General features: G+C 29.8%; 2 protein-coding genes across 2 annotated transcripts; both read left to right on the forward strand.

Annotated features, from left to right (window-relative positions):
- Positions 1 to 26,081: 26,081 nt before the first annotated feature.
- LOC147066125 (putative neural-cadherin 2) lies at positions 26,082 to 218,875 on the forward strand. The gene is made up of 5 exons (XM_085956147.1): positions 26,082 to 26,293; positions 149,965 to 150,108; positions 204,342 to 204,457; positions 214,206 to 214,395; positions 218,788 to 218,875. Exons 1-5 carry the CDS (start codon positions 26,236 to 26,238, stop codon positions 218,799 to 218,801), a joined length of 522 nt encoding a protein of 173 aa, XP_085812273.1. The 5' UTR covers positions 26,082 to 26,235; the 3' UTR covers positions 218,802 to 218,875.
- A 5,404-nt stretch (positions 218,876 to 224,279) lies between these two features.
- Positions 224,280 to 237,572, forward strand: LOC147066126 (neural-cadherin-like). The gene is made up of 5 exons (XM_085956146.1): positions 224,280 to 227,857; positions 228,578 to 228,819; positions 231,140 to 231,340; positions 234,287 to 234,457; positions 237,278 to 237,572. Exons 1-5 carry the CDS (start codon positions 224,280 to 224,282, stop codon positions 237,409 to 237,411), a joined length of 4,326 nt encoding a protein of 1,441 aa, XP_085812272.1. The 3' UTR covers positions 237,412 to 237,572.
- Positions 237,573 to 253,775: the final 16,203 nt, after the last annotated feature.

Raw genomic sequence — 253,775 nt, forward strand, 5'->3', positions numbered from 1 at the left:
GACTACAACAGAAGTAACTATAACCCGTGATTTCAGAGACTGCCAATCCAACTAAACTACAGTGGGGATAAATACACACGAATACGCAATTGAATATCATCCGCTACAATATTTTTTTCTGGTATTTCACTAATATGTATCTATGGTTCTCAGGAATTTTCAAGTTATGTAAATTATTAAATTTATTAAATAAAAACGTTACATTAAAATATTTTTTATACCATTTATTCAATATTGAATTATAAAATAAAATAGGATAAATTAGGGTAGTTACGTAGTTATCAAATTGTAAATGATAGATTTACCCTACAAAAACATTTTTAGCTTCTAAAACCTACTTGAAATAACAATTTTCCTTTAAAAAACGAAGCCATTAATTATTTTGTACTTTAGTTATCCACTATACGAATAATAAAGTATGTTTATTTCATACTAATTTTATGATTTGTGTGATTTTGGTTTTATTACTGAACATAACGATGATTACGTCCAGACAGTAAAACATAAAAATAAACGAAAACACACATTATTTGCTTTTTTAAGCCAAACGCCAAGTTCATTTTATACGCATCAGGCAAAAAAAATATAGAATAGGAAACCTATTAAGGGGCAATTATAGTAATCTGATGATATAAGTCTTTGCCTTTCGCACAAACTGGCTATTTATTTCTTTTATAAAAATAGTTTTATCAAAGCAGTCGTACAGCAAATGGAGAAAAAACAATCTGTCATGTTCACGACAACGTAAAAGCATCTTAACCCATTTTCTCGGACATATGCAGGGAACTTAATTCACGAGATAACGAATCGTGAACAAACGGTGTAGTTCATTTATCATCGTGAAATATTACACCTTACAGAAACATGCAATAAGGAATATGTACTACAGTAGACTGTAGCGGTATAGAATGTTCATACAAAATTATTTATTTATTTATTTATTTTATTTACACATATTAATATACTTTTTTTCAAACTTCAAACCTAATAATATAATATTTATATAGAGATTAGGTTTTGACGATTTATTATACACTTATCGAGTGTATTATTATTGATAAGGTAAGGGGTTTTTACAAATACTTCAACTATTTATAATTTGTTTATTATATTTTTTTATTGTGACCCTTGACTTAATAGGTAGATGATAAAGTTTTTACGTAATTTATTTTAATAATTTGTTATATACGTTAGAGTTAATAGTATTCGTTGTGTTCTGTGCGTTGTGAGTGTTTATTTGTCTTTTGGTGAGTGTACAGAGTGCCTGAAGATGCATAAAGGCGAAACCCGGGTCGCAAAAAACGACTCAAATGGAATAGTAGAAAACTTAAATCCATTAGAATTCAAATTCAAAGTCCATCAAGTACATTTGGTCGAGAGTATTAATATTATAATAATGATCATATTGCTTCAAGTTTTTGGTATCTTTTAAAAAAGTTGGTTGCAAGTTCCAATAATTAAAATAAATGAACGTCTACTAATTCTAAATTTATTCAAATAATACCAAATAATCAAAACAAACTCTCAGTTACAGAAGTCAATTAAAAAATTATGATAATTCAAATTTTGACGAGCTCATTTTAAAGTTTTCAATGATATCTCAAAACGAAAAAGTTTTTCTTCTGCCCCAATGATAATTGCACATGTCGTCTGGCTGTCGGTTAAAAGAAAGCTCCGGTGCTTAAATAGAAGCATGCTTTTCTCACCCTCAATATCTGCGGTCATATTTCATTTTATAGAGGCACTCATCCGAATCACAGCCTAACGCAATTATCTCTCGCGTGCAGACAGCACGGGAAATATATTCTTTTTGTTTTTTCAATCTTTTTCATTTTTTGAATGCATAAAATATTCTCACCCCGCGCAAGAGCCTGTCTTCAGGGATGACTCGGTTATTTTTTTGGATTAATGTTATTGGTTTTGTTAAAATATAATAAAAACGACGCCTACAATATTTTTATGTGCAGTAAAATGTAGCATTATATAATACTATAATATTATACAAGGAGATTCAATTGGTCTTTACGTAGAGGATATTTTTTTTTCTATGATTTTATAACATTTATTATTATAATTATTATTAATTAGGAGGAGCCATAACACACTAATACTCTATTTTTGAGACATTGAAATATGGCGGAATATTTTGACGTTTAAAGAATATAATGTAGATACCTATATATTGTCACCTCAATAATACTATATCTAAATAACTATATTTTCACTATTTTTGAGATAGCCATTGAATATGATTCTACATTTCCTTCTCTACAAAAAACTATGTAAGTCAGAAGATAATGGGAACTGTATTATTTTTATGTTTGAATACATTGGATAACTTTAAACCTATGAATGTATTAAATAAATATCGACGTGCCCTAGAAAAACCATGATAAGTCTGAAAATAGCGTTTTAAGTTTTATTAGCTTTTTATATTATCATATTTTTTGTGCATGTCCTGTAAAAATTTCAGGTCTCTAGCATAAAAATTGACAAAGTTAGGTTTTCGACAATGGTGCTCTATATCTACATATCGCATCGACCAAATTTGTGTTCACATAAATATCCGAGGAGTATAGTCATATATCAATAAAAAAAGTGTACTGCGTTTTATTTTACGAGTAAGAAGGTTGTTATACTTGCAATAACAGTCTTTAACGGAGATCCTAATATACGGCATGGTTTATATTGACGTATCACATTAGTTTTGAAAAATATATTGGTTTATCTTCGGAAAATATTGGAATTTGCAGTAGGTAAATGCAGTTTTAGTTAAAAAGCTACTCACTAGTCACTAGTACTAGTGTTTTATTATCAAAATATTATATTATTGAATATAAAACAAACAAAATAGAAAAGAATTATTTTGTACTAATATAGGTAGGTACTTTTACTATACTAGGACACAGTAATAATGTTTAAATATTGATTATTCATTATATTGATTCATCAGCCAATTTCAATCCACCGCAAAATAAAGACCTCCACAAGCTTTCTTCGACTATTTTCGGTTAATTACTCTTTTACTTAGATACCCAAAAAACAATGTTGTAGGTAATGTTTAAGTTTGAAATTGTTATATTATTTGATATTAAACAAATATCCAATAGAAAACGATATGGATATATCATTATAATAATTCACTGTTTCAATTATTTAGATGAGTAAAAAAAGTATGTAATTATAAATAAACTTAATTTAAATAAATACTCAGCAGAAAACGACATATTTTAATTAAATATTATTACCTATCACTAGAAAACAAATTGTTTTGCAATTAAAAATGTACCCACCTAAAATATCCGATCATGTCCGATCATAATGAGGCCCCCCACAGATTGGAGAACAGGTTTTGTTTTTACGAGAAATGGATGTCAGCCACTTGCTCAACCTATTAGGTACGTACTCTGACTCCGACCACAAATTGAAAAACAATTTGTATCTATTTTTCAGACCCATGATTCAACCTCGGAACCCACGATGTTATAGGCCAATGCTTATACCTATAATATTATGTTTTAACTTCAAAAAAATATTTTATTTTCGGTACAGTATGACACATTTTGATTAAATTAGTCTTGTACATCGATAATGCCAAGTAGGCAGTATTTGCATGTTTAAATTACAAAATATTTTATTATTTAAAAGGAAGGACTTATCTAGCTAGCAAATACAAGAGAGTTTATTTTATTATTCTCTTAGTAAAATTCTTACTAATTACGGAATAATATTTATGACTTAAGAAAGTGAAAAAAATCATTTTTATTACTCTTTCAAATGGTGAGAATTTCCGAAAGGCTTACTAATTGATTTGTACACATTGGGACCAACTTAAGCTCATTGTAAAACTTAAATACGTCCGACGTGTTAATTTTATGTCTGCAATAATATAAAAGGGTATATATTATTATTACTTTGTACATTGAATGTTTCTCGAAGACGAGCTCTGTGGATTATAAATTATTATAACATGTCGGTCACCTAAAAGAAAAGATTAGCCGGGTTTTTTGAAAACTTATTTTATCTATTATTTTCAATAGAATTTTACCGAAAAACGTGTATAATAGTCAGTTTATAAATCATTTATTGTTGTCTAGAATCTAGGTAAATAATATGTATGAGATGGGATTAACATATTGTGGTATCCCCGGTAGGTATAATATCAAACAAAATATCAATTGGTTTTGAAAAATCTAGTACCTACTCTCATATATACTTACCTCGTATTAATTTATTGAATATGATTGTTTTAAAATATGAAAACTAGCATAAATAGTAATTACTATTTTTTATCTAAGTTAAATCGGTCGGAGTTATATAGATCGATCAAAATAGTAGGTTAAATAAAGTGCTATGAATGATAATTGATATTAAACTTTGTTTTTTTGAGAAAGTATTTAATAAAACTCTACGTAATTGATTAGATTAGATAACAATATAATGTATCATTTAAAGAAAATACTAGTTAAAAGCCAACCGTTTAGAAAAATGCAGATTTGTACTACGATTATTTAAATTTTAAACTAAATATTACAATGTTGGGGAGGCACATATTTATTTTATCTTTCCAAATAAATTATTGCAATCATGACACCTCGTATTAATTAACATAACTGAGTTCAATTAAGACGTACTTATACTGATGTTTCATGATTTATGTTGACAATTAAATATAATTCAACTATGTTTACTAATCGATAATTAAACTCATATCAACAATAAACATTAGAAAAACAAAACGAAAGTTAATATGATCACTGTATCAGTATTTATAAGCTTTTAATTACAATTTTACAAGATCAATTACAGAAAGATATTATGTTGCAAAAATTGAATTGAAAAAAGTGAATAGAAGGTAGGTACTGAAAAGGTTATCACGTATCACTCTTGCTACAGCAGAACTACATAATGTTGTATCAATGTTATTTTAGATAGGTAATTACCTAATCGTGATTATATAATGTGTATGTAATACAAGCCTAGTATAAATTTTATATGAATTTAACTTCTGCTGATGAACATTTTATTAATGCCATCTCATTTGATAACAAAAGTGAATTCAGCCTTCTTTAAATAATAATTATTAGGTTATAAATAACACTTTCCTTAGGTTTATTAGTATTAAAATTTGTGAAACTAATAAACCTACTTAAATATATTTTTTCCAACATTTCGATGCTTTGGTAGGTACATTTGTGCCAAATTGTTATGTATAATATTATATTCCACTAGTTATTTAATATTTTTGTATTGAACAATAATAATTATGTGTGTTCTAAAGTGATAATTACTAATTTAATTCACTCAGTATATCCTTTATGTAAACCATTAACGAACTTATAATGATTTATTTAATGAAATATATTATCTCTCTGGTTTCGATAATTGTACTGAATATTAATTAAATTAAAATTGTTCTAGCGATATACATGACCATTAACATTACATTGTTTTTTTTCTATCTATTCTATATTTTTAATGAAAAATTTGTTACGAAGTAGGTATAAAAAATAGATATTTTATTGATGGTGTAGTAAGTAGTGTTATGTACTAATTTCCTCATAACTTCTTTATTATTCCATTATAAACATTTTTCCTGAATGTTTATTATTTCGTAATGTACATATTCTGATTATTTATAAAAATATCAATAATAATTTGCAAAAAAACATAAAAAGTCATACTTAAATACATTTAAATTATAAAAACTCCGTATAAAAATATATATATATCAATATGTCCCTATATCCCTTGTTAAGATTTTATGGACACGCTGTACTATTTCGAGTTAAATATTGCGCAATGTCAATTTTTCCGTAAAAGAGCGTTATAACTATAGTTGTAATTAATAAAATCGTATGGAGTAAGAAAAATGCGACGTAAAATAAGGTTTCTATCTCAGAATATGAATGTGTTATGCGGAGTCAGTAATCTATTTCGTCCGCGCAAAAGCATGTTGAATCGAGTCAAAATATAAAGTGCGTAATATTATTCCAAACAAAAACGATTTTTGGACATTATCTCAGCTGTTCATTAATGAATCATCATTAAATTTTGATAGGAATATAGACCATAAAATGGTCTATCTGATTTACTTAAATAAGATAAGAAAAAACTTACTCATTTTATATGATGAATTTAATAGCGTAAATATTTTAGTTTTTTCGCTCTCCTGAACATTTATGATTTTAGACTTATCATGGTTTTTCCTGGGGCCGTCGATATCAACAATATTTTTTCATACAATTGAACATTATTTAATTTTTCCCAATTAGGAAAGCACATTTTTTTATTTTTATTGTAAATAATAATTATAGCCTAGATTTATGTTAATCATGTAAAGTTTAAATTTTATTTTCCCAACAATGACCAAATCAGAGTTGTATAGTTACGATATGAAATACTGTAGTTTACGATTGTGTATCTAAATAATTATAATACTTCACCATTAATTCATTAAAACAAACATGTTTTATTGTTTTATCTTGAAAAAAAAATAATTAAATAATTCAATCTTATTATTTTTTAAAAGGTTTTTATAGATTAAGGTTATAAAAGTATAAAATTGACTATAAATATAATGCAAAATTATTAGTAACGCCTTTTCAATCTAATTTTCATATATTTAGAATATTTTATTATGTAGATAAGATTTTTTCAACGGCTTATAATATATACCTACACCAGTATTAATTGTGATCAACTTATTAAATTGAGTTACAGTTTTCAGATCTTAAGTATTAGCTTTTATATGTGTATTTTTTATAGAACTTGTAAAAATATTTGTCTTGTTCAATATAAATAATTTTTATTACACGAATAATAACAAATGTAATATCTTTATTTTCGAAACAGTGAATAAAGTGTTACCAACTAAAGTTCTACATCACACTGCAAGTACAATTAAATAAATTAGACGCACTATAATTGTATGAGATTAAATCCTGTTCACAAGTTTGTGTGTCAAACGGAAAGTGATACATGAGTATGCGTATTAAATTTTAGTTTCACAGTGCTATTAAATTTTAGCTAGTAGTTAAAATTAATTATACTACCCGTTTTAAATATATAATGCTAACCTCCTTAAGTTTTAACCATAAAAAATAAATACACCTCAGCAAATAAATTATCTAAATGATAATATGTAATCACATTATTTAATAATGAAATATATTAAAGTCTAAATAATATTTAAATGACTTCTCATATCCGGTTTTATTTCAATTAACATGTAAAATGTACTTTATATTAATATTTTTAATATGAAATATTGATCAATTATAGAAAACAAACAACTTTCCATAATGAATTTGCCAAAATTCCAGTTAATGCTTTTTATTTTATACTGGAAGAAAATTATATACTTATAATATTTAACAGCAATTATTACAAATTTTTTTTTTATCTAAAAATTTATTATAAGCATAAATTCTACACTAGATAAGTTTATCGTTAAAATATGAACTATATACCTATTTGAATTTAATAAATATCATGTTCATTTCTTAGAATTTATATTTGTTGGTTTTTTTTTTAAATATTTTATTTTCATTTAAATGTAACTTTTTATAATTTAATGTAAGTTTTCTCTCGAATGATATATATTATGTTTGTTATCTCGTTGAATATGAACGCTATTTACATTTTGAATAACTCAATTAGTTTTAGTGAAAACATATTTATCACTCATTCCGTTAATGAATGGAACGAGTCTAGACTGAGTTTTTTTTATTTTTACAGAAAGACTTATGAGCTAAATAATTCAATGTCTTTTCTATCGACCTCATACATTTTATATGGAGTTTTAATTAAATACTTTTGGAATACGTCTAATAGGTACTATAACGGTAAAATAAAACGAATTTATAACACTACATCAAGATTTTAGAGCATATAATAAATTTAAAAATATAATATATTTCCCTTAATCAAACGATTGATAAATTATAAAAGATTACATGTCAGTATAATACACTTTAGAAATTACATACACGTCAAAACAAAATCTTAAACAAATTGATTGATAGATTGAACAGAATCATTAAATATGTAATTTTTACCTCAATTAATAAAATATAGTATGTATATTTTGATTACAACCATTCACTAATACGAGCTGTAGTGCTGGAGAAAGATACACCGATTCCATAATATGGAATACCTATATTAAATTATATAATTGGATTATATATTATAATTATATAATATGGAATTATATTATAACCAAGTGTACAAATATCTCAATACTGAAAGATTTTATATCCAAGTTAGACTCTTGGTGTTACGCATAATACTGGATGTTTTGTTCCATATTACCCTAAGGAGGTTCTTGATGACAACGTGGAAAAATAAAGAAAACGTGAAGGAATGATCGCCATGTGATTATCTCTACCATGGCTATCAAAGCTTTGAAGTGTAATACGAAAATACAGATGATTGTCGACAATAACATAGTTATTTCGGTTGGTGGAGGTGGTGACCCTCAGTAGTGAGGATAATGACTACAGAGAGGAAGGGTTTAACACAATGTAATAGATACATATTTCATTACTTTTGGCAACTTAGAATTGGCTGTAATGTAAAAATAGCACGTTTACAAGATATAATCAACCACATTTCAATATAAAATAGAATAATCTGGTTATAAAGTTTAATATTTAACTCAACGTTTTTAAAAATGCTGATGGCAACAAAAGTACTTTGATATCGTAAGCGAGGAAAAATATCATTTTAATACAATAAAAAATGTAATTGAAATCTATTTAATAATAATATTGTCTAATATCCTTTTAGCAGGTTTTGAAACTAAGCACATTCACGTTCGTTTACTTATTCGAAAATTGCCTAATTTTAGCAAACAACCATCATTGTTAGCTTACAATTTTGCTGAAATTGTTCACTTTGTATGAAAATGCTAAATATGATATATCTATAAAAATGATAATAGATATTCCTTCATCTGAATATTACAAATAACGTATTGATATTGACATACCGAAATACTAAATAATACAATAAAAATGAAGTAAATTTCGCCTAAAACTATTATAATATACACAGGTTGAGCTTTTAAGTGGACTGTAATTATTTTAAGAGAAGATAAGGAGGTCGGATCTAGTGGTGGGGGCGATGGAACAGAGTAGCAGATACTGACCTTTGTGATGATGGATGATGGCTCCGTGGTCTGGTTTCAACTTTCGCTCGCGCGGTATAGTTGTTTTGGGTCACCCGGTTTGTACACTCCCGCACTTTGTGACACAGTTTTATGGATTATATATAAGGGTGTATGAATGATGATTATAGTTTATGAATGAGTCTGTATCTATTGAGTCAATCACTTAAGCGTCTGAAAGCTATTATAAGCCCGCACGCGTCCGCTGTCGAGATGCAACTGAATGTTCTTTGTAACACTGTGTCTAATGACCCCTAATTGCTTATTGAATGTCTGGTAACAATAACACTGGGAATTAGGAGGTGGGTGAGGAGATAAGGAGTGGAATGGGAACATAAATGGCACAACCATACACATATTGCATTTTAGTTACATTGAATCAAGTGATATTATAAATTATAATGAAAATAACAAACCATTCATAAATATTAGTTTGTTATATATTTTGATATAAAATACTTTTCACATAACCGAAAAATTTATATCTAGATCTTCTCGCTTAATGAAAGGATTTGACCTTGTAACCACTGGATTCGCATCAATATGCTTTTACCAATTAAACAACAGGAATTTTACATAATTACGATCAACTTAACAACTAGTTCTTGCATGAAATTCTTATCAAATTGCATTAATGTTTGTGTTTTAAATTAAGCTATCATTACCTAATGATATTTTTTTTCTTGTGGGTATATATCTGAGGTATTTTAAAATGATGTATAATATTCAATATAAGTATAGAATGTTACATTCGAAGATCCTGTGAATTGTTCGTATGGAAATTAAAAAGATAATGTTAACAGTTAACTGTTTCCCCCCACCTTTTTTTTTTTTTTAACTTGCAGTGTTAAAATAAAGCGAATAATAATAATTGATTCATTGAATAATCATTAATTTATCTTAAATAAAAAAATGTTATATGAAGATGTTCTAACAGTAATTCTATTCTTCTCCGTTCCCAATTTTTTATTGTCACGTATTTCCACCAAATCTTAATATTTCGCCAATCCAGCGTACCCTGGGGTGACCCTTCGATCATCTTATACCCTCAAGTACTACTAAACCAGTGAATTCACCCATCAACTACCCAGTATATGGACTGTGTGTCCGGCCAACCCCCATTTAAGGGCTTTGGCAGGTACGTTCTCTGTATAGATTACTTATTTTAAATTCATTTATATATATTTTTTTACCAATTTACCATGTCAGCTGGACTAACTTAAAGGTTTTTAGAAAATATATTATGCTTCAGGATATTCATTGCGAAGTCACTTCCAACCAACAGTAGTCTGTAGGGTTGATATCAGGAGTATTTGAATCTACAACCTAATACTAGTTAATTACTTGGAGATGTGCCAATTGTTCATTCTCAATATAAGCCTCCATCATGGGTGGTACGGTCTTTGGAAGTGGATTAGCATTCCTAATACTTCATGTTATTCTTAAACATATTACGAATTACGATTTTGGCTGCTATTTTACAAAATTGGCGTCATTTGACCAATGTTGCTAGTAGACTTAAGGAACAGCTTTGAGAAATAAGGATTGTTCCCTTGCTGGGAGAAAATAAAAAATAAATCTATCTGGATATATTATAATATCACTTGGAGATTTGTAATAGATTATTTGTTTACAGGGTCTTTGGCAACAGTATGTACTTAATTAAAGAAGCGTTACAAACTATGAAAGAAAAAGGAGATGTTAATATGGTAATAATATTAATTATATTACGTCTTTATACGAGTAAATAAGAGTAAAGAAAATCAATCAAATAAAAGTTCATGTTGGTATCACAAAGTAAACAATTATGTTGATAACAAGGTGAACTAAACCGACATGGGAACTTCATTATTGTCATTGCGTCTCAGGCGAATCGATCAAGTCGGAATATTTTGTAAAGGGGTAGGTACACAGCGGCTTTCAATTTTAGCATACTCTCTGTGAGAGTTAATCACTCAAAGTGGCAGTCTTCAGTCAGTCGTGTAACCGAACATGTGCCGCGTTGTTTAGCCGCAGAGAGGGCGACAGGCCTCGCTTATGAAGTCGGTCGAAGGCTGACGATGGCAGCGGCAATAAACTGTCGAAGTAAGTACTTCGTACAAACAAACCGTAATACAAATGCTTGGATACAATTAAAAAAAAAGATTTCTTGCAAGTATTTTAACAGGTGAGAATTTACACTTTAACCCTTTATATGGCATCGGCAAAATTTTGTTAATATATTAATCACTCACAATATGGTCTGTAATTTCAATTCTGGTCATAATAATGACACCGATAGTATTTCAAAAGTTTGCCAAGAATGCTCTTTGGTTAATACAAAGACTAACCGGCGTGAAGTTGGCATTATTGGCTGAAAATCAGCGTGTATGTCTAAAAGTCAAAATATTAACCATATTAATTAATATTTTGCGGCATAGTTTTTTTAGTTATTTATATTAAGATAACAATGTATTATCGTAATATATATTTATTTTTCAAGAGTACATTATTTGGGATCGGGAAAATTTTCAATTTATTTATTGAGACATATGACATTTTTGCTTTTTTCATAAAATAATCCTCAACCATTTTAGAGATCGCTATAATTTCTTCTGTTTTATTTCAGCAAACATGAATAAGACCTTGATAATATGAATCAAGATGATATTTTTAAATTGGTCGATGGCATAACAAATGATCAAGCTGTTGTCATACATGTCTATTGGTTAATATATTGACAAATGGAAATTTTAATTTTTCTGAATTATTAATAAATATTTTTTATTTTTATTATTAAATTTACTTAATTAATTATATCATACTTTTTTGTGTGCCATATCCGTTATCAGACGTCGGCGATGAATTTCGCCATTTGGCCCCTGTCCGTCGCTGCTCTGAATAGGGATGGAGTGCTGAGCTCAAACCAGTCCCTGAGGTTTTTGAGCCAGGACGTTCTTCTTCTACCAGGGCCTCACTTACCGGAGATCTTCCCTTGAACGATGAGATGTAGAAGGAGATACTACTCGGGATGCCGCATGATGTGGCCAAAGTATGCCAGTTTCCTGGTTTTTATTAGTTTGACTATTTCTTTGGTCTTTTTCATCCTTGACATCACCTCGACATTTGTAACTTTGTCTTTCCAGCTGATACGAAGCATGCGCCTATATACCCATATTTCAAAAGCTTCAAGTTTTTTGAGAATCGTTTCTGTGAGCGTCCAAGCCTCTACTCCATATAAAAGGACCGAGAAGACGTAGCATCTCACCATTCTAGTTCTGATTCCCAGGTGTATATCATGACTACATAATACTTTTTTAGATGAGTAAACGCCACCCTGGCTTTCTCGATTCGGCATCTCAATTCCATGGTATGGTTCCAGTCATCATCCAGAGTGCAACCCAAGTATATAATGGAATGTGTTCTCTTTAATGGGACTCCATTCACTGTGCACGTTCTGTCATCTATATGGGACTTATTTACACTCATGTATTTTGTCTTTTTAATGGTCAGATTGAGACCGTATTTATCACAGGCCTCCGTTACCTTGTAAATGAGAGTTTGTAAGCCTTCTCGACTGTCTGCAATGAGCACTGTTTCATCTGCATACCGCAAGTTATTGACAAGGACTCCATTTACTTTGATCCCTTCTTTTGATCCCAGCAGTGCTTCATCAAAAATCTTTTCAGAATATATGTTGAAGATCATTGGGGATAGTATGCAGCCTTGTATCACTCCTCTTTGAATTTCGATGCTTTCTGTCATTTTATTGCTGACTTTAATGGTGGCTTTCTTTTGCCAGTAAAGGTTTGCAACAAGCCGTAAGTCTTTATTGTCAATTCCTGTGGATTTCAACACGTCAATCATTGTTGATGTTGTGTGTTGAACTCTATCGAATGCTTTTTCGAAGTCAATGAAACATAAGAAAACGTTCGTGTTAATGTTGCGGCATCGTTGTATGAGAATTTGGATACTAAAAAGAGCTTTTCTGGTCTCTAGGCTATTGCGAAAGCCAAATTTTGTTGAGCTTATATGTTGTTCTAGTTTTTTATACATTCGGTTATGAAGTACGCGCAGGAATATTTTCAATACATGACTCATCAAGCTGATCATTCGGTGTTCACTACATTCTTTGGCATTGGTTATTTTAGGTATTGCAATAAATGTGGACTTCAGCCAATTGGATGGTATGACTCCCTGGTCGTAGATAGAATTAAAGAGTTTGACCATGAGCTGTATTCCATTTTCTCTCAAAAGCTTTAGAATTTCTGCTGGAATTTCATCAGGGCCTGTAACCTTTCTGGTTTTGGCGTTGTCAATGGTTCTTTCAACTTCTATTTTCAGTATGGGAGGTCCAGTTGCGGCAACTTTTACCCCGTGATCAGTGGGTCGTTCATCGTTGAAGAGTTCTTCTACGTATTGTTTTCACCTGGTTAACATACATAAAGATACATAATTATATCATAAGAATTTTAAAATATCATGGTGCATTTCTGAAAGCCAAAAAAATAATTTACCATATAAATATATATTGATATAAATACATTGTGACAGCAAAGATTAAACTGGTATATGTGGTATGTAATGAAAAATTGAGCTAACTCCTAATAGAAGTTTTCACACTTTAAATGCGTGAAACAAGAAAAAAAAACTGCTTTTTATAGAGATACGTATGAAACTTCTTTGTTATTTTCATTTTCAAATATTAAAACCATTAATAATTATAAGAAACTAGCTGACATATCCGGCATTGCACAAAGCTGCTTTATTGATTGATATAAATTTATCTTATTTGACAAAACAATAATAATTACATTATAAATATTGAAACAACCGTATAAATTATACAAAATATCAATATGAAATACAATTCCGACATCAGTAAAGGTTAAAAAATAACAATAAATTAAAATCGAATCCAAAATATACAAACTTTATTTTAATCTTAATTCAAAATCTGAAGAAACAAATAAATAAACATTTTATAATATATAGGTAATATGGATTATTTTTTCATGTAATAGTAAGTAATAAAAAAATAATTATTCTCAGTAAACATTCACACAAAATTGACAATCATACTTATACTCGATTGCTAAAGAAGCGTCTCATTTTGAGAAAGGCAATCCTTAATTAGTAAATACCAAAATTTATGATTCTCATTATAAGATAACATACATAAGTGAAATACTTTGTTCAAAAGGAAAAAGAAAAAATCATTAGAAAACAAAATTTTAAAATTAAAATTATAGAACTAGTCACAGTGTAACCGGCAAGGCATCGGTCTTCAAATTGGTTCCGGTTTGGCCGGGTGCATGGATGAAACTCCTCCAGGGAAAACATACATGTTACATGACACCACAATGTGCTCCGTAGTCTGAATCACATCATACTCGCAAAGTGGGAACTCTTTCAAGCTCCAATAATGCATCATATAAGTATACGTAGAATGCATGCACCAGATTCGGTTAATTCTCAAACAATTAGAAGTATATTGCAATTATCTACTTAACATGACTAATGATACCATCCAATCCGTATTATTAATATAAACAACATGGTGATATAACTTATTATTTTATAGAGTATTATAGTGATTGATCATTTTTTTTAGTTTTTGAATAATCTTGTGAATCTATCAGTGCGTTCATTAATAATTAATTAATTAATGCAATAATATTGTCAGGGTATAAAAACAAAAGTGCGTGATGTGATGAAATGGTAGTGGACTGGATATTTTTCACGATATGTGAACAATTATTATTGCTGGAGAAAATCATCCATACAATGGTTCCCAAGGGCTACTAAACGACCACAATGATGCTCTAAAACCCAATGGATAGACTAAATCAAAAGTTTGCTGGGTGTACGTGGTAGCAAATAACTAGGGAGAGAGAAGTGTGGAAGGAGATAGAGGGTACCTTTATCCAGCAGTGTATCAATTCTGGCTGAAGATGACGATGATAATTTCTGGATTATATTGGGTTTGTGTACGAATTGTGTAGATTAATAATCATCGATTTCCAAATCGCGTCGGTAATAACATACCTTAATTCCAATTATAAGGCTGATCGCGAGGCTGTGAATGACATACATTTGATTACCATTCTGTCCAATTATTTTTGTAGATTTTTTCTAATATATATGTTTTTGACGTTTTACAAAATTATTTATATTATTATTTTATAATTATTATATAAAATATGTGAAGTAAATACTAGTTATATATTTAAGCCCACAGTGGTCGAGCGGCAAACACGTCGGTTTATAATATCGTGGGTCCCAGGTTTGAACCCTGGGTCCAGCAATTATGCATATTGTTTTTCAATTGGCTATCAGTAACTATGATCCATTTCCCGTAAAAACAAAAAGCTGTTAATACAAACCTCCGCTTCGTGGAGGCCCATATGATCTTATTAGGATCGGACATGGTAAAAAAATGTAAGATGTAAAATATCTACTGACATTAAAAAAAATAGCAGGTATTTGATAAAATAAGTTAATAATTAACTAGGTACCTGACCTTATTATTTTAGTAAAGTTTTGGTTCAGTTATCGATTTTTTGGTGCTGGGTCTGTGTTAAAGTCGAATTTGTAGAAAGTAAATATCTCACGTAGAATAAAAAAGTAAAAGTTCAAAATTGCTATGCCTACGACGTGAAAAGCTGATCAGACTTTAAATGTCACCCGTTTGTCAAGAGGCTTTCACCTATCTACTTGAAAAACGTGAAACTCATCAAAAAGGATGTCCTTCCCCTTTTGAAATAGCTGTGCGAGCTGAAAAAGAAACTATTAGAAGACCTTCCCTTAACTGATGATTTTATTAAAGCCTTTACTGTTTAATAAAAAATCTCTCACATATAAATCAAACTGATTTTATAATGAATCTAAATAAAAAATCCGGAAAAAAATTGTAATTACATTTAAATTATTTTCTTTAATACATTTATATCATGTTCATAAAATATAATATATGTACATATATTATAAATAGACAAAAAGATGAACATGATACTGTTTCAAAAAATATGTATCAAAATATAATGTTTGGCTAATTGTGAATGACAATGAAAATTACCAACACCGAAAATTTTTTAAAATAAAATAATATGATGCTAAAAATTTAACAATGAGCTATATGTAGGTACGAGACAATAATATATGAATTTTATAAATAATTCTGAAAAAAGTTTGAGTTTATAAAACAATAAAATTGATTATGTACATATTTTGTAATTACAATTAATATATTCGTAATAATAAAAGTTGGTTAGATTGGCAAGATTGCTAATAAATACTATTACAATAGAAGATATTATGACAGCATATTGTGCTTATGGATATGAGACTACGGCTTCAATATATACCTACTGACTATTATATTTAATTTTATAATCAATGTTTTTATTTAATTTTTCAATATTTGTGACTTAGAGTCAAGTGAGTGATTAAGAAATAATTTCCGTATTTTTAAAGTAATGTTACCTATCTTAAAAATATCTTAGAAGTCTCTTTTTTTTCTAAATGACTATCAATACGAATCACATTTCCAATCAGTTACGTTTTACTATATTGAAAGAGGGTCTTGGAAATTACGATGGACTATATCCATATTGTATTTTTTGCTACACAGTAACACAAAGTATCTCCGTAATATCGTTTATATAAAAAATACAAAATGGATAGAATCAATGTTGCCTTATGTTCGTGAGATTGTTGAACTTATTTTCACACAAGTACTTATAGCGATACAATATTATTTTATTGTTCCATATGAACGTTACGCAAGACAATATGTTTTGTAATAAATTATAAATATTATGTAGGTTTATGTCACGTAAAAAATCTCCATATGAATTATTCGTTTAATCTACGCAAGGAGATATCATTTTGCCCATAAAAAGCGTCCTCCAAGAGCATTCACAGTACATAAGAATAGTGCGTGTTGAAACGTTTTGATAACACGAAAAAAGGGTAAGGTCTCTTGACATAGCAAAAAGAAAAAAAAAGAAATCCCACGATCTATGATTTTACGAACTGGGTTATTGTTCTCGAGGAGGGATTTGTATTCTCAAAGCGACATTTTGGCTGGTAGCTGGTCGCCATGGCTTAAGCCGTCAAAAATACTCCACGTCATACGCACTCTTCGGCTTAGGTCTTCGATAAAGGAAGGACCTAGCATCAGGCATAGTCGTGCTCAAAGGATTGCTACGTGTCAATCGACAGCGGTATTCAAATGACAATTAATGTGGGTACATTTAATTTTTAAATTTTAATAGTTATTAAATAAATAATTGGCGAATTATTTTCATGAAGATTATTGGACTATTTGAAAAAAATATCATCACGAACAATATAAACAATATTCACATTTAATCAATAAGAAAGTAGAAAAGAGTAGACTTACTCAAAGAATTATCGACATTATTTAAAAAATAACATAATACTTCAAATCAGTTAATTTAAAAACATATTCACTGAACATAATAATTATTAATTAATTGATCCTTATTATAATCTAAGATAAGAATAAAGTAGCTACTTTAAGAAATGAGAAAAAGTTAAATTAACAAAATCTCTATAAAGAATGGTTGAGTTTATGAATTAAGATACCAACCTAAATAGTTGTTTAAAAATAAGAAAAGGTCTGAAGACTATTCAGAATAAATAAATTAATTAAAAACACATATAACTCTTGATAAACATGTAATTTATCTAATTATTTTTGCAGTCTAAATAAATATATTCAAGTCATAAGATATCTGTTTTATAGTTTACAATCTATGCAAAAACCTGCAACTTCTCTTAAGTGTTTCCGTCATTCTCAATTTTCACCTTCTTCCCGAATACTCTAAGACTTGAAATGCAATACACGTGTGCTAATGCGGTAACAATAATATTTTGTTTAAGCTCGGGGTAGGCCGGTAGTCCAAATATGGGTTTCCATACAATGTTTTTAAAAATGGCTTTTTTGTTAATGATGCTATCGACATGTAACCTTTATTAGTAGATTCATCAAATATTCGGTTTTCACATAGAAGTATATAACATGACTATTATCGATTTAATGTTTCAGATAAAGGAATTTAAATATGTATTAGGTACATTAGTTTGTGTAGTCATTTTGAGAGTTCTGTGAATAGATCGGGGGATAGAAACCCACTAATATTTACTGTGAAAATTACGTTATAATTTGTAAGTATGAAATTGATTTATATTGAATTTCAACAATATACATAGACGATGCATATACTTACAGTAATTAAATATTTTAAGTCAGCCATTAAAAAGCCACTAATTTAATGTTCACGTGTGCTCATACTCATAGGCATCATTTGAAATCTTTGCCCTTAGAATATCGCAAACAATGTAAAAAAGTCTGACAGACTTTCAACAAAAGCCTATGTTTACAATGTAAATGAGAGAATGTTTTTTTCTATAACAATAAGCATAGAAAAACCCAGCCCCCATGTTGAGGAGCCTGTCAAACGCTATCACAGATGCTACCCTCGGGACCGCTTACGGGGCTCTCGTAGTTTTCTTTTTGCGACTCGTTATTTTGAATGCCGACAGTCCGATGCTAAATCGCTGCTTCAATATAAACTCTTTCGATGTCCGACAATAGTTCTTTCGAGGATGACATCGCTTCTTTAAGTCTTGACAACTCTGGTTTAAGTCTTGATAAAAACGATATATCTAACAGATTTCCATCGATTGCATAAATATATATTGAGCTTTCCTTTTTTATTCGAATCTCTATGATTTTGTCAGTCCAGTGGAATATATAGCTACATTCAGTCTTGGTGTCTGAAAATTTTCATTAATTATATTATACGACTGTTTTAAAATATTATGCTTCGACGGGTGAATAGAGCATGAAAAAAATCTGAAATAAGGTTGTCTTGCCTACTCTCACTGTTGTATTTTATTAATACAACAATGGTTCTCATAAAGTCAACGGTTGGTAGACGAACAATTTCTTTATTTCAGAAATCACCCTGACACTACAACCAATCTTAAAAGATCTAGTACCAAATGATTTGAGTATAATTAGAGACGGTTGTATTAGTTTTTGTTTAATCTTTTTTATAACTAATATCTTTGACGGCATTTTTTTTTAACTCTTATTATATACTAAACTAATGATGCTTAAAGCCGGACGTGCTCAGCGTGGGTTAAAATGGAGCTTTTATTCTATTTTCACCTAACCTGTACCTGTAATTTGTACCTAACCTAACCAATTTTTTTAAACGGAACATGTTCAAACACGCGCGTTAACGTTATTTTACTCCCTACTTCAATTATAGTTTGTCAATTTATGGCTACGGCCGTATGTTGTAGCTTAACCACATGGGAATGCCAAAAGAAATGGCTTATTTAAAAAAAAACACTATCTTATCTTTAGGTCAATAATTATTATAAAGCATTATTCGAAGGATGTTTATCACACTTGAATGGTCAAAAACATAGCTTATAATTAGTATCTTTATAATTATCTTCAAATTTGTTAATCTTGCCCATTTTTTAAATAATAAAATGCTCAATTCTTGTCAAATTTGGGATCATAGAGATTCATGAGAGATCAATATAATTTTTTATCGTAAATATTTCACTATAATAATGTCAACATAAATTATACTAATGGTTTTGTAAATGCGTTTAAAAATTAATAAATATAAAGGATGATAAGGCTTCAAAATTATATGAATAGATTATCTACAACGTTTAAGGAATGTCCAGGATCATGCTTTGAAAATAGAATAAAAGCTCCATTTTGACCTACGCTGAGCATGTCCTCCCTTAAGTGTATTTTACTGTCAATCAATGTATAATAATTAACGCGATCTATTATTTCACAGGCTGTTATAAGTTAAATTTGTCGTATAATTTAGAAATACTGTCACATTAACGAGTGCTATTAAAGAAACATGCATAGTTTAGAAACATCACATAAATATACAAATTAGTCTTAAAAAAATATGACGCCCGACAGGACTCGAATTTGTATCCATCGGATTTCGAGCAATGCGCGTTACCAATTTAGTCACACACATCATTGCGATAAATTCATTAGCATTAGCAAGCATGCATTGAAGCGCTTCATATTGGCGACTGACTTGTGTGGTTTGAATCAAGGTACTACCAATAATTGGTACATACATACCTTGATAACTAACCAGCGTAAGGAATCAATCAAAATTTAAGTCTTAACGTACTTGCACTTGCTAATGATGTTATAAACAATTTCTTTTATTCAATGCATACATGACAAGATTTGAGGATGTTACATTCTTTATTAAACATACATAATTAGTAAAAAAAAAAACACCAGAAACAAATATATTAAAATTTAAAAAAATGAAGGATAAACATTCAATAAAATTTATTTATCATAATTCTTTGGTTAATTATTACCAAGTGATAGATACATTATGGAATATTTTTTTTTATCCGATTATCATTCTGAGGTATTTCGTTAAAATGCCATAATGTAGCGTATATACTTTATGATTCCATATAAGTGATATAAGCACAATAAATTTGAGTACACAATAAAAGTAGTCTCTAACTGCTTGTGTAATATTAAATTATTATTTTCTTTATTAAATTGGCTTATGTAGTAAATATGCCTACGCGTATATTATTCACAATATATTTTTAGAGCTTTCAAGCAAACTCATACATTTTCCCCCCTTTCAGATTATTAAAAGCGGATCAAATTTCAAAAAATTCTGTCTAAACAAGGAAAAGGTGACATTGCTTTTCTGGAGGCAAAATCTGGCGCCTTATATTCTGGTGTATGTATATATTTCTTTAGTGTTTTTTTTTATAAATTGGGTTCGGTTTCACAAAAATCTAGTTTAGTGGGGCTTATTAAAATGGCTCATTACTCCGAGTTTGTTTATATAATATCGCAGAAAAAAACTTTTTTGATGATATTTATTATATTGTGAAGAATTAATTATTTCGTTTCTATAAAAAATACAAGCTGTAGATAACTTAGTATTGTGTACTACCAGACTACCAAACTACCAGACGTAGATGGAAGGTTTTATGTATTGATTTGTATTTTGACTGATACTTCCATACTTGCTTTCGATGGCGATACTGATTTTGGGTTTTTAAATAAATAAATCCCTCGCGGACAGCATCAATAAAATTTATACTGATACCTTTGAGTATAGATAGTTTGATACCTAATATGGTATGAATAATTTTATTTCCATACGATACTGATACCAGATATCGATTGCTTTTCTTGGACATGACGAGCTTAGTTTATCCCGAGGTATGTGGACATATAAAATTCAAGAATTTGACTAAGTGTGTCATTGTGTTTTACAATCAGAACTCAATTATGTTTCCCGTGTGTAACAGAGGTCGAATTCGCATGTTGAAATTCCGTGACTAGACCAGAATCGCATTTTTTCAAAATAATCAATGTCTAATTTTACTCTTATGTTTTAAAAAAATCTTCTTATGTATGTAGAACAATTTTAATATGCTAAAATAGTCAAATTATAATTTTTCAATCAAATAAATTTCTAAAAGTAGAAAGTAGTATAACACTAGCAAGTTCTAATGAAATATGCAAGAATATAGTCCTCTCTATCTATTTAATACCTTCATGAGTTTCCTCAATTTCAATAAATTCTGCTTATAAGTAAAGTTTCGTATTTTCGAACAAAAATTTATTGTCCATGTGTTAAAATTCTGGATTCTGGAGTTTCTGGATTGGAACCGTTTCCTCGTGTCAAGCCTATCAGTCACCATTAGCGAGGGGTGCAAGACTAGTAAATGCGCTCCCTAAAGACATAGACATTTTCAATGATGTACTTTGCATTTTATTTTTGTAACTGTATTTTTCTGTATAAAATTGTATATTTTTCGTTCTCAAAAATTATATTTTTCTGTTTTAAATTGTACTTAAGTATGTTTGATTATTTTATTTTTTTGTTATTATTATTGTTATTATATATATATTTCTTTTTCTATATTCTCTTCTCTCTTGTGAGGGTAATGTTTGACTTATAATGTAAATCTCATGTTGTGTACGTCTTGAATTTAGATTTGTTATGTCCACAATGTTTTGTATTATTAAATAAATAAATAAATAAATAAAACTATTAACTAACAATCCCCTTTAGTGCAGCTAATCGCACTTCCGTTTTCAAATGAGGAACGCCTCCAAATTTATCATTTCATTTTACGCTTCCGTGGTGTACGGATCTATCAATTTACATAAATTGAAGCTTGATAAAAATATGTCTAGTAAAAGAGGAGTCGCAACTAAAAAGAAAGCCGACACATTATTTAAATACGCATCTAGCACGTGTTGCCGCCATGACAGGTAACTCACTGAGAAGTCTTATGCTATAGTATATATCTATATTATGCGATTACAGCAACTTCCCGTTATCCCCAATTTCTTGTTGTCAGACAAAACTCATGTTAATCCTTTTTTAATTCAATATCCTGTCAGTTACCCAAGCAGGAAAATCATAATAATGTGTTAAATTGTAAGTTCATATTTTAAGATCCTTTGTAGAGAATATTCACGGATTGATTTAGACATTTTTTGTTCAATTCTGACTAGTATTTCCCCGAAAGTAAAATTTTATAAAACTATTGTTATGTATATATGTTAATTATAATAATATATAAGTTATAACGATAAATAAATTATGAAATTAATTTAAATAAAACTATTTATTAAAAAATATCGCAAGAGTTACTGAATTACTTATGTATTAGACCAGCTGCTTTATGCTAAGAAATAATTTTGTACACCAGTATTCGAATATTTTTTGCCATTTTAGTTTTAAGTACCTAGGTCTATTAAAAATATGATATGATCTCATTTTGTATCTCATTAGGTTTAATTTAGTGTACCTATTGATTATTATTTTACGATATTAATTATAAAGCAACTGAGAGAAGATAACACAACCATCCGAATATGGGAAAGGATTGACTTGAGAAAGGGTTTTACGTAATTCGGACTGATATAGATGTTTTTTGGCAATACAATGGGCTGAATCCGTCTAATTTCAGCCAATTACTTCGAATATTATTTCTTGATTGAACGAAACCGAATACGTAGGAATGCCCGATTCCTATGAACGCGTCATTATACTTTAAAAATATCCTTATTTTCAGCATATACCTACTAACAGGTTTCTTTTTTTAATAATATTAATAAACATGTCCTTGTTTTTTCGTACAAGGTGGTTGATAGTAATTTTGAACAATCACAAACACCCAGGCTTCAACGGCCCACATGCTCAGCGTAGGTCAAAATGGAGCTATTATGTTATTTTCAAAGCATGATCCTAGACATTCCTTAAACATTGTAGATAATCTATAATTGTGAAGCCTTATTATCCTTTATATTTATTTTAAACATTTGATGACTGCATAGTATTTTTATTACATAAAATAGTATTCTTTTAAACCTCTCGCTCTAATGTTTTAGAATATAGTCATATTTCAGTACATCCATAGGCAGTGGTGTTAAGATTTTTTAGATTTATTAGTTTTTAAACTCAATTACAAAACCATTAGTAAAATTAATGTTAACATTATATAGTGACATTATTATTTACGATAAAAAAATATATTTTATAATCTTTGTGACCTCAAATTTGACAAGAATTAGGCATTTTATTATTCAAAAAATGGGCAAGATTAACACATTTTGAAGATAATTCTAAAGATACTGATTATAAGCTATGTCTTTGATCATTCAAATGTGATAAATAGCATAAAATCTCCATTTTGACCTACGCGGCGCACGTCCCCCCTTAAGAAAACCATATAAATAAAATTGTGTCCTCACCGGGAATCGAACCCAGAGCTCTCGGATAAAAGGCTAGCGCGGTATGCACTACACTGTAGCCGCGTTATACTAACAGGTTAAAATAATATCAATTAATAAGTAAGTGCTCATTTTAGTGAAGAATGAAATAAAATAAAATTTTACTCCATTACTTCGAATTTAATATATTTCTTTATTTATTCATTTGAATAAATCGAAATAAAAAATATTTGCTATTTCTTAATAACATAATAATTATATAATATAAATTAAATATACGATTTCTAAATTATTCAGTTTTATTACTATTTTTTTTCAACGACAACGTTAAATTCTTTATCGAATTATACATAATTTGAAATCATCTCAGATACTGGAAAAAAATACGACGATATCGACGTAATTTGGCAATTCAGGTGTAAATATAATAAAATAATCGTAAAATATCGTCCTAATTAGGTAGGATGCACGTGGCTCATTTTTTAAACCCATTGGGGCGAAACCAGTAGATGCGGGTAGAAGTTTCACCGGGCGTCGTGTTTTTTCTGTACTGCGTACTTATCTCTAATTAATAGGGTGTTCATCCAAAATTTTCGAATGCGATTTTACGCCAGGTATATAATACGCCCGTATAATTGCGTTCATCCAAATTTTGTATATAAGCATCTCGCCGAATCCGTACACCGAATGCCCCTCTACCATAAGTTGAGCGAACCGATTGCTAAATTTGTCAGAGTCGATGTTTGACAGATCAACTGACAGCCCGCGTTTGTTGATAATTGTCATACCTAGGTACTTGTTTTCTTCCGTATTTCATTATGATTCAGTGAATTATTTTGATTATTGTCTAATGGTATTATCTATTTTACAATTGATCCTATAATTGGTGCTTCATTTTATTCAATCATGAATGCTTTATTTATAGGTACTAAACTTTGCTTTCGTAGATGAAGCTAATCTAGCGCAGATTCATGAAAATCAAATAAATATAATACAATATTTTTAACAACACAATTCACATCATGCTGGAATCGATTTATGCATAATAATTATAGGGTAGGTAGGCATACTATCACGATAGGTAACCATTTTCTTTCATTTGTTTATATTGTAATGATTATATTTATTTTTAATAACGTTTATTCGGCATTTGGATTATCCGGCCATAATGTACATAGTATTAATCGAAAAATAAAAGAAATAATATAAAATTATGTAATAGCGACAATGACATTAATGTCATTGAATAGCGAGTTCAAAATATGTGGACTACTAGGGCTACCTAGCGGCAAAATGTGAAAAAATATCGTTTGTTTGACAGTTAAGTGCACATAGACATCAAAAACTGACCATAGAGAAAAAATATGTTTCTGTTTTAATATAAGGAATACTTGTTTTACATAGACGTGCATATACAAACACCGTTATTTGAATGCAGCATACTGTGAGCATAATAGAACACCGCGGCAACCGAGTATACAAAGCCGAAGACAAGTCAGTGAACACTCGACAAGTTTTATTGCGGCAATAAACGGTTCCGGCGTAAGGTGAGACCGTCATAAACCATTCGGTTTTGCTAATTCCATGGATAGCCTATAAGTCTGTCAAATATTATTATATTACAATAACAAACCAAGCCAACAGAGATTTTATCAAAATAAGGAAAAAAAGGACCGCAACAATAAGAGCGCATATCCGAAAATTTTAGTTCCCCACTTCTAACTATTCTCGATAAAATTAAAAACATTTTTATGTAACATTCTCCTGTCTTAATTTCAATAAATAACAGGCGGTGCTGTATGCGACGTCCAAATGAGTCAGAAAGAGAGTATTTGAATACCCTTGTGTAGTATTACTTAAATTAAAATATATTATGAGGCTTTAAAAAAAATATCTACAAATAAGTTTTATACTTCATTTCCTGTATTAAAAAAAAAATGGTTTTGACTATATAATAAATTTACTAATATTACTTATTTTTATTTTTACAGGATCAAGGAAGATAAACACGGCGATTGGTTTTAAGAAAAACTCATTAAAAACAATTGTGTAATTAATATTAAATAATGCAAGATGCATTCATCAAAATGAAATTCACTAATATATAGTGACTGAAACTTTCTACGAAGTGTGATTCAAAAGGACTTGCAAATATTAGCAGTTTTAAAAAGTCACGTTGAATTTTTATCTTGTTTGCGTAAATATGAAATGCAAGGGAGAAGTGCTGGCAAGAAAACAACATTAGTGTGCACGTGATACTGTCGCAATGGGTCATTCTGTAGACCTCAACCTGCTCGTGGCAAGCTTACTAAGGCTCATTATAGGTAAGAAAGATTTATTTTTACTTCTAATAGAAAATGTTGTAAGCCCATCGGGGCCGCCACTCTGGTACTTTATATAAATAATTAAATATTTTCATTACAGCTTTACAAATTTTAGGATAAAATATTGCTTACTTAAGTACTACACTATCAAGCCTACTCGTGTCGTACCTTCGTGATAGACGATACACTTTTAGAGGGAAATATTTCAAGTGATATCACCGAAACTTTATTCAGACATGAAATATATTTATTTCTAGAATGCGTCTTTACATTGGAATGCCTTTATGAAATAAACCTTACTTATATTAAAAATAGATACAAACATACTAACCTAGTTTACAGAATGTTTGTAGTTGTGTGATTGTCATTATTATCAGCCGGATTATTTAAAAAATAAAATAACACCATGATAGATCATGTCTAGCAGAGTTATATTAATTTATTATTTCATAATTAACAGATAAAAGTGATTAGATACAATATGAGTACTATAATTCTTTGTAATTAAAGTTAATTTTACATACATCATTATTTTTTTTCTATTCAACGTGAGTGTAGCCCAAAGTCAGATGTCATTATAAAAATACATTTTGTATGCACTTAAAGTTTAGTAAACTCTTACCAATATTGCAATAAAGGCGATTATTACAGATATTTATCGGGGTCCCGACAAAACCGTCCTAACCAAAACCGCTTAGACATTGCCGCCCAGACATTGCCGCCCAGACATTGCAGACAAAACAATTTAGAAATGAGACAATTTTTATTTTTACATGTGCTGTACTCCAAAGGAACCGATGAAGGACGCACGAGCGGTGATGGATTTGTTGTCAACAAAGCCTGGAGGGACCGCATAGTCGAGTTCAACTGCATTTCTGACAGGGTCGCAAGCGTGATACTTAAAATCAATGCTAGGTACCGCATTCAGATTTTGCAAGTATATGCTCCGACACAGAGCTATCCTGATGAAAAAGTGGAAGAGTTTTACGAGGAAATAACATCCTTGAAAAATAAAAGTAAATGCCACTTCAACATCATAATGGGAGATTTCAATGCACGTATTGGATCATACCAAAGAGATGACGTAGCGGTCGGACATTTCGGACATGGCTCAAGGGATGGTAGAGGGGACATGCTTGTGGAGTTTGCTGAAACCAACAATCTTCACATCATGAATTCCTTTTTTCAACATAAACCTACACGTAAATGGACGTGGAGAAGCCCGACAGGAAGGACCAGCGAAATCGATTACATCCTCACTGACAGAAAATATACATTTTTAAACTGTAAGGTGATCAATCAGTTTAACACCGGCAGTGATCACCGGATGGTGAGATGTAAGATAAGATTGAACGTCAAATCAGAAAGATCCAAACTGCAGAAGAAGTCAAATGCTCGCGTATACCTGCAGAACAATACTGAATTCCAAAATGAACTCAAAAATGCACTATCGGCTTTCTTAGATGAGAACGAAACCGTTTCCCTATCCAACGCGGAGGATATAACGAATATTATTCTACAATGTGCAGAAAAAACAGGCGTAAAAAGCTCAGAAGTTACACCTTCCACCAAGCTTTCGAAGGCAACATTGAATCTTATGGAGCAGAGAAGGAAAACCAAGAGCGATAGACAGGCGCAAAACGATATGGAGTTTTCATCACTTTGCAAAACCCTCCGAAGGAAGATTAGAGAAGACCTTCGTAAATTCAATGTAAACCTCATACAAGCAATTGTGAAAGCAGGCAGAAGTTTAAACAAAAACAAGCAATGCTTGTCGATAGGAAAACGTCAAATCACAGCACTAAAAGCAAAAGATGGTTCTATCGTCAGAAATTGGGAACACTTGTTAAGCCGAGTTGAAGAGTTCTACAGCGATCTCTACAGTGATGACACTGACAATACGACTATAGACTTAGATATTCAGAGAAATGGAAATTCGGAAGACCATACTCCCGAAATTACATCCTGGGAAGTAACCCATGCTTTAAATTACATGAAAAGTGGGAAAGCCCCCGGGGAAGACGGTTTAACGATAGATATCCTCAAAAAAGCAGGAAAGGATGCAAATGAAGTACTTGCACAATTGTTCACAGCCTGCATATGCAAAGAGGATGTCCCAGAGGTATGGAAAAATGCCAGCATTGTCATTCTTCACAAAAAAGGTGACAGAGAAGACCTAGCAAATTATCGTCCAATAAGTCTACTCCCTATTCTCTACAAGACGTTCACAAAAATTCTCTCAAACCGTCTGCAAAATGTACTAGACGAGAACCAACCGAGAGAACAAGCCGGATTTAGAGGAGGATACAGCACTATGGACCATATCCAAGTCGTCAGAGAAATCATAGAGCGGTACCAGGAATACAAACTGCCACTATGCATGGGTTTTATAGACTATGAGAAGGCGTTTGATTCGATAAAGAAATGTTCAATACTCGACGCACTCAGAAAACAAGGAATCCCTGGACGCTATATAAATATTTTCAATAATATATACAGTAGCGCAACAGCATCTGTAAATCTCCATAAACCATCGCGCAGATTTCCTATCAGCAAAGGAGTCCGACAAGGTGATACAATCTCACCTAAACTATTTACAGCTACCCTTGAAGACTTATTCAGGCAACTTGACTGGAATGACAAAGGGATCCCCATAAATGGAGAATACCTGAGTCATCTGCGCTTTGCCGATGACATAGTAATTTTCTCGCAAGACTCAGAAGACCTCCAAAGCAGAATGCAGGAACTCGCTGAAGTAAGCAACAAAGTAGGTTTGAAAATAAATGTAACAAAGACGAAAGTCATGTTCAACTGCTTTGCAGGCCAAAAAGAGATCCTCATCAATGGCACTCAGCTCGAACAGGTGAAAAGCTACATCTATCTGGGACAACAAGTATCTATAGATGGATGTATATTTGATGAAATTGTTCGCAGAGTAAAGCTAGGCTGGAGTGCTTTTGGCCGCCTGAATAATGTCTTCAAAAGTGACCTTCCACTGTGCCTAAAGCGCAAAGTGTTCAACCAGTGTGTGCTTCCCGTGATGACATATGCGTGTGAAACATGGACCCTAAGTAAAAGAGAGATCCAGAAACTTAGAGTAGCACAACGTGGTATGGAGAGGTGCATGCTGGGCATAACGCGAAAGGACAAAAAGAGGAATGAGTGGATAAGGAAGCAGACAAGGGTTTGCGATGTAATAGAGTTTATTAAAAGCCTTAAATGGAGATGGGCTGGACACATAGCTCGAAGAAGAGACAATCGTTGGACAAATCTAGTCATCCAGTGGTATCCAAGAAGTACAAAACGTCCACAAGGTAGACCTAGAGGCCGCTGGATCGATGAAATGATAAAGTTCTGCGGAAGTACGTGGCAACGCAATGCACAGGACCGAGAGAAGTGGAAGCAACTTGAAGAGGCCTTCATCCAGCAGTGGATAGATTCAGGCTGATGATGATGATGATGATGAATACATAAAATAATAAAAATTATTTAAAATGAAATTTTTATATTGTGTGTTAATCTTCTTGAATATTCTAAATTAGAAATACTACCATACAAAGGCATTCAATCTTGCAGTCTTTCATTTAATTGGACTTATTTACACTTTTACGCAATTATTGGTCTTCTGAAACCTAACCTGTTTCTTTCTATTTTAACACTCCCGTTGCCACGATGGTCTCGCAGTTTAGAAATGACCTTAAATCATAGATACCCCACTTATTATTATGTATATAAACGTCTACTTTTAGCTATTTGTAGATAAAATATTTAGGCATAAAAAGAAAAATATATAGGTGGTTGAATTGAATGTTTTATATGTAAAATTAATCATTTTTCGAAAGTCTAATCAATATTTTGATAAGACAGTGATAGGGCTATCTAGAAAGATATACGTTAGAGAAACGCGCATAATAGTAATGTAAACATGAGACACTATTTTAAAATGTCATTTGTTAGTCAGAGATAGAAATGTATGTCTTTGTTCAACATAATTCTGTGAATAATGCAATCAGTTATAGCCTCCCATAATATATCGAACCTTGAAGTATACATTGTTCAAATACATCTGACGATAAACGCCAAAGCAACCCTTAACGCAATGTTATTAGTGTTCATTTTACCGTGTTAACTTCGCTACATGTGGCGTTTATTCATAAACAATTAACGAAAAGGATCCAATGCTATTGACCATTGTCTAGTCAAGTCATAAAACATTTTTTCCCGGATTTAGAATACAGACCCTTGCTACAAGGTTTGTAAAGATTACATTAGTTTGTGGGACATAGGCAATTGAAAAAAATTCTCGAGCGGGCTAAATAAAAACAGCACAGCATGTGGCGTGGCGTATTCACATGTTCTACATGTTTATACTATTATCATATTAGGCAATGCAGTATGTTAAATATTGGCAAGGGTAATATTATTTCATTCTGTTTTAGAATTTTAGGAAAATAATACAATGCGATAAATTTCATAATATTGATGTACCTACCCATTCAAATGTTGTATTCAAACCCAAATATTAAACCCGTTTAAATAAATACCCTGCATTGAAATCAGACAGCTACAGAAAATGTAGGTATGTTCTAATGACTAGCATCAATAATAATATATTTGTATCTATAGTTAACTGTAGCTTTGTAAATTGTGGTGCGGTGCGGTTAATACGATATTCTAAAATATCCTTTTTTTGACGATATTACTAATACCTACCTATATTAGTTTTTTTAATTATAAAAGATTATAAATGAGACATTATTTTGTTGGTCCATGGTTGAACCGTAATAAATTGTATTGTCGTCGTAAATCACTAATAATAGCTTTCATCCGAAAATAATAATGAGTCAGCAAATGCAATTTAAGTGCAACTAGGTAGTACACGTGGAGTTTCTTTGGTTTATGAAGTAGACACACAGTTGCAAAAAATATTTTATAGTGTTTGCAGCATTTTTATTTTTTAATTTTACAAGTACCAATAATAAAATTATAAAGTAGGTACCTACTTACATACCTAATATGTAAATAAATAATCATAGTGAACCTGTTGTGTTTACATGATATTGTGTTATAATATTATATATTATTATTAACTATATATAATAATATGTCCATAATATCGGTGGATTGTATGTAGGTACAAGAAATTCATATTAAGATTACTGAATCATTCTAATTTCATAAGTACTTACCAAATAATATTATTATATAAATAAATATTATCATACTCAATCTGATGTAGGTATATACATAATAATATACTATTATATTATTTCTCAGTGGTGAAGTGTGGAGGTAGACTGTTAAGATCCGACATAAATAGTGCATTGTGAGTCATACGTACCTATTTGTTTTTATTGAACTAATACTACAATAATTTACATAATATGGTGTTATATAGTTTTTAAAAATCAGATAAACCCAGGCCGAAATAAAACCATAATAGTTTCGGTACGCTTTGGGCAATCCTACAATTTTGTGCACACTTTTTCATTCATACTTCTCTTTTCGTTAAATATAAAATACATATTATTATTACACGTCATGTTGTTGGTATTTTTTAACTCTTCAAGTGAAGCGCCTAGTTTCAGAAGCCCTAAAAAGGTTTTCATAAAATTTTGAGTTTGATATATATTTAGATATATGTTTTTGTCCACTATATATTGGACAAAATGTAAGCAATAAAACTTAATGTGTTCATTAAAATATATCGAAGCCAATATTATTTCATAATATGCTAGGTATCTATTATTTTATGTGGCGAACGTAATAACGAACGCCTGCACAAGTGTTATTCTACCTTACAACACCCTCGTCCGCTTCGGATGAATTAGCCATCCCCACTCTCCGTGAAATGACAGCGTGTGTTCGTTGTTCCATTTAAAACAGATCGAGACACACCGTGGTTTGGTTATGACGTACATTTATTGATGTCCGATTATTATACACGATTATAAGATAATTGCATGTGATATACACAGAATAACATGTTAAACGATGACTAAATAGTATTTAAAAACATACTTTACCTTTTGAAGCAATCAATTAGCTTTTAAAATGCCTTAAAATGCCAAATTTCTAGCGGTCCACTGAGTGGACGGCATGGGAACGGGCGTAATTTTTTTACCATGGTAAGGGAAAGGTTTTTCAACGTGATCCTGTTCTTGTCTAAATTGTTCCAACAACTAATATACTGATATGAAATAACACGTATTATCGGCAACGTTTTTTCTTTTTAGTACTAAGTGTTAAAAGCTGATGATTTTAAGTTATTACTCTACTAACAGCTACAACGGATGAAATCTTGAATTACACAGATGTTCGTAAGTATGTAAATTAAAAGCACTTGTTTTATACATTTTTGTATTTTTTGCGGGTGGTTTTCTCTAGGCGGATTTGTCCAGGCATATTGGACGAGCATCGGTACAGGCGGATTTGGTTTGCCGGTAATGTCTGGGCGGCAATGCCCAGGTGGTTTTGTCGCGGTGCCATATTTATCAGATGTCTTTAATAACCTTGTCTGAAAAAATACCCACATTAGTGTTCATGGAATGATGTATTTTATATATCAATAGCCGTGGTTGATCCTCTGTTGGATGAAGGCGTCCTCATAACTTCTTCCACTCTTTTTGGCTACATGTTCTACACTATCACGCTCTTTTGACTAATTTATTTTTAGATCTAGTGAGTTTTAAGGATACACTGTGGTTGTTTAGTGCCACGCATCCAGTTGAAATCTATTTTCCGAGCGATGTTTAGTGCATTACCATGAAATCAGCTTTACGGACTGCAATTGCTTAGACACCTACTTTTGTTTGCTTCATTATTCATTGTTTTTTGTAGTTTTTCTGCATGATACCTGACATTTTAAATTCCACGTTGAGATACCCTAAATATTTTTCTTTATTTTTTTACATTAATGGTCCAAGTTTCAAATGGATTAGTTATCACACAAATTAAGCTTTAAATATGATATCAATTTTGAAGATACTGAATTTGTTCCATACAGCTAAATTCTGCGAGAATTTGTGTCATAGTATATTTCTATAAATATGACATATTTCCCGAGATAGATGTAGGCCGATTTAAATACAATTAATATATTGGTCGCTTTCGAGTGAGGTAAACACTTTTGTCGTCGAGACAGTTATATTATATTATATGGTCATATGAAAATTATATCTGGGGATAATAAGAAAAGGATATTAAGTATGTATGTATATTCATTCTAATATTAAGTACATTAGCATTCACAGTGAAGTATCTTGAAATTTTTCACTGGTATTGAGTTTTCGTTTGGTTCTGTTCACCGAGTTTCTGTTACGTATACATATGCGTCGATATGGAGTAACCATGATGATTATTCCACGTTTCCCGTAATGTCTATTCTCATAATATACTTGATAGAAACAATATTAGATTGTACACATTTTGACCTTTGACCTAACATCGTCTAACAGAGAGTCGGCTCGATTTGCTCATTAAATTTTAGGAAACAAACCATAAAAATAAGTTGTTAGCGCAAGAACTCATTAAAACGATTTATCTTAAAATTATAATTTGTAAATGTTTTATGAAATTGATAAATTTTCACACTTTTTTATTATTATTAAGCTATGAAGTTTGAAATTGGGCTCATGTACCTTGTTATATATTTATATAAAATTAATTATTATAAAAAATAAAACAAAAGATACATATTATGAGTAGGAACATAATAACATGTTAGCTTTAACCATATTATGGTATTATAATGTATACTAAACATGTAGGTTATATTCTCTCATAAATGTTTAGATACACAAAAATGCTTTGATATTTGGCTGAGCGATAAACATCTCAATGTTAAGTTGGCAATTGATAATTTTGACTTCTAACATTTTCAAGGAGCCTTCGTCTTTGACCATAATAAAGCTGACACTGTCAAACAACGTTATTAGGAATATTCAAACTATACAACCTTCACACCTTAGTGCGCGCTATTTACTACAAGTATTTTGGGAAGCTGTTTCTGAGAAACGCCCGGAACAACTTTGAAGGGCACTCCTCGTTCTTTGGGGCATGATATACGCAAAAAAAGTGTGAAGGCGTGGCGGATGATGAAGGGAAAATACATGGATTTAATATTTTTTGAGTATATACCGACAAACTGATCTTTATGAAACTAATTTACAATATTGTTCATTTTTGATGGATTTATAAATCTAAAAGAAACAGTGTTCTGATAAGACGTAAAAAATACTTTAAAATATACGTTTAATACATACACGATCAAAAAACTATTTTACATTTCAAATAATATTATAATTTAAATATCACTAAAATTATCAATTAGACCAAGCTACATATTATTATATCTAATAATGTATATTATCATATTACGCATAATATTTTGTACATTATTTATGCTACCGTGCAATATTTTGCTTTTCACTGATGTTTCCCCTTAATTACTTAATAAGTTTGTGTTTTGAATTCTTTATTACTTAGTCCATTTTTTTCTTGGTATGTTTATAGAAAAACAATGTATTAGCATATTAATATTATTAGCGATATTATAGCTTTCTTCGGTATCCATATAAAAAAATCTGAAGATTTTGGCCGAAAATTTACTCTTCTACTAAGTGGTGTTATTTTTGCCGGAAGAAATTTTATTTGTGGAAATCACGTGCACATTTTCCTGGTTGCGTGTCTTACGGAAGCTTTGGAATGTAACCTCTAGAACAAATAAAAGCTCTCTAACGCTAACCGATTTCGAGACAACAGCTTTGAGGCATAAACCAACAATTGTTTGTTTGTATTTCTTTTCACTCCCATTCAATCGCATCGCGGTTTGTTTTCCCATAACAAAAGGGTCACGCCATGATAAATATCTAACAATCAATAATTCTGTCCTCTCTGAAAGAATCGATGGTTTACAAAAAGGATTTGATTAATCATTTCTATCAATCAAATACATTTATGAGTCTCCCAAAAATCACCTCTCCCGAATAAAAATGTATACGAAATTAAGAATGCCATAGGTTTTATACCATCGTTAGTTTTGTATATATTAGGGTGAATGCTCCGCATACAAGAAGCACCAAACAGAAGAATACCAAGCTATAGTAAAAAAGCGAATTATTACTTGAAATCCTTTTTATTTATATCAAGTCGATCTTCAATATCGTGACCACACCAAAATTAGCTTTGATATACACGAAAAGATTTAAAATTATACCCATTATTTTTTTTTTGAAAAATTGATACTTATCTTTTAAAATTAAGAATTATTCAAAAATAGTTTCGATGCATCAGCATGCAATTGCATGTTAACCTTTGAATTCAAAAAAATATATATATTAATAAAAAAAACGTAAATTATCAATAAATTAATTCAAATTGCAAGCAAGGATTTTTTCCGCTAGGTGCATCTGGTGTGCAGAGCATTCACAAAAACAGTACATTGCATACTTTATATCCGTATATATTTAATGGAAAAACAATATTAGTCATTAAAACGATGTTTATGTAAATACAAGCCAATGTGTCTCAAGTTGGATTTTATCATAAATGAGTTCTGTACAAATTTTATACTTAAATCTTTGAGTCAATTCTTTAACTACGCATTCATAAAAAACCGAAATTTATTATATATTGACTATGCATTGAGACCATTAAGTTTTTACAATTTAATTTTGCTACAATTCAATACTGTTATTGTTAAATTTTACAATTTTAATTTAATAATCGATAACTATTTTGGTTATATCACCAACATTAAAACTATCTCTACTGTACTATAATATTTTTTCATGTGTTTCAAATTATAGACATTTTTGTATAATTTCATTGATTCATTGATTAAGTAAAACTTAAAACTTATAGGATTATGTCAATATAGACAATCCAAAAATATTTTGAATAAAAGATTTAGGGTTTATTTAAAAAAAATAACTCAATGGTAAATAAATATTGCTAAAATTTCTTAGAATTTCGTTCGAAAATATTAATTTTCATTCACCATGTCAATAAAACTAAGAATGAGTACACTCAATTCATAATGGAAAAGAACAATACAGTGATGAAATCATGATGCTTTTAGATTTTCTCGTCTTAGGGGAAGATTTTACGGAAACCATTAGGCAGATATTCTTTTACTGTGAAGCTTACATTTTTTTGTAATAGGTATAGATAAAGAATTTACGTTAAAACAACCCTGATAAAAATAGGAGCTTACAATAAAAATGCACAGTAAGTAAATATATTATTAATATAAAGTATTTATGTTGCTGACGATGGCTGAGCGGTAATGTATTGGCTTGTAATGAGATATCTCGGGTTAAACTTCCGGGTCTGGAAAGTATTATTGAAGCTATACTTCTTTTGGCGCGTTTGGAAAATCAGATCAGAGTGTATTTTTGGCGTGTGACATGTAACACATAATTTATTTTTTCACACATAAAAAAACGCACTCGATTGGATTTGAACCACCGATTGTTCGGTTATCAGCCGAACGCACTACCTTTACACCACAGTATGATACTGCAATTGTGACGATTATACCGTATAATAATATTATAGTTTAGAATTGTTCTGTTGCCTAGGCAGCGAATATATTATTGTCTGCCATTTGCAATTCCTTACGTAAACAAACTATTAAACGTCAGTGACAGTTGGTACTTTAAAAATAAAAACAACGAGAAACCATTATATAATTTAGTAATATAAGTTAAAGTATATAGAAATAAACCAACGGCGTTCCAATAAGCGGTCCTTTTTCTCGAGTGTGTAATTTAAAAAGATAATTAAGAGCTAGTCAAAGAATCTAGTTTATCAAAAATTTTGTTTTTGTTTTGTTACTTTATTGTGTGTTTGGACCCAGAGTAGGTACATATCAAATAGATTGAGCAAGTGGCTAACATTCATTTCTCGTAAAAAAATCTAATAAAACAGTTTCTTCTCTGTGGATGCCCATATGATCCTGGTGTAACGTAATTTACGTTATAAGAGAATTTTAGTGATATAATCACAAGAATGAATTATTTTTCCGGTATAATATTACTAAACAAACTATGCCAGAAAAAATATTGTTTTAGAAAAAAATATAAAGGTAGAAAAAATATTGACATTGTAACCTACTTTAGCTGTTGGCCGGCTTTCTAAGAAATGTTTCCATTTTTCTGTCAGCTCCAAGCTTTTTCCACTTCCTTTACACCATTTCACTAACGTAAACATATTATATATAACAGAACGTATTATTCTGTATAATTTATATATTATATAAGTGAAGAAAAATAACAACGTTGGAAGTTATTATAAACAGTTTGAATTTTCATTAAGAACATCTTATTGAAGCGGACGAAACCGTTTCTAATTAAATTATATGGAATAAAAACTACATAGTGGTCCATTCTACCATCCCCATAGCAGTTCTGCGATGAATATAATGTTTTGGAGGACATTGTACATATAGCAGTACAATGCCTTAAATATGAATGACACAGAATACAGCTGCGAATTGCGGATATCTTTGAGAATGTCGACGAATTGAAAGGTGCCGTAGCGGTGGGTAAGACTGAAGATCTTGGCAAAATTGTAAAGTTCTTTAACACAATTGGAGTAAAGGCCTGATCGGTGAATCCTATTTCAGGTGAGAGGAGGTAATATGACAGTGAGTCAAAGTCAAAGTCTCCGTAAAATCATGTACTACATAGTGTTATGTATTTTATTTAATAATATATAAATGTACAATTAATTAAAAGTTAACAACCCTTTCTTCGTTGGAACTTTATGACTGGAGATTATTCTACACCTACAGGCATTTAACGCCACATAAAACCCGCGTTTCAGTGTTTTTCTTAAGTTTTCTTGATTTGATATATTCATATAGGGGAGCTATTCCTTGTCTTCCCGATTTTAACATAATTAATTTTTGACATAATATTACTATAAATATTATAAAAGTGCATATTAAAAAAAACTGAATAGGGACCGGATATATAAAAAATACATATTTTATACTCAACTCGCAAAAATCCTATTATCTGACCATTTACAAAATGGAATAAGGAATGTTTCTTTTTGACCTTCAAAATATTGTAAGCAAATCTCTACAAAAGTTTTCAGCGGAAATTTTGTGACCAATGGAATGTTTTCCTTTCGGTATTTTTTTATGTAAACAGTATTAATTAATAAAAATCAGAGTGCTTTTTCCTTTCAGTTTCTACCATTTTGCCTTGAGTTTTAGGTTAATCCTGTTGAGGTTTAAAGAAAATGTGTTTTCTAGAATCCAAGTCTACTTTTACGGGATTCCTACCGTGAAAGAAAATACGGTTACATCTTTTTCCGTCTTGTAAGAGGTGAGGCAACAAACCCTTGTCGTGGGAAGGCAGAGAATGAATAATTTTATTTAAACACGATGTTGTAAAGGACGGCGTAAGATTTTTTTTGTGAATTTTCACTAGAATTCTTTAATACTTTCTCATCCTTCAGGAGAAATAAAAATAGCTTTCCGTTTAAAACAGAAAGCTTTTTTGTAGGACAATACTATTAATTAAAGATGCTTAGTAGAGTCTTCGCGTTTGTTTTTCAGATTTAAAATCGCTGCTGTTACAGCAATGATGTCAAATTAATGTCTTAGTAAATTTATCTCCATTTCTTACAGACTCAAGCCTTTTATTTACAGTGGCGAGAGGTGTAAATGGTGAGTTTTAGCAATATCCTTATAAAAAGTATACCGACAGTATTATTTTTTTATTAGGTCATATTCTTATTTGTCTGGTGGTTGTTTATCCGGTACAAATCTTGCAATCGATTTTTAACTAACTTTCCGACTAGCTAGACATTTGAAACTTTTAGAATATATCAGAACACGATGCCAATGCATTTTTTAAATACTTTTAGCCATCTTTAAGCAGAATTGAATTCATTTTCAGTTAATTCTGTTTTGTATGGAAAGTTATTTCAGAAAAATCTGTAAAAAGTAAAAGACTATTATTGATTGCTAAGGGGGTGGTTCTAGCAACAAAATTATTAATATATACGTGCGTTACTATGGAAATCAATATGAATATCAAAATGACATTTCAGTATTATTTCTATCAAGTACAAATTTTTTGATCGTTTAAGCTAGTCAAGTCAAGTCAAGTCAAGTTTATATGATTCAACAGAAAATTTAAAAACTTTGCATATAAAAAGTTCTTTTTATCTTGTAATTATGTTATATTATACTATTTATGTTAGGTAGGAGAAAAATTGTCTAAAATTCACAATCATCTTCACTAAAATCTAGTATGGAAAATGGCTGCCGTCCAAAGAGGTTTCATAATATTATTTTTTACCGACTATGTCCGATCTTAATAAGATAATAGGTTTGTATCAACAGGTTTTGTTTTTACGTGAAACGGATATCAGCCACATGCTCAACCTATTAGGTCCATACTCTGACTCCACATAAATTGAAAAACAATATGTGTAGGTACTTTCCAGACCCAGAATTCGAACCTGGGACCGACGAGACTATAGGCCGACGTTTAAGCCGCGCTGTGATCATTTGTTTTTACTTCGAACATAATATGCTAACAGTCTCTTATGCATATTTTAAATTATGGAATGGCTGTTGAGCATTCAGTCGACACACACCCACGTGTTGGGTTAAACACGATTTATAAAAAAAAATGTGAATTCTCTAGATACGGGATTCAAATTCGCGACCCACCTTAAATATGCGAATATTTTGTGACTTGTCTATGGCGTAAGTGATTAATATAAAATTTGTATGAATAGCATGTTAATATGTTTATATATATATATATATTATATTTTATAAACGAAATATAACATAATAGGAGCGTGAGGTATATAAAAAAAAATCAGTGGTCGAATGTAACTAAAAATATGCCAAGGCCATCTATAATCAGGTCGTGGCACTAAATTGCGAGTTCAGATGATAGTGTTAAATAATTATTGCTTAACTTAAAGTGTAATGCTGTAATCTATTTATAATATGAATAACGTCTTTCAGTAAACTCAGTCAAAGCTAACTTGAGAGCGTGGCGATCTCAGTTTAGGCATCTGCTCCTGAGATATACCCAGGCGTAAAAAACTGCTGATGCTTCATATCCAAACGTAGGGCGTTGTGATACGCTCGATTAAAACCGAGTATGGTGCGGGGCGGGTTGGTTTGGAGGGGTATAAATATGTTTGTATTGTTTATAATATGTAAATATTAGATTGCATATTTTGTTAAAATTATATAACGTCTTACCATTTTTTTTCAATCTGAGACAACTATTAATTTCTACAAATAGTTATATAGCTCTCATTATAAGCAATTCAATGTTTCGCGGTCTAACTGTAGAGGGCATTAATAATATATATATTTCGTGCTTAAACTACCGTGCAGAATAAATAATATTATATCATAATATATTATGTTAAAAATATTTACATAGCTAATTTTATTGTTCAGAAAGTTGTTATACCAGTAATGTCATTACTAGTTATAATAACGCAGTAGAGCTATTTTTCATGGGGACAATAAAACTCCTGAAAAAATATTGAAGAAACTTTTTACTTATTTTATATATGGCATAAACATACCTGAATATCACCGAACTATGAAAAAACTGAATTTTTTAAGACGAATACTGGTGGAGTATAATAATACAAAAATGAGCATTGCCCCTTTTGTACGATGAATATATATTTTTATCTCGCAGTTAAATTTTATTCATAGAAAGTTTCACAACACAAACAAAACGCACAATAGAGACATCTTTGACCTATAAATACAAACAAGATTCGAATGTAAAAAAATATTGACTATTCATGTGTTCACGAAATTGAGTGTATGGAAGTGTCGGAATATTCAACTTTAGTCCTATTTATACACTTTCAAGAAAATATATAAAAAAAAATCTTTTCGAGATGTACGCGTCAAGGCTGCGGCAAAAGAGGCAGAAATAGTAGAGACATAGGGCAGGACAAAAGGCGAACGCGAATGTAAGCCTTATAGAAAAAGAAATTGAAAATGTCAGCGATAATACGATCTGATGGTTTTTTTTGTCGAATTTTCACAAAAAAAGAAATTGCTATAGAAACATTCCACATTACCACACTAAATAGCTAAGCCACTAACAATATAACAAAACTAGACTCTTTTCACTAACATAATATCCCTATATGACATAATTGAAATTTTGGCAACATCGTGTGCTTATGTAATATTCCATGTAACATATTATAATGTCACTGTGTATACTTTAAATGCCACCTTAGAGTAGTGATTTGTGGATTACTACATTTCTGCAATCACATATTATTTTTGAGATTGATTGAGCGAATAGTTTAGAAATAATTATGGCTATAATAGCCATATAGCCAATAATTGTCTATATTATATTCAAGCAATTCGTATGTTGAAAAACAAACATATCAGCGAAATTAACGATATAGATATATTATGTAATACGATGTAATCGTTATACGGGTTTAATTAAGAATTGATTTGTTGAGAGACAAGCATTTTTTTTATTTATATGTATTCTTTATTTCAGAGAAAAATATATTATTACAGATAACAATCGTCTAAAATCTAATTTCATAATCACCCATTGCATATGTTTGGTATGTTATTACTTAATTAAAAAAATAACATTTTTACCTAACAGTATTGCTCATTTTTAGATAATTAATATACATATTATATAATATTATGTAGTACGTACCCGAAAACTAGAATTATTAAAGTCCAAAAAATGACAGCCGGGAAAACAAAATTCCAGTTTTACGGTATTTATATTATGAATACAGTGAAAAAGTGAATTGGCCCTGAAAAATGTGTTTTTTAGACCATTTTAGATCCTAATAAGATCAAGAGTGGAAACTTGTATAAACAAATTTTTGTTGTTACTAGAAATTGATGCTAGCCACTTGCTTAACCTATTAGATCCATGCTATAAATTGAAAAACAATGTGTATATTTGCCAGACCCAAGATTCGAACCTAGGATCCACATTATAAGCTGACGCGTAAGCCGCTCAGTCATCGTAGGCGTTAAATATGATAATTGGAGTTAAAAAGAACTGTGGTTCATATTCAGAGAAATGTACTTACTTGGGACATACTGGCTCTTAGATACGTATCGTGACATGTAAGAATATTTTACCTTTCACTATAGAGCAGTATCTAGTCCATCATAGTTGCGTCCTTTATTGGGTTATTATGGGTTCAACGTCAAGATTAAAAATGATTTTTTTTTTCAATTAATATTTTTGCAGAATGTATTTGGGTCCAATTCATCGTTGTCTATAATATATTGGCCTGTCTGTTCTGTTTCACGTTTTCCTAAAATAGCTCACAACTAATCTTTATAAAAGTTTATTAAAATACCTCGATGGTATGAACTATGTGAGTCCCTAATTTGTGAGTGTCCGAGTCGCAATTTAACTTTTTAATTGCCAAGAAACCTGCAAACCTCTCCCCGTCACACTTGTGTAAAAATATTTTTTTAATAGTGCACAAAATACGTTTTTAAATATTCAAAATTTTAATTGTGGATTACGTATAGTCAAGTTTTCCCTTACTTAAATAGCCTTCTTTTCATTATAATAATGTTATACTTTTTATATCTCTTTCTTTTCCACCAGACTGGTTTTGTTAGTGGGTGTATCGCTTAGGTAAAATAAGTTAATCGAAATAATAAAGTAATCGCTTTATACACACAAACATTTCCGCATAACTAATATATATTAGATGTTATTAGGTATATCAGTATAAGTATATTTTTTCAGTTTTTCAAAATTGGCGATTCCTACAAAACACCAATTTGCGACTCCGCTGGAGTTGATAGTTTACAACCCATGGATTAAGAATACGTGGAAAATTTTATGAAAAAAATATTGAAGATTGATTGTTACTAATTCACTAAACCCATAAGCGTATATATTCTATACATAAGGCTACTATCGAGAGTAGTTTATCATATTTATATATTGAGGTATTATACTTGTTACATTAAGTTAGCCGTCTAAACTGTCTATCTTGCTCTGTAATACAGTCAAGAGAGGTGCTGCTAAACATAGCACAATTTGATAGTTCAGGCTGTTAATTTGTTATAACAATTAACCGCTTTAATAAATAAATATGATAAACTACCCTTGATAGCCGTCGATAGCAGCCAATATCAGTTTTGTGTATAGAATAGATGCGCAGGTACATATTATTATACTGCATATAAATATACATGTTGATCTAAGCCCAACATGAAAACTGCTAAATATGAAAAAAGAGTATTCCAGATCGATGAATTAAATTGTCCGTTGCTGATAGATATGTTCCATATCATTAAAAAAATAGTCTAAAGCTAATGAAACTACATACTATTTTTTCATTCGAAAATGTTAAAATATTACGGTTCCTTTAAAAAAAAATCTTATATTCAGTCTATATCCCCAATAAACAATAGAAAAGCAACATTAATCGCGATAAAAAGTTCGTAAGTATATAAATCAATCAGTGAGTGATTATCAAGGAAGAAATATAGGCTCTGTTGTCAGGCAGAATGCATCGTATCGGAAAATGTGTAGAGATACCGAAAGATAATTTAAAAGCAGAGCCTTAGCTCCAAATTCTCCGCTTAATTGGAAGTTTAAAGTAACTATTATTAACTTAAATAACCGTTATTATCTCCAAATTTACTTAAACTGAATTTATTATCAGCTATTAATTGATTTAAATATTATATTGTATAAATTTACACCATTTACCTTTTAATAACATTGCTATAATGTATAACGTTTGCTATTTTAATAATGAGTTTAAATCAGTGATGCACAACCTTTTTATCGGGATTCGGGTCCAATTAATTAATTCGGTAATAATTATTGTTTACGGGCTGCACGGTATACAATTATTAGTATCTCAGATAATGATTTGTTTATCTAGAATTTAGAAATATTATTATTTTAATTGAATATGTAAATAACAGATACTCCTGAGTTTTGTATCTAGATGTTATTAATTATAAAATGAATCTTATTATTGACGCTAGTAAGATTCCTGACAATGCATATTAGCAGTTGAATTCGTCCCGGTAGCCATAATTGATAAAACACATTTCACCTGTTTAATCTGCATACCGGCTAACTTCATTTGAATAAATCATTGTTCAGGAAAGAGAAAAACTTAATAATTTCGACTACCTCATGGAATAACACACTAACTCTAAATTATCAACTTTTCAGGAGAGCAAAAAAACCATTCAAAAAAATGTGTAGCAAAAGCCGTTTATTATGTGCAAATATTATTTAAATTATAATTTATATCTTTAAATAGAGTATCATTTAAGCATACAATCAACTTTTGCAAGACATAATTTTGGGAAATAATACCCTAAATGTGTTTTTCCACGTTAAGTTTGACAACTAAAATATTACATCTAGATTTGGTGTGATTTTTCCCGTTTATATATTTTTAGAGGGTGTATATATCTATACTTGGTGTGTTTTTCCACGTAATTATTTTTTTTTTCATAAAAAAAGTACCACGTAACTTGAAATGGTGTATTTTTCCATGCTAATTCTGAAAGATAATCTTAAATATCTCGACTTAGAGAGATTTTAATTTTTAATTTTACGGGGAATGACATACTATGTGCTCTTAGTGTTTTCTCTCTCGATGATATTTGATTAAACCAAAAATAGGTTTAGATATTCTGATGGAATATGAGGAGATTTTTTAATTAAACAATATTTTATCGCAATAAACTGTATTTTAACCATTTAGTCAGTTTCAGGAAATTGTTTTACAGAACATAATATTATAGTAAAATAATTGCAAAAGTTACTTAATGAATATTCCACTCAACATAATAATGATTGATAGTATAAATTAAGAAATTACAGGATAGTTTGTTACCTATATATTTTACGTAAATTACGTTGCAGCATTGTCAAGTAAATAGGTACCTACATGGATAATAATTATAAACGTTATGTAAATTAAACTTTTTTAAATTAAGTTTAGGAAAACTATCAACTAATATACAACTGTATTCTTAAAATTAGATTTAAAATATGTAAAAATAGTACTTATCAGACTTCTATACTTCTATGCAGCTACTTATTTTTATCGCACCTCACTTAGCTGTTTGTAGATATGCAGCTACTTATTTCTATCGCACTCACTTAGCTGTTTGTAGATGCCAAAGATAACAATTAATAGCCATCCTATCATGAACAGTGAGATTATAGATGGCATATTATTTTCCCTTATAATGAAAGACTCGTACTTCACTTTGTGACACAGTTAAAACTTTTGTAAATCAAAACATGCTGTAACAGCTGTAATGTGATTTTCTTTTGCACGATTTATATCACCCTGATTCATTTCTCTCGAACGTTCTGTAAATAATAAATGTTGCTGATAATCACTTTATTTTTTATTAAATATTTAATTTACTCAATTATTGTTTCCGTTCCTGTTCAGACGTGGAAATACGAGAATAATATGCCTTTATATTGGCGTTCAGTGGCAATTGGAAATTGATATTATTTTGATCCAAACCATATGCTATATTGGGGAAACATTTTCACCATATTCAAATTCTCGTCTAAATATTCTTTTTGGCTATTTTTTCTAACATAGTGGGATTCTTTTCTTATAAAATATATTATTAACATGTTCAATTACACTATTTTTTTTTGCTTCATGAGCATGAGAACGGTTGTTGTGCCTGCCTTGACTATACAATGGCAATTCTGACTCTTCATTTTTTTAAAAGCACTCACCACCCACATATTTGAAATTGAAAGTGTTTGTAAAAACATAGTTTTACATACTTTTATTATTTCGTTATTGCATGACAAACCATAAATAAGTGCTTTTAAACGTCTTAAAGAAGCTGGTAGTTTTTGGGTTTTCTTTTGCACTGACTTGTCATATCGTAAGATGTAATCCCATTGTTTCTCATGATTGCCAATAGTACAAAATGAATCAAAACTAACTTGACGTTCGGATTCAATCATTTTTTGGGCACTTATTTGAATTGGCAAGAATTTTTACACAGTGCTTCTATGGTATTCAAATATTCTTATATTCATTCACATATTCTTCACCTGCATTGAATGCTTTTTTGGCTTTCTTCCTTTTACACAAGTCTTACATTACAGCTCTCTTCTTTTTCTCGATTCAGTGTGTCAATTTATAGTGGAAATAATTTGAACAGATGCACTAAGTAGGGACAACGTCATGTCTGATGACGTGATGTCTACAAGTGCATTTATGTTTAAAGGTGGCAAAGTACTGACAGAAGTATACTGTTATTTATTATGCTCTGAAATAGAGCGATTTATTTCATTATGTGTAAGATGTGCTGGAGATTTCGTAATTTCTTCGATCAAATCATCAATCATTCCCAAATCTCCTCCAAATTTTTGCGTCATATGTGGCACACTGGAAGAACAACTAAAACCCGACAATCCAGGATCACTAGGACTATTCGGAGTCTTCAGATGGGGATAAAATCAACATGTTTATCATCGTGGACTATCCACTTTTCACCCAAACATGCAATTAACCTTTTAGACTTTTTTTACTACCATATTTATCATAAAAGTATAGTAAAAAGGTCAACACATATGAAAAAATAGGCAAGTATTACCTTATTTACTTATCACAAGTCATCATGGAATCAATACAAGAAGAATAATTATTTTAGGTTGTAAATTGGAAACTAATGGTGCAAATATGCATTTATATGATGCTTACTAATGATAGGAAGAGAGAAGTTATAGTTTATATTACGAAATACAGAATATTATAAACATTGAAAATCCTGTAGGAGCCAATAGTAGGTACAGACAGAATATTTAAGGTTGAATCATTTATAATTATAACCTAAAAATGTGTTGTCTGAAGGAGGAGATTTATTTTTTTATTGTTTCCATCCTTTATTTTATTCGTCTCTTGAGCTTATTGTAATATTCGCCGAGATCTAGTTGGGGACATATTAATTAAATGGAATAGTTCATAACTTAAATCCATTAGAATTTAAATTCAAATTCCAATAGTACCCACCATAGGCCGATAGTATTAATAATAATATTAAAATTAGTCATTTGTACACAATAACAAAAATAATACAACTTTACTGTCACAAAAGCAATTTGTGATAATGAAAGTAGGTGCGATTCATTACAAAGGATAATGATTTTTCAATACAGTGTTGTTATATGTTGATAGAGGCGAGATTTGAAGGTGAAAGTTGAATTAGTGTCATATTCCACGGTGAAAACTTAGTTAAATGATACACTAAAATGATTTGTGTAGGGAGCATGTATATTTTTTCCGAGTAATAACACACCAACTACAAGTGGATTATTATTCCATGTAATTTAAGATTTTACAAAAAATGTTATATAATCATAACTCTACTTACGAGTATTATTTTAAACAGTATTTTGGGTGTTTTTCGAGAAAAAAATCCAAAAAAAAATTGGCTGGTGTGGTATTTTTTTCTATGCAACAATAGCTCAAAAAACATAAAACACACTATTTCGAATTGGTGTGTTATTACATGAGGCAGTCGATTTAATTATCGAGCGGAATTTAAAAACTCCAAAAATACACTCTATTTATAGGTTTAGGAATTTGAAATTTTGTGTAAGCATAAAAAACACGCTTAATAATAAAATCCCATCAAAATCTCGGTTTTGGTCAAAAGTGCAGTTAGAAGGTTTGCAGATTAAGCAGTCGATTTGTCTTAGGTAATCCAATAGTGAATAGGCGATGGGTAAAATCTCGTTCACGCTCACGGTGGCCGCGCGGCTTAAGCGTTGGACTATAACGCCGTGGGTCCCAGGTTCGAATCCTGGAGACCAGACGACAAGTACACATGTTGTTTTTCAATTTGTGTGAGTCAGGATATGGACCTAATAGGTTGAGCAAGTGGCTGACATCCATTTCTCGTAAAAAAAACAAAATCTTTTAATACAAATCTCTACTCTGTGGAGGCCCATATATTATGATCCTATTAGGATCGGACATGGTCGAAGAAGAACAAAATCTCGTTTGGTATTCATATTTTCAAAAATATGTTTTTTAAAAGATATGTTTCTGAGATATTCCAGATTATGTATATTCAATAACGAATACTAAATACTTATATTATTGTATATAAGATATTTTACCTTTTAATATAAATCCATAAACAAAAGTAGTTTTTTTTATAATAATCACTTCACTTTGACTATAATATAAAAAAAATATTATTATGTCTTTCAAACTGTCAACCGGTTTTTCATATATTATTTTTCGTGTACCAAAAAACTTCATATTCGGAAAACAAGTGCTAATGCAGTGACAATATAATAACTTCAAATTTTTGGGCGATTGGGTGTTACAAACATGGGTCCGTGTACAATATTCTTCTAAAAAAACTATGTTGTTAATAAAAGTAACAATTAAATAATATGAATGATGATTTAGAAACAAAGTAAATTTAGTTAATTCTACTTTAATTCTAATTAAAGTAAATTAACAAAAATATCTTAATTATAAGAACCATTTTTTATAAAAAGTTATACCAAGTAAACACCAGTTCAATTAATAAATATAAAATGCAATATTATTTGGTTGAAACGGATGCAATGATCAAAGAAAACCCTTCAGATAGATGATTACTTATTTACGATTTTTTTAAAATAATATTTTAAAATGAAATGTATCTTGATTTTGATGTAACTTATTCTGAGATCATATTATTCATTTAGCAAAAATATCTCTTAGAATAGATCTTTCAATTTTCAAATTTATTAGTCCTGATATTTTTTTTAAATTATTTAAAAAAAACATGTTATTACCAACTTTGTATTATTGGGAACACTCTATGTTATAATAGAAAAAAGAAATAAATTTCCATTCATCTATTTATTTTATTGCGTATAAAAATCGGTCCGTTAATAACTTTTTCCGCATTAAAACAGTCAATGAACCTATGTAGAATACAAAATTTATTGAACCAATGAACAAATTATTCAGCTTATCAATCGAGAGTGCTTGATTATAAATTACCATACTGCAAGAGCACTTTGCATATTCTATTTTTACCCCCACCCTCTCAACTATATGTGATTTCATCGTTTTTTAATGTAGATAGAGCACTGATTCTACCGCGTTGGAACAATGAAGGCTTTTTGTATGTTAATTTCTTTCTTTATATAATGGTTCAGTTATTTTAACGCCATCCAAAGGCTACTCGGATTCTAATAACTTTTTATTAACAGAAACAACAGAAAGAGCGCCTTATGCAAATAAGCCTTCTAACATAATGGACTTTCAAACTGTGGTCCGAGCACTAAATTTGGCCTGGAAAGAGTATGCTTGCCAAGCGTGGGTATGACTCCTTCATTAAAAATTAGTAACACAGCTCAAAACAATAAAAGTGATTATATTTTACTTTATAAATAATAATAAGTAAATCGGAGAAGTATTAACTTTAAATGAGGCTTTCATTTTCTCCACGCTTGCTTTGCGATTTGCGGGCTTTATTGTAATATTAAGAAATAAATTAATGACGTTTAATGGATTAAAACACTGAACCATTATATTTCTTACTCTAAAGTTATGACAAAGTTTATAACTAAATCAGGATTTCTCGCTATTGTAGTGAATTTGAAATTCTTAATCAAGCCACAGTGCTGTTATTTTTACTTTAAGGGACTCGATACTCTTGAATATTTCATTTATATGATCGCTAATCTAGAAGAAATTTTAATTTAAGATATTTTTTTGCAATCAAATTTCATCAGTTCATTTATTTAAAACTATTTAATAAAAACAAGCTTTTAAAACATTAATCTTCTAAAGGAACGAAACGTCAGAAAATAGAGGTGTTGAACTTTTGAAGGTATCTATTTTTATTTCAATAATTATTACGTTAAAAAAATATTAAATATATTGGTAATACGTCATATGAGTGGGTTTTAGCGGTTTGGATCAGTGATCGTGGCATTCTTATTTAATTAAATATTTATCATAGCATTAACAATTAATATATTTATATATTTAGAAATTAGTATACCTGCAGAGACATATTGAAATTAATAATGTAGTGTAATGTAATAATGATTTCTGTACAGTTTGTAAAGTATAAAATATATATGGAAAATGAGTAAAAAAGCCATTGATATACTGACGACAATAATTGGACCACGATTGCAAATGTTTCGATTTTTTTGCTGCACATTATTAACAATTTTCTTGTTTTTTAATATCTATATAAACAGATCACTAAATCACTTCCTATAGGGTAAAAACGTTTTGTTTTGTATATATAGAATTATAAATCTTACAAAAATTTATAAATCACATTTGCAACTTGGAAGAGAATTGAAATTGAAGCGAATGGAGCGTAGTCATCGTCTTAAAATAGTAAATTTAACACTTAATTAATAATTCTTTCCAAAAAATCTTTTTCTTTTGAATATTGAAATCTTTTATAATATTGAAATTCGCAGTTGAGGCCAGATCTTAATCAATGTCAGAACTAATTCTAAGTGAAGTTAATATTTTAAGGTAAAAATGCGAATTATTATTAATTTAAATATACTTATACACTACTTATTTATTCAACCAATAATTCAAAAGATTTAAGAATGATGTTCTAATTTTAAATCTTGTAAATTATTCATTGATAAGAATAGTTTATAAAATTATTAGTATGTGCAAGTACATCATAACAATTTGTAGTGATCCTGACACCGGTAACTAAGATAATTCAATCCTTTGATTTAAAATATTAATACCGATTACCAATAAGTAACGCAATTTAGAAAGCGCTTCAAAGAGTATTTTAAAAACCATTAGTTAACTTTGTCACCGTTAGAAGGACACATATTATGGTATAGTGGTTAGTGAAAATAAATTATGTATGTTCGATAAAATATATATTGATTTAAATAAATTTTGTCACATCGATGTTTGGTTTATATTTGGAATTCATGTAATATACTGAAATACAATGATATTTCCGGTTGGAATTTATGCCACGTTAGTAAAAGATTTTTCTTCGAATCTACTGAATAAATCTTCGTTATGCATACTTCATTGTTTGTGAAAGTATTACATATATTTTTTCATAATAATATTCTTGACATTATAAATGATGTATCCTTCACTCCTTAATATTTATATGGCAGCAGAGAGCTGTGAACTTGCATCGTTCTTTGACCCTATCAATCCATCATTTACGCATGATTTCAGATTCACAAATTGTATTATTTTCAGGGATACGCTTTTTACCTTTCATAAAAAATATATATCCGTTTGCATAACATATATTAAGTTATATGAGAGGGTTCAAAATTGTCGAACCTTTTTGAATTTTTGGTACAAATGATTGTTTTTTGTTTTCCCATGGCATTTTCATCTATCACACCCAATAACGTACATTTATTTATTGCTTTTAAAAGTAATAATATTCAAATGGTCCAAATATGGAGTATATTCACGTTTTAATGTGGATTCAAGATATTCTTTAAAATTTATAATATTATAATATGTAAATCCATACCAATGTCTCAATAAAATCTACCTGATATTTTTAAAGCTAGGTACGTAAATTTATAATTTTTATATAAATATTCTTTTTATGTCACATCTGTTTTCGGATATCGGTGATGATTTTGGACATCACTGGATAGAGTGCTGAATTCAAACCAGTCTAAAAATTTTGAGTAAATACATTTTCTTTCTACCAGGATTGAAAGATTTTCTCTTACATGGAAGATCGCTCGCTGTGTTTTTTTGCGACAATTTGTGTAGAGATTTTCTCATGTCTATTCCTTCAATACGTATATACATAGTCTATGTATACGTAAATACGTGATGTGACAAGTTTTAACTAAATTAAATTCTAAAAAGGCAATCCTTTTTTAATCTGGAAAAAAATAAGAGATATACATATTCAAATATGTTTATAAGTCAGTAAGACGTACACTATTTTTAAATCGTTACGACCATTCTAAAAATATAAAGACTTTTGAAATAATAAGTTTTTTTTACTTAAGGTATATTGTCTAAGTAATTTAGTTTCCTTAGATCTGTTTTATACACGCATACCAGAAACCCTTAAAACTAGTCATGCCGTTAAGTGATAAATCACACCCTTCTTTTGCTGTTTAATTATTCACTGGGTGAAAAAACTCTCTCGGATATTATTGATCTTGCGAATCCAACGTATTATACCTGTATAAATATTTGAGTACCACTGAGGTGAAACACATACCTGTAAAAAGACTTTTAGAAAAGCCTGTTATAGTTTTGTGAGAAGAGTTTATTTTAAAAGTGAAGACATGAAACAGAAACCAACATGGTATATTTTTATTATGTCACAATGTCTCTAAGAATATACACCACCTATATTGTATTGTAATGTACATGAAGATGTATTGTACAACATATTAGCAATAATTTTCATTTATGAATATGGCGTAGATATTTTACAAGAATCTGGTTATAGCCATTCGTACCATCGGGCATATTTTAAAATTTAAACAGCATTTATTAATTGCAGATACAATAATTGATGTTTTATAGAAACTCTAACAATTTATCATAGAACTGTATTTAAATGATAGTTAATAATATTTTAATGAAAGTAATATAAATCTCATATAATTAATTACATTCTTTTTAATAATATGTTTATATTATTTACGTTAAAATATACATAATATACATTAAAAAGGTGAAAGGCCTTTGTTCATAAATATTATAAGTATATTCTGTATTTATAATTATTGAGACTTTTTATAATATCACGTATCTATTTGAATATATTTTAAGACTCTACAGTGTTTATTTTAGATTTTGTTATTAAGTAATATTTATTGCAGTTAATCTTAATTACTTCTCAAATTAATTTATTTATCCATAAAAGAAAACTGTCGCATTGACGAACCCTGAGTAAAAGCGATTCCAAAAAAGCAAAGCAAACACCAGGTTAATATTTTAGAAGAATTTACGTCGTATTTTTAGGCGGGCTTTTTCACACGGTTCAACTAAGTAGGTTTTCTGTAAGCGGCACTTATTTAAAATCCTTTTTTTGGAAGATCTGGAGCTACGGCAAGTACAATATTTATGTTTAAATGGAAAGTATTCAGTGAGAGAGAGAAAATTTACTTTTTAAAACACCTGCATATTATTCTTGGACAGAACAAAAAGTTTTGAGTGGTTTTTAATGAATAATTAAAGTGAAATATGGCTTGCTTTTGCTCTTGCAGAAATCCACAATATATTTTTACCCACTGTTATGAAGTATTACAAAAAACTTTTACCAGTAAATATTATAATAATCGTTTTAAAATGTTCACATTGATAGAAAATTGTGAACATAATATTATAATCGTCATTATTTATTTTGTTTACTACCGTTATACTAACCTGAGCTCAACATATACCTAATAATTTATTTCTTTAATTCAAGTTATGTATGTTCAATATATTATATACTATTTATCTTAAACATTCAACGTCTTTTTCGCTTGTTTCGCTTGTATACCTATATAAAAACTTTGTGTTTGATAATGAAATGAAATAAATATATTTTATTACAATTTGGTGGTAGCCAGATATTCTTAACATGGGCCCAAAATATAACATCCAACAAAATGATGCTACCGATTGTCATTAAATTTATGCTGTGGAAATTTTGACAAATCCATAATTTAATGTAATTAACACAATCTTATGTTATTATCGTCGTATCACGGGTTAATATTCTTACGTATCGGAATTACTTAAATGGATTAAAGTACTTCCGATACCTCGATATTTAGTCGATACTGAGTATTCGAAAAAGTTCTCACCTTTGCAATGACGTATTTAACACAAGCTTGATATAATGCATTCTAAAATCGTTACCTATTGATTTAACGAACGAAAATGTCTCTTGAAGATTTTAATTTTTTTGATTTCTACTAATTTTTACTCAATATTAAATTTGTTAAATAATGAAATAATTAGAAACTTAATACAAATATTAGATCTAGAATGAATTAAATTTAATATATATATATATATATTGTTTTTAATTTATAAAATGACTCGATATTGAGTATTTGAAAAGATTGATTTACGACACTTTACCTCAATGATTGGGACAAATATGCTAGCCCTCATTCCTTTCTTCCCGCCTTATTCCAAATCCTTTATTTATTATTATTTATTATTGTCACAAGACCAGACGATGAGCAATAACGGGTCATTGGGCGACCGTGATAGCTTAAGTGATATTCAGAAATTGGACTAGTTGTAAGCTTGTTCTAAATCAACCTTCGTTGGACTAAATCTGTTACGGTTTGAGTGAACGTCATCCATATCACCATTCATCAACCTCATATATCATCCATCAAAAGTGTACCGTCCGTTTAACAGTGCGTGGGTGTGTGGACACCGAACCGGCTCCAGTGCGAGCCAGCCTCCTCAACACAAAGGTCAGTGTCTGGTATCCTGTGTAAACCCGCATCCCCTTGATCCGTAATCCACCAACCAGCATCACCTTCAAATTACAGTCCACCGTTAAAATCACCACCACCCATTTTATTCTCACTACACGGTATTGACAATAATAGATACAATTACAAAATTATTTAAATGTAAATTTATGTAATCAAAGCTCATCGTGTAAGTGAAGCTTTTTTCGCAAAGCATTCTTTATGTTATGTTGTTAATATCAGTATTTTCCACTAAGAAAACGTTGAATCTTTTAAAAATATATTGTGTTTATTTCCTAATTATAGTGTATATGTTATAAATAAGTATATATTTAATTATTTAAAGAGTAACAGTATTCATGCGTTATCGGTGTGTGCACAATTTACTTTATTATTATAAGTAGAGTAGGAACTTTAAGACGTTAAATTTACCTTTATACTCCAAAGAACGTGATATTTAGCACGATTCAGTGGATAATCTCACCCTATTATAATATTAATATTATGCGTTAAGTTTGTCGCTAAGCAAGGCTGAGAAATATAATAACATTAAGTACTTATTATAATGTAATAAGATAGATCTTATTACATAATAGTAAGTCAGTTACTACTCTATTTTGTTTCTATGTAGAGAATATGCCCATAAATTATATTATTATATATAACATATTTTTAGTATAATATTTACTAATATAAAAAGAAGATTAAATATGATTTTGCTCCAAAGTTAACTATTTGATTTTCACTAGATTTTCTTTTATATTATGGTAACATATTGTCACTATGAGTAGCAGAGCCATTTTCCAAATCCATTAAGGTCTTGCCCCGGATTGACATGATTTTAAATTTTATACATATGCAGTTGAACGTATCACAGTTCACCGTAAATATTGTATAAGAAAGAGATGGCAGTGCAGTATTCAGACCAAATTCATATCTAAATAAAACACTTAAAAACCACCGAAATACAAGTGAAAGACATAAGAAAATAGGTAGATAGGTAAATTAGAAATACAATCATTATCGTATAAATTATATAATATTCTAATAAGTGCTTGTAAGTATCAAGTAGTATCTATAAAATATCTAATAATATTGACAGTATTATTATCAGATATTAGGTACTAATCAATACCATCAATACAATAATGTTTATATATAATAATTTAAAATTGGAACAATACAGTATGTAATGGGTCCACGAACAACGCATATTTTTTAATTTCAATTATACATGGTCATCTCTTTCCGGTAAGATAGCTAACCGTTAAAATATGTGCTACGGAAAACTTTAATGCGTACAGTTTTGATGTAACCAGATCAACATACTAAGTAAAGCGCAAAGTATAAGACATAATTAACTTTGACCATGTACCATGACAAAGAAACTGATATTCGGGAAACCGGCAGGCAATTGTAGACGCAGTTGACCTCGTACTAGATAACGGGATATTGTTGAGTTAGATTTAAAGACGTTGGGTAACCTAAACTAGAGGTTTTGTGCAGAACTGATGGAGGCAGATGCTAGAAAAGGCCAAAACTCACATAGAATTAGCGCCAGAAAGATAAATTAATTTTCAATCATATTCAGGTTTTAAATTTTATAATATTATTTGAGTCAAAATAAAAATAAAACAATGTAAGTTAACAGAAATTTTTGCGTTAAAGCTATAAATATGATTACTTTTACTGAAAAAAGGACATTATATTAATTAATCATAAATATAAAGTATCATACTATTTTTGTTTCTACATACATAACATATCGGCCTCCATAGAGTAGTATGGTAACATATTTTTTTTACGAGCGATGGTTGTTAACGAATTATTCAACCTAGTAGATCCCAAAAAAAAGGTCACGTCATATAAACGATATATATTAAAGATGAGACTATTCCCCGGGGAATAATATTTAATGATAATATTATAGTATCTTTGAAATAAAACTATGTACTATTAAGCTGATGTGCGGAAACTGTGATTTTTAACGTCGTTGTTAACATATTTAGAGAAATGATTCTGAGCGTTTGCTTTATGTATATTTTTTGTATGTAAATCGGTATTAAAGGGTTGACTGGAATTTTTGCTTCGAAACGGAAACACATGGGCTTCAAAAAAAAAGAAGGCTGTCTTTACCGACGTTTTTTTACGGAAAATGGTTGTAAGGCATTTGCTCAACCCAATCGGTATATGATCTAGATTTTTACACACATAAAACAATACGTGAATATGATCCAACCACGAACTTTGAACCACAACCATTGCGGCTGTAAAACGTGAAACATATAAAGTAAATATTATATTTGAGGCGAAGTAGAAATTCTTATCTAGATAGAAGTAATAACTAAAATATTTATTTATTTAAGAAAATAAAGCACTGTGGACATAACAAATCAAAATTTAGAATGTTCACAATATGAGATTTAGATTATAACAAAATATTACCCTCACAAGAGAGAAGAAGAAAAAGGCATAAACAATTTTATACAGTAAAATAAAGTTTCAAAAACAAAATACACGGCACATCAATAAAAATATCTGTGTTTTTGAGGAGCGCATTGACTGTTCTTGAACCCTTCATTAATGGTACCTGATAGGCTTGACTGGAAGTAACAATTCTGATCCAGTATAGGTCATGGCTGCAACCACGTAGGTAATAATTGACAGATAAATTTAAATTCTTTAGGACGCCAGGATTGGAAACCATCCCTCGTGATAGCAGGCAAAAATGTCTCAAGAGTTGAAGTGATCTACGAAATTCAAGAGAGTGAAAAGTGAGCATACCTTGTATAAAAGCATATTCTAAAACAGAGAGCGAGAGGTTTAAAAGAATACTATTTTATGCAATAAAAATACTTCATGCAGTCATCAAATGTTTAAAATAAATATAAAGGATAATAAGGCTTTAAAATTATATAAATAGATTATATACAATATTTAAGGAATGTCCAGGATCATGCTTTGAAAAAAGAATAAAAGCTCCATTTTGACCTACGCTGAGCATGTCCCCCCTTAAAATAAAGACATCGAAAAAATTTCTTCTGTTCGCCCTCTAAAATAAACTTGTAGGAAACTTCATAAGGGCTCCAGATAATAAACCCATTTTCAAAAATACTACACACTAAAAAAACGTAGAGTTTTGAGTTTTTGAATGGTTTAGCTTGTCGCATTATGAAACCTAGAAGCGTACTTGCTTACTTGCTAATAATGATATTCTAATAATAATGATTAATTATTTAGATTAATTTGTAGTAAACTATAGTACCACCTAACATTATCAAACAACTGCCAAAATTTCAAAACAATATAAGATTTACTCAATCAGTGAATTCATTAAATATACAGACATTGACAAGTTCAACCTGTATATAATATTTCTTACTATTATATTACAATATTGACCACGTTGTGTATAAAATGTATTAAACTTGTACCGGAATTAAAACATTCACAATATGATTCACAAATGTAATATTATATTGCTTATGGTTTATGATAGGTCACACTCCGTCAATAATTATACATACATATCTATAGGCATCAAATACTGGGAACCATAATTCCTTAGAATATTAAATGAATAAATAATATATATAAAAAAAACATTTATATCCATACGCATATAATAATGGAACGTCAAAAGGCCGTAAAAGATGGCGGTTATTAACAAAAAAAAAATCGCTGCAATTTTTCAATTTGTCAACGTGCTTAATATTATTTTACTATACTACATACCAATTCAACCACAAGAAAAACATTGAAAAATTGCCATAAATTTATATACAAAAAAATAAATTATTATATTATGTTAAACACTAGAATTGAGATCTCAAGGAGCGCCTTTCTCAAAATGAGACGCCTCCTTAGCAATCGAGATCTTAACTTAGGTCTGAGACTGTGTATGGTACGTTGTTATGTTTTCTCAATTCTTTTCTATGGTATGGAAGTATGGACGCTAAATCAAGAGATGTCACGGAGACTTGAAGTTTTCGAGATGTGGCTGTATAGGCGCATCCTCAAAATTCCTTGGACTGACCGACTGACAAATGTTGAAGTCTCAATCGAATGGCGAAGGACCGAGAAGTTCTACGTAGTATCAAAACCAGGAAACTACAGTACCTCGGCCACATTATGAGAGGACAAAAATACAGCATTCCCCAACTTGTCATTCACGGAAAGATCAATGGGAAGCGTAGCAGAGGACGGCGCCGTATTTCGTGGCTTAAGAACCTCCGTGATTGGTAAGAGTGCAGCTCCACTGAACTGTTCCGGGTAGCAGACGACAAAGATAAGATGGCCTTGATGGTGGCCAACCTCCGCTAGGGGATGGCACAATAAGAAGAAGAATTATATGTACGAGAAGTATTATAATAATCGTGGTTTTAATTAACACCGATGGTAAAAATAAGGGATTTCTGTAAATCAGTAGTCAAAATAGAGTAGATATTATTTTTTAATCATTGTACATAAAAGGGATAAGTATATTATCTCTTATAAAAGAAACACAAGAGTTTTAATATTGATTTTCGCTATTTTTCATTTCAATAGATTCCTTATATGCTTGAACTGTTCCGGAAAGGTTGACATACTTAGTAAACTTTCGATAGCTTTACAAAAAAATCTCAAGCATTTTCAGCAGTACATCAGTTCAATTGTTCGCCTCTTGTAAGGCAATATCGCGACTCAGTTACGCGGAATATTTAATAAAAACATGCTCAAGCTGTTTACATATAAAAATGTTTTGCTCTGTAAATGAAAATGGTATTTTTCAAACAAATACTTACCAATGGTGACAAATGGTTGTTGAAATTACCGAAAGCTTTTAAAATCCCAATGGGTTCAGCCAAAGCTTTATTGCTTGAGTATAATTGATTGGAAGAAGTCAACACGATTGACCGGAAATGGGTCAGGCAGCCAATAGCCTTATAAATTATCTGGCGAGTTTTAAATTAAGTGCGGGAGGCTATTTATTGGCCCAGATGTTTATCCATGCATCTTAAATCAACATGGGTTACAGATTTTAAAGCCGACCCATATCGGTAAAATATGTTACTATTAGGTTAAGTCATTAGAATTTAAAAAAATATATATGTAAAAAATAATGTCACTAAACTGAAATTTAGTAAATGGAGGATATATAATTATTTTTTTAATATTGAATGCCATAAAAATACAAAACATATCATTTAATCATTCATGAAAGGACACTCCAGAGTTAAAGTAGTTGATTTCGTTTATTGAATCATAGTTGTTCAGTGTTATTAATGTTTGGCTATATTAAAACTACTCATATTAAATTTTCTTTCTTTGAAAGAAATATACTAGAGAAAAAATGGAATTCTGTATATTTGTTTCATAATAGGTAAAAACTACTAAACCAGTATTTAAGAAACTAGCACAGATTATAGATAACATTGATAATACAAATTAAGTTGAGTTTCATCTCCATATAATATCAAACGGTTCCGATAACTCTAAATAGTCTAAATTTTGTAAAGTACTCACAAAAATTCATAAAACACAGATAAAATGGATAGGCAAAGCGGATAGAGAGGCGCACGTATATATTAACCCATTGTTTATCAAATGTAGGTTGAAAAATATTTTCAAACACCGCGCAAATGAAGAATCATTTATTTTTGTATCATTTATTAATTAATTAATTTAATTATTTTTAGTTTTACATACTATTAATTATAAGTTAATTTCTCGGTCCTATACATTGCTACATTTATCAAAATAGTGATTTTATGTAATATGTAGCAATTTATTTATTTCATCATTATAATCATCAGTCTGGATAAATACAGTGCTTCATAATTTCTTTCATAAGCTAGTTCTGCTCCTCTCAATACTACGCATTTGAAGATTTATTAAAATTGGTGATCTTATATCGTTATTATTGCCACCAACTTGAATCAGTCCATTGGTAAATGAATGCTTCTTCAAGCTAATATTTCACTCGTTCCTATGTATTATGTTGCAATATTAAATAATCGCAGTTTTCCAATTGGTTATAAATACATACTGGTTAAGTATGCTGCTAGTCAAATAAACAATGATCTGAAGAATACTACAATATGCGTAGTGCAGAAAAACTGAGAAAAGTGATATCCAGAACAGTAGAGAATGGAGAGAAACCCATAGAGCATTAAGCAATTGACTATAATCTATTGTAATCTACGAATTCAAAAATCATTTCTGGCTTTGAATATGAGATAATAGGAGTATGTAAAGAATCATAAAATATTAATTATTTATGCTTCACTTTTTATTATAATTCAATAGTTTATTTTATCACGAACATTTTTTTTTATCAAAATCAGTCAAATTAAACAAGTTTATTATTTTCACCATCATCACCACGAAGTTTTACTTTCACCATCCCTATTGAAGTTAATGGCCCCACCAAGCCAGTTCCGAACCGCACCAAACCCGGTATTGACATGGCGTATTACGGGACCCTACGTTTGATGTGAATCATATTTTTATGACGGAATAGTACGAGCATTTACCCAAGACTGAGGTCACCATACTTTCAAATGTGATTTACTGAATTCACATGATTTTAAGTACGTGGGTAGAGGCAAAATTAGAATTGTAGTAAGTAACATAAGCTAATTAAAGCTAAATCAAAAGATCGTTAGTAGTATGACTTAGTAAATTTTCTAAATTCGACAAAATTGACCTTTGTGGCGACCAGTTCGGACGGTCCAGATGGTTGAACCACCCCACCCCTTTCCGTACAAATTTTGGGAAATTCCCAGAGGATGTAGTTTGCATCCTGTATTTCTCTGCCACATGAAAATGTTGAACGGGTAACAAAGTCAAGTCCATAAAGCCTACTCGTGAAGCCACCATGTCCAGTATATCCAGTTGATAGCACCATTGATACCAGTTGATAGCACCATATAGCTTCATTGAGTGATGTAGCAAGGTCGACCAAACAATAAAATATCAAATCTTTATGATCAATTCTTTGGAGTTATTTATAATTACATACAAATTTTGTCTACTAACAACTAGGTACTTGAACAAAAGCAAGACAGCTATTTACTGAATATTGGCATTAATAATAGTTAGAAATTTGTTTACCAAATTTCATATAATATTCTTTTCGAGGTTAGCACAGGAATTTTAAGAAAATTACACCATGAATAAAAACTAAAACTAATTTCTGCTGCCATTTTAACGATATTACCACATACAAAGCAGGATTAAAATATTTTGAATTAATATTTCGATAAAATATTCCCGCAGCAGCGAAATTGATAATTATTTCATACAATTAATTTCACAAACCATCGTCATTTTGTAATCCGCTTTCAGTAGCTATGTAGAGAATAATACCTTACGTATTATTTGATAGGTACCTATAAATATAGATTGCCTACAAATATTTTCTTACCAATATATACATACCTATATATATGTATAAATATATTTCACCATTTTATTATATCATTAAAAATATTACCATATTATTTCGCTCTGTTATAATATTATAGATTGAACATAACTTGCTTCATCGCTTTTACACATATTTATTATAAGCATAATAATAGTCGTATTTGTTAATAAATAAGAATTCAATGTTTAAAAATTGTGGATATACGAAGATTATTCTTTATAAAACATTGCCTATATATGTTTGTTAATCATGGCCCCCACATCCTGAAACGGGCCCCCAGGCCAGGATTTTTGGCGGGCCCCCCTACTTATCGCTAAGGATAAAGGCAGTGTGATGCGCTACAGTAGCGTTTTCCAAATGGTTTACGCGGTGAAATTAAAATGTATTTTTATCAATTTTTGTATTTTTAATATGTAGGTACCTAAATCCATTTAAATTATGGAGTTGTAGTATCGGCACACAGTTAAAAATTGCATGATATAACCAAATATTTTTATTCTTAATATCACTGAAGTAAAAAAGCGCCGCGGGCGACTTTTTTTAACTATTAGAACAAATTTCTGATCTCTGTTTATCTCACTTATCTGGTCGACTCGTCACGCCGGGCCCTAACTGAGCCCGGGCCCCCAGGCTAGAGCCTTGTCAGCCCCCCCCCCTTGTGAGCGCAATGGTGTTAATGCAAGTGTGTTACTTGAATAGTGAACACTCACATCTCTTAGTTAAAATACCACGATACGAAGGAGGTTTGTATTTTCATGAAATAGAAATTGATGATGCAACTTTAATACAAATATTAATTATTATTTTGTTACTATTCGCCATTATTGCTATTGACATATTATTATTATACTTATTGTGATGATTATTTTTTAATGTTCAATTGCGCATTATCCAACTGTCTAGCAAGTAGCATTTATATAGTAGGTTTTCGCGTATTTTGTAACCAATGAACTATGGATTCTATACTCACTCTGACTGGGCAAAATTTTCATGCTATTTTTTAAGCCCAAGAGATTGGGGAAATAGGGAAAACCCTTTTTTAAAAAAATGGTTACAATACGTCAACATCTCTGTTAAACAGATCTATTTGTTCCCTCTTGAAACATAGACGTTTATTTTTTACTTTCTACTCGTCTATTCAAAGATATGGTGTATACCTACTAAATATAATATAACCTTTTAGTTGATATTGTATTGTTTATAAATAGACATAAATGATTGGACGTGGGATTATCGAAATTCTAACCAATCAAAAGAGAAGTCGTAATAGGCAATTTTGTGAATGATGTAAACGTAGCCGACATTACGCATGTATTAATATAATAGTATTAATTGGATTGGCGGCCATCAAGTCGACATGTTTAGTTTTCTAAGAAAAGATCGTCGGAATAAAAACATTCATCTTGGCGTGTTCCATACTGATTATTTTTCCTATTGAACATATTTTACTGTAAGTAATTTGATTGAATTTGATGAAATATAATTAATGTTTCAAGCATAAAAAGTAGAAAAAAGTTGAAAATTAGAAATATTTAAAATATTATACGTAAGGCAAAATCTTTTTTTTCATAGTTTTATCAACAATAATTAGTGCCTCAAATGTATAGAAAATACATCTATTAAAACAAGAACGAAATCTACAACATGCAAATATATTTTCTATAAGTGATTTACTGGTTTATTTCATACGTCTCATTAGTAAGGTTTTGAAAATATTACCAAAATGACAGTGCTACTTTAGTTCGAATTCTTATCAATGCACTCAATAAAAGAATTTATCTATGATAAGAAAAACAGTATAAGGTTACATAGCGTTGATTTGAGTAAAAATGCGAGTAAACCAAATGTATAAACGTGACCAAGCAATTAAGTGCATGCGAGGGGTGCAACTTAAGTGTTATATTTTTGCAATTGCACAACAAATACGAAAATTCTTTTGCATACACATTTACGTGCTTTAAAGATTGACAGCTAATGCATTACAGACATACAGGCCAAGATAAATATAATATTATAATGTAATTAATAATATAAAACCGCAACAGTTTTAATTACAAAAAAATCCACTGCATTTCATTTATATCAACCTCTTCAGATGTTGCACGTAGAAATGTAGGTGGTGAATATAAAAATAAAAATTGGGTATTGTTTTCAAATATATATTATTGAAGGTTATTTTTAGTAATACATGACTATTGTATTATACCATGGCGTTGTCGATTGGTAGTATATAATGCTTGAGTTATATTTTTAGGTACGTTAGTCTTCGTATCTAATATATATTATATTTATGATGTAAATAAATATATATTTGATATATTACTATTTTAAAATGCTGAACTTTGTTGAATACAGTAAACCGTTATTATTAATTATTATTTGATTCAACTGAAATAAATCATGCTTTTCAAACAATACTAATTATAATCTTGTATAATATGAAACAACAATATGTGTAATGGAATCTGAGTATGAAAATACAAACAATTAATTATGGAATGAAAATCTAGTAGAATTTATAGAGTGTGTTAATTGTTTGAAGTTTATTATTAATTGACACTGTTTCAACAAAACCAACCTATTTCACCAATGACTCAGCAGTTTAGTTTCCATTTTAGACATTGTTAAATTTGTTGAATCAATGAAAGCCTTTATTCAAATAATAACAATGCATGTACAAAATATACAAATTACAATAAGTAAACTGAAATTTTCCCTCAATTTATTTAAAAAAGAATAATTATTTCTGTAAAATAATATATTTAATAACATATTTAATTTCATGCATTTAAATAATGCTACCTAGTTCTAGTTTAATAGATACGTGGTCATTTTTTCTCACATCCATGTTTTATTTTAGCAGCTTTAACATTTATTTATCTATATAAATTATTTGTTTTATTTTTGAACATTGATAGAGTTAAAAAATTATGAATTTATGAATCCATATAATTATATATGACGTGGAAGCTTATGTGAAATTTTCATGGTTGGAATTAGTGTAAATAAATAATGATATTTTTTTTAAGATACATAATAATTTTAATATAAGCAATAATATATTATTATTTTTATTATAAAGAAGACAAACGTTCTCATTCAAGAAAGAGATTTAGTTTTATTTTTTAATGTATATATTATTTAAAACAAGAGAAAAATATTTTTATTCAAAAATTATAAATGCATCGACTAACAAATAATAAATAATATTTAATTTCGATATGATTTTTAGATAACTATGTCTATTTTATTTGCGCCGCTACGGCGTAGAAGGTGAAAACATTATGGCGTAGAGTGGTTAAGTTCTGCGATTTATCATTTCAAATATAGCAGAGACTCCAACCACATGGTAATGAATCAAGTAAACAAATCAAGTGTTTGAACGTTCTGAATACAGATGCCATTTTATTAATGTACATTATTAGAATGTTTATTATGTACGAGTACCATATAATTTATATTATTTATAAATAAATAAGAATAACTTTTAGTGATATTTTATACACAGGTATGTCAAAGTATAGAAAATATTATTTTTAAAAATAACTTTTTGAATAACGCCCATGACAGTGGCAGTTTGCCCATTTCTGAAAACTTGGGTTTGAATTGGCGTTTCGCAAAATTTACGCTCCTACAGAGGAAGGGTCTAATAATTTAAGCAAATGGCTACTAATTAAAAAGTTTGTTAATACATATATCTGTACCTCTGTGGAGGCTTAAATACTTAATATAGGGATGAAAATAATATATTTCATTTTTAAAGGCGAATCTTCTCATTTATTTTCTGCCTTAGCAAAAAATTTATGTTCTAAATTTGATTGAAATGAACACTGATACTAATAACATTGTAGGACACTAATTTATCTATACATTATACTTTATATTATAATATTTTCAAATATACGGCGAACGTCACACTATTTTGGTGGGACGTTTGCCACACTATTTTGGTTTTTAAAGATATTTTTATGAATATGAGAATTGATATGATTAGCTTACTAAAAATGCATTTCAAATGAGTTACTGAGGTGATTAACAAAACTTTCAGACGTAAGGGCTGCTTTAAAAAAAAATGGTGTCGTGGTCCGACCACATTTAATTTTAACTTTTCATTTTTATTAAAAAAAACAAGTCGCGTAATTATAAAAATGTTTATTTCAAAAAAACAGAGAAAAAATATTATTTAAGCGTAGTTTTTATCTACGTTTCTTTTAAAACTTCATTGTTGCTTTCTTAAGCTGCTAGCTCTGTTTTTTTTCTTTCATGTTTGACAGTTCACACGAAATTTTAAATACAAATTGTTATGGTTGGTCTTAAATTATCTTAAATAATTTTTATATTTACAAAATCCTGTATCCGATGCAAACGTCTACAAAAAGCTTCAGTGTCTTATAAATATAATCGTTTTAATTTAATATATCAGTTATAAATTGAAGAGTGACATTCCAAACCGGCCTTAGTCCAAAATTACAATTTTTCACGTTTTGATAGAATCCGATAGAGTATGCTGAGATCTATATTCTCACTAAAACTTATATTTTACAAAAAATCTTAAGTCTCTTAAATTTGATGTCGAAATGTGCCTTTTTTTTCAAAACAGCACTAAGGTAACAGTTGATTCTTTCCAAACCGTCCTAAGGATATATGCGCATGCGCAGTTAAACTCCAAGCGGCCATAATATAATATTGTAATACGTCAGATAAGAAATGTCAGACGAAATATTAGAGAATTTGTGTTTTATAAGTTCATGTGCACATCAGTAAACTATTTTTTTTATTGAAAATAATCCTACCTTGTAGTATTATTATATAATATATTATTATGCTGTAAAAGTTACAATGTTTACCTTTTTATCAAAAAATGCAATAAAGTAAAAGAAATTTTATATTATTTTTATTCATTAATCATCCCAATAGACCTGTCCATGACCACATTCTATTACAATTACACAATCATAATTGTATACACAAAAGACACTCAACTTTACTTTATTGGGTCCCAAACTGTGCTTAGTACAGACTTAGGTCCATTTTGAAAAAAAAGGTCAGTTTTTGAAGGAATTTTTTTGAAGTTTTACTATACTTTTTAATGTTATTTATATATTATATTTTCGAGTCTTTGAATTTTCTATGAAATTGCCAAACATTATAGTACCGAAAAATTAAGAGGTAAATTGCAAATCACTAAAATATGATTATCTCAAAATCAGATTTTTAGACTTAGGCCGGTTTGGAATGTCACTCTTCAATTACTAACTGTATTATTTCATTAAAATGCTTGTTACCAAATTAATTTTCCATCAATAATAAAAAATAATCTCCAAGGTAGAACAGTAAGTAGTCTTCTATTATTCTATAAAGTATTCTATAAAGTAATATTCTAAAAAATATATACGGATTTAAATCCCGCTTTTGGGAAAAAATCCACACGTTTTTTTTTCTCCCCAAAATATATTTAATTTTGATTTGGTTAATAAAGCTGCTAATAACCTTCACTCTGTGGAAGCATACAATATACTTTTCGTAAAAGTGGATGGAAATGTAAAATATCTCTTTAAAATACATTTGGGGTAATTACTTATTTCAAAAAGGAAAATGACGCAACAATTAACGCCAATAAAATTATTCATAATCATTTTTCATGAGATATGAGCTGATTAAAATTCTTATGATGAATTCACTTTCACTGCGAAATAAATTTTCCAAAATATGTTAAAATTATTCCGTCAGGTCCTGGAACGACAGGATAATTTAAATTTATTATTCATCGATCTTTATCTCTTTAAAATCTTTCAAAACGTCAACTGAAACATTTCTGTAACATTAAATGGCAGAAGAGGAATGATAAAGACGAGAGAAATTTAAATTTGTAATAATTTTGCCAGCTATACCTTTGTGGAAATACATTTTAATTATAAGTTAAATTAAGCAAAGTAACAAGTTTGTCGCAGATAAGAAAAGTTTTTGTCTTGTTATTGTATTTGAAAAACTTGAAATAACCAAATTCGTGACATAACAATGGACAGTTTACAAATTTCGTTCGGATCGTTAAAATATATTATACTTGACATACGTAAAATATGGATTTAGATTGATATTAAATAGGTACATACATAATAAAATTTTCTTTAGTTGATATCCGAAACCTACGAGACTGTTAGTATTTTGAAGTAAATTGTTTATTTATTTATTTCTACGGAGTTTTGTAATCTAGATTTTGTGAGACTAGAGCTTAATCGTAATCTGAATAGTCAGTTTACGCATTTAATGATTTTTTAATACATACTACACAAAAATTATTTGCTAAATGGTAACATTATATTATTTAATTAATAGAGCTATTTTGTTCTGGAATTCCATCATCAAAAATATACATGAATATATTTAAAAGCCCGCCCACGGTGGCCGCGCGGCTTAAGCGTTGGACTATAACGCCGTGGGCTCTAGGTTCAAATCCTGGGTCTGGCAAGTACACATATTGATTTTCAATTTTTGGGTGTCAGGGTATGGACCTAATAGGTTTAGCAAGTGGCTGACATCCATTTCTCGTAAAAAACAAAATCTGTCAATACAAACCTATACTCTGTGGAGGCCCATATGATCCTTTTAAGATCGGACATGGTCGAAGATATTTTATTGCTTTGCACTGATAAAATGTTCATTTATCAATCTATCTGTATTTTCTTCTTTCTTTTTCGGCCATATCCGTCCATTAGTTGTAGTATATGAACCCCACACGGTGCATCCAAGAATCCCTGTTGCTCGCCAGTTATCTTGCATCATTTCAGGTCATATCAGCATTTTGTAGGTCCGCCGTATAGATTCAATAGCTAGTATTTAGCGGCCTTCCAGGACGCCGAAATTCAATTGGCTTGAAGATAATATATCTTAGAATACAGTAGAGTGAAACAGTGATAGTTAACTTAATAATAAATATTTTAATGATGATGTGACATTATATTCTTCTCTGAATAATGAAATATTTCGTATAACTGCCAACATAACTTTTAGATCAAAATATGTTCATTGTGATCTAATTTTATTTTAAATATCTAGTAAAAATCGTAAAATATATTGAGGTAATCTTATTATGAATTAAAAATAGTGTTTATTCAATTATAAAATAAGAAACATACATGCTTACAGCGATGAAACTCTTTTTGCGGCAAAGAGGCAATTCTATATTTTCACAGTGAAATAGATGTAGTTTTTCAAGACACTCGTGAAATTTATCGAGCTGAGTGGTTTGTAGTGTCCTGTTTTACCCAAAGACAACTTGTTTTATGCATTTACCGATCTAGAAAGAGAAGGGTAAACGAACAGGGTTTGTTGGGTTAACCTAGTGAAAGGACGATGTTATGAAAATGCATGTTTAGGCTATTTACTTGACTTCATCTACTAAAAAACACCTCCCCAATCTCAGTGCAATTCTACACATGCGATAATATTATATTAAAAACAAACTTAAAAATGATTTTTGTGGTTGAATTATTATAATATATGGTATTTATAATAGTTATATTGATTGAAAAATATTATTAAACAAAAGCTTATATAAATGTAAAAAATATTAATTGAAATCTCATTAAACGTAGAATATCTCTTGGTTGAGCTTTTTAAGTGGACTATCATTATTTTGTGGGAAGATGAGGAGGTCGGATCTAGGGGTGGGGACGATGGAACAGAATACCAGACACTAACCTTTGTGATGATGTCTGGTTTCAACTTTCGCTTGCGCGATATTGTTATTTTGGGTCACCCGGTTTGTATACTTATGCACTTTGTGACACAGTTTTATGGATTCTAATATGTGAGGGTGTATGAATGATGATGATAGATTCTGAATGAGTCTGTATCTATTGAGTCAATCACTTAAGCGACGGAAAGCTATGAGAAGCCCGCTCACGCCCGCTATCGAGATGCAACTGAATGTTCTTTGTAACACCGTCTCTCATGATCCGTAATTACTAATTGATTGTCTGGCAACAATAACACTGGGGATTAGGAGGTGGGTGAGGAGATAAGGAGTGGAATGGGAACATAAATGGCCCAACCATCTCTGTTATAATGATTATAGAATTAAGTTTTTGTTAATTCTACAATCATTATCATCAGCCTGAATCTATCCACTGCTGAATGAAGGCCTCTTCAAGCTGCTTCCACTTATCTTGGTCCTGTGCTTGTGTTACCACGTACTTCCGCAGAACTTTATCATTTCATCTTAATATTAAAAAAATTGACCACTTAAAAAAATAAAATTTAACTTCCTGCCTCGGTTTACAATATTAATTCAAGTAAACAGAATGAGATTTTAAGATTGTTATATTATATTGTGTTGTAAAATTTTACAACTATTTAAGACACATTTGTAATACTTCGAAAAATGGAATGGTTCATTCAAATCGCAGTCAATCCATGTTTAAATAAGGTGTAATATTATGACAATGGAAGCAGTTACCTAGATTTTTTTTACATTAATACTTGTGTGAATATAATATATTTTTATTTAAAATATAGGGCAATATAGTACAGTTATTGATGAACATTATTTAACATATCGAGCGGATAAATTCAAATTCGTGACCAACCGATCAAATCGTAGAGAACTTATCACTACTACGCGTTAGGATTTATGTAGGTATATTATATATTATTGTGTTTTCATTCCACGAATTTGGCTTGCGTAATGCATAAAGTTACCAGTTCATAAAATTGAATAAAAAATAAAAGTTGATTATACTGACTTTATTATTTTTTCCGTTATATTTTTGGAATATACAAAGCGTTGACACTATTACACACCCATATAGCAGTTAATATTAAACGTTAAATCCATTTTCTGTAATATGACTGACAATTATTTTAATTTTTCAGTAGCGAGCATCTAATATCATGTCATGTGGCACAATTTGGTATGTGACAGTACCTTGGTTGATTGTATTATTATCGTCATTGTAATAATATTCATTCCTCACAATTATGACATTTCTCATAATAAATACGGTGATGTAACATATTGTGTCCAAGAGGATCGTTTTTTAATTCCCACTAATAAGCAAGTGTTATGGAATAATTGAAAATTGAAGTTTGACATGTCATTTAAAATAAGGCATAATGCTAATTTCATTGTGTTTTACGTACGTGTTCTATATTAATTATATTGGATGGGCTTGAATATTTTTTGTAGTAAGTATGATATTTATATAATATAGACACATAATCCGTTATTAACTCGAAATACCAAATAATTCAGAATTATGGGAACTGAAATACCTAATGGGTGTGGAGTAGCAGGCAACCGATCTCGAGTGTGGAAGGATATAGGATAAACTTATACACGTGTCAAGAATATGTCATTCTCAGCTTGTCTTACGCTCTGATAACTGCTCTGGGTTTATGCACTGACGTTCATTCAATATTGGTGTATTTAAAGGTTGAAACACACCCTATTTAATTTTCGTAGGTCATTCATGCACTCAAAATCCTGCTTTAATGTAGTATATTGGAATATAGCCTATCTGAATTATATTTATTAATCTGTTATGAGTGATAAATACTTAAATTATCGACTTACCGAGTTTTGGCATTAGCTCCACGAATTATAGTCTTCTGCACTGCCTGAAACTATTATTTATCGACCCTATTTATTAGTATTATTATTATTAGTATTTTAACCGTAATTATTATTTTGAATTACTTATTTTTTATTATCCAATGAATCTTCGAGTGATGTATTGTCGTTTATTTTCTACAAACACATAACTCAAAAAACACAACTTTTCAAGAGAGGCAAATAACAACGTTATTCTCTCAGTTTTTAATTTAGAAATAAATTTTCTTCTATAAAATATCAATTTAGTATAGTTACATATATTTTTATTAAAAAAATGTTATGTTTCTTCAATTTATTGCACTATACTTTCGACTGATCAGCGATATTGTCGAAAACACGAGAATGCGTTGCAACTTTACTGTGAATTGCAGTAAACACGCATCTTGGATTATGAGAAAGAGCTTCAATATAATCATCTGTATACTTACAAACACGTAACTCAAGATATGAGTTTGTAATATTTATAAAAGTCTTTTATTGTAATACGATTTTTTGCATTGCTTAAATCTATTATATTATAAAGTATGTCTTAAGATACGTGTTAGTGGAATATGTGCGTATTCAAATTCCGAATTAATTACATCAAACAACTCTAAACTGATAAAAATTGATATACGTGTTTGTAGAAAATTAGCAACGGTATGTAAAATATCTAGAAAGACAACTTTTTGAATTGATCCTAATGAGTTATTCCCAGCTATCAACTTACCAACTTTTGGCAGCAAACCCACAAATTATGGTTTTCTATACCATTTGCATTTATCATGTGTCGTACCTTTTTTATTAGTAATATTATTAGGTATTATATAATCGTAATTTTCATTCAAATTAATTAACGTATTATTCCAAATGAATCTCCAAGTGATTTAATATATCTAGAAGGACTACTTTTTGAATTGTACCTGATGAGTTATGCCCAGCTCTCCAAACTGTTTTTCGGTATATGTAGCACTATATTGGTGGCAGCAATCACCGGTAATCTTCATCTTCTACTTATTTTATTTATGAAGTAGGTACAACGGTTTTTACTTTTACCTAACTAGCTCAAAGTTTTATTTATTTTTATTATTTATTATTGCAACATAGACCAATGTCTACACCCTTGGATATTTTGTGAGGTTATGTTCATTATTAAAATGTTAAGCCAATTGAACAATTAATATTGTTTGATCAATCCTGTCAGTGTTGCCAACTATAGACGAGAAAAATATTCGAAATGAGGTTAAAAAAAAGCTAAATTGCCGGATTACCTCAGGGTTTGTTTTGTTTTCTATGTTTTAGCGCTATCTGAAAATTCTTGCTTTCACACTATTATAATAAGCACATTAAAAAGTTCTAGACGTAGAAAAAAGCACTCTAAATTGGTAAAGCGCTGGTTCTAATAGTATATTATTATCAATATTATGTACAATATTATTTTGATCGGAAGTCATTAATATTATAAGAGAGTATATTATTATCTATTATTGTAGAACCTTTTAAAAATTATACCGATTCACAAATAAAATTAATAGTTTAATAATAATGTAGTATTAGAAGTAGGTAGGTGCTTAATGTGTTTGTAAAATTGTTTATATGTACTCTACTATTTACACCAAAATAATAAGGACATCAGTTGAAATATTTTTTTCTTCATTTCGCTAAATGTTATATAGAAGGATGTGACCTTAAAATAACTCATGTGAATCTTAAAAAAATATATATTATATATACATGTATACTTAATACGAATAATTTATAAGTCCATTACAATAAAATACGAGGCAATATATTACAGCTAGCCAGCAGAAATCGTAATAAATAAAAAGTTCCAAATTTTGTTTTATTTACTATGCAATAGTATAAAAAAAGCTGTTTTTATTGAGTTCAAAGAAAGTCTATCTACACATGCAATTGAACACGTTTGTATAAGGTTTGAATAGGTCAACCGAAGATTCTGCTCCAATTTATTTACTTTTTACGATCGGGTGAATAGCGAGACAACGAGATCCTTTCCTTTTCAAGATAGTTTTGTTTAGTTCTTTGAATAGTCAGTGTCTAAAAAACTGCGCAAAAAATATTCGGATTTATTTGAAGGCGATAAATATTGGACACTAAAAAATATTGAGTCTGAAAAGGACAGTAAAGTCGTAATTTAAATACATTTTCTTACAAAATCTCTTTTCGAATGGAATATGTACCAAGGTGAAGTTACAAAAAATACCATCGATTGACTTCAACAGCTCCACAGTAGTATATAAACATATCGATAGTTTGTGTATATTTATTTAAATCATATATTTACTACTGTAACTGTACTGCGTTCATGAGAAAGGCCTTAAATCACATTTTTTTTAGCAAAATATGTTTTTCACAACTTTTTATGTTTTACAAAAATGTTTACCAAAAATAAAAAGAAACACACAGTACGATTTCATGACTTATTTAAAAAAAAAACATATAAATAGCTGTAGATCGTACCTATACATAGCCAAATGTATAGGTACGATCATCAATTAATTAAATATATCAAACTTATTTTAAAAACGTACTCATTTCAGAGGTAAATATTGCTTGTCATTATTTTACATTTTCACTTCAATTTAAGCATAATTATATTATAAGCATTACAATAGATAATCGTCATATTCTTAAAAAATTAAAAATATCTTATCACTACTTACTATACAGTATTATTTAAACAAATTTAATTTACACATCAGTGAGCAAATAATATATCAGAAATCTTATATGTTTCATTATTTTGATGTATTGTTTGTATATAGATATGAAATAAAATAATATATACCTACCTACAATTATCATTTGTAGTAGACCGTTGGAACTTGAAATTTAATCGCTGTAATAGTGTAATAATAAAAAATGTCAAAAACTAATAAGAAATCGAAGTAAAATTATCTTTTATTTAGTAGCTGAATGTACTTTTTGCCATTATACTCGTACAATAAATTTGTGTTAAAACTAATTTAAACATTCAATATTTCATATAAATGTATTAAACAGCTGTATTAAATAATTGGAAATACTATTATTATAATATAAATAAAGGTAGATGTGTATTCATAGCTCTTATATGAGTGTACGTATTGTATCAGATAATTACTATATTTATTAAAAAAACTTTATCTTATTTATTAAACTAATCTAAAACAAATATTTATTATCTTCTTACCATTTTATATGGAGGTCTGATTATTTATTTCTATACTTACGTGGTAGCATGGTATGATTAAAATACAATGGTAGTTTAAAATCCACTATCCAGATGAAATACCATAGTTGTGTATTTTCAATGTATTTATTTATCTGGATTTAGTGCATGGATATTTATTGTTTTACTCATTTAATAGAGTTTATGCAAATGTTTCAAAATTAATCGTTGTAAAAATTATTTTAATATGTTTTATAATCTATATTCGGAGCAAAAATGATTGTTTTAAATAAATTATTTAGGTATATTACAGTTATTAATAATAATAATATTTATTTGTAAGTATTGGTTTTCTTAACGGCTCACATGCAAAACGTAGGTCAAAATGGAGTTTTATGGTATTTTCAAAGCATTAGCTTGAACATTCCTTAAACTATCAGGTTAACGGAAATTGAAAATACCATAAAATCTCCATTTTGACCTACGTTGGGCATGTGGGCCTTTAAACATAATAAACGTTATCAACGTAAGAACTTGGACGTATGACTTTTAATAATTGACATATCGTTACCTTACTTTGAAAAGGTTCTAATTGCACTTGACCATGTTTTGAGCTGTGAGCGTTTGAAATTTAGAATGTTCATATTTTCAATATAAAAAAACATGTAGATAGAACTCCGGCATACTGCTCATTCCCATATCTGACAATAGATGACTCGAACGTATATGATAGAATATGGCTAATGGGACCTTTTCACATACAAAAAGTCATTTTAGGCTAAAATGTCAGTTAGAACCTTTTCAAAGTAAGAAAACGATATTATTTCTTACCTTACCTATTACATTTCTTTAATTATTTATAGATTTACATAGATTAAATTTTAACTATTTAGAAAATTTAAAAAAATGATGCTTTGCTTATTTAGGATATATTACACAATTTTATATTTATTCTAAAATATATTGTATTTTATACAAGCACAATGATAGACCGATAGATCTGAATTAATGCATAATACTAAATTAGTAAAACTCCTCTACCCAAGTAATTTGAAGACCATTTTTTGAAGTTGACAGATTTAACGCATTTAAAAAAAATCTTTTAGCCTATCAAAATGTATAAAATGACAAAAAATAACTAACAATTATTATTCCTACATAATTTTATAAATAAATTTATTTTTACTTTAGTTTTCTCTGAATAATCATATGCGTTAACATTAATATATGTAAAATGTCACTTAAGAGTGAAGATGTGTTGACTTTGATATGAAAAATCGTTAAAATACACCCACAACACACATAAAAGACATCTAACTCATTGTCGCCAAAAGTGTTGGTCGAGTTAAGTATGCTTAGGGCGGCAGTATAATATTACAATAACAAACCTTTTGTAAAATTAATATGGCCGTCCTTGCAAATGTGACAGTTTGTATTAATGCACAGTTTATTTTTAACGTTACTTCTGTTGTGGCTTTTATTTGTTAAATATAATTTGCATGTGATTTTTTTACTATGACAGTAATAGAAAATAATTTGATGAGTTTAAATCTGAAAAGAATATGGCCTAGCTAGACCGCATGACAACCAATGACAAAACTATGAATATACATATATACTACTTCATCATGTTACTCTCAAGTACACTGCTGGCATAGAGCAAGTACAAGTCGTGCCACTTTTCTCAGTCCATCGTCACGTCTCGCGCTTTTCATCATGTAGATCGCGTAGATTGCTTTTGTAGCACCACTGGAGGATGACTGAGGGCCAGCTACAAGCGTACGGATTGTCACACTCTCTGGCGGTATCTGAAACACGTCATATGAAAGCCAAGTGAAGCATTTCGTCGAGATTACTTCAATCACTTGACGTGTCCGATCACAAATTCGATTGTTTGTTAAGCAGTCGTACAAATGTACCCCTAAGATTTGGCAAATTCATTGATTACCAAAGCACAGAAGTCGAAATCTTTGGACTGTAGTAAAATGACATCTCACAGCCAAATCTACGCTGATTTAAATAAAAAGTATTATTAGTATTAATTGTTGGATATAAATATTAATCTTAAATAAGATTTTATATCAAGTACCTACCTACTTCCAGTTACTCAATGACGAAATCCCTAAGTTAAAATTTGCAAGATTATCAAATTTATAGCAACATTATTTTCTTGAAAATTATTCTACAGTTATCCTACAATCACAAATTTTCATACAACTAAGTAGATTGGATTAAGGCTTGGGTGCACAAGGATTAATAATTAATAAGATATGTATTTATGTTTATTTAAGCAGTATTGTTTTCATTCAAATAAATAGGTTTGTATATAATATCGCTATATTTGTATTTAGCTTCAAAATAATAATTCATACACGAGTAAGCATATTATTAATAATGACAATTTGACAATATGTTTTCTCAAAATTTCATATAATATACGTAATAATGATTATTTCTTTACGGTTATTAAGATTAACCGTTTGATAGGTATTGAAGCGATTAAGTAAAAAATGGATTTCGGCGAATAAATTTATCTTGCTTATGAGGCTGTATTTCCCAACCCCCCGGGATTCATACATCCGCGCAAAGCATAATTCAATTTTATTTCATTTTCTCGAACAAAAGAAATGCGGTGGGGCAGGTTGTGGTGTGAGGGGATGATGGATCGACAAAGATATATGTGATAATCAAGTGGAAATAAAACTAAATGGAAAAATGACTGGAATATTGAACACATCGGAAACACTGAATGAGCAATAGATGGGAAAATAAATCATATAAATGGTCAGTTAGGGAAAAAGTAATAATGTGGTAAAGAACAATCTTGGATTGAATAAACCGTGAAAGTTAACATAATTTTCTATATATGGAACCAACATTTAATTGGCTCAAAGAAAGCATGAGTATTTCAAAAAAAAAATAATATCGGTTTTGATACTCCAATTATATTATTATATCGGTTAGTAGTGCCCATTATTTTTTTCTAAAAGATCGACTTCTTTTATTGTTGTCTCATTTGTTATTGCATTTTAAATATTATCGTATTACATTGAAAACATAGTTATAGAGTTTTCAGTAATTTTCATATAATTGTACTATAGAAATTGATGCCCTACTTCGTAGCTAGAAGCATGGCTGACGAATCAGAATAAATCATACGGAGGAATATTTTGCACATAGATAGGCCAGACATGTCACGATCATTTATATGTCAACGATTTAATTTCTAATTCAATCAAAAACCGATATAGTTTGATATTAATGCATTATAGGAGATATTATAAAAATATACGGCTACCTCTTTTTGATATAATGATTCAAATTTTTGTTGTTCTGTTTTATATTACTTTAAAAACGCTCGAAAAATTAGAAAAATGTAGTGACTATTATTGAAAGTATATTTTATTAATTTGACATTTATTGCGAAACAAGTGTCTTGCATTTAATTATGGATTGTTGTAATATTATATCTTTAAAGTAAAGAAAGTTACTGAATTTACCTAAGTATATAATATATATATATTTTTAAACCATGTTCGATCCTAATAAGATCATATGGGCCTCCACAGAGTGTAGGTTTATATTAACAGATTTGTTTTTACGAGAAATGGATGTTAGCCACTTGTCCAACCTATTAGGTCTATATTCTGACTCATACACAAATTGAAAAACAATATGTGAACTTGCCAGATCCAGGATTCGAGCATGGGACTCACGACGTTATAGGCCGATGCTTAAGCCGCGCGGCCATCGTGAGTATATATTTTTACAATACATAAATAAATTAACAAGTAATTATATGACAATACTCACATAATTAGATTAAATGAATAAATATGAGATGTTTGAAAGATAAAAAATGCTTTGTATGATAAACTTTTCACGTATTTAATACGTTTATAACAGTTTACAAAAGTCATAATGGTTTTGTGTAAGAAAATAATCGATTCCGATTATAATAACATTACAAATCTGTAGACAATTATTCAGTTTTTATTTTAATAATAATTAGATCATATGAATTATTGTCGAAATCGTGAATGGAATATAAACAGTTATTGATGAAGTGATTTGGTAAGAAAATATTAAATTTTCAAATATTCAATTTCAAAAATATGCTAAAGAGTGCTAAAATTTTATTAAAAGTCCCCTTGCATAATTGCTTAAAATATGCGACGAAACGCTGAAAATTTAAGAGTTTGGCCTTAACAACTTTCCAAAGGGAAGCCGTTATTTTTAACGGTAACGGTCAAACTAAATTCTTACAGCGCGATTGTCTTTTCTAACCTCAAAGCTCAGGCAAGTTTCTGAGCTTAAGTAAAACATCTCGCAAGAACGTATTATCCATCTTAATTTATTCTCAAGTCTAGTATAGTACACGTAGTTTCAAGTAATATTGGAGTTTTATGGTGAGAAATAAGTTTGCTTTGCGGACTACAGCGTACGTAAGTTTCTACCTGTCTGAGCGTGTCAGATTTACACGGTGAAAGTTTTAAACAGGATGTCTTTGTATTTTCAATCGTATGTCATAACTTTGCCGGAAGTTCTGCCAAAATAACAATCTGAATTATAGGTGGGTTTCCTTGTCGTATAATTCGTTTTAGCTTTCAAGTTTAGAACGAACGTTTATATTTTTTGAAAACGTGCAAAGTTTTCCAAATTTGTATTTTATTATTTTATGACAAAAACTTTTTCATTTTATTTTTTATTTAATAAATATAAAATTGGGCTAACCTACCAATACCTGTGAATAGATAAAAAAAATATTGACAAAACACAATGACTGCGAAATTACAAATACTGTCTAAAGATCATAGCATCGATTTTAATCAATATTAAAATTCTAATGGATTCAAGCTCTGTACTATTCCATTTAAGTCGTTTTTTGTGACCCGGGTTTCGCCTTTCGGCATCTTCAGGTGTCGTGTACACTCACCAAAGGCAAAGACACACTGACAACAAACACCCTTAACTCTACCTTATATAGTAAATCGATACAATAAAGTAGGTAAAACTCCGTTACCTACCTATTTAGTCAGAAGTTACAACAAAAAATACAATAAACAAATTATGAATAGCTAAAGTGTCAGTAAAAAACCTAATTAGTAAAAACTCTCTCTTATTAATAACAATACACTGGACAGCATATTATAATAATAAATCATCAAACCTAATAATAGGTCAAAATTCTTTATAAAAATAAAAATACTACACTCAAGAGGTGTAAATCGTCTATTCTAAAAAAAATAATTAATCGAGTTAACTAATGAGATATTAGTCTTTAATAATACTCTTACAAGGTACCTACTTTTATAACGTTATTTTTTAACAAAAACAAAATTATACATATAAACTCGCTTAATATAATATAATATATAACTCACCTAATATAATATATATATATATTATACAACTATACATACCTAAATCCTCATCCATAGACTCTCATACAAACATAATATATAAATTTTGAGTCAATACAATTGACCATAATATAGTCTCATATGTAAAACATCATATTATTATAGGATATAACAAAGGGCTACTAGGAAAGCTAAGTTGGTCGTTTTAGCTTGAACCAGAATGTTTTCTTTAGAAAGCGTTTATTACAAGTTCGAATTCAGTATTTAGAAAATTCATATGTGCCTGAGCGTAATCCAAGTAGATTGATCGAATGCGTTTATTTCTATTTAAAAAAGTCTATTAAGCTTTGTATACTTTTAATGCAGTCAAGATCAACACTGAATCGTAGAAATTTAATGTAGAACCAATAATGATGATGATGATTTTGGGAAAGCTTAGTACTAAGCTTAATACAAATTAATTCAACTTATGATAAAAGATAAAACTAAATGAGCGTAGTTATACACAAAGCAGCCAAGCCACAATTTTGAAAAAATGAGTTATTGTGATTTCTATAATCTCACACGTTTGTTTTATGTTCTGCACCAATTATCCAAGCTGCTGTCATACAAAAGTCTCATATAAATGCGTTTTAAAGATTTTGCAAATCGCAGAATATGACATTTTTGATTTTCATAAAGCAACCAAGCTGCTGTCATACAAAAATATCATATAAATGCGTTCTAAAAATATGCCATATTCGTTCTGCAAAAAGCAGCCACATGATAATATGTACTTACCAAATTATTAAAATCCTGACTAAGGTGTGTTTTTCTACATTCAACTAATAAACATTATTCTCTCAATTACATATGTTTTTCATTTTATTATATATAATATACAGAATTTTCATATAAAAATTAGTGCCAGGCAGCTAAATCTTAATGTATAATTTACAAGTTTTTCGAATTATTTTAAGAACTTTGAAATTCCCATAATACCTAACTTAGAAGGTTTTTTTTAAGAAAATAAATGCAAAAATAACGATTTTTCTTACAAAAATAAGAGTTGGCTGCATTCAAGAATGAACATTCTAAAAAACCCGTTTTGCACAAAACAACAGCCTGGACTGTTAAAATACTAAAATTTCATATATTTTATGCTTTTATCTCTTTATAAGTTACACAAAATCATATATATATGTAATATCTATCATTAAAAAGGTATAAACAGTATACAGAGGCTTTGTGGATTTAAAAAAACAAACTTTACATAAAAGTGCTTCTATCTCTGTTTGAGGTTTGTGTGGCTTAGCTGCTTTGCGTATAACTACGCTCAAATATGTCGAGATGAAAAATATATAATATGGTAGCTTATATAATTGGTTTAATACTCAAGAGAATAGTTTGATGTCAGCCATTTAAAATATATATTAACGACCATATTATATATTTAGTTATTATTAATAAAAAATAAATTGAAAGATGTTTATATTATTTATTATTTTATTGGTAAGTAATATATAAGTATTTGGCACGCGCTGTCATAATATACAAACATGAATATAAGTATAAGAATATTATGAATATGTTGAGTTATACTAAGACTATGTACACAGTCATGTTTACCTATTGATTACTTTCTGAAGTGAGTAAGCAATATTACGCGGCAGAAAATGAGTTTTCTGCCAAAACTCAATAAATACCTACTCAAGAACTGCTAAGTGCGGGATCAAAGATCTAATAAATAATTTATTGGAAATAGCAGAATCAGTGAAGAGTATAATAATTTGTCGTCTCTGCCAATACACAAAATAAACTTTATTAAACTCATTTTTTATAACAATTATTTTAAAAATATACCTTTGTTATATTAAAAAATATGTTTGAATGTTTAAGTTAATCTAAAGGTAATGGAGATTTAGTTAAATTTAAAATGTAAAATAACAATATACACAGCTACATACGTAATCGGCATAAACAAGGACGTTCTCTGCTCATTACATCGGTGTCGAATAAGTATTACGTAGTTCTTCAAATTTGCTAAAAAATAAATAAAATATACCAGGAAACAAAATATGTTAAACTTTTCAGATCGATTGTATCTCAAATAAAAAAGAGAATCAGCCTAGTATACAAGTAGTTTAAATGTACTATTTATATTTTTTTTATAAGAGAATGCCAAAAAAAAACTCAGTACGGGTGGGCGAAAGCGATTAAAATAAAATAGTAGAAAACGTATTAGAATTTATAGTCATTTTTTGGATGCATTGTTATCGCATTGGTACCAAATTTAAAGTATTTTACTACACATAAGATAGGCAACAAACCGTTTGGCAATTTTAATGAAGTTTGTATTTAATAAGTAAATTTTATTTTTTTTGTACTTTTAATTTCAATGAATTAAATATACCCAAATATAAATGATGTACCAATAATAAATGCGTATTTTACTTTGATTGATGAAGTCGATCGTGTTCATTCTAAATACATTAGTGATTCATTGCGATATACATTTTATTCAACATACAATTACTTTAACCTTCAAAAATTAATTCATGGCAAAATGTTTCAAATTTAATTTTAATCTGTCTGGGAAAGGCACGCTTTCGGTCCGATTTTCCTTTATGTAAAATTGAAAGCTTGATTTTGAAGTAGATGATTGATAAGGGTTAATATATCACTAGTTCTCAAAAATATTACCATATAATTGAAAATTGTTTCACATACAAAAAAAAATATATCATTCGGAGTTGTTTTACGAATAATTTTCATCTTTTGGTGCCATCGTTTACCAATCAAATTGCAGTGGATATATCTTCCTATTCTGAGACAGTACAACCTTGATAGTGGCTATAAGTTCTTTCGATTATTGAATTGTCTTGTGTCCTAAGTAATATAATCAGTTCAGGATATCTACAAGGTAGACATATAGCCATATCTCGAAAGCTTCCAGTATTCTTATTGTCCATTTCTTAAACGTCCAGACTTCAACTCCGTAGACCAGTCATGATGTAGTACCTGATCACTCACTATCGAGTACTCACATCTACGTCTTGAGTATAGGAGGATATTTCATTTTTGTTTCTTGCAATCTCAATCTTGGTATTGATCCCATGGTCTGGGCTCTAGTATAAACAATTATTAAATTTATTTTACTATTAATATATAATATTAAAGTAACCAATTTAAAGGATATATATTATTTCATATCTAAAATGCAGTTTCACAACGGTACCAGTATTGCAACGCCGCGTGTCAATACCGGGAGTAAACTGATTTACTGTCATTCATTATATTCCTTGATAAATAAATAAAGCTGTTATTCATTCAGTCTACAGATCATAGTAACATCTATCGGCAGAAAACAGAAATAATTGTTTTGGTCGATAATAAAAGTCACTCTTCTTCGAATTAGCTGAACAAGCTATCCGCAAGGATATAAAACAAACAAAATTTATTTAATAATATTATAAAATTACATCTTAAAATATAAATATATCGCAATGTTGTCTACAACAGGAAGTGAATCATCATGAAAATATAAATTCCGTGTTTTATTAAAAATATGTGTCCACCAAAAATTAAAGTTGGTGGCTGTATGTAGTAACTTAAAAATAAATACAATTATTAAAAATAACTGAAAATTTTAAACATGACATACAGAACTTTAGTATAATTTGAGTGAATAATCGTGAAACAACCATGTAAAATTATGGTTCATATCGATGTTTAAACAAGAATATAGGTCGAATTATCATGCTATTATCTAGCTCTTAGCTGTATATATTTACTTTACGTACATATTGTGAAATATATTTATTTAACTGCTTCATTTGTGTTGATACACCAATTAAAATACAAAAAATATCAATAATACATAATATTGTAATTCCTCCAAGCACTTTTAAGACTTAACTGTATTATCCCCCAAATTTGAGTAGCATTGAGTATTGCTATTTGCAGATTTATTTTTGAGGACAAATGGTGACTAACATGCGACTTAGGGCCTTATGTTGTAACTTGCGAGTTGAAGTCGCCCGGTCGACATGACATCATATGACATCATTGTGACGTACTACCGGAGTGATATTAGCATTCGAGAAATTATCGCTACTCAAATACTGGCGTTATTCAGTGTCCCCATACACAAATAGGTGTGTCAGCATAATAATATCTATGGTGAGCCGTGTGCTTGGGTGGCTCGCCTCGATGCGTACATTGAGGTTACGTCACAATTACGTCATGTCGTCGGGTGACTTCATGTCACAAGTTATAACATAAGGCCCCTGTTATTAGAGTGGATAGAATTTATCATCAGAATTATTGAAAAGTTCGTTTTTTAACCGAGTTTGAGGAAGAAAATGATAGACTGATATGGCAAAAAGTCATAATCAAAACCTTTCATTTACAATTATAATTTAAATATTTAGCTGTAAAGTCTAAATAATAAACTAATAAACCTATGTTTAAAAAAATAATCAATAATTGTAAAAGATTTTATCCCATTTCTCACTAGATATCATTTCTAGCATTAGGTACTTTTAAGATTTTTTTTGTCACAAATAAAAAAAAATGTTAAATATTAATAAAAATATAATAATAGTTTGATTCAATAAATCATATTTTTATAGTGCAGTCAGTATTCACACTTTTTATGAGAGAAAAAACAATAATATTTTATGTCTTATCATGAAAATTTATGACCGACGTAAATTTAACATTATCGATTGCAATACCTTAGTATCTATAGTAAATTGTGTAAATAATGGATAAACGATAGAATAAGTAACGTGATTTAGATCATGAAATGTAAGAATTTTGAATCAGCCGAGATCACCGGCGGATTACTAATTTGTCGCTCCAGGAGATTTCAGCGATCTGGCCTATTGCTGGCAGTTGGCGACATTATATCACAATATATTATGTCTACTTCTTTATCGTTTGGTAACTTATTTTATTTTCTAATGCTACACTGTATTTTTTTTTTTTTTTATATATACATTGGTTGTGTACTGAACACTTTATACGCAGAGGTAGGTCATTTCAAAATAAGTAATAAATAAGTAAGTTTCTACTGTAAAGTAGTCTTCTCGCACATAATATTATTAATTGTCGTCATTTATCGAAGAAAAACATAGTTATAATAAACTATTTCTTTTTTATTAGACGAATAAGACACAAGATTTAAGAATGTATATATATTGAAAATACATACTTTTAAAAAATCTCATGCACACAAATACATACTAGAAAAAATAACTTTGTAGCAAAATACGACACCCGATGGGACTTGAACATGTATCTGCTAGATTCGCTCCAGTATGGTTTTTCAATTAAGCTACGGGCATCTTATTAAATTATAATGACTTAAACTAGTCGTTACTACATGACATGGCAGTAGATACGATCCCGTCAGGTGTCCTATTTTCTCTACAAAATGATTTTTTTTAGTTAGTCACTAGATCAGTGATTCCCAAAGTTGACCGGGCCCCGACCCATCTAACAAAAATTTCCAATCTTGGGACCCACCTCTTAGCTGTCTTAGAGAAAAGAGGGTATAAATATTGGTAATGCTCAGATTCTCTAGTGACGAGTCGTGGAACTACTTAATGCTGTCTTATTTGTTCTAATTGAAATTAAAAAAATATAAGTGTTACCAATATGAATGAAAGACTGTTGAAATAAGAAACACAACTTAAATAAAAAAAAATATTACTTAAATACCTACACCTGCAAGGTTTTTTTACAAAGTTATTTCAATGGGAAGGATGTATTTGTTTCTTATTTTTATTCATTACAGTTTTAGCATCAACTTCAACTTAAGTTACTTTTAATCGCAGTGAGTTTGATAATATATCCAATTTATTTCGGTATTTAGTTTTAATGTTAACCATAGCTAAAAATCCGACCTCACATAGATATGAGGTAGTAAAGAGGAGAAAGATTTTCATAGCTTCATCGAACAAGCAAGGATAATTATCAGCAACTGAGAGCCAGAATTTCGTCAACTGTTTACGGTTGAAACTATTTTTCAGTGACGTATCTTCTGATAAATCAATGAGTTCTTCACTTGCTTTTGTTGACATACTAGTTGGTAAGTCGTCTTGAAATGGGTTACAAATCCAACGCAACAAATCAAGCCATCTGTAGTGCATTGGCAATTCAAATTATATTATTTTATCATAATATTTTCCGTAACTTAAGTTTATTTCAATTTTTAAGAATTATAAATAGGTGAATGAAATATCAAATTTATCAGTTTCTTTTTTTTTAAATTCATGTATTCAGTGGCTAGGGCCTACTCAATATTTGCTCCCGACCCACTGGTGGGTTGCAACCCATAGTTTGGGAAACCATGCACTATATAGTTCTTGACTTGCTTAAGTAAGGTGACGTTGGTGAGTGTCACATTTTGGTCAACTAAGAGTATATATTTTTTTTGCATTGTAATAATAATCTTTCTATCTACTTTGTGTGTCTCATTTAGAAGCTACTGCTCTTAGTCTGTAAATTTTTAGTATAATAGCGCCTGTATACATGTATGGAATTACTGTCTGCAATTGTGCTTATTTTAAACTGCCATGACAACAACTGTTTACGCGTAAAAGTGCTGACTGTCTCTCCAATCTCATTCTTCAAGAGTAAGCGAGATGCGAGGTTGTCATTTTATATCTGACAGGTCGTATTAAAAATCGAAGCTCAAAATAAGTAGTTGGTTTTTTTACCGCCATGTTCTCTATCGCTCTACTGCGCAGGCGCAGATCGAAAATAATCTTACTTGCGCGCAATAAATCAACACAATTTGGAATCTTCCAATCTTTTTGATTTATGCACGCAATCTTGCCAACTGCAGGCTATTACATATTTTCCCATACATTTTCTTACTGTACACAGTAAATCCATGCACGTGTAAACCGGGTATTATAGACGACTATAATAATTATTATGCTTGTCTAAAAAGTGATCGGATCAGGGGTAGGAGAGTTTTCATGATGGAAGGCCGCAATTTATTTCTAATCGAGAAAATTCACTTACATAATAAATATATAAATTTTTATAATTTATTTTGTGAATTAATGAAAACAATAGAATGAAAACTATTTGTTAACTTTATTTATGTATTGGTTAGATTGTAAATTCATAGCAATAAGTGGTTGAGAAACAAGAAAACACTTTTATTAGGTCACTATGATAATGTGGAGGCCCACTTGATATTCTAAGGATCGGACATGGTGAAAAAAGGCACAATAAATAGGTCTATAATAGCTACGTATTCTTTATATGTTTTGCATATATTATAATACTGTTCATCAATGACTTTCGTTAACTGGCGAAAATGTTGATTTGAAATTTTCTTTTGTTTACCAGATATCATAATACGTAGACTATGAAAAAAAAATATTCAAATCGCTTTGCAAACAAATCCTATATTCGTGCTTTATACAACAATTAGTATTGGTGTATAAAGTTGAAGGCTAATTTGGGGTGCCTATCATCGACGTTAGATTTGAAAGAGTATTTATGAATATGTTCTATAAAAATTGGATTCAGTCAAAAACCGCATGTTTCGCACAGCTGGACTAGATATTCATTATTTTATGATAACAATAATTTTGTATTTATCCATTTCTTTACAAATCTCAAGATAAATTTATGAGCAATCAAAATTTTTAATTATATGGAGGCAAACTCATAAAGATACATTTCTTCTAGAATAAAAATAGTATCATGAAAAAAATCAACATAGTAAGTAGAATGAAAACGTTAAGATTTTAAGTACGAAGATTTATCACGCTTCTAGATATTTGAATTTACTGTTTGTAAAAAATGATTTTACTTAATGGAATGATTTAGTTATCAGCTATCACTCACAGACTTGCCTTGTACAACTCGTGTCTAAAAAGATAATCGATCACTATCTGTAAAACGACGACTTGACGTCCCGAAGGCATCTCATCTGATATTATTTGTATTAACCCACTTTTTCCTACCACCAATGAATAATTATACATAATTTAACCAAATAGACCTAGGACAATTTACATATTATAATATATTTATTTTCATTGAATATTTAAAGATATAGAATTTTACATTCTTCAGTCTGTTGTCTTATTCGTTGAATAAATGAAATAGTTTATTAAATTTATACGTGAATTAGGTAGGTACATCCAAAATATCAAAATATATAATTAAAAAAAAAATGTTTAAATTTGGTTAATAATTATATTCTCAAACTTTAAGGCTTTAATTTATTTATTGAGTTCCGAAAATTAAATAATTAAAAAATATTGAGTATACTTAATCTATTTCTGTACCAATTTACTTTTCTGTGACCCAATATTTTATTATGTCAATGACCTAATGAAAAATGTACTGACTTAGTTACGTACCTAGAAGATTCGGTCTTAGATTGTAGAAAAAATAATAATTTTAACCTATTACTAAATTTAGTTTTGTTGTTCAACAAATATAAATTTTTCAAAATCAAATGTTTTTATTTAAATATAAGCTAAATAATAGATAAAAATCCAATTATAGCTCTAGTTATAAGCTATTTTGAAATAACTACCAATAAGTATGTATATTGGGTATATTTACATTTTATAAAATTGCGATGTTTTCCTTTGAAAAATTTCGTAATATTAAAATGAAATGCAGGCATTTTCTTTTAAAGACAGGTCTTAGAAAGAAAACGTTGACATTTTAATGGTTCGCTTAAATCTTGCTTACATTTTTGATGTCATTCCAAAATTAGCCCAACCAGCTGAATTTTATTTTCGCAAAAGTATTTTTTATGTTTGTTTATGGATGGGGAAAGAAATAATGCATTTTTTTATAATTAAGTGAAATTACTTTATACCTCTTAAGTAAATAATAAAGGTAAAATAATATATATTAATTAATACTAACCCCCAATTTTTTATTATGACCAATGTACAAATAATTGTTGTAAGTGTGCTCTTCATGAACAATTTCAGACAATATGTACCGTACCTACTATAAATTAAATTTAAGAAATTTTTATCGACAGTTATTTCGATTGTAACACCATTATCAAGACAAGATAAGTAATCTTGATAATGGTGTTATAACTGAAATACATATAGACTTAAAAACACAGTATAATTTTAAATAATTTATATTATAATTTTGTAAAATAGGATACTAGAAAATAAATGATGACCTAATTAATAAATTATTATACTATTATCCACATAATGCTTATTTAAATACTTTTATAAAATTTCAAAAACCTATCTAACTATCTCAATAATAGGTATCGGATATATATGACTAAAGCAGATTGTACATATATTAGCATAGAAACGCTTCTTGCATGCGTATTAAAATCGATGTTAAAGGCATTAGACATATATATGAATATACATATTATAGGCACGCATTGAAAATATACGTTTTCTGTAAGTGTGTGTCTGTAGTCTGTTATTATCACATAATCTTTACAAGCATACACACGTGTGGTTTGCAATCACTGGCTCGAGAAAATTATTGGTTTAACATATAATTGAAAAATTTCTGGAAAGTAATATGATTTTTTTATGAACGAAATAAGTGCAAATAAAAGTAAATAAAAACTCTCCTTAAATTTTATAATATATATATATATAATATGTAGCGGTCAACAACCTCATGTCTTGGCAGTATAATTACGACAATGTAATAATCGGCGAGTCATTCAACTATCGCACAATCACCGCATTTACGATCAGCATATTCTACAGGTGTGACATACTTCAATGAGGGTCGACTACCTCGGGCTTTGTTATCGAAACGCCTCGAAGTTGCAACGATGCAATGGTCAGCAGATTTACTAATTGTAAACTACACCAACAATGCCTCTCGCAATTTACAGCAATTAAATAACGAGTTATAGTTGATGGGTTAAATCAGATTCAGTCATAGTACGAGTATCATACCGGATAGTACGCACTTCCACCGAACCTTGAACAGCTAACATATGTCTTGCGTTATTTATTCTTGTACCATCTGTATACTGTTTACGCAGTAATGAACTCTCGCTTCTCTATTCATCCGAGCAACCTCCAACCAGTCACTTTTCATCTCAACACCTGTCACCACCAAATATAATATATGAATAGATTTCTGAGTTCAAAAATATAAAACAATGGTTTGATTAAAGTGAAGATGTTTTTGTAAATAAGATATTAAATATATTATTAAAAATATTATATGACCGAATACTTTCAAATAACATCCATAGAAGGGTTAAGTAATTGTAAGGAAAAAGATGTGTTTTGAGTCACGTGATAAATCTCTCGCCCGATTGGTAGTAATGGAATTTATCTGATTTACCTAAATTTATTGGTGACGATTTCCTCGCGCTGATGTCTCTTCGTATCAATGTGAAAAACTACTTCTCCCTAATTATTTCCGTTCGCAACGAGGAAATAAACATTTCAAATCGGAAAAAATCTATCAAATGATTACTCAGTAAGTAACGTAAAAAAAGCTTTCCATCAAATGCTGCCAGACAGTGGCCATCAATTTCATGAATTTGAATTTCTAGTCAAAGGATTTTTCAACGATTTATATCGAGTTTTTATACGTTGTTTAGCTTTTAATTTATCCGGCATTTGTTGAAAATTTAAATTTTAAAACTACAAACATCAAAACAATATATATATATTCTAATGGATTCAAGCTCTGTACTATTCCATTTAAGTCGTTTTTTGCGACCCGGGTTTCGCCTTTCGGCATCTTCAGGCGTCGTGTACACTCACCAAAGGTAAACACATACTGACCTACCTTTGGTGAGTCTACACGATGCCTGAAGATGCCGAAAGGCGAAACCTGAGTCGCAAAAAACAACTTAAATGGAATAGTACAGAGCTTGAATCCATTAGAATTTAAATTAAAATTCCATCAAGTACCCTCAGTCGATAGTATTAACAATATATATATATTTTAATAAAATTTTATCAAGTAAATACTAACAAGAGCAGAAACTTTTTTAATAAAATTATGTTTGGAAATTTTAGCTTAAAAAATGTTTGATGTAGTCTACTATAGTTCCTAGATAGAGAAATGTTTAATGTATCGGTATCGTCAATCTGGATGTCAGCTGAAGGTGGCCAGGGGGTTAAACTGCATTATGACAGACGGAGCCCTACTATTTATATGCATTTTTTTTAAGTATCAATATAAATTAAATAACTCAATGACTATAATAGTGGAACAATTATTTAACCCTGAGCTTGCGAAGATTGCGATTTCTTCTAGCGCACACGAATTACACTGGTGAATTTAACTATTATTGTTATAAATAGCAATTCCGGATGCTCTTCTATGAAGGCTATTGTATTGTTTTCTCTTGTTTGGCGTCGTTCGATCTACATCATATTACTTGTCGGAAAGATGGAACTTTACGCGTATGTGGCATGTTTATAGCTAGATTATTGAATATTATGCTTTTATTGTTGATTTATTAAAACAATTGTTCTATCAAATAAACGCCAGTTTAAGAAATTGAATATGAGCACTTAATAAATGACTGATGTAAGCTATGGAGAAGATCGATATAATATGAATATATTGGAAAGTATGTCAAAATAGGGTATACACGAGGAAGAAATAAAAACACGCAAAAAACGGAAACACGACAAAATGTATTACTGCCGCAATAAAAACATTTCTTCCAATATTATTCTGGCACAAAACGTGATATTTTGTACAGAAATTTTATTTTTCGCTTCGCTGGAAGCATAAACTCGTATACACCAGTAGGCAAAGTGAAAGTTTGCTAACTCAATATTCCAACTGACATTCCAGGTTTGGCCACTAGAACTACGTGACGGGGTCGATGTCAATGATAACACAATGCCTAGTTAGTTGCCTTCTCGGCAGACGTTTTGGGAAAATTTTGGACGATGTGCCAACTCCCGTTATAACTTTTCAATACAGCCGCTAAACTTTTCACAAACTTCTAGCTGCACTAAAATCTTACGGTCTGGCAAAAATGCAAATCAGAATTAGCAACTTTAGACGCGCTGGGACGTGATTTTATTTATGATGAAACTTACTAACTGAGACTGTAACAAACCTTAAAAATAATAACTTAAAATTCACATTTCTTTGTTTTTATTTTTATAAATTAATAAATGATATAATGGATATTTTAAAAGACGTTCATTTCTGCAAATGATATAAAGATTTACGTTTATATTTACAGACTAGACCAAATTAATAGTATTCAAGATTACATTAATTTACTAACAAAGTTTTATTTACATAGACATTATTTAACTGTTCGGAATAAATTGTTGGAATGTGTTTGTTACCACTAGTGACATGGAAATTATTATAGACTATATTATTTATTAAACTGAATTTTAAATCGTATATTAATCTTATTTCCTCCAAAATAAATTAAATGTGTGCGTTCCTATTATGAATATCAAAATCTTATAACAATTAGACATATTTTCATGGAAATGCATTCACACCGTCGTTATATATCAATATATACTTTTTAATAATTATTTATAACACATAGATGGGTAGCCTAATGGATAAAAGCAACCACCCAAACAGTGGAAACTATTAGTTCCAATCTTATTTGACTTTATTTTATATATTATTTTTAATGAAGTATGGTTTAGAATTATATTTAATATAATGATTTTAAATATGTACATCTAAAAAATCTATATTTATAATTAACTACCAACGTTTTATAAAAAAATGAATATTTCATAGTAATAATTATTTTAATTTGTTTTTATTCAGCTTGACTCGAATGAAGATTTTGTCTTTAAATACTCAGTTGTTCTATTGTATTGTTGATTAATAAATAATTCAAAAATTGTTTTGAACGAATCATTAAAACTCTCTTAGTTATAAATATAGCAAAAGCATTATCAATGTATACTGTAATGTAACCCTAATGCTTGCTTAATTGCAAATACAGTCGTCAAACCTCGTTTCCTTTTTGTTTTACCTTTTTGTTTTAAAATTGAAGCTAGAGCTCTACGAGCTTTCGTAAGTTGATAGAAAATATACAATATTCAATGAATAATTCAAAAATATACATATTTTTAGTCTAATTGTGACATAATACGCAATTCTCTAAAGAAAATGAATCACTTAAAGAACAAACGCTAATTGAAAAAATGTAAACAATACAGTATCAATTTGCTTTTCTGAATAAAAGCATTTTATATTAATTTTAGATTGATATTAAATGAAACAGCTACCTGACATGATAGAAATATCCTGTTTCATGTATACTTTGGATTTAATTAATTAAGATAAACATTTTGAGTACACTTCAGTACGTTGTTTATAAATATCTCTATTGAATAGCTTTATGAAATATAATATATATTGTACAATTCTGTCCAGGAATGATTACTATATATTAATAAAAAAAATTCGCAATATTAAAAGATTAAAGAATTACCAACTGACAATTTATATCGAGGGTACTAGGGACATTGTCGTATAAATAAGCTTTTTATGGGGGTTATATTATATTTTTAATGTAGTTAGCATTCCAAAAAAATGTCAACAAGAATCAATTAGTAGCGAAAATACTAATAAATTCTTTTTTCGAATCAATCTTTAGCAATGTTTCAATTAATAAAATAAAAATAAAAAAAATTGAAAAAAATATAAGAAAAACAATCAGCAAAACCGATCCTAATCTTTATAAACAATCTGTAATTTTTCGTTACTATATTCTGTTATATTACTAAAAGTTTATTGATTGTTTTTATCACATTTTATTCAATATATAAGTGTTAGAGATAGCATAATAAAACCACAACGATAAGTTAACAGTATGAATAATACAGGAATCAGGAAATGAATAATACATTATGGTAATTCAGATTGGTTATTCTGGTAGGTACCTAAAATTACTATTTAATTCGTATGATTAATCATTTATAACAAAAGATTGAGTATAAGCTAGTAGGTATGTATTTTAATTGAAATTTTGATTTAATATTTGCATGTATTCATATTAAGATTGATGTGATATTTGCCTGGACAGGAAGCCTCTGTGTCTAATATGACATTTGTACTGTCAGCCATAATTGGTATAAACTATGGTCCTTTGTGTAGTAGGTATTAATCATAGTTGCTAACTCAAACTGCACTATTTAAATAAAAATACGTAGATATATATATATATATATATATGACATTCTTTTTTTTTTCTTTCGACCATGTCCGATCCTAATAGGATCATATGGGCCTCCACAGAGTGGAGGTTTGTATTAACAGATTTTTGTTTTTACGAGAAATGGATGTCAGCCACTTGCTCAACCTATAAGGTCCATACTCTGACTCATACACAAATTGAAAAACAATATGTTTACTTGCCAGACCCAGGATTCGAACCTGGGACCCTCGACTCTATAGGCCGGTATTTAAGCCACTCGGCCATCGTGGGGTTTTATATATAATGACTGACATAGTTATGGTAAATAAAGGAATAAGGGTTAAACAAGTACAAATAATTATAAATAAATATTATAAGCAGTTTCACATTGTTATGTAAAACAAGATTCAATTGATGCTTTGTATTGAAAGTTATACAAAGTTTTGTCATAATATTAGATCATATTAAATCGCATCATTTGTAAGTTATTGTGTTATCTTGGTATATATTGACATTTAATAATTTTATAAATTATTCAGTTAACAAGTATATTGGAGTTAATGTTATTTGACAATGCGCAGCTTAGCTTTGTAGCCAGTCTAATCTGTCAGTCACAGGAAAGAAAAAGTTTACTCGAATGAAACTTTTACCTTTACTCTTTCTGTACGTGACATTTCGTAGAATTTTGTAAAAAGTTATGATTTTTTTCACTAAGAAAACGACCAAATGATACGGGTTAAGAGCGAATCAAAATGATCCATCTTATGAAAAAATGCCTCGAGGCTGAAAAAAAGGGCTTGACGAAAAGACTAAAATAAAAATTCACAGAATGGAGATTATTAATATTTTAATATATTCGGCACGTAAAAGATACGTGCTTTTCATTGTAAAAGTTTTTTGCTGCAAAAATACACCTTAAAATGAATAAAATAAAGTGAAATATAATTGCAGATATAAAAATAAGTTTCCAAAAAAAACTTTTATATTATGCAAATAAATCTGAAAATAAAAAGTTTCCACCCTATAAAATATTCACATTCTCATTGAATCGATAAGTACTGCAATCCAAGAATACAATAAATAATATTTTCAATTTAAAACAATAATAAATCTATCATAAATTCATCTATTTAACGAAAAACCCACAACTCTCTTTAATATTTAGTTCACTATTATAAAATGCTCTAAGTAAGTATATCACAGAAAAATATACTTCAATTCTGTATAAAAACTAAATTTAAAAAAATTGCTTTGGGTGATTGAAACATAATATTTATGTATATTTTGCGTAGAAAATATTGATGAAAATATTATAATCACGTTAAATGAAAATTTACACTAGGTTTTGTTGTTTTACATATTATAATCTTTACTTATATATCCAGGATAAACTAATATTCATTATTAACGAGTTACTTTAAGGTAAAATTTTTGCCATGTTTACAAAAATAATGCCATAGAAATTCAATATGACGTGATGTATACAAGCACTTTATTTAAAGAAAACAGCGCATCTTAATAACAAGCTGATATACGAGTCGTTCTATTTGACTTAATCCGCATTTATTAGTCTTTCATGATGTTTCGTTTTATCTCAGATTAATACACTGGATGTTTACTTTTCTGCAAGCCAAAAGATCTATGTCGTACGTATGGGTGTATGATGTGGTAATAAAGATTAATTTATGGGAACTCGTTTCCGTTTTTTCTGTTTATGGTGGCATGTTTCTACATATAATAGCCATGTTTCGCTTCGTAATCTAAGGTCAGCGAGTATCCCGGAATAAGTGGTGGACATTAATCTCATGTATTTTCATTCACATTTTTTAAGGGAATTGGCTCTTGTTTGTTCACTCTCTTCACGAAGATTTCGTGAAATATTTCTAGCATAAAAGCAAACTTACATAAGTTGGGTACCTAGGTATTTTAGTTTTTAATGTCTTATAAATGGCACAATTTTACGTTAATTTTTCTATTAAAAATAAATGTCATAAATATTATATTAATACACTAGTAAACGGCATTGACTAACACTAGATTACAAAAAATAAACGATATTTATTTTTCTCTCGAGAGTAATCGATTAAGCTTAAAATTTGTTATTTTATACAATTTTTCAAAAATATTAATTTTTGTAAGTTGAACGTAGTATTTCTAATATTTCATTCGTTATATCCATTCGTCTTAAACTACTTACCATTAAATAAAAAAAAAATGGCATAATATAATTGTAGACCAAATCCGGGACATTCAGGGTGTTATTGATATGTAGTAAAAATAAACGTTCATAAATAAATTATTAAAAAATAAGTATAAGTAATATTGCTTATTTCATTTGAAGTAGAATAAAATTTCTATTTCCTTTAATATAGTATGAAATTTATGTACATGACGTGCATTATTTTTAGTAAAAAATAATAGAAACCCTTTATGAAAAAGTATTACGTGTTCTTGCATTTAAATTTAAGAAAATATTCTGTTACAGAAAATATTATATAATAGGTACGCACGTAATGAAAAACTGTTTTTTTATAATTCAGAACTAATTCTTTTAATAGTTTCTTAGCGGTATAAATACTACAAGGTACCTATATGATATTGCTGTCATGTGTTTTTTAATACATTATTAAATAATTTAAAAAAACTTCCAGGACTGTTAGAATTGTTAATATAAATATTTTAATATTAATGATGTTATTTGGTCAGAAATCTGTTTCATTGGATCCTTGAAAGCATTATCAAAAATGTTCTATCTGATAATAAAAACTGATAAACTACCAATTATACAATAACTAGTAGGCAGTGATATAATATTATGTGTGTTGTTGAAGAAAAATAAAAAATATAATATTACCTTTATTGATAACATAAAAAGACTAAGTAAATTCAGAACATCTTTGGAAAAATAGATTTTCATGTACCTAGGTATTATCGGAAAAGAAAATAAACGATTTTCTGAAAAAGTTTTCTGTACGCCATCATACTCGTACCACGTATTAAAAGTTATTTACTCCTATATTCACGTACGTAGGTACGTACTCATTCTTTAGAGAGAGAGCTTTATGAAGAAAATTGGAAAAGGTCGCCTTAAACTTAAACGATCCGATAGGAAAAAATATAGCATGTTCAGTGAGAGTTTTGGAAAAAAATATTGCTAAACAATTGATGGCGAAAAAGTTTCTCTTATCGTATTGTACCGAAGTTACAAGTTTTCGTAGCATGAACTTCTTTGGTCTTTGACTTGTATACTGCGATAGTAGCCAGCCGCTGTATTAACTTGAGACAATAATAGGAACTATTTTACTATTATTTCGATAATAAATTTCGCCAATAGCTTTATTCTTCGGCTCAAGTGCAATGTCGGTTGTTATTTATTAGCTAGATACGTTGTTAAGTTTGTTGCGGTTAATTACACTTATCACTTTGAAAAGTAGTTGATTTATTTATTTAATTATATCCTATCTATCCGGTATTAGGTACCTCATTTTTGATAGTAAAATCAAAATATGACATAGTTACTTAGTAGAAAATATAAATTTTGTTGTATAATGCTAGTTTTCAACAGAAATATTGTTTTATTTTATTTTAATATCCAGCACCATATTTTTCAAGTATATGTTTTGATAATACCATTGATTTACCATTATTTGATAGGGATTTTACTAAATTCACATATATGTGTACACATTTGATAGTTTTAAAATTATTCGGGGCAATTAATTGGTCGGTATATCGGTATTAATTAGTGAATAGCCAATGAAGAATCAACTGATTAGAATGGAATAGTTTTCAGCCAATGAGATTTTATATATTGTTTACCCAAACTGAAGGTGGGAAATGTATGATTTTCGTTGTTAAGGACGTCTTGATAAGCCTAATTATTGCATAAATACTAATAATATTCCTTTTGTGATAAACGATGTTGAAGAAAAACATTCTTCTCAAAAATTGGAGCTTTCTTAAACTTTTGAATAAAAAGCTAAATTAAGCATACTAAAGCTGATGATTGAATTGTATTTAACCGAAGAAAAACAACAATAAGGACGTCTTTTTAGTTATAAATAATGCATTTATTACTGATCATGCAAAGATTACTAATTTAAATATAGTTATCAATTCAACCATTTAGATACCAGCTAACTAAAAAGTTATGGAATCGTTATTAAGTGTTGTAATAGAAAATTATTAATTCTCTCTGGTTCTCTCTTTGGTTATGATCAATATAATTGTGCAAAAAGAAAATATGTACTTTGCAACTTGATAAAGGTTTTATAACATTTCATTTTTAATATGTACCTAGATGTATTTATAAATTACTGGTGATCACGAAGAATTCATCCGTATGAAATACGAAAAGTAAAAATGACTACTATTATTTATTATTCGATTAATAGGCGTTTTCTAACTCGCGTCTCACCTCTCCTTGTTACAAATACGTTATTTATATTATAGGTTTCTTTTGAGATACCTCAAATCGCAATGAAATTTACCAAACGAAACTAATGAATATACAGAAAGACATTTAAAGTTTACTATTAGTGTAGATTAACTAGTAAAAAAATACAAAAATTATAACAAAATCGCAAAATAATATTTTAATTTTATTATCTTCCACAAATATTTAGAAATGATATACCAAGGTAAAATATTATAAAATAAAAACTCCACCTGCGATTTTATCAATCAACGCACAGAATTTTCATGCACGGAAAACATTTTCAGGAAATTATATGAAAATCACGGCCGTGGTATGCAGCACAACGTGCCATATTTTCTTATCCTGTATCTGAAAAACTGGTGTGTATATGTTAAACATATATGCGTATATATTAAATATACACAGATATATGGGAGAAATGTGGGTACATATGTCCCTCGAACGTAACAGGATGTCACGCACAGGCTCCCGTACCGGATACTCCATTCTTTTGAAATATTAATGTGGAGACCCACAATGGTTGTGATTTTCAGGTATTTTTAATATAAATATTCCATGTGGCCGGCAGAATATTTCCAGTTTACCTTCAGGGCCAACCTCTCTTTGAATGTGTATTTTTTTAACGTCTGGAATTGAGTATCTTTAATTCCGGTGAATCTTTTTAGAGGAAATATACAACTTATTTTCAAAGTGGTCACCAAGGAAAGCTAAAAATATAAATAGCTTTTATAGAGCATGAAATAATAAATTGGTACGGAGTATTTCCAAGGTGATGACGTTATAGTTGTTAAAACATTAGTGATTCATATTCCGTTATTACAATTAACTTATTAATATTGAAATTATATTTTTTAATCGGTTCAGTTGTTTTAGTTTATAATATTATGTAACCTATGGTATTGGTATGTCATATATAATTACGTAATGACAGAGTATCGACTTTTTAATCCATGTATCGCGAGTTTAAATTATTTATAAACATATTGTTTTTTTTTTATAATAAATGTTTGATACGTAGTTATCATCAGTCAATAAAATTAATAACAACTATTCTCCATTTCGTAGATGTGCTCATATTGTATTAATTTTTATCTTGCTGTTAGAATAAGTAATTGTATATTTTCAAAAGATTTGAGAGTTTTGGTATTTCGTCAATATAGCAGCCCCCAGATCTATATTTTGAATGTATTTTTAACTCTTGGGGACCACTTGATGACTAGATTCTGTGATTTGAACTATATATCCAGCCGATTTTAATTTGAGATTTTTCTCTACATTCTATTATTACAAACATCAATAATTATTTGTCAATTTTTCAAATCAATACGTTTTCTGTCCTTTCCATGGCCGAAACAAGTGCGAGTAAGTAAGCATTCGGCACGCTTATATTTCCGCTTTATGCGTTAGAGTAAGATACGAGTATTATAATTTCTACTGTTGAATTAAATATGTTTGTAAAAGTAGCCGGTAAATATGGATTTGACTCATTACATTCATTTAAAAACTGCAAGCACGTGTTGCTGAAACTTTTTATTTTTGTGTTAAATATAAAGTTATATACCTACCATACCATTGTATGTAATTATTTTTAGTTATTTTAGTAGAATATAATATGGTAAACTACGTTGTGTTTAAATTTGCTAGCCGTACTGAGAAGCTAAACGATGGCATAACGTTTCATAGTTAAGTTGATAATGATAAAATCGAGGTTCTACTGTGCGTTATACGCAAGAAACACGGCTTTATTTTGCCGAAAAATAGGCTCATTCTATTTATTATTACTCTGAGGTCCTTTCGCATTATATCCGGAATCCGATAAATTTCTTTGTTTATCTTTTACTGAAATTCCACGTTTTTCATGGATATATTATGATTATGGGAAGTATACACTGATTGAACACTCCATTTTAGGTACAGTAGATGTACAATATTTAGAGGTACATGTTTTAGATACATTATTTCGGCGGCCAAAATTATTCGAGCTCAATTTTTATTTATAAAATTTCAACGCATATAACACCAATCCAGACATTTGTCGGTATTTATTTGGTAGTAATTCATGAAAATTTATACAATTTGTATACAACGCATATAAGAATTGTTTTACGACACAAATTTCGCTCACTTGATGAGTTGAAAGAGTAAGTATAAAGCTAACTACAGCTGTACCTGAGCAAAATACGCATTGTAAAACAATTTGAATAAATAATCAAAACCATATACTTAGGTAAAAAATATTTTCATAAAAAATAATCATTTTTATTTCAATATTTCGTACTTCGAATGTTTTGGAAAAACATGCTTTTTTGTGGATGTAAATAAAATCAGAATAAACCAACATTAAATACCAAGGACGATATTATAATGTGGGACTCATAATATATTCCAACTTATTCAAAATAAATTATACTTTTAACCATATTATTAGTATAATAACCACGTGCGACATAGTTAGAGTTGATAATAATAATTACGATTGAATTATAAAAAAATATTATATAGGGAAGTATGGTACAATACTATAAATAATACAGTTGGTATAATAGTCAGTAACAGTTAATACACATGAGATGGATAAATATAAACATATTTGAATATTGGCTGCCTCCAGGATTCAACCAATTTACCTCTGCCTGCCGCCACTCCCATCCATCGTCATGGTTGTGCCACTGCTGTATATTTGTATGAATACATAATACATACACTTCACTATTGTCTTATGACCCTCTTTTTACCTTCCGGTGGGATCCGAGAAACCTGGCCTACCTAACGGAGTTACATCAATTTTCTTATTGTTTATCTGTATAGTTCGTGGATCCTGTTTTTTTTTAAGGCTTATTACTATGATTCATAAGGCAGGGTCAGATTGTATGTAGTTTTATTGCGAAGTATATCTATGCACTCTGGTAGACATTTTCCCCAATCTAACTCCTGTTACATACGCAACTAATAATATAATCGCACGATCGAAAGTCATGCGACTATTTTCCGTTAAGCGGTTGCAGTGGACCTTGGAGCTGTATGAAAGATTTTATATATTACACGTCGGTATAATGTGTCAGGTAGTACTATATTGTTTACTGCATACTAAACGGTAGGATATTACCTCCGTCAGCAACTAATGTCCACGCGACTTTGTATCGTGTGATATCATTATCTGCATGTGGAATGGGGGTTCTACAAACTTCTTGGTTGAGTTTAAAGGTCATTACGTAAACCCAGGTACCCAGATATTTAAAAAAAAAAATTATATGGAGATTTTAATAATGTATAGTTTTCTAATCTTATAATATAATACTCTAAAATTAACATTATAGAAATGTATTAACAAAAGACTAGTACAAAAAAGACATAATATTTAAAAAAAAATCAAATACGGATAATAATTCACCTATTTTTTTACCGAAGCTTTTGGTATGATTTTTAGCGCAAAATATTTTTTAATATTCACCATTAAAACGAAGGAGCAAATAATTCAAAAAAAAATTTTACACCTGACAAGTGTCATCTGAATAATTGTGCAATATTTTGGCGAGTGCTTTTAGGGGGATTTTTTCACAAAATGGGCACTTCAAACAATTATTTTTAACCCTTATTAACCCATCTGCACCACTGATAAATTTCACATGACAATAAAAGTTGAAAAAAATATAAGAAATTTGGTTTTATAAGTAAAGTAAAAAAGACCACCGGGAATATGTCGGAAACACTAGAATTTTAAACACGACAATGGTTCTATGTAAGAAAATATAATTATAACAATATATTTTACAAGCTGAAGTACCCGGCTTCACACAGGGTCGCTTCGTAGATACATTTATATTAGATATTTAAAAAATAATAATAAGTAATTATCTTTTTAATATTAAAATATCTGTGTAACACAATATGGCAATATGAAAATAATTCTAATAGTAGTAAAGGTCAAACAAAAGATAAATAAATTAAAATCGAATCCAAAATATGCAAAAGTTATTAATAGTATTAATATGTAGTAAAAAATTCAAAACTGGAGGAACAAACAAACAGACAAACTTTTTATTTTACATAATACTCATTTAGAAACCCTCGCGGGTGTGCGCACAATGATTGACAAAAGTTTCATCGCAATCGGATGAATGGTATAGGAACGCATACGAATAGAAGAAGAAGAAGAATGTTTTTCTAATTCATAAACCTTTGCAAGCGTGAGCATAACAACTACCTAACGAAAGTTTCATTGCGATCGGATGAATGGTATAGGAACCGTACTAATAAGAGAAGATTGAATGAAGAAGAAAAGGAAAAAGAGGGTTTTTCTTATTCAAAAACTTTTGCGGGTATGCGCACAATAACTGACAAAAGTTTCATTGTAATCGGATGAATGGTATAGGAACCATACGAATATAAGAAGATAGAATGAAGAAGAAGAACAAGATGGTTGTACTAATTCAGAAACCTTTGCGGGCGTGAGCACAAAAACTGATCAAAATTTCATCGCAATCGGATGAATGGTATAAGAACGCATACGAATAGAAGAAGATAGAATAGAAAAAGAAGAAGAAAAACATGATTTTTCTAATTCAGAAACCTTTGCGGGTGTGCACACAATAACTCACCAAAGTTTCATCGCAATTTGGATGAATGGTATAGGAAAGCATACGGGACAGACAGACAGACATTAATTTTTATATATAAGATATAGCTTATAAACTTCAGACAACTGCAAGCAATAAGTTGACAAAGTTTTATCTCAATCAGATAAACGGTATGGCAGCGCATAAAATACGAACAAACAAACAAATATTGATTTTTATATATTAGTTTGTTTGAAATAACTTTGATTTCTTTTATTTTTCCATATGGCCCAAAGTAATTACATTTAGTTTTTTCATTTAATGATTAAATTCCATCTGTGAGTAGATTTTAATGTGCTTAGTGGATAAATACTGATAAACAAAATAATAACCCAAATAAATAAGTACATTCACAGAAATATCATAAATAAAATAAAGTTTGTTTAATTAATCACGTATTATATATGTTACGCCGAATGTGCGAAATTGAATATTACATGAAATGGGCAAATTTTTACCTAAATCATGAAAAATGCAAGCCCGTTGCCTTATTCATGAATTAGACAAAATATCTGGAGAGTGCGTGAAATCGGCAGTAATTTTTCTGCCTACTTCATGTCTTGGACAAATTAGATAGTAGCGCTACGGTGGTATTTTTGCAACTAAACTAAATGTATCAAATGCTCATGGATTGGTCAAAATGTACATTTATATGGTCAAAATTGGTCAAAATAGATGATGGCGCTCCGTGGTGTTTTTTGCAACTAAACAAATGTGTCAAATGTCATTTCTTATAATATAAAAATATACCAATCAATAACTAAAATGACGTTCATATCCATTTACTATGCGCAAAAAAATTCTAGAACTATAATATATGATAACGGAAGAATTTTATTGAAAAGTATTTTCGCGATTTGATTCGTGCTTGGGTATCAATTGTGCAATGGTCAATTGAATGTTTGTGATAGTTTGTTGACACTTGATAGCTAACCTCAAAATGGACATTCAGTTGAATAATTTAATTTAGAATTACAAAACCTAACCTAACCTAATAATAATAATATTATATTATGTCCTAACTAATAAAACCATCCGTATTAAATTTACTTTTTCTTCTGTCATGTTGACAGTTCAAGAATCCATACCTTGGCGAATTCATGTACTCAGCAGAAAAATTACCTAATTCATAAATAAGGCAACAGGCTTGACTATTACATGAATTAGCCAAAATTTTTCCCATTTCATGTAATAGTCAATTTCGCACATTCGGTGTAACATATATATTGTTTTCTTTTCAATTTTAGGACGTAGTGGAAGGATACTTTAATACTCTTTTAAATATATTGTTATTTATTAAAATCTACTAATAAAATAGATTTAGATGTTATTTTGTTCATAAATACATATTTGACTTTAAATAAACCCGATTTTACATTAATAAAAATAATTTTGAAAGTTGAATCATAATAAAAAAGATTACCTATATTTTTTAAGACATAAATGAAAAATACATTAGGTATATAACATTGAGTTATAAAAAATGGTTTCAATATTTCCAAAAACTAATTATAACAAGGTTTAACATTTTATTAAATCGTAAAATTTATCTTTGAATTTACATATAGAACTTTATTTTTCTCTTTGATGATTTGTGTTGTACGTGTTGGTTAATTAAAATTGTATAAAGTGAAATGGTCAATAAACTACTTTTTTATTAAATTATTAACATTTGCATTTACTATATTTTAAGATACTGATGTAGGCTGTAGATGATGACCTAGAAAAATGACTTTCAGTGGTACAATAAGAGGTCGAACAACTGATTATTTAAAGAGATAAAATATTTTTTCAGATGTATATTTATGGTGTCAAAAGTTTCACTGATGACCTTTAAAACATATTTCAAAAGAAAAAAGGAGATGTTTGAAAGTATTTTTATATATTAAACGGAAAATAAGTTACTTAACTAGGTAATATTACTGAAGAAAATGCTTTGGTAAATTTCGATATTTCTGATGTATTGTCACAGATATAATACCATAAATCTATTGAAAGATTCAAAGCAAGCAAACAATAATTGACAATTCTTTCTCAAGTTACCATCTGATAACGCAAGGTTTGGAAATGAAACTTTTGTGAAAGCCTTAAGTTCTCATACATTTTTCTCCCAATGCTGTATCGTCCAATGGATTAATTTTCCTCGACAAAGACGGAAGCTTTTATAAATACATTCTATTGAATTGTTTTTTCTTTGTCTGCTTTTTGTACTCGTCAACTGGAATGATAGAAAAACACACGTACAATAAAACTTATTAAAGCTTGTGCTTTATTTCAGGCAGAGTCCTTAGTGAGGGTAAAATAAATATTGGACAAGTCATACATATTGTGTACTTACAGAAAAATAAATAAATAAGATGAAAGGAAAACTTTTTCCTGAGGTCAAAATGTGAAACAAATTAACCATTTAATCGCTCAGTTCTGGAATGTAGATACACATAACACATGAAATATTATTTTAGGTATGAGATTACTTTTTTATAGATAATTTATATTGAGTACGTTAATACAATGATATAACGGTGACGTACTTCCTATCAATAGGAAGTATCAGTTCAAGGTATCGCATGATCTTTCGAAATATTTTCAATTGCCTTCGTTTTGATATGGCCCGTAGACATGAATATAATATTACATTATATTATTGATATAATATGAACGTACATATTATTATGTACCTATTTGCATACAATTTTCATCGTAATCGATTTATGTATTTTAACATTAGTGAGAATCTTAGCTTCTTAGAAACAATATAACAAATCATTCAAAATACACAACTAGTATTATGTTACAAAATACAATCGTTATATTACTATTACAAGACGTATTATTAATTTCTTTAAGTTAAAGTTTTTTTTAGAATTTCGACATAATATAGGTAATATTGTAAATCGTGACCATTGTAAATATTTTTTTAACCTCTTATACATGTAATACATACAAATTTGTTAATTATTTTTTTTTAACATCATTCATTTAGCCAAAACTGGTATTGTCTACTGAAATAAGATATTTTCAGCTGGTAATAAAATTATATTGTGTTTAAGTATATTTTAATAAAAATAATGTCTTTCCACCATAAATAATTAATTGCCAGTTATCACCGTATAACAGACAATTTTATTATTGTACAGCAGAAATAGTAAATAATAATTTTACTATTTTATATTATTATTCTACTTATAAATACGTAAAAATCATTTAAATGGTAGTTGTATATTGTTTCTAAAAAAATATTATTGCACTTGACTTTATATAAGTATTATAATATATTATTTAAAATACATAGTTTTTTCATATGCTTTCTTTTTAAATAATAAAAAACCTGAGTTTGATGTGTCCTTATTGTAGAGTGTAGAAGAACCTACCAAAGTTTATTGGATAGTGAAAAAGTTAAGCTCATCAATTATTCCAAGCGGTTAGCGACTTTTCTTTCTTTCATATATATTATTTACGCACAGCCTTAAAGGATAACGAAACAATTACAATACGATTCCAGAATAATTGGCAATAAAAATCAACCATTGTATTGTAAAACTAGAAATCGAATTCTAATATTTTAAATACGATATAACTAATACAAATACAATTGTATAAAGTTTTTAGAATTTTCCAATAGGCAAAAAACCCGTTTGACGGTTTTCCCTAAAGACGCAATACATAGTTGAATAAATATAGTACAGATTCCACGGGTATTTGAAGTTTTTTGTATGTCCAAGCTGTGTACCGGAGAGACTTTTTTAGTCAGTTTTTCTCACGTTGAAAGTGAAGCCTATCCACTGGTGACAATCGCCGTATACTTAACACGAGTTTCACATTTGTTCTACCTCCTTAGGATTAAGAAGATTGTCTCTGACAAAATAAAAGGATTTTCATTTAAGGCTTCAATAGCTCACGTCTTGTTGGGATCATGAAACACTTTTTCCGAGACACAACATCACCAAACTTTCTTCATTATCCTTCGGTTATTTTGTTTATGTTGCTTATCTTGATAAGACTATATTGGAAAATAACACGACGAAAATTTGTTTTGCAAAACAGTTATTTTTAGTTCATGCAATGTAAAGATTTTGAAGCACATTTTTTCATATTGCCTCAGGGATAGATTATAAGAAAACAATAACGCGCACGCCAATATACTCAATATAAATTTACTCTCTTGTCATATACTAGAACAAATAGTAGGTACTCCTATATACAGAATTTCAGCTTGGTAGACAAATTATTATTTGTAAAAATATATAAAAATATTCATAAAAAAATTTATACACTAACCAGAATGAATTATTTATTATATTTATACAACATTCAATATGAAAATTCCCCACCTTTAATTTACATTTCTGCGACGCTTTGTTTATTTTAATAGATGTATATATTATTTCTACTTTAAAACTTTAAAAACTCTCAAAAAAAAAAATGATTTTGTTTATGAATGAAATTATAAAACATAAACTATTTCTTTTATTCCACGAATAAAACACAAGATTTCAGAATGTCACATTCTATATATTATACTGAATATACGTAATTTAAAAACATCTCATGCATTTATACACACTAGAAAATTTTTTTTTGTAGAAAAAATACGACACCCGACGGGACATGAACCTGTATCTGCTGAATTCGCGCCAGTATGTTTTACCAATTAAACTACGGGCGCCTTAGATAATTACGATGATTTTAACTATAAGGTAGTTGTTACATGAAATGCTTATCGAATTGCGTTATCGTAGGTATCAATTAATGTCTTAATTACTAACCGACGTCGTAGATTACTCCGTTATTTAATTTTTACGTACTTAGGCTTGATATTAATTTTAATAAACTATTTTCTCTATTCAACGAATAAGACACACAAGATTTCAGAATGTAACATTCTATATACCGAATATACATAATTTGTCCTCATCCGTCGGGTGTCGTATTTTTTTTTCTTTCTACAAAACGATTTTTTCTAGTGTGCATATTATGCATGAGATGTTTTCAAATTATGCATATTATGAAATATTAAAACAAATTGATATCCCATATAAAGTATTTTTTAAGCTGTGATTTTATTTGTCTTTGCTAACAGGTGTAGTAACCATTTGAATATTTAAATTTATTACAAACTCAACAATAGGCTTATCTCAATATAGATCTATACGGCCCCGTTGAGAGTTGGTGAATTTTTAAAATTTCTAATATCATCGCTAACATTATTTGATAGCAACATACAAAGTTAGTACTATAATTATGGAGTTTCTATGGTGGGTATCTAATACAAAACACCTTATAAAATGATATATCCATCTAAACTATTCATAGGGTTGTTTGATATTTAACTATGAGGTAGCTCGTGTACCTAGATGTGAAATATTTGATAAGGATAGTTACACATGATATAGGTGACTATACAATGTGTACAGACAATAAACTTTGCGAGAGTAAGGATTAATTATAATTGCTGAGATGTTTCCTCTAATAACCAATACGATGTGTTTGCATTACCACATAGTTTCCCTGAGTGGAAACTTATAAATGCTTGGTGGGTTTATGTGCTTCATAAACTATATTAAATAATTCAATTTGAAAATTACACAGTTCAAGTTTACCAGCATTAAAAATAATGTATCTAAAATCGAGATAAATAGTGGTTAAACATACATTTATTATTAAAAGATTTTTTTAGAATATTGTAAAAGTAATTTAACATCTGCAATAACTATGACAAAAAAATATTTGCCAAATATTATCAAGTATAATATAGAAATGTGATATTAATAAAGATATAATAAGTAGACATTTTATTTATTAGTATTTCTCTTAATAAAGTATGGTTTTATAGAAAGATTATTTTCTTCTAATAAATATTTAACATAATTTAACTTATTCTGTAAAATAAAACTTTAAATCAGATTAAAATCATTTCAAAAAGTCGCTGGTGTTAGTTTGTCAGTATTTATATTTTAATATTTGAGAATTTATAATTTTATTACAAATTAAATGATTGTTTTTGATATTTACTTACTTATTTCTTGTTATGAATATTATTATATTAAAAGTTAAATTTTGTTTTAAATGGGTAAGGAAAGTGACATAAATCTTTACTAATTAACAATTTGAATGAAGCGATTCGTCTTTTCAGCCGTCGTTTCTAAAATCAAAGGACTTGCCGAAGAAATGGGAAAACTTTAACAAAGCAACATCGTTTATCCGATAGCAAAATATTTTCACAGCATTAGGAACAACCTGAGTGTTGTGAAACGACTAATTGACAAGTTCTACAAAGTGTAAGCCTCCAAAGTTGTTGTTCTGTGTCCGAAAAGTAGGCGCCGAAATGCTCATGCGCAGCCTCAAAGCCTAGGCCTGGCGTTTAACCTCCGCCCACACCTTCCGTTTCCGCTTTCACCCGCCCTAAGACAGCCGCCCTCGATCCAGTAGCATCTCGCACTTGATTCCTAGCGTTTCAGTCCTCGCTACTAACTTTCGATCGAGCTTTCTTGAAAAAGTTTTGCCGGTGCGATTACTGTCGTAAAAAAGTTTCTACGTAGAACAAACAATTTGTTTTGATTTAAATCTGAATAGATGATCTCACTCATAGATCCGGATTATTACTTCTAAAAAAACATTTTATGATACAAGAGTGTTATAAAAAATAATTAATGGTTATAATCGATTTTCATGGAAGTTGAAAACTTGAATTGTTTTCATAAAGGGTACTTTTGGATTATTTGATTTAAGCGTGATGTGTAAAGTTTTTATAAAATATCGTCATGGTTGATCCTTTGAAAATATTTTGGGTGCTCACCAATAGCACGTACTTTGGTAAGATTATTTTATGAATATTATATTATTAAATAGCATATAATATATATGATATCAATTATTAATATAAATTTTAGATTTTTATTTTTAATATTATGAATGCTTTTTTCAGTTTTTTATATACTTATACATAATATATATATATATATATTTTCTTTATTATAGAAGTTAGTAAACAAAGCCATATAATATACATATATTTTTAAAAATAGTATAAAGTATTAACTCACTTATATTTAATATTAGATTTTTAAAATATATTTTGGGTACCTACTCTATAAGTGGGTCAATAGGTTGAATATATATTAAATATAAATACATGTGTATGTGAGTATGAGTGGTATTAAATAATATATTAACTGATCGTGAATAAAATAAAATTCTTGAAATTTTCATTCAAATTTTCAAAATCAGAACGTTCCGATTAAAAAAATTGAAAATTATGATCATTTAATTATACAATTGCATAGGTTATATTGGATGTGGTTAGTCTCATATTCAATTGAAGAGAGAATACCATATCATATCAGCGATTTAAATTATAGCAGGATCTAAATGGATAATAGATATTGCGTAGTCGAGTATATTTTAGATCAATCAAATTTATAATTTATACATTTTTTCTATAAATTATGCTACAATAGATTTTTAAAAATGTGTATGTTATTTATGACCGTTCTTAAAAATGATCAATTTAAAAAGAGATTTGATATTCTCTTGACAGTACTTTATCCTGTTTTATGTACAACAATAAAAGAATAAACTTATATGGTAATGTACCAGGTCCTCGGAATTGTATATAGTTATAGTTTTTATTGCATTTCATCAGCATTAAAAATGGCATTAATGCTTTCCCATCTTTTTCTCTAACGAAAAACATCTCTGGAAAATAAGCAATCTATTTTATCTATGTCGAATAAATTCAGTTTGATTTATGTGGTGGGGCGAATGAACATTTAAAACTCATTGGTACGAAAAAAAGCCTTCGAATTTGTGCATTTACATTTTCAAGTAGTTTTCTTTTCGGCTGATTTTTAAAGCACATTTTACATCGTGAATTTTCAAATTTTCGTAGTTATTTATTTGAAATGTAAAGAATGTTTACGACATCAGAATATCAATGAGACAAGAGTAATTACAAGATACTTACAAATACATATATACGAGGAAAGGAGGAAATAATATATTCCTCAATTCTGTAGTCCATAGTATACATATATACACAGCAGTATTGACAACCTTCAAAGTTTTGGGACAAAACAACGCAATATCGATTGATGTTTATATATATATATATATATAACTACGTAGGTATATTGGAAAATTTATGAATTCTGGAAGCCTTTTATATTTGTAAAAAAATACGTAGGTGGCTGTGCAATTTCCTCGCCAAACACCGCTGCGAATTTAAAATGATGAATTATTATTACTGATAATCAACAGAAGTGCCAAATACACAATAAAAAAAATATTTACGATTTTTACTACTGTAATTTATGGGTAAGATCTTTATGCTTCAAAGAAACATTAAACATTTTTTCGCTATTTATTGCTTTCGTGAACGGTTTATAACGTGCTTTATGTAATTTTTTTCGCTAGTTTTCCGTAGTAGATGATGTTGTACAAAAAAATTATCATAATTCATACAAAAGTTTGAGAAGTCACCTAGCCAATATACTTTTATATTTTATTAAAACATATCAAAGTAAGACACTTACGTTGTTTACGAGAAGAATTTGACGTTTTATTATGGAAAAAAGTATGAATGACACTCATATAAACCATTTCGCAGTTGAACCGAGTGCTATTTATTGCTTTGTTTTTTTTTATTATCGCATGTTATGTTTCATGCATGCTTATTGTTAACCGTCTATGAAAGTATTTGTTAATAATTTCGTAATTTATTAAGTTACAATTCGCGAATAGGATATAATTCAATAACATATTATTTATTATTATTCACATAGATTCAATCACTCTTGGATGACGCCCTATTCAATTTAATTCCATTCCATTTGGTTAATAATATTAATATTAGAAATACGTACTTTGTATTTTGTATCGAAACTAAAAATAAATAATATAATTAAGAAAAACTACACCATTTGTTAAATCTGATATTTTTTATCAGTAGATACTATTATTTGTGGTTATCTAGTATATTTCAATACTCAGATAGGCGTTTATGTGGTAGAACTTTGATCGAATAATCTTTTTCAAATAAAGTTTTGGTTAATCGTTTTTAGAGTCATATATGTAAACAGCTGTTTCATGCTATATATACAATCATCTTTAGTATGAATAAAATTACGAATAGTTTAGCAGAATTTACTGAACACATTATAAAACAGAATCAATGGTATACTTATATTATATTTGATGCAATCGTAAATAATGATAATTTAAAAGTATATATAGGATATCGATACTCCATTGCAATAAACAAATCAAAATTTTAAGGTTTTGCGTTAATAATGCCATTCAATTTAGAAAGACCTTCTCTTTATAACTCATTAAAAAAAAGTCAAAAATAATCATTGATCCAATTATTATATACTGAAATGCCTGGGTTAAAATTAAATTATAAAATTTCACTGTGCATTCCTGAATTCCACGTAACTGAATTAAAAAAAATACATATTCTTCAAAATTAACGGTTTAAAACTAAAATTCTAAACGCAAACGCCATTAAGGTTTTTTAAGAGTTATTTCCCTATTCAAATAATATGGTATAGATATATATCATGTCATAAAAAAACTTATAATCGGTTTGATACTTGTCAATATTATTTTCGTGCTTGGTTTTTACAATATAGTCTAGTCTAGACTGGTTTATAAAATAATAAAAGTAATTTAACATTGATGAAGTATTCACTGGAAAGAAATTGCATCAAGGTATATAAAACTATTTTTCGAGAAGAATTGCATTTGAATCGCTTTCATTGTAAGTCGTAGTGCATACTCGCCTATTTGGCGCATAGTTAAAAAAGGTTTTGCAGTGGTAGCTAGCGCTTGAGACTCATTCTGCAATTATTCACCTCACGTCAAGTGAGAGCGAGCTTTTTCAAAGAATTTCTTTATTACTTCACTAAAAATCTCAGAATAGCATTCTGGGCGTCGGGTATCGAAAGAATATTGGATTTTTCTTGCTTTCATTGGGAATGGAAAAAATACGGATGTTAGAACGATGCAGACATTTGTCTTGCCACTAAAGGACTTCCGATAAGCAAGAACGCATTTTCTACTACGTGCCTCTTTCTTCGAGCTCCACGTCATTTTTTCCCCATTTTCAAACATTTTACAAGTTATTTTGAAATCTGAACGAGTTGTCAGATAGACTTTGATCGATTTGATAGTTGAAGAATTCAATCACGTCTCATGAAAGAGAATTTCATAAAAAATGAGAGAGAAACTGTCGCCCGGTATATTGACGATCACTGATAAATCATATTAAATTTTTGAAAAGGTGTTCATATTTTGCGAGTACATGAAAATATTAGGCATTTTTTAAATATTTAAAAAAAAGTAACCGATGAATAAAAGAAAATATTACGTAGCTTTCTATTTGAAATAGAATTAAATTATTTTGACATTACATGAATGAATGACATGCAATATTCACATTAGTAGGTACATAATTATTGAATTCCTATACTTTTACAATCAAATTCTTCCGTTCAGTAATTTCAAAGATGAGTATTACTTTGATAGTTATCAATAAAGGATATCATACTTAAGAAGATATTGTTTTAGATTATCACGATTATTCGTGATATATTTTTTCGGTATTTTGGCCGTCACAGTGTTTTCTTCCTTCTCTTTTATTTTTTTAATATTTTGGGATAGTTGCAGATGTCATTTTTATTGTTCTCGCAAATATAGTCGTATCCTTTGCTATAAAATGTAGATTGATAATGAATTCTAAAATGTCTTCTTAAACAATCTAAATGACAAAGAAAGCCGAACAAAGTAGATAAAACTATAATCACGCAAATACAAAAAATATTTTTGACATCTGAGTTGTGGATGAAAATTTATTCATTCGATTATATACTTACTTAAATTCTATAATAGTTTGTAACACACATTTTTGTAAATTATTCATATAATAGCCTAGACACGGTGACAAACGATTCTAGACTACGAGCAAACGAACTTTTATTTTCGGTACTACATTTTAAATGAAAATTGATTTTCATAGTAACATAACATTTCTATTCATTTCAATAGCTCTATACTGTATTTTAATACAGGATAATAAACATTAAATTCTTCTGTTTTGTTTGCACCTGGACGACCATTATATTCTCGTCATTGGCATTCGATAATATATTATCGTAGATGGTACAGTTAAGGCCTTCATATCGGTACATAATTATTGATACTAAAGTATTGAGTAAAAGTATTGATAGTTTTTTATCATCTATCACGAGTTATGCGGTTTACTCCGCACCGCATGAAAAGTTTGTAATAGTACCAATACATAATATCCTTGGATGTGGCAATTCCTGAGCATTAACGATTTATCGTCATCCAAATTAACAACATCATGCAAAAATCAAATAATTAACATCATTAATAGAGGCTATAAGAAGTATCAATTTTACTTATATAAAAAACATTGTCTATATCACGACTCTATGGTGACCAAAGCGTAAAAAATAGAGATGCTGTACTAAGAATAACAAACTGTTCTTCGTTGAAACAATATTATATACAACATAACTCACCAAATGTTTTGAAGACAAATTAAAATAAGTTTAAAATGAAAACCTATAATTAATACGCTATCGCTATAGATCAAGATTTTTGAATATTTAATACGTTTGTAAATGTTCTTAAATTTTTCAGTGTAAAGAAATAGGTATTAAAAAATAGTTGATTTCTCTCGACCCTCGTACTCCCAAGAATACGAGAGAGTGTCAACTGGTGATACCTCATTACCAAAATGGTTAGCAAAATTTTTGAGATCACGGGTTATTATAGAATAAAAACACGATATTTGGCGGCGTCGTATCGGTTTATTGAGACACTTGACGTAGTACAGATAACGACTAAATATATATTATTATCACCGCAGGCGGATGTATCTTTCCAAAGAAAGACTACCCAAATACCCTGAAAAAGAAATTCAGTAGCTTTAAAATTAAATAAACGAAGCCCACGATTCTACCGGAGAGACAAAAAATGGAGCAATATGATGGAGGTAGAGGGTCGCATTGAAGCATATTAAAAAATCTTGTATATATACAATATGTAGAGTCCAAGTGAAGTTAATATAAGGTTAGTGAAAAGAAAATATTTTTCTTTTCGTTCCTTTTGTATTTACATATTATATATAACTGGACAAAGCCGTAGATTACAAAAACGTTTCCAGTTTAATTTGTATAAATAAATAAGGTAGGCGCTCGTATTATTTTACGCGTTCCACTTACCCTGTAAATTAGAGAAATGTCGTCAAGAGGGCGCCACTGTGTTACAAAATATCGTGCTCGCTTGCCACATGCTACGCAAATGCCATACCGATGCGGCTACATACATTACAGAATTGAATGTTCCAACTAATTATGCGAGCAGGAACAAATAATATCGGACTGTTGTGTTCTGGCATATCCCTTAATTTGAATTAATTCCCCTATCCGCGCTGTGAGAAATGTGGCGGGCTGGCAAATGATGTGTTTTGTTGGCGCAAGTTTTGTTTTGCTTTACAAAGAGGCCGCAATATTACCTAGTGGTCTCAGTGGTATGAAAACCACCCCGCGGCTTTCTACTCGGGCGGCCTGAGTGTCGGGTGGGCTTGCTTCTTCATCCCCAGCTAGGGTTACCTGACGTATGAATTTCACGGTGGAAATAAGGTTTGCTCTTTAAGCGTCAAACTGGGAAATTTAACCCCCCGAATCTACTTCAATACGTCAAAAATATATATCAATTTATAGCAACGTTGGGACCGAAATATATTTAATCCGGATAGTAAGATATGTAAAACCACTTCTAGATGACATTGAAACATTTTTTAAACGTTAAATAAACATATTCATGCAGTATTGGTACTACATACTCAATAATAAAATTAATAATTTAAAAATGTTATTTAGCACTTCCGTTGTGTCTTTGGTAATACGAATTATTGCAATTGAGTATTTTTGTGAAGAGTGAAAATATCCTTGCAATTATTATAAAGTAGATGAAATGTTAATGTGCCGCAGCTGCCGTCATGAGATTTTATAACTTTTTTTAGACCAAATCAAACCTAACCTAACATAACCTTACCTAATCTAACCTACCCCAATCTAATACTCGTATTATCTAATATAATCTTAGTTTGTGATAATGATGCATCAGAATGTATGAGAATTTCAAATTTTAAATTAACAATTTTTGGATCGAAAGTCTATGCGCAGACAGAAAAGGGTATTTATTATAATTGTCTACATGGAAAAAAACTGTTTTCGTAAAAAAAAATCATAAAAGCTCATGACGGCATCTGCGGCACAATTACCGATAAAATTTATTTTGGATTCTAATTTCCTCTTTCGTCAATGTTTGATCTATATATGCGAATGTGGATACCACGTGGCTGATATCAATATGCATGATTCGTTTTCTTATCTTTAAATTTCTGACAAAGCCATACTAAAAATCACTCAACATCTACCGCAACCTAATATACTATTGAAAATGTTACTCACTATTACAAAGTAATACCAGATTCAAAAATAAACAAATATATCGTATAAATAATAATATATTAATATACAGTGACTATTAAATATCCTTCTACCAATATAATTTAAGTGTGATACATCGACTCTAACTCCCGCTTTACATATTATAATCTCTTCAACTAAATTCAAGAAAGTTTAGTTGAATGGCAGAAAAAGTGCTGGAGCAAATGAAAGATTAGCTTGGATAAGTCTGGGAACTCCCATCTGGTAATATATTGAATGGTAGAGTACTCAAACACCCAACTCCCTGCAAATACATCGTAGGATTAAACCACATACGATGTACATAATATATTATAACAAGAAGGGATAAAATCCTTCTTCATTACTTGAGTGCAGAGAAATCAAAACCATTAAGATTATTGTGACCGGTATTATATTTGCCTTCCCTGGGAACTTGGAAACCAAGTTGAGAAACATATCTTTATGCCGCCATAAGAGCGAATGAAAATCATTTGTTATTTACAAAAACATTTACACTATAAATAGAAGAATGTTATTATTATTTGTTATTTTCGTTTCATGAGAAAAGTTCATATTATAATGAATATCGATATCAGATTACATAAAAATAAATTAAACTTCTATATTCTGTAAATATTGGAAAATATTTTTTATTCAAAGCAATGAGTCTTGAGCGTTAGGGAGATCACTTGTAAATTTTGTGAAAGAACTTTTGGTCATTAGTGTGAAAGAAATTTTCCTGAATCGATAAAGTATTTTTTATCGAGTGAAATCATTTGATTTATATAACTTTGACGATAAAATTGATGACACGGCACACCTTTATATTTGTATTGTGTAATATTATGATTGATGATAGTTTGGTAATACTTTAAAAATTTAACTTTCGCTTTGACGCAGAAACATTTGCGTTAAAAACGAATTTGTTTTCGTAATGTGTTTTCTATTTAGATATCTATACCTATATTTTAAGAGGACTTAAAAATCTGTTGAGGCAGCTAGTGTATCGCTGTCAGGTTCTGAAAGTCTACGTGATTTATTGAACCAAAAGTTAGAAAAGCATTACTCACGGCGACCCCTGACTACAACCACTTTGGTGTAGCTTTCACCAATATATTGTCTAATTTTTGTCACTTTTTACAACCCAAATTGAATGAAAAATACGATAATTTATTTTAACGGCAGTATTTGTTAAAGTATAATAAATTTAATACCTTCTGGGCTTGGTCCCTGCTTAGCAGGCTTAAAATTTTGAAGTTATGATTTGCAGTTCTCTTAGCCCTCGGCTTAGCTGTTTTATGTCTTTATACTATCCAGCGACGTACCCACAACAAAAAAAAAACAATATATAAATTTGTTAATAAACAACACATGCACATTAAAAAAAAATTACGCACTAAAAGCATATAGGTACACTATCTAAATGAAAAAGCGTAACAAAATAAAATAATGAATGGTGTAAATCAGATATTGAAAATTTTATTTTGACCATCCGTATTTGTTGCTGTTAGTTTAAAAATGTTTTTATAGAACAGTTTGTTATTTTTAACCAGACAACAATATAATTTATTTTATTATATACATTAACATATATTTCACTGTTGATTCAACTATTCTACGTTTATTTTCAGACTAGATTTATTAAAATAAATAATATACTAAAGATAAAACGAAAAAAATGATGACTTTGTTTGGTGCATTATCTGATAATGACTAACATTGCAATAACAAAAGTGCACATAATATGCATGTGATATAATGTGACGCCATCTATAACTCGAATAATCTTGAAAAAATATATATACTCTCTATAAGTTTAATATAGTCTTTTAATTACAATAAATGGTTATTTAGGTCTGAAACACCTACATACAAATACCTTGTTAATAAACAAAATATCATTAATTTATTTCATCAGCATGATCAAACATGCTACTAATTATTGGTGTAAGTCAAAAACTTCTCTAGAATACATCTTGACACCCCTTTGTCTGCCACAAATTCCCCATACTGCAGTAAAATCAAGGGTGTTGTGTCTCTATTTACACAGTCTTAACACCTTACTCGAGATCTTCCGACCCTTCATTTCTATTTTATTACTCATCACATAGAAGTTGTAATTGATAAACGTTATTATATTTTCACTCGTTTAAATCAGATATCTTATGTTAAAGCAGAGGGTTCATTTGAATATTATTTATATATATTATGCAGTGAAATTATATGTAAATGTAAGCATATATAAAATATTGACCCGAAAACAACGAAGAACTATAACGGAGATTGCAGAGATAGGAAGACAGTTTATCGGACGAACATTAAAGTTAGCAATAAGGATCGGTATAGGATGAAAATTGTAAAAACAATCAATCACTCCAAACTAATGTCACCTGGTGTGAACCACTGTTGAACATAGAATGAAATGAATGTATATTATATATTTTTCCTTTTTTATTATTTGATACAAACACATTCAAATAATGTTAGCTATATTTTATTTAACGTATTTGTCCTACTTAATATTATTATATTATAAATACAACCGGTATCATCCTAATGAGAATTTTCAGTTAGTAATAGACAGAGTGATTTATAGCAGAATATTTATAAAAAAAATATTGACACAATTACACAGATTTCAAGCATTAATTATAAATAAATACATATAAAACTTAACATAGGCGAACCAATCAAAAGAAAGGTCATTATATCGATATCAAGTGATTTAGGATAAAAGTCAAGAATTTAATAATCAAATACTATTTTATGAGTACATACATACATATAAAACATTGTCAGATTTAACTGAACTGATAAAAAGTCATTTAAAAATTGGTAAACAGTAGTTAAATATTAAAGACTTAACAAACACCAAATTAAAATATATGTTCATTTAAAATGAATTTATAATGAAATATAATAGAATATGATATTGCTGATTATTCACATTAATAATAGTTTGGAAGACTTCGGCCTTTGCAAGGAATCTTCAAAGTAGGCAATTTTATTTTTTTTCATTATTTTAAGGAGGATTATTTTAGTATTTATTTTGTATAGAACAGTCTGTAAAATTAATACGAAAATATTATAGATTTTTGGCTAAAAAAATACTATCATCACAGCGGATAACTAGTCATTTTTTGAGTCGTAATGTATATAACGGAGACTATAACAATATTCCTACAATAATTATAAGTCAATATTTATATAATAGAAGATAATAAGATACAAAAAAATCTTTTAGCAAAATGGTAATGTGGCAAACACACAAATAAAATAATAATATTGAGGAAAGTGTTTGGATTACATTTGTTTCGACCCGAAACCTAATATATCGCTATCTTAACAAATAAAGGATAATGTATGAACGTCACTGTTAAATAAAATCTCTCACATAAATAAATACAAGATCGCAGCCAAGGCTTTGTTTCGGCGAGAAGACGATTGTTCCGTGTGTAACTGTTGCTCGATCTTGAGCCGTTGGAATTCTTCTGGTTTTCCGCTCCGGAGCTTTGGGTTGTTTCATGTAATTTGTTCCATGTTGCGGTGCTTGGGTTGTGAATAATTTGTAAATATTTTACGGAATATTGTTGTTGTTCTATCATGTAAAAAGCCTAGTTTGCTAATGCCCTGCAGATTCCCTACGAAGATGGCTGGCTGGTATTTCGGCAAAAATTATGGGCGAAACTTACCTACATAAATTTAAAATAGGTACGACAAATTGAGGTCACTCGTTTTCTATAAAATAACTGTACTAAAAAATACGCCGTATAAATTTAACAAAATAAAACATTAACTTGGTGATAATATTATACAAATTGATAAAGATAATATACAGATTATTTGTAACTTTAGAATAAATATATTAGTAAAGAAGTGTTTAGAATGTAATAATTTAAACAACCATATTCCGAGGGCAGATTGATAAGAAACCAATACCAATACCAAACCAATTGATCTCAATATAAAATATATATAGGTTTATAATATGGAAATGGAAATTTTATGTGTTAAATATTGAAAAGTTTAAAGGATGATATACTTAATGTAATAAATAATTAGTAATATAACATAATTGTATTATGATCTTTGGTAAGTACTTTGATAATATATGGAATTTTGCTAGATAATAATATGCAGGATAAAATAAATCTGCCCTCATCAATAAATTAGATTATTAAATTTGTGGCTCAATGTTATATTAAAACATATATGATTACATATATACTATATGGAAACATCGTTAAAACTGAGTGTAGTTACTTATATATATTTAGTTTTGTTTGTTTACATGTTTTATGAAATAAAAATCTAGTTACTTGTACTGACAAAAAACATCGCATACATACACTATAACAATATAGACACCTCATTACCAATTAACACAGTTAGACTTCTGAATCTTATCTAGACAACTCCTCACTTTTTCTATGCTTCATTTTGATTAGTTCATTTACGTGGAAAATAAATAACAAAATCAAAATGTATTATAGCATATTTTTAGAATAAACTGTATTTCCCTTAAAAGCCAAAATAAATATGTAGTTAATTTTTTACAGTAATACGAAACATTTATTTAATAGAAAAGCTGAATTTTCGTATTTCTTAATATTCACTTTCATGTTCCAACCATGACTGAAAATGACGTACAAAATGACAAAAAATATTTTTCTTATAATATCTCGGTTGACTAGGAGATCTCATTATCCTTCTTTTCCTTTTCGGTCATATTAGAGGTGTAATCAGTAAACAGCGTGTAAAAATGTAATGGTTTCGCATAACAGTATTCGTATCCTTTTATAGTCGATTTGTGGTCGTATTAGTGACTATGCTCAGCTATTAGGTATTAGTGTAGTAATATTATATTTTTTGGGTAATTATAAATTTAGGGACTAACACGATTCTATAATGAGGTGTTAATTTATTAATTTGTTATTATATCATTTTAAATAAAGCAAATATACTGTAACTAAATGTTAGTTAAAAATACACTTAATGATACAGATGCCTAAATGTTAAGTCATCCTTTCCTGAATAATGAAGAATCATAGATTTTCACTTAGGCAATGAGTTTTTTTTTCTTTTTCTAAATGTGAGTTTATTTGAAAAAAGTCTTCAAATAATCATAGAAACAGAGAATCAAAATGATACTTCAAATATAGTTTATTAAAAAACTCAGGAATCTTATTCGTTGTGAAAAAAATTAATGATCGCATTCTTTGTCAACATCATGCAAAATGAGGTATATTTACATACTGCCTCAGTTAATCATATTTAAGAAAATAGAGAGAAAAGTATTAAAGGAGAGAGAATATAGAAGAAGAGAACAGTGCATGAGTGGTTCAACAAAAGCATAGAGTTTTTTTTCACTTTCTCAATGGATAAGACAGGGTTAAATTAAAATAATTATAACCAAGCATTATAGCTATTAAAATTATATGGTGTTCTGGTAAAATTTGATAAAGTCACACAGCGGGCAGCACAATTAATAAAAACAACTTATATTAAACAAGCATTTTAGAATTCATATTTGATGCTATTACATACGAATATATTAAAAATAAAGTAAATTTACCAAACTATGGAAAACGCTACATAATTTTTGATCAAACTGACAATATGTCATTTAATTTTACTATAGAAGTCTTTCACATATTATATTTTTAATAGCTGATTAAAATTGATTGATGGTGTTTTTTATTATTAAATTTACAGAGTTTAAAACGCTGATTTTATACGAAAATTGGCTTGTCTAGTTTTACTTGAATTTGCATTTTTGTTGGTAGAAAAAATGATTAGATATATTATTCATATTATACATTAATTTTGAGTTGTCTTTGATGTTTGAATATTTTAAAGTGTAATAAATTGAATTTCAAATGTATTCAGTAAGTAGTTGGGTAACTAAAGTGTTTAGTTATCGTTTTACTCTTTGAAATACATGAATATTTTTTTAGTTGTATACCTTAATGATAGTCAGTTCCCACAAAGGACGCTATTCTTATCCATTGTATGTATGAAAAGACACCGTGAAAGGTTGAAAAATGTTGTTTTTTCCACACTTCAAAATTATTCATTGCGAATGAAAAATAGTTGCGGCATATCTGAACGTGCCCATTATTTCAACAGTATAAGGTGATCAAACATAATTTTAACCTTCATTATAAACCCAAATGTTATACAAAACTTTCCTGCTGTAATTTTATTCTACAAATTGACTTGATAATTTCGTTTATTTTAAAATTTAGATTAAACAAATAGAATAATTTAAGCATGAATATTAATTATATTATTACGAGTAGATACTTGTCAGCATTAATAAGATCTCCCAAAAAAATGTATTCTACGTTTTTTATTTTTTCTTGGCTTCGGTGCCTCTTGGGATGATGGAATAATATTTTGTTGTAAATTTGCCCTCCGGTAAGGTAATGCTTCACAAAAAACATACATTCATTGGTGTATAATATTGTTACATACTTCAAATAGATTTTTAATAATTTATTGCCCGCATTTTTAGGAGTGAATATTATTTATAGCGGTTTTTGATACAGTAATACTAATGTAATTAAAAATCATTTATCTACCTATATGAATATGTGCTTAATGGAGATAGCTTTTTAATTTGATACTAGATTTTATATTAAATATTACTATATGCGACAGTATGTCCAAAATCTGTAAAGTGCGTCTCAAACATATTAAGGAGAGCCTTTCCTTTATCGGTTGTCTCTGAATGATTGATTGGTTCATGCTGTGCTCTGACCATTCGACGTCAATACCAATACCACATTTTGAAGGTATCAATTGCCTTCCGCTCCCTCGTTCTCTGGATTCATGACTCGATACTGTACAAAAATATTGTCATCATCACTATCAGCCTGAATCTATCTACTGCTGAATGAAGGCCTCTCCGAGCTGATTCCACTTCTCTCGATCTCTTGCGTTGCGTTACCACGTACTTCCGCAGAACTTAATCAGTTCATAGATCCAGCGACCTTTAGGTCTACTACGTTTTGTACCTCTTGGGTACCACTGGATGACTGAATTTGTCCTACGATTGTTTTTTCTTCGAGCTATTTGTCCAGGCCACTTCCATTTAAGATTATTAGCAAACTATATTACAAATTGATATTCCCTGATCCTTCAATATAGTGGTAAGACATGTCATCGCATTTTTCGCAATCTGTGTAAGCTTTCTTATGTCTGTTTCACATCCGCCTTTTCCACCAATAGTTGATGGCAGGTATACAAACTTATCTACTAATAAGTTTTGGAGTAACTATATTACTTTCTGCTGGTAGACGGTTAGCTCGGTCGATAAACATTAACTTGGTCATATTTATATTAATAAGTAGGCCGTATTTGCGACTTTCTTTCTCTATCCGGTGTAGCAGGTGTGTGAATATATAGGTGAAAATTTCTTCCACTATTATCAGCACATAATGATGTAGATTAAATATGTAGGTTGTGCATGTATTTTTTAAAATTTAATTTAATATAATGTCATTCTGTCAGAAACTGATAACTAATACCATGATAATATTTATCATAATCATCAGCGTATATTGGATGAATCCTTCTATTAGTTGATTCCATTAGTCTCAGTTATGTGGACGTTGTGGAAAATGTAGTATCACATAAATTAACGATATTTAAACAGTTTTTTATTTCTCTGCGCCTTTAGTTTATATATGTTATTGACGATGGATGATCCAAAAATTAATAAGTATCTTCTAACGAGTCGAAAGAAATTTTACCATCAAAGTTAGATCTTCTTCTTCTTCTTCATCGTGTCGGGTAGCTACAATATGTCGCTCCAGAAGTTGGCGAAGGCAACACCATTATTCCTCGGCTTGCAGGATCTCGTCAAAGTTGCAGCTTACTGGGGAAGCCTTGCATGAAAAAGTTAGATCTAACATTTTTTAACTCTTCTCAGCTTTTGAGTTAAAAATAAAAAGTCAGAATATCAGAAGAACACGCAAAAATATACCCCTTTTTCGTATCAATATCTCAACTCTATTTTTTGGCTATTACTTGATGTTTGAATTTTGATGAATATAGCGTAGGTAGATACGTACGGATATCGAAATAGGGAACAAAATATAGAACTGTGTTTCGAAATAAACAAATAGTGGTCACCGCAGCAAGTAGAAGAAAAGAGCAGTAAATTCTTTGTCATACAAATCTAGCAATCCGTTTACATCAGGGAATTGAATTAAGTTTTCTGGATTTATTATATTTATTAAAAAAAAAAAAAAACAGTCACAATAGGTCACGACGCATGACTTCAACATTATCGATTTAAATTATCATCATCAGCCAGGGTCAATCCATTGCTGGATGAAGGCCTCCCCGAGCTTCTTACAACTCTCTTGGTCCTGTGTCGTTTGCTGCCACGTATTTCCGCCGAACTTTACCAGTTCGTCAATCCAGCGGCTTTTAGGGCGACCCTGTGGCCGTTTCGTGCCCCTTGGGTACCACTGGATGACGGCATATGTCCAGCGGCCGTCCTTTCGGCGAGCTATGTGCCCCGCCCATCTCCATTTCAGCTGTTTGGCAACGTCTATTTAAATTATAATAACACTATAATAATTGAAATAAGTATTTTATAATCTAATAATAATGCTGTTATAAATAATTCAATGAATGAATTGAAAATGTCGGATAGTATTCTTCTATACATTTAACTGTATACCTACTGTAAATTGTACCTACATAAAAACATCCGATTCCATGTTTAGTGTCAGTAAAGATATGGTCATGTTTTTGTAAAATTCCGTCACGACTCATAAAATCTGTGATTACAGGCTTCTTCGCTCAGTTTCTTTTTTGAGTCACAGCGAATTTTTCTCCAAGACTGATACACCGAAGTTTGTTGTGGGCATATAAATTATTCATTTTTTTCACATACATAATTTCCCATGTGTTGTCTTGAAATATATGGTATGCCGGGTATTATCATATATCTCTTTCACGTTATTATGCTTCTTGTATTTGAGACACCATTCCGTTACAACGCCTATCATCCGAGCAAATATTACGAGGCATATTATTTTTATAATTGCCGTTCCTCGGGCCGTATGCTTGTATTTGACTGTAAATAAAGATTTCCTTTTCGATTGTTAAATATTATAACTCTATATATTCTCCGTATTGCTGGAAAACTTTTGGAATAAAAAAAATTGCGCGTGTCATTGGGTTAAATCGAAAGGATCTTTTTAGCTAAGGTATTATATTATTGAACATATGATGTTATTTTGGATAAATAAAATGACACAGCATATTTTTATTTGGTAATGTGAGTACATAGTTACAAAAATAATTTATAATATTATTTGCTGTGATATACTTAATTTACATAATATAATTATGATCAGAATTATTTTTTATTCTGTGGGTAGCATGTATCTCTAAAAGAATGTACACACAAGTTAATTTGTCTCATACTATGTTATTAATTATCGGAAAAAAAAAATAATGAAAAAGGTTGATACATTAAAAGATTCATTGCAAAATGCAATTATTATAATTGTCATACATATTGTATGAGATTGTCTACTTTATCTGTGTATTCGGCTTATTTAATTTTTTTTTTTTTTTGATTTTGGGTACTTTTTATTATTAGTGTAAAGTAGGTAATTGATATCTTTATTTGAAATAAAAATATACCTTTACTTAATTGCTGCCTTGAAAATGAAGACTGAAGGGAAATGATATTGATTAAAGATATCAATCACACAATGGCCGGAATATCGTAATTGGCTGCGTGTGCACTGCTAATTGAACCGTCTCGAAGTTGATTCGGACCACTGTCAATACTTTATTTTCCGGTTTTCAAGTCAATTGTGATGTTTATTTGCCACTTCTCAGAGGGATTGAATAAACTGTCAGGTGTTATGTACCGTATTTCAATTTAATAATAGTCAGTTTTCAGTTGCAGGAAAATGATTGAAGAAGTTAAGCAGTGAAATCTGGTGTGATAATCTTTCATGAAGTTGATTTGTAACATAAGATTATTTTCTTCATTCATATGATTTTACGATCCTCTACCAGAATTCATTGTCTGTTTTTTAAATGAAATGTTTTCTTAATACATTTTATATTACGTAAATCGTGGTATCACGGTTTTTATTTATTATTTCATTCCACAATAATCCAGAATATTATTTGATTATGATATAATCAATTAATTAAAATTGGGAGATTGCGCTGATTAACGCATGTAGACAATATGATCGGTAATGAACTGACAAAGAAAGTAATGCCGAGCAATTCAATAAAATGTAGAAAATAAAGCAGAACAATGGCTGCCATATATTCTTGGGATACCGATCCGTAAAACGGTCATTATATAATATAGAGATAGGTGGGGAAGTTATCGAAGCCAGTTTGATAGAAGCTAAGACCTATCCCGAGTTGTAACGACCTTGATAATGATGATGATTCATTATCGATCTGATTTTATTCTCTGCTGTACGAAGATCTTCTATGGTATAATGACATATTATATCCGCCATTTTTTGTGCTAGTTGAATACCGATATACTATGGTGATACTTTTCTTGTAATTCTCCAATTATTAGGAAACATGCAAGCAGGTACTTCAGAAGTCTGGCGACCTGTTTCACATAGTTTACTTGTGTTTGCTATGTTAAACAATGTTTTCTTTTATATTATTCTTGTAAGACCCAATCGAATTCTATATATTTTGTAGTATGCAGGACCTTTGAAAGGAAAGTCACGTTAGTTTAAAAGGAAATCTTTCAAAGACGATGGGTAATGATTGACTGTTTTGCTGATTGGAAAAGATCTTTATAAATAGTACTTAGGTAAAAAGGGTCGGCAAAAAATATAATAACTCTATCTCAAGCACTAAGTGATCACATCATACACAAGTATGACATTATGTGATTAAATTCCCCGCATAACCAAATAGATTATACTTGGACATCTGTCCAGTGTATTAGAATTTGATATCCCATTGTAATTTAATCATATATATATATTTTTACCAGTATATGCTACCGATAGTAATTTATTCACGTGAAACGTACATAGGTACTTCTGAATTTCAGTGAAAATAACGCGATGTGACATGAAAAATTAAAAAAAATCTGGAAACAAGAATAGGTACTAAATAAAAAATGATGCAATAATTTTCATACACGAGTATGTGCGATTAATGATAAATCATATTATATACTTCAATACATTGAGTATAATATCGTGTATCTACATTCCTGAAAGAGAAATGGTATGTTAATATTGAAATTTCATACGAAATAGAATAATGCAATATTATCACATGAAATCATAATGTTAAATGTGCCAGTAGTGTGCATCATTAATTTACTAACAGGTGCATATTATTATTAGTTATTATAAAATCTACTATTATATAATTTCTTTTATTCATAAATAAATATTAAACTATTTGATAAAAAAAAAAATATTTGGTGTCAGTCAATCTTTAATAATAAAACCTATTATCAAAAAACGCAATCGATATTTTAAATATTCTCAATGGAGAAAAGATATACTTAATAATTTTTAATTTAACAAAGCGTCAAATAAAACAATTAATATCTGTCTGTATTTTAAAGTGACATATTATTTTCTTGTTTTTCGCTCTGTATAAGTTTTTGTTATTATACTCGTATGTGTAATTTAATTTTATTTAAAATATTATCTCTTCATAACAAACATAAACGTTTTTTAGAGATTAATCATATTTTACTTAATGGTCCTCGTAATTCATCAAAGTTTTATGAAAACAATATTATATAATACTTTAGTATTTATCGGATATAGAAAATATTATGTTCGCCGTGCTTTGTTAACATAGTAAATGCTATCAAGTATTAGTTCCAAAATTATAAGTTTATATACAATATTTATTATTTATTGTCATTGCATTATGGGAGGGTGGAAGGAGAAAATACGTATACACGTGAAAAAGATAAGACAACTTTCTATATTATTTCAAGTAATACATATAGTTAAATATTGTAACTAAATATTAAATATATACATAGTAAATTACCTACAAAGTGAAATGTACGTTTTATGCAATAAAAAAACGAATAATAAGGAAATGAAGTAAAGTTACTTAGTTGATATTTTTTATGATGAGATGATGGAATTACGGGGAATGGGCTATTTACATAAATATAATATTTCGGCTGTTTTACTAAAATTTATATTCAAAACAACAAATGAAATAAAAAAGCTACGATAGAATTCTAAATATATATAATATTATGAAAATATAACAAATGGAGGAAAACAACATTTTTCATAGAAACTGGAAACAAAAAAAAATACACAAACATGTTTCAAAGTAAATGCGACAGTGTGGTCATAATGAGTTAGGAAGATGCTTGCCTGAATACCAATTTTGGTAAAATATTGGATAAGAAGCAAGGTGCGGGAAAAAAACCATTGCAAAGGTATAAAAGAATAAATGTATAAGGCTTGTTAAAACCACGCGGTTGAATGGCTACACGAAAAATATTGGTAGGTCGTTATAAACTTTATTCGGGCATAACCCGTTCGATGAAGTGGAGAGAAAATATTTACTATAGTATTTTTAAGTGATGGCTTTTACGCTTAAGGTAGTATTAGGTTTAAATATCAAAGATTAATGGAATGTACTTCATAAAATTTTAACAGATTTTTTGCGCAGTATAATAAATTATCCATTTAATAATAATAAAATATTTACCCAACGAAATTTGATACTTTCACAATGTTACTGAGTTACGCTTTTCGTCAGAATTTGCTAACAAAAACTTATTTCATCAAGTTCAAATTTTAAATATGAACTGTAAACGTACCACGTTTGAGCTGTAAGGAAATATAGTTTTGACACAAAATAAGACATACTCGGATAAAATGCTGAGAAAGAGAAAACGGTACAATAGAATAATTAATTAATCTAAAGTACAGTCGACAATATTAACGTTAACAATAATCACATTAGCCCAGGCTAAATCCTGCACACGACAATAAATTTTTGTTAATATCAAGTAAACTTGATTTGAGTGTTATACATAATTTTCTGTACCTCATGTATAATCACGACGCTATTTAATATTATACTGTTTGAAATAATACTGTCCACACGATTTCCATCCGTGGAATCTGAAGTATCTCGGATAACGTAGTTGATAAAATTATTTTTTAGGATTCATAAACGAGTCATAAGCTTAAAGTGCAATTTATTTGAATAAATGATTAAAATTCGAATCCCGAGATTTTTAGGTGCTTACCTATGTTTCTAATTTTTCAAAATGTTCTCATTTTTTTAAAATCATACACTTATAATCAGTGGCGGCTCGTTCATTTACACTGAAGAACTGCAGCATCCCCAAGCAAATTAAAAAAAATGTAATATTATAATATACATAAATTTATGTAGGTATATCATATGAAAATATCAATATTATTTATGCGTGTAATAAGCTCGCCAAATACATCCAATGTCCAATAATATTATTATACACCACGGTAGGTACTTTATTTTGCACAGTACCGTTTCCGATAGAAATTGCTCCAGCTGGAAGCTTAATCAGTACTGCGGGTCATACAGTCCGATTTCAGTATTTCGTGCATAGACGAATATACTTTCGCCGTTTCTGCATCGTACGTGAGCACGCACGCCAGAAATATAGCTATAATGATTTATTAACATTGGTAAAAAGTGTTTCTGCAAGCAATTTATGCAAAGTTCTTTATTTTAATTATTAATTGTTAATATAATTAATAATTTATATTTAATTTTGATCTTAATAGTAGAATATAATCCAAATAAACATTTATTTTTATTTTTAATCAACCGCAGCACCCCCAAATATCTTATCCACGAACCGCCACTGCTTATAATATAAACCAATTTATTATTAAAATGTAAAATTTAATTAATAATTAAGTAAAGTAGTTAGTATCGAGTATCAGGTATAGATATATTAATATGAATTATGCCATTTTTCGTACATATTCCACGAATAAGACAAGAAAATCAGTAAAACTTGCGGTTTTCGAAAGGAAAAGTAGGAGATAAATCTTGGTGTGAGAAGTTAAGAAGAATATCGACGACAGTTTATATAATACTTTGACATAAGCAGATAACTGCGAGGTATGGATGGCTGTTCATAGTCGTTGAGTAGGTGGCTGTATTTAGAAATATGTATCAACCTCAACAATGAAAGAATGACTAAAAAGAAGAGAGAAAATATATATTTTTTTAAATATAAAAAAAGAGTATACCGTACTTCAACCAGTTAATAACTTAGATACTTTACTTTCATTTCATATAAACAAAGCACTTAGTATTATTTAAGATGTGTAGTATAAACTCAATTTACTTGTTATAAATTTTAAGCTAGAAGAATTATTCCAACGAAACATTCATGTCGTTTTATTATAACCGTCTGTCTAACTTATAATTCTTGTGTATATACAAAAAATGTTTTATTCATCCGAGCTTATTCGGTAATACCTTTCTAAATATTAAATAAAAGTGCTACTCAAATAACGTCAAAGCATTTATATGTACATATTATATAAAAATTACATTAAAATATAATCACTGAAATTTATAAAAAACTAATAGTTTGATTATACATTTTTATAGTAATGGTGATGGTGTTATTTTTAATTCTTTATTCTAATTAAGTATACGTACAATGGATTCGATAGACTAATATTAAGGCAAATATACATCTTAGATGTTAATACATTGTTTAAAATTTTAAGTAAATATTTAGAATTTGACCTTTTGTATGTCACGTAGAACGTATGCTCGTAGCATTACTACGCAGCGTAGAACATAAAAGCTACGCGCCGCAACGTGTGTACGACAATAATAGAAAAGCTTATAATGCATAATATTATAATATAATATACTACATAATATATAAGTATAATTTTTAGTATATATAATAAACTATTTAATTTCGGCTGTATTTGTTTATGTAAAATGTTTATTTTAAATTTGTTTAAAAAATTAAAAAAGGTTTATTAATGTTTAAATATGAGTATTGTTAAAGTGATTTTTTAGTAAGATAAACCCCTTGGTTTTGCTGAATAAATTTATATTTTAGTTAGATTAAAAGATTCGTTTAGTTAACAATTTCAATATATTATTTTTACCCTTAGATACATACGAAATTTATGTAGCTACCTCATACTAGAACTTGTTTATGAACGATATTTGTATTACATAATTATATAATATCCAAATATATTACATATTATATTTTAATATCAAAAATGTGTTTTTGGACTCACAATATGGAACTAATGGGTAAGTAAGTATCTATGATTGGTTATAACCTCCACTCTATGAAAGCACTTATTTATGATTTATTTATTTATTTAGAAAAAGAGTATTACGTCATTACAGCGATTGGCCAATGCGCCATATTACATAATAAATACAAAATTATTAAAATATCTTAATTACAAATAACAACTAATGTAAAAAGAAAGTAGAAAAGACAGCATGTGTTTATGTGAAACATGATATATGATAGATGATCTTCTTATGATCAAACATTGTAAAAAAAATCAAAAAAAAATATCCATATTCTAATATTGAAATATATATAATAATATATTACAATATCAAATCCTTATTAAATTGGAAAGGAGGATGTGTGACAATAAACTATATGAGTCATACAAGGACCCGTTCATCGTTGAAACCATTAGAATTGGCTGCATCAAATAGTTGGGATATGTAAACTATATAAGCCATACCAATCACGTCATAGTAAAAAAAACAACTGAAAGTAACATAAGCATTATTGGTCGGTTATTTACAAGATGGATGAATAATGTTGAGGGTGACCTCAAGATACCAGAGGTAACCAACTGAACCTACCTATGACACATATAAATGTCCACGCATACAAAATCAAACTTAGTGCAAGAACGTAGTGGTCGGCGGGCGGCGGCGCGACGGCATCTTGCGCAACTCAAACGTATAACCGTGTGTGAAAATGTTCGAAGACAGTGTCTTTTTTTAGGCATATCACACACGGTTATACGTTTAAGTTGCGAAAGACGCCGCTGCGCCATTGCCCGCCCGTCAATATGGCCAAGCGATTAGGCTTAATTGGCGCGACTGCAGAACTATGTATGAATCAACATATTATTTTGCATCATTACACGATATCCAAGCGGCTTACGCAACGGCTTGTGATGTCGTGAGTCTCAGGTTTGAAACCTTGGTCTGGAAAATACACAATATATTGGTTTTAAATCTGTGTTTGGAGTCAGAGTATGGACGTATTAGGTTGAGCAAGTGCCTACATTCCATTTCTCGTAAAACAAAAATCTGTGGAGACCCATAATTTCTATTAGGATCGGACATGGTCAAAAGAAAAAAAAGATGAATAATAAGTGATTCTAAAGCTAAATATCTACCATTCTGAATAGCTTGCATTATTAATGTATTTTCTACTTATATTGCTTGTCTTTTTATATTTATTTTGAGTTGTCCTTATCTGGTAATTTTCATTTAGTATGACATTTTTAATTGCTTCCTTCACAATTTTTACTAATAGTATTGTCTGTTTCGTTTCTGAGTTCACATTTGTTTGGTATTACTTATTTATTTATTCAGTGTCTTATTGTCATCATGATTCTATACTTCTGTAATAATTTTATCGATGTACAATAATATATGTTAATTTTGGTGACATTCTAAATAAAAAAATATAATTAAATGAAAACTCTATACATTTGTCGCCAACGGTAAATGAATTCAACACCTTTCTAGCTAAAAAATTGACAAACAGTTGATTTACCAAATTAATTAAAAAATGTGCCGTAGGGTACGGAAATAGTTCTTTGCGTCGTGCAATTATTATTAAACAAAGAAAGTTGTAATTTATTTCGGATTACGAGTAATGTCCAGCGCAGGCATTGTCGGCACCAACTTGCTCGGAACAAATGCTCTCCATTTAATGCCACATTAACCCAAATCTACGCATAGTCGCTTTGTGTTTCGTTAATTCTATTTCGCGGACCTCTGTATAGGAGATAATATCGAAATAATCTTCGCCAAAGCTTGTGACCGTATTTCGTATTATTATTTGGCAATGTTGAATTGCTACACACCAGCGATGAATCAATATTATCGTCTAATCTCTGCCCTATTATTATTGAATGAATAATAAATGTCATCGGTTTAAGTTTCAAAATACTCAGAAGTATCACTTTAACGGTGTTAACATTACTGTCAATACCTAATTTTAATTTGTTAAGGGGGGACATGCTCGTCGAAGGTCAAAATTGAGTTTTTATTGTATTTTCAAACCATGATCCTGGACACTCCTTAAACGTTGGGGTTAATCTATTTATATAATTTTGAAGCCTTATTATTCTTTATAGTTATTTTAAACATTTAATGACTGCATAAAGTATTTTTGTTACATAAAATAGTATTCTTTTAAACCTCTCGCTCTAATGTTTCAGAATATAGTCATATTTCGGTACATAACTGTGCAGTGGTGTTAAGATTTTTTACATTTATTAATTTTTAAACGCATTTATAAAACCATTAGTATAATTTATTATGAGATATTTTTTGTAAAATATTCACGATAAAAAATTATATTGATAATCTCTGTGATCCCAAATTTGACAAGAATTAGGCATTTTATTATTCAAAAAATCGGCAAGATTAACACATTTGAAGATGATTCTAAAGATACTTATTATAAGCTATGTCTTTGACCATTCAAGTGTGATAAACATCTTATGAATAATGATTGCTTTATAATAATTATTGACCTAAGAATAAGGTAGAGTTTTTTTGAAATAAGCCATTTCTTTTGTCATTCCCCAGTAGTTAAGCTACAACATACGGCCGTAGCCATAAATTGACAAACTTTAATTAAAATAGGGAGTAAAATTATGTTAACGCGCGTGAATTAAAGTTTGTCAATTCATGGCTACGGCCGTATGTTGTAGCTTAACTACTGGGGAATGACAAAAGAAATGGCTTATTTCAAAAAAACTCTACCTTATTCTTAGGTCAATAATTATTATAAAGCAATCATTATTCATAAGATGTTTATCACACTTAAATGGTCAAAGACATAGCTTATAATAAATATCTTTTAAATCATCTTCAAATGTGTTAATCTTGCCGATTTTTTGAATAATAAAATGCCTAATTCTTGTCAAATTTGGGATCACAGAGATTATCAATATAATTTTTTATCGTGAATATTTTACAAAAATTATCTCATAATAAATTATACTAATGGTTTTATAAATGCGTTTAAAAATTAATATATGTAAAAAATCTTAACACCACTGCACAGTTATGTACCGAAATATGACTATATTCTGAAACATTAGAGCGATAGGTTTAAAAGAATACTATTTTATGTAACAAAAATACTTTATGCAGTCATCAAATGTTTAAAATAACTATAAAGGATAATAAGGCTTCAAAATTATATAAATGGATTATCTACAACGTTTAAGGAATGTCCAGGATCATGGTTTGAAAATACAATAAAAACTCAATTTTGACCTTCGACGAGCATGTCCCCCCTTAACACTTCGCAGAAGAACAAAAAATAATGAAAGAAATGCGTATCGTTTTTTGAAGTTATACTTCTTTTGGCGCGTTTGGGAAATCAGATCAAAGTGTATTTTTAGCGTGTGACATGTAACACATAATTATTTTTTTCACACGAAAAAAAACGCACTCGATTGGATTCGAACCACCGATTGTTCGGTTATCAGCCGAACGCACTACCTTTACGCCACATTATGATTCTGCAATCGTGACGATTATATAGTATACTATTATAGTTTAGAATTGTTCCGTTGCCTAAGCAGCGAATTTATTATTGTCAGCCATTTGCAATTCCTTACGTACATAAACTATTAAACGTCAAGTGACAGTTGGTACTTTATAAATAAAAACAACGAAAAACCATTATATAATTTAGTAATATAAGTCAAAGTGTAAAGAAATAAACCAATAAGCGGTCCTTTTTCTTGAGTGTGTAATTTAACAAAATAATTAAGAGCTAGTCAAAGAATCTAGTTTATCACAAGTTTTGTTTTTGTTTTGTTACGCCAAAGAAGTATAACTTCTAACGCGCGTACATTAGTACACACACCGATTTTTTTATATTACGTCACATTGTAAACGAAGATTTACAATGTTACATAATATTCATATGAACTTTATTATTATTGATAGTGTTGACCTGTGTGTTCCTGATATTTATATTACAAATCAGTTGTAGGTATATTCTCTCATAATGCAAAACATAAATTCTTTCCGATACCTTTTGAGATATTCCACTTGCGTGAGAGCGAGTATAAGTATTCAGAGGTTTGTTTTTGAATTCATAAAATAAAGTCTACTCAGCTTGCTCCGTGTACTAGCTCCTCTTGTCACTTTTATATTTTCATGTTATGTTGTGAACGTTTTGAATTTATAATTTCCAATATAACATGTACAAAATATGCATTCAACATTGCTTCACTATTTTAATTCCCGTCTTATTCATCTTTGCTTTGATCAAACGAATGATGGAAAAAGTCAGAAAAGAAATTTATTTTTCTAATAATTTATTTTTATATAATATTATTATCTCGTTCTGTATGATTTATTAAAAAGCTGCATATTCATCATTTTGCACGTGGCAAGATTTCATTTTCTCACAGTCGTTAGATTCTTGGGCTTTTTGAATCCGTTCTTTGAAAAAGGTACTAAATCGTTTCGCATTCTTTCTTTCCATGATAGTCTAAGCAATCTCCAGTAAACTCACATCTCGATGGCATTTATTTTATTACTCATTGGTTGAGTGAGATTCTATGACGCTGCGCACAAACAACAATAGAAAAAAACATACTTTAAAAACTCTTAAAAAGGCAGAAATAAAGTTTCAAACGAAAACCCTACTTACCTACATAATATTCTTAATCAATATTAATTTGAACGTTTGGGTGTTAGAATGTTTGATAGTATAAGCGTAATACCATGATAATCGAATTGTGTAATTATGATATGATTATTTTGATATTTTTTTTTATTCACAAACTAGTCTTGTAGCATTTAGCGTTGCTTCCCTAGATTCAACACCATTATAAAAAAAAACATTAAATATAAATTTATTTTACAAAGAAGTACTTATATAAATATTACTGTTGTACGCATTCTCAAAAAAATCTGTCAGACGTAATGACATATAATTCATTTTGATAATATACGTCGACACAAAAATTGAATATTGTAATGCAGAGTCCGTAAAACTATTTAATTTATAAAATATATTAGACTTTTTATGATGGTAACTATTTTAGATATTTTGTTAGCCTATATACTAGAGACCGACAAGTTTAACGTTGTCGGTCTCTTTAAACATATTATAATCAATTACACATTGTTACGTACACGAGATAGAATGTGCATGCCTACTAAATTTCTTAAATGGCGACTCTCGAAGTCCTGTGCGTAAGGCGCAGACCTTTTATTCGGGGGCTCCGAATTCGATGCTCGGTGAGGTCACAATTTATTATATATGTGATTAGTTCAGTCTTCTTTTACTAAGTACAATAATTGTACCTATCTATATTAAATAGTATTAATTTATAAATAGTATTAATAGTGATAATTAAATTATTAAATTTTATTAATTCAAATTAGGATGAATAAACTTGAGCAAGCTTAGTCAAAATTCTAAAATTACTACATATTATTACATTTTTTTATGGTCCATAATTGTTTGTTATTCTCGCAGATTTACTAAGATTTGGCATAGCATATAATAATATATGCCTACATATATTAAACATATCAAATACTTATTTTATAACTGGTACGTAATACCGAATCGCTATTAATCACCATAACTTAGTCAAAGCACCAGGCGCTATTGCTATTATTAGGTATACCGACATAATATACCTGCAAATTACAATATTTACCGAATGTTGGTAATATTTAGTGCGTTGAGATTTGATTTATAGTGTGAGTATTAGTAAAACTAAACACACTAAGTATGAAAGGTATTTTATAGTATAATATAAGGTTGAATGAAAGTCTCGTTATTTTGAATAATATACACATTTCTCGAATGCTTTAGGTCAAAATATTAATCTTATAAAAATGGTTTAATTATTTATCATTAATATACTTAAATAAGGTTATTTTTTGGTACAATTTGAAGCGTACCGTAGAATACGGAGGTAGTTACTAGTTAGACAATATTGCCTAAATAATAATAAAAATAGTAATTTTTATTACACACCATTAAGCGTACAGTATTTAATCAAAGTATGGTACCAGTGCTCACGTTTGCATATGAATTATAGACTAGATACTTATGTAAAAGATTCAGTTGATGATGTCCCTTTGAATCTAATGAAACTAATTTACCATGTTCGACCTTAAGAAGATCATATGGACATCTACAGAGTGGACGATGTGTAGATTTTTATTATTTTTTTTAGCCACTTTTTTAACCTAACGGTCCATACTCTGGCTCCAAAGATACATTGAAAAACAATATGTATTTTTTCCAGACCCGGGATTCGAACCCGGGATCAACGAAATTATGAGGCAACATGGTAGCCGCTCGGCCATCGTAGGCGTAATTAAAAGATACCTAAAGATAAACAAGTTTTCAGAATTAGCAAAGCACTTAATCGAAAATGATTAAAATTTGTAGAATAAATACAAATAAAAACAACAATTACACATTAATTAACGACATATCAAACCCTTACTGCTCTTCACACAAGATTTTCCTATTAAAAATGTTCAGTACCTCTACTCAATTTTATGTTGAAATTTATTTTTACCAAATTACATAGCTTTTTTCCTACTCTAACATAATTATTCAGTGGCGACTGGCGAGGGATGGAGGTCGACTATTAAAATTCGACATAAATGGAACACACAAAATTTTGTCAGTCATACTTATTTGTTTTCATTGAACTAAGAACACAATTTGCAAATGGTGCTGGTTAGTTTTCAAAATTCAATCAAACCCTGCCTAACCAAACCATTAATAGTTTAAGTATGCCATGGGCGATATACAGATAAAAATAGTGCACAGTTTTTTAGTCATATTTGTAAGTTTTTGTTGAATTAAGGATGCATAATAATTATTACAGATGGTGTTGGTTAGTTTTTTTTAAATTCATTAAGCCCTGTCTAACCAAACCATAATAAATAAAAAATATTCTTCTATCTATAAAATATCTAAAATGATGTATGGTTTAATGGCATAATTTTAAATATTATATAGATAAACGAATATTTTTTGTCTATTATCAACTATAACTTGGATTAGGCAGGGTTTAATTGAATTTTAAAAACTAACACTATCTACACATTGTAGTGTTAGTTTAATGAAAACAAATACGTTTGACTGTCAAAGCTTAAAGTACAGTATTTATGTCGGATCGTAACAGCATACCTCCACCTTTCACCACTGAGTCATTACCCAAACCCAAACGTAAAAAAATCTTACCACGTGAGTAAAACCTATATCGTATTTTGAATACCGAGTGATTTTTGAGTGACACATTTTATAAATTAGTAGTTTTAATTATCTGATATAATTTCAAAGTATAGCTTTGTTACATTAGTCATTTGATATTTTACGACAGTATTATTAATCTAATACCACTTTGCATTAATTTCGGTAAAACTAGTTTGACGTTTGTTGCAAGTAATCAGATTATAAGTTAATTATCTCTCTTAACATATCGAGGCTGGTGATATAGATCCGAAATTTGTCAAGCAGAATGTCACTCAACGTTACATGGTATATAACCCTTACACACGGACGTGCGGAAAACTTATACGTAAGTAGTACATTCCAAACATTAGTAAATACACATTAATAACATATTATCATGTTGTATATATACACCGTCAAATTTATAATAATATTATCGATAACTTTAAGTAGGTATTGAACATTTTATGTTCTCTCTGTTTGTCGGAAGCTTCACCACCATTTTGTACTACCGATGTGCTGTGTATCCTTCTATATTATAGTTTAACTGCATTAGTCTAGGTATCCTTCCTTTTACCTTCAGATATGTTGAAAAAAATTTTTTTTTGGGAGGTTACTGGTTGAATGTCTTCTATCTTTGAGATACGGCCTGCATGATAAGGTCACTCTACTTTAATTTATGATATGACATTATAATTTATATATATTATATTGCCCATTCACAGGTCAATATGGACCAGTTAAAGGTTTTTGGACCTTTATTTTAGTTTTTTTTTACATGAGCATCTTAATTCGTTACTAACTTTTTTATTGAAGCTGTTTTGAGGGGCTGTGCGTAATTTGATTAAAATAATAGAAGTGTAAATAAAATATTTTGTTTCATTGTACTTATCTTAGAAAGACATGATATTGTTTTCAAATAATGGTTTATTTTCTAAAATTTGTAGGTATATAGACAACGTAGAAGTATTATGATGTACCTAACGCAATTATAAGTAAATTGGTTTGTATAAAAAAGCAAATATCCATATGAATTTACGACTATTTTACATTAAATTATTACTGTGACCAAGAGCAGATGTTAGCATAGTCTAGATCAGTAGCTCGCGCACTTGAGTCTCATGACTGAATCCAAATTTACAAGCTAAATATTCAATCAATATACATATTTGCATCCACCGCATAAACTGAATGGGCAAAGCAGATTGCTAATAATCAATTATCGTACAAAATTCAATAGTGGTATTGTGGGAGGTCTAAAATTATCATCAGTATTCAAGTGGAAATTCTGATTTAATTTAATTTAATCTTTATAATATTTATGTTAGCAAAAAAAATCCGTGAGAGACTACTAATTAGATTTCGATAGAATACTATATTATGAAAAGATTACATTTAGACAATTATTACAATATAGAGCAGTTTGTTAAACCGAGTAACTTTCGATAATTTCACTGGGATTTTTTACTTACCTATTCAACAAAATTTAATAAAAACGGAACGCTAAGTTTACTTTAATTAATGTTTAGGAAATACACAAATTACTCTTATTAGGAATAATTGTGAATAAAGAAACTAATAGTCATTTCGTGTGAATCGTTATGTATTGGAACTTTATTCATAGTAAATATTATATGATTATAATAATTTGTACGTAATATAACAAAGCATCTGATAATAGTTATTATAAGAACATATGACGTGTATGCAATATTTTTAATCTTGTCACTTCTTCGATGATAGTTTTATATAAAATTTTGTTAAGAAACAATAATTTCATACTGACTATAAATTTTGATAGTTTCTTGCGTTGTAATTTCAATACTTTATAAATCTAATAGCCTTATTCACGGTGATTATATAATTTATGACGTAACATCCTCCCTACAAAAAGTTTATGGCAATAATAACACAGCAATTTAGTATGTTGAACAAATTCTCATAAAAAAATATTTTCTGCAAATCACAATAAACATTAAATAGTCGTTATATAATAAGACTTCTTTACTGTGATATATATTTTCTGTTTTCAGTATATACACACCTAAACCACACACATTTTATATAATATTTCGATTCTTTTATGATAGGTATTATATTCTTCTTTACCTATCTGGAATATAATCAAGCATACTATCTTCTACATAATAGAACCTGTAACGAGATCAAAAGGTTGAGAAAAGAGCAGAAAATATGGCACATGATTATAACGCGATTACTAAAGAAGACTAATACTTTCGGCTTAAATTATTGATACCCGGATATGGAAATAAATACACTACACTAATTATACTTTATTAAGAATCATTATAAGTACAACAGAATAATACATTTATATAGAATTATTTGATGAAGTTTATTATTATAAAACAAAACACAATATACAGTGTGTTATCAATTATTTATCCATCTTGTGGTAACTTTGCTTATATTAATATTCTGTATGTGTGTTGAAATAATGACTGAATCTAAATATTGTTGATGGAAACTTCCTTCGAATACCTATTACTTAATGTATTATTATACATCTGAAAATGAGTAATCTTTATCGTTTTTGGTGCTTATATTAATCATTCTATGGTTGTTGGATTCTCCATCATTCTAAATATCTTTTGTTTGAAAAAATAACAAAACACTTTACAAAATTTGACACAAAGCGTACTTGAATTTCAGGGAATACGGAGATACCTGTCATTTATAAGTGTTTTTTTTCTTCTTTTTGACAAAGGACTTCTAAATGGTAAGATAAAGTTTATTAACAGAATAGAATTGGACATATTGAATTAATATTTTATCGTGTAATATTTTTATCTTTTGTAGTGTCTTTTCGAGAGAAAAAAAAATAACTAGAAATGTAATCAAATTTTAACATCCAAAAGTCCTTGTGTCTGGTGAGGCACGTCATAGCTCTTACTCCAGATTATGGGTGGCTCTATTCTAAAGCACATGGTTTTAGTATCAAGTATGTCCCACCTGTACGTGAATCGACTAAGCAAAGCAACTTGTGGACATACGAGACACGTCGTGTCCTCAGTCTTATCTTAACTGTTAGGCGGTTTAGTATTACTACTTACATGAGACAAACTGAATGCTATGAATGCCAATACAAGCTCAAAACAAATTTGGTTAGTTTTCAGTGGTTACACTGACTAGGCTCTGATAAAAATATTTAAATAACAAAATGCACTAAAATAGAGAAGAATTACAAATGATATTGATCTATTTAGGTCAATATAATATTTGTTAAATGAAAATAATTTTAAATAATAATTGAGGAAAGTTATATATTTTCTTACATGAATCGGTTTTAGTCATACTGGTTTTAGTTTTTAACATCTTCATGATATGTATACACACATTTTATATTTATCGATATGAAAAGTAAAAGTAAGCTGTTTTGCAAAATCGCATTTTATAATATCTCATTATTGCATTAGAACTAACTACACTGCAAAAATTATAAAATGTGATATAGAAGTAACGCAGAATAATGGTCACATTACATTACATAGAGATTTAACATACATAACTTGAAAACGCTTCAGACACATACCTACTGGAAAAGTGGGTATGTATCTAAATTATAATAACGAGCATTAACCAATTATGCTCGTTATTAGAATATAGTCTCGTAGCATATTTGGTTAATGCACAGATTGGCGCGATTCCAATGGTTATACGGGTTCAAATCCCGTCGAGGTTCGTATTGTTTTCAAATATATTTTTTTCTAGTGGGTATGTATCTGAAGTATTTTCAAGTTATGTATGTTCAATATTTGGAATGTTACATTCTCAAAATCTTGTGAATTATTCATTTAAATAAAAGAAATAGTTTATTAACACAGAGATTAACTTTAAATATGCAATTGTATATTTATCCGAATTCACTTAACTTTTTTACTATTAGAATATTTTTTTGCAGCTAATGATAAACACACACTGACACAATATATACAAACACACACTATATTGTTTGTATAATAAATTAATACATTAAAAAACGTGATAATATTTTTATCAAGTTAAAATGCAATTATAAAATCTTGCATTCGAAATTTGAAGTATTTGTAGTATTTCAGATGCCCGAAAAAAATACTTAAATTGATAAGAATTTAAATTCTATTAATTAAATACCCTCAATCGATAGTACCCACATATATTTATGAATACACAAACATCAAACCAATTACCTATGTATATTTTGGTAAGAGTAACTGTATAATATGCAAATAGTTTTTTTGAGTCAGTAGAGACCATAATACTATAAAAAATACTGGTAGATACTGATTGATTAAAAAAAACAAACGTAGTTAGTAAATTTCATAATATTATTTATTCATTTTGAGTTATAATAATAAGTCAACACTAATAGAATTTTTAAAGATTGGTAAACAAGTTTGTTTATGATTGAAATTTTTATTTACAGTAATAATAGATGGAAACATAATAATATTATAAATAGAAATATATTGAAATACTAAAATATAAAATTGATAACGGCATAATATTGAATATAGATTTGTGATATTATCACCGACATTGGTCGCAAAGAGGTTTTCTTATAGTTTTTATTGCGAGAAATATAAATTAGACACTTATTTAAACTATTAGGTCCATGGTATAGATCAGGACAAGTATTTAATGACAACATTTATAGATTTTCGACGACATTAAAAAATACTTTAAAACTCACCTATCGTATTATTATGCCAACTATAAATCGGTACAACAAATATGTATTTAAAAAAAAACATGGCGATAAAAATGAAAATCTGTTGTTAAATGCCAAAAATCAGGCACAAAATAAATATTTGATTCGTGTGGTAGTTACAACACCTATAAATAACGAATAACTTTCAAAAATTCTCATCAAACGCTAAAAAAAATGAAAAATATCCGCCAAGGGATCAAAAGCTGTATTAATGTTTTATTTATGAAATCGTGTCGATCAACGCTATTCCGGCGCTTCGTCCATATATGATGTCAGAGTTTTTATACATATTTAAATAGCCATAAATATGAAACACAAAATAATTTTAAACCACAGAGATAACATACTATTTTAGTGACATAAAAAATGCGTTTTTTAATCGAGTGTGTTCTATACATGTATTTTTATTATAGTTCATTATAATATATTTTTTTGGTATAATGTTAAATTATATTGAATACAACTGTCTTTTAGGGAAATAATGGGAAAACTTTGAGAAAATTTATGTAGAAAATTACTTGAACGAATAATATAATAGTATAATGCTTATTCACTACCATAGGTTGTACGTTTGTAGCAAATAATAAACTTGGCAAGACTCTTATCTGCCAGTAAATCATTAACAAACGTTAGTGATCATTGTTTTCAGTTTCGTGAAGAATTTTCCTTAAGATACTCCTTTTATTTATACTCCCCCATTTTGAATAATCTAAACAAAAAGATATTCCTTGGAAATACAAAGTACTTAGGGCGGTCCGTAAACTTTGGCATACAAATTGTTTGGATAGTCGCGAGGCAAAGTGGAGCAGCGTCATTGATATCTAATTAAAGAGAACTACACGAATAGCAAATGGATGCTGATTTTGTAGTCAGATTCAAATTATGAGTGGATATACAAAGCGATATAATTTTGGACTGCTTAAAACATGTCTCTCAAAACTATGCCATTAAAATAGTCTGCGTCTAGCTAAATGAAAACAAACGAAATTAATAAGTATTATTATATCATTATAGATATTGTGATTTCATACTTTGTTAAGATAATAACTCTTGAGTGCTGTCTGTTTTTTTAAGTCTTTGAAGAAATTAATAAACCCATAAAATAACTTATCCATGAATAAATATAAAACTTTTTCATTGTGGCCACTCTTCACAGTTAGCGGTGCGTAATATCGGTGTAAAACCCATAGCACTCTTACTTTAGTATTTCCATCTGTATGCTGTACCTTCTTCTTCTCTCAAACCTTCAACCTTTACAAGTTTTTCCAGATTCATTATCTCTGTGACTTTTTTCTTTGGTTCTACAATATAATGTGGGTCTTGACCGCCTAACGGAAAGATTTCGTAACAATTTTTTTTGGTAGAAATTGATGTTAGCCATTTTTTTAAATGTATTAGGTCCACGCTCGAGGCTTAAAGACATTTAAAAATAACATGTATTTTTTGCCAGATGAGGGATTTGAACCAGAGACCCTCGATTTACAAAGCAGGTAAGTTACCACTCGGCCATCGCGTAAGTCGCCGACTTATATTTGCGACAGTGGGTTAATTTTATTGTTCTACAAACTGGAGATGGCTGCGTAGTCAAGCCGAAGAGAGTCTCATGAATGCCTAGCTCGATGACGATGAAATGTCTGAATATTCCCATTCTGCTTTCTGCATTCTAGTCGTTTTTCGTATTTAGTATTACAATTTATAGGCTTATATACATCATGGGAAAACCAGGTAGGTATTACGTCCAACTAGATATTACGTTTTAAGTTGTGATTATATTGAGATGAATGTCGCGTACTATCACGTGACGTCACAGTAAGCTGCCGCTATGAGAAAAACGTGTGTAATCTCGTTTTTCTTGGTGTTAAAGATGTTATCAGACTGATGCTCCCATCCCGTAGCACATTTTGAACCTTTAAACGAACATTGTCAGTAAGTTAACAAAATTTGCCAAAATCAACAGAACAACAATGAGGTCACCTCCCGTTGTACCGCACTGCATCGACGCCTGCATGACTCAATGAACGTTTTTTTTATCATTTTCTACATGCCTATACAGTTTCGACTCATGTCAAAATCACGTGTTTTTGTTTTTAGCGGTTGGCATTATGTATTTTCTATAAGAATGTTGTCTATTATCTATGGTCTGCAGGTTGAGTTATATTCAAAATATTATCTATAGATATAATATCGTAAGTATTTTTAATGTACGCACACGTAGAAACTGTTAAAATTAATTGAAATTAGCATGAATAATGAATAATAATTCAAAATACTAATACGTTAGAGTTGGCACTCTTCATCATTAAATTTACAGAGGCGGTGATCGTTCAAAATATTCTGCAAAATGACTAGACCATTGACTAAATTTGTCACCGTGACAGCGTGACAGTACGCGACGTGCATCTCAATATAACCACAACTTTAATCACTTAAATAATATTTTTTCTCTTTCAAATTGTTTTTGTTTTGACAGTTTTGCCGATGTTTACTATTGTTATTCCCCGTTTCATCTCGTACTCATATCAACCATTAACCTACGCACTCATTGAAATGCCGGTCAGTAGACGAACGGTCACCACACGCAGTCCGTGTAGGTTGTGTATTGTCTGGGTATGGAGAGAAATGAAACGGGGCAAAGCGAGAAACCGTACTGGAGAAATGAGGTGAGGTAAGGCATGCACGGAGGCGAGAGGGAATAATTGTGCATTGAGAACGTCTGGAGGTTAGCCCACCGACCGTCTTAATATTTTTAATAATACGAGAATATTATGTGTTCCCCAACCTTTTTACACCCGCGGACCACTAAAACTAGGATAAATATTTCGGGGACCGTTAACGCAGGTAAACTATTAGTACACAGAGACAAAGCACTGGATTGCGATAAAATTGTTTTTCTGCTGACGTAGCTGAATTTTTTTTTAAATAGTAGTTGAATTTGTCAACGATACTTAAATGGATTTGTAGCTAAAAATGTTTGTATTCTATGTCAGGATATCAAAGAGGCATCAAAAAACAACTCGGTTAGTTTTCCTTATTCTCGACTATCAATAAATTGCGGAGTGAATGACGTCTTCCATGAATTGATTTCTTTTTTTAATGAGTATTCGTTGCCAGTGTGTGTTTGCCATTGGTGAGTGCGCATAGTGACTGAAGATGCTGAAACGCATATCCCGGGTCGCAAAAAATGAATAAATGGTATATGATTAAACTTAAATCAATTAGAACTTATTTCTTAATTAAAAAAGCAGCTTTAGAAGAATTATAAATTTTTCTCAAAATTATTGCTATAAAATTATAGAAAAAAAACTAATTCATTTCATATAGGTAACTGTTTTGATAGCTCTCATTTACTTGTATACTAAACAATATACATAATTTAAGAAAATAACTATTTATTTTATTTATTTAGTATTTGATTTAATATACAAAAACTGATTCCCTACATTATTAACGCAATTTGATAAACTTGTAATGCAAGAATTAGGTACTAGTAAAAGTCATTGTTATTAAGTAGAATGACTGTAGCCTAATTGTTAAAGCACACTGGCGTGAATCTAGCGGTTACAGATTCAAATCCCGTCGGGTGTCGTTTATTTCTAAAGTGATTTTTTCTAGTCGGTATATGTATGTTAAATATATAATAAAATAATATAATCTTACATTCTGAAATCTTGTGTATGATTCGTTGAATAAAAGAAGTGATTTATTATAATATCTACATACATTTTGTAGGGAAAAAATGTTTATTCATATGTGTTACTTTTATGAAATAAATTTCAAAATAGTGCATCTTGAATAATTAATTATTATAATGTGAGAAAATTATATTTTCAGTTAGGTAAGAAGAGTTTTGGCTAATTTATATATCTTGTATTTTCGCGCTCCATAATACTGACAAGGGAGAATCATAATAGCTGTAATTATTCATTCTCTTATTTTTATGATAGTAATTATTTAAAATATGACAAGGGGGTCTTAAGCCGTTTAGCCATCTTCTCTTGGTGAATAATATTTACCTTATTTAGCAGGTCAGGAATACTGATAGCAATAGTTTATAACTAAGTTTAGTTTTAAACAATACATATGGTAAAGATGCTTAGTCATCTAAAGTTATTATTTGACACGTATTTACATAATCTTAGTTTGTGGCGCATGCTTTAGTCTGGTATGAGCCTGAGCGTATATGAATTATCATATTCATTATAAAACTGTCGAATTCAAAATAGCTCACGATATTTCAAATATATAAATACATTTGCCGTTATTAATATCACAAATATACATTATTGGTTATATTTTGTATGAAACATATTTTCAATAATGAAATAGATATAAAAAAATATATTTATCAAAGACAACATAATAAAGTTATAATAAAAAATAATTTGGAATTTTTTTATGGTTTTTTGATTGCTTTTTTGAGTATCTATTACGAATAATAAACTTATTTTCTTACGTATTATGTTAAAAATGACAATACTTTTCATGTTTTCAAGGATTCTGTATCTCACTAATAATTCATTTGAATTATAAGACTCTTTAAGTTTACGTCAAAATATGCGTTCCATTTATTAAATTCAAAATGTTAAGGATATTTTTGAATACGATAGAACCAAAAAGTCCTTAAAAATAAATGCTAACCATTAATACGTGATTATATCAAAATTTAAATTTCCGACCAAGTCTTCTTCATCAGCCATATAGACCTCCAAGAATTCCTATCGCCAATCAGACTTTTTGCGCTATTCTAGGTCATACCAGCATCCCGTAGCTCTGCCGCATGTAAACTATATATAGTACTTATCGCCCAACTAAGTACCGACTAAGTACATAATATATGTTATGACAGGTCACTATTCAATATTATCAGATTGTTTTAATAAAAAAATGAATATAATTAAGTTAGAGTTAACAATATTATTATATGTTACTGTACAGAAATTCCCTTTGATATAAATAAAAGGAACTTTTTACTTACACGTCATATCTTTATTTTATATAAGTACTTTAAACGTTACCTAATTATGTTTTAATTAAATGAAAACGAATTTATTCATAAATCTCTATTGCATATTATATGAAAGATCAAGTTAAATAACATTTTATTGGTTAAAAAAATAATCATGAAGTAATATTTACAATAAGGACTAAGCCTCTAACTAAAGTACTGATTTAGTTAAGATTTAACATAAGCTTTTAATTAAAAAAAATATTTATTTTTATTTACAATACTTTTAGATAGATAGGTACTAACGTATTATTCAATAAAAAAATTGATTTGTATTTTTTTCTTCTGCCGCTAAGTTTAGTAGCACGACACTTTCCTTTTTCGAATTTAATAATATGTTAATTAGATGTTTAGAAAAAAAAAAAATTTATAATACATTTTAAAACAATTTAAACATGTCTATAATATTCAAGAAAATATTGCAGCTTGTAGTCACAATTTAATTTATAAAGAAATGCCAGATGTCGAAATTATATTTTCGAAAAATTGATATATTATAAGTCACTAAATGAATACTATTATAAATCTAAAACTGTTATTTTTATTTTTGTCTTGTATTTAAAAATAATATGCTTAGGTAGTATGTTTTAAAATAGTGTGGTATATATTGTATAATATGACATAAACACAACGAACATAGTTACGCGTGACAAAAGTAAAATATACTCCCAGGCTTAATATCATTCGAGAGAATAAAAGGTTTTTGATGAGGCGAAATAAAAGAAACAAGTGTTTTTTCGTATTTCAGTGACCAAATTCATCCGGACGGGAATTGCGGACAAAAACGACAGCCCTCCATACTTCGACAAGGCGCTCTACGAGGCGGAAGTGGACGAAAATGAAGACATTCAGCATACTGTACTCACCGTCGCAGCCAACACACATGACAATTGTGAGTGATGAGATATTTTTCCTTTTTGTGGTTTTTTTTTTGCTGTGTCGAGTAATATATTTTTCTTGATATATAACGCAGATTGCCATTTCATAGTCTGACAGCTCGAGACGAAATAAACTTCGAACATATTACTTATTTTGTATATATCTCCTGAATTTTATACAATTTAATTATATTGACTTCAATCACTGACAGTTCATATTATAATCACAATATTCAAGATTTTTTATATCGTTTCATTCAATATTAAAGCATGATCATATATTTGAATCATAGTTATAAAGACAGTAACTTATTTATAATAATTACCTGTAATATTGAAAAAAACTATGACAGCACGCGGGACGCAAATTCGCGTCCATCGTATTCCAGCCAATTTGTTTTACTCAGCACACATAATTACGACAAAATACTTAGTACTTAGAGATACAACCTTCGCTTCTCAAATTGAGTTAAAATTAAACCAAAATACCAATCATAAGTATTAGCCTTGATTCCAAGCTAACATCAGGACTTAACAAAATTTAACCATACGTACTTATTTTCAAAATATATATTATGTTTATTAAAAGTTGTTATATTTTCAACTCTTGTGATTTATTCTTTAAATAAAAGAATAGTTTTTAAGAATATTTGTTATTGTACACATTTTCAAGTTTATTGTATTTTAAAAACGTTTTACATTTACATACAACACGATTTAGTATAATAAAGATATATAAATGATACGTAACAATAAATTTAACTAAAAATGTATACACTATTTCTATATACACTATTTACACTATTTCTATATACACTATTTCTTTAATAATATCATAGGTATTCCATAGCATGTAATATTATTATATTTCCTCCAGTCTCCTGGATAGGTACTCCATATATTCCAAACGGCGATCGCATTGCTTTTGTCATGATCTATTTGCTGTGTCAGGTACTTGACTGAGTGACAGTCAATGCTTATGTGAACCATCCGACTACCGATTATTTTTTCAATAATTATTGTATTCCATATCTTGTTTCCATGGTAGCCATTATTGGTAGAAGTCTATAAAGTTATGGGATATGTTTCGATCCGACGTCAGAGGCAAAAAAATCATTTTGTTTTTTCTATGAGTGTTTGATCTAGTGGAAGGACACAATGTGTAGTGTGAACAGTAAACAAAAATTTCACGTTGATATAACTTCAACTCTGAGGAGGTCTATTTATAATCTACTTAAGAGAGAATATAATATGGTATTACCACAGAGTGAAGAATTACTAGAGATATGATTCGGAGATATATAATAAAATTCAATACAATACAATATAAATTAAGTAAATATTTCAATTAAACACATTTTCATTTTATAGACATATCGATTTTTTCAATAATATAAAAAAATAAAATTCGTTTCTACACAGTTGAGAAAAGTTGTCATACTTAAACGAATGACAAAAAATCTTAAATATTTTAAATGATTATAACTAATTATTAAACTGACACTGTTTAATTATTGCACGCTCATTTTAAAGAGTGTTTTATTGATTTGTATAGTTTGTTCTTCTATTTATAAATACATTTATTTTTATTGTTTCTATTATTATAGATATATTAATATAAAAAATATTTTTTCTATAAATATTATTACACTTTATTGCATGGTTCATAATTTAATCACCAGATCTCCATAGTAACATAACACTGCACATTAAGCATTGAGTAACGTGATTTTTACATCATTTAACTAATATATTCACAGAAAATCATCAAATTAATCATTCAAAAATTTTGTCGATTAACGTTCTAACATTTCTAGATAAATAACTATATTGCTTAACATACTTCGGAACAAGATCGCAAGTCTAACTTCGTAACTATTATAAAAAAATGTTATACTTAGCGAGAATTTCCATCAAAGAAAACACGATGAAATACTCAAAATTCTTTGACCATTTTAGGCAAAGTAATGAAAACTGAAAGTTTTAAGATTTTCTGTAAACAGTTTTCTTTAAAAAATATAATTTGATAAAAAGAAAACCGCTAGCTTTTATTTAAATGCCGAGAAAATTTATAATGTACTTATATTTTATTATTTTTCGGTCAAAAATCTTACCGATGTTATATTTTCCTTTCCTTTAAGGCGATTATAATTAAACTTCTTATAAGCCACAATGCAAGCTCAGAGAAAATGTTAAAATGTAAATTTTCTTTTCTCTCGCTAAGCTTTTTTCAATACCCTGATAAATATATTTATTTTAGGTATATTTAATTAAGTAGATACCTATAAAGTCATCTTTTTCTCTATTGTGGGCATATATATTTATAAAAAAATTGGTGTTTGTACTTATGTACACGCATTAGAAGTTATACTTCTTAGGCGTAACAAAACAAAATAAGCCGTTATACGAGTCTATTAATATTACAGTGAATTAGGTTGATGAAAACGTATGCAATTCATCTATGTCTCATATCATCATCATCAGCCGGGGTCAATCCACTGCTGGATGAAGGCCTCCCCAAGCTTTCTCCAACTCTCTCGGTCCTGTGTCGTTCGCTGCCACGTATTTCCGCCGAACTTTACCAGTTCGTCAATCCAGCGGCTTTTATGGCGACCCTGTGGCCGTTTCGTACCCCTTGGGTACCACTGGATGACGGCATTTGTCCAGCGGCCGTCCTTTCGGCGAGCAATGTGTCCCGCCCATCTCCATTTCAGCTGTTTGGCAACGTTTATTACATCGCGTACTCTTGTCTGCTTCCTAACCCATTCGTTCCTCTTACGGTCCTTTCGCGTGATGCCCAACATGCACCTCTCCATGCCTCGCTGTGTGACTTTTAGCCTTTGGACATCTCTCGTGTTGAGGGTCCACGTCTCGCAGCCATACGTGAGCACGGGTAGCACACATTGGTTGAACACCCTACGCTTAATACTTTGGACGCGGAAGACGCACACGGTGCGTAATGTCCAGGCGGCCGATCGATGTAATTAACGTGCATTTTAAAGGGAGCAATTAAAATCTCATTATCTATTCAGCAGCGAAAGCGTTAAGACATAATGGTAGGTCACTCTTGAAGATAATATTCAGACGTCCGAAAGCACTCCATCCCAGCTTTGTTCTTCGAGCAATTTCATCGTGCATGCTTCCGTCTATGGACACCTGCTGTCCAAGATAGACGTAGCTGCTGACTTGCTCGAGTTGGGTGCCAGAAATACAGATAATCGCATGGTCCGAAAAACAGTTCCTCATCACTTTTGTCTTTTAGACATTTATCTTTAGACCGACCGTTTGACTGACATCCGCGAGTTCTTGCATTCTACCTTGGAGGTCTTTCGGGTCTTGTGAGAGTATAACAATGTCTCATATAGCACATGATAATTATAATTTAATTATTGTATTGGACCAAAACTCATCTTTGCCATACAGCGGTTATAATTGATTCAGAAGTGCCCATAATGAATTAATAAAAAATCAAATTTTAATATTTTTTTTTATTTATTGATATATAATTTTACTCATAAATATAGCCTTAAATCTTGATACACAATCTTAACAATGAAAAATAAATATACACTCCAATATAAATAAAGTTTTATGAATATAAATTAACAGTGTAGAAAGTTAGTCTCCAGAAATTTGTTTATAAACATATATTGACATAATATTGGTTATAATATTGGTTGCATTGAACGACTAACTAAATGACACTATGCACATGTGCATGTACCCTTGAGACCGAAATGAATATAATCATAATAATAAATTATGTGTTGCATCGGCGCGCGTAACTTCCGTCATACGCCAAAAATACACTGATCTGTTTTCCCAAATGCGCCAAAAGAAGTATAACTTCAAAAAAATCAATTATATTAACACAGATTGTAAGCAATGAATAATAATAAAATTATGGTAGTATGGTTTTATGATAGAACTTATTTCATTCTAATGGAGCAGGTACTTAGTAAAACATGTATACCATATTAATAAGTATTGAGAAACAATTCTTACTATTATAATATTACATTTAATTAAAAAATAAATGAAGTTGAATAAGTTAAACAATACAAAAAATTATTATCCCACGATTTAGTGTGGGTGCTAATGTTTACGTCATGTGACATCCAGTAGCGTAATTAAGAATCATGTCATCTAACAAAATATATTGAGAAAAACAATATCGACTGTGGAAGGAGAAGCGGGTGTAATCCACATCTCAAATTGTATAGGAGGCACAAAAACGTTTTTGTAATGGTTTTTGGTCAAAGTTAAAATACAAAAAAGATATAATCTTGAACTGCATGATAATTAATAATTCGGTATTTTTATAGTTAATTTGATGTTAATTACTGAATTAAAAAAAAAAAAAAAAACAATAAAAATGATGGTTAAGTCGTTTTTCCGATGTCAATTTCTTAATTGATATTTAGCTAAATTTAAATAAAAAAGTCGGCATTTGCAGCTTACATTCTTTAAACACAACGCTATTATGCAATAAAATCTATTCTGCAAATACTGAAGGTTACGCCTTTTTTCCTTTCTTCAGTCGAATAATAATATGTACAATTATTATTTATTAAATAAAAAAAAATATTTTCCTTTCTCACTGTGGACTACTCATGCATTATACAATTGAAATTTATTAATGGTAAACAATATCAAAAACATTAAAAACGTCGTGAATGAAGCTCGGTGTGCTATAAATATAATATACACATTAGAGTAAATCGCGTTTATATCACCTACAAAAATAAATAATTACAATTAATAATTAAACGTATGCTAATGTTAACTTAACGAAATCTTGTTTTTTATTTGTTTTTTTAATGTTAAACTTTCAAATAATAAATATTTGCATGTATTAATTAATTAAAATTTTACTATTTTGTAATTTCGTTATTAAATGCTCGTTTAAATAACAATGTATTTAACGTCGGCATGAGTTATATATAATTAATGATTTATAAAAATGTATAATATATTGCGTTATTATAGAAAAACATTATAACTCCTTTATGAAGATTAAATTTATTTATAATAATATAATTTTCATGCAGTAGGTACATAACGGAAAAGTTTTTAACATATAACACATGTTTCCGTAAAATTTGTTTTAAACTGCCATATGTACACATGTACATATTTTCATATATTATTAAAGTTTGTGATTACACATCAACATGCACGCGTAAAATTTTGTTTATAGTTTTGAACGTTCACGGCCTTAATTCGGTAAACGACATCGATGTTAAAATGAAAAGTTTTCGAGTTTTCGTATGTATGCTAAATATATAGCCGCGATTAAGTAATTTACCAACTCAATGACACGCCTAATTAGATAAAACTTTTTTGAAAATACTATTATTTTAATTATGGGGTTCGAATTGATTACGGTGAAATCATAATACATTATGATTACAATACATGATTTATATTGGGAATATCGTTGTACAAGTTTTATCTTTTATTTCAGTCAGAAATATTTCGCATTTTAAATATTTATTTTACCAGAATTGATATGACATGATGTTTCCCGTATTTTTTACCAAAAAAATGATTTAATTCATTCTGAAGTCTACGTAGGACATTCATAATATTATCTAACTCTGTATAAAAGAAAATAATGAGCGCATTAAAACAAGTTTTTGCGTATTAAAACTTGTTTTGCACTGATGCATTTTAAGTTTCAGCTCATTGTGATTTTGATCTTCAAAGTAACAGCATGGCTAGTATATTGAGTCCCTTATTATAATCTCATTTAGAAATTGCTCGATTCAGTAATAAAATGTGCAAGCAAGTAAGGGTAAAAGCCGAAGTTAATCTATAGTGGTAGTTAAAAAGGAGTCAATAATAAGATTAAATATTAGAACGGGCGAAAAATCTTTTAAAAAATATGTTGCTATATGGCTAAATATAATATGGCTATCCGTGGAAGCTACTATAAAAAAGATAAAGTTTTAATTTTAGCAGACTCACAGCCAAAATTTTATCTAATGTCTATTGAAACGGGCACCTCGAAGATACAGTTTAGCAGATAATTCGAAAAATATTGCAAATCATTTAAAAAAACACCAGGTGAAATTCTTCTGTGGACCCAATAATTTGTTCTAAGTTTTTGGTGACTGGTTCTGTGATATGGATGTATTATAATAAATAATATCATGAGCCAAAAATTCCGTATCGTATTCCGTTCATCGATTTTAAGGTAGCTTATGAAAGCATTAATCGAAACCGGTTATACGAAGCAATGCGAGAATTTGAAATTCCGACGAAAATAATTAAACTTCTAGAGATGACAATGATACCAGTACAATGCCGGGTGAAGCTTCAAGCGGAAACATCTGAGCCATTTATATCACTTATTGGCCTCAGGCAAGGTGACGCTCTGGCATGCTTTCTTTTTAATATTGCGCTAGAAAAGGCGATACGGGATGCAAATATTGATGATCGTGGCAGCGGCACAATATTTACTATGCTTGTGCAGCTGCTGGTGTATGCCAATGATATTGACATCATTGCCATATCAGAATTGGCGCTGAAAAAAGCATTCGCAGCACTAGAAGCCTCTGCCAAAAGAATGGGCTTACAAATAAACGAGGCAAAAACTACATACATGCCTGTCTATGTTACACCAAAAGAAGGCGCATCAAAGTTAGATATCGGTGCATACAAGTTTGATACGGTCGACAGTTTCATATACCTACCTTGGTTCTCTTGTAACTCGACATAATGATATTACAGAAGAAATCAACGAGAGAATCATGTCTGCGAATAAATGCTACTTTGGCCTGTTAAGACATTTTAAGTCCCGCATACTATCTTGCTGAACTAAAAGCACTCTTTACAAGACACTTGTAAAGCCAATGCTCACTTACGCATCGGAAACCTGGACATTAACTCTGCAAAATGAACGACCCCTGAACATTTTTGAAAGAAAAATTCTCCGCCGTATATATGGACCGATCAGGGACGGCACCAATTGGAGAAGAAAATATAATGCTGAGCTCTACGGGCTGTACGAAGATTGCAGCGCAGTTCAATCAATTAAAAGGGGGGACATGCTCGTCGAAGGTCAAAATTGAGTTTTTATTGTATATTCAAACCATGATCCTGGACACTCCTTAAACGTTGTAGATGATTTATTTATATAATTTTGAAGCCTTATTATCCTTTATAGTTATTTTAAACATTTGATGACTGCATGAAGTATTTTTGTTACATAAAATAGTATTCTTTTAAACCTCTCGCTCTAATGTTTTAGAATATAGTCATATTTCGGTACATAACTGTGCAGTGGTGTTAAGATTTTTTACATGTATTAATTTTTAAACGTATTTATAAAACCATTAGCATAATTTATTACGAGATAATTTTTGTAAAATATTCACGATAAAAAATTATATTGATAATCTCTGTGATCCCAAATTTGACAAGAATTAGGCATTTTATTATTCAAAAAATCGGCAAGAATAACACATTTCAAGATGATTCTAAAGATATTAATTATAAGCTATGTCTTTGTCCATTCAAGTGTGATAAACATTTTATGAATAATGATTGCTTTATAATAATTATTGACCTAAGAATAAGGTAGTGTTTTTTTGAAATACGCCATTTCTTTTGTCATTCCCCAGTGGTTAAGCTACAACATACGGCCGTAGCCATAAATTGACAAACTATAATTGAAGTAGGGAGTAAAATGATATTAACGCGCGTGTTTGAACATGTACTGTTTAAAAAAAAATTAAAAAAAATTCGGTTAGGTACATGTTCAAACACGCGCGTTAACATAATTTTACTCCCTACTTTAATTATAGTTTGTCATTTTATGGCTACGGCCGTATGTTGTAGCTTAACCACTAGGGAATGACAAAAGAAATGGCGTATTTCAAAAAAACACTACCTTATTCTTAGGTCAATAATTATTATAAAGCAATCATTATTCATAAAATGTTTATCACACTTGAATGGACAAAAACATAGCTTATAATAAGTATCTTTAGAATCATCATCAAATGTGTTAATCTTGCCGATTTTTTGAATAATAAAATGCCTAATTCTTGTCAAATTTGGGATCACAGAGATTATCAAATTAATTTTTAATCGTGAATATTTTACAAAAATTATCTCGTAATAAATTATACTTATGGTTTTATAAATGCGTTTAAAAATTAATAAATGTAAAAAATCTTAACACCACTGCACAGTTATGTACCGAAATATGACTATATTCTAAAACATTAGAGCGAGAGGTTTAAAAGAATACTATTTTATGTAACGAAAATACTTTATGCAGTCATCAAATGTTTAAAATAACTATAAAGGATAATAAGGCTTCAAAATTATATAAATAGATTATCTACAACGTTTAAGGAGTGTCCAGGATCATGGTTTGAAAATACAATAAAAACTCAATTTTGACCTTCGACGAGCATGTCCCCCCTTATGGCTAGGTCATGTGCACCGTATGAATGATAATGAACCGGCAAATAGAGTGATGTTCAGCAATCCAATAGGGCGTAAAAGAAGAAGCAGGCCAAAGATTCGCTGGTTGGATGGAGCTGCCAGTAACTGCCGTATACTAGGGGTACCGAATTGGAAAGCGGCCACACTAGATAGGGACAGGTGAACCCGGGTTGTCGCGCCCCTGATGATAATGATGACAATTTCTGTGTAAGTAGTGAAAACAGAATAATTTTTCTAACAAAATTTGCTAGTAACGTTATTGCAACTGTCTTCTGGGTAAATGAAGAAATTTTTTTCCTATGCCAGATACTCTTACAAAATTACCGTTATGATAGTATTACAATGGGGAAAATTCTTATGGGAATCTTACATCAAGCACGTCGCTCTTTTACCGCAAGTGCACATTTCGTCCAAAGCATACATTGCCATCTATATTTCAAATCAAATCAAATTAAATTTATTTATTTTACATATAATGAACATAACAAATTATAAATTCAAAGCGTTCACGACATGACATAAAATAAGTGTTAATAATAAAAAAAAAAAAAAAATACAGAGAAAAAGTAATAAAATAAGAAAATAAATTAAATAAGTAACAAAATAAAAGTAGATGGAAGCACACAGAGTGAACTTTGATAAACCCTATCTTAAAAACTTATAAAACAACGTCCACCTAAATTCACCCTCACGTAAGTGGAATATATCAATATCCGAAGCGATTTCATTAAGCATGGTTACTGCCCTCCCAATTGGCATTACTAATGGCAGGTTAGTTCTGCACCGTGGGAGAACAAACAACGCATGCCCTCGATTCCTAAGGTAATTATCAGAGACACACAAGCCAATACCACCAAGAATGGCAGAGTTCACATTTACGCCGCGTATAAGTCTGAAAAAATATGTAGCTAAATAAAGATCCCTTCTAAATTTTAAGCTACAGTATGTAAGCATCCCTAAGAGAAAATCAGTCGGATAGAGCCACGGATAATATCCATACAACCGAAAGTAAAGGAGTCGTAAAAATTTCTTTTGGACTCTCTCCACCATAAGGCCGTACTTCAACTGATGCGGGGCCCAAACGATAGACCCACTCTCAAGTCTGCTTCTAACTAAGGAGTTATAGAGAATTTTTAATACCGTAACATCCGAAAAGACCCGGGAAGTACGCAAGACAAAGCCCAACATCTTTAGCGCCTTTTTACAAATGGTATCTATATGACCACTAAACGTCAGTTTACCGTCAAATGTAATTCCAAGATCTCTTACAGATGCTATTCGCGAGAGAACTCTGCCATGCATCGAGTACTGGAAAAACAATACTCGTGAGGCTTTAGTAAACGATAAAACATTGCATTTATCAATATTGAAGTCCAGTTTGTTACGCCTGCCCCAATCTAATATATTATCTATATCAAGTTGAAGTTGACGACAATCGTCCAAGGTGACAACTTCCATGAAGAGTTTCAAGTCGTCAGCAAACAACAAAAACATAGCACTTTTAATTACCAATGCTATGTCATTTATAAAAATCGTGAACAGCAATGGCCCTAAGTTTGAGCCCTGGGGGACACCAGAAAATGTGTAAAAGGTCTGTGACTGATAAAGGCCGTACGAAACGTATTGTTGACGGTTCCTAAAATAACTCCCGAATAGCTTTAGAAATCGATCCGACAATCCAATAAGTTGGAGTTTTTCCATTAGAATATCGTGATCGACTCTGTCAAATGCCTTCGAGAAATCATTGTAAGAACAGTCAACCTGGCTGCCTCTATCTAGTACTGACGACACATAATCAGTGAATACCATCAGGTTGGTTTCCGTTGATCGGCCTGCTCTAAATCCATGCTGTTCATTCATTATAAATGACTCAATTTTTGGAGAAATCATGCTGTGCATGATCATCTCCAGAACTTTTGCTGGTGTAGAGAGAACAGCTACCGGCCTGTAGTTTTCTACTGACGACTCTGTACCACTCTTATGAATTGGAGTCACCTTCGACATCTTCCATAATTCCGGAAAGATACCTGTCTCCATTGTAAGATTATATATATATGCAAGTGGGCCTTTGACAAAATCAACACACCCTTTTAAAAAAAATGTAGGGACGTTATCCGGTCCCAAAGAGCGCGTATTCTTAAGTTTTTTAATAAATCGAAACACGTCACCTTCATCAACTAAGCTACTCAAATTACAAGTTTAATTTGACCCCCATAGAATTATTTTCGTTTTTTAAAAAAAAAAAGCGGCGAGGGGCTGTTTTTAAGAATAATATAAATAATTTTATTTTTAAAAGTTAACGTTGTTGCAATGCCAGTACAAAAAGTGAAATAAGCGAATCGTTTCTATCTGTCAAAGTTTTAATGCTGAGGTTGATAATACAATGAACATCCCATATACGATATGATGCAAAGTAAGATTATTTTGTACTTATCATATTGTAACGTATCATATTGTAACGTATCATATTGTAACGTATCATATTGTACGTGAGGTGATTTGATACCGGCTTATTTGTGGTGCAATTGTTATCGTGAGCGCAGAAAGTAGTGCAGACTGTGAATTATTTGCTTAACAAGTCTATGCACATCGTTCTATTTCTCGATTTACCACTCTTAAATTGTACACTAGACTGGTTAAAATATTGTAAATAGTATACTTATGAATAGTTTTATTCTAATGAAGATTATTTTTAATTCGATTGTTTTCATAATATTTAACTTTTATATTAACGCATTTATATAAATAAATATTTATATTTTTTAACACTACAACAGGCCATAAGGCACAATGCCAGTAGTGTAGAAAACCAGTTATATAAGTAGTAGAAGTGAAACAATCAAACATCTATACTTTGGGAAAATCGCATATTAGGTAAATATATTGTATCGTCACCGAAAATCAAACTCGGAGCTCCAGGATGAACGTCTTAATTACTGGGCTACAAGAACCACGAATCAAATACAATCGTAGAGCTATAACATTGTTGTCAGACTGCGGCAAATTTAACGTGAAGCGTGGCCGTTTCGAGAACTACAATACTAACAATCCTTTTTAATGTACCGCAGCGCCACGACGGTAGTCATGATACTTCAAATTATAATTTTTGCACTCTAAACTATGGACCTCAACTCATTGAAGATTATGGTAGCATACTATTTTATTAGACGTATTATGTGTTGGTCATTTGCGAAACCCATTTTGTCATTGCTCTGGAGCCAAAAATACTGAGATAAAATATTCAATACGTATATGCCATTTTAACACGAAATATAAGAATTTCGGGTATTTTTTAAACTATTACACTGCAGACTATGTTCAGAAAGTGAATAAAACTTACTATCAAATTAAAGTATTTTTTTAAAACAAAATATTATCAGCCATTATTTTGTTAAATCCATTCCCGTTTTAATATAGATATAAAAAAATATAATATACATATATTCTTTAATAATGCATCTAGAAACGATTTTTCCATTCGAAAACCATTACATAATATATGGATAAATATAATTTAACCAACAGTCACACCTTTAATAATGTCAATCTCCATTATGCCACGTACAAGGGGACGCACACAAATTGACGTCGTTCATTTTTTACATAGACTATTGTGTACATAATATTTTTACACCGAAATTTATAATTTTAGATTCATTTTTGTAAATAATTATTTTTCTATGTTGTTGTGGTTAAGAAAGCGTAATAGTTTTGGGGGTCACTTTATTGGTGAAATGAAATAGTATTTAATCTAGCAAATAAAATATATGACGTAATGTTTGAAAGAACCCTTTTTGTATCGACAAGCGATGAATCAAATTTCGTGTCCATGAGTTCACCTTTTTAATCTGTTTCCGTTTACTCGGACAGAAAAGTCAAAATACTTTCTTGCCAAACAATAAAAGAATCTTTCAACAAAAGTTTAACAAAACTAAAGCTGTCTTCTACAGATGATTAATGATAACCGAAGATATTGTTTGGATGAATATTTCATAAGATTCATTTATTTTCTTTTAATTGAATCACAAAGCAAGGTAATTATTTAAAATTTACCCTTTCGCAATTCTGTGCTTATTAGGCAAACAATGAAAATAAATTCTTTAGCCCAATTAAATCATTACCGTAATCTGTCATCCAGTCATTTTTAAGGTCTACTCACCTCGCGTTTCTCTTGGCATATTGATATTAATTGATTGGTATGTAAGAGAAGAGAAATTTAATACAATAAAACAGTGGGTTTTGCGTCTTTTATAATAATGTATTTACAGATAATTTGTCATAAATTTAATATAACCAAAATTTCATTTAAAACACTGATTAATTTGAGTTGGAAAAAATGAAGATATTTTTTAAAAAAAGATTCTTTTTAGTAACTTTAGTAAGCAATATAGTATATTATTTATGATGATAAAAAATAATTACAAGATAAAAAGAACTTTTTATATACCACGTTTTTAAATTTTCTGTTGAATCATATAAACTTGACAATTCTATGTATTATTAAATACTTTTTTTGTACTTGATAGAAATACTGAATAAATAGTATAGAATACTGAAATGTAATTTTGACATTTCATATTGATTTCTTATGATGATTAATAATTTATTTGCTAGGACCCCCTTAGCAACCAATTATAGTGAGTAGTAAATATTACTTTAAACGATTTTTTTCCGAAACATACAAAACAGAATTAACTGAAAATGAATTCAATTCTGCTTAAAGATGGCCAAAAGTGTTAAAAGAATGCATTGTCGTCGTGTTCTGATATATTTTAAAAGTTTCAAATGTCTAGCTAGTCGGGAAGTTAGTTAAAAATCTTCAATCGTCCAATACAAATCTTGGACAAACAAGAAAAAATTTGTACTAGACACACAAGAAAAAATCTGTACCGGACAAACAAGAATACGAGATAATAAAAACGTGTTAAAAATGTATTATAATATTGTGAATCATTGCATGATTAAACGCAGGGTTTTAAATGATAAACATAATATATAAAATAATATACGTCTTCTTTATCCTGCAGATGTGCACTATTTATAACTACTAGCTGAGCCAGCTGGCTCTCGCCAGTCTGTCTCGCTAGGTCTTGCGGACAGCTTTTCGTCATAGTGACTTGGTGTTGGATTTTAATATAATAATTGTAAAGTGTGTATAGACGGCGCCATAGTTTTCCCTTCGGGATGGATTTTCATTCACGTCAGACAATTGATAATTTATCTGATTTGTCAGTTTTACGATCTGCATGTCGTCACTGCCAATACAAATTTCTAGTCATGTGCGTAGTCTATTCTGGAGTCTGGCCTTCTCAATATCATCTGACACCATTTCAGGCTGCTAAGCCTAGCAGAACAGCTGGCAATCACCGATTGCTACCACTGTCATTTTAATTTTAATACAATATATGTGTAGGTATGTGCAATTAAATATGATAAATAATTATACATCTCAATCGTGATTGTCATAAATAGCGATCCAATATAACGCGAATATTAATCTCTTTCGGGTCCCATTTACATAATAGAAAAAGGTTAGCAGCATAAAAAATAAATTTAAACATTATTTTGTTTCATTGTCTATAAAAAATAAATGCTTAGAGCCATAGAATATTATTTTAAAAATCATATTTTGTTTTAAAAATTAACCTTAAACAATATAGTTTCCCGGTGCGGGACATTCATATCGAGACAAATGTTGATAAATAATGAAGCAATACATATTATATCTGATAAGAATAGGAATTTATAAGACCTAAAGATGTGGAATCAGCTTAAAAAAGCCTTCATCCAGCAGTGGATTGATACAGGTTGATGACGATAATGACGATATAAATGGGTAGGTATATAAAATCACAAATTTAAAAAAAATATTGCAGTTTATATGACCAAGAAGAGTAGAATTAGGTTGGGATAACCTTCATCCAGCAGTGGATTAATCTTGGTTGATGATGATAATGACGATATTATGAATGGGTAAATATAATATCAGCAATTTTGATAAATATAGCAATTCATATGACCGACAGAAATTCAAACAACTTAGAGAGGCCTTCATCCACCGGTGGATTGATTCAGGCTCATAATGATAAGGGAAATATAAATAGATATAATATATTATCACCGATTTTGATAAATACAGCAATTCAAATAACAGAACGGAGTAGAATCAGGCATGGGAGGCCTTTATCCATCAGTATATGGGTTCAGGTCAATGATGATAAGGATGATAGAAATAGGTATAATATAGTAGTAGAATCAGGTTGCGGAACTCTTCATCCAGCAGTAAATTGATCCTGGTTGATGATGATGACGATATGAATATGTAGATAAATGTAATATCACCGATTTTGATAAATACAGAAATTCATATCACAGAAAGGAGTAGAATCAGGCTAAGGAGGTCTTTAAGTAGTGGATTGGTTCAGGTCGATGATGATGATGATGACGACGATATGAATATGTAGATAAATATAATATCACCGATTTTGATAAATACAGAAATTCATATGACAGAAAGGAGGAGAATTAGGCTAAGGGGGTCTTTATTAAGCAGTGGATTGGTTCAGGTATATGATAATGATGATGATGATGATGACGATATGAATGTGTAGATACATATAATATCACAGATTTTGATAAATACATACATTCATATGACAAAAGGAGTAGAATCAAGCTAGGGAGGTCTTTATTAAGCAGTGGATGGATCCTGGTTGATGATGATTATGATGACGATATTAATATTTAAATAAATATAATATCACCGATTTTGATAAATACAGAAATTCATATTACAGAAAGGAGTAGAATCTGGCTAGGGAGTTATTTATTAAGCAGTGGATTGGTTCAGGTCGACGATGATGATGATGATGACGATATGAATATGTAGATAAATATAATATCACCGATTTTGATAAATACAGAAATTCATATGACAGAAAGGAGGAGAATTAGGCTAAGGGGGTCTTTATTAAGCAGTGGATTGGTTCAGGTATATGATAATGATGATGATGATGATGACGATATGAATGTGTTGATACATATAATATCACAGATTTTGATAAATACATACATTCATATGACAAAATGAGTAGAATCAGGCTAGGGAGGTCTTTATTAAGCAGTGGATGGATCCTGGTTGATGATGATGATGACGATATGAATATGTTTTTAAATATAATATCACCGATTTTGATAAATACAGCAATTCATATGACAGAAAGGAGTAGAACCGGGCTAGGGAGGCCAATATCCAGCAGTGGATTGGTTCAGGTCGATGATATAAGAATGATAGAAATAGGTATAATATCGCAAATTCGTTAAACCGATAGTAGTAGAATCAGGTTGCGGAACCCTTCATCCAGTAGTGGATTGATCCTAGTTGATGATGATGATGATGATTATGATGACGATATGAATATGTAGATAAATAACATTAGAAATTAAATACTGTCAAGAATACAATCAACGTAGAGAGGCCTTCATCCAGCAGTGGATTTATTGAGGCTCGTGATAATAATGGCATTGATAATAATATAATATCACTGATTTTGATAAATATAACAATTCATGTGTAAGTAAGGAGTAGAATAAGGCTGAGGAGGCCTTCATCCAGCAGTGGATAGGTCAAGATTGATGATGATAGGGACGATAAAAATAGGTAGATATTATACAATATCACACATTTTGATAACTATAACAATTCGTATTAATTTCTTTCATTGTTTGCAATGGCAACTTTTTTAGTATGGAAATTAGTAGCCTAGGTAATTATTAAATAAAAAAAATAGTGTGTGAACAGCCACAAAGAAGTATTTAAAAAAATCAAATTTGGAATATCACGTTATCTATGATATGACGGACAGTGGCGGGCACACCTGTCAGATTTTTATTTACGCAGTGAATTGTAGCAAGATTATGGTTTTTTCACCGGAAAAAAGTGCGCCAATGCCTACATTACGATATTTGAATAAAAATAATCGAATTTGTTTGTCAAATAAAGGATTAAAAGGTCTTAAGCGACGAAGACGTCATTCTGCTGTACGTTAAATGAAATATGGCGTATCGTATACGGTATGTAAGAAAATATCGGATATAAACGTCAAGTACCTGTAAAATCATTGAAAATTTGTGAAATGTGGTCAATTCAAACGGTAGATGAATCGGTAGCGCACATTTCGAAGTGAAGATGTAAAAATAACAATAAAATGTCGCTTAAATGAGCTGTTAATGAATTTTCCAAAATCTCTTAGGATAATAATAATGAAAGATACAATTTACTTTTGGCATCTCCCAGGTCTGATCTATCTGATCTTGTATCTTATGTATCCAACTTACTCAGTCCATAGGGTCTAGTAGTTTCAAATATTTAAATGCGCCTTTCGAAGTATTAATTATTTATTCTGGTAAACTCCTCCGATAAATCGACATGTGTGTTTTGTTCATCGATGGAAATATTCATATATGTTTTTAAAATTATATTTATTCACTCTATTTGGTTTGCTAGACGTATTTATCAGGTGTTTATAGATCGCTTTATTGCTCGATATGCCACTCTTAATTCAGACAAGCTGTCTGGGAGCACGCATTGCTCAGTGATCATCGTTTTAGAACATATTGGTAAATATTAGTTCATGACATTTGAAACAGTTCAATTTAGCCACTAGTTGTCTTTCAAATTTAAATGTTTGTCTGATATACCTACCTAATCATATTATATTACTTATCCGAAAACAGCACAATATTTTTCACGATTATGTATATATTGTACATTTAAAAAATTATTTTAAAGACTGCAAATTTCACGTAATGTACTTACTGGAGTTCTTCGCGGCTTTCAATTATTATTACATTATATTTTATCATTATATTTTTCTGTGGCGTCGAGTCATGAATCTTGGGGTCAAGGGGGTGGAAGGTAATTTTATTGATACCTTGAAATGTGTTGTTAGAGTCGAATGCTTCGTATTTCTTAACAGAACACATGACAAACTAGTCAATCATCCAGAGACTACAAATAAAAAAACGGATCTAGACAATATATATATGAGATGAATTCTGTAGTTTTTGGACAAATGGTTTGTAGAGGACCGGTGGTTTTCATGAAACTCCAAGACAAGTGAAGTAGAGGGAGAGTATTGGTGCGCTGGAATAACCAAGTGATAAGCTGACTGTGGGCCCGATTTCTGCTCCGAGAGAAGCAAAGAATTTGGAAGGATAAAAAGTCTTTGTTACTCAGAATATGTTAAATTTTCAAGGTAGTCACGATCATCACAACATGAAGAAAAGGATATCGGAATAGCATGTGTGAAACAAGCTTAATTGAAGTTTTTACAAGTTTTCCAACTAGGAAGTTATTCTAGTGTATTGAAGATTATTTGGAGCGGAAACGGTATCTTGTCGACATACTATCAGCTTCCTTTTCACTGAATTTTTCATTGGAAATTAAACTATTGACTATTATTCCAATATAAAAATAATCTAAAATTAAAGTTGTCAATAGATAAGGTATTTTCTAGAAGTTTGTTTATAAGAACAACCGAAGCGGTTTTCTCGTCTCGTCGCATCGTCAACTAAGCGTATTTTGAAAGTTTTCAGTTTCTCTCAAGTTTTATTTCAGAGATTTATCAGTTATTTTTTTATTCTTGCATCTTTATACATATCTATCTTTTAAGTTATCTTGCAAGATCTTTACTGCTCATTCATAATAAGGCAGTGATTTTTATGTATATTTCTAATAAATATATCTTAGCTATTTATTTATCAATAAGCCACATTAGAAAATACGTTAAAAGAACGAGGTTTAACAAAATGCAAAAAATATTTTAAATCGTATTATAGTAGTTGAACCAAACCCTGCTACGCCAATAAAATGCTTGTTAAGTAAACAATAATTGTAATAATTATTAATCACTGCAGAGCTAACAACTACAATCTTGCAGTATCTTTAGCTCGTTTAGGTGTAAGAAATGATCCTAAATGTCAATTTGTAATTAACAATGAAGATATAAATCACATTGTTTCTGCTTTATGCTGATTTAACAAAGGCTGGTTGAAAATTTATGATGAAAAAATAATCGATTACTATTATTTAGTTTTGAGATATTTATAGCTTAGCCAAACATCAAAGCTTTTTTGTGTATCCAAATGTTTCTGAGATAATACCACATTGTTGATGTTGACATCTAATATTATGTAGGTACCTACCTTCCCATTTAGAATAATATGTATTTTTTTTTGCTTTTATTGCATAGTCATTAATAATAATACAACAGTGTATAAATGTACACCTAAATAAGTCTCTGCTCAGTTTAAAAAATAGTCCTCGTCGATAAATTTAACAACAAATTTAATAATAAAATTTATTAACGGATGAGATATTCTTTTATTTAATTCATAACATCATCATTATTATCTATCCAAACTATTATTATATCGCATATTATTATAATGATAGAGGTATTTAACATATTATGAAATGATGTTAGTGTTTCTTGTTAAAACTTACAAATTACATAACAGGCACAAAATTTAACTTTCAAACTCGACATACATTTATGCTACACACTAGTACGTTCATATAAATTTTAACATTGAGTTAAATGAAAACCAATACCGTTAAGTAGCAACTTGACTATAAAATGTCCCATAAAAATTAACGTGCATAATAAACTCGTTCGGGAAAAAAAACAACTTTTACATTTTCTAACTAGCTTTTGTTCCGGTGGGAAGTGCCGATTTTTTAAAAAGTTTTTATGATAAAATGGTAAAATTTTGTGTATGAATCGACTTGGTGAATGCCAATAGTCGTAGCAATTACCAGACACTAAAATGAAACTCCAGTTTTTTTGTGTTTAACCGACACATTAAAGATTTACATTTTTATGTCACGCAGTAAAGCTAGATATTTTATAAAATTCAAAATCCAAAAAATCACTCTGTTATTGGGAAAAAGAGGCTCATTTAAATAAAGATACAATTCGTTTCCTGCTTCTGTATTTTTATTTCACTGAACACGTAGCTTTTATTTAATCTTTTAGTTTTCAGATTCTCTTACGAGTATGAACCAATATTCAAACCCTAATAACCGAACTTTAGCGTACACATTCTGCTCAATGGCATGGAAATAATTAATGTTCGACCTCCGGATGTCCTCTTAACGTCAAAGTTCTACAGAACGGCAACATTACGTGATTCTTAACTAAACACGGTTTATTCTTCCCAACAAACAATATAACCTTATCCTAATAAAATCGGAAGCATATCTTCTTCAACATCAATATTTTATTTTGCCATCGTATGATCACTACCTCATATTATTTTATATAGTTCCATCAATATACAATATAACAGTAAATATATAGGAATTCAATATGGAAGAGGATTTATATGATTATGTGTAAAATATAATACTACTTTTTGCCGCATTTGATGTATTAAAATTAGCATTTTTATTGAAGGTGAAAAAGAAAGAGTAAGAAAAGGAAAATATTACTAAATTTGATATCAAGCTGATATCATAGGTATTATCAATATTACAAAATTTAATAAAATATTTGATTTAAAGTCTACGGTCGAGTATGCTTTGACATACTACCGCGACAAGTCATATAAAATGAATGAACCTTTAAATTACTTTTACTTTTATACGTATAAATATAACTAAATTTTACATTTTATAACAAGCTCATTTCATCAGATTATTTACTTCAAAAATATTTGATGTTTTTGAAGCATCCGTAGAACTAATTTTAAATCAAAATATCATGAAAATGTTTCACTCAAGATATTAATTCGTGAACTTTCAAAAATTTAACTTTACCTTTTCCCCCTAAAATTCCTGAATTTTAATTTTATCGTCTATTTTTAAAAGAAGTCTCTTCACTTGAAATGATAAGAGCTCGGAGAGCCCTTATACGAGGTTGCTTTGAGTTTATTCTGCACATATAAATTTTATATGAAAACGTGGCAGGAAATGAAAGAATTTTATTTATACACCTCAATGACTTAATAAATTGTCATTTTTTTATCTCAACGAAATTGATATAGTATGCATATAAAAAGAGCAATATTTCAACCGATCCCCTCATCGTTAAATATCGTTGGCAATTAAATTCACAAACAAACATTTTTAAACCTGGGAAAATGTTACCACTGAAAATATAATTTATTCATTTTATTTTTGATATAGTAGGTACTGATATAATATGGTATAACAGGAATAAAATATTATGGTATTGCATTTGAAAATGACAAATAAGTTCAAAGAAATCATGAGTTTAAATATAACATACTTATATAATATGAAATAAGACATTAAATTTTTTTTTTATTCAACGAATAATTCACAAGATTTAAGAATATTATATTCTCAAGTATTGAATATACATAATTTTAAAAACACTTCTGAGAAAATGTATTAATACCAATAGATTATTTTTTTTGAAAAAGGTAAGAAAAACTTGGGTTTCGCGCCCGTGCACATTGACCACAATGCTAAAGGCGCCTTAATTAATTGCGACAAATTTTAACTAGTGGTTTTTTTAATCAAGTACGGTGCTTTGCAAATTGATTTTTGAATAAACAAATAGTTAAGTTAAGACAAAAATTTTAAAAGATCCGGATACTGTCTATGAATCAAACTAGATTAAAACCACAAACATCGGTAACCAATATTAACAAAACATATAGTTAATTTTGTGGTAATTAGGTATAGTGCAAATGTTTGTAAAGTTTGTAAAAAAGTATTTAAAAACACACATCAGAAATCCGATAAATGCAGATTCGTATCCATATGGTATATTAAATTTGTAAGGTATTTCCAAATTATGTGTGTTCAATAAAGAATGTTAAAATAAATGCATCTATAAATATTTGGTATGAATTACTTATTCGTTGAATTAAAAAATATTTATTATATCATAAATATTATTAAATTATAAAAAAAAAACAATAATAAGGATATATAAGGATATACCAATATCATGGTTTGATTTATGTGGGGGTAAGGAATAGGTATGGATATGGGAGGTGGGTAGGATTGTATGGATAGGAAGGGAATTGGAAGGGAAGTATGTAGGCAAGTGCGCCTGGGTATGGTGCGTGGAGATGGGATAGGATAGGGATAGCATGAGACTCGGGGAAAGATGCAGGGTCGTGGATAGATTGACTTTACCTCTTAGACCCCAGCTACCTGTCCGGTTACTTCGCTCATTCGTGTGATGTTCCTAGATTAATGAAAAACATAATAAATAAGGAATTAAAATGATGATCTCGGTTTGAGCGCCACTCTATGATGATGCATAGAGACAATAGTGATAAGGATAATTAAATAAAAAGCAAGTAGAGAAATTTCAACAAATGTATAATTAATGAATGAGTTTACCTTGCGGGCGACATTGTATAAAATTGTATAATTATTTATCAAATGAATTTGAGCGCCTAACGCGATATAATATTCAGACATAGGTAGAATTAAAATCAAAAGCTAGTTCGAATCAAAGGCTAGTTTGGTGGACCGTAACATAAAAAGAACAAAAATCAATACCAAATATAAAAAATATGCTCTTCAGTTTCCATCGCGGTCCTTGAACGTGCCGGGTCCATGGGGGTACCTTCGATCTCCTGGCCTGTTGGGGACGTTCTTCAGTGGGCCTTCATCAACGTCTCCAAAACGTCAGGACATCAAGGCCATGTGCCCCGGTTCCCGGGACTTGGAACTCGAGAAACACGTCTGCTTCGTAAAATCATAAAAATACACCGAGCCGCATAATTTAATAATGATTTAAATCATATTTATCTACTTATACATATATCGGTTGATAAATCCACGCGGATATATTGAGTAATTTAACTGAACTAATTAATCGATTAAATTTTATAAAGCACAGTACATTAAATCAATTAAGGACAATTCCCACCAATATAAAACAACACTAATACTAAGTGACATTTTTTTTTACAAAATTAAATGAAACTTAGTCTTCGCAATTCTAAAGAATTTTTAACTGTATAAAAGCGAGTAACTTTACCAAAAAATTCGAGTAAAATTTAATTATTGCTGAGATGCAAGAAAACTTGCTAAGATTAATCGCCTCACGGGTAGCCGGACACTTACTTCTTCTGCGTGCTTCCAATTTTATTTCTTTTGCCTCTATAATATAAATAAAAAGGTGCGTATCTAAAGAGAGCTTTTATAAGTCAAGTGTGAAATAAAATTGGCATTGGTTATTCTAGAAGAGAGATGGATTATTCAGCTTAATGGCTTCATTAAAGTATCAGGATTAATTAAAGATTATTTCTTTTGACTTCGTATATTATATTTTTCTTACTTCATAAAGAAATACGACAGACCAACTAAACAAAAAGTCGAGTTAGTAAGGACAAAAATAAGAGGTAATTGTTTGGATAAGAAAATATAAGAGAATAAACAATAACTTCTTAAGCAAAAACTAAATTACTTCTGCCCTAAATATAATGTAAAACCTTGACACATTACGGTTATTTTCATACACAAGATAAAAAAATATGAGGAAATGAATCTTATGAAAAATTTAACAAGTATACAGTAGAATTTCCGGTAAAGATTTCAGCTTAAAATATAAAATATTTCCGATGGAAATGAATAAAAAAAGACTATTATGATTATGTAAAAGTTGAAATAATATAGAAAGAAATATTGTATACAATTTAATCAACATTTAAAATTATTATTAAATTCTGATTTAATATATTTAGTAAAAATATTGTTATTGGTAAATAAATATATATATATTATTTAGCTACGTGAGCGGTAACCAATATTAAAAATGTTTTTTTCTTTCTTTTCATCACCCTCACAGCTCGAGATCGTGACTACAATGGAGTACTGCACACTTCTGCATCAAATTTCTCCATTTTCTCTAACCTCTGCAAGCCTTGTGACTAGCCATTCTACCTCATCGCCATTGCCCTATGGCTCTTTGACCTGGCATACTGCCCCAAAAAATTACTCTTTCGAGGCTGTCTGGTAACTAGAAAGCATCAACGAGAATTATATCAAAGTAGCAAAAATATAAGTTGAAGAAAGACCTAATGGTGGAATGGTTTCAAAAGATTTTTTTGAGACACTTTTACTTTGGTATGTATTATTTGTATGCTAATATATATATAATTTTTTCCGACTAATGCGTAGTGTAAATGAGAATCCTGCCATTTTGGTAATGATGACTTGTGTGTTCCTGATAACTATCTTAGAAACTACACTATCAATAGTAATGTTAATTGGGATGGCAATAACTAAGTTTTAAAACTTTAAAACGGTCTCATTGTATAGGGACGAGACCTTTTTAGGGGTAACAGCTGGTGTAGAGATGAAAGTCGGATTGGAGATTTCTCAGATAAATGGAGGAGCGAGAGTTTATTGCTGCGTAACGGTATACAGTTGGTACAAGAGTAAATGATACAGGAATTATGTTAGTGGTCCGAGGCTCGGTAAAAATGATGCTGTAGTCCCAAACATGGTGAGGGAATGCTTTATGGCAAGATATGACGAAAAAGTGCACCGGTCTGAGGCTCGGTGGAAATAATTCTGTGCGGACTGATACTGAGGTCTGACTGGCACCAAGATTACAGAAATGACTAAACTAAAGATTGATACTAAGAATAACTCATCAAATATGACTTGTTAATACATGAATATTCGGTAAATTGCGAGAGTTATTGATGATGTAGTTTCCAATTGGAAAATCTGATAACCTCCGCATTGTTGCGATTTCGAGGCGTTTCGATGAACAAGCCCAAAGTAGTCGAACCCTATTGAAGAATTTCACATTTGTAGAATGATATACTGATTGTAGATGCGACGATTATGCGATAGTTAAATTGTCTTGCTAATTCTAACGATGTCAAAATAACGCTGACAAAGCCTGAGGTCGTTTCCCGCTACACTATAGACAAAATATTTCAACAAACATTAGTGTATTTAGTTTAAATTTAATTAATCAAGGAAAAGGGTAGACATAAGAATATTCTCGTTGGATAATCTACCGATATTCTATTTTGTTATGTAAGGACTAATTAATATTAATTAAGGATAAATTCAATAAGGTATACTATTATGTATATAATCCAATAATAGATTGTTGTATTTAACAGTCATATTAATTTAGGTAATAATATTATATCACGTCTTTGACGTAATGTATGTCAAGTATCAACTTATAATGAATTAATAATATAATAATATATGATTATTATGATATGATTAAGTCTACTAATATTTCATCCCACATGCATATTATTTTATATAGGTAATAAGGATATTTGAAAATAATCGTTGTATGATTATCAGTGTAATACAATTTCCACTGTCAATCATTTATTTTTATTATTATTCATTTTTATTTAATATTGAATATATAAGTTTTTTTGAATGTTTGATTCTTTATTATAGAAATAACATACTTTTAAAAAACCTCAGAAACATAGATATAAGAAAAAATGTTGGACCGAGTGGGGCTCAAAATCACGTCTTTCATTTTCCGGGTGAGTGATTTCGCCTCTAAGCTATCGATCAATCTATGATTTATTATCCGTAATTTTACAATTTAGTTAGTAATGTCTTTTACCTTAATTGATCACAAAACAGATTGCCCCGTGATTTCTGGTATTTGAAGTAGGTACCTCAGTTTCAACGTAAATATAAGAAATAATGGTACAGTTCGGTTATGAGGAATACAGCGGCAAACACATTTTGAAAATAGCCGATATACTGGATTATTTGTTAGGTTAACCTAACCAAACCTAACCTAACCTAACCCAACCTAACCCAACCTAACCCAAACTAACAAATAATCCAGTATATCGGGTATTTTCAAAATGTGTTTTCCGCTGTATTCCTCAGAACCGAACTGTACTGAAATAATTCGCATAAATCATAGACGGATCACTAGCTTATAAACCAAAGCAATCTCGGGAGAGTGAAAGATAATATAAGTTCGAATCCTACTAGGTTCAGCTTTTTTTATATATTTTTGTCAAAATTATGTTATTTATTTTTATGTTTCATCTAGTAGTATAACGAGATTTTTGTGGATTATTAGAAACAAAAATCTATAACATTAATCATTTTATAATAGTTTCAATGTAAAAATAATGGTTGTAATAAAAAAAGAATTAATTAAAGTACTTATATTTTTATTCATTTATCAGTATTTTGCAATATCTAAAGTTATGTGTCTTACAAGATCGGCAGTATAAAAATTTCTAAATTAGCAGCTACAAGAAAATTGCTACGTAAAAGTAGTGCTACAGTAAAATCTCGGTGTAACAAACAAGAAAATTCTGGTAAGTGAGAGTCTGTTAAAGCCGAACGTTATATAATTAACCAGGTTTCTGAATGCATTTATTAAAAATACATCATATTTAATTTATCTATTTATAATTATAGTTATAATGTACCTATATAAATATGCGCGTGTTAAAACTGCATCAGGAAGACACGCCATGCGACATCATAACCAATTACAATACCTGCCGTAGGCAGTGCTGTATGATTACGTATTAATTATGCGCCGAACATTACTAAGATAGCCGTAAAATTTGGCCGTTGAATCTAAAATCCGTTAAAGTGAGGTTATGTATGTACTAAAAATGAATAATTCCAATCTTCTTAACTAGTTACTTAAATAGTGCAGATGTAACGAACGTTTGTAAAGTATAATTATCACTTCAGTGATTATATTAAATTATTGGTAAACACAATAATCACATGACTGTTTATAAACAAAATAATAACAAAGAAATTCAACACGAACTAGTTAATAATACGTTTGATGCGATACAAGCAATGATGTCATTGTTTGATGTCAGCGCTCAGTGATTAGGTGGCTAGACGTTTTTGTGTAATAAATCAGTGATAAAAGTATATACCAATTTTATTTAATAATATGTTGAAAAAGCGCGATGCATTTTGGTAGCAGAGTAAATTTTAATTGTGTATGTAAGAAGTAGAATAATGATATTTTAACAATATTATATACATGATTTTGAAAACGCAGTAATTCTTCTTCTAGTTCTTCTTCGGCCATATCCGCCCTTTAGTTGGAGCATATGGACACCATGCGGCACCTCTAAGAATCCCTGTCACTTGCCAGTCTTTTAACTTCGTTTCAGGTCAAATCAGCATCCCGTAGCTCCGCCGTATATACTTTATAAATATAGTATTTAGCAGACTTCCAGGACGTCGGAATTTCGTCGGCTTGAAAAAAGGCAAGCCAGGTTGAGGTTCTCTTCTGGCATCCGCAGCACGTGGCCGAGCCAGGTTTAACGTCGCCTCTCCACTCTCTGTAATTAGTAATTAAAGTAATACGTACTTTGATTTAAAATACAACAGCCGATCGTCAATAGTAATTCAATTTGGAAAGCGCTTCAGAGAATATTAAGAGCCATTAGTTACAATTTGTCTCAATTAAGTATGGCGGCTTTAGCATTGTGGTCTATATGCATGGGCGCGAAACTCGAGAGATGCAGGCTCGATTCCTGCGGGGTGTCTTACTTTTTTCTATAAAGATTTTTCTATTGGTTATAATATATTTTCTCATAAGTGTTTTCAAAATTATGTATGTTCAATAATTACATAATTACACTCTTAAATGTTGTGAATTATTTGTTGAATAAAAAAGTGGTTACCCTTAAAATATTAAATACATTAAAAATAAATAAAGCCTGAAATAAGTCCAGTATTGTAGCTTTTATAGCTTTTCAAGTATTTTAAATTTCATTATGATCCAAAATCTACATCAGCAACTAAAATTTATGGCCGTCAAATGCACAACACAATAATATGGTTTCATAAATCTTAATTTTTGAGCATTAATTTTAAAATTAACACCGTTTTTTTACTATTTTTATGCTGAAACAAATATTTATTGGAATGGTTTCTATTTTATGTGCGAAATGTTTTCGTCATGTTTTTATAATTTTACTACTATACCTAGTCACAATCAGATGAGTGAAAAAATATGCATACTGATATCTGGCACCATCGCCATATCATGCGTCACTGTCAAAAAATTAGAAAGGATCTTTCCATTTTATACCCAATGAAAAGTAGTCCTGAAATGTAGTTTTGATGTGATTTCAAAGTGAAGAATTTTGTTTTCTTCAGATTTAGAAGAACACACTATAAAAATATTTGAAATTTACTAGCATATGTGATAATATGTGGGTGTTTACATAAAACCATCATATTAAGAGCTAGTGAAAAAGAGGATAAAAAAAAAAACCAAAAATAAAAAACATTTTATTTAAGTATGCGTTGACATGGCAGTAAAGTTAAAATAATCTCTGGTTAGTACGGTATTTTTTTATCGAAATACATAAAATCTTAAAATCACAAATTGAGAAAAGTAAAAAAAATATTATTCGACTTTTTTTATATACTGACACATTTCTTGTCGTATTAAAGTATGCACATATTTCATAAGTTTTGCGATAGGTGTAGTATTTATCGAATTGAAAAGATTCAACTAAAGCGATAAATGTACAGCAATCTATCACGAAGGAGTTAAACGCATAAATCATCCGTTTTCATATGAAAATGTTGTCATGTCTGCTGCCGTACTTTTATTGCGCACAATCACTTCCGTTAAAAATCACTAAACCACAAAAAAAACACCTTTTGTGCCTCGTAAAAATACTTTGTGAGTTATTTCAAGAATAAAAGCTTTCTAGTTAAAAAATAATTCTTTTTCAAAAGTTCAGAGAGTCACAAACAATAGAAAAAGTGTTTTCTATTATTCCCATAGTACATTAAGCTACATACTTTAACTTGAAAGATTTATAAAAATTTCATGTCTCCAAAGTGTAGAAGTTATTTCGATCATAACCATCGCTCCAATCCATTGCGTCAATGCGCTGAATTAAATACATCCAGATTTTTTTTGTCCAGCCACGAAATTGAACCCACAAACTACACAGGTGGTCGCTCTACCAACTAGGTGCCAATAATAAAGTAGCATTACTATTATAACGTTGCTTCAGATATGTTAGCTGTGATCAGCAGAACTAGAAATCACTCCGCGTACAAATCTATGTCCCCGATCCACAGTTTTTTACATCACGCTACTACATACAGCGTTATAAAATTGCAGGCAAGCCATTCTTATAATTTATTAAATAATAATTACCAATGCATACTAATAAGTGGGTTTATATTATGTACCATTCCGATTGTGTATTACCGTCATTTATATACACATTGATAACGTTGACATCAATTATTACTGTTGAATAGTTTGTATACTGGAAATTTATTGGTGTTGTAGTTATGAAAGCTTTTTATGAAAAATACTATATTTCTTTTAAAATTTATTCATTTGTAACATAACCAATTTTGAGGTAAATTAATCTGTAGAAAAATATAATAGCCATCTCATAGTAGGTACTCTAGTAGAGTGATTATTTTGAGCCGTTTTTTCAAAGATGTCAACAAAAATACTGTTGCTATTATGGGGATTAGGGTAAGGACGAGGCTAGGTGAGGTTATACTATGATTATAATACTGATATTATAGACTCAGATAGGATGCATGTGACTATATAAAAATACCCAGTTTATTTTCACACTTAAAAAGAAATACATATGATAATACAAGGTACTATGAATAATTACTATGAATTGCTAATTCAGGTTTCTTTTGAAATTTAATTAGCCTACATAAATGGCTTGTTTCACCATAAGTATTGTTTTCTCGATTTTGAACAATATGATGTTGCGATATACACTATAGTTATGAAGTAATGGTTTTCTGCCAAGTTATGCTAGATGGTAGAATGTCCAATTCCAACACTATGAATGGTGATCGTTATCAAATAATTTCGCAAAACCTGTTGCCTGAAATTATTGATGAATTTATTATGGAATAGAGAGAATGAAAGCTTCCAAAAAATAGTTTCGGGTTAAATTATGGTATAATTTAGTGATTCATCAATTTTTAACCACGTTTCCGTAATTCATTTCTTTGGGGCTACTTAAAGGAAACTATACAACTAGTAAAAAAAAGGTGGCTCTCGTGGTGCAGTGGATAAGGCACTGGCCTTCCGCTCGAGAGTTCTGGGTTCGATTCCCGGTGAGGACACAATATTTATGTGTTTTTCTCAATGAGCGGGTGTTTGCGATTGTCCAAAATTACTAACAACCACATTGTATGAAAAAGCAAGGACATGCTTATTAATAATTCTATAAAAAAAAACCTAGTAGAAGTATCAAGCGACAATAAAATTGATATACGAAACATAGAATTTATTATAATTTTCTGATAACTTACATTTTAATATATAAAATTTTATCAATACGTATCTAAAACATCAAAAAGAGAATTAAATATTTTTTAATTCAAAGAATAACGCATAAAACAACTGTTATAGAATGTGCATTCATTGAAAATTATCCTTTAATAATACATGGTATTTTATGGAAATTTTTATCACAATAACCTTTTATTAACCTTTTTCAGATATAAAAATGATTCGAAATTAATTTTCTAGAAAAAAAATAATATGTACTAGGTATAACATGAAATATATTTCATTTACACGTAATCAAGTTTAAGTATTTTAACCATATCAAAAATTATTTTCCATTATATATAATAATATTTTAGGAGTAGAAAGTTAAAAAAAGGGAAAGGAAAGTTGATCTTAAAATTACTATAAAGTGGAAAAAGTAATCTTAAGTAACTTATAAATTTTGATAAAAAGTAATAATGCACTATCGTCTAATTTTCTTCTATGTTTAGTAATAACGGTCGCGATCTAGTTTTTATTTGTCCCTCTACGATACAGGAAGTAGTTTTTTCTCCTTTATTGATAGTTAAAGATTATTTTGTTTATATTTATTGAACTATTTATTTAAGCACTAAGGTGCATGGTTGCTACATCAGTCCCGTACAGCGTCGCGACGCGTCGTCTCGGGACAAGGAATTATGGCATTTAAATCTTTTCTTTCAGAGACGTTTATAAGATACGGTATCTCAAATAATTGTCTTTATTTTAAAATAAAGTATTGTACCTATTACTTTTATAAAAATGTACAAAATATACTAATAATTAATAATACATATACCACTTCTTCTTATTGTGCCATCCCCTAGCGGAGGTCGGCCACCATCAAGGCGATCTTATTTTTGTCGTCTGCTACCCGGAATAGTTCAGTGGAGCTGCACTCGTATCAATCACGGAGTTTCTTAAGCCAAGAAATGCGGCGCCGTCCTCTGCTACGCTTCCCATTGATCTTTTCTTGAATGACAAGTTGGGGAATGCTGTATTTTTGTCCTCTCATAATGTGGCCGAGGTACTGTAGTTTCCTGCTTTTTATACTATGTAGAACTTCTCGGTCCTTCCCCATTCGATTGAGAACTTCAACATTTGTCACCCGGTCAGTCCAAAGAATTTCGAGGATGCGTTTATATAGCCACTTCTCGTAAGCTTCAAGTCACCGTGACATCTCTTGGTTTAGCGTCCATACTTCCATACTATAGAAAAAAATTGAGAGCACATAACAACGTACCATATGCAGTCTCAGACCTAGGTCAAGATCTCAATTGCTAAGGAGGAGTCTCATTTTGAGAAAGGCGCTCCTTGCGATCTCAATCCTAGTTTTTATTTCCTGAGACTGGTCCCATTTCTCATTGACCCATGTACCTAAATATTTATAATGGGTCACACGTTCGATTGGTTCGCTGTTAATGAAAAAATTTGTGTTGGTGTCTGGTGTTGCTAATTTTGATACTAGACTACATAAACCACTGGTAATCATTAAAAATTTAAAAAAATCAGAAAACCTAAAAATTCCTTTCCAGATTTAGAGGGCCGTATGATGAAACGGTTTGAGAAACACACAAATTAATGAACTAACTGTGTATGTAGGTATATTTTATAGTATATAAAGGCTCTAGTATTTTTATTTTTTAATTAAATATAATTAGGTATAAACAAAGACAACTATTATGATTGTAAAATATTAAAAAAAATGGTTATCCGATATCTTTTAAAAGAATTTTTTTATAAATATGTTTGAATTAAACGAAATAAATAATATCATTCCGTTAAAACTCCACAGATTTCGTAATTGGCTAAAATATGGCAAAGCGAAATATATTGAAACAAAAAATATTTTCCGTTTTCATAATTAGATTTCCGTTAAATCCAAATTCCAGGGTAATAAATATGAACTCTGTTGGAATGTTCCTTCTGGGAATACTGTCTAGTTTTTCTCTATCAGTGCTATTATATTGTAATGGTATATTTCAAAATAAAATAATAAATCATTGGATAACTCCAGCTATACATTAATTGAAATTGATATAATATTAGGTAACACGATATTAATTTTTAAGATATCATGAGATAACTGTATAAACACACAATACAGTCTTCGTTTTTTTTATTTACATGTAGATTAATGTAATCAATTAAAATGAAACACAGTAAAGTATTCAATCTACATAATTTAATAACAATCCTAACTAGTTTCGTCTACTCAGAGGACTGTTCATGTTAACTCAGAAGTAACACGTACATTTATTAGACACGTATAGTATTTTTTACCACCCGGGTTATCCTTTCCTCAAATATAGAATGACTAATTTACGTGGTTTATAAACAATTAAAATTTATATCAAGGACGACCTCTGTTGACAGTTTTGCATAATTTCTAGCTGACCTAAGTTATTTAATATAATCATTTTGATTATAGGTACATTTTTTGGTTTTGCTTCTAAAATTGTGAAATTGTTAAATTTAATATGGGATATTAATTTTCTCACAGATCGCCACCCCAGTCATCGTTTGTTGTAGGTATGATTTATTAGAATTCTAATATATGCTAATATAAACTGAATCATAAAATATGGCTATACCTAGTATTAATTAAAAACGTACCCAAATTAACGTGTATCCATACAATTTGAAAATACATCAGACAGATACTTACCAGAATTTTTTTATGTTAGGCGGGACTTGAACCCACATCCATTGTATTTCGGTATGCTATAACCAATTGATAACTAAAGCTGAATTATTAGTAAAGTACAACTAACACTCGCTGGAATCCATTTTTTTCCAGTAAGTCTATTTTTGACGTGTTTTCTAATTATATAATATGTTCAATAAAGAATATTCTATTCTCAAATCTTATGAACTATTTATTTTGTTGAATAAAATAGTTGATTTTTTATATAAATGATAGCTTTTCAAAAATATTTTTTTCCCTTAGAACACCAAGTTAAGATGATGCTTTTAATATAATATATTATTGTATAGAATATCAAAGTATATTTTTAATACATATGCCAGTTTAACAGACAAGTTCTTATTATTTTATAAAGAAATTGTAAACCAGTATAATATTACTGTAATAAATCTATATATTATGAAACTCGCCGAAAGACAATTCATGTTTATATTGATGATATACCGTAGCTTTAAAAGATCATTAGATAAAACATTATATGGGAATTTCACATGTCAAACATATCTTTATGAAATACCAGGAATAATGTAAAGCTGTATAAAAAATGTCGCTTTTTGGGAATTCAACCCCAGAAATAATATATCCCTAACGGAATTGTCCGGATGGAAAGAAAAAGGTATACAAGTTTTCTCACTCTACTAAGAAATGTCCTATTCCAATTTTGGAAAAATGTAAGGGTTACAAACTGGACATTTCAGTAAAATTAGGGAGCATAAATCGACCTAGCTGGGATCACCCTCGTAACGAGAAATTCCGGTTGATAGTGTTTTCATGTAGGTACCTACTTAAATGGTTTGTTTTGAATCTATTAGTGGAAAGGATTAAATTTAATTGAAATCGTAAAAATGGCGACGACAATTATAACATACAAATAAGTAGGTACAACTTTTCATGCGGCTTTTGTTCATTTTTTTTTTTAATTAATCGACGAGTAATGTTTTGTTATTTCGTTAGATGTTTTAATAGTATCTAATTGATTTGTGAATACACCCACGGTGGCCGCGCGGTTTAAGCATTGGACTATTATGCCGTGGGTCTCAGGCTCGAATCCTGGGTCTGGCAAGTACACATATTTTTTTTCAATTTGTGTGTGAGTCAGGGTATGGACCTAATAGGTTGAGCAAGTGGCTGACATCCATTTCTCGTAAAAAACAAAATCTGTTAATACAAACCTCTACTCTGTGGAGGCCCATGTGATCCTATGAAGAACGGATATGGTCGGAAAAAATGATTTGTGAAGAAATTATCGATGACAAATTTACACTAATCATTATTGATTTTTTTTTTTGATTTAAGATAATTCTGATGATATAAGTCGTTAGGTCAATCTGATATTAAGGCTAATATCAGATTACGCTATTAGTAAAATATATGATGTTTTTGTAGCCATTAGTAATTCACAGCTCTGCGACGAATGTAATATTAAGAAGAACATTCTACATATTGTCATGACTCAAATTTAAATAACACAAATTGAGGACGTTGAAAAATTAAAATAATGTACTCTGACGACGAAAATCTCCGTAAAGTTCTTCAATACAACTGGAGAGAGGAGCTGAACAATAAATCCTTACACACAAAAGAAGAGGTGTGATAATTATTAATATGACAGTGGATTGCAGTCAAAGTCTCGGTACAAATTATATCAAATATAAGAAAAATGACATGAATACATAAAAATACATCAGAAACAAACGTAGGTAGGTATTAAAAAATATTGTTGCAAGGACAATAACCTGCATCCATAAATATTCGGGAAAATTGTTTTATCAACAAAGCTACATGCACTACATCTAATATATTATTACGCATCCAAAATTTCTCAATTTTCGTTAGAATTAGCGACCATTTGTGTGATTTTGAAATTAATGTGTGAGCAAACGGTGATTATTTTGATTACTAATGGCATCAGGATCTTAACAAATTTTATGTTTAATGCATTTGCACGTATTTATAATAATTCTTCCGTGTTACGTTTGATTATTAAAAAGTTTTTTTAATTTGTTTAATATTCATTGAATAACAAAGTACTTAAATCAAAAAAAGGACTTGCAAAATATAAAACTCTCAAAATGGTAGAGCTAAATTAAATTAAAATTGTATTAGGACCAAAATGTTTTCCATTTGGTTGTTTTGGTATATACATAATAGATTAGTGAAAAAAACTTAAAGAAAGATTTGTATACATTATTTATGAACAATAAATCGTCCAAGAATTTATTTATAAATAAAATTCCAGAGACAAGTAGAGGGCGTGTCAGAAGAAAACCGACGTCATTAAGTAAATATAAGGTCATACCGATGAAGACAAACTTTTTACGTTGGTAATAAGAAGAAAAAACGCCTTTTTTGTGGCATTAATTAATTAGACGGAAGTTTGTCAAATTACGTTCCCTTATTCTGGCAGTAGACAAAAGATACCTACGTATGTACAATATAGATTGGGCGTGTGGCTTAACTACTTTGTTCCGTTAGAATAGGTTCACGGTGGACATGACAAATGAGATATCTCAGGTTAAGTATTTGACCGGTGTTCTGTGTTTAAGTATGTGTATAATATACGTGGATGAATAGGTACATATAATTTAATTATACCTACGCTATAATGTTAGCAAGATAGAAATAAAAAAAAATCTGATCATGGTATATATCGTAAGTTTTTGATTTAATTATAAAAGTTATAAAATAATTTTATTTATTTACCCTTTTTAATATATAAGAAATCACACAGAACGGTTTATTAGTCGATAGGTAATTTAATTGTCCCAAAATTACTAATACACTTTTTATAATGGTATGAAAACTGAAAAATGTTATCGACTATTTCATACAACCTATCCTATCAGTTTTCTAAAATGCTATTCAATGAGTGTAAATGCCATTAATAATTTAAAATTGTAATACCTACCGTATAATATTCTATTGTATTTAAATTAATTGCTACTACAATTCAATGTACGAAGAGTTGTCGTAACAGATTGATTTTACGAGAAATTAACGTTAGCCACTTGATCAACCTACTAAGCCCAATGGCTCCAAATGTGCATTGAAAATCAACATGACAATTTTCCAGATCTAGGATTAGAATCCGAAAGTCATAAATTCATAAGCAGATACATTACTGAGAGCTACACAGACCCATCGGGTTAGACAAAGTCATCATGGGAACAGTTTTATTATACTTCTATTGTATTACAAATCTATTAAGATTTAAATTGAGAGACGTTAACTGTTGTCAATGTGACGGTTACACATTTCAAACTATGCGGCATGTCATCAACAACTGCCTTATACTAGATAAGGAACGATGGACTCTCAAAACTCTATGTTGACAGCATAAACATGAAATTGACCTCCAAAAATATTTCAAAAAAACCACTACACAACATTTTTAATTCTGGCCAAAATTAAAGATATAAATGGAAAACATACCCAACCACCTTGTATGAAAAAACAAGGGCAAGGTTTTAAAAAAATCCATTATATTTTTATAAAATACTGTTATCTTTTTTATAGATTTTTCGAAATATTTTGTAAGACGTAATATACCAATATGGGATTATTAAAATATAAATTACCCAAGTAAATATTATCTTGTTTATTAGTTTTTCAGTGATTATAAATTTTAAATTGATTTTGTAAAAATATATAGGTACTCCACAATGTTTTTATCGTTTCATAAATAAAGTATTTTTCATTAAATGCGTCCACGTTATCGCCGCTTAAATAAATGCTTTATTGGGCTTTATAATGAAATGCTATCTGGGCAGACGTAAAAAGAAAAGACCAATATTGCCACCAACAAATATTAAATTTACCGCTTCAATTATCATAAAATTCCGCAGAAAGCACGCTTAAAAAAAACAGCGCAACGCTCTCGGGTACAGGTGTTTGAAAGCCAAGCAATCAACTAAAAGCCAAAAAGGTAAAACTGAAGCATACCAATAATTTATTAAAATAATGGTCTTTAATTAATTCGTGTTACTTCATTATACATAGTTATCTAATTTTAAATGAATATTACCGTTCAATCATAAATTTATTTATCAAAAAATATGTAACTAAGAAAAGGATATTCCAGATTCTTTCAGTATACAAATATACTATAAGGTATGTAAATACTTAATGTGTGAATCATTTAACTTATATTCCAAGTAAAAACTATAAAAAAAATGTGTAGTAAGTGAAAGAAGTATTTGATACATGAAATTAGATAAAAACAATGGATGTTGTGCGACTTTTATATCAGGCCTTCTACATCACAGCGCTGTACACTGCTACGTCAAATAGTTTTTGCGTACTGATACTATAACCTCACGTGCTCTTTACGTGTTGACGGTACGAGTGTCATGGCGGATACTGTATTTAAAGAAATTAAAAGCTTTCTTTTCTGTTTCTCCTGCTCAAAATACTACTACAATCTAAATAATGCTTTTCGTTTACTTCAGCAAAGGTTTATGTATTTTAATGTTTATAAAATAAGCTTCACATGATATCAAATATACAGTAAATATGTGAAAAACTAATGCGGGGACAGGGTTTAATTCCAGAAACAACTGTGGTGATATAAAACTCACATTATAGTCATTTACCTAAGTCATAGGCCTCTAACTTCAGATCAGATGCGCGCAAAATGATAGATATGTAAATTTTAACATACGTGGTAGTTATATTGTACGATTTGCTTTAGAGAAGGGCACTCTATTAATACTATGTCACCATGTCAATAACTACAACACAACAATTTAAAATGTAATATTTAATAATTAAAAAAATACAATTTTACACATTATTTTTTATGTGAATTATAAACACAAAAAACAACAAAGCAAATGAAAATTCTCAGTGAAATAGATGTTATAACACTACTGGAATAAGTATTGCATAATTTGAACTCATTGTATGTTCAATAATATATGGAATGTTGCATTCTCAAAATCTTGTGAATTTTTCGTTGAATAAAAGAAATAGTTTATTAAGGAATAGGAATAATTAAACATCGAGAAATATTGTTACCAAAAGAAACCTCAACTGGCAGTTCCGGGTCAACCTTAAAACTGTTGAAGAATTAATTAGATTCGCTGGAAAAACGTGGGAGAAAAAATACTTACGACTAAAGGAATTAAATGGAGCTAGAGGTGACCTTCATATCGCAGTAGATAAACTACAGACTACGATGATGGATGGTTTATAATATACGTTCGTACGAGTATACTAATTCAGCAGACATATTTAGGCCATGCTAGTTGTATAGTTGTGTGCCTTTATTCAATGTAAGTATTTCAAAAGTTAACAATGTTTTTTGCTTTGTAGGGACAAGTAAAATAATATATAAAGCAAGTACGCGTAACATATATGGGGCGTAAAATGGTTAATGTTTATTAACAAAATCAACCCTCACGGACAGTGACAAATATATTTCATTAAAATGTTTTCATTGTTCCCTTTTGGGAATCAGTTCTTTGTGATCTCGTGAAAATGCTGACAGGACTCTTATATTGAAATATATATACATACTAGCTGACCCGGCAAACGTTGTTCTGCCATCTAAATTATTTCTAGTAAATATTTTGGTTGTTAAATAAAAATAACGAATGTATTGTAAGTGTGTTGGGATGAGATCTATGACAAAAAGAGGAATGGAGCACTGTAGACGATGACCGCCGATAACATATTCATTGTTTGATCTCTTAAAAGTTAAATGTAAAGTGAAAAAAAAATATAATTTTTTTATCCTAAAGTAGGAAAATGAAATAAAGAAAATCAATATTAATTTTGAAGAGCAATTGAGTGTACAATATTTTTTATCAGTCCGTCTTTAGCCAACACGAATAAGCTCGATGGTTTGCCCACGCGAGAACATGCCACGTACAATTGTCCGTGTGAAAAACATGGTGTGCCCAGATCTAAGCCGCAAACAGACATCGTTTGGCCTTGCGACTTATTGATTGTCATTGTGAATGCCAATCTAATAGGAAATTGAACGCGTTTGAATTCAATTGGCATGTCTGTAAGAATCATTGGAATTCGTGGCAGCAAAACATTTTCGGCTCGGAATTTGCTATTCAAAATGGTGGCTTCGATAATGTTTTTCATCAATTTTTTAATGACCAATCGCGTGCCATTGCACAGCCGTGGTGGGTTCAAATTCCGAAGTAAAATAACCGGAGATCCAACTTTCAGTCGTAGAAGGTGTGTTGACATGCCTGGTAAATCCAGTGAGTTCAAAAACTCTGTTGGATAATTTACAGCTTCGTTGACATCGCAAACTGTATCGATCGATTTGTATGATACCAAATCGCCTGGCAACGACTGCTGTATCTTGAAGTTTAAATCGTCAACGTCCACATTTTTTGCTGCCAACATAGGTCTTTCTGCTAGCCACGCATGATTTATGTATTGTGTGCGTACATCGGGAAATATGCGGTCAATGAGAGCATTTTGCGAATCAACGATTCTGCAGAAATTAGTGGGCAATTTTATGCATCCAGTATTTTCATAGACAGCAACTTTTCCATCGCCGATATCTAACAATTGGTTCGAGAATGTGTCAGCAGATGAATCTTGTAGCATTTGCACGCGCATGTTTATTTTTAGCTTTTTCAACATTACGCCACAGTGGCGATGATTTCAAAGCGTTGATCTCATCAGCGTACGTTGAACGTGGAATGATGGGAAGTGTTTATCTGAAATCACCCGAAAGGAGTAACAGAGTGCCGTCGAATAGTTTGTCGTTGTTTCTTATATCTTTGAGTGTTCTGTTCAACGCCTCAAGAGAATGTTTGTGAGCCATAGTGCATTCATCCCAGATGATAATTTTGCATTGTTTCAGCACTGTGGCCATGGACGATTGTTTTTTTATGTTGCACATTGCGTCTGGGTTATTATGAATATTCAGTGGCAGCTTAAATGCTGAATGAGCTGTTCTGCCTCCATCCAATAAAGTTGCTGCAATGCCAGATGATGCAACAGCCAATGCAATGCCATTAATTGATCGTATTTTGGCGAGAATTAGCGAAATGAGAAATGTTTTGCCAGTTCCACCTGGTGCATCAAAAAAAAAGAATCCACCTTGTCCCGCCAAAACTGCCAGCATAATGCGGTCGTAAATGATTTTTTGTTCATGAGTCAGTAATGGGACATTGCGAGTAACAATCGCTGCCATTTCTGCAGTATCGTACTGCAGTTCACGATTCATTTCGGTGTCCATTAAATCAGAAGTACTTCGATTTGGCGAACTCATACCGAAATGACTGAGTGGTAAATTGGCAATGACAACGCAAAGATCCTCGATAGTAATCAATGCTTCATTGTACATAGCGTCACTGAATGGAATCGTTAGATCGTTGCACCGTGTACGAATTTGATGCAATATATCGTCAGTCATTGAATCTTTGTGCTTATCCCACAACGTGTCTGCTCGTCCCGGGAAACATGTAGTCAACACTATAGCGAATAGTAGACGAATTTGTGTTGCTGTACAGCCCAATGCTGCTTCAGCAAGCATATCGTCCCAGTGATTGTCGTCTTCGAGCAAGCCGAGTGCAAGGCATGCATCTTTATATTATGTTGGATACTGTTGCCCATTCACTTTGCGTATATCTTGAAATGATAATGAGCCGGTGACATTAACCAACAACAGTCGCAGATAGAAACACTCAATCTGCCTTGGATTGACTGTATATACTCGGCCCAAAGTGTTTGATTTGAATAGGCCGGGGCACGCAACAATTGGTGTGCCTTGCTTGCGGGGCATCCATTTTTTGTTTGATTCCATGTGAAATAGCGAGGTACTTCAGAATAGAGTCATGTTCGTGCAAAGGCACCGAAAGTATCCGCACGATTACACAATTCGAAAAATTCGGTGAGTAATTTTTAGTGGATTTATGGCACGCTCAAATGCTGTCTCGTTGGTGAAAAATACGCGCTGGCCGTTTTCAAGATGGACGGCTAAATGTATAACTGCTGGGTCCCGTTCATGAATTGGGAAACCAAAGATACGCCAGACAGCTTCATTGGAGCTGATGTACCGGCCAATTTGGTAGCGCATTATTTCGTCGTTGTCATTCAATCGAGGAGCATTCACATCGGTATTTTGAATTTGAAATACAGCCATATCGCTGCCTTTATTCACATACTTGCAAATGTATTTGATGCTCTTCACCGAACTGCAGAACTCAACATTAATATGAGCATTGAATGTTTTGCTGAGCAGAGGCGAATATGGTACCACCCAACGATTGTCAATGTCAATGTCTGCGTTGTTGATATTTAGCGTAAATGATTGTCCGCCATTATCAGTATTTCTTCGACGATATATTGGATATCCGTCGACATTTGTGATCGTGTCGTTGGTGAAATGTTTAGGAAAACGCTTTGTACATGAAATGTCAAAATAACGCGACGCTTCTCGTGAATTCTTCTCGGACATAGCGCCATCTGTCATTCAACAACATAAATAATTTCGTTCTGTTTGAAATACGAACGACGGTTCATTTGTTCATACAAAAATACTAAAATCACGATTAAAAAATGGGAGGGTGGAAGTAGGAGGGTGAAAATTTTGGGTTATAGGTATTTTTTAATGCCAAATAAAAAAAAAATACAAAAAAAAAATTGTCAAAAAAATAAAAGAATTTTTTTTCTGGATAGAGATACCCGAATCACCTAGCGGTATGAAATATACTTGTTGACCTATTCTTATACCTAACAAATATACATAAAAAAATTCATAAAAATCGGTCGAGCTTTAAAGAATTTTTTTTCTGGATAGAGATACCCGAATCACCTAGCGGTATGAAATATACTTGTTGACCTATTCTCATACCTAACAATTATACATAAAAAAATTCATAAAAATTGGTCTAGCGGTTTCGGAGGAGTTCGACCACAAACATCGTGACACGAGATTTTTATATATATAGAGATTATACATATTTTACTCTAGCATAAAATTTTAACTGTTCACTACGTTATGAGTCTTAAACTATTTTTATTCTGATAAATATTCAAGTTATTTATTTATTATAAATGAACTAGCTGAAATAATAATTAATTACTGTATTTGAATTATTTTTAACAAAATAAAATTCCTTTTTACATGTTTTAGTACTTTATTTATGGATAAAAACATAGTATATATTGTTGTGGATTTTATAGTGAGCGGACAGCGCCAGAGCTAGTCAAACTTTCTAATGTCAATGGCATCATTTTATACTGTTATGGAATGACCCAGGTAATATCACTCTTGTTCTTGTTTTTATTTTTATGTATCTATCCTTCATTATGCTTTTATAATAGTAAAGACTTTTTTTTGTATGGCAATACAATTGAATATAACATATTTTTATATTAAAATTATTATTTTCTTTTCTTTCGACCATGTCCGTTCCTAATAGGATCATATTATGGACCTCCACAGAGTAGAGGTTCGTATTAACAGATTGTGTTTTTTTTTTACGAGAAATGGATGTCAGCCACTTGCTCAACCTATTAGGTCCATACCCTGACAGACACAAATTGAAAAACAATATGTGTACTTGCCAGACCCAGGATTCGAACCTGGGAATCACGACGTTATAGTCCAACGCTTAAGCCGCACGGCCACCGTGAATTTGATTTTCATTTATTAGATGCAAATTGAGATGAAGAGCGAATATTTTAAATAAAAATTAAAATAAACCGAAATCATAAATAAAATTATACAAAAAGCGTTGTGTTAATTGGCTAATTTGTTTTTATTTTGAGTACAGTCAGGAAGTTTAAGTAGCTTTCGATTAGCTTTCCTGCACCGTAAATTATCTAACACTAATAATATTATTAATCTAGAAATAAAAATCCACATACGTGCCAACAAATTGCAGCTTTATTTTATAGTTTGTTAATGGCATTTTCGTCAATTTTGTATTTATGCCTAATGTGCAATTATTACGAATTTGATTACTTATATTATTTTAAAAAAGTTTATCAAAGTTCAAAGCATTTATATTGCTTTATATCAGCATATTGCTATGAGAAAAAATGTAAAGAAAAAAAGTTTATAGGCACTTACTTAATACTAGAAGTAAGTACTACATTACATCACAATGTTTGGTCCGAAGAATGGACTTCCAGAGAGTAAAGGTTATTAAACAGATTATTTGTTTTTTTATGATGAATGTAATATCTTAGGCACTCGCTTAATAGGTATATACAATGACGTCACACATTTACCAAACCAGGATTTGAACCCGAGATCTACGGCAGTATAAGTTAATATATTACCGTTCGATCCATCGTGAGCGTCAATACAGTATTATACAATAATTTGGCATTTAGAGGTGGTTTCAAATTCTCACTTGCACACAATAAAACTGCTAAAGTTTTGTTAGTCCCTATGATCATGCAGAAGATGTACGGTATTTTCTACCGACTTAAAATGCAAACATAAGGTTTTCTACTACCGTCTTGAAAGTAATATTTTATTTCGGAGATTTAAAGCAAAAAGCAGTATCCTGCAATGCGGATGCCGGATATGAACTCAGAACAGGAACCGGTTTTAACCTGAAGCGGTATCGCGTTCCTGTTTTCTATAAGGCCTACCGCAAAGTACACATACGAAAAACGTACCCCTAAAGAAGCCAAAAAGGCTGTATTTCAAGTTATAAAAGTATTCGCCGAGGCGAATTTGGAGCAATGTTATTTTTTTTTATAGATGACAATAAAAGCGAAACTTCCATGTTATCCATTCGCGTTTCATATGCTGTCTTTGAATACTTTATTGTGTGGGATTAAGTATTTTTTTGTTTACATTGTCGGCAACAAAAAAAGTCCGAGTAAAAGGTAACTTTACCCTTAAGTCGAACTTAAAAGAAGGAAAACGGTGAAAGTTTTTTTTTTTCATTATTTATGTTAAATTCAAAATTATGGATGCTAAATCTTTGTTAGAATTTTTGGAGAAGACATTTATTTTTCGTTTTATCCAATTTGATTTTAGGCTGCATGGTATTTCTATCGAAAAATGTAAATACCAGTTGATCTTAAGTAATGCAATACTCTGAAGAAAATCTTAATAATTTTATAAAAAAGTTAGCTTGGTAATTTGATATCACTAAGAAAGCCGAAATAAATAATATTTATAATATATTCAGTGGAAATGCAACTTATTGAGGCTCCTTAAAATGCTTAAAGGATATCTTTAGTATCCTTTTATACACATTTTAAAACCATTCATTTTTTCGATCTATTGAATATGAAATTATCGAGTAGTTAGATGTCTTCCATCAGATATTTAAAAAAAATCTCTAAGAGTATATTTTATACAAATCAACTTAAAGGTTGACAACTATTACTCTCCCAATTGTCACCACCAGGCACCAACGGCTGATTAGATCTACATCTTAGATTAGAAAAATACGTAGCTAAGTAAACACATTATCTAACTTTTAAACTACAGTATGCATTTCTAAGAGAAAGTTAGTTAGATAATTCCAAAGAAGACTCTCCATACTTTGTGAGACGATATGTAGATCATTGTACAAAGTATACACTTCACGGCTGTGCCTGAATAAATATTTACCGAATTAAACCTTAGTCTGGTCGCACATATAACATCAACTAGGACATGGTCATATAGTACAATCGCCGGAAATACTCTTTTTCGCGCACAATCTTATGCGGCTGAACGAAAAAATAGCATTTGTGCATGCGCCGACTTTTTACTCAGAAAACTAATGAATACAACAATATAATATAATGTATCTATTGAAATATTGTTATGTTTCTATGAAGAGATGCTAAATATTGTTTTGATTTTTGGTTTAGAGGTTAATAAAAGTCATGTGAAATATAATATAAAAGTTTGCGTCAAAAAAAAAATACATGTGGGTATTGTATATTATTTTCTTACCAGTTTAAATGTTACTGTTAACCTATATATTATACAACGTTTTGTTTTTGTATAAATTACATTCGTGCATTTTTATAAGCCAGATAATATTATTGATCATTCCACGACTATTGGTAAGCCTTAAATTAGAAGTTTTTCGTAAATGTTATAACAGTCTAGTAATAACATATAATTTAATTAATGTAAAGCTACTATTATGTAAAATGATGATGATGATTATTTTTAACAAAGTGAGCAGTCAAAAAACTAAAACAACTTATAGCAACTATGAAAGCAGGTATAGCTATTTATAGTGCATACTTCAGCCACATTTTCTGCAATGTGAAATTCCATAAGTAGATTATAATGCAGATAAATTATTAAGAGGGTAACAGATAACCCTCCGTAAAAGGTTCAATATTATAGGCGTTAGTAAAGTAATACTCTTGGCCTGAGATAACATGGAGGTGTACTTCAGTTCGGTCTCCAACCTATAATACAACCAGAAATACAAGGAAATAAAATAATGGTCATGAAAAGTCATAGAAAGAGATTGTGTATTGTTATAATCTATATTCATTCCTTCACACAACAATGGCGTCGTTCAAATTATTTTGATTATTTTATCATTATTTATTAGACTAAAAACATATACTAGTTTTAAACTAGTTCACATTTGCATTAAGAAATCATCTCTGGACTTTTATTATTAACTCAGCATAGGTAGTTCATGAGGTTAAATCGATGATTCTTGATACAGAAGTATAGAATAAAATGAACAAAATAATTACTTTTGTCACGAGTAAAGTAAGTTCTATTGTTTCTTCCCACATAGCGCTTCATTGAATTGAGCTCAATCACGTATTGTTTGAAGGTACAAGCTTGCTAAGGTGCTTCATTTGACACACAATCAGCTAAAACTACCAGAAAAGCCGTAAAGGTAGTGCATACGAATATACGGATTTCTCAAAGCTCGCTTTTGTCACTAGTTTACTCACTCCTAGCCTAATCAACGTGTGGAATATACAGTAGCGTGCTCTATCTTGAAATAACTTTACATACTTTACAAGTATATACCTATGTATTGAAAAGTATTTTCTACATTATTACATTGTATAAATACCATATTTGTGAGCTATTATACAACATGACATTATAATATATATTATGGTTCCGATGTTAAAACCTCCGATATGACAAAATTATATTTTTGCAGAGACTTTTTATAAGAGACAAAAACTGGTAATTAATCACAAACGTGAAAGAAAATTTTCAATATTTTTTTGTTAATATAAACATATTTTCATCATTATCATCAGCCTGAATCTATCCACTGCTGAATGAAGGCCTCTCCAAGCTGATTCCACTTCTTTCGGTCATGTGCGTTGCGTTGCCACGTAATTCTGCAGAACTTAACCATTTCATCAATCCAGCGGCCTCTAGGTTTACCTTGCGGACGGTTCGTACCTCTTGGATACCATTAAATGACAAGATTCCCTTCTTCGAGCTATGTGTCCAGCCCATTTCTATTTGATGTTTTAGCGAACTCTATTTCATCGCAAACCCTTGTTTGTTTTTTTATCCAATCATTCCGCTTTTTGTCATTTCGCCTTATGCCCATCGTGCACCTTTCCATACCATGCTGTCCCACTCTAATTTTGAGGTCGTCATTATCGAGTATCTGTAAAAGCTCATAACACGTGATTGCCACCAAAATTGGAGATATTGCCGAATATAGCAAAGCTCACGGGCATCCAAATAGTTCTCAGTCACATGCTTGGACTTAACACACATCACTATAGAGCGCTGCAATGTTATTAGGAGCAGAGAGAGGCCATCAGTTTAGCTATATAAATAACTACTTATTATCATTAGGTTCAGCTCAGTTTAGTATCTAGCTCATTTAGCGTACATTCAAAACGGAAAAGCTGTATTCAGTCGCCCTATCAGAGTCAACTGCGCTAGTCAACTTTCTGACATATGTACATGATCAGGCTTACTATACTAACTATAATATACTTGCGATATTTTAATTGCCATTGTAAACATTCTTAACTACTAAGCCATATTAAATACGATCACAGCTCATGCCTCCTAATATAAACAAGGAAATTTACAAAAAATATCAGACATATTAAATTCGGAAGTTTTCATAATTCATTAATTGTGTTGGTATATATGACGTTAATACTATATCAAAAACCTAAGTAGACTTATTTTCATCATAATCATCAGCTTCGATCAATAAATTGCTAGATAAAGGTCTCTCCAATTAATTCTCTTTCTAGTAAGAACATTTTATTATCACATACATTTGCCATATTATAATTAATCAAATACTTTAAAAATAAGTTTAATATATTATATCTATCAAGCAACCACTTTTAAGGTTATATTGTGGTTTGTCAAAATATATTAATTATTTAAAAATTTAAGATAACCCTAGATACCTATAAGATCACCAGAAATAGGCTCCGTACTATGTGTTCTTATAAACTATAACATTATAATGACGTTTCCTTTTTTATATATTTTAATACTGAAATTCTACGACAAAATTTTGAGCACAGCAGTATTTATATTGCGACAAAAAGATCAAGAAATACTGTGAGTTGCCACTGGTATTTCGACACGGAATTCTCACTTTCGGGGACAACTTACCAATTGACTTATACAATTCAATTAAGTTCGTAATTCTCTTTGCTTCGAAGCGTGACGTTATTTGTAGACTTTCTTCCCACCAAACTAACTAATCGCCAATACAATGTCGTAACTTTTTTTATAAATTAATCAAGTATTTTACTTACCTATATCAAGAAAAACTAAAAAAAACTATTGCAGAATTTTAATATGAATATTATCATTAGATAATATTTTTCTGTAGATATAAAGCTACGAAATAGTGAATATTATACTCATACATACTAGTATACCATTTCTATATATATATTTTCTTGTTTTAAATTACCAATGATAGTTGTTAAATTTTAAGATGAGAGTAAAAATCATCACAAGATTGCGGCTCACGAAAGTTTATTCATTGAATAACTTGAAAGATTCCTGAAGCCGATAATTTTATAAATGAAATGGTTCTGAGATGAAGAAATACGTTAAGATAGCTGGTATTCCATACGAAGCGTGGAAAACGAGCATTGTTTTGACACATTTTTCGTATCTGTTATAAAATGAAAATTCACTTAGGTATGCAATTTCAAAAATATTTCGTAATGTAACGTAAACCTATATGTACGACTGGTATAAGAATAAATATATGAAAACCGCTCGCTAGTGTTCAATAAAAGACTTTGCCCAAAGATGAAAAAGTGTAGAATTACTATTGTTTATTCTATAACATGCTGGTATAATGCTTATTACTTAACTGATAACAACGTATACAATATAGAAAAGGCTCTTTTATTACTAAAAAAAATTCGTGACATTGTGTTGCCCATATTTATTAATGAAACAATACATTCGGATGTCCAGGGGTTTACCCAGAAAATTCAACATACATAGTAAAAAAATGAAAATTAAATAGCTTTACACAGAATATGCAAATAGTTTAATTACATTTTTGAAATAATAACTTATTATTTTCAGAAGACTTACAGAAAACAAGTATTATAGATATTATATTATTAGCAAATTTACAATTTATTGTTATATTTCTACAATTTCTACAATAATTGAAGAGTCTAGAAACAAAAACGGCAGTTTTTATTTATTTAAAATGTTGGCAAGTCAACAAAAATCACTTATTTCTCTTTTATATGTATAATTTCTAAAACAAGTATTATAAAATTTTATATATTATTAGTATACCAACAACGTTTAAACGTATTGTTTTCAGATATTACACACAATAAGAATGATATAAGATATTTTTAATGAGTCGCAAAGATTTTACGAAAATGGAAACCGCCGTTTTTCTTTCTAAGCCCCTTAATCGGACGCACGTTCATTGTTATGTGCGCCGCGCACACCAGCCATAGCGATGAAAATGTAACCTTATACACAAGCGTATATAAATATTTGTTACAATACCTATCTTATCTGTGTGGGCTCCGAGTTCGATCTCGGTGAGGTCACAATAATAATATGTCTAGGTGTAATTTTTGAAATCCTGGATATTTCTATTATTTCACTGCTACTACCACTGTTTTATTACTATTGTTACTGTCGTTTGACCTAAATACCTGTTATAGCGCTAAAACATAAAAAGTCGATAAACATTTAAAGCCATTATTAACGAATAAATCTGGCCAATGTAATTATTATGAAGATAATATGCTAATATCACTTTTCACATATATCATTTAAATCTGTGGGTCACAATAAATTCAAGTTTTTTTATTTTAAAATATAGTAAAACTACACACAAACAAGATGTTCATATAAGAGAAACAAATAAATATTAAGTAACAGTATTAAACTACCACGATGATCGAGCGTATGTTTGGATTCGTAGTATGGAGTATGGAGCTTATAGGTTAATCTAGTGGCCAAGATCCATTTCTCTTGAAATTATTGAATTATTCTCTTGAAAAAATTGTTAACAAAACCACTCCGTGGAGGCTTATATTATGATTCTTTTAGAATCTAACATTGTGATGAAATTATCAAAAAATATAAAATTATCGTAATAATAAGAGTAAATAAAACAGTTAAAGAATGTACGATAATAAGGGTGTGAAATATAATATAATACACAACTTCTTTATAATATTAATATAAAGTATTTTTAAAGTATTACCTTACAAAAGATACAACTAATTAGATAAGTACTTACGAAACTAATTAGAATACATTAGATAACAATATTATATCTTGCTCCTACTATTATTTTGCATAATATACCTAATACTTATTTTTAGACAATAGGAATTATTTTTTTAAAAAATACGTGGAAAGAATAATTAATATTCTTTTGAAAATATGTAGTATTTGTATTGAGTTATTGTAATTTTCATCTACAATCTAAACATAATTAAAAAGTAGGGAATTTTCCAAGAAAATAAATATTACCTTACGATTCCTTCTAACGCCGGATATTCCGTTCAGTAATTCAAGTAAATCTAAAGTTAGTATGAAATAAAACGCCTTAATTAGAAAGTTTCAGTTAAATAAAATTAAAATTTAATTAAACTAGATACTATATAACAGTATGCTTTAACCTTTTTCCTAAAGTAGCACATATAACCTTCCAACATAACTTCCATGGCAAAATAAGCATTGACATAATAATAATTAGACTTGGCGTTCCTTATAAAAAATAAGGCTCACATCAGTTGACCGGGACACGTTGTGATTGCTAACGAATGAATCAAACACTGACCCCCGTTTTTATATCGCAATGATAAAATTCGCTATGTGTGAAACCAAGTCAAGCCATTGCAGTGAAGCATGGAATTTTATTGTATAGCAGTAGAAGCAGCTTTTTACCGCGCAGCTCTATATACTCTACTGAAACCACTTAAAGGAAAATTATCGCACATATTTATATCGCGGCGATGAAATTCGCCGCGTGTGAAACGGTGGTAACGATGCTCATGACGCGAGAGCGGCTAATTTGCTGATCGATCATCGTGCTAAATAAATACACGTTCAGAGTAGATGTGATATAATTATACATAATTTGAAAACATCTCAGATATAAATTTATATAGCTACTTGAAAAAATCTGTTTTGAAAAAATCTGTTTTGAAAAAAATACAATGCCCAGCGGTACTCAAACTCGAATTATCTAATGCGCTAATGTGTTTCACAAATTGAGCCATATGTGCCCTATCTAATGATAATAAAATTAACTTTCACATTTCTGAAACGCTTTATAAATTGCATTAATTTTTGTCAGTCGACCTTTGCATTTTAAATGAAAGTATCAATAATTATTACTTTAATTTTAACCGGTGTCAGGATATCTCCATATTTTAGTTAAGTATTTCGTACTTTCAGTTGCTAATAATTTAATAAAATATTTTTTTATTCAATACTAGATTTGTGAATGTAACATTCTTATATTGAACATACATAATTTCAAAACACCTCATATACATAACTCATAAACACCTACTAGGAAAAAAAATATTACATATCAAATCTTGTGACTTATTCCTCGAATAAAAAAATAGTTTATTAAATTAATACTTAATTAATTTAGCCTAGCTAATTGCATATCCGCTAAAGTAGTCTTGTTTCTGGGTTAAATTTAGTGCTAATGTATTTATATTATGCTCTGTATAACTTAATAATATTTGGATGGACTCTAGGAGCACTCTCAAGGAGTAGAAAAAAAATCCTATATTATGATAATATATAATACAATATTATACTGTGGTGAGGTCAATACCCTACCACCTACATGACTTGGCCGGAAACCAATAATTTATAATTACAATGTATCTTGCAACATAATAATGTTGAAATAGCAAAATAAGCGATTTATGTGAATCAATCAATTTTTAACAGAAAGCTAATTTAGCAAAAATAATTTAATCAATTATTTATAATTTACAAAACGATTCATGATATGCACAAAAATTGTTTATATGAAAATCAATTTTGTCTAATTATTAAAAACTGCTCAATCGTTCAAATTAAAATAAATTATTTATAAACGAACCATGCATTACACAATAAACCTAATAAGCATGATTATCAAAATATTCAAGTAGTGATAACAGCATTTTCTATTTTATCGAATCACTATAAAAACACCCAGTACATGAAAACAATGTAGTCAGTCAGTTATCAAAGATTTAACCGTAAGGTAATCGTTCAACTTCGCCCGGTCGACCTCGCAATTCACCAGAACTCATACACGTGATTTCACCCGGCTAAATTATAAATCTGTAAACTTACCAGCAATAATTAAATTGATATTTATTTGGAAGGAGATAATAACACCAGGGTTCATTTCATTCACGCATCACTCTTCTTATTATTGGAGTCAAACCAACCTACCCTGCCTGTTCCTTATACCATCTCTTAACCAAAATACATGTAGGTATAAAATATATAACTTATTTTTTAAATTTATTTACAAAATAATTAAACAATGAAACCATGGCATCCAGATAAATATTACGGCATGGAAAATTTAACGGGGTACCCTCTTGAAAAAATTCACCTTCTATTTTTTAAATTAAGTACGTAGCTTCGTTTAAAGCATGATAAAGAATACTCGTCTTTTAAAGCGATTAAAATATTATATAACAGTAGCGTGCGGTCCATAAATACTGTAAATGAAGAGCATCTCTAGAAATATTCATTAAATGACTACATACATGATATGTATATATTTATTTGGTACGCAATTGTATGGTAAACTTTACTTTTAAAATTTTTTTATATATACATTCAGACTTTCAGGGATAAATGGGATTTTTATGTTTATGTTATGCATATTATATAATATTAATGTATTTAGAATTTAGCAAATCTGCCACACAATAATACCATAAATAATACTACTTCACCCATTAAGATTAAAATTAGTTACAGAATACTAAACATAAATAATAATTATATAACATTTAGTAAGAATACTAATGTGCATTTTTCAACAGAAGACAATATACCTATAAGCAAAAATCACTACATGATACTAGTATTATAATAAATTAATATGAGCTTTTTTTGTGTTTTCCCATTGATTATTTTTAGAAAAAATAAGTCAATAAAAAAATTCGTTTTTCATAGTGACATTTTTATTACTGTTCAATACCTACGCAAGTCACATAATATTTATCTGTAACAATTGTTTACGCCCCCGTTCATTGATTTAGGGCAGCGATTTCCAAACTGGGAGGCGCGAAAAGTTTAATACAAATGTAGCCACAAGTTTGCAGTTTGAAAATGAATAGTTTAGAGCCTGGAGTCACAGGCATAATAGACATCACAGATTTACTCTAATAGTTAAAAAAAAACTTTTTTTTACTTACTTTGTTTCAAGACTATTAACTATTTTAAATATGTGGTTATGCGTTGTAATTTGATGTGATACCTATATGATGATTGCTATAGGTACTTAATAGGTACTATAGGTACTTAATAGGTATATAGGTACTCCCGTGTATAATTATAAAATTTAGGAAACACTACTTTAGAGCACCTCACTGTCCTTAACCTCAGCGATAGGTAGGTAGGCCCGCCAAAGATCCTAGCCTGCCAGTCCGCTTTTATGCTAGAATCCATTTGTCAATAAACGATGATGAATTTTGATTGACTACTATTGAAAAGGGAAAAAAATGATAGAAGTATCATGCAATAATTCATTGAAACAAAAACCCTAGTTCAATTTTGATTGATCGAAGTGAAAAATAATAATATAATACTTTGTCAAGAAAAGCAATGCACGACGTAAGTAAAGTATTGTTACCATTTGTAACATCATATTCATGCAAAACGGGATGTTCTGCATTAGCTGCAATGAAATCCAAATATCGACCCCGTTTAGTAGAAAAAGACACTTTGTGCCACTTTAAAAAGATGTGAGTATTTAATGAAACAAAGGGGTAGGCGCCAAGATTAGATTTTTTTAAAAGGGAGGCGTAATAACCTAATGTTTGGAAGTCGCTGATTTAGGGTGTGCCTTTTTATTTTTAGTCCATTGTGATATTTGAGAAAATCAAGCACGCAAAATACAAAATTTGAATACTTAATATAAAAGGAACCGTTTCTTCGCCTGTAATTTTTGTATGCTTTGTCACTTTTTACGAAGTAGGTCATGATTAAAAACTAGTCATTTTTGTGTCAATACTTATAGATGAAACTAGCAATCGCTCATGATATTATATGGAAAGGAAAATGAGACATTTATACACAATAATAAATGGATTGATTGGCATTAAGATCATATTTTTTTTTTAATTTCAAGCACATGGTTATTACTCGCATCTATCTCACATTATCTAATACCAGATTTTTTCTATTTATAGAAGTACATTTTTTTTGCACACCTTCGATAATATTGTTGCAAGTGCGTTATTTGCGATCATTTTATTTTGAGGCATTGATAATCGCGATAAAAGTATACAAAATTATTTTCCATACTTTAATCTACAAACCGTGTAAGCTTTATCAATATTAAGTGTAACATCTAACGAAGGTAATTGATAAAAGGCAGTTATCAATAAAATTTATCTCTTCCAGAACAGTGATTTATCTTTTAAAATATATAATATAGTATCTTATATTTTTCTATGTATTTTGTCATAATGTTCAATTACATACTCTTCGACACTAGTAAATATTAATTATCCTTCACATTCTCCTTAACGTTACTTATAGCTATTTTTAAGGTCTTCAAGTTAACCCATCGCATAAACAACACGAAAAATCGTATGTCTGACTTGTTAGATAAAACCATTAACTTTGATGTATTTTTTTATAAATAATCATTTGATCTATTGTGTATATAAGACTGGTTAATTTTTAACTGTTATAAAACTGCTCATCGAGGCATCTCATCTCATGGAGGCCCATATGATTGTATAATGATTGAACAAAAAAAAAGTTTTTATGTTTTCGTTAAATTGAAAATAAAATCATTGTATTTTTTATATTAATTCCACTGTAAAAATATGTTATGTTTATGTTCTGTGATTTCCTCATAAATTGCTGAATTCACGTTTAGTTTGAAGTAAATGCCATTTTCATTGTTGGATGAAAGAAACATCGAGTATGATAATAATTTTGATAGTATTACAGTTTTAGATAATAATTGTCTTACTGCGCATTTTCCAGGACGTCCAGCTACGGTAACAAGTAAAATGGTATAGTAGCCAATATAAGTGTGCAAGTCTTATATGTTATATAAAATACCTAAATGTATACTAATGTGTTAATTAAAACATATATATATATATTAATTAATAATTATAATATATATTTTTTTTATATTTTCAGCATCAAGAATTCGCTACGAAATCACAAGCGGAAATATAGGTGATGCGTTTGGAGTGAAAAATTCATCAGGTGCCATATTTGTCGCTGGACCTATTGACTATGAAACCCGAAAGAAGGTATATATTACCAATTTTAATAAAAATATAATATTAATACTATTTTTGTCGATTGCCATTTCGGTTGTAAAACCATTATCAAAACCATCAGTGATATAGCCTGGTCGCATATAGAAACTTATTTCGACTGCAACTAGATTTTGTTGTCATTCACAAAACACATGTAACTTAATGTACTTCCGTGGGTGGGTGGGTAGGACATTTTGGTAGAACATGTTCTTGTCGCGTCTAACAAATTTCACTCGGCATGGGGCGCAAGTATAATAGCAGAATGTCTGATCGGCGCATGTGTAGGAGCTGGTTTTTCTTTCGTTTTGGCTAGCCGCGTGGGGCTTGCGCTCGGGTTTAATTTATGGCCATATTATATTTGAGACAATTTTTAATGGGCGACCAAGATTATTATTATTTTATGAAACGTCTTAAGTAACATATTGTAAATTACTTAAAATTTACGTGCTTAGTTATTTTACTAGGATAAAATTTGAAAATACTCATATCTGATCTATATTAAAGATTGACTATAAATTGGTGTTAACACATATTAATTATTATTAACTACGGTTTTTTGCAAAGCTTATTCTCAGAGGCGTAAGAGTAAAGCTGAGTGTATAAAACTAGTTTGATATAAACTTCTACGTGCTAGTAAACTATTAAGAACGGCATTTTCTACATACATGCAACTGTACTTATACAACAAGTAAATACTATATCAGTTAATACAAGTATATAATTTTATGGCAAGTCCTGGCATATTATACGAGGACCAATTTTAGCATGACGTTTGCGAGGAATCCTTTGTCATGATAGTTTTGTGATTTTATTGTCGAATATTTAAATTTTAACTATTGTAAAAATAAAAAATAAAATCTTACAAAAGGTATAGGTAAATCATTCTACAGAGGCACCATGGGTACGGAAAAGGCGACTTGCAGTTGTAGTGGTATTGTCTCTTAGCATTAATTCAGGCATTGCAGCAAACAATTCCAATACATACGCGAAACGCCTATGGTGCCACTGTAGAATGATTTACCTATACATATTTATTATTAAATTATTTATTTAAAATAAAAAAAATGACAAAAACTATCTCAGGCTATTTTTGCAAGTTTTTTTGCATAAATAATAAAGGATTTGTTTTCTGTTTTTTGGTTTCGTTCACTAATTTAATTTTTATGGAGAGTCTAACATTTTTTTATTGTCAGGCGCTAGAATTCAAAGCCCGATTGGGTCCAATCAGTTCAGTCGCTCTAAGGTCAGGTCTACCGACTTGTAATATTAAAATTAAACCGCTGTTACCCTTATTCCGTGTTTTATATTATTCAAATGTTACACAAAAAATATTCACCATCACGATATTGTAATGAAAAAGGTTTCACAGATATTTACAAAAGCACGCAATTTGGTACAGTTATTACGAAAAATATTAAATGTGGTAAAGGATCAAAATTTTTTCACATATCCTAAAATATATTATATAATATTGTGGTTAATATATTATTAGCATGTATCTGAAATTTATTGTAACCAAATAAGATTTCAGCCATTGATTAATTGAATATTTTCGAATATTTAAAATAGATTTCTTCCTATATATATATATTGGTTAATTAAAATATAGATATATGAAGGATTTTTCATTACTTTACATAATTGTTAGAAAACTACCTTAACATTGTTATAACATATAAGTGAAAGGCCATATTATAAAATCACTTTTAAAGATCAATATCCTGGTTGAAGAGATGTAATAATTAATAGTATTCAATGAGTAACGTGAGTAAACCATCTTTAGCGTCGATTATTAATATTTCCGGGCGTCTTAAAATTATGATTATTTTTAAGCTATGTATATATTCAAAGAAGGGATGAATTGTGGTAATTTATTATGATTATCATCATCATTCTTGGTGAAACTTTCCAGGGTGGACCCTGGTTTCCTAAAGTCATCCAAAATCCTCCTTCAATTTGAAATTCCAATCGTGCGTGATTTTTTTTTCTCACCATCCAACCACAACAATTTACACAACCACTACTCGTCCACCTAGATGGCTTTGCATCAAAAATTTTCAAGATTGGTCGACCGAAGTTTATTTGTTGAACGTGACCACTCAATTTTAGTCAGAATTATCAGAAAAATAAATTGATTATGACTACTACTTGATGGATATTTTCAATTGGCATAATAATTCTTAGCGGGAAACCGAATTTGAGGAATTAAAATATACAACTACATACATGAATAAAGTTCTTACCCTTTTGGTACTATTATAACCTAGTGAAAATCTCGACATTCTTTACAATATTATTCACTTCTTAAAATCGCTGTTGAGAAATTTCTAGAATATTTTTAACACACAGTGTTTTAAGGTAACGCGTAACGTTGAATAAAGAATTATGAAATGATCTGTTTAATTTTGTTTAATTACACAAAAATGATGGATGTACATAATATATTATATTCTTATTATAACTAAAAATTACGAATAAAATGTAGAACATCAAATTTTATTAAATTAGAAATAAGGAACAATAACAGTTTTATGAGAATTATATAAAACTCTTGAGAAAATTTTATTTTTTTAAAGTTTGTATTTACAAGTAATTACTATATTTATTGGAAGTAAATTAATAAATATACAATCAATTTATTATTTAGTCCCTTTGACTAATATTATGCCACTCCAATCAACCGTTCTCAAATTATCTTAAGATAACCTTGGCTTTGTATTTAACTGAATAATATTATAACAGTGTAATTTAATAATTTAAAACAATATTAGTTTGTGTAGATATTTTCGTGCTGTCATTTTGTTTATTAGTGTTTTGGATTTGATGTGAATGCCAGAAAACTATTAAAAATAATTATTGAGAAGCTTTCCTTCTACCGGCGAAAATATAATTTAACATTGTTTTAATGGAATTAAAATTCAAATATTATAATGAGCAAATTAAACCAGGTGTTATAAAATACAAATGTATAGTGTTAAACGTATTTACATAATAAATTGGTATTAACAGTCGCTTGAAAATATACGCTATCCTTCTTAAGCCTTTGATCAGCTAAGAAAAACAAATAGACGTAGGTAAATACTGAAAGGGAACGTTTAAATAAAATGTTAGATAAATATTCGCTAAGGCCAAATAAAGATATCCCAATTTAAATAACATATTATATTACGTCATGTAGGTTAGAAAATAATTAGGCAGAATTTTTTTATATCAGATAATTTCTTAAGTGAGTTTCGACTGTATTCATTTTTGGTCACGTATTTACTTAAAAAGTCGAATGAAAGGAAACTTTAAGAGTTATGTTTTGTTGTTAAATATATATTGATGTAAATATAGAATAATCCAATTCATTTTTATATATATTTGATCAATCTGTAAGGAAAAATAACGGAGTAATTTCATAAGATAAAAATTAAGGGCAGGTATACGCTGGGCTAGTCAACTAGTTTTCAATAAGTAGAAATTAATAGACTATCGAGACAGTTAATGTTCTGGTGGAAATACGTGGTAATTCAACGAACAAAGCTGAGGAAAATATAATTTATTCGTGCTCATTAATCTATCAGTGAATTAATCTAAACCAGAGGCACCCAACAGTATATGCAGGTGATCTCAACTATGCTTGAGTATACCCTCGACATTAATAAAAGATTTTTTTCTATAATATCAAAATCGTAATTTCGCTTTAAATATTTAACATACCTATTATAATTGTAGATTCTAGCTTCTCTTAGATTTCGGAACTTCCTCTATCTCAGTTAAAATATAACAAGTATATATTTTGTGTATTGACATTTGCTTATTTATTAGTATTATTATTATTGTTATTATTATTATTATTAAGTTTTATCATTGGTGTCTTGAGACAAGTGTTTGAATTATTAAAAATTAGTGGAAAATTACAATTTTTAACAAAATAACATTCTTAAATGTAATTTTATTTGCCTCCTAAATCTTGTTATATCCAATAAAAAGTCCATGTTATTTAACGTCTTTGTTTCATATAATAATAATAAACGTCAGCTTAAATTACTACTGATTTTTTTATTAACCTTCAAAACTATTAGAAAAAAGAAATATTCGTATAATTGCAGATAATATCATATTGTTTCCACTTTCTAAATTTATGAGGTGAGCTGGTGATCAAAAACCATTTGTGGGTCCCTGATGTAGGCTGATAATTATGATTATTAGTCAACCTACCTGCACACAATTTTAGGCAACTACTGAATATTATGTGGTTTGAATATATCTTATCAACATTAATTCTGTAGATTGTGAATTAATAATATTACTTTTATCATTGAAGACAAAAGCGTCAAAGACAAATCTTGTTACGACTTTGGAAGTTTCTATACTTTGAATACAAGTAGCTAGTAACTAATGCTTTGACTTGGTATTATTGTTTAGCTGGCGACATATGCTTAGTTTTGAATAATTCAAATCTTAATCAATTCGTTCAACTTCACAGGGATGATACATTTTATGGCGTACCAACTAAAATTATTGTGTTACTTGATTAATTAAATACCTTTATCTACCATAATCAGAGATCTCATAAAATATCTTAATAATTAGGTTTTCACTTTAATTAAAGCATTATCGGTTCCAAAATTTCTTATAATTTTATTATAATATTATCAATGATTTCAATTACTTAACTATTATTATTTTTTTTAAATTAATCTAATATCGATAGAAACTGAATATCAGCATAAAAAATAATAAAAATAAATATTAAAACTTGAACTGGATTGAAGATTGCAAAAATTCTTCTTTGATTGTAAAAATTCTTCACAGTTTTAGACAGTCTCAAAAAAATCATATCAGAAAAATCCGTGGAATAATTTTTGTGTCTCTCCAAAAAACTTTGGAAAAATCTTGGTGCCTTATGAGTCATTATTAAAATAAAGATTAGCATTATTGACGAAGTTTGAAATACACCTCAGATGTATAGTTATGAACTCAGCAAAAAATACAAACGACAACGAAATGCGATACTAATGCATTATCAGCTGTATCTGTTACTGGAATTGAACGGGGTATTGTAGTAACTATTGGCATGATTTGGTAAAGAACTTGCCCGGCATGCATCAATCAGGTATTTTTATAGCTAATATTGACACGAATCCTTTATTTGCGTGTCAGTTTATTTAAGTTTACGTGTATTATTTCTCTCATCTTAACCCTTTTAATACGTTTTCTCCCTGTATCGCTATCTCCTACACACTTACTTATGTTTTCTTGCATACATTAAAGACATATAAATACTATTTTTAATTTTCAATCCAGATTAAGATAAAGTTTGCATACTATTTTCCATAAGATTTTAATTTGGTATTCGTAAGTTTGCAAACTTTAATAATATTGTAATAATTTGTCATAATATTTTAGTATTCAATACCTATTATATATTATGAAAAATAAATGAATACATGAAAAAATGTTGTTTAGAGGTTTATATAAGATTTTCTTTGTTGAAAGGTTTTCTTCAAATATGAAAGGAAAAAAAAAATGAAAATACTAACTGAAAAATGTTTTTATCATCAGAGTTAATATTTGCTCCAATATTTTTTTGCGAATTAAAAAAAATGAGTATGTACCACCCATATCAAAGAGATAACAACTGACAGCTAACTCTATTCTCAATAGCTAACTGTGCCTATACTATTCATATTTGAACAAAATATTTCTATTGAATTTGATATTTTTAGATTTTTATAAGAATAATAAAAATATGTAAATGGTTATATAAACATGTTTGCGTAATAAAAAAAATGAATTATTATTTTAATAATAACTTTATAATAGCGTTTTTTTTATATATATTTGGTTATAAAACGTATTTTTTACATTTAAAAAATACAAACCATATAAAAAAGTTAATTAATTTTCATTGAAAGAGTTTTCTTTTCATTATAAGATTTTGAATGTACCTAAAATAATAATTTTGAGAATATAAGTTTATTTTGTTTATTACATCATTAAATTTAACTAAGTTTCTATTTGTTTTACAAAGGAAAGCAATCTATGCGGTAATTTATTTGTTGTTGTGTTCATGATATACTATTGAAAAACTATTAACTTCATATTAGGTACAGGATTTTCACATCGATGAAAGTTTTGGGAATAACGAGCAAACTTTGAAAATATTCCGGGGCGTTATGAAAATATATGATATTACCGATTTTAACAAAAAAAAATGACAATATAAAAGCGAGTTGATTTTATACCATTGTTTACGAAAGTTTTTTTTTGTTTTGTTAAAAAATCAACTTTTAGCGTGGCCAAAATGCCAAAATATTTTTATATACATACAATAGCAGAGATATTACTAAAATCTTTTCCAGATTCTATATAGTATTCACACCGTTAAGGAAAATCTACAATAATGGAATTTAGTAGATTATTATAAAGTACAAGAGTATTGAGAGTTATATAAACACGGAGCGGCTTTTACTTTACAAACCCTTCAGTCACTCAACCAAAAAGGGGTTAGATATTTCAAAGGGGTTAATTAGTTAATTATTATATTATATTCACTGATGAAAGAAAATAAAAAAAAAACATTTACCTATATAATTATTACCACGATGGCCGCGCGGCTTAGGCGTCGACCTTTAACGTCGTGGGCTCTAGGTTTGAAACCCAGGTCTGATAAGTGGACAAATTGTTATTCATTTTATGTATGGATCAGAGTAATAGTATGTACCTAACAGGTTAAGCAAAGTGGCTAACATCTCGAACAAAACTATACTCTAACTAAACTCTAAAAACAAAATAATATGTTAACACAAACCTCCACACCATGGAAACCCATATATTATGATCCTATTCGGATCGAACATGGTCGTAATATAATTATTAATATTGAAAAAATATAATTTTAATATATTCATAAACGCTTACATCATTAAGGGGGGACATGCTCAGCGTAGGTCAAAATGGAGCTTTTATTCTATTTTCAAAGCATGATCCTGGATATTCCTTAAACGTTGTAGATAATCTATTTATATAATTTTGAAGCCTTATTATCCTTTATATTTATTTTAAACATTTAATGACTGCATAAAGTATTTTTATTACATAAAATAGTATTCTTTTAAACCTCTCGCTCTAATGTTTTAGAATATAGTCATATTTCAGTACATAAATGTGCAGTGGTGTTAAGATTTTTTACATTTATTAATTTTTAAACGCATTTATATACTTTTAATATTATTTGATGTAATAAAAATACTTTATGCAGTCATCAAATATTTAAAATAAATATAAAGGATAATAAGGCTTCAAAATTATATAAATAGATTATCTACAACGTTTAAGAAACGTCTAGGATCATGCTTTGAAAATAGAATAAAAGCTCAATTTTGACCCACGCTGAGCAAAATAATTAATGCAGTAATTATTAAACAAATTTTGGTGAGCGAGTGCAAAAATAAAATGTATTACAAAAAACAAAACTAAAAGGAGCGCACAAGGCCAAGGTTTATAACAATATTTTATTATTTTATTTGACACTTATTGTAAAAATACGCGATATTATATTATTGTAATAAATTAAATAGTGACCTGTATTTATACAAAAATACAACACCACTAATATTTACCGTTAAGCACAATATTATATATATATATATATTATATAAAAGCTACTTATGTTATTATGTATTAGTTAACAACTAACTAAATTATGTAGAACTTGAAAATAACTTTCATTTACATTTCACTAAGAGCAAAAAATATATAACTAAAAGATTAAAAATGGCATGTATGTGTTTTCATATTATATTCTAATAAGCATTTATAGCGGTGTATGTAAGTTAAGCGTAAACAATAATCTTAATAGATTTTCTATATTATGGGAATCCGTAAGTTAGAAACGACAATGTGTCTTTGTTAATTTTAAATATAAAAATGTCGACTCACTCTAGCACATGGATCCAAAATAAGATTACTAGCGTAGTTCGATAAGTAAAGAAAATTAAATTTTATTGATAAACCTATTAAATAACAGAAGTCTAAATATGCAAATCGACTACTCCATTTGGGAAAATTGTTCGGAAAGGAGAAAAAACATAATAATTTTACTATCGAGCGGTATTGAATAATTGTAAAAATACACTATTTTAGCTTCCCTTTTATATAATATAAAGAAAATTTATATGCAGAGTTATTCCATTTACGACATCGGAAATTTGGCACCTGCAGTTAGGTGTTTTGTGTGAAGAACGATAACGCATCTAATTGTAGGTTTAGGAGTTTGAAATTTTGTGTGAGCATAGAATATAATAATATGCTTTATGATATAATTCCATCAAAATCTCAATTTGGTCAAAAGTGCAGTTGGCTGATTTGCAGATTTCGCAGTCAAAATGTCAAGTAATAGTTAATATTTGGCAGGTTGTTTAAAAAAATTATAAATAAGAATTTTTTTAATATGAGAAAAAATGGATTTACTTTGTCATAATGTCGTTATTTTTTTTTTAAGGTAATGGCATTTTTGTTTGTGCAAAGTTATCACTTGTCATAATATTGTCTAATAATATGTGTACCCATAATTCGATAAGGCAATCAATAAAAATTATGGGTACGTTTATCAGGATTTACATTTCGCAATTTGTGTTTATTTTATATTATATAGAGGACACCCAAAATAATGGTCTATAATACCGAAAATGTAGGTATTAGTTGTAATATCAAAGTAAAAACAATTATTCAATAAAAAAATGTTTATACAATATTTTTTGGTATCAAAATTTTGGGTGCCTATATTTCGTACATTTAAGTTAGATGCTTTACGATAGGTTTATTCTTCTTCTTTTTTAGTCCATGCCAGTTCATTATTTTGAGCATGTGGAAGCATCTTATACTGGTTTCCCAGGCCATGATATCATCCCGTAGCTCCGCCGTATACGCTACATCTATAAACAAACCCAGTGTCCATCATAAGTACTACATATGTTCTTGAAGCTCAAAATCTATCTAAAGGAAGGACAATTTCTTCTGGAATTTCGACCATGACGAAATCACTTTCTTCAGTATTGTTGTCATTTAAAAGTAACGATACCAACACTCCTACACTGTTAGATTTTTTTTTCTAGAATACACAAAGTATTCGTAAGTTGCCATGGTTTGCTGCCGTAAAGTGGCAACGTCAAATTGCAAGCGTCAAATAGGCCATACGTACATTTTTTTTTTTTGTTTTTTTTTTTGACAAGTTAGTTAAATAGTTATTTATAATTGTAAGTATTATAAAATTTCATAACCATGGTATTTTATATTTACTCGTCATTTTGAATAAAATGTAACATTTCAAACTAAGCTCGCAAAGATATCCCAAATTCTTCATTTTTGATCATTGCTCAGTACTGTGGTCATTCAGTGATTCCAAATATTTTCTTGGCGGCTCTCGTGGTGCAGTGCGTAAAGCGCTGGCCTTTCACTCGAGAGTTTTGGGCTTAATCCCGGTGAAGATACAATATTTATGTGATTTTCTCAAAGCCTGGGTGTTTGTGATTATTCAAATTTACTTGAAATCTTGTAATTTACAAAAACAAGGACATGGTTATTATTAATTCTAAAAAAAATATGGTACAAAGTTGTAACGTATTCAATATCTTTATTTGAAAATACCAACTGATGGATAAATTTTATAAATTATCGTGCTTTACCACCAAGTAGATGCTGTATATGATATTTTTAAAAGAATTTATAAAAATATTTTGTGAATTTCCAGTACGAGTTACGCCTGACAGCCACTGCCAACGCAAAAATCAACCACACCACTGTAGTGATCCACGTCAAGGATATGAACGATAACCCTCCGGTGTTCGAGCGACCTACTTACCGCACTCAGATCACGGAAGAGGACGACAGGAACCTGCCGAAACGGATACTCCAGGTCAATCGCCGAACGGTTCTTGCACGTCAGTTTTTATTGATTGTCTTGTGTTTATTTTGCCTGGCATTAAACATTTATAATATTATTTTGCTTTAGGCAACGTAAATCAATTTGCATGGTAAAATTGTATTTTTAACAACGCATGTTATTTTATATTCTGTAGATTATTGGTTTAATAATTTTAAAAAGTATTTGAAATACAATATACCTACTCAATCATATTGTAGCCCACAAATTAATATTAGAGCTGTATGCATGAAATGTCACAACCTCACTCAAGCTAAATAGTAGTTGAAATGCTTATTAAAAAGTATCATAAAAAATGTAAGTCACAATGTTACGTCACTGCGTGTTTCATGGTGCGCACTAAATTTAAAATGGTGGACGTCGTCAAAGTGACAGCCGTTTTTTATTGTAGGTTAGAATCATGTTAGGATTAAACGATTTTGTAGATTTCTCAGAACATTTATCAACTTTAAAAACAGGGAACAGTAGATACATCAGGGATTATGCAGGATCCATGCTCTAGCTAGATGCAATGTTCCCGAACTTTGATTGTCCCTAATGGCTTCGCTAAATATGTCATAAAAACGCATTATTTCTCATGGTTAAGATGATTACGATAAAATACCTACGGCCTTAAAGTTACAGTTTTATCTAGCATTACGATATTGTGCAACTGAAAGCATTCTGCATTAAAGTAGGCCTCATTGAAATATATGTTTTATTACTTTATATTTTATGAAGTAGGTAGTTAATTGTAAAGGATGTCTTTGAGAAGGGGAAATTTTTCAATTTCAGCTCAAAACAAAATATGTAATTTAATATTGCTGCGAAATATGTTTTTATGCATTTGCGATTCAGTTGTGGTTTAAAATTGAAGTAGGAATCGGCATGTTTGTTTTTGGGCATTTATTTTGAGTATTTTTATAGATCTGTAATGTGATATTAGATAACCAAGAGTCAAAGTATCAAGGAATAATATGCAATACTTCTAAAATGTCAAATCAGAATTTTTCACAAGATTAAAAAAAAATATATAACCGATACGCAAAAGTGCTTCGTCCTTCATCCATTTTTTTATGTTTAACATTGATTTTTCTGACAAGCAAAACATGTCAAAAAAGTACAATTTTAATAAAATTTGTACCTATGCTTTAGTTTGATTTTTTTTTATTATCAGTAATTAACAAATACTTTATTTTAATTCTTTGTCATAGAAAGCTACTCAAGATGAATATGGTGTTATAAGAAGTGGCCACTTCATATATAACTAACGCTTGGTAATAAACAAATTATTATTATTATATTTTTAAATAAAAATATTTTGTAAAAGATTTGACTTGAACAAGAATATAAATTTTCATGTGTAAAGCTCATATAATATACTGCGTTACATTTCAGACGCATTCCTATTTAAAAAAAAGTATATATAAAAAGGTGGGATTATAATCTCTTATCTCTAGATTGTTCATATTTTTTTAAAAAAAATTCAGATGAACTATAATATGTCATCAGTTTTGATAGGGTCAATATTTTACAATATTATTTTTATCAAAATTTAACGATGTGTTCCCGATAATATTGGTTGGTGGTTAAAAATTGGTTTTCCTAAATATTTTTTTTAATGTAAATACTTAATATTATTATTATTATTGTTTTCAATAATATAATACTTCCAGTGGAAGTAAAAACATTTTGCTGACTAGTTTTTTGAAAACTAAATAAAAATGAAAGTAGGGTAGATTTGAAAGAGTTAAAAGAGGACCTCTGGGTTATGACTTTGTTTAGCAAAAAATACCTCTGCCACATATACAAACATGTAAAAAATGATCCAGGTGTAAATCACCAGAATATAAAATTGTATTGAAAAAGTATACAAAAAATCTAACTGTTGACTTTTAAAATGCCCCCACGATATCTTATATTTATATAAATATATATATTACAATAATAACATAATATTATATTAGTGTACGTCACCATTTTTATGATTAAATGTAAATATAGTTACTTAACTAGAAACATATATTATATTATTATGCTTGTGTATTTTTATTTTATCTCTGCAAGCTTCAACTACAAGCTTTTTATTACATTTGATATAGTATATTTTATATGTATGCATTTTTGTATGGTATTGTTATAAAATATATTGATTGCATATATAAAACATCTTTGTGTATAATATTTTAATACATATTTAACAATAGTTTTTTAATCTCCATGAAAATTTGTCTTTTTTATTTGTATTAGGTATTTAGCTATAAATAATTATGATGTATATTATATAGATGACACATTTGGTCTATACACTTTATTTCACATATAATAATAACATTATTCAAAAACAGAATTGGTTAATCTATTTCATCGTTTTCAAAGCAATAAGTTTGTTTTCTTTTCATTACCGATAAGAAGTTGTCATCATATAATATTATGATCCAATGCGATAAAACAATATTAGGTATTAAATCTTCTCCTATATTTTATAGTTGAAAATACATACATAGTAGTTACAATATTTTCCAATTAGATTGTTTCATTCTTAGTGGGCTGTAATATTGGCTTTATAACAGTAATATTGAATAATATTTTTAAGTAGGCAGCTATAATTTATTTATATTTTGAGCAGTACTAACTATGAATAGGTATAGAATTTTTGTTTCATTTTATTTTTATGAAATGCGATTAACTGGCATTTTTAATTATTCAAAGATACGAATGCAGGTAAGTACCTATATAAAGTTTATTTTTAATAAATTCCTATTTTTATTAAAACTGATGCTAAAGCTATATAAACTGCGATATAAAATATTATTTTTCTATACCTATCTACTTAGTTAGAAAAATCTGGTAAATTTACTAATGGGCCAACAGGAAGTTAACCAGACAGTGAAACTTTTTCAAAAGAGCGGGAAACTTTTCACTGTCGACGCATTTATCAAAAAATGATTCACCTCTTTGCTAGCTAAAAGTTATTTACTAAGCTTATTTGTTGACGCTTTTTTTACGAACATCAAGTTTCAAAGACTTTTTCCTTTTACAACAGAAAAAGAGAGTTGAAAGATACATTTATGACGTATGCTAACGTATTCACCATTTATCAGCATAATGGTGTTTGCAGAGGTGTTGGTAAACATAGATTTTGTTTAACAAAGAAGTAATATTATGATTTAGGTACCTACCGTCTTTGTAATATAATATTTTAAAGTACCTATACAATACTATAATATATAAATCACAAACATATTATAACTAACATGCGTTTAATGATGGAATAAGTATAGGTAGGGGTACGTATTTAAGTACTATATATTATTATGATCTTCAAAAGCGTCATACGTTATTTAAATGCTAATATTATATTTTGTATCAAAATATACCTACATACAAAATTTCTGATCATTAAATAAATTGTATTTATCTAAAAATTTACTTTCGTAGCTGAATAATTTAATTTTCAATGTCAAGTGGGTATTAACGGTCGATAAATATGCTAAGTATTATAAGTGGGAACTAAATTATTTACCGTATTGTATTTTTTTTATTTGAAAGCGTATTATATCCGATTATAGGAAGAAGTAAATAACAACCTCTAATATTTTACTCAATATTCAGTAAATACTTTCTCATAGTTTTTGAAAAAAACTGAGTTAATTAAATCATTTATTTTTTCATTTAATATTGCCGTTTTTAAAAGTAGGTACCTACAAACAGACGAAATAAAATTATTCTATTATTTTTCGCCTATCTAATTATTTATTTCTTGACATTAAAACGTAATTTTTGTATTTTTGAGTCAATATGATACTACGTCTACAAATTCTCGTCAAATTAATATACATTATTTGATATAATGATAGATTAAAGTCATATTTTATTCAGTCATATATTTTTTGCTATTGCATTTTCTATAATTCGTTATTTTGTGAAAATAGGTAGGTATTGCATATTATTCAATTCAATGCTCGTAATTTTTTCTATTTGTAATTTTGACGAAAGTTCAACATTTTCCGATCTAAAATTGCAATAAAACATGATTAGTATATTATTTTCAAAATATTAATTTCTTACGACCAGATAAACGCTGAAATAACTAAATAAAGATCAATAATTTTTATTTGTGCCATCAAATATTATTTTATTATGGTACGTAATGATTCATGATCCAGATATCATTTAACAGTAATTTCAAAGAGATTACATATTCGATTATTTAATTACTTCTGACAGATTTGATTGACTTGCTATTTGATTACGAAATTATAATTGTAGGAAAAATTGATGATAATTGTTTTTCACAACCTAAAGCACAACTATTGAATATCGATAAGGGCTACCTCACACTCGACAAAAACATTTTACGTGCTTGATGTATTATTTAAGCTAACCGTTTTGATATAACCATTTTCAGGTGACAGCGATTGACGGCGACAAGGACCGGCCGCAAAATGTTGTTTACTTTCCAACTGGTCAGGGGATTGACATCGATAATCCTGCCAACAGCAAATTTGACATCAACAGAACTTCTGGCGAAATTTTCGTACTAAAGGTGATTCACTGACTGATCAAATTTTACAACTTTAGCGACAATTTGTTTGATTGATTGTTAATATGACAGTGAGTTTGATTGATTTTGGGGCTATAAAATATAGATTTCTATTATACCGCTAAAACGTATTATTTTAATTGATTATAAAAATTGTTACTGAAATAGGCATTCTATAAATAAGTTATTTAGATCCAATCGGTTGGGTTAGGTTACGTGTGTATATTTTGATTAATTAAGAAGTAACTGTGTATGTATTCGTATAAGTCATCAAAAAAATTCAAATATATGATAGGTATGTTGCCTTATGAAGTTTTGTTGTTAATAGAAAATGTCCGTCTGAATGAATTTGATCTTGGATTTATATCTTTATATTGTGAAATAAGTGAGCTTAAAAAAATGTTTATTGTTATTTCTAGTAACATGTCGTTCCATCAAGATGTTATAAACAATGAAAACAATTATTATTAAGTCTTATTTTCTGTTTAAAAACGTTGTATTTTTTCAATATCATCAATACATCCATATTTTAGTTCTTTGTGATACTGTAACAAAATATTAAATATTATTCGATTTAATAATAATATGTTTGCAACGTATTTTATCTTTATCTATATTTACAACAATACAAATGTGAATTTGGCGTGTCTTAGTGTGAAATATTGTATTACTGTTATATTATTATAAATTATTGTGAAATGGTTTATTTTTAGATGTGGTAAAACACAAAATGAAGACCTTGCATCAAAAGAGATGTAGCTCCTTTTTTTAAGTTTGTTTAGAAATCGATAAAAAGTGATTTTAAAATTAAAAAAGAGATCATGTATTTAAGTTCTATTTCATTAAGTATGAGGTATGAGTATAAAAGACTCTAAAAATTTAAATTAGAATAACGAAAAAATAAAAAAAACCGTTATGGATCTAGATATTTATTGCTCAAAAATCATAAAAAGTCTTATGATTATTTTTATTCATCTTCGGTGACAGAGGTATCATTGTCAGCATCTAGAGTTTAAGACCCTTTTTCAGTAATGGGTTTAATTTGGTGTACATATTATAAAGCTTTTGTATTTTATAGTAAAATTCGTGCATAAGCTATATTAAATAACGACTTCAGACTTGTCTACTTTAGTGGGACGTTTGGTAGGGAAAACTTTTATTGTGGTGAGAAATTTGATTTACTATATTTTACGGTAGTCTATATTTAGGTATATTTCAATATTTTCCGCTAGATGATAGCTACAAAAAAGATCCAGGTCCGGGAGATAGATCTTTATTCCTCAAACGGATAAAGGATCTACCTCAATTTTATTTGAAAATGTTACATTAAATTGAAGGATATACATACCGACTGTCTCAAACGAAAGAGTATTTTTTTGTAAAAAATCTCTATCAAAACCGCAAAAATGACAAAATATGGATCTGAATCTTTTTTAATGCATATTTCTAAAATAATATTTTTTTGGATCCATACATAATTATAGGTACTATCATAGTGCTATTTTATTATTATAATCAGCCTGAATTTGTGTTTAATTGTTATATCAGTCTTTCGTGGCTGCATCTTCTTGAAATAAGAAAGTGTAGTACTAACATGTTTTCAATTAGACACGTTTATAGTGTCATGGAAGGCGATTATGAACAAATCTCAAATTTTAAGATTAGTAGACTCGAATCATGCTGGTTAAAGATTTTTTCACGCATCTGGTCCTGTTTGTTGCGTTGCTACGTACTTAATTAGAACGCCAATATGTTGGCAATCCAGCAGCATCTATTATCCTATTACACCACCTCACTAGCATAGTAGGGGAGGGGCTACTACACTCACTCCCAATATGACGATTGAAAGCAAAGTGGTTCTTAAACCAGTCTGACTTTCAGTTGCACCAGTCAGCTTTTACGGCTGGGTAGCTACGATGAAAAATTTATCAGCTCTCAAAAATATAGCGATATTATACGATGATTAGGAATAATTCTTCTTATCAAAGATTGAATTTAATATATCAGAATAGGAATCATGCATACTATAATAGTACTCAACAACGGATGGGACACTCTCAGCACAAATTTGATTCGTTACGCCGCATTATATGCACGCACTTCACACAACTCGTGTGTAGACGTGATCTCATATATTATAAGAACATCTAGAATACCTTCATCAGATTTGATCTTAATATATTATTATGCTATACTTGAGTGGAAGTTTAAAGTCAGACAGATAATTTAGTGGATCTAAATTAAAATAGTATTATATTTAATAATCTTTGGTTACACTTTAGAAGCATTCATTTTCCTCCTGCTGTGATAAATTAAGTAGCCGCTATTAAATCTAAATATCATGCTGCCATTTTTGGAATGATACTCTTGCAAAGCTGTTAGGTAGGTTACTAGTCAATATGCTGTGACGCACGACTGTGTTCGACAGTGACGAGTTGAAAAAAGGTTAGAATGGACAGTATTCTCATTTGTCAGTCAGATACGGCGTAGGGTATATATATAATATATATAAACTACTACTTTGTATTCTGTAAAAGTATCAGTCACAATCGACTACTAAAAATTGGTCACGTGCCGGCAGAGTTAGTCTTAGAAAATATGTAGGTATTTTATCTTTAAAGAAAATTAAAAATAATTTATGGTCTAACTACTAAATTTGAACTACAATTATTTTTAATTACACTGTAGACATCATTATAAATTTTATGTGAATGGTTTTATGAAGTTTATTTTGTAATCGCGGAATTAAAAAAACACGTTGTACAAAGGATATTTCAAAGACTTGTGTTTAAAATACAGTTATATTACTGCCAGAATTGACAAAATCGCTTTAGGCATAACCGAGGAAAATATTGTATAAAATAAGTACATGACGATTATAAGAAGCTTTTCGAAGCTCAAAGGTTTTCAGAATATACGACAGCTTTTCAAAAATATTTTAAGTCGTACAATTTAATAGAGAGCGGGTTACATTCACTAGGGGCTAGTAACGTAATTCAAGTTTAAACCCTGGAGATGTTATATACGCTCATATTTTGCGAGAGTTTTCTAAACAGCTAAATAATCTGCAGGCGCTTTCGCTTTATTCCAGTTCCCGTTTACTTTTGTTTATTCAGTTTTACGGACGATGAAAAATTTCATGTCATTTTTTATTCAAATGTTTCAGGTCACTTCTTAAAATGTGTGACACTGACATTTTCATAGAATTTGTGTTTTGTAATGAAAAAAAAACTATTATATAAAATTTAGGTATAAATAATACGCAAAAAGGAAAGGAATAATTTCATTAAAAATAATACTTTCTGAAAAATGTTGTTATAATAAATTTTACTTGAGAATCTAAATCTACGTTTCAAATATTGTGAATTATTCGTTGAATAAAAAAAATTGTTATTTAAAAATTATTAACAAGTTCAAGTAAGTTGCAACAAAAAATCTTGGAATGATCCGTGACGTCGGTTAGTAATTAAAAGTAATACCTACTTTGATTTAAAATATAAAACCGATCGCCAATAGTAGTTCAATTTGAAAAACGTTTCAGAGAGTATTAAAAGCCATTAGTTAATTTTTTTTGCATTTAAGTATGAATCCTTTAGCATATTGGTATATGTGCGTGGGCGCGATACCCGAGAGATGCAGGTTCGATTCTTGCGGGGTGTCTTACTTTTTTAAAATTGTTTTTTCTATTGGTTATAATATATTTTATCAGAAATATTTTGAAAATTGCATTAATAGTTTAAATTAAATTATAGGTATCGTAAGATATAAATTGTTAAAATTAACAAAAAAAATAAATCGTTCCTCACTATAATAAGATATACTATTTTGAGTCCTCTATTTAAAATGTATAATTACATGTAAAACCCCCATCTTCCAATCTCTAATTCAAATTCTTTAATTTAATCAATTTTGCTCTGTAATGGCTAGGCTCTGTAATTTAATCAGTTTTCACATATTTAAATGGTATCAGAAGACAATAAATTAATATTTTTTTATTTAATAAGATTTTTATATACTCGTACCACATTTACAAGGATCGGAAAAACTTCTCACAATTCAACCGATGAAATTTACTGCCTATTTTATTGGTCTATACCTACTTGGTAATTACTTATATTTTTGTGAATTAATAGTGGATATTAAACTGAAAACTTGAATTTGTGTAACGGGTAAATTACGTTTTTATGAATGATGACAAAATATTTTTTTTTTTGAGTTTCATTTTAGATTTGGTTCCGAAGTTCAAATTGGTATTTTTTTATGTAGATTTTTACGTATAAATTGTAACAAACTTAAAAATAAGTGTATAAGAAAAATAAACTGAAGCGCACTCCGGGTGATAAACTTAACTTATTAAACTACCAATACAATATTATTGAAAATCACGCAAAAATTTGTTAAAAATGATTTTGACACTACGTTATTTCACAGGCCGTCAATATTTAATGAATCTCTCAAAATAATAGTAATAACTAAATTGCATGCCCTATTTGATACTATATAATTTAATGTGTAAATTTTGAGGTTATTTAAAATGGTGCATGTTTAATAAAGACTCTTGCAATCTTATGTATTGATTATTCGTTTAAAAAAAAATGAATTAATTCAAATATTTCACATATTTTAATAACAGCAGGGAATGTGATTGTTCGCTTGCTGACCTAATATTTATTAAACAAATTTGAATAATTAATATAATTACTTGATTGAAGTATATTTATTATGATAAAATTTTCATTCTACCATTTTCTTAAAAAAAACGCATTTATTCTGCGTGTTGACGTTAAAACTCTAAAGATTCTTAGCCTCTTTTATGTATTACGCTCATCTACGCATCAATAACTGAATGAGTTGATTGAATCGCTAGCAACCATTCCTTTGAAAAAAATCTGTAAATATTATAACCTCTACGTTGCTACACTTAAAAGCATAAACGATGATTTTTTTACTCTTTTGTTTTGTATCTTCTAATATTATTATATACTAATATATTTTTTTTTATTTGGTTTATATTAAATTCCTATTGAAACCTGTACACAGGTGATTAAATGTGAAAAGACTAACATATTATTATAGAAAGAAGTTTTATTAAATATATCTATAGTTTGTCTGATGTGAAAATAATTAATGTTGTATTTATTTTTTATTTTCAGCCTTTGGATAGAGATCAGCCCAACGGTCGACCTCAGTGGCGTTTCACAATTTTCGCACAGGATGAAAATGGCGAAGGCTTAGTTGGCTATTCAGAGGTTCAAGTTAATCTAAAAGATATTAATGACAACTCTCCTCTTTTTCCATCGGGAGTATATTTTGCTAATGTGACGGAAAATGGCACGGTCGGCTTAACTGTTATGCGAATGGCCGCCGTAGACTATGATGACCCACAGGAAGGTGGTAACTCCAAATTAGTATACTCAATAGAGAAAAATGTAATTGAAGAAGATACTGGCTTACCAATTTTTGAAATAGAACCTAACACTGGTATAATTAAGACAGCTGTTTGCTGTTTGGATAGAGAAAAAACTCCTGATTATTCTATTCAGGTAGTAGCCATGGATGGAGGTGGACTAAAAGGTACAGGAACGGCATCCATACGAGTCAAAGACATCAATGATATGCCACCACGATTCGTTAAAGATGAATGGTTTACTGAAGTCGATGAGACAGATAATACTGCAATTCCTTCACAGTCTATTCTAACTGTCACAGTACACGATGAAGATGAGATTAATAATTTCAAATATAAAATTATTGAAAATAGTGGGTATGGTGCAAATAAATTTGAAATGTACAGGAACCCTGATGGAACTGGGTCACTTAAAATAATTGAACCGTTGGATTACGAAGATCCTATGCAAAGGAATGGGTTTAGATTTAGAATTCAAGTTAATGATGATAACAAAACTGTTGATAAGTACCATATTGATACATCGTGGGTAATGGTGAAGTTAAGAGACGTGAATGATAATATGCCCAAATTTGAAAAAACTTATTCAGAAGTTTATGTGAATGAAAGTGAAAAAGTCGGAAAAATTATTCAAACATTTAAAGCATTAGATGTCGATCAAGGTGGTAAAAGTAAAGTGTCATACGCAATTGAAAGGTCGTCAGATCGTCACCGTCATTTTTCTATAAATGATAGAGGATCAGTTATTATTCAAAGACCGTTAGATAGAGAAAAACAAGCACGTCATAATTTAAAAATATTGGCTATCGACGATGGCGCACCCGCAAAAACGTCAACGGCTGAGTTGATTATTTTAGTGCAAGATGTTAACGACAATGCGCCTGTTTTTCTTCATGATTACAGACCCATTCTGCCTGAGCACGTCCCATCACAAATAATCGCAGAAATTTATGCCGTCGACCGCGACGATAAATCTAAAAACAATGGGCCGCCATTTCAATTTAGACTCGACCCCCTCGCCGATGAAACGATAAGAACTTCGTTTAAGGTTGAGCAGAGTCAATTTGATATCAATGGCGATAGCATGGCTATTGTGACATCCCTGCGATCCTTTGATAGGGAATACCAAAAAGAGTATATGATTCCTATCATTATAAAAGATCGGGGAACCCCTGCCATGTACGGAACGAGCACACTTACGGTCACAATTGGAGATATAAACGATAATAAAATGCAATCGGGAATCAAAGAAATACATGTGTACAATTATCAAGGGCAATCACCAGATGCAGATATCGGAAGGGTCTTTGTCTACGACGCCGACGATTGGGATTATCTTGATAAAACCGTCAAGTGGGAACGAAATGAGCACTCAAGGTTTCGATTAAACGAGAAAACAGGAATGATTCAAATGAAACAAGGCACAAAGGACGGTTCATATAAATTGCAATTCCGAGTATCTGATCATAGGCATAACCAGTATAATGTTTCGGCTGGTGTTACCATATACGTTCAGGAAATATCACACGAACTAGTTGTAAATTCTGGTTCTATAAGAGTATCTGGTATTAGTGACGAAGATTTTATCAGAGTATGGGACTACCATAAACAAAGTAAATCAGAGAGTAAGATCGAATTGTTGAGAGCAAAGTTGTCTCAATTATTTAAAACAGAAAAACATAATATAGAAATATTTAGTATACAAACAAATCAAAAACACCCTGTATTTACTGATGTCAGATATTCCGTCCACGGTTCTAATTTTAAATCCGTTAAATTAAATGGTATTGTTTTAATTCATAAGAATGAAATTGAAAGAGATTTAGGGATGAATATTACGATGGTAGGCATCGATGAATGTCTCTATGAGAATCAAAAATGCGAAGGATCTTGTACAAATATTTTAGAAATCAAAAAAAGTCCATACCTGGTAGACGCTAATACGACGGCATTAGCGGGGGTGAAAATTAGAAACATCCCCCAATGTCAATGCGACGCAAGAAATGCGAAAATGGAATCATGTAGAAATAATCCATGCTTTAACGGGGGATTATGTGTAGATAGTAAATTAGGTATAACTTGTTCGTGTCCAGTTGGCTATAATGGTCCACGTTGCCAGCAAACATATCGCAGTTTCGGTGGAAATGGATGGGCCTGGTATCCGGCTTTTGAAATGTGTGAACTTTCACATCTAAGTTTTGAATTTGTTACTCAAAAATCTGAAGGCATGTTTCTTTACAACGGGCCTATTGTGTCAGCCAAAGCCAGTGAAACTATTTTATCTGATTTTATATCAGTTGAACTTGAGAACGGATTTCCAAGACTGCTTTTAGATTTTGGATCTGGAACTTTGGAACTTAAAGTAAAAACAAAAGTTACCCTAGATGACGGCGAATGGCATAGATTGGACGTATTTTGGGATACTGAAAACGTAAAAATGGTTGTGGATTTTTGTAAATCAGCTGATATACAAGAATTAGATGATGGCAGTACGCCGTTATTAGATTATAGTAACTGCCAAGCAGAAGGAATAATCCCTCCATTTAATGAATACTTAAATGTAAATACTCCATTACAGATTGGTGGTTTGTATGATCAATTAGATTCAATGTATTATTTATGGCAGCATACACCAAATGGTGTTGGATTTGATGGATGCATTAAAAATTTAGTATTTAATAGTAAATTGTATGACTTGGCCTATCCTGGTCTCTCAAAAAACTCTGTTGCGGGATGCCCTCAGATAGAAGAGTTGTGTAACCAAGATGAAAATACTGCCAGATGTTGGTATGGTGGAGCGTGTATGGCAAGTTTTAGTGGAGCCAGATGCCAGTGTAAAGCTGGCTGGACCGGCCCAACGTGCACAACACCTACAATGCCGATAACTTTTAAGCCACAAAGCTACGTAAAGTTCGCTTTGAGCTTTGAGCCAGATAGATTTAGTACAAGAATACAACTAAGATTTCGCACTAGAGAATCATACGGTGAACTTTTTCGAGTAAGCGACCAGCACAATAGGGAATACTGTATATTAGAAATAAAATTTTCTCGATTACATTTCCGATATAATCTGAATTCAATGCGACAGGAAGAACATGATATTTGGTTAAGTAAAATATCTGTCGACGATGGAAGATGGCATGTTGCCAGTGTTATCCGTTATGGAAGCGCTGTGATATTAGAAATGGACGGAGGTGAAGGATTATATTACAACGAAAGCTTCACATTTGAGGGACACCAATGGCTTTTTATTGACAAACAAGAGGGTGTATACGCTGGTGGAAAAGCCGAATATACGGGAGTACAAACGTTTGAAGTTATTTCTGACTTCCAAAAAGGATGCTTGGATGATATAAGGTTAGATGGAAAACAGCTTCCATTACCACCTGGCATGAATGGAACACAATGGGGACAAGCAACAATGGCAAGGAATTTAGCAAGGGGTTGTACATCGAGTACACCATGTACAAATGTAGGATGCGCAGAGCCATTTGTTTGTATAGACTTATGGAACAAAAATGAATGCAGGTAAAAATTAAATATATTGGCATGATTAAAAAAATAAGTATTAGCTATTTTAAGATTTTTGTTGAACAATTATATTATGACATAGTTTGAAGTATGTGCTTATGTTCCAAAACTTGTGTGTATGTGTACATATTTTATTGTAAAATAGTAATATTATGCCGCGCGTAGACGTAACTACTAACCACAGCCATCGGTGGTAATCATACGCTGCGGACTGCAGCAAGTCGTATCAGTGCTTTGTTGCTTCTTGCTATATATAATAAAATTAGCCCAATACCTACGTTTTGGCTATAAACATTGGCATATCTACCAATTACCACCTACTAAACGTTACAATAATCAACACTACCATAAAAATTAGATTTCATTGAAAGACAAAGAATCTTTATTTAAAAACGAAAGTTTTAGGGTAATTTGTATTAAGAAGATGTTTAACACATTATTTTTATGTGTATTTTTTACTCATCATAGCGGGTTTAAAATGTATGGATTCGGGGCCAAAGCTACGTGTAATTAATTATAAGATATTTTCATAACAGGTATTTTGACAAGCAAGGTACTAATTATTGAGCGAATGACCAACATTAAAATTATTATTAAAAATTATCAGAAAAATCTGTGTAATAATATGTATTAAGGTTGGAGTATTGTTGATAATTCAAGCTACTTTGATGGAAAAGCAGTGAAGAAATTAATATATGTTATGAAATTAAATTTTAGGTGTGGAGAGGGTCAAATATTAACACACGATGGGAGAGGTTGCATAGATAGAAATGAATGCTTAGATCTTCCATGCCAAAACGGTGGAAGATGTGTTAACCAAGATCCCAAAACTCGATATCGATGCATTTGTCCAGAAGGACTGTGGGGGCAGAACTGTGAACTCATTCAGGAGAAACACAGTTTTAAGCTGAGCATGGGAGCAGTCACCGCGATATTTATTTGTTTGCTTATAATTTTTGGTAAGTTACCCTAACACACTAAATATGTCAATATTATACATGTATATTGGTGGCGATTACGTGATACTAAATGATTATTTACTTAATGTTTACTTTGTCATATAATATCTGAGAATAGCGCAAATCGATTACTTAATTATTACATCCGTAAGCAATGTAATAACAATATAATGAGAGATTATCGATTTCTTTAATTAGTATAAAATAATTGATCTATAACTAATATTGATGTGAAAATAATTACAGACATCAAAATAATATAAGACTATTAGTTTCAAAGTCGGTAACCTCCATTTTTCCTTTATTGATATTATTTCTTAGTTCTAATTATGAAAGTACTTTTCCATCGAACTACGTATATACATAAAATAGCAAATCCATCTCCGTTTGGTAGATACTGAAATAGAATTAAACCGGAAGTTGATTGGAAAGTCGTTTATATTCACTAGTCACCATTATTGTTATAGGTTTCTACTAATTTTAAACACATTTATTACTCATTTCAATGACGTTTAGGATATTTTATTGGGCTATTTAGATTTTATAATTGTTTAATTGTATGTTTGCAAAGATAAAATATTGTATCTGCAGCCATAAAATGTGCTTTATGAAGTTTTTCGATTATCTCAAATGGCTAAATATGGACGTTACTGTCTTTGAAACTAACAGCTTCATATTTTGATGTATTAGTCTCAAATTTTCAAATTAATGCAAATACCTATAATGCATGCCTAAACAAATTTTCCTGTGCAGCTCGGAATTACGATCTGCTATCGGTATATTATAATGACTATCTAAGCGTTTAATACTATCCTCTTTCCTTGTAACATTTGTTTACCTCCGTTCAATAAACAGCCTTCGCTACTGATATGTAAATACCTAGTTAAGTATGATTTAAGTTGTTTGTAACAAATAAGCTCAGGTGTTAAATATGAAGCGCTTACGCTTAGTACCTCTAACGTTGCCAACTTAGAACTCTTCTTGCCAGACCAAGTATTTTTGAAATAGTACCTAACTTTAAAAAAATATACATCTATCGCAAGGCGTTAAATATAGATTTTTCCGATACCACAAACAACTTACAATTTCTTGCCATTTTACTTTATTTTGTACCCAAATATTAATTAAAGTATTATATTTATTACTTAGTTGAGAAAAAAATCTTTGTGGTCATGAAAACAATGTTTATAATCATGTTTTTTGGAAATGTTTAAATAACATTAATTTAATTTTCAGAAAAAATCTACAATTATTTAAGCTAATTATAATAGTCTTACTCTATCCGCATATTATTATATCAATGAAATTTGGCAACACTGTTATCGTATTACTAGGCTTGGTAGTTGTAAGAAAATATATTATATACTTTTATTAAAAATACAGTACGTATATTATGTAAATAACTGAGGGGCTTTTATATTGTGGATATTTTATATTATCACACATAACTTATAATCAAGATTAATGGATTACACATAATGTTTTTATTTCTAATTATATAGCCTGAAGCAGCTGTCAACATCAATAACTCAAAAATTCTAAAATAAACGAAAACTTTATTTTTAATCCATTATGATGGATTTCTAGCGAGTAACAAAGAATATGAAAGCATTTAACCATCATATTTGCTCATTGTTGGAACATCATATTTAGTTATTACCCCCTGCGGCTTCAGAGTCCGGTGCTCTAGCCCTACCCTACCGAAACCTATCACATAAATGCCAGTCTTATTAATAAATCAACATTATTGTAATAAGTAACAAATTCTTTTAAATACTTACATACGTCGGGGGGTACGTGATTAATATCCGATTATTAAATCGATTAGTTTATAATTAACTGATTTGTAAATCGATGCACCATTCGATTTTTTTCTAAAAAATAAGAGAATCGAATCGAAATAATCCTTTTTAAATTTCTTGTAGAAGGGTCGTTTTAGGGTATTCCCTGGCCACTTTGAGAGAATGAATTGTTATTACCTACTTATACATGATTTATTCGTACTTGTTCAGTGTTTTAGACAGTTATAAGGCTATGAAAAAATCAGTTTCCAATATTAAAGGATTATTAATGTTATGTTAAAAAGCTGATTTTATGTGACACTAAATTTGAATTTTTGTTTCGATTTATCCTAAAATCATTTTTATTTTAATCGAATCGATCATTTTCACTATGTTTCATGAATTTTACAACCTGATAGATACACGTATAATCTTTTTTGGAGTATACCGATAAGTATTTTGTCATAGATTAAAATATGGGAGTGTATTTGACGTATTTAAATGTGCTGAATAAATAAAACCATATTTTTTATTTACAGTTTTCGTTCCAGTATTCCTGACATGCAATCGAAAGCGCGATAAAAATGCAAAAGGAACAACGTTGGATAAAGATGTTAGGGAAAATGTTATAAATTATGATGACGAGGGTGGTGGAGAAGACGATATGACAGCTTTCGATATAACCACTCTTCAAATACCCATTGAAGAGTCACAGAAAAATGAAACCCCAACAGTAGCTTGTAAGTAAAATCATGTACTTATCTGTATTACGAATAGGTAAATACAAAAATAATATTATATAATAAGAAGATACCAAAGAGAGGTATATGTATAGAATAATAAATACTATATATTATTATATTTATTGAAACAGGAAGTAATAATTTTTCTTACTCTGCTGAGAAATTCAGTTTTATCCTGTGTCGTCACCTTGTGTTACCACACTAGTTTTACGATATGACAGTATTATAAAATTGAAATGCCGGTTTTGGCAACAAAATATGTATGCATCGTTCTTTTGCTATTCATATTATTAATAATTTTGGGAATATATGTCATTCGTATGTAGTCCTACGTCTTATTGGCGAAAGAAAGTCTGATATAATGAAATAATTATAGACAAAGGAGCATATTATAAAAATCTAAAACGGTTATTTTGAATGAATGGGGGGGGGAGAATATTAAAACATGTGACATAATTTAGATAGAAATAAATTATGACAAGAAGTAAAGTAAGAGTTCAAAAACGTGTGTGACACAATTAAATGAATAAGCCTATGGGTTAACTATAAAATATATGAACCACAATATTATGTTAACTGGAGTATTAAATATTTAAAAACCTCTGAGAGACGTTATTTCGCAGAATGGTCATGGCTAGACATTTAAAAGCTCATTGCAATACCATTTTCCGTTTCAGTGGTCATATTAATTAACATAAAGTAAATATAATAAATTATTAAGTATACGCAAGTCACGTGGGAATGCTATTAATATTTATGCTTTAGGATTAATTATTTAAGTTCATGTAATAAAATACTGATCAAGGAATAGGTACTATTTATAACATACCTTCCTTTATGAGTCAAAGGAATATAATATCTGGTATAAATTTTATCCTATAATAATAACAATATATTAACAAGATATTAAGATGACAGTATATTATTTAATATACTATTTAGGTATAAAATAAATATTTAAAAATAATGCACCCGAGACAACCGAGTGATAACGTGTCTGTTTGTTAAATCATGGGTATCGAGTTTGAATCTTAGGTCTGACAAATTCAGATGTTCTCATGAAATTTGGCGATTGGCTCCAGATTTTAGACCTAATAAATTAAACAAATAATAGATAATATTATTCATATCTCATAAAATGTCATGACACCTCTTTGTGAAACGGTACAATGAAATAAGAAAATATTAAGGGGGATGCTTATACCAGCAGAGGCACCTAGCGGAAAAATACGAAGTTTGCAATTTTACAACATTTTTTTACAATTATTGTAAGTTTATCTTTGATTTAAAATAAAAAATATTTTTCTTTTTAATGTTTTCAGATACATAGGTATACAGTTGAAATTATTGTGAATAATCAAAAAAATGTGTCAAATTGCAAGATTCGTACTTTTTTGCTAGGTGTCTCTGCTGGTATAAGCATCCCCCTGAGGTCATTTTAAACTACAGTACAGCTGTCTGTTCAATCTCAATTGAAAGTTCAGCTCGGAAACTGCGATGTATATTTAGGTAATTTTTATCCAATAAACATTTATTTTATTTTTATAAAAACTTTCTAAATATATTGACTGGTATTATAATGCAGGACATAAGTTTCAAGAAATAATAATATTTCAATCTAAATTAGAAAAGTAGTATGAGAAATACGACAATACAGCACGTCACCGTGCCTACTACGGAGTGCGGTCTTGCCTAAAGGGTCAGATTAATTTCGTTAAAACGTTGCTTGCATTTTTTGTAATGTGTTTTTTTTTGTATTTGTACATGAAAGAAAGGTACTATTTTATTGGCGCTTTGGTGATCACTCTTTTTCCATAAGTATAAAAATAATCCAGATTAATCTCAATTAACTCTACCATTAAGTTGTTTACACGCCAGCTTAACTGAAAATTCTAAAAATTGATAGCACACCCATCGGACCATGCATCCGTTACAGTTTCAGTCGGCCGCTTAAGTTTTTGCGTTTACACATCCGTTTATAACAGCTCGAATGAAATCGAACAATGACACTGATCGTTTAAAAGTACTTTTAGTATTTTTGCACCATCTTTATCAGCCGGGGTTGATCAACTGCTGGATGATGGTATCCCTAACTGCTTTCATTCTGCTATTCTGCTTTCGGTTGCTAGTTAATTACTGCCATATTTATATATCACAGTTAATGAGATTATTAATCCAGCGGATTTTAAAGTAACACTTTGGTTGTTTAGTGCCTCTTATATGTACCAATTTTTAATGCATCTCTTCAACTATTGTCAATTAACCAAAAGACAGGTATAAGCTGATGAAATTTATTCAATTTTAAATAGAGACATTCATCATATTATTCCCGCTCTTATTAGTGAATTTATTTGTTTATGTTATGATATTTACACGTTATGCCTAACACACTTTTCCACCTTTCCATACCGCATTAGTCCTAGTTTTTGATCTGTCCACAAGGGGTTTCTGGCAGGGCTCTAGCCTAGGGGCCCAGGCTCAAGGACGTCGAGAGTCAATCAGATATGTGACATAAACACATATCACAATTAATGTGATCATCACACACTCTAATAGTAAAAGAAGTCGCCTGCGGCGCGATATCACAAACGGGTTGTTAACATTTAAAAAATTTGGTTGTAAAATGCAATTTTTGATTATTTTGTACACCACTCGACAACTCCATAATTCAAGAAGATGTATTAAAACTACAAAAAATTGCTAAAAGTAAACTGAAAGCCCTTACTTTTACCTCTAATACAATTTTGAAAACGCTTATATTGTGCTTTACACATGTTATTAAACTTAGCGTTAGGTAGGGGGCCCGATTCAGGATGTGGGGGCCATGTCTTAGACTGAGTAAATGTTTTACGTAAACGCTGATAACATACACTGGTTGAACATTTTATGCTTTACGTAGAATGGAACCATATGCATACTTATTAAAAATTCTGTGTGTTTCAGATACGGTAGAAAAGGGAGATGTTAAAATAAAATTTAGTAAAAAACAAATGTTAGCTAAGTATAAAAAATGCGCAGATAATGATATTAATTGTCCGCCATTTGATGATCTTCGAAATTATGCGTACGAGGGGGATTGCAGCTTAGCGGGCTCCTTAAGTACGATAGCTCCTGGTAAATATGCAAATTATTTATTGTTATATTTAATATATCTCTTTTAATATTTGAGCTTTAATTATTTTACTATACTCACTATTTTTATAAATAACGTTGCTTTATATAATCTTATTCTACTGACAATTATTTTTTTCTATTCATTCCGATTAGACATGCATATTAAACTATAACATGGTGATCTGAAATAAAATTATTATTACTAATTGAGGGTGTTTTTTACCCTTTCTATTCTGGACGATTCAGTTCCGATGATTTCCAGTTACTTTGACCGAGCTTTCTCAAATTTTCTGTCACACTGTCTAGGCATATCAGTTTCAGCAATTAAGGCTTTCTCTGGCACTCAAGGGATGCGTACATATACCTTATTGCTGGTAACTCATCCAGCATTCTATGTACGTGGCACATTTAGTGCAGTCTATGCATTTTTATACGCCACGATCTTTTCGCCTATTACCTACTAAACTTTGTAGAACTCTTTATTATACTTTGACTTCCAAATGCCACCAGATACTAGAGAGATCATTATTATAGATTATTTTTCATTGTAGTTTGTGGTCCCAATATTGAAGCTCGATTTGATATAATTAAAAAGGATTTCAAGTTATACACATTTATATTTTTATAAAAATCCATGTTTTTTAAAATAAATATAAAAAATATTAAAACGATGAATTAGTCAAAAATCTACACGACGAAAAATTGAAAACTAAATAAACTAAATTTAATTAATACATATGACCATAAGATATAATGTAATAATAAGATGTGACCTTGCAACGAATTTACATTTTTTTACAATTGTAAGTTTATATTTGAATTAAAAAAAAAAAAATTTTTTTTATTCTTTTCAGATACATATTATTTATTAATTAATACAGTTGAAATTGTAAATTATCAAAAAAAAAAATCTCAAATTGCAAGCTTCGTATTTTTCCGCTTGGTTCTCTCTGCTGGCATGTCTCCCCCCCTTGCGTCGGCCTATGACGTCGTGGATCCCAGGTTCGAATCCTAGGTTTGACAAGTACATGTCATATTGTTTTTCAATTTGTATGGACCTAATAGGTTGAGCAAGTGGCTGACATCCATTTTTCGTAAAAACAAAATCTGTTAATACAAACCTTCACACTGTGGAGGCCCAAATGATCTTATTAGGATCGGACATGGTTGGAGGATTTTATGATATATGAATAAAATAATATTTATAAAATGGTGGATTATTATTTCATCAATCATTATAATATTCAACATCGTCGTCGCTAGTTAATATATGGCAACATTACATGGATCCGCATTGCTATCATTATTAAATTAATCCATTCAATTTTTATTTCTACTAAGGATATTAGAATACTCACAAAGATATCCATCAATAATAGTCATCGTTTTACATACCTACGTAAAAGATAAGATAGCCCAAGTAGATAATATATTATGACGTTTTGTATTATGACCTATTTTTTTATTTTTCAAACGCATGGTGTACTTATTGCTCGGTGAAGACTATTTTCACATTTACTACAATATTATTAACCGTAACCATATTTTTTCGAGAGAAATATATATTTTTTAAAACCAATAGTCTATTTGAATATCTGCAAAAATCGGGGACCAAGAAATCTGTTAAATGTGTTGTGTCTTAATAATAATTATTTTCACGTTACTTACGTACTTGATTCATAATCATATTATGGTAAAATCGTTTTCTTTTTTGAATTAAATGGTATATAAAAGTTTGTTCTAAATTTTGTAATATTTGCATTAACTAATTGAATTCACTTTTATCGAAGTAAATATGACATTAGGCGTTCCCCGAAAATTCACAAAATAAAGGTATAATAATCAGTGGAAATTGCTTTTGTTTACTGATTAATTATGATTAATTATATGAATAAAATACTATCAACTATTTTGGTTTATTTTAATTACCATCTTGTTATTCTTCTCCTGTTCATCCTATTCATCTTATTTTTTGTCAGTTTGTATTTTTTAAATAAATATATTTTTATGCATTAAAAAATAAAAAAACAATTTTTCAGTATGTATGGCAGATACTATCGTAGATTTAGCGGAGCTATCTAGCGATAAAACACGAAAGATAATATACTTAAATAAAGTCTACTTATATTATTAAGCTTCGATGTGGTTTTAATATAGAAGTTTGATTCGATATTAATAATAAGAATTTTATGAATATTTTCTAATAAAAAATAGGAATTATTCAATTTTAACGATAATCATATAAAATAATAATTGTAGTATTACGATGAAAGTCTTCAATGAATTTATATTTGAGAATTTAATTTAAATTTAATACACATTTTTAAATATTCTTTTTATATTGTTTGAGACTTTCATAGCTCATTATTGTAATAGATTTTTAGATTGTCACTGCATATTTTTCCTCTCTCTTTCCTCAATGTTACGCGATCATTGCAGAGGCCATTTTTAAGAAGAATAAGTGTTAATTATTTAGAATACTTTAAAATTTCGTTTATCAGTAAATTAAAATAATTCACCTTTTTCGTGTTATGCCACTAGATGCCCCTAATATCATTACATCCCTATTTAGTATATTATCATAATTTATTATTGCCATCATTTGTAACTACATAGGTTAGTTAACAAGTTAAGTAGTTACGAATCATAGACGGCTCGATAATTTTATTTAAAATATAGAGGACTCACCCCGAAAAAGAAAGATGTTAATTCGAGCCCCCACTCGAGCTCAATTTTTTTTATTCTATTAATTATGTAATCCTGTTTCTGAGGTTATTTAAAATTATGTATTTACATAATATGTATTTATTTTATTTGCAGATAGTGATGAGGAGCACTTGCAGGGGGGGCATATAGAATTAAGTGGTCCCCGTTTCGATAAATTGTCAAATGTGTATAATATTTATGATCATAGTGGTTCGGAAAGAGGTGTCATTGATACTAAAATAAGTTAAGAAACATTTTAATATCAGTCTTACGTGTACAAATGTATAAATTTTAACGTCGTTTTATTTACATTGCTATAACCTATGGAAAATATCTGTATAACAGAAAATAATTAGTTCTCCCACATTATTCGATTTTTGTAAAAATTAATAAATACTTTTGTATAGAAAACAACAACCATTTAAGTTAATAAATGTATATAATATTATTTAATTGTAAATACTTCTTCTGTCATTAAATTAAGATGAAATAATTGTGAATCGATCACTCAATGTAATGCCAATGAAATAATATATAAGTTTTTATTTTTCATTTATTACCTATAATAACCTTGATTACACTCCCACTACAATAAGATATCTTAAAACACACGAAATGTTATTAAAAGTTACAAATAAATTGTAATTGAAAAGAGAATTTTGTTAATTTATTGTATTTTATGAACGATTCTAACAAACCACAGTATGTACATACTTAGTATACTGAGACAAAACAAATAGATTCTACTTTATGGTTTACAAAAATAGCTGTGAATAAAATTTAGAAATTTTTATATTATAGTCTGTATGTAAATACAATTTTTGTATGAAAATAAATATCCTAGTACCTAACATTGTGATAAGTTTTTTGGCGTAACGAATAATAATATTTACTAGTAGCTATTTAAAGATGCATATTTATATGGATCGTATCTTTTTAATCATTTTAATCGCCAAATTTATATGTAACGTAATAATGATGAGTCAATCCTAAATGTATAAATTATTACAGTTTAAACAATATTAGTTCTGTAAGGAACATAATTATTATATGTAAATACATCACAAATAATATATTGATCCAATGGCTTACGAATATTTTATTTTATTTTACAAGTATCTTTAATATTGTGTTACATTTCATTTGTGATTACAAATATCTAATATTATTCTGGATGTTATGAATTAAAATATAATTATATTCATTTTTTTTAAATTCTGTTTGAAAACTTTATTTTCTCGTTAAAGATATTTATAATATGATAAAATATACCTAATTAAAATAAAAATATATTTATCGATTCAATATTATTATAAGACAAATTTACTAGAAAGCCTAAAAAGATTCAACCTGATTTTTTATTCTCATAAAATGTTGAAAATATTATATAAAGAGAAATAAAATATGGACTTCATTGTTAAAAATAGTTTTATTTCATTATCCCTAAAGAAATTAAATAATATACATAGTATAATACATTTAAAATACCAGTTTACTAAAATTATTAGTAATCACGTATTTTCTATGAAATATCCTTGTCACGCACTGACATCTTCGTGAAAAACAAAATAGTTATATGGAAAATTGGTCATTATACGAATGAATTTATTAGGGATGAAGATTTTTCTTAGATGTCGCAATGTATATATTTTTAAAAGTAAAATAAAATATAACGTAATAATATTATAATATTACACTTGAATTTGTAATAATTATTGTATTGTACATATAGGAAAATAATATTAATATTATATAAAAAAAATCAATTGAATTTTAAAACAATTAAGGAATCATTAGCCAATATTATTTGTAAGACATAATCCATAATATATGAAAGCAGAGAAAGAAAACCATATTAATATGAGTTGTGCTTTAGGAAAGATTATAATTGGAGTAGATAGTTAACATTATCGTGAAATCTTATCGAAACTAGAAAACTTATTATCACAAGATAAATTTTCAAATTATAGTAGTTCTTAAAAAAATTCCTCCCAAAATCAAGTCTTGAGATTTTCCAAAATTTTAAATGATTTTTTCTATTCAAAATGGCATTAAAAAGCTTTTTTAGCTTTTATAAAACCATACCTGATTTTGAGTCTATAATATGTAATAGCCAAGGAAAGAGTAGTTTAAAAATATTATAGCTACCGAAATTATTGAATTCAAATTATTTGGAATTATTATTTGTTTCAAATAACCTGCATCGTACACATAAGATACCACTGTACTAGAAGGTTTTGCAAAAAATATTTTTCAGGAACTAGGTAAGTAGGTTAATATATAATTATATTAAAATAATCTTTAGAGTTATCATTATTTTTTGTAAAATAATTGTCTTACAATACGTCGAATTTACACTGCAATAATATTATAAGCACAGATAAACCTATTTGAAATTTATTGAATCCATTTTATGATTAGGCAATTATCGATAAATATTTAAACGTTGTATTTATCATAGTGAACTAACTCTTTAACACAATCGATTGACATGAAAGAAAACTTTTATAACATTTCCGAAAACTAGATCAAAAGCGATGTTTACTGAATAATATTCATGTTATATTAAACATTTTTAATTCCTGAAAATCTTTTACCCGGAAACTCATCCATGCTCCGAATGAGTGAAGTAATTTATCTCAAAGGATAAAAGCAAGTTTGAAAAGGATGATAGCTAAAGAAAGGATATCCTCACAATTTGTCGGATCGGCTGTTTTGTAAAGACGCAAGCGCATTTATGTAGCTGCTATGTGATAGGTATCGCAGATTAATGTGCTCATTATGCGTCTCTAGCCGTGATGTCTGTCCATCCTCAATGCATCAACATTAGCATGACATTAATTATTTAATGTATGGGGAGATAGATACATTTTTTCTACTTTGTTGTATCATGGGCATGACTAAGTTGATATTATTTAGGTATCATATTTTTTTTAAATTTTCTCCAAAATACTTGCTTTATTCTCATTGGTTTACTCCAGTCGTTTTAAAATATTTTAATGTCATGGTCAAAGTATTTATTTAGTGAGTCTTAACATTACCAATTTATGTAACTCCATATAACTTTCAGTCTCACATTTTATTTAAATTTTATCCTATTTAAAATGAGTATATGCAACGATTTTTAAATTCTGACATATTGGTAGCAATTAAAATATCAACTCCACTGAATCTATTATAATATAAAGGAATGGAAAATGATAGCTTGATATAATATATCTAAGGTATACATTTCTTTATTTATACTGCACCTCCACGCATGATTACCATACCCACGCGCGATGTCATTACAGTTACCTTCATTCATCGGAGATCGTAAATCCATGTGAAATTTTCCTAGAACTATTTTTGAAACCAGTTGAAAACCAAATTTATATCATAATAAGAACCATTGATTTCAAACAGACACAACGATATTATGATTGATCATTATTGGTCGTGTATTAAAATATTTAAGTCGGATTTATTACATTTTTAATAGTTTGCGGCGTTCCAGTTTACCAAGGTTTAGAAGTAATACTAGTTGTCATAAATAAAATTCTTTATTTTTCTTTACATATAATAAGGCAAGTTTCTTACCATTTTGGATAACAATAATCAACTAATATGAAAGAAATAGACAATATAAGAGTAGATATCAAAATAGTTGACAATAATACTGATCTATATATTGGATACCAAGTATGTACATACCTACTGGTTGGGCCATTTATGTTCCCATTCCACTCCTTATCTCCTCACATACCTCCTAATCCCCAGTGGTATTGTCACTAGACAATAAATAAGCAATTACAGGTCATGATAGACGGTGTTATAAAGAACATTGAGTTGCAGCTCGATAGCGGGCGTGTACGGGCTTCTAATAACTTTCCGTCGCTTAAGTGATTGACTCAGTAGATACAGACTCATTCAGAATCTATCATCATCATATATACAAACTCACTTATAATCCATAAAACTGTGTCACAAAGTGCAAGAGTGTACGAACCGGGTACCCAAAACAACAATACCGCGCGAGCGAAAGTTGAAACCAGACCACGGAGCCATCATACATCATCAAAAAAGTCAGTGTCTGGCATTCTGTTCCATCGCCCTCACCCCTAGATCCGACCTCCTCATCATCCCTTAAAATAATTCTGTGGCTATTTGGCAGAAGCAGACATGTTCGATTTTTGGTGTTTTGAGGTTTAAATGCAGATTTGTTCTTTTATGTGTATATATTTTGTATTTGCCAAAATCAGATATGGTTTATCTCTTCTACTGACTTCATAATCAATGAAACAAGTTTCAGATATGTTTAAAATGAAGCAAGTCATATCTGCCAAAACAAGATATGGTGTATATCTGGTACCATATCTGCTTCTGGCAAAATAATAAGTATTTAATATAATCAATGTATTCTATTTGCCAAAACAAGATATGGTTACCATTTTGGTAGGTACTATATGGATTTTGGAATATTTTTTTTTATTTATTCAGTAAAATTTTGCAAGAAGATGTTTCAGAATATTACTGGCGTATCCCGAAATAAAATTTACGTCGCAATTGCGAAAAAACGCAGCTCGGAAACAGGAATCATAGACGGTGACCAAAGAGGACGTCATGAACCATACAATAAAAATAACATTGAAAAAAATTGAAGTAATTCATATTAAGAGGTCGCTACCTTTATTTATCTTCGCAACTAAATATTGCAAAAATAGATGATCTGTATAAAACCACCGGACTTCTCAACAGAGAAAATCTTTTACATACATAGTCTAAAATATGCTTCAATTTTTCGTGAACTAGGCTACAAATTTAAAAGTCCTAGTATAGACACTTGAAAAGTATGTGATACATATAACAATCAGATTAAGTGTGCAAACGATTTAGAAAGAAAATCTGAACTTAATGAAAAAAAAAAACGAACACTTGACTAAGGCTGATGAATCATATAAGAAGAAAGAACACGACAAATTGTTATCTAAAACTAGTCAGTCAACCCGAATACCAGTTTTTGATTTGCAAAAATGCCTGCCCACACCTTTCCTAAATACCAACATAGTGGACTAACAAATACTGCTAGCTGTTACGTGTGGCATGAAGGGATTGCTGGTCGGGGATCTGATAAAATAGCATCGTGCTTCGTGCAGCATTTGCAGAATCTTCCTAACTAATACAGTAGCCTATTCAGACTCTTGTCCAGGGCAAAACAAAAACGTAAACTTTTCTTTAGCATTGTCCTATTATGTCAGTGAATCTGAACACGTGCATTCTATAGAACACAATTTTTTGGAAGTGGGACACAGAATGAAATGTGACACGGATCATGCCTGCATAGAAAAAGCTAAAAAATCTACTGAACTTAACATTAACATCCCACAAGACTGGTACCAATTTGTACGAACTGTACGAGGCAAAAATCCGTTTAATGCGGTGGAAATGTCAGCAGAAATTTTTCTCTCTTTTTCAGACTTACTGAAAATTACTTTCATTAAGAAGTCAAAGTGTGTTGAAGGGCAACCGATCAATTGGCACACTATAAAGTGGCTACGGTATGAAAAACTACTCGGTGGTATAAAATTCAAATACTCTCTGAATGATGAGGAGCCCTTCAGAACAATGAAGTTATTAAGGAATTCCAGAGGGCGTCCGCATATTCCTAGAATACCGAGGACTCATATGGCACCTGCTCGAATAAATCCTCAAGAAAAGAAGGAGTTACTGAGCATGATGTATTTGATAGATCCCGTGTATCATACTTTCTATAATTCACTTGAAACTCAACCTTCTGTACCCAATATTGGTGATTCTGAAACCAGCGAAGACGATTATGCATGAATAACATGGATATTGTTATTTTTAAGCCACCTATAATAATGTATAATAATATGCCTAACCTAGATACGTGTGAGATATGGTACATTATTTTTAATATTGAATTTGCCAAAACCTGATATGTTCTTTAAAGTGATTTTTAAGAAAATCTGTGCTATTTAAATAAAAATGCTTATAATTGATTAAAACTCAGTTAATTTCTTCATAATATTTCATTAACTTTCCTTCATAATTAATTACATATTATTTATCACCAGACACAGAACATTCAAATTGCTCCCCTGAAAAATAGGTAAAACGACCATATCTGCTTCTGCCAAATAGCCACAGAATTACAGTCCACTTAAAAAGCTCAACCACCTACTATGAAACAAATTTAATGATATCTGGGTGAAACTTCGATAAGAGAATATTAATAGCAATGGTTAAAGGATATAAGTAATAAATAAAATGAAACGAACATAATATTAGAAGAGTTTCGACTTATGAGTGATTCGTGTGGGGTTGCTAACCATGTAGGTACAATATACATGGTAGTATTTTTTAGTTTTGTAGTTTAAGTCCCTTGAATGCTTGATTGTTGTTATAATTGAAGTTATAATAAATATTTTGTCATTTCAATATGTATTTTAACAATGGGGAGAATAATTTAAAAAATCAATATTCCAAAAAAAAACAGTCGTTTCATAATTACATTCTACATACATTGTTCATTACAAGCCTAAAAATATATATTTATAATATGAAAGTGGGTACTGTTACAGAAGAGATTAATAAATATAATTCAGAGAGGTTACATCCCAATCAGGGCCCCCACATCCTGAAGCGGGTCCCCAGGCCACGATATTTGACGGGCCCCCCAACATATCGCTACGGTTAAGGGCAGTGTAATATTCTATAGTAGTGTTTGCCAAATGATATTCCACGGAATTCCGTGTATTTTTTTATGTAAAATGAAAATGATGGGTATTTCGTGTATTTTTAGCGATTTTTGGTATTTTAAATAAATCAGCTTGAATAATTGTCAGCACTCAGCATCATATTATTATGAAGCACTGATCGCGACCCTTTTTTGTGATAGCCAAGTTACATGTAACCTTTTGCCATGTTGGATAAATAATCATTTTTATTAGTCAGGAAACGTACTAAAAGTAATTATTAAAGACTTTTTTTACTATTAGAGCTTATACATTTTCGGTGTGTTTATCTTACTTAACTGGTTGACCTGCTACGCCAGGCCCCTCCTAAGCCCGGGCCCCAGGCTAGAGCCCTGTAAGCCCCCCTTTATGGGGGCCATGACCACAATACATTACGTTTTGAAGAAGGTGTGTGAGTACCCTATGAAAATGAAACACACATTGTTATAGACGTGCAAAAGTGTGTGTTGCAACCTTCAAATACACCAATATTGAATGAGCGTCAATGCATAACCTAATAGCAATTGTCAGAATGAAGGACAAACTTAGAATGACGTATTCCTGATACGTATTTAAGTGTATCCCATATTCTTCCACACTCTAGATCCGTTGCCTGTTACTGTTTTCTTTGCTGTAATTAGTGTTATAATTACGTAAATAACGTTGATTTATTCAGACAAAATAAAATTTAAATTTCGCACATCTCGAATTGAAACTAACATAAATTCGGTTTCAGTAACATTTACGTTATTTTTTAAATTTATTATTAAAAAAATATCATTAATCAATGACTGATAGAACTTACATCTGAAAAAATAGATATCACTAAAAGTACAGAATTAAAATACAATCCGTAGGATGTATGCTACATGATGTACTTAATTAACTAAATGGATAATTATGTCGGAAATATTATTTGTAAAAGTGAATAGGTAGTATAAAAATACAATGCCTATGAATAAGATGACTATAATTAATAGTAGAGATGCCTCACTCTAAATGAGTAACAACATGTATCTATAACAGTAAATAAAACATTATTCTAACTCTTAAATATTTTTTGAATGTTCATTTATTTAGAATCGGAAAATATTAAAGCTTTAGCCTACTTGGAAAATTAATATGTACGTCATATTAATCCTCCCACGTATACCTGCTTTCAGCGTTGATGATAAAATGGCGTCGTAACGACCTTTACGCTTTTAATGTTTGCTAATTATTTTAAGCATGTATAAAAGTTTTAACACGAAATAAAACCAGTTAAAACATTAGGTAAATAGTCAGTTTGCATGGGACTTCTAACGCATATAATGGCTAAAAGAAAAGGGAAAAGAGCACGTATTATTATCTTAATCACCTGTTAATTTGGAAAAAAAATAATCAAAGGATATTTTATAAAGATTTTATTTTTTTCTGTATAAACAGTGCATGGATCACAGTATAATAAAAACAAGAGCATTCTGTATTGAATAAACATAATTTGTAACAACTGAAAAAGATACGTAAGTATCAGAAAAAATATTTAACATTTTTTTTTTCAATTCAAATTCAAATTAAAATTTATTCATTTACAATATACTTAGTGAACTTTACAATTTAAAAATTTAAAACGTTTACAATATGGAATTAGAAAGTAGATACAAGTATGCCGAATAAGCTAAGTAGATTCTATCCTCATATATGTTAATTAAGAAAAGACATCTTTAGTACCAACTCAGCAACAACAGTATAATTAAGTTGTTAACTGGTGGTATTTATCATGTCGATTGTCGAACTATTTGAGAATACTGAATCTATGACATTGCATAATTCATTAAAACTGTTACACACCAATATCATAGATTTTCTTACGGCAACACTGCATCGTATCTACGCGCCCATGATAATTAAAGATTGAATGAAAGTCTATCTATAATCATATTGGTCAGACCAGATATTAAACATGTAAGACGTGTATCTACCCAAAATGACCCTCTTCAATAAACCACGAATGCTAATACATTATTAAAAAAATGAGAAATATGATTGATAAAAACTCGGCGCTTGGCCCCCTGGGCCCCCCAGATGATGGTTACTTAAGCTCTGACGGCTAAAATTATTAAACATGGAACATGCTTTGCCTACTGATTCTCTGACTGCTAGTTGTCCAAATTTGAAAGAAAATAAAACATAAAATAAATTGCGGGGCGCGGGTTTATACGTCATTCCCGAAACGCCGTTCGCAGCCGACTGAAATATAAAGTCTCTCGCGGCCTGCGCCGCGTTACTACCGTTACCCTTTATTTTTCGTTACCGCTGCGCCTGTGCGATTTTTCGTAACGAATCCGCTCGGGAGGTCAAGACAAAAGCATGTTCCATGCAAATAGATCATATTAAAATCTTGGAAATTATGCATTGGTGTTTCGATATACTGTGGAAGAAGATGTATTACTCGTTCTCATGTTTTTCTCATTTTTTTCTCTGATGCTGATGTTTATATCTATGGTTTACCAAATTATGTTTTTTAATAAAAAAAAAGATAAGTATTGCGTAACTGCGCAGGTATTTTAAAGGTTATAGAGAATTAATAAACTTTTTCGAAAGGTATTAAGAAGTTCCAATATATTCTTTGATTTTTGGTACATATTTTTTTTTGTCTTATACAAAAACAATATATTTATAGTTTACCCAGTTAAAATAATTACAGAGATAGAGGATAACTGTGTTACCTAAGTAATATATTTATCGTGTCTCTTGGCTTCAGCTTATCCCATAAGTTTACTATCTTTGTGTAACGATTTAACGAACAAACTATTCATTTACCGTTAAACGTTATTAATTAAGCTAGCATGGAGTTAACTGTTCAAATAATCCAATAAATCATTTGACAATGACAATCTAAGGTTGGATGACCTCTTGAACAAACACTGTGTTGTTTAGTTTACCGGCTGCATACTATCATTTATCAGGGAACCATGTCTCAGGTGTTTGCATTTCCTAACTCCGGGATATGCGTTCAGTTGCCATTGATTAAGTTAGTCATAATAACAAGATATAATGGCTTCAATTTTATTATGACATTTTACGGTAAAGCGGTGAAAATGTTAAAAATATATTAAGTCTTTTATCATGAGGATAATAATAAATAAAATTATGGATTTTGAAGTACGTATTACTAAAACAAATACATATTAACGGCACTATAAAAAACACCGGCAAAATTAAAGAAAATACCAATTTTATTTCCACATAGATATTAGATTGATAATATTTGAATGATTTTTTCTTATAAAATAATAGATACAATGATAAATACTTTTTATATTAATTTATAACAATATCATACCTACTTAAATTATTTATATAAGGCACCTCAGACAAAATACTAAATGTTTGCCATAATATAACCAAAATCAGACCCATTTAATCATAGAGCTCTAAATGTTAGACACTTACAAAAAATATGAAAGAACGCTTGAATTTGATAAGACGATTTGGCGGAAAAATATTTTGAACCATACAGGAGAATAGTACCTGAGAACAAGGTGTAACCTGTTGCATATTTATAGGGTCAACAATAAAACATGTTTGTTAGGTTAGAATAAGTCTTGTAATATGTGTACAACGTTATTATGATGTAAGAAGCATAGCCACAAAAAATATGAATGACAAAAAGGCTGAAAAGTTGAAAAGAAATTGAGATGGTACATGAGTGAAAAGATATCCGTTTGGAGTGACAAGAACAATGCTGACAGAAGCTTAATTTATATAAGTAGATAAAAAAAATTCACAAAAAATATATAACACACCGACGACTATCTTAACTGCAAATTTTTCGTCTTTTTTTTTTTTTTTGCACCATGCTATATTATTACCTTACCAGATCTCTAAATCACTTTTGTATGGCTAAAAAAAATAGTTGCATACATGTATGTATAAAATAATATTGAAACAAAAATTTACAGTTGAAGTGTCACACCTACAACTTTCTTATAGGATAGTTAAGATTGAGTCTAATATGACTTATTCATTCCAAGTACTTATCTGATTAAAATTTCCAAGTCATTATAAATATTTATTGAAAATTGTTTTTTTAAATAACATTTTAAGTTCAAGAAGAATAGATATAAATTTCGTTTAATATTGGAAATTACAATCCGGTCCTATTAATTGTCGTCAATGTGAAAATTATGAAGAATAATTTGTTTAAAAAGTGTAATTAAACTAACTGACATTAAGAAGTCTAAGTTGAGATTTGGAAGTATAATACATGTACATTAAGTTGATTAATTGCCCGTAGCTCTACCATCCAAGCCAAAACTCTGTGTAAATTTAGTTGTTCCACAAAGATTTCAAATGCGGGTTAAGCCATTATTCTCGGCAGTCTTGGAATGCATACACCAACTTATGGCTCATGTTTCATATATATATATAATGCTAATATTTCATTTACGCTGCAATGTTTTAGCCAGGCAACAGTTGCGAGGACAATGACGCGACTAACAGCACCGGAAAATCCGGTTCGGCTCCGGACATTCGCTCACTTCCTTTAAAAGTTGCGCATATGCGGACACAGTTGAGTAATGTTCATAATGTTTCTATCATTGATAATAATATGTTAGACTTTTGTGTCGATTTAAAAAAAAAAACAAAAAAATAATAACTTGACTTGAAAAAAAGTAGAGAACGATCGAATGTCACAACACTCTATAAGTTAACGATTAACACTCTATTACAGTATTTTCCAACCAACCGTCCACGGACTGGTGTCAGTTCACAAAATTATTTTCCCGGTCCAAAAATAATATAGAGTATTTTAAAAATGCAAAACGTCTCAAAAATCTTTATCAATTATTTAATCCAGTCAGTAATAAAAAAAACGATAGTTTGCGATGAAAAACGGGTGTCACATTCAAAGTCCTCGAGCGACTGCGAGCCTTCTTTTGATTTTTGCAGCGCTAATACCGAAAAGCGATGGATCGCTGCGAGCGCGCCCTGAGCTGCTCACGGCAGGCCCCAATTATTTGGGGTCCATAATACTAGTTACTGAATCAGCAACTGTCACAGTTACGACTTGCTAATGACTACCCGGCTTTATAGAATACAGAAATAGATTTTAAATGTTTTGTATGTAGTTGGATACAACGACAATACTGAAATATTATTTCAATTTTTTATTTGTTTTGGTGTCTGATAGTTGGTCAGATTTTTGTTAACGTTTAAGATAAAAATTATATTAATTATATAGTGTCACTCATTTATTATAATATAATATATATATTATATTATGTATTAAAAAAACTTGTCTTCCAGGAAATTATACATTACACTACAGCTACGGCCGCTACGGTGTTTAAATTTTTCTGCCGAATATTTTGAAATTATTATGAATTATTAAAACTTCGTTAGCGATTTCAATATGCTTTTTTGACAGATGGGTACTAAGTTGTAGAAAAGTATCGAGCTGTATATATGAGCTTAAAATTCAAATATAATATATTATTATTATTTGGTTGTGCTATTTTATGGACATAACCAGTGGGTATAATGGCATGAAACAATAAATTTAACTTACCGCAGTAGCCTTTAGGCGGGAAATAGTACGTTATTTAAAATTTGTATATAAATTTGAATGACAATAATAATTTATATTTTACTAGCTGACCCGGCAAACTTTGTACCGCCTCAGAATCAATAATTTTGTGTTAACTTATTAGCTGAATTAAAATACTCAAAATGAATTAAGTTCAATAAATGTGCAAAAATCAAATCAAAATGAAATATATTACATAGTTTTGGTTGGTTCAGATTTTGAAGCATGACGACTACCAAGTCAATCTTCAGTTGTAAATTGTGCGGTGGCAAGCCAGGCAGATCCAATAAGTTTAAAAATTCAGTTGGATAGTTGGTTGCTTCGTATTCGTTTATTACACAGTCGATAGATTTGAAGGAATGCATTGGACCAACGATTTGATTTTGAATTGTGAAGTTTAAGTGATCCACATCTTTGTTCTTTGCCGCAAAAATTGCTCGTTCACTCAACCAATTGTGATTTTTGTGGTTAGCAATGACGTTCGGGAACACATTGTTGATGAAGTCGTCCTTCGCTGAGACGAAATTTCAAAAATTCAGCGGAAACGAAATCAATCCATTCGATTCGTCGACAGGAAAACGGCAGTTACCGATAGTCAGCAATTGCTCAGAGAAATCTTCGGCAGATGGATCGTTTAGCAATGCAACTCGCATGAAGTTTCTTCACATAGCGCCACAGAGTCTATGATTTGAGGCAAGCGTTCATTTCATCGGCAGCGGTCGATCTTGGAATGACTGGTAGTGTTTCGAGGAAATTGCCAGATAGTAGAATCATTGCGCCACCAAAACATCTTCAGTAATTGCGCAGATCTTTCATAGTTCGATTGAGTGCTGCCAATGCGCATTTGTGCGCCATTGTGCATTCATCCCAGGTGATGATTTTACTTGATACCAAAACTTTGGCCATTGCTGAGTGTTTCGCAATACTGCTTGTCGGTGTTTCAGTCGTTTGAAGGTTTAACGGCAATTTAAACGCTGAATGAGCCGTTCGGCATACTTCTAACAACGTGGCCGATATCCCAGAAGAAGCAACTGCTACAGAAATTTCGGATCTCACACGAATAGTGGCAAAATTCAATGACATGAGAAATGTCTTCCCAGTTCCACCAGGCGCATTGAGGAAAAATAAACCACCATTTACATCATCAATTGCCTTCATTAATGTATCGAACACTTCCTTCTGTTGGGGGTTCAACATTGGTACATTCGATCGAACCGATAGGTTCAATGCATTTTTTTGCATGAATTTTTCCGATGTTTTAATAATTATTCTGCTATTCAGGGCAGAGAAATCCAACAAATTAAAGATCATAAAAATTGGTCCAGCCATTTTTGAGTTATAAATTAAATGGTGTAATTAACCCGACTTTGTTTTATATAGATAGATAGATTAGATCTTCTGGCTCGCGGCATTGTAAATAACACTGGGAAATTAATCACACAATTAAAAATTACATAATGAAGCAATTATCGATACGCGCACATTCACAAATTCGATAACCTCACAAAGTGAACATTTTAGAAGGCAACTTATCGTTTGAAAATCACGATCAAGATCGCTATTTGTCTATAACACAGTCTTTCGGTATTTTCTGAGGCAGAACTGAATCAACTGTCAAAAACGCCATGTTCATACTTTCTTTTGTTTGTTTGTTTCTTGTTTATTGTTTTTGTCATGTATCAGAGATGGCGTTGTATACGGATTTAATTTGTTTGTGATTTTATTTTGTTTTCGTATGCGCGAGATCCATCGTTTAAATTTATTGATATCAGTCAAAAGCCGTTCGATACAAAATGTATGAGAAAATGAATTTTCTTCATAATTTATTTTTTCCGTGATTCATCCGATGTTTTTATAGTTATTATGCTATTCAGGGCGGAGACAAATCCAACAAATCAAAGATTATAAAAATCGGTCCAGCCGTTCTTGAGTTATAAATGGTGTAACTAACCCGACTTTGTTTTATATAATATTCGTATATAGCTTTGAAAAAATATTTATGAAATATTGAGGTCAGTCTAGTTTAGATTCCATGTGACATATTACGTGATTTTGTATTTTAATTTGTTTTTTGTTGGCTTTCATTTTATTTATGAAAACATTACAATATATATAAAAGATAGAATGAATAGACTCACCGTAGTCATTTTTGTATTTTCAATTGTCCTATATGCAATACATCAATGGTTTCCAAATTGTTTTGTATTCAGACATTATGGCGATGCTAAGAGCTCCATCACTTAGAAGCAATAAGAATGTGGGCGTTTTTTATTTGTTTTATATATGAAAGAGCGTATATAGAGAACGTATTTTTATTTTAACATGAGCCAAACAAAGGCAAACAAACCCTCCCGCCCGTTTTCATTTAGGGATAAGGAGAATAAACGTCGAGTAGGAAGAAAGCAAACTCTGCGAAAATTTTGGAAAATGTCATGAATGACAGGGAAATAGAAAAATTCTTTAATACTGGGCATGTTATTAATGTTTGTGTGTCATGATATTATATTATTTTGAATCTTTTTTTACATAATCATGGGCAGGAAATAAATATAGTATTCGTTTACTAAGCTGATTTTAATGTAAAGAAATAGACCAAATTTTATATATACATAAGTACCTAAGTACATTTCTATTACATTTTTAAACTGAACATGCAAAATTTTAATAAAACTATGGTACCTACCGATACCAAATATCATAATGCCTAAATCTCCCATCAAAAATCCTCCAATCGACAGAGTTGGGAATATAATGGTTATATTATTGTAACTGTAAATGAGTCAAGGCTAGACCAGGATGCACAGCGAAACAAACAAAAAGAAAGTTACCGTTATCTGTTTCTGGGCGGACGAAGGATCGAGAGTAGGTAATACGGTCAGTCGGTAACCTACCCCGAGCCACGAATGTCGCCTCTAAAAATACAATTTGCTACCTTTTCGCGCCAAAGCGTGCGTTTACAAAATAATGTTGTTAATAATTAATTGTTACTTGTTAAGCGAAATATACTTACGTCACTAAATGTCCCTGAATCAGTATTTTTAATAATGAAAAGTATAAATCAACACCCTAAGTAAACCTATACCTATCACTACTCAGCTGTTAAAAATCCCACTGTACACTTCCTGTAATTATATATTATGGATCAGAAACATAGTCAAGTTGCAGTTGCATGCTCAATATTAATTGTACATAAAACATAAAGAGACAAAACTAAATATTAATTGTCTAAAGAGATAAACAAGAGTTTACTGAAAACCTTAAATAGAGATGGGTAGGGCACATAGCGCAAAGAAGAGACAATCAGACAGAATAAGTAGAAACTGTCTGAAAGCTAGAGGCCAGCTGGATCAACAATATGGATGAGTTCTGCGGACTTAATGTGGAAGTGGAATCAATTTAGAGAGGTCTTCATGTATGCGTGGGTGAGGTTTTTATTGTCTCAGTTTACAACTCATAATAAAAACACCGTTAGTAGTAGAGATAGCATTAAAATATTTTTATAGATCACCAATTCAATTAAAATTTATAAATGAGTACATTTTTCCATTTTATATTAAAAAAAAATATATGCTATTATTTTTCCCTGCACTTATATTTGGCATTAAAATGTGAACAATGCCGAAACCGACCGCTAAGCGAATAATTGAGGCATGCGAAATAAGGCAATACCGTAATATTTTTAAAAATCCTGGGTGCGACAGTGCGACAGGTGCAAACATGCAAATGTTAAAGAATATTGAACGTATGTTGGTGTATTTTAGACATTGTTTGTTGAGGAAGGACAATTGAAAGGCTCTGGATAAAATGGTATCAACCCTAATGTTGGTTGAAACGTAATATATTAACGCCCACGATAGCCATGCGGCTTGGGCGTCGGCCTACAACGTCGTGAGTCCCAGATTCGAATCCTGGATCTGATAAGTACACATATTGTTTTTCAATGTGTGTTTGAGTCAGAGTTAAGACCTAACATCCATTTCTCGTAAAGCCCATAATATATTCTATCTTATTAGGATCGGATATGGTAAAATATAATACTAGAGCATGAATGAGAATAAGTTCTACGTATTTTTTTACCATGTTCAAACCTAAGAAGATTGGGTGGGTTTCTACAGAGTGGAGATTGTATTAACAGATTTTTGTTTTTACGAAAAAAAGCCAGATACGAAACATCTCTATATTCTGGGTCTAAAAACAACATTTTTATATATTTTTTAATTTCATTCAACCCAATAATATTAGAATAGTGAAGCAACGGTGTATTTAGTAATAAAAGAGAAATAATCAAAAACACTCAAGTTTT

Source organism: Rhyacophila brunnea, unplaced genomic scaffold (genome assembly GCF_057557595.1).
Source record: "Rhyacophila brunnea isolate RB1 unplaced genomic scaffold, BYU_Rbru_1.0 scaffold_5, whole genome shotgun sequence".
Taxonomy (NCBI): domain Eukaryota; kingdom Metazoa; phylum Arthropoda; class Insecta; order Trichoptera; family Rhyacophilidae; genus Rhyacophila; species Rhyacophila brunnea.

Excerpts from the sequence above, each read along its gene's own strand:
- LOC147066125 (XM_085956147.1), top strand. The coding sequence starts at position 26,236 with ATGGGTCATTCTGTAGACCTCAACCTGCTCGTGGCAAGCTTACTAAGG. Across the intron at positions 26,294-149,964 it reads CTTACTAAGGCTCATTATAG|TGACCAAATTCATCCGGACG; the intron begins GTAAGAAAGATT and ends TTCGTATTTCAG. Across the intron at positions 204,458-214,205 it reads ACTATGAAACCCGAAAGAAG|TACGAGTTACGCCTGACAGC; the intron begins GTATATATTACC and ends GTGAATTTCCAG.
- LOC147066126 (XM_085956146.1), top strand. The coding sequence starts at position 224,280 with ATGGCCGCCGTAGACTATGATGACCCACAGGAAGGTGGTAACTCCAAA. Across the intron at positions 228,820-231,139 it reads TTGTTTGCTTATAATTTTTG|TTTTCGTTCCAGTATTCCTG; the intron begins GTAAGTTACCCT and ends TTTTATTTACAG. Across the intron at positions 234,458-237,277 it reads CTTAAGTACGATAGCTCCTG|ATAGTGATGAGGAGCACTTG; the intron begins GTAAATATGCAA and ends TTTTATTTGCAG.